The 288,358-nt window shown below is 41.1% G+C and overlaps 2 protein-coding genes and 1 pseudogene across 5 annotated transcripts; 2 read left to right on the top strand and 1 right to left on the bottom strand.

Annotated features, from left to right (window-relative positions):
* The first annotated feature begins 18,560 nt into the window (after window positions 1-18,560).
* Window positions 18,561-138,798, top strand: LHFPL2 (LHFPL tetraspan subfamily member 2). 4 transcript variants are annotated; one of them, XM_066181255.1, is made up of 6 exons: window positions 18,561-18,578; window positions 19,396-19,466; window positions 56,132-56,188; window positions 82,931-82,983; window positions 124,086-124,888; window positions 138,097-138,798. In XM_066181255.1, exons 5-6 carry the CDS (start codon window positions 124,459-124,461, stop codon window positions 138,351-138,353), a joined length of 687 nt encoding a protein of 228 aa, XP_066037352.1. In that variant the 5' UTR covers window positions 18,561-18,578; window positions 19,396-19,466; window positions 56,132-56,188; window positions 82,931-82,983; window positions 124,086-124,458; the 3' UTR covers window positions 138,354-138,798. The 4 variants fall into 4 exon arrangements, with proteins under 4 accessions (XP_066037352.1, XP_066037351.1, XP_066037355.1 ...); XM_066181254.1 differs by lacking the exons at window positions 18,561-18,578; window positions 19,396-19,466; window positions 56,132-56,188 and adding an exon at window positions 23,132-23,252; XM_066181258.1 differs by lacking the exons at window positions 18,561-18,578; window positions 19,396-19,466; window positions 56,132-56,188 and adding an exon at window positions 23,132-23,252 and having other exon boundaries at window positions 138,136-138,798.
* On the top strand, window positions 138,423-142,417 carry LOC136289030 (uncharacterized; annotated as a pseudogene).
* A 2,889-nt stretch (window positions 142,418-145,306) lies between these two features.
* On the bottom strand, window positions 145,307-187,110 carry SCAMP1 (secretory carrier membrane protein 1). The gene is made up of 9 exons (XM_066181259.1): window positions 186,984-187,110; window positions 174,355-174,432; window positions 167,373-167,471; window positions 166,991-167,102; window positions 159,598-159,726; window positions 153,826-153,985; window positions 152,068-152,169; window positions 150,126-150,243; window positions 145,307-148,521 (listed from the first exon to the last, which is right to left on the bottom strand). The coding sequence occupies exons 1-9, from the start codon at window positions 187,038-187,040 to the stop codon at window positions 148,357-148,359; spliced, it is 1,020 nt and encodes a 339-aa protein (XP_066037356.1). The 5' UTR covers window positions 187,041-187,110; the 3' UTR covers window positions 145,307-148,356.
* Between the last annotated feature and the right edge of the window lie 101,248 nt (window positions 187,111-288,358).

Below are 288,358 nucleotides of genomic sequence, written 5' to 3' on the forward strand. Positions count from 1 at the left end.
AGATGAAAAGCACATAGGGAACATGTGGAGTTCCAGTGCAATATGAAGAGAGATAAAAAACACACCATGAGTTTAAATAAATATGGGAAATGTGAGACTATGGCAACCCTGATCGTGGGGATATTCAGTCTTTGGTTGGAGAAGATTCTGAACAGTTCTGTCCCTGGAGATGGATGGAATTTGAAGAACTCTACCAGTTTGGTAGAGGTGGTGAGGAGCAACCAGTGACCTCTAAAGCCCCTTTCTGCAGGAATTACACTACAATTCTGTGATGAACTAAACCTTACTTTTGTTACCTTCCTGGTAAGTACCCTGTCTTTATTACCATAGTGGAGTCTGTTTTCATCCTGAAGTGGGCTCCGAGCCATGAAGAAACCAAGCCAAAAACATTTCTCAGTTACTCATCAAACTGATGCAAGATAACCTGCCAGCTCTCGATTAGTGTCTCAAACCCTGAGTTCTGGTACTGCTTCTCAGTGTCCTTGGCTAAGTTCTCAGGATGCAGAGCTCAATCTGTCATCATCTCCAGAAAGCAGGAATCTAATTGCCTTTTTCCTGGCTGCAGGACCAGCTCATATAAGTTGCACTAAAATTTTGCACAACTTCCCAATTTTCTCTTGGGAGACTTGTGCTGATTGTTCGCAAAGAGATTAATGAAGAGAAAGGCTTGACAAAATCTGTGCATTTAAAAAAAAAAGTCTGGAAAAAAGATGAGATAAGAAAACTGAAAATGCTTTCTAATACAGCTGATTCTCTACTACACTGTCTTAAATCTAATCTTAAATGCTTGAATTTTCTACCTTTGATGTTTTTTTCTATGAGTAGAAGTGAAGCTGAATCTCTCCAGAAGCCTGCTCAGCTTTTTATCTTTCTCCCAAAGAGCTTTATGTTTCTCTGACTCCTTTGTCACCTCTGGTCCTTTATGTCAGTATTTTTTTCTATTCTATTTCATTCACTATCTTTAGCCTTTAAGAAGAGGAAAGAAGAGTAGTTGCAGAGAAAGAAATTCTCATATCATAGGCAATATATTTTCTCTGTGGTTTAGTTGGATGTATTCCTGTGGAATCCTGTTTCAGACCAAGTTTCAATTTCTTTCTCCATTCATCCATCAGTGGCTGAAAGCAGGATATGACTGGGCAAGCTCTTCAGATTGTTCCTCACCTTCTAAACAATTGCTCAGAGCCTCAAAGACTAGTTTCTCTTCCATTACGTTGCACCAACCTTTCCATTGGGGCCCTTGGGCATAATGCCCAGGCTTACAATACTACCTAACCTGTTGGTATTCACACAATCGTGTTTCCACAGCTTGTCTAGACACTGGGAGAATCATCTCATTGTTACCTGCCTCCAGGTAATTTATATTTTCATTATATTTATATATTATATATTTATATTTTCGTTAGTAAAACGTATCTGCTGTGATAGAAGCTCCTACTATACTACAGGTAGCAACTTTCATATGAACTAATATATTTAAAATATTAAAATATATTACATATTCTGTAGAAGCTGTCTCCAAACTGGTATGTAAACACATCTCCATTTCATGAAACACCTTTAGGCTTTTCTTTCAGTCATGTGGCTCTTCACTGAGTTCCTGCTCAGGTTTTAGCTAACACACAGTTCATGCAAAGACCTGATGTTGTTGGGACCAGCGCTGTGAAATCCAAGTGAAAGCAACACGTAGGCAAGCCCACAGAAATTGCTCAGGTCATCACAAACCCATTACTTGTCTGCTGCAGACATAATCCTTCCTACTGATTGTCAGTTCCTTCTGAATCCACTCACTTATGGCAATCATGTAGACCAAACTTTAAAGCTGGAAGTTGTAAATATGACAGCTTGCCCAAAAACACCTCTGGAGCATATCCAGCATCAGCCAGTCTGCTGAGGTTTTCATGCTTCCTGATGGGATGCATGGGAGGCCTGTACTGTGACAGAGGAGAATGCATGACCACTCTCATCAGCAGTACTGGGAGTATTTTGCTTATAACCTGTTAGTTATGAGTTAGACAAATTGTGAGTTAAAAACCTCATGATTTAAGGACTGGATTAGTGAATTCCCATGTTGGTCTTGTCTGTATGAAGGGGATTGAGCCTTTGTTTGATGTGTTTATTCCCTTTCCTAATGAGCTCATAAAATAATTTATGGACCATGTTGTCCTCTAAATTAGAGAGATCCAACTGGACTATGACAATCTTGGATTCAGAGCACAGCAGCATTTCACTTTTGAGCTTTTGGAGATTCTTTATAATAACTGAAGCACAGGCTCTGTTATTTGCTGATAACGTCAAGGTAGGGAAAATGTAAGCAACAAAACCTTTTTATAAGCTATTGCATCATGTTGACAAAACTTGCATCTTCCTTCAGAAACCCCTGAAAAACCTTAATTGCAGTTTCCTTTTCTAGCTGTTGCAGACAGTTTACTTTATACTGATACAGTGATTTATGTTACTTTATAACTTATCTGTTTAGTGCAACTGTAAGTTCCATATTCTAATTGTAGCATACAGTTAGTAACATGGTTTCAAGTTTGGGTTTCTGAAAGAGTAGAGTGTTAAATTACCTTTTGTGACCTTTAGATTTACTATTTTTGTATGTGTCATAATGATACATGTTGTTCTTCAAATATCTTTTTGAGATAAATCATCCAAAGAGCAGAAGTTCCATTAGTTCTTATTCATCCAGAATGTTTTGTTATAGTTTATTTATGCAATCAAATGCAAATGGAGATGATGACAGCCATTCCCCAGTATATAAGGCAAGTAGATCCAAGGAATTTCTATGATCCTTACTCCTTTTTTGAACTACTTATTTATTTAGTGCCCTATGTACACATGCAGACATGTAAGATTAGGGAACTAACTGTTCTCAGTCAATGTCACATACGACATTTTAGTTTATAGTAGGAGTTACAAGATGTGGTTTTCACAATAACAAGGGCCTGGACTTGGGTGTGGGGGAAATTTCTGCCCTACATTCCAGTGTGTCGTTCAGCATTCAGCCCTTGTATTGCATGAGGAAAGATACTGTCTTACCCACTGAAGTGGAAACTTCTGTTAATGATATTTTTAACTGGGTTTGTTATGCTGATACCTAGTTTCGTGGAAAAGGAAAAAAAAAAATCACCTAAATTGTAAAAGCTCAAGTAATTAATGGCATTGACTCCCATCAATGTCAGGTTCTTGGCTAAAGTTCAAAAAGATTTTTAAAAATTCTAATTTTAATTTCAGACCTAAGCAGGCTTTTATGTGTTCTTTTTTCTCTGTGTCCTGCAATCTGTATTTTAATGTCTTGCTGATATTCTAATTTATATATTTAATTTACTAAGAAGTGACTGTGACTTATCATTGTGTCACACAGGTATTCAATTCACCCTATGTTTCCTCTTGTTATATTTTAAAATCCAGAGATTCATTATTTTCTCCGCTACAGTAGACATAATTTTTTGTTAATTTTCTAATTATTTTCCATGGGTGGTCCTTCATAAAACATTTTAATTGAACTGTGTTAGGGAAAACAAACATCTGGCTGACACGTTTAGATTGGGATCTGCAAAGAGTTGTACACTGTTAAGTTGTTTCGAAATGGGAAATAGAGAATTCTTTATGTATTTTGTGGTTACTTGAGTAACATTCAAAAATGCAAATATTTTGAACTCTAAATAGAACTTCATTTCATCCCTTTCCAATTTAAGATTCATTCTTAACCTAGCAAACATCTGAGCATTGTGAATTTGAAAGTCTTAATCTTATGCTTTAGATATTATTTAAGCTTCAGAAAAGTAACCAAGTTTAGGAAGAATGTTGGCACTGGCTACTCATTTTGCATTGCTTACTTGTAGAAAAGATGTGCAGTCAAGGAGTGGATGATTTTATAAGCAAAACAGAAAATCTGGATCTTGTCTTGAGTCAGTGGCCCTATATTCAGCCTGAAAATAACTTGTCCGACTTTCCTAAGGTTGATAAATGGGTCTTAGATAAAGATCTGTATTTAATCCTCTTCAGAATCTCTGAAAAGAAGAACCCAGAGTTTAAACACTTGTGGTCTGAATGGATTTGAAGCTCCACTACCAGTCCCTGTTGGCCTCTCTGAATTTGCCTCTCATCTTACTTTCTGACAAAATAGTTTAATGGCAGAAAGACTACCAGCAATTGAACCCAAAACTGTTTTATGCTTTCTTTAACAAACAGTAAATGAGCATGAAGTGACACAGAGAATTCTGTTAAACCTGTGCCACCCTATTGCAGACTTACCAAAGGATCCTTTTGGAAGGGCTGATGGTGACAGAGTCAATGGTAGGGCTCCTATCCATGTGTTTGGGGTTTGGCACACAAGGACATGCAGTCCATTTGTGTAGCCATGTGTGTAATCCTAGGGCCAAGGACACCCAAATGACAAAGAGGCAACTGAATCACGTAACACTCTAAGTCAAAATGGAAGATTACTTGATGCATAAAAAACGTACAATGTCAAGCACTACCAGGGGATCCAGAATCTAACCACAGGTTAGGGCTGTCCTAAATGTAGGAACACCAAACCATCCAAGATGTAGCAGTTATTAAGGGAGGATTTGCTTTCCTGTCTACCTGCTCCTTTGGCAGCCTACCACGGGCCCCACTCCAGCTGGACCCCGAGGCTGTGTGTCTCTCATAACACTAACCTTAGCTCTGGCATGATGGAGGGGTCAGAGGATCATTTATCCAGCCCAGCCCTTCCCTTGGCAGTCCCTTTGGAGCCCCACCCCAAGTAGGCCCATAGGTTTCATGTGTCTCTAACTATAAATAAGCTGAGGCTTGTCATGGGGAAGTAGTGCTTTTGCTAAGAGAAGAGGAAAAAAATCCTGCCAATTCTAAGTTTGAGGAGGTTAAGCAGTATTTTTGCCAGCAGGTTTCCAGCTGAATGTTTTAACTCTTTCAGCTTACCATCTCTGTCAGCTGCAGGGAGTGGACTCAATTTTGTTTCGAGCTACATTATTATGTGGGAAGATGCTGGTTGAATATATGGTGTGAAGAATTCCCTGGGGTCCCAAGCTGCTGCTTCTGAATCCAGAAGTGGTCTCCCATCTTCTTCCAGTGCCTTGCAATTAATGTATGAGCTCATCTACATCGAGCAGAACTGCTGCAAGGAACAGTGAAAACTTTCTTTGGCACAGAGCAGTTGGAATGAGTCAGCCGTCCAACCACGGAGGGGATCGGAGACGGCCCTTGTGATAATTGCGTATCGTGGTTACCAGAGGCAAAGAGGATCATGCAGGACTTCTTGTTGTGTTGGTGTTCCCTCCTGAGAGTGTTGTTTTTGTGGGGTGGAGTGCAGAGATATTGGAAAGGTTGGCGATATATCTGCTGCCAAGTTTCAAAGAAGTGACTACCGGCTGCCATCATCAAAGCAGTTTCCGGATGCAGATCCCCTAATCCTGGCTAAACTCAATAGCAATAAAGGCAGTTATATTTTTGTCTGCAGGACTATAGTTAGGAAAAAGTATAGTCCAAATAGCTAGATTTGGATCTAAGGAATGCAGTGTTTATTTGGACGAATCTTCAAAAGCCACAACAAGGTACTGCACCAAAGCCACAGTTCTGGGCTGCCAGATTTTGGCATTCAGGACAGCAATAAAAATAAAAAAAGCCTTGTCTTTCTTTTCAGCTATGCATTCTTGCTAGTTCTTCAAGCAAACAAGGAGTCAGAACACAGTGAATACACGTACAAACAAAGTAAGCTGTGTTTGGTATTCAGCAATGCTTATTGAGTAATTTTGGGCATAGAGCCCATGGTAATGAATGCAAAACTTTGATCAGGACATCTGTGGCCTGCCCAAATCATTTCATGGGACCTGCAAATCTGCCAGAAACATCACTCAATGGCCCTATTAACCAGGGATGTTGAAGTCTTTCTTGGTAGTGTATATTCTCCAAGCACACTCATGGAGTAGGAGTCATTGATTTTTATTGGATAGAAACGCCAGAAATGGCTTGTTCGAGGACATCTGAGCCCTTAAGTTTACCCTTCACATTTATCCTGCTTCACTGGGAAAAAAACTTTAATGAGTCTGTCTGGATGATGAAAAGATGAATGTTGAGAGCATTGAGTCAGAGGGTGGACTTAACTTCTAGCAAACATACTCTCAGTTCCTGCTTAGCTGTACTCAACTCACAATAACAAATAGTTTGGGGGTTTTTTTAATCTATGGATTATAGTCAGGGCAATTCTGTGATTCCAAACTTTTTTTCCTGATGTTGTTCATCAGTGTGCAGTTATCCAGGAATACAGTCGATTCCTGGAGGATCATAAATTTTTTTTCCCTTCTTCCCTTGTGTATGTGGTAAGAGAAGCCTTTTTAAAAAGGCTGTGGATATTGTGAACTTCCAGCCCAAGAGCCATGAAAGCGCTGCTGCCCTGTAGGTGGCCCCTATAGATGTACTGAATTTTCACTTTAATTCTTGTCCTTTTTTCTTTGTTTTCAAATATTCTGTTTTACAAGTCATACTTGATGAATAAAACACTGTCTGAAATAATCCCAAAGTAGCTATTAGTCTGGTCTAGTCATACCCTGCAGTCCCAGCAGTGACATGTTGTAGAAACAAAGTCATTCTCCTGCCTTTTCAGTTCTGTTTTGACTTTACTCTATAATGAAGAGAGCATGGTCATGGTATATTAAACAGCTAGATAAGAGCAACATATACATTACCATCACTCTGCTTCTAACTAAAGCTCCAAAACTAATACAGTGGAGAAGCCTGGTTGGGAATTTACTGTCAGTTTTCTTTTGCCATGAATTCCGCATTAGAAAAAAAAAATCCAGAACAGCTAAAATGGCATAGCCTTTGACTGAATAAAAAATAGGCATAATATCAAAGGAAACTTATGAAAATACCCCAGTTGGATTTTGAAAAATGTAGTAGGGAATAGACCAGAACAATTGCATTTCTGTTTATATTTGCCCTAGAAAGTAGCCCACTGTGAAGAAACATTTAGGAATGTGAATGATTGAGAGATTGTCTCTTAGAGGCAGCAGGTATAAAATGTCTAAAATTCCTTCAAGTTATAATTGCTTGTTAACAACAGGATTTTTTTGGTAATTATTTCTGCCCACAGTACACAAGAACTTAATGTACATTGCTTTATGTAGAGAAGTTTTTAGAATTCACCTTTTTCTGTATTTACTATGTGATAAGGAAACGGCCATGTTATATGGAAAAGAAATTTTTTAAGGAATTCTTTTTTTAAATTATTATTCCAACACTGTAAAATAGAGAGAATTTTCTTAGAAAAAAAAGGGTTTCATTGTAAATGTTTATTCTATTTACAGCATTAAATGCAAATGCAAGAATCCATCTTCTTAGCTATAAAGACTGAGTGTATTATTAAGAGGCAAGTATAATTATTAACCCACAATTATAATTGAGGATTCTTGTACTATGCAGTGAATTATGCATTTTAGATTTAATTTGTTACAAAATATGCATTAAATGTGTGGACCTAATCCAAACCCCCCAAAAAGCAAACTCCTGCACTGTCCAAGTTTGCTGTATTTCCAAATTGTATATTTTGAGTCTGTGGTTCTAAGTACCAATATTAAATTACTTAGTATCTATATTTTTCAGAAGCAGTGAGGATACTGAGACCCTGCTATCAGAACACTGTTTAACAACAATTCTTTTCAGAGCCTACAGCAGTGTAAGTATCATAAGCTGCAAGCAAAAGCACACTTTTTAACAACAGCCATTATTTGTCCTTTTATTTATTACTATTTAATGACATTTGTTTGATGACATGTTCAAATCAAGTAATGGCATCTTTTTAAATGCAAATGATGGTTTTATCTGTAATTTATTTTTATTGTACTTGTCGTAAATGTACTACTGATGCATGAAAATACAAGAAAATATTTAGGAACACTTGGTTTCATCCTAAATATTATCCAGGTAATAAGTGACTATAATACACTGATAATCACTGAAATTCTAGATACAGTAGAGATCTGGCATTGCTTAGGTCCATAACTGTCAGCGCCAAATCCACACACAACTGCAGTGCACTTGAAGCAACAGTTTCCTTCCACTCCTATCTTAGGTGCTGATTCCTGCATAGCTCTGTACTACACAGAGTTCAGTACTGACTCTGTGTTGTCAATGTGAAACTCTGGATAATTCCACTCAAGGCCATATCTTCAAGTGAATGCAGTGCTCATGAATGGTCTTTGCCCATGAGCTGCTGTCAGAAGATTCTGAATTAATTAATAATTATCTAACATCCATGAATCTTAGTTGCCCATGTAAAAAGATGGAGAGGACAGGATATTGTCAAAAATACAGACAGGTCTATGCTTGTCTTTGGGGTGTTGGTCACTCAGCCCAAATGCAGTCATGGTTCCAGTTTGTTTTATAGTCTGCCCCAGTCAAGCTGTAGAGCAGAATTAAATACTTCTGTTGGTCATACGAACTGGAATCATTGTTAGAGTTCATTAAACTCTTTAATTATTGTTCACTGAATAAGTTATGTCTGTCGTGGAATTTTGAACATTAATCTGAAAATATCATAAGAGGGCAACGGTTACTCTATATCACTGCTGGAAGGGGGGAATGTTACTTTCTCAACTAATAACTCTCAGTTTTTAAATCTATGCATATTGCAAACATTCTATTCTCGCTTAATGTTATTTTAGGTTTTTTCATTGTGTGCTTATCTTTCAAATCAAAGTTATCTAGATGTGACTCCAGAGAAAGTTAGCAAACATACATTTATTCATTGGACTTCAGACCTTAGGAGTTATCATTAGTAAAATTTACTGCATTGAAAATGTTACGATCTCCATTTTCTAGTCTTTCTGCTCCTGGAAATGAAAATTTTTAAAGAAAGAATAAATTACAGCTATAAACCCCATAAAGAAATATGTTTAAGACAGAATTTTCTTTTGGTAAACCCATAGTAGAGCCCATAGAGACAGAGAGCCCAGTAAATCTGGTAGATTTCTGTATTTTTTAAATGGGCCCATATTTAACTTTACATTACTGCTTAAGAATCGACTTCCAAAAAGCCGTTAACAGTGGCTACTGTTCTTTCCCTTAGGGTCCGAACAAGGAAATCCAATGTTTTCTGGTCAGCAGTAGGAATTCCACTTTGTAATCTGACACTCTTCATTCCTCTCCTCTCAAAGGCAGTAAACCAAAAACTTAAAGGCAGAACAGATTTTCAGATCATGTAGCATTTGTAAAGCCTCACGCACATTTAATGATTTGTTGGCATGTACGAACTGAAAGCTTCATGACCTGGCCTTTCTCTTGTCAGTTCCTGCTCTCATCACATTGTCTAGTTATGCACGTTTCACTGAGAATTCATGTTTTTGCATTTCTCTGGTTTCAGCCGTATTGTTCCAAACTCATGAGGAATAAAAAGTCATAGAAGAGCCAAGATCTTCATATTAGGAAGCTGATGCAGCTTGACTGTAGCCAACGGAGCTATGCTAGTTCATCCCAATAAGTATGTAGTGATTAGAAAGATATTAGTCCCTTTTTTCCATTTTTTAGTATCTGGTCTCTAGGAAGCACATGGTGGTTGCATGCTTCTGCATACGCATGCAGTGGTAACAATTGAGTCTTTTCATGCTCAGAATGAGTAACTCAATTCTAGTCAGTCTGTAATTTCTTTCTGACAGGCTCGTTATTTCTCTGCCGATGGTATGGTTATGGTTAAGGGCAGCTGTACAATTTCAAAACACAATTTTTCTGTAAGCACAGTATGTCTGTTCAAGCATACTTCTGTCCTAACAGTGCATAAGCCCACTCCTCCAATGACCATGGCTGCATCAGTTGTAGAATATGGTTGTAAGACACTTGATAGAACAAACGTCTTGACACACAGTTTTACTTGCTGCTATCATCTGTGTTAATTTATCTTTCTGTGATGGATATATATTTTTACAATAGTAATTGCAGAGTCTCTGGACTCTGGACTAGGAAAATTATCTAGTTGTTTTGGCTGCTTGTTCTCATTAAGGATCTGTTCAAGTTCACGCTGGTGTCATCATGCCCTCTGACTTCATTGGAAGACCTCAGTGCAATTTGAAAAAAAATGAGATTATTTTCAAGCATGATACAAACTTCAAATTCAGTTGGAACTGAGTCAACTTTGATAAGACTTGTTTGTCGTAGGAGCAAATGTAGTAAGGAGAGCAGTCAGGAAATCTCTGGTTGTTCTTCTCTGTGCCTTCAATATATGTGCTGCACTTTATCTGCATATATTGAACCTCCTTAGTCACTTATGTGACTAATCTGTTAAAGATCCTTTTGAAAAGATAAGTATTTTTGGAACATTTCTTAAAACTATGGTATTTGCTGGACTTTCCGCGAAATTCTGAGGAGTCCACTCCTGCAGCTAGTACAAATTTTTTGGCAAATAATAACAAGGGTTTGGTGAATTCTACACTTGGAGTTTGAGTACATCCCTATGGCTGACTCCTCTGGTATATGACTTTTAGCTTGGGTCCATACCCAAACAGTGACAGAAATTACTAATGTAAATTAAAAAAATAAAAGCCTGTACATTTCAGTATGTTTACTGTAAGGAGGTTGCAACAGTAAATTCCAGTACAATGAATTTGTGCTCCTAGGATAAGATGTGGGTGTTTTTCGTTGTGACTCTTAGTGAATTGTGTACTTCTGAAGTTATGCATTGCCTGCAAACCAGAGAGGGATTCAGAAGATAATGTATTTACTACATTTACTACACCCTGTTCTTCATAGATCCAACACTCCAGATTTTTCTGCACACTCTTTTGAAATTAGCTGCTGGGAGGAAGGAACTCTGGCAACAGTGTTAAGGAAATGCAGTCTCAGGCTCTGTACTCCCTTAATTAGAAGCCTGAGACTCATGGTTAATGGTGATTAATGTTCCATTCTATTTTGCTAGTTCTTCCTTGTGGGAAAAGATCACACAAAGCTGAAGTACTTTTATACTAATGAATTTCTTTCTAAAAGAAAAGTTATTTCTACATATGTTTCTGACAAATTAAGAATAAAACCGTTATCCAAGAGCGTGTCATTTAACTAAACCTGACAAACTAAACTGCACCTAACTGTTGTAGCTGTTTCTCTTTCCCATGCTGTTTTATTTTTTTTAAACTTCAAAGTCTCCAAATTCCTCCTGATTGATGCGCTGATATTTTAACAATGTCTTTGTTGTGTACTGCAATCAGACAAGTGCTAATAACCTTGAGGAATCTGGCAGGACTGTGGGAATCTTCCAGCCATAATTGTATCTTATCGTAAATGTGATGATGTTGGCAACTTCATGTGAGTTAACAGAACGTGCTGTTGCTGAGGGTGATACCAACTTTCTCCATTGACTTGCAAGTTGAAGGGTCATTCATTTATGCATTCTTTGCTGTCTCTGGTATGGAGTTTTTTAGTGCAGTTCTGGAATATGTTAGAGACATAGATGCCCGCTGTATTTAAACAAAGAAATAGTGTAATCAGGGGAAAAAAACAACAGGAAATCCTAATTACATAGTTAAAATTGCTAGCATGATGAATTATGATCAGACACTGAATTTTAATGTTATAGTTCAAGTTTATTACATAAATAATATGTTTGAACATTATGAGAAAAATAAAGCAATATAAAAATGCTGAATATAGTTCAACTTATTGTACAACCATGTTAACCCAAGTCTTGGATTTACATATTCAGTTATTTACAAGTTATTTTAGCTGGACACTTTAATATGTTTGTTTTCGTTAACAGATTCTTTAACAGGCAGAATAATTCCACTGAAAACAAATTTTTGGGGCTAAGGACATTGCAGATCGTTCACTAAATGCTTAAATGTGTAACCTCCTTATATTTATTCAGTTTGTGCCTCAAGCCATGGTAATCACTTGATCAAATTCTGGTACAGACCATCCACTTCTCTGGTAATAAATATGGTTTTCCCAAGTACAGGGGTAAAAACACTTGATTTTTATTCTTGTGAGTTACTCCACATTTTTCTTTCTCTGTATTTGCATGAGAAAAGTAAGATACCTGTAATTTAAATTGTCTAATAGACCCATGACTTGCAAAATATTTAGTCACTGGATTTTATTATTTATGAGCAGACTATGAAGAATAAAATAGTGTTTCCTCTTTGGTTGTTTTTTTTAAGAAGAGAGTGATTCACTTACTATGTTTAGAATAGCACTAATGGAGGTTCAGGGCCAGTATCATTGGTTAATTAATATGACAGATGAGAGATAAAAAGGTGCTCCTTATTTGTTTTAACTGCATGTACTTTGTGCTTCCTGAAGACCACTTGGCCTACAATCACTTTAAGAAATACTATGATTTGGCACTGAGTCATATGTTTTGATTGAAATCAGACAACCAAAACCACAAGAATCTTAACTTGTTAGAAATGGTGACTGTTCTAAAAGTGTGAATCCAGAAGACTGGTATAGGCACAGTAAGTAGAGGACATACATAAAAGCTCCTGATACACCCTCAGCTTTGGGTTTGATTAATTTTGCTGCTATCACATCACTAGGAAACCACGAGCACCTTGCTGTACAAGGCTGGGGTTTTTTGTTTGCTCTTTCAAGGCCAGAATATATATTCTGCGTATTAACAGTGACTTCAATCCGAATTTTCAGTGTCAGAACTTGGTCAGAAACCGCTTCATGGTACCATTCTTTTATGACCTTGCACCTTTCTTTTCTTCCTGCAGCACTGGAAATGACTGTGTATTGGTCCTGGACACACTGTGAATTCCTTGACAGAACATGATGCATCACCCCATTGAAACAAAGAGGTGTAATTCTTTTTAGTCTACTAAATTATACTTAACAATTTTCTCCTTTAGGATTATCTCCAAGTGCTCCAATTGTTGAAACAATTCATAATGAAATGTGACTCCCAGGAAAGATCATCAGCTGAATTAATTTTGATGTTAAGATATGACCTGTGCTTACTTAACATTCAGTGGCTTTGCAAATGTACCCACCAATTTCTTGTGTAACCATCCCCTGAATACCACATAAGAAAAGGCTAGGAAAAAAAAAACAAACCTTAAGAGAAATAGTACTAGTTGAAATTTGTGATTTTGTTAAAATGTACTCACCTAGCAAACCCCCATATTTTAAAGGTTTCTGTTGGATAGTTAGAAAGCCTTATTACTGCGTGGTGGCCACCATGTATATTTTGTGTATTTATTATTATTTTGTGAACTACTTTTGATGTACTGTATAATTATTGAATATGGCTATGATACCAAGCTCAAAGGTGTAGGCAATAGCTCAGTAAGATCTTATGCACTGACATAGAAATTTCTGTTATTTCTGCTTTGCAAGTTGGAATTTGCTTTATTCACTCCCTCTTTATGGATATTTTGCTGCTGCAGGAAAAGCATGCACTAATAACTTTGTAATACTCTTGGTCAACATGTGCCTTATTTTTCTCAGTAATGAATTTCTTCCTTCCTCTTTCCTCTTCTCTCAAGTAGCCCTATAATTATCATCATTAACAATGTTTGCTTTTAATCAGTTGTGGTATTTTAATTCTCAGCTCTTATTTTTTTTCCTTTATTATTCCCAATATTTGCAATGTCCTTGCAATATCAGTATCATCTGCATCTAAATGCAGGTCGTTTGTTTCCAAGCTATTGTTTTGGTTTCATCTTATCTGTTCAAATAAGGAAAGCATGAGTTTCTAGGACTAATCACTGTAGTGATTAGTAGTAGTTCCATTACTAGTTTCATTAGTAGTTTCATTAGACTGTAGTTTCATTAATATTATCTCCAGCTAATTATTTTCATTTGTGTTTTAAGATAGATCATTCGTCACTTCTTAAGCAGTTAATTTAGTTTTCAGACACACAAAAAATAAAAATGAAAATTAAAATTTCCTACTTACACACAACATAGTTAAAGATGAAGTGTGACTTAATGTGTAATGGAATCCTTAAAAAATAAAAGGCTGCTGTTGTGCTTCTAATTTTGTGATCTGAGGCATCTGTCTTTAACAAGGACAGATACTGTGAAAACAAGTTTTTGGCAGCAGTCAGAACTGACCATTAGCAGGAAGTAAGATTATTTGATTATTTTGCAGAGAGACAAGGCAATTGACTCATCAGAAGACAGGGTTATCACTGTACATACACAAATCAATGGCAGAGAAATTTACACACCTAATAGGGAGATGGTGCAGTGTAGGTAACTTTAAGGGCTCTGAAAAAGCAATATAATTTTCCATGAGGGCAATCAACCCATTTAAAGACAGGGCTTCAAATTCCAAGTTTTATGATATGACCAGTAGAATCCTGAGGTAGAGATCCCAGCTACAGGGTAAATGAGCAATAAGGTAAAAGGAATTATTATGAGAATGCCAGTCTTTAATTTAAAGAAAAGCTAAGACTAGTAAGAAATATGTGTTTTAGCATAGGACTGGATCCCTAGAGAAATTCAGCAGCCTGTTGTCCAGAATCCTCAACCTCTATCAAAAGCCTTTTTAGCAAAAGCTCCTAAATAGGTCTCATCTATTTATATTGGGGATTATTTTCACATTTTTTTAGAGTTGATATAGAGATACCTTATCAAACAAAGTGATTAATTCAGGTATCAGTGAATAATTGAAAAAAGACAATTCTTCCTACAGGAAAATAGTATAAATCCTAATTATTAGGCTCCTTCAGGAGGGTTTTTTTCTGTCATTAAGTTAATTTTAAAAGCTTTTTTTAGACAGCATTCTGGTTAACACAAGTCTTTACTGATGAAACCTTGTAAGCTCAATTACATGGAATTTAAAGCCAAAACACTAAATTAACTTTTTGTGACTTAATAATACATACAAGCTATAATTAAGCTGAAATATGAAGTCAGAGTATCACTTCACAGAAATGCCATTCTATAATGAAAAGGCATAGTATTTTCAAAGGATCTTCATGCAAAACTATGATCTTTCTGAAGACACTTCAGTGGATTATGTAAAAAGAAAGGGTTCATTGCATTTGTTTGGCTTTACAGTCTTATCCAAAGAAGAATTTCATTACTGTCCCATTAAGAGCTTCAGATACTGGAGCAAGTGTGCTGACACAATTTTGGGTTTTCTTAATAGATTCCTTTTCGAGTTCTGAACAAGTTCTGAACTTATGTGTTTTCTTCTAAGTAGGGTAAGATTAGCAAGTTTGTTTGCTGGTTTTAAGACAGTAGAAACTCTTCATCATTTACATATACATCAGTGTATATTCTTTGAAAGCATCTAATATTAAGGCTCACTTAAGTTCAGTGTTGTGTGCTGCTATGAACAATGAAGTCTGATTTCAAAAGTGTTGGAGTTTTTAAAGAATTGGGGTTAAATGTCTTTGTCCGTTTTCCATTATTTTTTAATGCAGAAACTTAGGACACATGGCCTTGTGCTGAGGAAGTTAACATTATAATACTCTGTAGTTTGCCTAGTTACAAGGAAATTGCTACATTGTAATTGTTAGTACATAATTGTGATTAGTGATTGACAAAAAAAGCCTACTGGTGTCAGTCAATATGTAGACCCTATGAAAAATATATGCTTCAACCTTAAAAAGCATTTTTCCAATTCACGAATCTTTTCTTTTAGCAAGATCCAGGTTTCCCCAGCTTATGTTGACTGTATGGGATCCTCCACATGAAAAGATCATCTCCAAATTATTTTCAGTATGTACAAGCATATCTTTTGTTCTTTGGAAGAGACATGAAGTTGTGTGCCCCCAGGCTTCTTAGGACATCTGAATCTCTGTAATCTGTCACATGTCAGATTAGTGCTCTTGTGAGGCCATAAACATAAACGTAATGTAGCCCCACAGGATGTGTTAATGCTGCTGGTGGCTTTTTTTCAGAGAGAGTATGTCTGACTTGTAAGATTATAATTTAAAATTCATATTTGATGGGTATTTCAGGTATTCTATAGCTAAAACTGTCTCAAGGATTTTTTTTTCCTGATTAATTATATATGATGTGCTAACTACCTTCTGGAAAAATTAAATACATTATCCTAATGAAGATGTTGCTGTTCAATATGCCCTGCAAAGGTTAGGGGCTTTTTAAATTTCGAGTGTATTGGAATAGGTTGTGGTAAGGTCCAAGCAGATGGAAAAAGAGTTACTTCTCAGAAAGCTTAAATTTAAACATAGAACAACTCTTTTTGTGTTTTGTTTTGATTTTAATTTGTTTTCAGAGTTCTGGAGAAACCAAAATATATATCGTGCTGGCAGAAGTGCTAGGCTGCATGGTTTCCAATTTGGCTTCACAATCAATAAGCCTCAAAACAGAAACCGAAGTCTTCCCAGGGAGAAACAACAATAAAGGTGGAAAGTGTGATTCAAGACAGTGTGGTTTACCCTGAGAATTCCATCCTTCTTTTACACTGTCTGGAAATAGAAAGCTCATTCAACCTATTTTGGAGATGGATGTGATCATTTCATATTATCTGTATTAGAAGTAGGAAGAGTTTCACTACATCTGTGATAGGAGCAGGAAAGGAAAACAGTGAAACTAGAGCCACATGAGACAAGACAGGGAAAGGATTTCAAAAACATTCTAAAACACTACATTATACTATATTTTACTATATTCTAATATATTATACTATATTTCATTATACTATATTATCCTATACTCTACATTATATGCTAATATTACAGATGGCTGAGAAGATGACGAGGAAATGGAAATGTGATTGTCTACAGGATAAACAAAGCAAAGGGAAATCCAACACAAACCAAGCCAGACCAAAACAAAGGGGAATCCAACAAAAAACAATCTACATTGTTTGCTCCTTCTTTTGGATCCTGGCAAAGCCATGGTCAGTGTGTAAAATCCTGAGCATCCAGATAAGCATAAAATATGTTAGGAATCCACTTCCTATCCTTGCACATGGGGAATGTGTGGAAATTAGCTCAAAACCAGCACAAACTGCCTGCAGGAGTAGCAGGGTGTCTATAACTGCTCTGATTTGTGCTGCTCTGGTTCTCAGTGACATGCTGTGGTGCCTAGGAAACTTAACTATAATCATGGCTGAATTACTCCTAAGTCAGAATTCCTAGGAATGCCCATTTTAATTTTGAAAAATGTTTCAAGAAGCTATTATAGAACTGGGAATATGGAGTAACAAGACTGTTCCACTGAATTTCTTTGGATAGTTTGGGCAAATCTTCCCAATTCTTAAGCAATTTCTTCAAGTTTTAAATTGCTTTGAAAAAAACTTGGCAATCTTACAATCTTTGAGATTTATCTCTAATGATGTTAACACTGATGAATGAAACATTAAACATTTTTGAGATATATAATTCCTAGAAATAGCACTAAGCTATTTCCTTTTATAATTTGTAACACAGCCAGTAGAACTGTAGGATATGTTGGAAAAAGTCCTAGAAAATGCCTTCTTTATGGATGAATAAGCTAGTAGTTGAAGAGGGTATCAGAGCTGCTTTTTTTTAACTGGATATATGAGTTGATAGAGTAATTTCAAATGTTTTATGCAGAGTAGCCTGCTCAGTCGTTTGAACATATATATTTTCTCTTAGCACTCCTGAGGACATTGGAAGCAAAACAGATTAGCATAGCTGTTTATTAATGTGGGAAGTTCAATAGGTGAATATCTTATTTAAAATCCAGCCTCTTTAATTATTTATACCTAATGAATGTCTTGGTTTGTTCAGTTGAAAGGATGCTGTTAGTTTAAATTCCCATTAATTACTGCATCAAAGTGCACTTTAAAATATTCTCTGTCCTAGAGTGCCAAATTATGGAAAAGGAGATAAACCAGCTGTTACTGCTGTTGTGTCAGGCAGCATTTATTTGGCTAGACAGCTCTTTTTTTTTTTTTTTTTTTTTTTTTTTTTTTTTTTTTTAAATGCTAGTTACAATAATATGTGTTTCAAAAATAGAGATTAGACACAGTGATAAATCTGGATCCCTTCAGTGAGCCTGAGTGTCTGCATTCAATTAAAGCCTTCTTAAAATACAGTGGCAGATTCTTCTGTTGTACCACACTGGCAGAATCCCAAATTAGTTTAACAATTAGTGTCCCCAAAACACCAAACTTGGTTCAGAGATGGAATGTGAGACCTCAGAACACTCAGCCAGGGTCAACAGATATCTCTTGACACCCACCACAGGCCTTTGTCTCTTCTCAAGTTGCCTTCTTTTTAAAGGTCTCAGACTCTGAGACACTGTTTTAACTGACCTTATTTTTTCAATTTGTTTTTATTTTGATGAATGCCTGCTGCTGCCTTGCATTGGTCTGTATGTCTGGAAGAGTGATTTCTTCATCACTTTCCCACGGAAACTTCAGCAGCCCAGTCCTTTCGTCCCTTTCACTAATTCCTTGTATCTAAATAGGTTATTAAACTAGCATTCCCAAGTCACCCTCGACTTATTTCTCCTGTAGAGATAAAAATCTCAAGATATGTCTCTGGATTTATTGAAATAGAGTCAACCATTCAAATTCAGTATGATTTAAGACAACTTCCAGTCTTTCATTCCAAACCTTCTTCCTATTTTCTTTCTCTCTGCAGATATCTCCGTGCTTTCTGCAACTCAGCACTGATCTTTCCCTAGGTCATCACATGCAGGTAAGTCTAGATACTGTATATAGGTTCTGTATATAACAGCTTTCAGATAGTAATTTTTCTTTATCTATGGCTACAATTCTCACATAAATTTTATTTTTGACCTGAGCTATAAAGTTCCCTTCCTCTGAAATCTATCAATTCAATATAATATTGTGGTTATTCACTGTGGATGGTCTTGCACCTTTTTTATTACCTACAATGTAAGGTGCTAACTTTGAATGACCTTTTTAGCTTAACCACAGCCTCTTCTTATTTCTCATTTGCTCCTGAAGTCTCCAGTATGAACAGATGGGTTTCCCCATTCTTCAAATGTCTTTTTTTTTTCCTACTGTCACTAGCTATATAGTAGAGAGATCAAAATCTTTTCTGTAACACCATTTACTGGTTGACACTAGAGCAATGAACTACTGAAAAGTTAAATGTCATACCTAAATGCATACAAAAACTGAAATTTCTGAAGCTGTAAACAAAGTGTTACTTGAGAAAGACACATTCTCTTGAAGATTTATTTCAGCTGATGTTTTACATCTTACTTTCCTTTCAGGTAGAAGAACAAAAAACCCACAATAAAATAACACCCATGTCCCAACTCAATTTCCTCACTCTTCCAGAACTGAGTCCTCCCTTTCATATATTTCCCACCATCTTCTGCCTCCCTAAGTCCTCTTTTTCCATTTTCCTTGGAGTTCTTGAGACAAATTCCAAATGCAGCATTTTCTTTAACATTATTTTACTCCAAAAAACATCTTCCCTGTGTGTTTCTGTAGTCAGATCATTCATTTAACAGAATATTAAAATTTATTCCATTCCTTCACAGTGAGAAGATTTTGGAAAAGCAGCCACCTAAAAAATTAAACCAAAATACCAGGAACATAAAGCAACAGAAAAGTAAGTGCAATGAGGCAACAAATCTAGTATGAATATATCTGAAGCTTAAAAAATTGACGTTGATTAGCTCTTTAGTCCATTTACTAATTCCAGTATGCACACGATATTCACTTTGTTCATTTTTAGCTTTTTGTAGGCTCTATATATACGTTTTTGTATCTTCTCCAATATTTTTATTAGTCTCCAGTGACTATTCACAGGCTAAGTGAGAACATAATTTTGTGCCAAATAGTGTCTGTTCTTCTTTCCAACCTGTATGTTACTTGCTAGTTATTTGGATGTCATAGTCTCTTTGGTTGTACTTTCTGCTATCCTGTTTTGTCTGCCCTGTCTATATTCTATTCTTACAACCTTCAGAGAATGTTTTCTGGGCCACATCCAAGGCTGTATTTGTTCAGGTGAACTTCAGGAAATTTCAGGGTAAAATAATCCTTCACTCTAACAGTCCATGGAGAATTTAAATTGATCAATCAAACTGAGATCAGTTATTATTATCTGGGGTTATAAGTAAACATATATTTGGGGAGGGGAACTGTCTAAACAAATTAATGCCTATGAAGTTAATACTTGGAAAGATCTATGAGCAAGAGGAAAAAACATTGTATCATCTTTTTCATCTCATTTATTACTTAATTCAAAGTGTGCTTGTTTGACGTCTCTGTTTCCTGTTTGGATAATGTGTATGTGCTAAGTTCTGGTGATGAGTTATTTGTTTGTGCAGTTGGGCTTAAGATAAGCTAAATAAAAATGTTTAGAGCTGCACATCAAAGCCAATATAGTAATTAGTTAGCATTAAAACCCCACTACTTAGATAGAAGGAAATACCAAGTTCCTCACACCAATTCCAAATAAAGAAGTGTTCAAATTAAGAAAATTATAGGCTATGCTTAGATCTGCCAGGGTCACAGTCCTTGGCCTTCAGACTACATCAGGGGAATTCAGTGTGCTGCTTCCTACCTCCTTGTGAAAACTGCCTGCTCGTGGCTGTTTTTCTAAGTCACAGACTTAAAAAGCCCCACAACCTAATGCACTGAGCTTGCCACACAACTTTCTGCATCCAGGTAGTGTGCTTTTAAAAAGTTCATGTGGACCAGACAGGATCCAATGGGGTCAGACTATCTGTTAGTCCAAATTAAAATGTTCTAAGCCATGGTTGCCCTTTCTGTTACATGCTGTGCTGTAAGTCAGTAACAAGTTTCTTAAAAACTTTATCATAGTGTTCCGTGGGTTATGATTTGCTTATTATCAGGTGTCATCTTTCCCATTAGTAATTATTTTATCCAGTGACTAAGCCTGCACATTACCACTAACTGATAGCAGCACCGTGTTATTTTTCCTACTGTGTATTTTTAAAAAGCAAACAATTTTTAAACAATTAATGGAGGAGGAAGAAAAAGCTGCTGCTGCTACTGGATCCACTACTGCAGCAACCAGCACAACATCAACATTTATATCCAATCTATTAATTGGTGTGAGACTCACCTGGGATTTGAACACATGTGGGTGTCTATGTTTAAAAACAGACTTCATAAATGAAGATAGTAGGAATGCTTTAATAATTATTTCCCTTAACTCTAGGTGAGCGTTATTAAATCAATTAGCATTTTAATTCATCTCTTTAAGAGTTAATATATATATCTTCTAAAAAGTTAAGAGTGAGAAGACTGATGTTTGCTACATGCATATTTGCAATGCAGACTTTATACTTCCTGGGTTCACATTATTTTAGTATCACGGTTCTATCTTTTTGAAACAGCATGGAGTATGTATCCATTTCAGAAAAAAACTGATCCAAAAGTAGCAGACCTATGTATTGTGGATATCATCTCAAAGTGCACTCCAAAACTGGAATGCAAAAGGTTTTTAAAACTAATATGACTACTATGTTAACTTTGTGGTATCGAATAATGTCAGTGTGCTATTTGTGTGAAGTCTCTAGGGTTAAAATATTCTTTAAAGAGATGTTTATTTTTGGGCAGACCTATTGAGTTGTCTCCTATTGTATGTTAAATTAGCTGCTCTCAAAGGTCACAGAGAGTTCAGCTTGTCTTTTACAAAGACACCCTTATTTTGTAGAAAATGAATTTTCAGACTCTCTAATGGGAACATTCAAAAATGTCTCTAATAAAACTTTTTTTAGAATGTTTTATTTGATGACTTGTCCAGAAAGAGGAAAAGTAAATGTAAGGACAGAGCTTTGGACAATAATCAGACATGGAAGTATCTGCTCTTGTTTTCAGTAAGTTAGAGAATTGCATATGTTTTTATTGTTTCTGCCATAGGAACATAATTCTTGGAGTTCTGTATTTGTTTTTTCTTCCTCAACCTATGTACTTGGGAAAACATGTACTGACTTTTGGTTTCCTGAGCAGCAGACACCAATTAAAAAAGCACAGATCCAGCAACTGGGTCCAGCCAGATGGAATGTACTCTTGCAGAGTTGAAGACTTTGGAGCCCCAAGCAGTCAGGATCAGCCTGCATTGATTTCTCAGTATCATGGCAGTAAAAGGATAATTTAGTCAAAACCCGTAGCTTCAAGTAAATGCAGTGTTTGTGAAAGATAACTTTCTGATAGCAGTGAAAAGAGAACTCCTTACTTTTTCCCAGGAAGACAGCTTTAGCTGCACCAATAAAGTTTTGCACTGGTGTAGCACTTCATTTATGTCTCTGAGATACCTGGAGTGATTTATTTTATTGACCAACTTAGTAGCTGGTTTTATCTGCTGCAGCAGCCAGTTCCAATCTAGCAAGTGAAGCTGACACTGAGATGAGCTGTATGAAGTTAGACACCTGTCATCCACTTAAAATGAGCAGCAAGCATATTACACCAGGGTACAACAGTGGGGGATAGCAGAGGCATGTAGAGACATGTCCAAGCCTAAACTTTAATTTTCCCGGCAGATGCTTTAAGTGAGTGTCCCTGCTTGTAGACACGTATGTGCTTGGCACATAGACATCTCAAGATCCTTCAAAATTTATAAATTTCTGGAAAAGCCTGGGTCACCAGAGGGTTGCTTTGAAACTGGAAGAGTGTTAAATATGATTTTAAAGGGATATCGGTGGGAAGTTATTTGTTCTAAGGAGGAAAAATTCAAAAACAGAAGCATTGTAGACCTTTTAGACATTCTCTTGCAATGTAAACGTATTTACGACGGTCTACACCAAGAGGAATTTTCGGAGACGGGAGGAGTTGCTGTTTACCATCCCTGCTTTCCATTCAGTGGACCCACTATGGCCAGGTCCGGTGGGGCAGACTGTGATGCGAAATGCAATAGGCAACAGCAGGCCTGACCCTACCAGTCGTGCTGCTCAGTCCGTTCTCCGTCGCACGGGGCAGATGGAGAACCCTCGGTTATTCAAACGCCAGGATGGCGGGACGGCGAATATTTGGGCTGTTTCCAGAGCCTCTCTCCCGGCTGTGATAGTACCGAGGCACGCCCGCCAGCCCATGGCCGCGGATCCTCCACGCCCGGCCCGGCTCCCGCCCGGCCGCGCTCCGGGCGCTCCCCCGCGGCCGCGGTGTGGGAGCGGGGGACGTCAGTGCGAGGGGGCCGGTCCTGGGCAGGGCAGGGCGCCCGCGTCCCGTCCCTCCCCGCCCCTCGCCGCGGCTCCCTCCCTCCCTCCGGCTAGGGGCGGCCGGGCCGGCCCTCGCCGGGATCCCATTCCTCCTGTCTCGGTGCATGGTCGCGGCGGGAGCGGAGGAGGGTGAGCCCGGCGGGGCGCGGGCCGGAGGCGGCGGCGAGAGCGGAACCCCAGCGCGGAGGAGCCGCCTCTGCCCGGCAGAGGTGAGGCAGCGGCCCCGCCGAAGTTGTGCGGGCTTGGGAGGACGGGAGGGAGGGAGGACGGAGACCGCTGGCTGCGCTTCCATTCATTGCCCGAGCGGCGGCCGGGCTATACTGCTCCTTCCGAGCCAGGGCTGTAGCCTTAGGGACAGGCCAGGGAACAGCCGCGGCGGGACGGGGCACGGCGCGGAGGTGGCGACAGCGGCGGGGCTGTGGCGCCGGCGAGAACCACCCGGCGACCGCCGGGGCAGCGGCGGAGCGAGAGGGCACCCGGGCGCCTTCCCCGCCGGGAGCTGGGCGAGGACCCAGGGCGCGACCCGGCGAGGCGCCCGCGGAAGCCAGGCTCCCTCCTTCCCTGGCTCCCTCCCTCCTGCACGGCCGAGCAGGCGCTCCCAGCGGGACGCGGCTCTCTCCGGCCGGCGGGCAGGGGTCGGCGTCGCCCCGGCCGCGCTCTCTCCGCGCCCCAAGGAGCGGGGCGGGGACGGCAAGACACCGCCCGTCGGGGAGTCCCAGTCTGCTTCGTGCGGGACGGGCAGCGGTAGTCGGGCTGCCCCTGGCCCGGGGCACCTGCAGCCTCTCCCCGGGGGCACGGGAGCTTCTCGACTCTCCTCGATCTGCCTCGGGGAGCGAGGGTTCTCAAAGCTCACCTGGGTGCCTTCACATCGCTGACGAGTTCTATACCCATCGTGTTTCTGAGGCCAGTTTTTGAGGGAGGCATATGTGTGTATGCGTGTGTATTTTGGTTTTTAGGGCCCTTCAGGGAAGGGCTGGAAACAGGTTACACAGGTTACCGGTGCAGGGGTTTTTTTTGGTAGTTAAGGTGTCACTTCAAAGGCGCTTAGTAATACACCGGTGAGATTGGATCCCGTAATTCAGAAGTTGTGGATGCGCTGGAGCAACATTCAGTAGAACAGCATGGGCTGGCTGTGCCGTGTCCAGACAACTGCACACGCTGCCAGTACCTGGTGGCAGAGCAGCAGCGTTGCACCATCATAGAAAGTTTACACCAAGCCAGAACTAGGCAGACGAGACGCTGCGAGTGTGTGTATCCTGATGAGAGATGTTTTAGTAGGAGTAAATGAGCACAATTACAAAGCTCCTGCTGACTTCGTCCAGAAGAAAATATTATATATATTAATTACAAGGTTTGGCTTTCTTAGGAAAACATTTTTAGGCACCATTACAGATCCCTTAATGAAGATGTCTGCTTGGTCCCAGTCCTGCAGTGCGTTCTGACTGCTCAAGCTCATACCTGCAAGAGGCCCTGTTGTTTTCATGGGTTTGCATTGGTCACAGAAGCCTTATGGTCCTTATAGTAGTTCACAGAGACCCAAATTTATGCTGTGCACAAAGAGCGGCTAATTGAGAAATGTCAGTGACATTCCATTTTATTTTTCTGAATTAAACATATTACAAAAATATAATACAAATCAATCTCTGGGACCTTCTTGAGAATTTATCCATATTCATGCATTGGTCAGGGTCGGGGTGTAGGCAGACTGTTAAGGCAGTTGTTAATGACAGGGGTTTATCTCAGACACAGTTTCATGGGACCATTGCACAGTTTTTCATTTCATATGCTAGTTACAGCCACTCCAGCTTTAATCACATCGTTGCTTTCTTCACAAGATTTCTCCCTCTGAGTCATGGATTTATGGGTTTAATCAGTATGTAGGAAATTGCCCACTTTTTTTTTTTTTTTTTTTTTTTTTTTTTAGTTAATCATCTGTTTTTATTAAGCATTCTGGGAAATGTTTGTGTGATGATGTACCCACACGTCAGGCAAGTAGTAGTAGTGTGTCATTTTCTTTTAGGACTGTAAATCTCTGGGAATGGATGCAGCATTGCTGTGTAAGAATGTTACAGTTATTTTTGTTACTTATTTAATCAAAGCATAGTTCCTCCACGTCTTCTAAAACACTCTTGATTGTGCTGGGCTGGTAAGTTAGGATCAGAAGTACTGCTGGCAAAGACTGAAAGGAAGCCAATAATTGCCATGATCCTTTTTCGTGTTCCAGCTTGTAGCTGTGAAGATTGCTTGTGGTGTTCTGTAATACAGTAGGACAATGACTTATTAACTGCTACATGTTATTGCATCAGCAGAACCTGAGTGAGCTGCAGGTGACTTTTTAGCTGGCAACCAGGCAAGAAACCTGGTGTTTTATTTTGCATGTGGTGTAGACATTGCTGTTCCAATAATTACATGAAAAGGAGGATTCATTATTTTCCTGGGTGTTTTGGGAAACAGAATTATTATTCATCAAAATTTGTGTTCCCAGAAGATTCTACTCTGTTAGACATTGAGTACCCATTGGAGGGCTCCCCGGTAAAAGAGAAGTGGTGGTTGCAACAAGGGGATTTGTTGAACACAGGATGGCAGCTTCTAGCGAATGTAAGATTTCTGATTATCCACTACAGGCAAAAAAAAAAATAGTTTCTAGGAATTTTACCCTCAGCATCTTAAACCCAACTTGTTTCAAGATGAAAAGGAAAGAGTCTCTCCATGTAGGAATAGCCCCTGGTGAGGCTGCTGTTTGCCTCAGAGCTGTTTGTTAAAGCTTTAAGTGGGAGGGTGAGGATGTCTGCTCCGCTGTCCCTGACTGTCCTCACCTCCTACGCACACACGCGTGTTCGTGCTCAGGCACAAGCACACACAGCTCCTCTTGTTGGCTGACCCTTCACACCACCCAGCCTGTGGGGAGGAGAGCAGTGCTCAGCTTCTAACTGCTGGTGGCAATAAGAGAAACTGTTTTATGTCCCCTATTCCCTCCCTGTGGACAAGGGCTTTCTGTGTCTTCCTTTGTCCTCCTTTCCTCTGTGTTTTCGGTGCCTTCCTTCCCTCACAAGTGTTCCCATTTCTCTGCTCTCTGCCTGCAGGATAAATCATTTTGGGGTGTCAGCATTTAGAACTCATTTGGGAACAAGGGTAGAGGTGGCAAGTGGCTGGAAGGTGTTACTGATTCTCAGCGCCCTTTTTTGATGCAAAGACAGTTGCTGATTTGATTGTAGTTGACAAGTCTGTTAAAATAATATCAAAGACTTTTGCTTAGATTATTTCTCCCTTCTGGCTTTCCAGCTTTCTTGAAAATTTACAGGATTCTTCTGAGTTGTGGTGCCTAAAATCTGTCCTGGGAAAGTGGAACTAACAGGATGTAGTCTTCCAAAATTGCTGTCCTACATACGGATGAATTGGAGTAAAGCTGAATGTATGGCATTTGTAAATCCCAGATTAAAAAAACAGTATTGTTATGCCTTGCCTTTTAAAATTGTTCAGGAAATGTGGCCAGATACCGTGGAAACTGTCTAAACAAGTAATATTTAACTATGTTATAAATAAAGTGGTATTTTCATGTTATACTGCTGACAGAAGGTGATGCATTTTGGAAAAAAAATGATCTGAGATCCTAATTACTTTTTAATTTGCCTTTATTTCTCCTTACAACTCTAGCAATTGAGAGTAAGTATTTCAACATCAGTTAATCAAAGAGCAATCAATTTTCCTAGAAGCATTTTCCTAAAAGACATTTTTGTGGAAGGTAGTTCCAAAGAAAACTAAACGCACAATGGAAAAGTAATTAAATTATAAATATGCTGCAATGGCAAACAGCTGACTACAAATGTACTGAATCTATGTGAGTGGATCGGGAATTTATCTGAAATTCTGAATTGTGGCAATATGTATATAGCAGCTGGACAGTTACAGTATCCATGACTGAGTATAAATAAATCACAGCAGAAGATATTAAGAGACCGTTGTGCTGTTCACATAATCAATAGGTTCGAGTTTCTGATTCACTAGTGTAATTGAAAAAATTCAAACAAAAAACCAAAAAAAGCATGGTCTGTTGCTAAAGATTAACTTCTCCAGTTCTTATTGTCTTTTGGTTTGCATAATCCTTCTGTCTTTTTCAGCTTGGAGCTCCATAGTTAAGTTAGATGTGGGCTCTTCAAAGGAGAATCCAGAATATTTAAGACACTGATGCATGAGAGGCATGCTGCAGCAATTTGTTCCCTAAAGTATTTCTTATGTATTTTGGTTTAGATGATGTTAGTTGGAGTTTCTTTAAGGGTTTCTCTGAAGCCTGTGGTGAAAACACAGGAACTAAATGATAAACCATGAGAATGAAATACTATAAAGAGAGCAAGAAATGTCTTGGAGAAAGCATAATTTTGTGTTGCAGTGAGTGAGAGTACTATAATAAATGAACCCAGACACACAAGAAAGGCTTATGTTACCTGATTTTTTTTCACCTTTATCAGTTTCTAGTGCTGAGAATGAAGCAATATTGCTGAAACAGCTACACAGTTTCCTTTGTCATCAGTGTCACTGCTCTATTTCAGATTTTTTTGTCTTAATACTGTCATCCTAAAGATGGTGAAGGTATTTTTGAACTGGTCTGTTCTATGTGGTTTCTTACATCTTACTGAGGAATATGTCTTGGATTTTAATTACAAACACATTAGTAGCTTTAGAGTTGACCAAGTTGATCTTCATGCTGGCTGACACCTGACCTTGCATACATTGTATGCCTTCTTGTACATAATTTCTGAAATTCAGCAGTAAGTATTAAGGCTGTCATTCCATTCCAAATTAATAGCAGTAAGTTTTGTATATAAAATAATATACCATCCTTTAACAGTACAATTTATACTTACCTTAAAGTTTGACTGTAGCTTGTCAGCTTTTTCATTTGTTTTGATCCCAAGTAGATTTTTCTGTAAGGGTTCTTTAGGAGAAAATCCTGTGAGTTTACAGCTAGTAGAAATGGTCAATATGGTAATTGTAGCAATTATAACCAGAGCCTGGTCTGAACTAAATGTTGAATTACTTTGTTAAAAGCCATACAGTTTTTAAATCTTCTTCCTTTGTGCAATGTGACTTCTCAGAGTGGTTGAGACTTTGGCTAGCTGTGACAGAACTTTCTTGGTTCAGCTTTCAATGATAATCCCTTAAACCTGTTTGGAAATAATCATCTGTGATGTGGGAAGATAAATTCAGTCTCTGCATTTATTTGATCTTCTGCTGAGATTGCAGATAGGGTGCCAGTTGGTGCCATCTGTGTTTATAGATTTTGCAATAGTATTCACTGGGAGATTATCTGAAAGCCAAATCAGTTTACATAGGTCAGTGAATTGCAGCTTGCAAGGCTTGTGTCTGGAATCATTGTAAACAGGTTTTTCAGACTTTTCATTGAACTTTCATTTGTCTAAACCTGACCTCATCACTAAAGTGTGTGATGGTAATAATACACCAGTATTATATGATGGTAGATACATTTGTCTTCGATGGTTATGTACTCTTGTTTTGTCTCTTAGCATGTGTGTATATACTTTGATACATAATCTGCAAATAGTAAGTGTGTGGAGGGAAGGCTGTGCAAAAAATACTTTCACATAAAGGGGTGAGTTTTTTTTATTTAATGTTCATTATGTTTTATTAATGTTTATTATGTTTATCATATATATATATATACATACACACACACACACACACACACATACACAGACACATATATGTATATATATATACATACACATACATACACACACAGTGTTGTAAGTGTAGTTACTGTTCCTGCAGTTAAAGTACCTGTAGAAGAGAAGGTGATGCAGATAAGAGTACATGTTCTGTCAGATATTAGGAGTTTACTGATGTTCTGGTTTTGGCTGAGTTAAAGTTATTTTCCTTCATGATAGCTGATATAGCCCTATGTTTTGGGTTTAGTATGAGACTAATGTAGATACCACAGTGATGTTTTTGTTGTTGCTGAGCTGTAGTCACACCAAGTCAAGGACTTCTCAGCGTCTTATGCTCTGATAACAAGTAGACTGGGGTGAACAAGAAGTTGGAAGGAGAGACAGCCAGGATAGCTAACCACAACTAACCCCAGGGATGTTTCACACCAAGTGGCATTGTGTTCATCAATAAAGCTGGGGGAAGAAGAAGAAGAAGAAGGGGATTGCAGTGATGGCATTTGTCTTCCCAAGTCACTGTTACCTGTGATGGAGTCCTGCTCTACTGGCAATGGACCGACACTGCTTTGCCCATGGGAAGCATTGATTGAATTCCCTGTTTTGCTTTGCTTATATGCATAGCTTTTGCTTTACCTAATAAAGTGTCATGAGTTTTGCCATTTTCCCTCTTCTGATTCTTTTCCCCATCCCCATGAAGGAGGGTGAGTCATAGTCTTGACAGCTAAAGCAATATTTGTACAGAATATATCAACAGAGTTCTTTGTGTGCAAAGAGTGGCAGCATCTTTCTGCACAACTGTTTAGTACTGATGAATAATACATACTGATTTATACTTGAAATATAACTATTGGAGAATATCTTGTGCAACTACTCTAGTTCTTGCAGCCTTCTACGAAACTTTTTCCAGAAAGTAAGGCAGTAGGTATACATGGTCATTAGGACAATTTTGGCAACTGTATTTCAGAATAGCCAGTTGATAAAACCTGAATTTCATTCTGCACGGGCAGATCTGAGTAATTTAAAGTTTACAAGAAAATTCTAAATGTAAGTTCTAGTTTAAATATGGTGATGTATTCTTTTATTTTGCATGTTGGAAATAGTAGCATATATTTTAATTTTATATTCAGTCATATTTGTGGATATGTTTCTGTGCTCTTAAAAATTTGTTTTAAGTTCAACAGAAGTGGTGGGACAAGTTCACCATAGTAGTAAAAGTTTTGTGTATTCTTACATCTCTTCACTCTCTCCCTGTTTCTTCTGATTTTTGTCCAGCTAGTTTTTCTCTGGTATGGTTTACCTTTAAGGAGTTAACAAAGGTCTCATTTTCCTCTGTTTTAGGGCTTTTAAAGGTACTGATAGACATAGTACATAACAGCTGGCATGTAAGATATTCCATGGACTGTCCACCTGATTGTGCTGCTGAGATGGTAGATCATTTAGAGGTATCCAGTTTGCAGAAATGTGGATGAGGTTTGTGTTGTGTATACATGTTTATTCAATCATTAGTCATGATCATGACTGCATAAAATCAGTGCAGTTACTTTCAACCAGTCTTTACATCTAAGTGGCCCAGACCGCATTCCATGGCAGCCCTGACAGCTTGAATTAGAGCCTGCCTTTTATCGCAGCCGAATTTGGAGTACAGAATTATCCAGCCTTTCTTGAGCTTGGTGACAGCAAGAATGGTGCATGTTAATGTGAAAGAGTGAAAGTCCTGTCTAAAACAGAGGTTTAGGAATATTCTAATTTTTTGGTGCTTGACCAGCCCGTATCAAGTTTACCTTTTTTATCCTGTTGCTCATTGCATGCATTGCACAGTAGATAAACAATCCTTAAGAGTGCATCAGGGCTGTCTCACATACTCATGTGCATTGTACTCTGTGTAGTATGCCTCTGCTTCCCAACCAGATTTAAAGAATGTCCAGGCACAGTCGGAGAATAGAAGTCCACATTTTCAGCAAAATGTCTCCAGCTCTTGGCTGGTGGTCCCTCATTCTTTCCACAGGCTCCTTGGAGTTGGGCAAAGAGAGAGTTTCAATAAATAATTTATTTGTGAGCAGGTTGTAATTTCTTTTTTTCCAGGGCAATCAATCCTGTAGCTCCCTTTAACGCCCCCCTTTTTTATTTTCTTGTTGTTAAGCCATAGAGAAGAAGAGATTTTGCCTGACATCCCTAGGAGATCCTACAAAGATAGGACTGGAAGAGATGTTACGGTGTCATCTACCCCATTCTTCTGCCTCAGATTAGGATCATCTCTGTCATCTGTGACTTGTTCTAAGAAGCTCAGTGGTCTCCCTTACATTGTCATGATATGAAAATTTTCTTTCTGTGTTATCCTATTCATACCTTTCCTGTAGTAACTTAATACCACAGTTCCTCATCCTACATTTGTCTAGGACAAAGCAAATAATTATTTTTGTATGTGGTGTTTTTTTAAATATAATAGCCTGCTTTTTTCACCTGACAGGTGCTGGGGTTTGTACACCAGTTATTTTTGTTGCTTTTCTTTGGGTTACCTTTCATTGCTTCATATCTATTTTGTTTTTTTTTTTAAGTTAAAAATATATTTGTCTTGGGGCTCTAATGATGTGGAATAAAACAGAATGGTGTCCTCTTCATGCTTACTGGCAAAATGAGGATCTTCTTTTCAGCACTGTGACTCTCTTCAGTGGTTAAATTGGTGAGGAGAGGAGACAACTGGTGTGTGATGATACTTTTATAAAAACATGAATGGTGTGGTGAGCGGCTTAGGGATAAGTTGTTCATTTTCTCTCCCAGTACAAGAACTAATGAGCATGAAAATGAAACTAGCAGGTGTTGGGTTTGGAATAGCAAAAAGAGGAACTTTGTCATGCATGTTTTAAGTTGTGGAACCACACAGGATGTTGTGGATACTGAAAATTTATACCAATTTGAAGTGAAACTGGAAATTTCTGAATTAAATTCAAAAGAATTAATGGGAAAAAAAGAGTATGTAAAGGATTATTAAATACATAAGCATGACCTCTGGCTTTGAAAGTCCCTGAGCTGCAAGTTACTGGAGACAAGCGTATTTGGGGAAAGTATGACTAAACGATTACACTATTCTCATGCTCATCCCCAGACATCTGCCTTTGGCTGCTCTTGGAGACAGAGGTACTGGGTGGAAGATTCGACCTGGCATAATTTTAGATTTGTCCTCTTAAATTGTAAAAACTCAAGACACATTTTTTCTATGAGTTAACAGCTCAGGGTAGGATCTGCAACCCTTGTACTTCTTAGACCAAAAGCCTCCAATCCATTTTACGTGTAATTTAAGACAAAAGAACTTTCTTAATAAAACACAAAGATTACCATGAGCATTTGTCTCCTGCCAGTTGGCGTCAACTGCAAATTATGTTTCATTTCAGTCATGCTAAACTGCCAGATGAGATAATACATATTGTCTCATTTAGGCAATCTAAGCAGCTATGTCTGTAATCCTAACTTGGCTTTTCTGATTTATTTTCTCCTACGTGTGTGTGAAATTGTATTTAATATGAAAGTTTTTTGGGTTTTTGCCCATCTCCCTTCTACTGTAGATACATTTTAACTGCTTACACGAACACGTGCTACATGAGATTCCCTGCAGAGTTGGAGAAAAGACTGAAAGCCTTTACATCTCTGATGGGGACAGAGCAGTATAGAGGGAGCAGCATGCTGTGTTACTCTTTATCCTACAGACACTGATTTACTGGCTTGATTTAGATTGTTGGTTCAATGGTACATTTTTAGGGCACTTGTGAGCTGATCAAAACCCATAACCACACAATGCAAATGTCTCATGTAAATATAACTTTTCATCCCCAGTTTTAATGTTAACCTTATACTAGTAGGTCTTCTACTCTGTCAAGTGTTGCTCACCTCTCTGTGATTCTGACAATACCTAAATAGATATTGTTTGTACTTTTTCAGCTGATGTGAAATTGGCTTGAATGCAGCATCCTGCACTCAGACGAACTTGACAGAAATGTGCTTATGTCTGCACTTGCTTGGGCATAAATTTGTATTGCATAGCGATCATGCAAAATGGTAATGTGCCAAACAGTAATCTGGCATTAATGAAGACACAGCCATGTGTTGCACATGCCTTCTTTACTCTTCTGTCATGTGTTAATATGTTAAACACATTTTGGCTGGGTTTTCCAAAGTGAGTATGGGGGTTAAGTTAACAGTGTTCTCCCGCCAGACTCTGTCTGTAAGCTGCTTCATGTTTTACCCCATAAATGTTTCCTCTATTCTTTTAATACCAAATAAACAATTCTATGTTCCCCCTCTCAGTGGTTTGGGAAATGAGGAAAAGCAATTTTGTCAGGAGGTGGAAAGTCTGTGCAGTGATCATAGTGGCAGTGAGGGTGTTTTATGCCAGGTATTATAGGCTGTTCTGTGTTACTGGTGGTTAAGGTCCCAGATTTTTCCTGCGCTACTTCTGCGGAGTCTGGGGTGAAGAGGCAAGGGTCATGCAGATATTAGGAAGTTCTTTCCTGAGCCTTTCTAGTCTGTAACTACACCTGCTGCTGGAGTAAATTGATCGTACTTTAACTCCATACACTTCACAGACCAGTGTGGGCTTTATTTGAAGTGTGTGGCTTTGGAGGTGGGGACGGAAAGGCAACATTTTGGGTTGTGTAGGTGAGACTGTTGAGTTTTGTTGTAAATAACTGTGAGTGCTGTTCTGTTATTGTTAGGATATTTGTGTATAGTAACTACTTTGATCTCTACACACCGAGTGAACATCAATTAGTACAGCAAAATTGTTTTCTGACTACTTTAAGACTGTAGGAAACCCTAGAAGGATTCTTTTGTTCAAATATCATCATTTGATACGTGCAAATATTTGAACTGATGATGTATTTGCATATAGCAAACACATTTCTCTTCTCTGAAGGATTATTAAAGCTGTCCCAAATTCAGTTAGTCACAGTCAACAGCATCACAGCTGGGAATTTTGGAATTGATAAAGGAAACTATTCTGTTGAGGCAGTAAAACTTTCCAGCTCTTCTGTTGGACTAAAACTCCACTCCTGTATGGACAGAGAAAGATTGAGCTATCTTTAACTGATTATACTTACAAGTGTGCCAGGTAACATGAAGCTACTGTTTAGATACCTAAATGTCTGTTAGCTGAAGAATAGTGCAAGGTTTTTGCCAGAGATTCGGGGAATGTATCAGAGAGGCTTGTACTTTAAGATGTGATCTGTGAAAACAGTAAACAAAAATTGATCTTTATAATGGTTTTTTCTCCATTTAGCCTTTTGCTAATGAGGTGTGGTGAGAAAAAAAAAAAAGAAAAAAAAAGGCATTGTGTCTAGGAAGCTATCACATTTGGTGTATTGACCTGACATATTCATTGAGTAATCCTCACACAGTCAGGATGAAAAGTTCAGATTTGAGTCAAACAAACCAAATAATCTGGAAGAACAAATATCTCTCTTTCCAATATACCTTCCTTTTCTGGAAGGACTGAGCAAAAACTGATCAGTATCAGTGCTATCATTATTCCGGTGTGTTCTTATGTATCTGATGCTAATTAGAAGCACTGGTTAATTAAAATCTAGTACATCAGACTTGTGTCTGTTTGGCCTGAGGCATCATTTATCAGTTGAAGAGAGCAGTATATGTATAGCCTTCTTTGCAAAAGTGTAATATACTCCATGTTCTCTCCAAAGGTCTTCAGATGTGACAACTCATAGGAGGAAGTTGATAATTGAAGAATGAGCATTTACAGTCCCAGTGTATGGTGAAGTGGTTTGCAGTCTGAGGGGAAAACAGTATTATCTGCTACTTACTTTTTGTGGGCTGACTTATACCATATTGTGTCCTTCCTCAGTCAAATTCTCAGAAATATGAAGTTTCTTTTTTAGAAAGCCTGAGCTTCTTTTAAGTTTGGTTTGTGTGGTTTTCTGCACAGCCTCAGAAGCTCTGAAATCACTATGTATCTTCTTAAAAGGAAGCAGGTATAGTCAAACATTTGTTCTCTGTAAAATAGCTTTAATTTGTAAGAATAACAAAAGACGCATTACATTAAATTGGACCAAATAAGTATTTAATAGGGTGTAATACAGAGATATCTTGAAGAGTCCTGTGCATGGGGCACTGTAGTCATAAAGAGAGGAGAAGGCAGAAGGTCCAAGTGACAGTGCAAGGGTGGATGTTAGGGCTCAACAGACAAACTCCAAAAGCTGGGCTCCTCCTGGCAAAACCTGCAGATCTCTCACCCCAGTGGCCCTGCTTTGTGAGCTGCTTTGCTCAGGGCAGGGAGCATTCTTTTGTCTTTGGATAGCCACAGGCATTCTGATTTTGCTTGAGCAATGCAAATAGTGTATTTCTTAATTTGCATTAATCTCATTACCTGATGATAGAAACAGTCTTTCTAGAAATGGTCTTGCAGTGAAGCTGGTGCCCTGCTTAAGGAACAATAAATAGGTCCACCTGCCTCTTCTCTCTCCTGCTCACAAATGGCAACTTGATGAAGTCTCTTCGATGTACACCACTATTCTGGTTTTGCATATAATTCTAAATTAATTATTTGGTCCTGGATGGGTTATATGTCCTTGCAGCTCTGAATTTAACTCATTAGAATTGTGTGTTTCTGTTGTTTTAACGTGTGCATGCCGTTAATGGTTTAATAATGTAGTATAGTTTTTTGTCTGTGAACCAAAAGAGGAATGAATGTTGCTGCTCAGCATTGTCGTTAGTGAGTAGAGGCTGATTTTAAGCTTTGAATCTTGATTTTGCCATGCATAATTTATTTTAGTTGTTTTTATTTGTGTGTGTGTGTTTTCATTTGACTGAGATGAAGATTCAAAGCAGAAGACTACTAGATATGGCTGTAGTCAGCATAAAACTGTCTATATGCTGCAGAAGGGACATCTGTTCCTCACAGTGGAATAAATGATTCAGTAGTTGGTCCACCCCTCTGGATTATGGATCTGTTGAGAGACAAGTTTTTGAATGTAATCTGCCTTATTTTGAAGATAGGGTACTTTTGGGTTTTGTTTTTTTTTTTTGGAAAGGGCAGACATACCTAACCTATCAGCCACTTGGAGGAGAAGCAGCTGTTGAATGAAAAATTTCATATTCCTTCTTCTTTAATTTAACATGATCAGGTCGGTTTTCCTTTTCCTTTACATGTAGGTTTCCTTTGCATTGCTGTCTGGCACAATATCATCCATACCCACTTTTGCGGTTGCTGGCTGTGGCTCAGAGACCTTTGTAGTTCTGAGGGTTTTTGCATCTCGGAAGTTTTTAAAAGTAAATGAAGCAGTCAACAGAAGGCTTGACCTAAAAATCATTTTGCTTCTCCTGTTAGCATTGGATTATTGGGGAATTCAAGCGTGTGAAGTGGCCCTGTAGCTATTCCTGCATCCTCAACTGCCCCTGGGATGGCTGGTGTTGAGTCTGGCAGTGGTGGTAGTTCTTGGTACTGGTAACCATTTGGTGAATGTCTCTGTCTCATTTTCCAGCCATATGTTAGTGATCTGAGCACTGCCCTGGGTGGGTGAGTTGCTTCATCACTAATATGTGTGACTTTCTAGAGGGAGTGTGTGGTTCAAGAGACCTCACAGATTTCCTGAACATGGCCCACACTGTAGTTGAGTCTGTTATTTATTATATCCTTTCAGAAACAGAAGATAAACTAGTTTTCCTAATGACTATGTTTTTTCAAATGCTTAAATGAGTTTCTGCCCATAGAAGGGAGATATTTTGGCTCCCTTTCACTTATTTTTCTGTGTACAGTTTTCTCATAGCTCAGTTGGAAGATTCACCACCTACGCCTTGGTTTTCTCCAGCATAAGATAGATGGCTGAATATATGAATAGTTAGATTTTTAAACATGTGTACTCTCCAGAAAATATTACAAAAGAAAATGGTTGTGTGTTGCAGTTTTTATGATACTTAGTATTTATAATAATGTGATTGTTTGTTGCATTGGTAACTTTTGAGATGTATTTTGAATATCACAAAAAATCACAGTCCTAATTTTGATTGATTGGACATGTGAAAAAGTGTTGTTTGACCATAATTGGTATGCAGAACAACTAATATATGATTTTTCAGGACAGAAATCTGTGAAGAAAATATCATCAGATTTAGACATCATAGTATCATCCCTCATTTAGCATCAAGCCTCCCAAATTAAGTATAAGAGGAAGAAACTGATTGAGTTTTATCTTGATATAATTTATTTAATGCTATGCAGTTTAAATTGCAGTTTAAAAAAGAAAATGGGTGTGAGAAACCTAAAAAGTACTAAAGAACTAGAAAAATCTGTCAGATCTGAGTTTGAGGTAGTAATGAAAAAAAGATGAGCTCCGATTGTATGCAAAAATATTCTAGGGACCAACAAAGGGGAGAAAAGAAAAAGTGGTTGTTTTTTTTCTTGTTTAATAAACACTTCTTTGTCCCAGTATATATTTACATTTGTTTGAATTGCAGGCATTTCAAGGTACCTGTTATGAAAAGTTGTTGATGGACTCACAGGAATTAAGAAGAAGGTGTCAGAAGGACCAAAGGGTTGGTGGGATGATTTATGAGGAAAACAAAGCTACTCTTAATGGCCTTTTTGAACAGTGGTGAAATTAGGTCAAAGAAGCAAGGTGATAATGAAATGAGGAAAATGTGGGCTGTGTGACAGTGTTACTTTTTGTATTGAAATAATTATACCAAAAATTGCATTAGTCAGATACAATAAGATTAAGTGGGTTGCTTTGTTCAGAAAGCAGTGCTGTAATGAGCAGTCTTGCGCTGACCTAGACTGAGCAGACTGTCTGTTCCCTATCTCTGATTTCTGAGGACCATTTGTGGGGATTGTGCTGTTTTTAGATGAACTTTAGCTTCATTAGTGCTGAAGTTTACTAGTTCTTGAACTTGTGTTAGAAGTTGTAATGAAAATATTTGCTGAATTTTGATTTCAATATGCAGAATCTACATGGCAATACTTAGATGTGTAGGTTTATAGTTAATCCCTTTCGTTCTCCATGTCTGGGAAACTTTCATGTGTGATGTCAGATGGTTCATGTAATCATTCACTAGAATTTTAAATGTAAGCAATAGACAATGAACTAGATCAAACAAAACAAACAAATGCAATCTCTGCTTTAAAAAAAATTGGGAAGTGTTAATTCAAATTTTTTTGAACAGAAGGAGCAGCTGAGGTATTTCCATTCCTCTTCCAAAACCTCATAACTGTATCTCTTCTTATGAATTACTGAGTACTGCTCACAATGTACTTCTCAAGAGAACTCAGTGACCAACTGCACTTGTAGTCATGCAGTCTTCTTGTGTTTTCTTAGGAGGTGGGTTGGCACACTGCCAAGAAGTGTGGTTTATTAAATTAATTATCCCTGTTAAATACAAATTTTTAAGTTGAGGCACCCACTTGCTTCATAATTTGAGGAAGCTTTCTGTGATTCTGTCTGCTTTCCTTTATAGTTTGTGCATTTCCAATTGATACTTAAGAAAGATGAATGTTTCCCTAAAAATGTACGCACTTAAAAGTTTGTAAAAACGAGGTTAGCTCATCCCTTTTTACAGTTACTTTATTCATTGCATTGTTGAACTATTAGGCTTTTTAATTGTATGAATGGTTTGAATGTGTTGACTTTTAAAATAGCAACCAATTCCTCAACTTGTCCGTATTCTGGCATGGCTGCTATTGAGAATAAGTGCTTCTAAGAAACCTCAGAACTCTGAAACATTACTGAGGGACATTGTTTTGCAGTTAGGAAAACATGTACAGGATCAGTTGGTCTTTCATTTTTAGCTAGGGAGGTTTTAACATGAAAATTTAAAGCACATTCTGTGAACTAACAGTTTTATTCTAAAACAGACTCCAATAATATCTTTACTTTCCTCTTATAATGCAAAATTAGATTTTATATTGGACTGTGTTTTGATAGGAACAGAATAGAGAATTGAGTGGTGTAAGTTTCTTGATAAAATTTCAAGTACTGATTTTTTGTATTGAAATTATACCTGTTAAACCAAGCATCTGTCTTGTTTCAGCTGAAATGAAGATAATTGCTTCAAAGAAGTGCATGTTCACTTCAGTATCCTGACTTTTTTATCTCTTACTCCTGTCAGTTCCTCAGAACCTGTATTTGTTATTCTTTTAGCCAAGTAATAAAGTGTTATGTTAAGCATTTGAGAAAGAAATGGGAGTAGATAATATGGAAAAGGAAAGGAGGGAGAGATTACTTAAGAGATCTGTTCTTGTTTGGAGAGGGGGTGGATTTTTTGTGTTTGGCTTTTTTAATGTTTTGTTTTGTTTTTGGCGGGTGGGGGGGAAGAGTGGTTGGTTTGTGTTTTTTTGTTTGTTTCAGGGGCTTTAGGGGGAGTTGGTGGGGGGGGCTGTTTGTTTTGGTTTTTGGTGGGTTTTATTTGTTTATTTGGGTTTTTTATGGTTGATCTGACTTTGGTAGAAGAGGAATGTTCTGAGTCTGCATGTCTGCAGCTTTTGGAGAGGGTGTCCCATACAGGGAGGTTGTCTTGAGGTATCAAGTGAACAGGGCATGTTTTTCAGTCACTTAGAAAAGCCTAATTCTATTCATTTAACAAACATTTATTTATTGAGTGTAGCATTGAAGACACAAATTCCAATTCTTATAACATGGTAAGCCTGTATAACAGATGGACCATGAATTGTCTGAGATATACTTCCAGATGTTTTCAGGAGAGCTGTAGTTGTTATGGTGACAGGACACGGTTTTCATTTTGGGTTTTAACAAACAAAAAGGAACTGGAGTATGTTAAATAACACTACGAGCATTCTATCTGCTTCTCTTTCTCTTTAGGAGGGATTACTGTTTAATGTTATCCAGAGATGTATGGAGCGGAATGGAGACCCATAATGCAGTGTTGAGCTCCTGCTGATGAGAGTTTTGGGTGTTTTTAAAGTTATCTCACAAGCTGACTGACACTTAGGAGATGTAATCTTTATTTCCTTTATAAAACTCTGCTTACTGACACTTTAGGAAAATATCAGCATCAATTATAACATGAACTGGTGCTGAAAATTTTGATGACTATGAGTAACTGTAGATGACCTTTAGCTATATGTTTGTGTTTCAAGTTTAGGTGAATCTGTTGATCTAAAATTGAGAAAAATTACTTTTCTGGAAAGCATTGAAAGACTCATGACCCATTTGGCCATGGTGGTGTTGCAGTACCATAGAGATCTGTCCTAAGTTTAGAGGTATCATGAAGGGTAAAAGGAGGTGAACTGAAATATATGGTTTCCACTCATCAAAATTATACATGGTCTATATGCTCAGGATCACATAGATGCAAAGAAATTAGTTCTGCATGTGCAGAAATGGAAATTGTGAGCTGGAAATTTAATTAAAAACCCCAATCCAGCGTAGCTGATGTAGTCACAGTTAAAGGCCTTTTCCAACAGAAACTGCTCCATGCCCATCTTAAATTGTCCTAAAATTCTTCAAGAACATCCAATTTTTTGTAAATTATTTGGGAGCATACAGTTGCTGAAGGGCTTGTGGGTCCCAAAGTCTTTTCTGTAGCTGTTGTATGGAGCTGTACTGAATTTTAAGAGTTTTGCTGAGTATCTCTGCTCATCATGACAAAACTCAGAATGCTTCCCAGTGCCACCTATTAAACTTCAGATGTCTGTTCATTTCTAGCACACACAGAATTTTCTGTATTAAATCTGTAAGTACAAAAATAGTACTTTTATACATTAAACATTTGTGGTATAAATTATTAGGGGAGGATAATAATCAGTGTTCTCAGAACTTAGTCCTCTCCTATTTCACCTCACAGGTGACTTCAGTTATTCGACAATGAGGAGTCACCTACAAATCTTTTTTAGAAGTCGGAACTCTTCTCCTTTGAGTTTGATTGTCCTGATCACTATGCTCAGGGCTGCTGAGCTTTTTCTGTAAGAAACAAATTGAACTGTGCAGTTTGTGCATTAATATGAGTGGCATAACTGTAAGTGAGAGAGCAAAACCAACAAGATGTTTATAATTAGGGTTGTTCAGTATTTGGATGAGACACTCTAGCTCTTATCACAAATCTGTTACAAAACAGGCTCCAGTCCAATGCCTATAGCCATAAACAGAATCCATTAAAATCACCAAGGCCAAAGAAGGTGCATTCAGAAAATCTGGAAAAGCTAAGCAGTTCGGTTCTCTGTTCTGTTAATGCTATTTACATCCCCGTCCTCCCCACCTTTCCCACTTCCCCCCCCCCCCCCCCCCACACCCCCCGGGGAAGTTTCAGACACTAGAACATGACATAAGTGTTCTGTCTCCAGTTTATTAGATTACATGTGATGACTTAATGTTGTACAATGGACTTATGGGCTGGATCTGCATTTTGTTATGGACTGCTGGGGAGGGGAGGTTAGGAAGACAGCCAGATGTGCGGATGTGTGAATGGGCTGTGCTGTCAGCCCTGAACAGTCAGAGTGCCCTTGCTGTTGCATGAGAAGGTAAGAGCAGGTTGAAGGTAGCAGGCAGTGATACACTGGGAATGGTCACTGGGTCCCATCGTTGGTAGTTTCAGGCCTGACCTTCTGCATCAAGCTGTGGTAGGCAGCAGTATTTCACACCTCAGGCAGTGCGTGCTACCTTGAAAACCACACTCTTCTTCCTCCAGGGAAACGGTGCTGGGTGGACTGGATAGAAAAGCTGGGAAAAGCAGGTTTTGTATATGACATTGGGCTGTTTTTGGTGGGATTGAGTTAACAGGCAGTAGTATAAGTGTATAAAACTAATACTGACTGTTACAGGCTTGTGGAAAATTCATCTGATGAAAATTTCTAGATTGTTTGTTATGTGAAGTGGCAAGTTCAATTGGTGGATGAAGATGGGTAATAGGCGTAGGTGAGGTACTTAACCTTTCAACAACCATTTTTGTTCATGAAGTTAGCCGAACCAAAATCAAAGTATCAGCAGATAAGCTGCTATCTCTTCACTGATCATTTTATTGGTGACAAAAATCACATTACCCATGTAAGCCTCCCGAGAGTCACAAAACCAGAGCTTGCAAGGCCCTGAAGGTCCCCTGTGGTCAGGCAGCCTGACTTTCAGGGCAGTGGAGGCATTATGTATTTCTGGATTAATTCTTGTTCAACCTGCGTCATAGAAAGAGCATTTAAAAATCATCAATGATGATAAAAAGTCAATGCTTTCTGTGCTGATAACACACTACAGGTAGAAGAATGACAAATAGCATAAAGAGATGGTTATGTGGACAGGTTGGAAATTCTGAAGTCAAAGTCAACCTGATGAGAAATATGAATAACTCCATGGGCATATCATGTGGAAATGCGGCAGCTCTGAAAAGAGGGTCACAGCAGATAATCAGCTCAACATAAGTTGTCAACACAGAGGAAAGGACCCAAGGATAAGAAGAAAGACCTGTTACAATTCCAGAGAATAAAAATGATGTGCTCTGCCTAGGAGTAGAGTTTACATCATGTATTTGGCACTAGTACAATTGCTACTGGAATAACCTGCTAATGTCTCTTATCAAAGATGACGTTAACTGTTACCAGAGAAGAGCCATAAAAAAGTGGACTTAGATAGGGTGTCAGTAAGAAAGTTAAGGTCAATGGTAGAATCAAGATTACAGTTCCCTCCCCTGCTACCTTTCTCCCAACCTGAAAAATAAACTGTAGTTCAAAGCTGAGTTATTTCAAAGAAGTTATATGGCAAGAGTTAAGCAGCAGTTCTGCCTTTCTAGCTTGATGAGGACTGAATCTGTTGAGGGGGAGAGAGGAGAGGAGAGGACACATTTAGCTGGCCAGATGGACCCTGCCAGTGCTTACCTTGCCAGCAGCCCGTGGCCTAGGGTTTCTGCCCACTCACAAGTTTGATTGCTTTTTTAGAGACATCTCCTGTATGAAGTATTATGTCATTGAAATAATGCAATCTTGAAGATTCTGAGGATAAGTGAGAAAGTTAAAAAATCCAGATAATTTCCCTAGATATTATACTCTTCAACAATAAGGCATGGCATCTAGGGGACTGCATTATTTATATCTGCCATGTCTTATTTCCAGGCTGAAATACCAACATATGTATCTGATTTCTTTAGAGAAAAAAAGATACCTTCCCACCCACAATACACAACTCCTTCAGACAGAATGAGAGATAACTTTTTTGAGCTTTTATCATTGCCATTCCATTTTATGTTAACTATAGGTTCTAGTTTTGGCATGATTTCATTAGCTGAGCACTTGTCATGTCACCAGGGCTTAATTTTATTTTTCTGTTCTCTTTCTAGTATGACTTCTGGTCTTCCATAAAAAACCCCTGAAGCATATCACACAACCCAAAAAAACAATTAAAATTTTTCTTCCTTTTCCTCTTTCCTGAAAAATTGGTTTAGTTTGGGATTCCTCATAGTATAGTAAAATAAAAACAAACCTTTATCTGATAAGTGCTTTGAAGAAAATCCTGTGTACTGAGTTATGCTGTGAAATTGTGTTCCCAGTTCACTGATTTAAACATAAACTTCTAGAGATGCTTCTGGATACTCAGTTTCAAAAATAGATACTATGATGCTGTTTTAGCTGATACAACCGAGTTCAGATGTTACAAAAAGAAAAACATGCCTTAGCAAACTAGATTCACCAGTATTTTCCAAAAAATACAGTTTGAAAATAGGGTAAACATATAAAAGGAAGTAAAAATGCTAGAAGTATAAAGCAAGGTCTGGTTTTAGTTCATGTTGTGATTTTTTCATCTGAGTGTGCAATGGCTCTTACCTAATGAGAAAAGGACTAAATAATCAGTCCTTTCTAGCAATTAACTGATCAGCCTACAGGATGATAATTAAAATGAGTCATGCATGTAAAAGGAAACTGAATCTTTCCCTTGACTCATTTTTCTTCCACTAATTTACTTTCAGAATGGCATGCTTTAAAATTCTGCCAGAAATTTATATACAAGTGTATTCACTCGTAGAAGTGCTGGGTGCTGCTTCAAAGCAATTCCACGTTTGAATCCCGTGTAGTGCTGAAAAACTTGCCACCTGATTCGTGTTACCTGATCTTAAGAGCCTGCAATGTTTGTAGAGTCAGTAGAAAGAACCAGAGATCTCCAAGGGAACAGTGAGCCTTTGGGCAGGATTAGCCCATGGACAGTGGTGCTGCTCATCTCCTGCCTGATTTTTTGGCATGGTGCACCTGGCAGGTGGGTGCTGAGCATCTCTGCCAGCATGGGATCTTCTCCTGAGGATATGTAGGTGAGGTGTCCTCCCCACCAGGTCACAGAATTGTCAGAAGGAGAGGCGTTGGAGGATTTTCCCATCTTACTGAAGCTGACCCACTCAGGAGTAAGAGAGCCAGGAGGACAGGGAAAATGCTTAAAAGAACCTGGTTTTGGGAGACTTCTAGCCGGTGCCTGCAGTTAGGAGTTGGGGATTACCATTTCTGATCCCTCTGCTTAGGACCATGACCGGTTTTAGGTAACTTCTTAAATATATGAAAAGTATATGAAACTTCAGAGAGTTTGGGGAATGTGAGGCATGACAACCATCTCAGTTTTAATCAGAACATCATTTCTTTACCTGTGGCCAGTGATGAAGGCTGGTGATAGGTTTCTGATACAGAAAAAAATGCATAGGTGCACATGTTTTGGCACCAGTGAAAGAAAGTCTCCAGCCCAACCAAGAGCTGACTGCTGAGCTGTCAGTGCCATGGGGCAGGCAGGCACGCTGTCTGATTAGACCTGTATTTCAGAAACCAGCTTCCTCCCAGTTCTACAGCATGAGCAATTTGATGTTAACTTTGCACACTGAATTATCAGCTGTGTCAGAAATTTCATTCGCAGTGTCACCAGAAGAAGGGAATGAGGTGTTATTTGCTAGAATATTTTGGAAGTACATCATGTGATGCATCCCTTGTTTATCAGTGTGATGCTTTCTTCATATTCAAGGCTTGATTTTCTCCAGAGAGCTGAAAACTAATAGTTCCAGTAAAAAGCAATGGAAGAATGTACTGCTTGCTGTACCTGACTACTTTTTATTATGGATCAAAGGGAAAAAAACATGGGTTTTTTGAACGTGCTGGGATTAAAGGTAAAATTCAGCTATTCTCTAGTGTGTCTTTTGCTTTTGGTGCTTGCTTAAAAAGCACCAAAACTTTTTGCAGCTGTGTTAATATATGTTAGTTTTTCCAAAGATATTTTCTGATTTTTTTAAAAGTTTTTCTTTCTAGAATTGGTATTCCTCTCTTGAAAAAATATAAGAAAAGCCTCTGCTTTTTGCTTGTTGACAAAATGAGATTTTCCTGGTAGTGTAGTTCACGTGTTTGACCAGGTGATTTTTTTCAGAGATTTGGTTTTTTGTTAGGTATGATTGTAAAGACTTTAACTGAGAAAATTAGTTTAAATTATTTTTTTGCATCATAAAGAATTCAGAAATAGAATTCAGACCACCAGGTTCCTAGTTAATGTAAATCTTAAAAAAATTACTTCTGTGTAGAGTTGTTGTTAGCTAGCAGCTATTGTGTGTATTTTCAGATCAAGGGAAATGAGCTGCAAATAGGGGTTTTTAAAGTAACTGGTGTATACTTTCTGAACACTGTAAATGTTAATCCTTAAACACATGGAATCAAGGGGTTAAATTCTCTTAAGTGAGTGCTCAGACTGGTTAAATATTTTGCCAATTAAGAAGCAGCAGATTTTATCTGACTTTTTAGAGTGGGATGGGATTGTTAAAGCTTAATCATTTATAAGCTGCATTTGATGTAAGGGGTTAATGTTTATTGACTGAACTCTTGGGTTTAACTGATTTTTTTTCTGAAATACAGTAGGATGTAATTTTATTTCATGCTGTCAGAGAAGTGTTGGGGGATTTTTTTTTTTGTTTGTTTGTTTGTTTCTTTTCTTTGAAAAACATTGAAAATATTCAGTGTTACCAGTGCAGGTAAGTAAACATCTGTGGAGCTCTGTTTATTAGAGATAGAGATCACAGATGCACAGATACAAAGATACATATGTCTTGAAAGTGCATTCATTTGAATTAATGCTAGCTTATTTGTAGATGGGTTTAAAATTTGCACTAATTTTGAGACTACGTCAAATTTTTCCTGTAGTTACTGAAAACTGAACACTGTAATAGGGAAATAGTATCCTGGCCACATGAGTACTAATTACAAGTTTAGGCATTTCAGGTTTTATCTGCAACCCAAGTAACAGGAGTTGGACATGGAGAGGAAAGCTAGAAGGAAGAGTGCCCTTCCCTTCCCTTCCCTTCCCTTCCCTTCCCTTCCCTTCCCTTCCCTTCCCTTCCCTTCCCTTCCCTTCCCTTCCCTTCCCTTCCCTTCCCTTCCCTTCCCTTCCCTTCCCTTCCCTTCCCTTCCCTTCCCTTCCCTTCCCTTCCCTTCCCTTCCCTTCCCTTCCCTTCCCTTCCCTTCCCTTCCCTTCCCTTCCCTTCCCTTCCCTTCCCTTCCCTTCCCTTCCCTTCCCTTCCCTTCCCTTCCCTTCCCTTCCCTTCCCTTCCCTTCCCTTCCCTTCCCTTCCCTTCCCTTCCCTTCCCTTCCCTTCCCTTCCCTTCCCTTCCCTTCCCTTCCCTTCCCTTCCCTTCCCTTCCCTTCCCTTCTCTTTCAAGAAAAGAAAGAAAAAATAGACTTTTTTTTTTTTTTTTCAAGTCCTGCTTTGGTTGGGTAGAAGCAAAGAAGTGGAGCCACACTAAAGACATAGAGAATGACCTTTTCTTCCTCATTTTTTCCCCCTTTTATTTGGGGTATTGGTCAAATAAAAGGTGCCTTCTGACCAAGTGAGCTAAAACATCCCATAATTTCCTAAGGGACCCAGTGTGGGCAGATTTCAGGAAGCTTGATGTAGTCAACAAAGAGCCAATGACCTGTTTTTGATAACCTGTGGCCATTTGCTCATGGCATGTACACTACTGGACAGAATGCTTTAATAGGCCTGTTTTTCTCAGCATACATTTTTGTTACTCCTAGAATTGCAGGAATTTTTGTGTCTTTAGCTCATCTGTTAGAAGTACTATCTCTATTACCAGCTTGCACTGAATTTGTGACAACTGGGTGCTGTTCTTGAATGGTTGGAAATTCTGTTACAGGGTAGGGGGTTTTGTTGATTTGGGTTTGTTTGGGTTTTTTTCCCAACATCTCCATCATCTTAAGAGATGAGCTTGCCAACTCATTTGCTGCTAAAGACAGATGCAAATGAAATCTTGTCTGAAACAAGACTCCTTTATCTAGATTGGAACAGGAGATTCCTGCTGTGTCACAATTTATTCTGTTACCACTTAGAAAGATAAAGGTTGTTTTTCAGTAATGTCCAGCTCTTGATTTTTTTTTTTAGGAGACAGTTTAGCTTCAGCAGGTATTCACCCTTGGAAGTAGTGAAGCCTGGGTATGAAGTTTTTCCTGACATTATTTTAATACTCTCTTTTAAGTACAAGTATTTAAATGATATATATTTTTTTCAGATGACAGATAACTTTTTGTTTGTTTTTTGGTCACCTGATCATTGAAAATACCTTTGCTGATTTTCAAAACAGTGGTGCTTGGACAAATTTTTTTCAGTTCACTGTCTCTTTAGATTTAAAAATCACAGAAAAGAAGTGTTGTATCTCTTGGCACACTTCAGGTGATCAGATCTGTGTGTTCAAATATGGTCACATAAATTTGTTTGTTAACTGATGAATAAGTTTAGGCCATTTAAGTTCCCGTTCTTCAATTAAGTTTTTAATTCTAAACCTCGGTTTAAAATACGTGTAGGATCTAGGAGATCTCAGGAGCTTTCCTGGTGAAAGTGAAAGATGAAGGTTTGTGTTTTGTTGTGACATTAAGTATCCTTAAAAAGGAAGGTCAGTATATTAGTAGCAGTTATATTTTAAAATTAGTTATCTCAAATAAGTGAAGGTAGATGTCAAACACTGGATATATTATTCTGTGGAAGAGCCATATTTTCTAACTGAATTGTGAAATGTGAATTGTCCTGAAGTTGGACAATTATGTATACATTTGTAAAGTACATGCATTTGTGTGTTACTACAAAAATCCTGTGACTGTGTATGTGTTAAAATACTTAGGACTCACAATGCTATCATGCCCTGTTACTTAATTAACAGATGTTTTATTTTAATGAAATGTGTGCTACAAACTTAACCATGTTTGTGTTGCTCAATAAGAAAATGGTTTTATTTATGTTAAACGATTGTGCCCTTCAGTCAGTTAAAATAAACCAGCAAGCTAATAACATTTTTAGGTAGGTCTCTCCTAAATCTGAGTTTCTGTCTATCTTCTGCCATGATGGCAGAAAGCTTTAACATAAGCAATTACCAAGGCAGTACTGCAGTCATAATAGAAAGCAGAGATGTCTGGAGTAATCAGAAAAAAACAATGTATGGGCCTAACTCCAGTCAAATGATATTAAAAAATATTATAGATAGCCAAGTTAGAGGTGTTCAAAAGTCCCACAGATGTGCAACCTTTCCAGTGGTATTCAAGGGGTCCAGTATTGGGGTTGATCCAGTGTCTTGATTCACCAGAACTGAGGGAGGGCATAGCCTTGCTCTGCTCCTGACAAGCCCTGCTCTCTCCGTCTCTCAGACTAACTCAAGGCAAAAAGAACCCAGGCTTAGAGTGGTCTGTCATGCTGGTGTAAAGGAGGGAAAGAGATGGTACTGACTGGCCAGGTATAAGGGCAGAGTGAAGGGAAGGGAGGAGGGGAAGTCCTCTCTCATGTCCCTTTTTAGTTGGCAAAAAACTTCAAACTAGTTCAGCTGCTCCTCATGCTGCAGCCATGGGGTTACAGGCAGGTCTCCTTCTTCTACAGGATGCTTTCATTTTGTGCGCAAAAGAGGCAACTCATCATTTGGATCAAAGGAGATCAGTGGATACAGGATAAGATGTTATGAGAGTTTTAGGAACAGATCTCAGGCTTGGCTGCCTCTAAGGGTATGACATGACTGATACCACGAAACTGGCGTTCTGCTTCAGATCAAAGCTTTGCAATCTTCTCCCCATCTTACTTCTAATTCCAGATAATTGGGGACAAGCACAGCAGGACACTGTCTGTCTGACACATCTAAACAAACTCTTATTGCAGAGATTCCTGTTCAAAGCATTTTGCCTTTTCCCTCCCCAGTGGTTGTGTTTCACAGATGGAAGGAAGCCATTTTGTTTTCACAACTTCTGTTATTGCTGTTTGATTCTCCCCTGGGTATCTCTTTTTCCAGGATTACAGTAGCAGTAATGTTAGTTTTGGAAAGAGGAAAATAAACTGGTCTGTTCCTGGAAATCTAAGTAGTGCTTTATGCTAAATGGAGAGACGTGGTGCTGTGGCCCTTGTATGTAGTACTCTGGATTGGGGAGTGACTGGCAGACGTGGCAGTGACTGTGCTGAGATGAATGTTTCCAGGTACTAGGCAGTGCCCTAGAAAAACATAAATGGAAGACAGTTGTCAGCAATGAGGAGTTAAGTGATATCACAGAAACAAAGCCTTATCATCCTGAGATCTATCAAAATACCAGAGAGAGACTTGCAGAGACAGGCTGCTTGAGGTTGAGTTACTTGCCATACTCTAGATGTCTTCCTTCTGGGTCCTCATCTCCTGTTGGGATCATGCACTTCTGCATCTGTAGGCAGTAAAAAGCAATTTTTGTTTGAAGGGATCTTCTGAGGCAAAGGGCATTTAAGAGTCTGCCTCATTTATGCGCTGCTCACTGAGGTGTCACACTGCTCCTGCCTTCAGGAATAGCGGGAATTTGCCAGTGGGTTTCACCTCTGCTGTGAAAGCTGCAGTTGTGCCTGACCTGCAGAGCCATCCTCCCGTTTCAGGGGAATCAGTTTCCCATTGCTTTGTGAACTGTCCATGCACTTCTTGTGTTTACCTGAAGGAAGATGGATCAGTGCTCGTGTGACAGTTCTGGCGGGCAGAGCAGCTCTCACAGCTGGGAAAAAGTACATAGCAGAGCCCTGCCAATGAGTTTGTGATCAGGCTCTTTGCATCTGGAAACTACTAGTAATAACCCCATTCTGCCAGCCAGTACGTGAGGACACAGTGGGAACTGTTTGGGTTGTTTTGCTTTTATTTTTTGTGTTTTAAGGCTGCATTTTTTAAAAATTTGAGTGATCATCTGTAATGGAACAAAAGACAGGACTGGGAGAGTGGCCCTGACACTGTTTTTATAGTTTTCTGTCTGGAGAACTGCTTGCTCTTGGGTTTGTTTAACAAAACTCAGAGGCTTTGCAAACGCACCTTGGCAGAGGGAGTTTCCTGGTGAATAGCAGGCTTCCATCTGCATTTGTGTGGGTTTAAAAAGAGTGTTTTGATGATGAAGTACATTGCTGAGCTAGGCTCCAGAAAGATGTCAACAAGTGTTGTACTGGTGTATGTAAAGTCCAACAGTTAAATACTATGTTAATCTTGTGAAGCATAAGTTTAGGACAAAAGTATGATGGTATTGTATCAATGATATTGACACATGCAGGAGAAGTATTCTCTGCAAGGATCCCAGCATTAAATGGATCCTTTAGGTAGGAGTTTTATTCCCACCCTGCAATTTATAGATTGTGACTTAATTTCTCCCAACACTATATTGAAATGTCTTGCTTTATCATGAGGTTTTTTGAATCTCCAGTGTGAGATTTTATTTGAATTTAAGAACTTTCCTAGGAAAAATAATAGTTTCTTTTTCATCAAACCATTTCCTATAACACTCATGGCCATTCACTCTCTTGTGTAATTTGAAGACTGTTCCTCCTTCATTGTATTTCCTTAGTGATTTTCAACCCTGAACAGTTGTACACCTCAAGTAAGGATCTAGTTATCTGTCAAGTGATAGTTAAGCATCATGATGCTTTTACTTTTCAGCCTTGGTCCCTATTTACTGCAGATGTTACTGGTGTATCTAAAATACCTGAGGGAACACAATGGAGTGAGAAAAGCAGAGGGGAGATGAATGCTCATTTACAGTGTGCTGTATGTCCAGGCTGGAACACTGCTCTGCTCTGCTTCCTGGAGAAGCAGACTCTTCCTGACTCTGGTCTGCTTCCTGCAGGCACATGTCCCATTCTAATGGATCTGTGGACCTGATGCAAGGAAAAAAAGGAAAGTTTTAATGTTTACCAGAAACTTTACTTTCTTTACAGACTAGCTTTGCATCAACTAACTCAGTTTAATTAATCTTGCTAAGAAATGGAAACTGACATTTTAGAGTTTGGATATGTTAGAAAATAGCCTGTTCTGCAGAATGAGAAATTAACTGATGCATACTTAAAGTAATCTGTTATTTAGGAAACCACCTCTTAATGGAAAATACAGGGGTTATGTACCATAACACAGCTTCACAAAAAGTGATATACAAGGAAAAAGACCAACCATGTTAACAGATTTGGATACAAGTGAAAAGCGGGTATTTCAGATTTAGTTTACCTTTGTGGCAGGTTTAGCAGTGGTTCTGCTGCTTAATGGTGAGGAATTCAATTTGATGTTACCTTTTGACTTTTCCAGTTGTGCTCTTACCCCTCCTTAATTTGTGCTGTTCATTGCCTCAGGCCATTCCAAGCTTCAATACAGATAAGAGAGCAAACAACCCCTGCCATCCAAAAACTAAACTAAAACAAAGCATGTCTAAGAGAGTTTTCCTTGCCGTTTTTTCCCCTGCTGTGACATACACAATCTGTCTTGATATCTGAGAGATCTTTATTCAAGTTTTAGATACTGTTTCTACCCAACAAACTTCAAAGGACTAAGAGTTGATATAGACTTAATTGCCTTTGCCAGTGTGGTGGGACTGAAGTGCACCTTTGTGGAAAGGTACAAGAAAAGCAGTTTAAAAAGCATGTTGATTTTGCTAAGGAGAGTTTTACATCCATTGCCTGTAAAATTTCCAGTAATATTTGACAGACACAGCTCAATATTTGACATGAAACCTTGGAGTTCAGATGTTGTAAAAAGCATACTTTCTTTCAATCTTATGCATATACATCCCTTCTAGCTTCATCATTTGAGTGTTTTATTCTTGCTCCTTCTCAAGCTTTTTTATTTTTCCTTCCTTTCCTGGACTGTTACCTTTTTCTGTCTGTAAGGTGCTTAAAGAAGAAATGCAGATGATAATGTTCTTGAACAAAAACTGGCGAGCTAGTGCAGTGTAATATTGCCAGCCTTCATCTTTACAAGTTACATAACTTTTGAGGATTTTTTTTTGCTTAATTGTGGGTTTGCTTAATTTTAAATCCCAGCATGGGCTTCTGAAGGTACACCAAAGTGTGTATTTTCAGTGTGCCCTCAGTAACTAGAAGTCCAGGATTTTAGAAGCTCGTTCTCAATGAAGCGTACTTCACAGTAGGATACAGGCACTAACTATCCTGTTGTTTAAAAGGACTAATTTGTTTACTTCTGGAAAATGTGAGAACTGTGAAGGGGCCAGTGTTGCAAATCTGCTATGATCAAAACCCAATGAGACTCATCAGGAAAAACCTCCACCATATTCTACTGAAACAAAAGTTTAACGGATGGGCCTACTGAGATTATTTTTAGACAGGTAAATTGATTGAATGTTATGAGTAACACTTTTCCTTAGTTGAACTGCAACCAATGCTTCATCAATTTTTTCTGCATAGCCACTCAAAGATAAAATTAGAGTGTTCTAAAAAGAATTATTTTTTGTCTATACATTTTGTTTTCCAGATCCACAGATATGAAATAAATAATTTTAAAAGATCAAAATGGATTTTTTTTCAACAGTCGAGAAGCAATGCAGTGTGCTGTTAAATGGTTTCATGGAGAAGATAATTGAAGGCTGTTAAGCAAAGCTTTAGAAAATCATTATACAATACAAGCACAGTCTTTGTCAAGCTTTAGGGATAACCTACTTTTAAAATAGACCCCAAGAGCAGAAAAATTGTGGATTAAAGAATATGTTTCTATGTCTTAGGTTCTGTTGCTTCTGAACTGTGATTTTCCCAAAGCTCTGGAGAGGTTACAAGTAGTACACTGACTGTTTCTTGGTTGCTATGAAAAAATGAGGAATTTGCAAATACAGAAACAAGAAAGCAGCAATTGATCCTGGTGTTACACAGGAACATCTGTCTGGAGTTTCAAAGGCAGTTTGCTATCAGCTATGGCAGATTTTCTGTCTGGCTGTGTAAGGATTCTGTGAGCTTGTTGTGTCTATATTGAAGCTCCTATTGTTCTCCTGCTGTGAAATGACAGATGGACATGTCTATCCTGAGAGATCTGCGACTTTTGGCTGACTCGTAGTTTCTGAATCCATGCATAATAAAGCTTGCTATAGTCCTTCAAGAGGGAAGAAAAACAAAAATAGAAAAAAAATCCAAGTGAAACATATGGTGCCAGGCTGTATTGTGAAATCATGAAAAGTAAATTCCTTTCTTCTTTTTGAAGGCAGATAAGTTGTTTTTCTGAATGGGAGCTATCAGCTTTTTCTTTATTTTTGTAGGGATCTAACTTATCTGATGTATATGTATGTATATATTTTTCTTTGTCTCAGATAAAACAAGTTATGGTGCTTTTCTGGTGTAGTCACATAAACAACCACTACAGACACATGGAATCTGAAAAGAACAATGATGAAGGAGGCTAAATTTGTTGAGATGTAGGGAGGGCATGGTATCCAATTCAGAGATACATGTTTTGTTTTCTAATGACATGAATTAACATGTCATTAGAAACATGTTAATTAGTTTTCCAATTACATGAGTTTGTCTTAATGTGTAGCATAAATGTATGTTAATTGGGTAATAAATATATTTTATTGTTCTGAAAATGGTTTGTCTGACAAAATCTTATTAAAAACATGCATCTCTATTCAGCTCAGGTAAATATGTTTTTGTCTTGAAATAATTGATCCTAGAATTAAAAAAAAGAGATGGAATTACCACTGGTTTTGAGACATCTGTTGGGAAAATACAACTGAATTAATTTGGATCACTGTTAGAGTGTAAAATTAGATGCTAATGCTTACTCCTCAGTTTGCCATTGTTTAATGGAAACACTGGCATTTTTGCTTCTGCGATGTTTGCACTGCAAGTTTGTGGATGGTTGAGGTCTGCTAAGACAATCTGATAGCCAAGTATGTGCCACTGTAATTGTTTAAACTGGGAGCTATAAACAATCCTTCTAGACTGAAGGATCTGTATAAAGGAAGGGCTTAATTTAAATCCTGTGCAGAGAAATACACAATGAAGAACTATATATCGTAGAAGGGGAAAACATGGAATGGGCTGTAGAGCAACATAGTTTTTATTTTCCAGAATGTTTTGTTGTCATGTGGATAGAAAGTGCATGTTTTTAAAGCAGCAGAAAGACAATAATTTAGTTAACTATTTGGCTTGCCTTTCCTCATGGTGTGCTGCAGGAGGGTTACAGCTCACCTCTCTGTTTCCTCTAGTTCCTTACAGAATAGTTGAAGGACCTGGATGGGCCAGGATGAGGCAGTGTGAGAAGTTTCTCTTCCAGGGACACACTGAGGTCTATCTATAGTGAAAATCTCTTGTTCCTGAACAAAGGGTTACTCAGTCAGCCAGTCAATTCCTCTTCCTTTTTCTTAAACTAGTGTAGGAGACTGTGCAGTCCAATTTCTTCAACTGCCATGTTCTGTGAGAAGTGATTTCTTTCTGCTAATACATAACTTTAAAAAGTCAAAAACAATTCAGTTCAATGCAGTGTAATTGAAGTACAGTATAGATACTCTAACCTTGATCCTATTTAGTAGAATTTTGATCCACATCCAAATGGAAGGATTTCTGCTTACATAAATTGATATTTGCCAGTATGAATTGAGAATTCTTGTCAGCTGTGTTTCTGGATGACTCATGTTTAGACATAGTTGATTTTTCAAGTCCCTGTTGAATGGTAAGGTATAAGTAGCTATTACTGACCAAAAAAAAAAAAAATTAAAATTGCGAATTTAATTAATGAAATGTGGACACTGTGGACATCTGTCAGAAAAAAAGGTTAAGAAATTAGCTGATCCAGTCCTCCTTCATCTATGTATGTTCACTTCTTCTAAATGTTCTAGTGGTATGCTGTCTGATGAGGTACATCACTGTATTGACAACACACAGAAGATGTGAGGCCATGTACTTTCTCAGGTCCAATGTGTGCGTTGAATACAGCAAACTGAAATTGTGCAGAAACTCTGCACATGTAGTGTCATTGGCCCAAAGCTTTTCAAGCAAAAAGAATAAATATAGATATTTTACTTGTGAATGGTAAAAGGAGGGACTTGACTATTATACTTTCTGGGCTACAGGGAGATATGAAGCTATAATATGTGAGTTAACTCATAGTGTCCATAAACAGTGCTGGAGAATGGACCCAGAGGGCATAAATGCTAGAAATTGTATGTGTTGAGTTAACAGGGAACTTTTTTATGGGTGTCTCTTGCTCTTGGTTTTATTTATCTTAAAAAAACTTCCTTCTCTTTAATTTTTTCTTCTATTAAAAAAAAAAAAAAAGAGCGGAAGAGGGAGAGAACACCTTTTTGATGTGCCTAGGTTAGTGTGATCTTTTAAAATTTAAAAATTAAAATTATTTTAATAAGTGCACATATGACAGAGTGGTTTCTGGCAGTACCAGTAGGTCACTTTAACTGATGGGTGTGTAGCAACACGAATTAGTGGAGTGATGTTTTTGTGTGCTGAGTATAGTGTGTAGCCTACCTGACATTTCCATTTACTCCAAGGCAGGTACAAAAAGGAAGCTTGCCTTCTTGCACTTCCTGCTTCATTCCCTGTGTCTTGGCAGGCTGTACTCATATTTTGGGAAAACTTTACAGGGAAGTGACAGTGCTGACTGCAATTGGGTGCTGACAGGGGATTTCCATTAGCACAATATCCTCTGACTAGAGCAAAAAGGAGTACCTTGGACCAGAACATTGGAAACACCAGCTTCCTGCAGTTCTCCAGCAGTGCAGCTGTAGGCAATACCTGAGTAGATCTCCACTTGCCAAACCTGCCTGACGGGGTTTAGTGAGTTTTTCACAGGGGTTTTGTTTAACTTCTGTTGAATGACCCTGTTTCATTGCCCCTCAACAGGCTTTTGAAGCTAAGCAATAAGGTTAGTGGCTTATTCTACTTTTTTACTGTCTTGATTGGAAAGAAAAAAACCCAAACTACCAACCACAAACATTTACTGCCTGAGGGGCTATCAGTGCTTCAAATTAGTGATTTGTTGTTGGGGTGTGTTTGTTTGTTAGCAGTTTTTTAGATTTCATTTTTTTAAAATCTAAATGGTCAGGAGTGACTCTTACTGAAGTCCACTTCTTGTCTTTTTTTCCTGTCTCGTAAATAAGGTCTTGTGTGATCAACTTCTGTTTTTCTTTCACTGATTGTAATAGCTTACCATGCTCAGGTAGGAACTGGAAGATTGCTAAACTGAAAACTCAACATAATAATTTACTTCTTTGTCAGGTACTAGTCCAAATATTCAGAGTCTCTGGAAGAGCAGGAGAGTCTTCAGAATACAGGGTAAGGGGAAATGTGAACCTACGCTCTCTCTTTTTTCTTTCTTAAAATGAATATGTAAATATGTATATATATTGTAAAGGTGCTGGGGAATATGAAGGGAATTGTAAGCCAGTCAATAAAACCTGAAAGAAGAAAGGAATTTCAAGTTGGTCAATGAAACCTTAATGCCTGCACATTTTTTTAACAAGTTATTAAACAGTTGTTTTATAAGCGCCTCTGGAATAATAAAATTGATAAGCAACCAGTATAGATTTATCAAGAACCAACTTCATCAGGCAATTTTAATTTCCTCCCTCGGTAGTATAGCTAACCTTGCAGATAGAAGATGAGCGGTAGATAGATGAGGTATCTTGACTTTATTATTTTTTTCATACAGTGACTGTGAGTGATATACTTGACTACCTCACACATCACTCATAGAGAAGGGTGGAGAATTCCACATAGAATCATTGTAAAACGAACACAAGAGTAGTTGAGAAACCGTCTCCAAGTGTCATTAACGGTTTACTGATTACCGAGAAAGTATTTTGGATGGGTCCAGTGTATCTTCTGGTTTTGTTCGGGTACTTGGCTAGTAGAACACAGAATATGGTAAATGGTTATCAAGCAGACACTGTGTATCCACTTGTTGCATATAAGGAGTTGTGACATCTAAGTAACAAAAGCAAGCCTATTATCAGATGACCCAAATTCACTATACAGGGTCCTGTGCCTCAGCTGGAAAAATTAGATGGATTTCACATGGGGAAAAAAGATGTCTGTAAAGCAGTTGCTTTGACAGTTTGAAAAGACAGCGCAAACACAATGAACTGAAATTCCAGAAAGTGAGCACAATTTGCTATGCTTTGCATACTGGCTGGAAGACAATAAAAAAGTAGTCTAGCCAGTGAAAACCTGGAGTTTATAGTTGAAGGACAAATACACCTGTTTATACATCTGAGATATGTAAATAAGGAATGCTGTGTGTAAGGGAACATAGCTGTTGTTTTCTGTTTAGCACTGATGAGGTCTTATGTAGAATACCGCACACAGCAGCTGTAATAAAGTGCTTTAATACTATGACCTGCATGAAGGTTTTGAAGGGAGTGACTGTTTAGCCTCACAGGAAAAAAACGAGAGCTGTGGGAGACCTCTCAAAAAAAAGGGAAATCTTTATAGGACATGTTGTCTTACATTATGAGGAGGGCAGAAAAAAACAGTGGTATAATTTTGGATGGATAATAGAAATGTAAGAACTATCTTATATAAGCCATTTTCTGTGGCAGCTGCTTAATACCCGGTGTCTACTATGTGATTCATCCATTTGCATGTTCTCAATAACTCATTTCCTTTTGTTTATTAGAAGGGACAGGTTCTCAGATGTCACATAACTGGAGACAGGGAGTCTCAGTGGCAATAGGTGTCTGAGTCATGCTAGTTTTTCAGGCTGAAGTATTATTGTCATTTCTGATGGCTAGTGAGCATAGCAGTGAATGGAATCTGGACAGCAAACTCTGTCCCAAAAAACAAAATCCTATTTCATTTTATGAAGAAGTGATGACAAAATTAAATCTAGATTAGTGTGTTGTCTTCCCCATAGAAAATATATCAGATTTAGCCTCATCTTTAGAAAAAGTTTTGAAAAATTCCTCTGTACTTGATTCTTCTTGCTTTACCTCTCACACAATAAATAACCCTACCACGAAAGAGACCCCTAAAACACCTGCAAATCCACTCCATTGCCACATAACTGGACTTGTTTGGCCAGTTTACCAATGTTCAGATTAATCTGAAGGGACTATTGCTCCTCATGGAAGTTTAGTTGTTAACCAGATTAAAAACAGCATTTAATACACAGAGGGAACAGAAGTTGTCCTAAATGGCTTCTTTCTCCTTATACTGGCATCTGTGTACTGTGCTGGGGTGTTCCTCAGGTACAAGGTCCACCTGTCCAGGCTTAATTTCGACCGAATTAAAAAATCTTTCTAAAATGAAACAAAATTTAACCTCTTTGTAGAATGCAGCCTTGGCTTTTAAAGATGGTTGTACCTAATTTGTTTTCCTGCTTAGGAGTTGGCTATGGATCATGGCTTGTTTCCCAGTAGTGAATAAAATCACACTTATGGGACAAGCAAAATAATTCTTCTTATTTTCAATTTTTGTTTCTCACAATACTTGTACATAACTGCCTTTATCTGTTGTGTCTTACATTATATCATGCTGTTCACAGAAATTGTGATTAATGCTGCTTGTAAACTGGGAGAGAATTAAGAGTCTAATGTCTGCTTACATTCTGAGCCCGTTGGTTTGTCTGCCTTCATCTGGTATTTGGCATATTTTCCTTTATTTCATGAGAACAGACAACTAGGCATGTTCCAGTCAGGCCAAATGTCCATTTAGTTTCATACTCTTTCCAAAGGCAGCTAGTACATTTTCTTAGGGAGAAAAATGTAAGAAATGCATGAAGTATATGTAGTAATTCTTTCCCATGGTTAGGTCCTTTAATTAGTGGTTTAGGAGCTTCCTTAGCTCTTAAGGTTGAACCACAGGCAGTTGTGTTTTCAATAACCAGTAGTGGGTCTGTCATTCAAGAATTTCATTATTTTTTGAGTCTATTTGTGCATTATGTGTGTCCAGTGTCCTGCTCCAATGATCCCATAATCCAGGTGTACATTGTGAAGAAAAAACATTTCCTAGTTTATTACATGTCTATCATTATAATAACCTGCCAACTCGATTTTGTTGTGAGAAATGGATCTTGTTGACTTTTCCATGCGTCAGTCATCCTGTCAACCTCTTGTACACTTCCCCTTGGTGATTTTTCTTTGCTGAAGACTTCCAGTCACTTAGGGCTTGGAAGTTTTGACAGTCTTTTGATGAAAGAGTCAATCTCACAACATTGTGAAAGAACCATCCACTTGGTGGCCAACGCACTGAAATTTTTTACTTTGTTATCAGTAAAACTGAGTGAAGATTTCTTTAATTAGCTAAGACTCTATGAATTATGGGTTAGTTGACATATATAAATTAAGAAGGAATGAGATTGTAGGTCTGAAAATTATGATAATTTCCAAAAGTGGTGTAATACCAAAGTTCCTGCCTTTGTGTGCCTCCCATAGTTACTAACAGTGGGTGCTGTTATTTGATGAAAGTTATTTCGACAGGCATTTTTTTGGTGCCAAAAACACTTTTAACAACTGTGTTTTTATGGTTTCTCCCTTTATTTTTATCTTAAATTAAGGCAATCTTATCATAGCATCTTATTTTGTTTGAAAAAGATGTTGACAAACAGCTGGCAAGGCTGAGATACAAATTGAGTTAGATAAATTTCACTTCAATAGGAGCAAAATTCTCGAGAACTAAAGAAACCCCAAACACTTGCGTTTCATCCCAAAGAAAATCATCCATTTACCTGACCATGAGCTGGATCTGAACTGTGGCCAGTCTGTTGCTTCTGTAAAAGGTCTCTCTCCAGGTGTCCTGGCTGTCCAGTTGTGCCTGTTGTTTTCCCCGTTGGCCAGCACATGGGCCTGTCTGTGGTTTATCAAATGCCCTGTTACTCCCCGTGAGTGTATTTGGCATGCAGTGCTGGAAAGGGCACTGTGGGTGTTTGTTATTTCTTAGTATTTTATCTTTAGTTGGTGCATTACCACCTGTGCAGTGCAGAGGGTTGTGGAGCAGGGAGCAGTGGGAAGGGCTGAACATCGCAGCACTGCTGAATGTGTGTTGAGCGTGAGGCAGTTGGTGCTGGGAGGAGATTCAGCAGAGAGGCTGTTGGCAAAGTGTTTGAGTCCTCTAGTTTTTCACTTTTGGCTTAGAAGGAAACCACGTAATCCTGTGATACTAGGGGAAAAGGAATGTGCATAGCACAGAGACCTTCCCATCAGGGTAATTTGTGCAGTCCTGATGCAAGGCATTGTCCTGGGTTTCAGTTTCTGGGTTAGGATCTGTAGGTGCTTCTTTCTCTGTGTAATTTTTTTCTTTTTGTTCAGTTGAATGATTTCAGGCATCAACAGAAAGGCAAACTTCTCAAAGCTTGATCAACTGTGAAGCACAAATCTGACAACAGCAAGCTTCATTAGTAGCAGAGCTCATGAATCTGCTTGCTTTAATTAGTTTTCTATAGATGAGGAAATCTTTGCCGTATAAGGGTTTATTTCAGATGCAAGATTTCCATAAGCAAGCAAACACTATAAATTTTAGTTAAAATAATTCAGACTTCACTCCTCTAAAATTTGATGAAAGAGCACTCTTTGTTTTGTATGATTTCTTCATATATTGTGTTAGGAGCCTTAGTGGAGAGAAGGATTGGAGAGATTACTGATGTCCTTTCATGCTAGGTTGTGTGAAAGATACTGTCTATTGTGCAGTTTGCTACTCCAGGCTATAAGTTTCAAGTTTGTGCTGACCCTGTAGTGGTCTATAATGGAAAACTGGAGCTGTGTACCTTGAAGAAGGGGAAAGACTGCCAGAATGCAGAACAGGCCAGGTTGGCAGGCGAAGGGTGGGACAAATATGTGGCCTGCTGTGAAAACCTAAACTTAAAGTCAAGGAAAAATGTTTTATGTGTCTTTCTTCTGCACACTTATCAATTTTGTTTTGAGTTACAGAAGTCTAAAGCAAATGACGAGTTTTGACAGGTATGCTAATGCTTTCTAGCCCAGTGATCATAAATGTTAAAGGGTTTTTTTGGTAAATAATTTGTACTATTAGCTACTATTATTCACACTGTGCTCAAGTTGGAGTATTACAATCCATTGGCTCTTCTCTCTTTTAAATTGTAAAATGTTCCTTCTCTTTGGAAACAAAGAATTCTGACTGACAAGGCTTATAAGCCTTGAATTTAGTATGGTATTTAAATCTTCTTTGTGTTTCAAAATTGAGTCATTTTCTAGTAGCCAGTAGTAGCCTAAAGTTATTTACACATAAGCAGGAGCAGTTGAATTAAAGCAGTATTTAGCGCTTTTAAAAATTTACTTTTATAACATTTTTGTTGTTGCGTTAAATGTTGGGTTGTTTTTGGTTTTTTTTTGTAGCCAAGTGATTTCATATTATAATTTTATACTTGTTTTGCTGTTGATAAATACCAGTCAAAGAGCAGTGGTTTGGGTGGGGGGATCTTTGTAGCCTTGTTTCTAGGCATTGTTCCAAAGTACACAGCTAAAATACTTCATAGGTTTTGTTTAGAGCAGGGCTTTTAATGGAAAGAGCACTGCTGAGTCTTTTTGATGCAATTTTGCAAATACTTCATGCTTGTTCTTTCCTTCAGACTCACAATGACATTGCAGCAGTGGAGTTGGCTGTTAAAAATTCATAGCTTGTCCTGCGTACTGTGCTTTAAAGAGGATTAGAGAGCCTGTCAATTTTTTTTCTGAACATGTGATGCTTTTGGAGAAGTCTGGTAGAGAGAGAAAGAGGAGAGTACATGAGAACTAATTGTGTAGAAGGCTCAAGGTATCATCTTGCTGCCGTAAATGTGGAGAGCTTCCTTTGGCCTGTTTGGGTGAGGTTGTACCCTGATCTCCTCTGTGCCCATGACTGAAATTTATGATGCGTGGTAGATGCCTTTAGGCAGAGAATGAGCTTTTCATTAATTTGTAACAGAGAGACTGGTGGGAACGTTGTTCAATGCTGTGCAGAGCTTGTAGTGAATTCCTTCGATCTTAAGCAAGCTAAAAATAATTCTTCAGAAAATGTATGCTTTAGCTTAGGCCTTTGTTTTCTGAACATACATTGAAACAGAGGTTAAAACTATGTAATGAAAGTAAAAAGAGCAACACATATGCTCCCTCTCTTTATTGTAATCTTGAAATGATTAAGCTCTGTGCTATGTGCAACCTGAAAATTATGGTAGTAAACTCATATGATTTTATAAACTCTTAGTATCTTTGCAACTATTTTTACATCCCCTTTCTGTGTATTTGTTCTGTGAAGGGACTGGGGTGGAAGAGCTGGCCCCTCTGTCTGCAAGTAGGTGACTTGTTGAATCCAGTGGCTCCCGATGTGCAGAGCAAAGGAAGAATTGCACACTGGATAAAACCAGTTTCCTTTGCTGCTGTTTGGAGGCATAAAGTTTCCAGAAATTTTAGTTTCCACAGGAAAGGGAACAAAGATAAGAGCCATTGATACAGCCCTTTAAAAACTGTGGTGGAATGGGTTATGGAGGGTGAGTTGCCAGAGTGGAGAGAGAGAGAGCACAGCTGTTGAAAGGAGCAGAGATATTGTAGCTGAGGGGCCAAACACAGCTGAAGGAGGCTGGTTGCAAGCAGAATGAAAGCTTCTAAAAAGCAAGCAGTGCTTGCATGTGAGGCATCTTGGCTATACCTGAATTTCTTGATCAGGTCACCAGGTACATTCTGGTACATGAGAACCAGAGGCAACATAGGTGTATATAGTCTATAATATTTTTGTGAAAATAGAATGTGTTTCTATTCTTTTTGAAGTTTTTTAAAGTAAGTAAGGTCTGTCTCTTCCTTTCCTCAGAGAACAACGATGTTAAAATGCTGGAGGAAATTGCATAGGTGTATTTCAGCCTCTGCATCTCCTTGAGGAGTAAATGGTCCATGACAGGGATGTTGAGGGGAAGAAACCTTTTCCCCATGATCTCACTCTTTACTGGCTTGGAAGGAAAGCCAGAACTGTGACCCTTTCCTGAAAAAATTACTGCATTATTGTTTTGCAAAGGAAAAGAAAAAAAAAGAAAAAAGAAGCATTACTTGAGTATTAAGATGCTGTTCTGCTCCCTACCTGTGTGGTAAAGAAATCATTAGGGGACATGGCTGTGAAGGTGTTTCTGTCCTTGCTTCGAGATGGTTCAAACTGTCCCACCTCTCCTGGCCAGAGGGGCTGGAGCTGTCTGGTCATCAGCATGTGGCCAGTCTCTCTGGTCCTGCTGTAGCTGTGCCAGTGCACAGCTGGGAGCCCAGCCCTCTTTGTGTGGTGGGGAAAGGAATGTTGACCCTGAAGGAGAACAGTGGAGATCTCATCTCTCTCTTGCAGACACAGTTCTTACAGCCTTAAACACTGAGCAGTGGCAAATCTCTCCCTGGATCTCATCTTGATTTAAACATTTGCTTTTTGTATTTGTATTGGGGCGTATGTGAGACAGGAAATTGCTGCAAGCTGACCTAGAATCACGAATTTAACCTGGTATGTGTGTCCCTGGAAGGATATGCATTAACTTGCTGTTATTAGACCAATTTTACTTTGCTAGCCTAGTTTCCCAGGGTAAAGTATACTTTTGAGATCACTGTGGCAGCTGGTTGTGATTGGTTTTGGTGGCTGCAGTATAGTTTGTGTCTGAATTTAGGAAGAAAGAAAATGAAAATAATTGGGTGTGAAGTTAAACTGCATAGCATATAAAATGAACATTATGCACATCAGAAGATCTCAGCTAGGTGGATTTTCATGGTGTTAGGTATGTGAATAGAGTTGCTGTCACTCAGCTGGCTGAGAGTGTGGCAAACAGAAATCCTTAACTCTTATTTTTTGTGTAATACTAAGAAAAAACAAAGATGCATTTATCAGAAATGCTCTTCCTTAAAATTCAAGCAGGAAACAATTGGAAATCCCATTGACATTGTGTTGAACCAGGAAAATACTCTTAATTTACAGACACTGTTTTGACTGAATACAGGAATTTGTTTTGTAAAAGGCAGTAGAACTACTTAATTTAAAAACTGTTTGGGACAACATAAGCATATTACTTACCCAAAACACTTCAATTAAGGAAATGTGTCCTTCCTGCTTTCCTAGGAATTAATGTTTTACTTTAAGTGGTAGTAATTTATACAACCTACGTATACAGTAATCAATATAAACTGCAAGGGACTAAAGGGTTTTATTTGTCCTTCCTCAAGACGAGTGTCTTTCATCTCTTTACTGCACACAGCCTTATTTCTAAAGAGCTGTATTCTTCTATATGAAAAAATACTAGTAGCAATTTCATGTTTTCTTACTCTCAGGCAATAGCTTTAACTATCAATTCTTACTATTTATTACTTATGTTAATTGTGGCTTAAAAGCCATACTTGACTGCTGCATAAATAGGGCATAGCAAGATGCCATGAAAACCTTTTTGTTTGTTTTGTAGGAATATTAGAAGTTTTGTTTGGCTCCATGGTTGGCCTCACAACTTTTTCTCAAAGTTGTTCCATTTTTCTGCTGGAAGTGTTAAGCATAATTATGATCTTGTGCAGAGTTTTGTAACAAAGACTTTTGTTTTATAATCTAGACAAAAGCATTCCATTTGTTTTATAGAAATATTCACAAAATGGGTGATTAAAGAGAAGGAATGCTGCTTCTCTTTACATTTATAAGTAAATAATGCACATTTTGCCTCTGTATTTTTCCTTCCCATTCTATTTTTAAAAATAATTTTCTAAATGCTAGATAACCTTATGTCATTTCCACTTTAGATAATCTTTGCCACAAATTGAAAAATACTAGGCCAAAGTTAAGATTAAAAAGAATTTTTGAACAAGATTGTGTTTTCATACAGATAGACAGATGGGAGTAGCCTATCAGTCTAGGACAAGATTCCCAAAGAATTTGATGTTTTCCATAGAGCTGAAAGGAAAAATAAACACAATTTTTGTCTGTGGTGTAGAGATGAGTTGTTGCGCCACAGGCTCTTTAGTACTGCAGATTAGATTTTACCTGTCTGAAAGGCATTTTTGCATTTGTATCCAACCAGTTCATTGCTATTAAGAAGCTCTTTAAGTCTTGTCCACATGCTGTTGGATCACAGAATCTCAGGTGTGAAGATCCAGAATATCCTCCAGGATCATCATCAGACAGCACCTACTGGGCTGTTCATTGTTTTCACTCTTCAGCAGTTTATTGTCTTGGCAATTCTCTCCTTTGAATATGAGCAGACATTAAACAAAACTCTGAAAAATTTTCAGTGGTGCTGCAATACCATCTTTGACCAAAAAAAGCACGCCAGAGTAGTAGTTTTCTTGAATGTTAGTAATTAAATTGTTCAGTGGTAGGTAGTTAATACTACTAGTTAAAGCTTTAAATGAGCTAGAGTGCAATAAAAAGAAATAGGGCTGCAATGCTATGATAAACCTGAAAATTATAAATACTTATTTTAATGAAGAACCTTCTTTTCGTAGCCTAACATTATTATTTGAAATAAAAATGCAATTTTACAAAAGCTCCCTCCATAAAGATTCTGATTTTGATGCAGAAAGAGCAGGTTTCTCTTTTCCTTGTTCAGTAGTAACAGCTGCCTCTGGATTTCAATCTTGCTAGCTGATATTTGTAGGCAATAAATTTTAACAAGCCAGATGTGATATGCATCTTAATATTATTCAAAGTATGAAAAAAACCTCAGGTATGACTAAAGGATAGGTGAAACTACATCTTTGGCCTTTCAGGTTCTTTAGTTCTGATCTGCTTTAATATTGTGAGAAGGAATGATTGAGGAATCCAAAGTGATCAGGAAGAACTTTCCCTGATTAGATTTTTAAAATCACATATAAATATTTTTGGAGCTGGATTGTAATGTGATCACAGAAACATTGTGTGCTATTTAGAAAGACAATAATGCTGATGATTAGAGAAAATGAAGTAGCATTTAGTTAATTAATCTTTGATTCTAGTATTTAAAAGATACTTGTTTCAGGGTGATCCTGATTGAGTCTGTGGGAAGCCATTATATCAGGCACAAAGATTTGAGAGCCAAGATTAATAGCAATGTATGCTGTCGTTTCATCCAAAACTACTTGTCTTTCATTAAAAGCAAAATGCTTAGGCTATTAAAACAAAACAAAACAAAACCAAACAAACAAAACAAACAAAAAACCAAACAAAAAAACCCACCCCCACCCCCCCCCCCAAAAAAAAAAAACAAACCCAGAGATGAAACATTCATTTAAGATATACAATGCAGCCTTTTAGAAGAACATGTGTTACAGATATGTACTATATGCAACCTGGTGTAAGACATATTAATTCACATGAATATCTGAGAGAAATGTTACAAATGCCTGAAATATACACCTAGAAATTAACAGTATTTAATTTCTGTGGCTCTTTTTAAAATTCAGTTGAATTTTGAGTTAAATGCAATCTTTCATCAATGTGCTTATGACTAGTCTCTAAAACCACTTTTAGCATTAAAGTATTTTTGACAGGAATATCATGGAATAGTTTGAGTTGGGAGCGTCCATTGAAAGTCATCTATTTCCAACCCTCTTGCATGATCAGGGACACTTTCCACTAGACCAGGTTGCTGAAAGTGCCATCCCCGAACACTCCCAGGAATGTGACATTCACAACCTCTCTGGGCAGCCTGTTCCAGTTCTTCACCACCTTCACAGGAAAGTATTTCTAACATCTAATCTGAACTTCTCTTTTAATTTAAAACCATTCCCCTTGTCCCATCACTATGTGCCTCTTTAAAAAGTCATTCTCCCTCTTTTTTATAAGCCCCTCATAAGTGGTGAAATATTGCAAATGTACAGTGTTCAGAAGACAAAGAAAGGACAGATACTGTTAAATGACTGGATTTTTTAAAGTAGCATTTCCTCTAGATGACTTGCAATTTTGGAAGCTTGAACATTGCACCTGGATGGAGAATCTTCAATGGTCTTATCTGGATGAACTTTGTTTCCAGAAAATGGGAAAAAGTTGCAGAAACTTGGCAATGTTTATTCTAGCATATTGATACACTTTCTGGACTCTCAGTGTTTGTGAAGACTATCCTGCCTATGGCATAGTTCCTGTTAGTGAAACTGCTTGGCTGATGTATTAATGGAAGACATTTTAAGTTTCAGAGAAAACTGAAGATGACATTTTGCGGAAGCAAACATTTTTTTCAAAGTATTAGTTCTTCCTCAAAAAAAAAAAAAATTAGAATAACTAGCCTTGCTATTGCTCAGTTTGCTTATAATTATAATAAAAGTGAAGGTGTTATTGAGCATTTGACAAGTTTCTCAGTATATGTGATAGAATAGCATGTCCTTCTGTGTTGGGTACCTATCATCTTGTGTAGATATGAAAAGGGGAATTGGTTCAGCTTTCCACATCAATGCTCCTTTCATACAAATTCTCCATTGATTTTTCTTCATTGTTATTCAGGTATTGGTATGGAGTAAAATTAAGTTCCAAACCACTGTCTTTCCTCCTGTAAAGTAAAAACAAACTTTTTTCTTGGTTCCCATTTTATTTTATTTCCTCAATTTGCTCTTTATTGCTTTGTGTTCATCCCTTCTTTCTTCGTAGGAGTCATTAAACAGCTGGTGTGATTTTTTTAAGAAGGTATGAAGGCACTCTAATAGGAATTTCTTTTCTGTCTCAGGATGTTAAGATCAATTTGGTGGCTGCATGTTATGGTGTTCTTCTTCCCCTCCCCCACTGATGGAAACATGAGTGGTTTAATCTAGCCCCAAATTGCTGAATGGAAACCCTTTGCTCTTAAGTCAGAAAACTCCGTGCAAGTCTGTGAATCGTTTTATGAAAATACAGGATCAGGTTTCAAGCTTCGAGTCCCTGCTGATACATTAAATTCTTCATGGTATTGGCAGGGAAGAAGCAGGGGACCTTTCTTTAGCTAGATAAATAGGAGAAGTGTCAACTCCAGATGCCCGAGGGAGAGACTCCAGACAAGCTTTTAGTACAATTACAGAAGGACGAAGTGGAAGAGACCCATGGGACTCGTATGTGTATTGAATTTCATTTAGCTTCTTGGTCACAATGGAGAAAAGTCCTGTAGCAGACTTTAAAGCAGATGTGCTTGTAGCCTTTTGTGTATAAGTTTGGGGATGTGGCACTTTTTGGTTTGTTTGGGGTTTTTTTACATATAGATGTATATGTTGTATGTATGCTGTAGTGTTTTAGGAAATGGTGTTGGTAGAGGGTACTCAAGCTAAAAAAATAGAAATGCCTCTCTTTCAGTGCCCATAGCAACATGGAAGAATCAAGACCCTTCCTTGGGACATTTCCCAACAGCTGAAGTAAGTGGACTTGCACAGGACTGGTGCATAACTCAACAGCATGGATGCTTAGCTTTGGTGCTGTCCTGACATCAGCAGGATTGTTTGTGTAGCAGGGAATTTTGTTTGCTCACCTGATACTCCCTGCAGACAGTTATTGGCTTGTCTGATCTTCCCTTGCCTCAGAAAGCCTTCAGTGATGCTTTACATAAAGATATTTAAAATCATAGACTAAAACTGGATGTCATTGTAGTGTGCAGTTTGTTGGTGGGCATGGAAATCGTGTCTGTATGATCTGCCTACTTTTTAAGTATAAATAAGGATATTTGTTGTGTTTTAATCTTTAGTCAAGCCATATTTCTTATCCTTTTGATGTTTTAGTAACTTGAATTCAGATTTGTTAGGAACATTTCTTTGAAAGCACATTGCTGTCTGATCACATGCTCTGCATTATAAATCTTGCCTTTCCGATACTCTCTAAGTTACATAATGAAAATTAAAATTTATAATTATAATATGCAGTGCATCCTCTTTGTGCCTTCTAATTTATGGAATTAGTTATTGTACGCATTTTAAATGGATATCCTAATTAACTAGTGTCAGCAATTGTGTTGAGCAGAATACTTTTAGAACCCATCACTTTCCTTTTCTGTAGAAGACAGACCATTTTTTTCCTTATCTGAACAGCTTCTTTTTACTTCTTTTTTTAAATGTCATAAATTATATGAATTCTGTTATTTGAACTCAATTTCTTCTGCACTTTTTCTGTGTTTTCATTTTAGGAAGTTTCTGTTTGTCATTCTTGTTCTTCATCTGCTTCATCCACTGTGACACACTGGCCATATGAAACTACCCTGGTTTAACATGGTTTCCACTCTCACCGGTACTGGGGAGTATGTGTGTGCATACATGGGTGTGTAACAAAACTAAAAATAATGACACTTCTTATTTTACAAATAAAATATCAGGATTTAGTTTGGTTGTTTGGGTTGGGGTTTTGGGGGTTTTTTGAACTTCTTTTTTCATCCATATTTTTGATCCTAATGATTGTGTGGAAAGGTTTGAAAACACATTTTCCAGTGTGAGGTAATTCCGTATCTCAGACATGTACCCTTTTAAGAAAACACCAAGAATTTGGAAGCTCACAGAATCATGGTAGCCCTTGGAAGCAATATCTGGCTTCTTTGTGTGTGACTGAAAAGAAATTTTGTCCTTTCTCTTTGGCATTCTTATATATAGCTAACTAATAGTTCACAGAATATTATGAGTTGCAAGGGGACCTACACAAATCATGAAGTCCAACTCTTCAGTGAATGGGCTAATCTCAGTAGTTTAGTTTAATCTCAGAATTAGTTAAAATAGTTGTGTTTTTTTTTTTTAACTGTGTCTTTCATTTACCCTGAGCGCCCCCCCCGTGAATTTTTCTCACTCAGTGTAGATAATGTAACTCTTGCACTTGTTGTATGTGGAGGTCAGATGAGGGTCCAGGTTGAAATCGTAGGACTATAAATAAAGTAGTTAGAAGTATCTGGTAATAGCTAGTTGCCTAAAATACAGGGGAAATTTGAACTGATGTTTTCATAGTTTCTTCTTCTCTTTGTCTTGAGGACTTACTGGAGGAAGCACTATATTTAATGGCTGTCAGTGGATCATTTATTTTGTAATTTGTTCCATCATTTCTTGAGCAAATATGGAATTAAGCATCCAGAGCAAACTGTGACAGATTTCTTCTATGTATCTGTGTCTTGCATAGAAAAAGTGCTTTCTTGAGCTTAACATTTCCCAATATGCTTTGATGCTGTCTGCACTTGTTTTGGCAAATATAGTGAAGAGTTGTTATCCAGTCTTCCTTTCTGTGCTTTTCTACATTTTCTAAGGATCAAAAGAAAATATACCTGTATCACTTAAATCTGTGATCTGTTCAAAAGATGCTGACTTGTCATACTGTTAAAGTCTGGAACATTCTCTCACTACTACAGTGCTCCATGACAAAACAATTTATTTTGTGTGTTGTAGTTCTGCAGGAATTTGCCACTTCTGCATAACTTTTAACAGTTACTTGATAGGCCATGAGTTTTTGCTGTCTGGGTAAAATACTGGGATGTGAAATTATGAACTTTAGGAAGAAAGAGTGGATTTTGCTTTGCCTTTTAAGTTATAGAGGATAACTTCTTAAGTTTGTATTAATCATTTCCATTCAAGAGCATCTTATTTTTTTATCTTACTTAGAAAGGCAAAAAAACCCTAAAACATTCAGCAAGAAAAGGTTCTTAGACTGATGGTGTTTTGCACTTCAGGATACTATTACACATGCTTGCAATTATCTACTCTGCAAACAATTGTCAGAAAACTTCATCTGTTTTCCAAGTCCCACAAAAGAACAGATGTGGAATTAAGTTTCAAACAATGTACTGTTAATCACTTACATCTGGACACGAAATGAACTGGAACTCAGTGGGAACTGATTGGATGCTTTGTTAGTTGAGCATGGAGTGGAGAATTTGCATTGTTCTCAGTCTTCATTCTCTGAACAGCCCTTTGAAAACAGTACTAATATATGAAGAAGACAAGGGTCTGTTTCAGATATTTAACTCTTTCTAGAGAGCTAAATCCGTAGGGGACCACCTGAATTGACCTGGACTATATTTTGTGGATGAATATTGAAGAGAGGTCGTGTGTGTATGTGAAATTTTCATTTATTTGAGAGCTCTTTTGATGCTGTAAAAGATACTGAGGAGTAGCTGCGCATCGTTTTTGTGCTTTCGAAAACAATTACTTAAACTAGTCAGCTTTGCCTGTAAGAGATTTAAAATCAATGTTCAAATGCTGGAAAACCATAAGAAAGCAATTATGTCAGAAGACCTATTCATGTTGTGTTCTAAACCTTAGCATTCTTTGGAAAAATCACTTAAAAAGACAGCTCATACAACTACTTCAGAAAGCTGGTTTTGGGGGAGACAGGATCACTATTTGGGGACTCTGGAACTTAGAGCTTCAACTTTACAGGGTTCTTATTATGGATCAGAGCATTAGAAGGTCACTGAGACCTAAGGGATTGTTGGATTTTTGTTCTTGGAAATATTTTTTTTACTACTAGATAAGAAAGCTCATGGAAAAGGAGGTAGTGATGCTTGTTGCTTGTGTGATTGCCCTCTTTGAAGTATGTATAAGTCTAGAAAAATAGTATCTCCTCATAGGAATCTGCATTTTCTGCTGCTGTCAAAATGAATCTGTTGTTAAAATGTGTAGCTTACACGTATGTTATTATTTGCAGTTACTTGATCCCGTGTAGCCTGGAAATAATTTTCCCTCCTGAACCTTCAAAATATAAAAGGGAGTGGAGGTGTGAAGAGAGAATCTAATGAATTTATTGCTTCTTAGATCTGATGAACTTGATTAAGCAGACAAGATTATGTCATATTTCAGGGTTTATAGTAGTACCTTGAAAGTTTTTAAACTCCCTTAGATATTAAGCCTTATATTATATTGAAAGGTTAAAAAGCTATGAACTCAGCTGTGTATAGTTTTTGGCTTCAAAATAATAGAGTTGCCCTCAGACCTTGAAATGGGGCATGAAGAGATTAGTAATGATGCATTTTCCTGCCTCCCACAGAATTCTCTGCCTAACTGCCCCATTGGCTGTTTTTAACTTCTCACCTTCACGTTCATCATGGTGTTTGTTCTAGTAGTAAGCAAATGGCCAAAGCCAATTAAAATGTTAATTCCTACTAAGATAGCAAAACATGGTGTTTTGAGAGATAGAGAGAACAGAAGGAACTTTCAGAAATGTTTGTTATGTTCCAGAGACATGCTGTCTCTTAGCTTGACTTTCAGAGAGATCTGTGAGGCTTAGACCGGAGTTTATATATTCTTTAAACAAATATTTCATATGGATTTCCTAGGGCTGTTTTGCTTGTGCTTTGTGAAGTAACCAATTTATTTCTTTTCTTTGTTTTTGAGGAGGTCTGCTTGACCTTAAATTTTCATGTTTTCTTTCAAAATAACTTTCTTTCATGGATATTATTTTGTTTATACGCTTTGCAGAAGAAAAAAAGAGATAATAACATTCAAAATAAACATCTTTATACCCCCATATCTTGTTTTTTAGCCTTTGTCTAGAATGAAAAAAATGGCTAAGTATTTCAAGTTCTTTAAACATGACTTTCCGAATTGGTCAATGTGGACATTAAGTGCATTATCATGACTTAATAAATGTAGTTATCTTCTGCCTTTAATAATCAAAAGCCTGGGTTACAGATAATAGGTCTGTATGGTGCTAGTAGAATTCAAATGACAACCAGAATTTTTGATGAGTAATATTTTGAGAATATTTGAAATGGGTTTATATTCCATTTCTTGGTTTTAACAGAGGGTTTGCGACAGCTTCAAGCTGTTTAATACGTTTTTGCTGAGAGATAAGTGGGACATATGCTAATATACTTAAAAAAAGATCTTTGAAAGACAGGGCCTTTAGCAACAGAATTTGTTGCCTTGTTATGCTTGTGTTGTTCCCCATATTGTGTTTCATTAATTTGTTAATTTTGTTAGTTTTGTGAATTTGTTTCATCATGTCATCAGCCTCTAACACAGAAATAGAGAGCTTTCTTATCTCTGCTGTTTTTCTTGAAAGGTTGTAGTCAAAATCCTGCTCTTTCAGATGGTCAAGGACTTATATCTCAGTTTTACTCAGGAATGGATGTTAAATAATAATTTTAAAAATATTTAGAGGAGTTTAAAGGATTTTATAACTTTGTACAAAATGCATACTGTGACAGTCTTTAAAGACGATGTTATTGACTTCAGGAAAAAACTAAACCTAGATTTTCTGTTTGTATTGCCGGAACATTTCTGAAAAGATTGTTTCTCTAGCAGTGTTTAAGTAAATTTCCTTCAGAGAAAGCTTAAAATGACAAAAAATTTAAAAGACATAAAAAAGCATCACTGTGGTATATGAAAACACAGTTAATGTATTTTTTAGTTGCTCTTCAATTCTCACCATCCCCAGGGCGAGTTAATTCTTCCATCTGCAAATTAAGTGTGCTCTTTATGCTTACCCACTTGAGTGGCTAGCTCATTTCCTCTTCCTTGGGTTAGCATCAGAGGAGTGCCTCTTTGTGGGTTTGTAAGCTCCAGCTGGAAAAGCACTCTGGATGGAGATGGCTCAGGACTCTTGGAGGTCTGCAGAAACTGCAGGGTGTTCTGCAGAGCTGGAAAATGCAGGAGTGTTATCAGGCAGTTGAGGCAGTCTAATGATTGTTTCATTGATTTGTAATAGTCACATCACCATGGTGAGTATAGCTTTGGCTGGACGAGGAGGTGTGGGATTGAAAACCGAAGAAACCCTGCAGCTGTTGCTTTAAAGAGCGTGTGTGGTGCAGATTAAATAGAAGAATTTGTTAATTGCTTATGACATAACAAAACTCCACAGTTGCCATCACTAGACCTTCGGGAAAAGATAACTGACTTGTCTCCCTTGGAGACATTCTCCTCCACTTCTGCCAGAAGACAGATTTGTTTGTAAATTTAGGATTTTGCAGGCCAGTGTGTGGTGATCTGGGAGCAATAATTCAAATGTTAATAAATACTCATCAAAAGTTGTTACTTATTAAGCCAGCTGACATTTAGGAAGAATAGCCTGAGCATGCCAAGTGATTCTAGCTCATTGCTGTGGAGCATGCCACTGGTTAGAGCATTTGATTAGCAACCACATGTCAGGGCTCCAGGGCACTCATGTGCCTCAGCCTCCTCTGGGTCCTGCCCATGCCCTTACCTGAGGACTCAGAAGTGTGTTTCAGCCCAACCTGGTGCCATCAGTCCGTGTTGGAGCTGTGTTGCCAATGTGCTTGTGGAGGTCCAGGGGCTTATCCCCAAGGTAGCAGTGCCTCAACCTGGGAGGGACTGAGGCAGAAGGGGAAAGATACTGGTTTAGGTCATGGTGAGGAAAGCTTTCCTCCAATGGGACTTGGCAGACACATGTTAAAATTTCTTAGGTTTCATTGTTCTGTTGGTTCGTTAAGTTTGTGTCATCCTGTCACCATATATGCACCCATGCCAGAATGTTCTTCCTTCCCTTGAACCCTAGTGGGTTAATTTTGTTACACTGTCACATGCTTGTAACCCCATTAGTCCTCTTAGTTTATTTTTACCCTTTTGCACCACTTTTTCCTATTCTTATTGGACCCTGACCTCAAGACCTGCCCTAGCTGTCTCATTTATACCCCTGTGCCCATGGACCCCTTTCGGCTCTCGTCCCTGGAACCCATTCAAGGCTGTATCCTAGATGGGTACAATGAACAGCCCTTGGATTCCCAAACGGGACCCCATCCCCTTGCCTTTATGGTCAGCTCTTTATTAGCAGAGTGCTCCAGACCCCCAAGGCACAGGTCTCTCTCAGAGACATGCAGTTACGTGATGCAGCAGTGCCAGTTCCAGTCCCCTGCTGCTGTGGTGCTGACCTGGAGCCAGCCTGTGTCTGATGGTCACTGGGCTGCCCGTGGGACCTGTTCCCCTCATCATCTGCACAAGGGCAACAAGTTGTTAGGCAGTGCTGGCCCCAGGGCAAAGATGCTTTCTGGATCACTTCTTGTCTGGTTCTTCTCTGTGGCGGCCACCTAGAGCAGCTTCATGGCCAAAACAGAGCCGAGGAACAATTTTAGGAGCTGTAGATGTACTTGGTAGAGATGCTGCTGCAAAGCTTAGGCTGCCTTGAGTTGGTAGAGAGTTGCACCAAGCAAGACCGAAGCTCTGGCTGTGGTGTAACTCGTGGTGCAGCTGTGGAATGCAGCTTGCCATTTTGCTTTGTAGTCCCTCTGACTCAGGGATGCGACTCAAGAAGCATGTTGTAAAGTGAACCTGTTAAGTGCTTCTACAGTGCCTCAAAAATAAACAGTTTATGTCCTTTTATCCTCATGGGTAACATCAAAGATAAGGGCTCCCACTGATTTCAGTGAATGTGGGATGGGGCTCATGGCTGATATTTTGTATTACTAACTTCAAACAAAGATTTATGCTTAACTAAAGCAAACCTTAGAGGCCAAAACAAATTTTACATAATAACTTTACTAATTCAAATTTGCATATTTTTGCTTTGGTTGGTAATGGCTGGTTTGTTTTAAGAAATGTAATTTGATTAATTTACTACTCAGTGTTACTGTATTAAGTAAAAGGCTAAAAGGGATCTTTCATCTGCAGTGCAGGTCTCTTAATGCGTCTGTATTTATTCTGCTTAGTTTTGTGAGAATTGCTAGGATTATAAAAATTATTATTTGGTTTAACCATTTTAATGATATATAAAACTATGCTGTGCTGGTTTCTGGGTTAAGGTGGTGCAATGAGAAAACTGGCATTAAGAGTAGGGATCAGTATATTAGAAGTACATCTGGCTTTTATTAAGTGTAAACTTCAGGACAGGTGCATTTGGGGAAAATATTTTTGTAGTATGAAAAGGGATTTTTTTTTTTTTGTTTGAAACAGCTTGTAAAGAAACAGCTTGTAAATTAAGCTGATCTATATGATTTTTGAATTTGCTTTAAATTACATATATATAGATATCTAGCATGATCTTCTAGATTGAACAGATTAGGTAGATAATGCAGAAAGGAAAACTGGAATTTTTTCTTTTGTAGTTTTGTGTGAAAGAGAAAATAATGAACCTGAGAAGAAATGTTTAAAAATCTGTTGTATATCTTGAGCTGTTAGCTTCCTGTGGTGTTTAGCATTCTCATTTATTTAGAGGGAGGTTTTATTTGTGAGGGGTTTTTTTTAACCTACTGTTGATATATCCTTAAAAAGCATACTTTGACCTTTTTGTTTTGCTGTTATTTCTGAAGGTAGCCTTAATGACGCCTATGAAATACTACTTTTTTTTTTTTTCATTTCATTTTGTGTTGTTCTGCATTGATAGCAAAAGACAAAGAACCCATTGAATGTATTATTTCTATTCATAGTGACATAATTGGTCATACAAACCTTCTTGAAGTAAGCAAATATTTCTTTGATTTCAGTACTTGCTGTTATATAATACATGGAAGTATCACACAGTAGTATATCTGAAGAAAAAGCTACTTGAAAAGGATGTTTTAAGATACAACAGATATATCTGTATTCTTTTTTATTGTATTTGTGTTGGAGAGCTTAAGTATACCCATTTCCTACTGTGTACAAAGACAGGGTATGTGACATGGGAATGTTATCAAACCCATTGTGTTCTCTTAGCAGTGTCCAATCTATTTGATTCTCCTGTTGACTGTAAATAAGAGAACTTTAAATCAATAGCTCTACTTGTTATAGAGATGCTTTCTACCTTAGTTGTGCTAAGACATTTATCCCTTGCAGATGAGAAAGGAGCTAAAAATGAAGAATGTAGTGTTTCTACCTTTTTTTGAGAAGTGGAGTTGATGCAACGAAACTTACAGCTAGCTGAGTAGAAAGGAATAAACAGATTTTATGTATTTTTGCCAACTGTTCTAGAAATCTGTCTGAGCTATTGCAAGATTTGTAAGAGCTCCTAAGAGAAAGAATGAGAGCATACATGTGTTTTTCCCATTTTGATTTTTTTGGGAGGATTTGGCCTGTTGCAGCATAAGGAAAGTGCCTGTGGGGTGATGGGGTAGTGGAAGGTGTGTGGACTTTCTTCTTGTTAGCTTTGTCACAAATGTGGTGACAAAAAGGAGACTTTTAAAGTACAGTACTTACTTTCCTCTTTTTTCAAAGTTTTAGTTTTTTTCTAGTTTTTGTGCACACATGAGGAAGAACACTGCTGTGGCTTTGGCAGGTGGATGGCTCTGTGAGAGGCTTTTTCCACAGCTTCCTCTGTGGGCTGATCCTATCTTACCATGCCTATAATACTCATTTTTAGGGGGCTCAGACTCCAAGCAAGGAAATTTTCCTTAAAAGCACCACCTAATGGATTATTCAGACAGTTAAGTTTGTTTAAATGTGTTTAAAATTGATCCTGCATTTTTTGGTACTTGAGTTTAAGGAAAATATATTGGCCCTTTTTGTTCTTGAAAATAGTCTCTGCCTCTGCTAACACTGCCGTATTTTCATTGCCGTACTAACTGTTTTTGAGACAGAAAAGTTGCAGTAATCACAGCTGCTTGGTCCAATCAGCTGGTGTTTTCTTGGTGTTGTTTCCTTCTTTTTTTCCCCCTGAAGGAATATTCTATGTGCCAGGAATTCAGAGGCCATTTTAAGCAATGCTTGACTTTGTAGTGCTCCTAGTACACTCTCCTTTGTCTTCAGAAGCACACTTTGTTGGAAGTACTGCACCAGTTTTTCTGCTGTTTAACCGTCTTCACCAAGGCCAAATTATCTCCCTTTATAAGAGTGAACTGACCTTCTGACTCACTTTGTTAGTTTATTTAAGGTTCTTCATATATCTTGTCCACATGAATGTATAAAAATGCAGGATTTGCTATTATGGTGGGAAGTTCTGTATTTCAGTATTGCTAAATCATCCTAACCTTACTTTTATCACTTTAATTTATTGGTTTTTAGTAGTGGGGGTACAAAACTCTTCAAGACCATATTCCTGAAAGTGCTGACTGAAGGTGAATAATAGCTTATTAGTGGATCTTAGCCTGTAGACATATCCCAGGAAATTCTTAGCCTTCCTTGTTGCCAAGGCTAAATGTTGGCTCATGTTTAGATCAGTTCCTGCCCAGACCCCCAGCTCCATTTCAGGAAGTGTGCCCTGGGTAGCCAGTGGCAGTCTCTCCAAGAGATTAGTCCTTCTCAGATAGAAGAATTTGTGTTTGTGTCTTGGTTTGGGAAGACAGGTATCTGCCAGGTAAAATTACAATCAGAGGCTCTTTGGCAAAGATTTGGGAAATAGGAATAGCAGTTCTTTACTAGTATGTAATACAAAGCAAACAAACACAAAAAAACTCCCCCCCCACCAAACAACTACAGCATTAATGACAAACGACAACAGTACCAAGAACCTTGAGGGCTTTGTTTCACAAAACCCAGGGCAGTTTGGTTTTGGTGTCCCTGCAGGATCCTCAGAGCACCAAGCTAAAACAGTGGAAAGTCCCGGGCTGGTAGCTGGGATGGCAGGGTGTCCCGACAGGCAGGGGCAGGGTGTCCCAGCAGGCAGGGGGTGCAGGGTCACACTGTAGCAAGAGGAGCAGCGCCGAAAAAAGACGAAGGCGAGGCAGGGCCTGGACCAGCTCCCCGCGGGCGGCAAGGAAAACTCCGGATTCAGGCCGAACCGGTGATAGTAGATTTCCCAGGACTGGATCCCTTTGGCCACAGTGAAACTCCTCCAGCCAGCAACAGCTGTTCTCCGCTCGGCGTGCTTTGCGGCGGCTGAGCTCCTCAAGGAGTGGCAGACACGCGTCTCCCCAAACGCCGGAAAAAGAAAAGCACGCAGCTGCCTCAAGCTGTGTCTTTTACCTGCGTTATCTCCCCCTTCCACCTTTGTCCACCTCTTTGTTTTGGTTAAGTACTCTCAAGTATCCAACACTTGGTCTCCTTGGTAACTTGTGGGGAAAAAATTCTTTAGAGAAAGAAGGAACAAACCTAACCCCCAACAGTTTGTCCCTGCTTAATTCCATGAAATAAGGTGGAAGAAGTTTAGAGGTGCATTTTTGGGATTACCAGGCTGTGTAGTTCAGGTTTTCATTTCAGTGGTTTAGGAACTTTTGGAGTTCTTCCTAAGTCATACCGGATGTTAAGGTGTTATTATAAATTGCCACAGAATATACAAATAATCTGAAATGTATTTTCAGATCTTGGTATACTTTGTCAGTAAAACAGAGGAAGAGAAAAAGACGTCATTTTGTGTGTGCTTAGTTTTGAATCATAAGATCACAGAATGATAGAATGATTTGGGTTGGAAGGGATCTCAAAGGTTATCTGGTTCCAGCCTCCTGCTGTGGGTAGGGACATCCTCTGCCAGGCCAGAGGGGCTTTCTCAAAGCCCCATCCAACCTGGCCTTGGAATCTTGGAATGTGCCACTGATTTTGACCCTTTGGGATCTGTTGTTCAGCCAGTTCTAGATCCACCTCACTGTCCACTCATCCAGCCCACATCCATGAGTTTGTCTGAGGAAATCTGCTGAAGTCGAAGCAGAAAAAATCCACTGCTCTCCCTCATCCATCCAGGTGGTGGTTTCATTAAAAATGTCAATCAGGTTGCTCAAAGAGGATTTAACTGAGTGAATCCATGCTGACTATTCCTGATCACCCATGTGGATAGCCTTCTGAGTGAGGTGCTCCATCACCTTTCCAGGGATCAAGGTGAGGCTGACCGGCTGATAGTTCCCTTGGCCCTCATTCTTTCCCTTATTGAACATCAGGTTGCCATTTGCTTTCTTCCATTGTGAGCAGCCTCGTAGTCACGTCTGCCAGCTCTCTCAGCACTCACAGATTCATCCTGTCAGGACGTATGGACTCGTGGATGTCAGGTTTGCCTAGGTGGTCTCTACCCCTATCTTCCTTGACCAAGAGAAAGTCTTCACTGCAGTATTGCTTTACCCTGGTCTCCTGGGTCAGAGAATCCTGAGGTCTGGTCTTGTCAGTGAAGATTGAAGCAAAGAAGACATTCAATGAAATGCCTTCTTCTGGCTTTTTTTCATTCTCTGTTACCAGGGTCCTTCCCTCCGTTTAGCAGGAGGACCACATAATTCTTATTTTTCTTGTGTTATTGATATATTTGAAGTCCTTCTTGTTGTCTTTGACATCCTTGGCCAGATTTAATTCCAGGTGGGCCTTGGTTTTCCTTGTGTCCTTTCTACTTATTTTGACAGCCTCTCTGTATTTATTACGAATGGCCAGATCCTGGTTCCATCTCCTGCCTATTTCCTGCTTACTCTTGCATAATGACAGGAGTTCCTTGTTTATCCATGCAGGTCCCTAGCCCCATTTTCCCAATTTCTTGCTCATCAGGATGCATCATTCTTGTGCCTGGAGGAAGACCAACTGTCTTTGACCCCTTTTTCCTGCAAAGCCTCTTCCCATGGGATTCTTCCAAAAAGATTCCCAAAGTCCATGTTTACAATCATACTTGCTAGCCTACTTCCTCCTCACTGGATACTGAACTTCACTATCTCCTTGTCATTGCAGCCAAGGCTGCCCCCAGCCTTCACACCTGCAACAAGCCCTTCCCTACTTATTGGTATGAGGTTGAGCAGCTCACATTCCTTGTGGGATCGATCCCCCACTACCTGTGCCAGGCACTTGTCATCATTGCTTTCCAGGAATTCCCTGGACTGTTTTGTGCTTTGCTGTGATGCTTCTCCAGCAGTTGCCAGGTTAGTTTAAGTACCCCACAAGAACCAGGGCCTGTGACTTTGAGGCTGCTTCCAGCTGTCTGTAGAAGGCCTCATTTACTTCTTCCTCCTGATCAGGTGGCCTGTAGGAAACACCCCGGAGTCTTCTCTTCTCCAGTCTGGAGAACTCCAAATCACTCAGCCTATCCCCACAGTAAATGTGCTCCAGTCCTCCTCTGGACTCAGTTCAGCAGGTCCATGTACTTCTGGTGCTGGGGGCACCAGAGCTGGATGCAGCACTGCAGGTGGGGTTTCACAAGAACCGAGCAGATAGGGAGTATCATTTCCCTCTTCTGGCCACCCTACTTTGGATGCAGTCCAGGATTTCTCCCAATCCACTCTACACTTGTGCCTGGTGTTGTCCTAACCCATGTACAATACCTTTACACTTAGCCTTTTTGAGCTTGATGAGTTTTGCACAGGCCCCCCTTTCAAGCCTGTCAAATTGCCTCTGGATGTCATCCCATCCCTCTGGTGTCTTGGCTGCACACAGCCTCGTGTCGTCACCAAACTTGCTGAGGGTGTGCTCAGTCCCACTGTCCATGTCCCTGACAAAGATGTTAGACAGTAGTGGTCCCAAAACCAACATCTGAGGAACACCGCCAACACTGGTCTCCACTTGGACATGAGTTGTTGACTGCAATTCTTTGACTACAGTCATCCTGCCACTTCCTTATCCACTGAGTGGGTCCATCTGTCAAATATGTGTCACTCCAATCTAGAGACAAGTACCATGTCAGATGTTTTGCATAAATCCAAGTACGTGAAATCAGTTGCTCTTCCCTCATCTATGACACTGTAATTCCATCGTAGAAGGCCAGATTAATCAGGCATAATTTGCCCTTTGTGAAGCCATGTTAGCTGTCCCCAGTCACCTCCTTATTTTCCATGTGTCTTAGCATAGTTCCCAGGAAGATCTGCTCCATTGTCTTGGTGGGCACAGATGTGAGAATGACTAGCCTGTAGTCTTAGTTTTCTTCTCTTCTCTTCTCTTCTCTTCTCTTCTCTTCTCTTCTCTTCTCTTCTCTTCTCTTCTCTTCTCGTCTCGTCTCGTCTCGTCTCGTCTCGTCTCGTCTCGTCTCGTCTCGTCTCGTCTCTTCTCTTCTCTTCTCTTCTCTTCTCTTCTCTTCTCTTCTCTTCTCTTCTCTTCTCTTCTCTTCTCGTCTCGTCTCGTCTCGTCTCGTCTCGTCTCGTCTCCTCTCCTCTCCTCTCCTCTCCTCTCCTCTCCTCTCCTCTCCTCTCCTCTCCTCTCCTCTCCTCTCCTCTCCTCTCCTCTCCTCTCCTCTCCTCTCCTCTCCTCTCCTCTCCTCTCCTCTCCTCTCCTCTCCTCTCCTCTCCTCTCCTCTCCTCTCCTCTCCTCTCCTCTCCTCTCCTCTCCTCTCCTCTCCTCTCCTCTCCTCTCCTCTCCTCTCCTCTCCTCTCCTCTCCTCTCCTCTCCTCTCCTCTCCTCTCCTCTCCTCTCCTCTCCTCTCCTCTCCTCTCCTCTCCTCTCCTCTCCTCTCCTCTCCTCTCCTCTCCTCTCCTCTCTTTTTTTTTTTTTTTAATGGAGGGTGGTTGAGCACTGGAACAGGCTCCCCAGAGAGGTGGTCATAGCACCAAGCCTGACAGAGTTCAAGAAGTGTTAGAACAATGCTCTCAGGCATATGGAGTGATTTTGGGGATTATCCTGTGCAGAGCCAGGAGTTGGACTCTACTTGTAGGTTCCTTCCAACTCAGGATATTCTGTGATCCTTTGATGATCTTCGTAGTCCTTCACTGGACTCTCTCCAGTAGTTCCATGTCTTTCTTAGCCTTCTGCAATTGGAGCAGTGTGGCTGGAGCAGTTGCCAGTGAAAAACCAAGGCAAAAAAATCAGAGAGTACCTCAGCCTTCAGCATGTCCTGGGTAACCACATCTCCTGTTTCTTTCCAGAGAGGTCCAGACAGGCACCACATTTTCCCATCTTGCTTTTATCACCAGCATACCTGTAGAAGCTTTTCTTCTTGTCCTTGATGTCTCTGACGGGGTTTAATTCTGTCAGGGCTTTAGCTTTCCTAGCCTTCTCCCTGGCTTCTCAGACATTGTCTCTGTGCTCCTCCCAGGCTACCTGTCCTTGCTTCTGCCCTTTGGTTTATGTCTGTCCACAAGCTCCTTGTTCATCCTCGCAGGCCTGGCATTTCTGCCTGACTTCCTTATTGTTGGGATGCATCATCCCTGAGCTTGGAGGAGGTGATCCTTGAATATTAGTGAGGTTTTTTTGGCCTTTCTCCCATCCAGCGCTGTATTCCACAGTTATTTCACCAAACAGATCCCTGAAGAGCCTGAAGTCTACTCTCCTGAAAACTGGAGTTTGTGCTTTGCCTTAGTGCTTTCGTGGTTAGAGTGATGTCCAGAATGCTGTATTTCCAGCCAAGCAGAAGTGGCCTGGTAGTGAAATGTTACCCATGTGCATATTTCTCTTGCAAGCAATGTTTTTACCGTTCCAGCCTCCAATACTAATCATGAATATTGGTTTGATGTTTTTGGCTCTGTACCTTTCTTACATTTTACATCAATTGTTTCTCTAGGTATTGCCAGGCATCTGAAGTGGTTGACTAAGACCTAAGGATTTGGAACAGTGGTGAGTAAATGAAATTCCAATTATATTTTCCATGTTTTCACATGCTGTCTGACTCTGAAGTTTTACTAGTGTATGAAAAATGAAAGATGTTCAGGAGTTATTTTCTTCGAATATTTTCTTCTGAGTACCAAGTTCCTGTTCAGAGCATTCAGACAACTTTTTTAAGCAGATATTTTAAGGAGAGGGGGGGCTGTCACTGGCTGCTCTTGATAAGTGAAGCCTCTCCTCATATCACCCTGACTTTGAAAAAACTTTCAAGTGACAGTTCAACCTGTACTGACTGAAGTGGTAACCTGACCCATTGTATTAAAATAATGATGCCTGAATTGGCTTTTCAGAATACTGCAATTTTATACATTTAGCAGTTATAAAACAAGATATCATTTTTCTTTCTTTAAACTGCAAACTTTCTTTGTAGTTTTTAACTCCCCCTCTGCCAACTCTGGGATCATCTGTAAAATGAAATAATTTTCCTAATTCCCTATGCTTATTGCTGGTTCTTTGCATTGTGAGTGCCAAATAATAATCATTTTGACTAGAGAAGAGTGCAAGAAGGATCTAAGGAGGAGCTTTGAAAATTTCAAATACCTAAGAAAGTGAGTTTTGTAATCTTTTTATAAATACATTATTTGCACTTTCCTGTCTGTAGGTGTAGGCTGTCAAAGAGAGCCTTAGAAATGCACAGATAAAAAATGTTACTTGTACTTAATAATTGTAGAACAGAAGAGAATCATAGCATCATTAAGATTGGAAAAGACCTCCAAGATCACTGAGTCCAGCCCTTGACCAAACACCACCATATCAGCTGAGGACACAAAGTGACACATCCAGTTGTTCCTTGAACACTTCCAGGGATGGTGATGCTACCATGTCCCTGTGGAACCCATTCCAATGCTTAACCACCTTTTAAATGAAAAAATCCTTCCTGATGTCCAACCTGAACCTTCCCTTGGTGCAGTTTGAAGCCATTTCCTCTTGTCCTATCACTGGCTGCCTGGGAAAATGGAAGAAGGCCAATGGAAGAAGAGTAAAATAATATTTCCAAAAAGCAACTGCATTTTCTTTCCAAGAGATAGTTATTTGGAATAATGTAATGTTCCTAGTTCTCTGGTTTCCATGGCAGAGCCAATTTACATTAAATATTTCATATTTAAGGGATTTTGTTTGATTTCAATACTGTTGGCAGCAAATGTTTAGAACCCATGTATTTCGTTCCATGTGTTGTTGACTTTGGTGACCAATGCAGTGAGAAACCTTTGCCTTGCTTTTTTATTATGTTTTGCTTTTAAGATTTCTGAAGAGTATGTTTGTTCTTAATTTCAAAAGTTAGCATTTAGTTACAGCTTTGAGGGAATCTATCAGTTTAGAATATTTGCTATTTATCTAGGTCTATATTTATTATGTCCTCTCTATTTCTGCTGGTATTCTACTAGAAAAAGTAGGTAAGTGAATTTAAAATTTGTCAGTTAGTTCTGGATAATTCTTTTTTGCCTACATTTTAATCTGCCCCGTGCTCATGTTCTCCACTGCCTGTGAATTACCAGGACTAAACTGCTGTATCCATATTATCATCAGTGCACAGATGGAATGAAAGCATTATAGACAGTTCATATATTTTTATCCAACAAAAAATACAGTTCAAGGTTTATGCCGTTTTAGAAAGTGATACTTCAGAATTAAAGAAACTCTTACTAAATTAGAATTGCTTTTTGAGTAGTGTTACAGATAATGTAACTTACTTTATAATAATGTGCCTCAGACCAGCTGAGGGGGGAGTCCTATGACACTTAACAACAGAATAGAAACACTAGCATGTGTGTTAATAACCAAACTTAAAAAACAACTTGAGCTACTCTTAGCAGCAGCATGTGGCAAAGCCAGTGTACAGGGTTAAGTGTAGTGATGATGATAAAATTGCACAATTGATAAGATTAGCTCTGTGAGGATCTAATATGTTAAATATAATATAACGTAATATAATGTTAAAAAGAAAATTGAAATTACAACTTTTCCTTCATAACAAAATATGTAAATAATATTACCTCTCTCTAGAGCACAGCAAAGTTGAGTTGTCTGCATTTTATTCAAAGGCATTGCATAATTTGTCTTGGGGAAACATTTGAAAATAGTTAAGCACTCATTTGCATTAAACTTCAGTTGCAGGAAAATAATTAATAAGATTGTAACTGGAAGCAATGAATAAACAACAAAGATAAAACATTAAAGGATCAAATTACCTTCTGCTAATCTCTTAATAAAACTTCTGGTATTTTGCTTACTCTTTCGAGCATTCACATAGTTCCTTGTGTGTGCTCCTTTTGTGTGCAGTATAAGTAGGATAGAAGCTTATAATGCCTTTTCTAATAAACATGATGGATAGACTCTGAAGCTGTATTATGCAATAAAGCACCAGTTATTTTCGTTTTCCATATAATATTAGCCAAGAAGTGATTGCTTAGTACAGGGATGCTAAGATTCTTTCAGGACCTCACATCACAGCTGATGGTAATCCACACTCGAGTGGGATGACTCAGTCAAAGTAGATGCTGTGATAGATGCTTGTGCTGGACATCTCTGGAAAACAGCAGGTGTTAATGGGCTTGGGGAGTGTTCGCCTCAAAACTCTGATGGGTGACCGTGAGATCATTGAAGATGTGAAGGTTTGATCCTCTCTTCTCACAGCTGAAGTTTCACCAGCCACTGCTGGTATTTTTGACGGAAGTTGATATGAAGGTGCAGTTCTTGGGCCACGGACTTCTGTCATGGCAGCTACTCTGGAACCTGCCAGCTGATGTGACATTTATTCTTCGGCGTTACATGAAAATAAGTGCTTTGACTGGCTAGTCCTGTTCCTCTTCAGGTAGTACACTTACCTAACTTTTCTAGATAGGATCCTTGGTGGCCTTTTGCCTTGAGAGCAACTGGGAGAAATCAAGATGGAGGAAAGCAAGTAGTGTCTTTCTTCAGGTCTTTCCTTGTGATGTGATATCCATCAGAGGAGGAAAAGCTATGGTTTGCTCAAGGTGTTCTAACTGTCATCTTTGTGCTGACGTTTGCCCTGTGATGGTATTTTATGACTTCAGGAGTGACGTTTTGTGTTTCTGATTAAGTCCTGGTGTTTCTCAAGCCTGAAAGAGAAAACTTGTTGATAGTTTTGAAGTGACTAAAAGGTCTCTCTCTGTGTCTTAAATCCACATAGTTAACAGCAGAATAGGCATGGGTAGAGGGAACTGATTTTGGGGATTTGTGTTTGGTTTGGGATATATGATTCTGCTAGTATCAATACAGTTTTGTAGTATGTACACAACAGCACAGAGACAGAGTGGGTTTTTACTTTTAGAAGCCAAAAACAGAGATGTGACCAGTGTTGCTGTATTTATTTGCATTTATTAATAGCTAGATTAAACAGGAAGCTACACCAGTTTTCCTCTTTGAACCATCTCCTTTCTGTGTCTGTGCTTTGCCTTTTCTTTTTTATTTTTCATATAGTTCATCTTGGTTTACTCCTTCTTTGGAAAACTCTAGGATGATCTAAAAGTACTAATCCTAAATTGTGCCTCATTTCCATTTAATAGAAGCAAAAATAATAGTGGATTTTTTTTCAATTTTCTTTCCTTTTGTCTGTCATTATAGGAGAGAAAGGACATGTTACTGAGTCAGAACAATATTATGGTTTCAAGGTCTTTGCTTTGGAAGGCACTGGGAACTTTCAGATGTTGTAAACCACATTGAACTGATAATTTGCTTATGGAGTAGCAAATACAATGGTTCATTTTCATGTTATTATTTCTGGAACCTAGTGTGGTTCTTGACATGGAGATGCCATACCACAGGCAGTGAGGAAATAGCAATTGCTGCTACAGGAGGAAGTGTGATGTAGTGCCTAGAGCTGCCTGTCCCACCTCCTGTATTTGACTTCTTCCTCTCTTATTAACATGCTAAGTGATATTAGGAAAGGTAATGAATTTCTTACTCCTGTTGTTGACTTAGATTACAAGGCCTTTTGTCCAGGTATTGAGCCTCAGTTCCTGTCACTGTGTTTTGATGCCCTGTGGAGTCCCTCATATGCCAAATTACTACAATTTTTCTTTGCAGAGTTTCTTGTTAGCTCTCAGAAACTCATTGTATTATGTGGAATCCTGAAGACACTTGAATATTTATTCTGTGAGAAGAAAGCTAGTAATACTTTCCAGAGCATGGTTTAATACTGCATTTGGTCTTGTGCAACTGCAGGCTGATGCCAAAAGGGGTACTTCAGCCTATTCTTTCCCTCTCTTGCATCAGCCCCCAGTCCCAAGGTGAGTTCAAGGTAAGCAGCTGATTCAGAAAATAAAACCCCTAACTACCTGGGAAGGAAAACTAAATCAGGAAACTATGCTGGTCTGTCTTGTCCTGTGGATGAGAAATTACTGGATGCAACAAAAGGGACAAAGACACAATAATCAGCTGGAAGTACGTGGGGAGAGTGATACCATATCTTTCAACAACAGGTAATAAATAAACCAGATGAATCATAGCATGGAAACCTGGGCTTATTAAAAGCTGTGTTTTACAACCATATTTTGAACATAACAGAAGAGTGTCTTGCAATGGATGTGACAGCCCGGCTACATTTCTAATGATGTTAGTTGCTGATACCAGGTGTTCTTCACTGGGCATATTTTTTTCCAATACAGATTTTTAATTTTTTTTCCTAAAGTCACAGTTATCTTTGTTATCTGCATTACAATTTTTTGCCATATTTCTGATGCCTATATGTAACCTTTTATTTAGTTTTCATTTAAACTGAAGTCCACTTAACCTTGCAAATTGGGGGACAGGGGCTGCTCTTGATGTGATAGTTTCTTTAGACCTTATATTCATAATTTCCCCTTCAAACTCTGTCAAGAAATTTGATTTGTCCTTTAAAATTACTTGTGTAATTGGAGTTGACTCTTGGAAGGACATTTTTCACTCACTGCCCTTCCTCTTAAAAACGTATACAACAGATTAGACTGCTTTCTTTGATCTTGCTTTCTTTGTGAGCCTTGTGTAATAAGATCTTATGTTGAAGACCTGTCTTTTCTTCCCCACTCACCATAAGTTTTCATGAAACAAAAAAAGGGATCCACAGCACTGAGAAAGAGAGACATGATAGATTAATATGATTTTGGAAAACGTAGTGACTAACTTCAGTTGCGGAGTCTTTGTACATGCTTGTGAGGACATGAATGTTTCCCATCAGTTGCATCCATGGGTGAGGTTGCAGAGTGAATTCAGCTAAGCAGGAGGAACAGCAGTTCAGCAGCAAAAAAAAGCAAGTGTGCCTCTGAGAATGCTGCAGCCCAACAGGGACCCTGGCTCTCAAGACATCTGTGAAACTGACCTAGCCAATGATGTTGCTGAAATCTCACATCTGTTCTTTCTTACTGCCCACTTCTTTGGCAACGGCCAGTTTTCATTTTTTCCATTATAGGCAGCTTCTGGAACTAGAAAGAGCTTGAGCTCATTTTCAGATGTGCTAAATAGACTACGTTTTACCTTTCTTCCCTCCCCCCTTCTGCTCTCCTTTCTTCTACCACATACTGCAGCACACTGACTTCTTTCCAAAGTACAGGATCTGTGAGTTGCATGCTTAACATGTGTCTGGAGATAAGCAGATGTGTTACCTTTGTGCATGTGAATATTTTTTTTAAAAACAGGGCCATCATAAAGTCTGGGAAAAGAGATATTCTTAAAAAGAAGCTGTCAGTGAAAGGAGAACTCTATATATACATTGTGTCAGAACTCACCAACATTTTCATTGAAACCTGCTTTCAGCCCTGGCTGACTAGACTTACTTTATGAAGGAAGTAAGTGCACAGAGCTCAACGGTGGAGCCAAGTACTTTATTACCAGCTAGAACTGAGCTGCTTGAAATAAACAATTCCTTTTGCACTTCTTGAGGCTGTTTTACCAGTTTTCTTCAATGTCCCATAGAGGAATTCTCTTACATCCCTCTGGCCCTTTGTGGCTTAAACTGTTGGAGCTGTTAGATTGCTTCCCAAAGGTATTAAATGGAGGAAGGTATTACAGCCTCTAAGCAAGCTTGAAAATAATCTGTTGGTGGCTCTAAAATTGTGGAATTGAAGCATAAGAATACAATATATTTTTCATCTGTAATTTATAGAGGCAGACCGTGGAAAAAGCATTCAATGATAGTTACGAACTGAGAACTGGCCAGCCTGATGAGCAAAGGTTTCTGGCTGTACTCGTTACCAGGAAACCACCAGAATTCCTTCACTGATTTTTAAAACAGCATGAGGTAATAGACAAATGAGACTTAATCAAGGACATCTAGTAATATATGTAGTAAGGTATCCCTGGCAGTTGAGTGCTGTGGTCTGATCCTGCTGCTGCAGTTCTGTGTAGGGGCAGTGCTTTCCTCAGAACAGCAGTCACAGATCCCTGCTAGATAGTCCAGAAGGACTTGACACAAAGACTATACAAGAGTGAGAGAATATTACCAATTTTCAGTGCCATTGAATGGATGGGAGGAGGTGAGGTAACATACTTCACCCAAAAGTGGGTCAATCTTATGCTGTATATACCTCCTGAAATACTTCAAGATGCCCATGAAAAATGCCTTTAAAATAAGTATTTTATTGTTTCTAAATATTTAGTGTTATTCTGGTGAAATATAATTAAAACGCTTGATAAAATTCTATATTGCTGTAATTGAAAAAAATTGCTGTACCAAATGTAGGGTGATTATTTTCTTTGATTTTGCACTTTTTAAATCTCTTTAAATCTAGGTTTTTCCCTAAAACATAATAGTTTTGTCTGCTTGTAGAAGGTTGCCATTGTCCTTTACCAGATGCTTTTAAAATCCACTTCTTACAGAAATCATTCTGGAAGAGAAATATTTTCATAAAGATTCTTTCGGGGGTAAAGTTTAATGGAGTAGACAGTGAAAAAAAATATAATCTCTAAAGATTTATGGGTTTTATTACATGAGGGAAAAATCTTTTTCCTGCAGATAATTTTTTTTTCATGTATTGGAAAAGCTGAATCTGAGAAAAACAAAAAGAAATTCAATACTAGGGAGGTTGAAAACATCCCTTGAAATCCAACTAGTTTTTCCAGATTGGGTTGAGCATATTTCTCTCTTGAAATTGGCTACTATTATTAATATTTCTTTTTGAAATTGTCAAATCCATTAGAAGTATGATAATAAAATACTTTTGCATCTGCATATGTAAAGACAGCCTTATATTTAATGGAATTAAAGCATTTTCTAGGTCTGCCTCCCCAGCATTCTCGTGGATGTTTATCAAGTTCTTTTTATCTGTTTCTGTATTTTTCTTTTTAAATGATTGTTTTCCTGGCAGCTGGAGGGACTCTACCTCAGAGTTACTACTGGTGTACTAAGGCAGTGTATTGTAGTGGAGATGCTGCTTTGTCTGCATGTGAAACAATCCAAGTGAACCAAAAGAAAATGGACCAGATGCCATGACTCTCACTTGGGAAGTCTTTATCCCATTTATTTTTACTTCTTTTAATCAGCATTCTATGTGTGTAGTTCCTTCTTATTAAAGGAAATCCATAAACACTAATAGCACACTAATTTGCACTACATTTCAGCAAATTATTTCAAAAATTCATTCACTTCCATTTTAGGATGGTGCTCAACTAACAGTGATAAGATAGGAATTAGGATTACCTGTGCAAAATCATATTTTTTAGCATGTTTTGTGACAGTCTGAAAGACTGCTATGTTCTTTTTTCCAAATGTGTCTGGAGGCACAGCTCAAAACATTAAACCGATGGAAAGCATGTCAGAAGATTTGTGTGTTTCCAGGTATTTGAGTGTCCTTAGAAGTCATCTTGTTACATTGGCAGACTTTTAATAATTTTACCTGTTAAAGCATCAAATAGCTCTGCGTACCATGAGCAACCTTCTAATGTTACCTGGGTTCAATTCAAAATGACTAAATTATTGTATGTTTGAAGTATATTGCAATCATCAGAGAAAAGAAATTGTTTCTTGGCTGAAGTTACAGAATGTAGTAGTTGTCTGTAGTTGTGATGGTCTAACGAAACATCCAGGGGGAGGGGGAGGGGGGGGCAAAAAAAGCGTTTTCAGATACATAGATCTTCTTCAATAATACTCTGGAAGAGTGAAAATTTTCTGCATTCACTGCTGACTACTAAGTGTCAACTTCTCTGTTAAAAACATTTCTGTTTTTAAAAGTTGATTTTGTGGAGTTTCACAAAGGTTGATGAAAATTAGAGGAACAGATTAAGAAAGGGATGAATAGCAAGCTAAAGATTAAAAAAAATAAAAGCCAGTGGATAGACAGCAAAGAAGCAAATGTTGAAAGCTTAATTCTCTGTCTCCCACAAAGTAAATAACAGTTGTTCTTCCCACACTCTAAAATGGGAGCTAGTAAACTTCCAGGTGTCCAAGTGTGAGTCACATAAAATGTTAGACTGTTGCAGGAGCTTCTGAGGAGCTTGTAAGGGTTGTGATGGTGTCACCTCAATTCAGCATAGTGTCCAGCTGCTTTGGGCTTTATACTAGGGTAGAAAGTATAGCAGAGAGCACAGAGCAAAAACACTTTTAAGACGGGTTTTGTTCAGTCATTTTAAAACTAGACTGTAGAAAAGACAAGAAATAAGACAAGAAATAAGCTTCATTAATCTGGTGCACTGCAAGAAAACTGCAGGGCTCACTTATTTCTCAGAGTGTAAGATGTTTGTGCTTAGACATCTGCAAAACTTATGACAAAGTTTTTATGCCTTTTCTTCTGTAGGTTAATGATACTGAGTAAATTGTAGTTCCTGCTCTTCAAGCCTTTATTCACATTACTAAGATGTATGAAAATTCCTTTTGAGGGTGACAATCTGCTGTGAGTACACAGAGTTGTTCTTAAGTGTCTGGAGATGGGACCAGGGCTGATACTGAGCCGGATATTACTTTTGTTCCATTTTCACTTCTTTTTAGGAAAAAAATTAGTTCTATTTGAAATACAATGAAGTGTTTTACATAAGTAAAGAGCTCAGTTTCCTCAGCTGTTGCATTACTTCCCGTCTGAAAAAATGCTTTGAATCTAAACAAGGACTTTGATTCCATTTTTTTCCCTCCTTATTACAGGCTAACCAAAAATTGACAGCTTCCTAATAGATCATGTAAAAATTGTGTTTACTCTTTGAATGAGTTCTTCAATCCCTCTTTGCCATGGCTAGTCATACCTTTCACTAGCTATGTTGTATTTGGTGACAAGAGAAATGGGGCAGCCTTTGTCCCCCTTTGTGACTGCTATTGTGACAGAGCAGCTGATCAGTACCTTGAGCTCAGCACACTTGCTGAGGCCATTAGCGTCATCTGAGGCTTGTTCTTGTCCTCACAGTTTAGTGGCTGAATTTTGGTGAGAGCGCTTGGGTAAGATGCAGTCCATTTGTTCTGCTAACAGCCCAGCTGTGGGTATATAAAATCCCCTTTCCCTGCTGCTCCTTGCAACAACAGGTTTAATTGTTACGGGCTCACAGGAACCAATTAGATTAACAGATGTTAAAGGGAGCCAGTTTCAGGTCTTGGTGGGAAGCAGTTATTTGAGAACCCTTGTGTAAGGGCTTGCTAACACCTAGGTGATGAGTGTCTGGGTTTGAGGCTGTGGTTGCCATGAAAATTGCATCACTTTTCTCCTGTTTGCTGAGGCCAGATGGGGATGTTTGTAAGAACAGCAGCCAGAGCACATTCTTACTTATTTTAGCAAGTGACAGCATATTCTAGAAGCTCATCCTTGGTTTTGTTGCAAATTTCCCATACTGCATTAAGCTCTCTTGAATCCTGAAGTTCATGCTTGCTTGAATGTGTCTTGTGGAGAGAGTTTATTTTGGGATCTTTCTGGTTTCCATTTTAAATGGCAAGTTAGTTAGAGTATAAAATATTGTTACAATTTGATGTGGCAGAGGTCTGTTGGTTCATCTACTTAATCCATTGCTGATTCAGAATTGCTTCCTGCTGGGTGCAACCTGAGAGAAAGTTTTAGTCCTTTCCATGTTAGAAATGAGGGAAGGAGAACTTCTTCTTCTTGTTTCTTTACTGACTTGAATTATTTTGGTCACTGCTGCAATAGCAGGATCTGCTCTCAACAATCTGTTCAGATTTACAGATGTTTATGTGATATTGAAAGGCAATTTATTTATGACTTTTCAAAAACTTTGTAAGAGTTTCAAGGTTATTCAGAGCAGCTGAATTTTAAAATATATATGTTTTCACTTGTATGTTTTCTCTCTCACTTTCTGATTTATAAAGTGTTGATTCTTACATGCCCACTTGCACCTTGAATAGCATTTGAATGGTTTTGAAATTATAGAACAGAGTAAGAACTTTCAACAACCAAGGCCCAGTCCGTGTTGTTTACTTACTAATACTACTCATTAATTTTATTTGGTTGGTAGAGGAAAGAAATAACCCAACCATAAGATTTAAATTCATCTATGTCCCTGCAGCTTTTGGCTAGTTCCATCTTATACGTGGGTGGAATGGCATACCATTGCTATCAAAAGCTGTCCAATAAGTAGATACTTGTTCTCTGTGAGGAAAAAAAAATGGGAATTCTTTCATTTGTGAAATTTTTACACAGCAAAGAAGACACATTGGAATTCACACATGTGGATCTTGTTGCACATTCACTCAGAAATTACCATTAGCATATGAAAAGCACTTTTGTAACCTGGTCATGGTTTTGTTTCACAAAAATTTGATACAAAATGGTCTGGCATGTGACCAAGGGTGTAGCCTGCATGCTTAGTGTCTTGATGCATCTATGTAAACTGACAGATTCCTCTCTGTCTCACCACAGTAATGAAATTGTAAAATGTAATTACGGGCACTATAGTTGAGGCTCCTAAATGTGTGACTCAAGGAAAACACTAGATATGACTCATGATAAAATCACAGGAGCTGGAAATCGTTTGAGCTCACTTGGTTTCGATAGATATCGGCTCTAGTTGCACATTTCTTTACAGGATCATGCTTGTATGTTCAGCTAGCAGCATATTTTTGTGGTATTATCCATGCTAATAAAAAGGAAATTAATAACACTGGGAACTGTGCAGTGGTATTTTGAGGATGGAACTTTGTTTTCTGTGCCAGCTGATGAAATAATAAGTATTGATTTAAGTAATTATACCCATGCTTCACCAAGGAACTATATAAGTTTGACTTCATATTCACAAAACATAATATAATTAAATAGTGTGACACAGAACTTTACAGTTTGATTCATTGGAAGCTAATGTATTATAAAACATAATGTATTTAATAACAGGATCACTTTCCAAAATAGGTCCATAAAGCTGGACTTTTGATTATTCTTATGAATATTTACAGTCTTATCCAACAGAAACAGGAGTCAGAATAGCAGACTCTTGGGTGAAGAGAAAATGAGACCATTTTCCATTTGAGTTTAATCTATAGATCAGTTCCATATTCTCAGCTGTTTGTGTATGTTAGTCCCATTTCCTAACTGGCAAAGACTGCAGTGATGCAGTGTGTATTGTATAGGTCCAGCAATTTGCAGCATGCCTAAATCAGTGAGAATTATATGAAGTTATGCATTTTGTCAGATTTTCCAACCAGGGTGGCCTAATCCACCCAATTTTTAGACATTTTTAAAATGTTGGCAATGCTCAAACTCAGAATAATCAGCACAACTGTAAGAGATGTTACATGATCCACCTGGATTTAATCCTTGAAGTGAGAAACAGCTGTGGTTTTTTCAAGAGCTGCTCATATGCTGTTTGTGTGCATGGAATTAGGTTTGAATGAGGAAAGGTATCTCCATATCTGCAGTAACACAGGTACACATCTGTTCAGTGTTCTTTGAAGGTAGGTGTAAAACTCCACTTGGCTTCAGTGAGAGCTACTACACCTTTAAAAGTGGAGTTTATGTTGAAACACACCTCATGCGAAAAAAAGTCTTTCAGAACTTCACAGAATTTGGCATGTTATTTGAAAAATCTGCGAAAGTAGATTAGTTATTAAAAGTAGACTATTAGAGTAGCTTTATTTCTTCTACGTCATTATACTTGAGACTTTTTTTTTTCACTTCTGGAGTCTATAAATCACAGGATTAAAAGAGGCTGAGAGAAAAATGTTGCAGATAATACACATGGATGTTTCAGAAGTCTTTGAGAAGAGGAGAGCAAGAGATAGAGAACAGTCGATAAAACACTGGACGTTTTGTCATTACCCTAATTATTTTTGGAACAAAAGCAGTGTTCATCTTTGGGACTTGAGTGTATTGAGATGGAAAAATCTGTTGAATATTTTTTTAATAACTCATATTCTCCTACGTTTTAATTTATAAATAGTTTGCAATTCACAGCCTAATTTATTTAAATTCTTTGATTTGAGGATCAAGAAAAAGACCTAGTCAGACTGAACTCTGTCTCTCAAAGCCTTAACAGTCTGATATTTCTATGACACAGTCTAGAACAAAGTCTGTTGAGTAAAACACTTATCATTTGGTCTAAATTTATTATAACAGAATGGATGGTTTTGCCGTGGAAAAGTTATTTAAACAGTGATGGAATAGAGTTGGTTTGCTGAACTGTGATGAAGTACATGCTGCAGTTAGGAACATATTATTTTAATTAAATGGATGCACAAGTCTTTGTGATCCTATTATTCTGATCAACTCTTGATAAAGATCTTGACAGAGTTTTCCAGTTGCTAAAGCATTTTGCTGACTTGTGCACCATGGCCAACATAATAAGGGTTGACAGCAGCTGTACTGATTAACATACTGGTTTTATAATTTTCATAAAATAAGAGGCATTGTCCCAGATCATTATTGCTACCTTTAGTTCTTAAATGTTAGCATTAGTGTTACTTACTACTGGATAGTAGTTATAGATCTGTTAGTTATAGCTGAACAGCTGTAAGTTGCTACTTTGGAAAGGTAAATTGAACTGTGCCCCTTTGTTTCAAGGTAGAGCTCAGCTTTTGTTACAGAGTAATTCTCGGTAGGTGACTCGTCCTTTCTAAAGTAGAAAAGGCCAAGGGGAGCTGTAGTTTTGCAGGAGGAAGAAAGAAAAACATGAGATGCTGAATCGCACAGACATTTGGTAAGTTTTATGCATTACATTGAATATTAGTGAATCAAGAGCAGATTCCAGTCCTTCCTTTGCTGAGTGGAAAGCTTTCCTACAACTATATTCAGAGGAAAACCATTCCATGCTGCTTAACTTCTGCTTCTTTTCAGCCACTGTAGGAATATACTCCAGAGTTGCTGTTTTGGAGAAACAGTAAATTATGAACCTTCTGTCACTGCAGTATTCTAGCACAGTATTTTGTTTACCCACAGCTGCCAGTTTTGAAATGCAGAGTTGCTTTGTACAGGTTTTGGTTGCTCCAAGCTGACATTTACATGTTGTAAAAAATAATTAGTATTTTTAGGTCTGAGAGAGACAATTTGGAATCCTTTATCTAAAAAGAGGATGCTACTGTACCTTTAGTGAGGGCAACCATTTTGGTTGTGGTGATATATGACCGAAGTGGGGACAGTAAAGTTTGATCTATAAGTTACAAGATGTTCTTCCTGAAAATGAGCGATGGGTTTGTTGGTTTGTCTTATCCCAGGGTTAATAAGAAAACACTAGTTCCTTGCAGAGCCTGTTGTTCTCTGTTTCAAAGTCTTACTGCTATCCTCCTCACATTTTCAAGATGACTTTTAGCTCAGAAAGGGAAAGAAAACAGAGAGGTGCAGAGCTGATGGGAGGGTGATGGATAAGCTCCTATAGCAACAGTTTGAATGTTGGTCAATAACAAGTGCACTATGCTTGTTTGAAAAAGGATTTTGAGCCAAGACTGTTTTGAAATGTGCTTTTATCAAATCTCTTTCTAACTTGGTGAAGTGTTCTCCAGAATAATTTGCAATTGTTTCAACTTGCCATTTACCAGCTGATGCTGCCTGATAACAAGCTGATGAAGAATTTTCTGTGACCTTTCTTAAAACATGAAACTTTATTAAGTCAGTATTTTTCATGGTCTGTATTACAGACTTTGACAAGAATGGAATTTTGGCACCAACTAGACAGATTAGTTTGCTCTGAAACAGTGAACAAAGCTGGACAATTTCATCCAGAAGTCCTGAGCTGTGTCCTTGTTCACTCATACTAGGTAAAGATTTTGAAAGTCTTGTCTGTGTTTGATATAATTAATTTCTGTGATGGAGGAAAGTTTGAATGATTTCTGTTCCCCATATAGACTATGTCTTTTAGCTGTAGTGCATAAGTGTTTCCGTGTCTGTTTTGCTTTGTTTTACATCCTTCTGTGTTGGGTTTTGGTTTGGGGGCATTTTTTTTCCCCAAGAGCAGAATAAAAAAAAAAAATTCCAGGAAGGGACAATAACTGTCTAACAGACAAAAAACCCATTGCATACTAATGCTAAAAATCACCAGGAATACTTTGAAAAAACTTTCTTGCTATGTTGGTTAGAAAACTGGGTCATCTGTGTGTTTCATTGCTGTGGTTTGATTTATATTGTCTAATTGCAGCTAGATCTTCAGGGTTTTAGAAATGCTCATTCCATTAGGAAAAGTGGTAGTTCTTTGTTTAAAGAAAAATTTCTGGTAGGAGGTAAGAAAGTCGGTAAATACACACACCTGTTTTTTGTGTGTACATCTTTGCAAAATTTTCATTGAAGTACAAGGGCCTGTTCTGTCAAAATCAGAGGCTGTCGTGGGTTGCTGGCTGGAAACAGTTTGAGTCCATGAATAAGATGCAGCATACACTGAAGCTGGTTTCCTCACTACAGTCTGTTTGGTTTGGTTTTATTTTAATTTTTTTTTTTCAGAAAGAGTGGCTGCACATTAATTCTTGAATAGGAGTGGGGAAAATATTTGATAAATTTGATAAAGGGACTTGGCAGGGTTTCATTTTATAGCAGAACATGGCTTGAAAGTTAGAGGGTGTGAATCATGTCTTAGTTTCTCTTTTTCGTTTAAATAACTTTTTTGGAAAACAAACTAGATGAGCTTGCTTGAGGGCAGCGTAGGATAGGATGGACAGAAAAATGTTCTAAGTTTATGCTGTTGTGAATTTTCATCAGATTTTAGTGTGTTGAATCTGTATTTCATTTATACTGCCAGACTTTATGGCTGTCTCCTCAAAGGTGATGGGCATTAATGTCAGGCCAAGCCTTTAACTCCCATTTTGGTGTGCTGATAACATATGAACAGCAGTAGGAGGAGGCAATGCAGTGGCTTGAGTGGTGCTGCTGAGCATCAAGGACTGTCTCTGGTACATGAAAGTGGTGATTTATAATCTGGGATCTTCTGCAGCACTTTTATTTGGTATGCTGTTATTGTCCATATTTATGTTAGGCCAGCAAATCTGTTTTGTGGCATACAGTTCCTCTGCAGAAATCAGAAATAAAATTGTGAGAAAAGAGAAATTTTTAGATCGTCTTACTTCTGTAAACTTCCTGGTTGATTGTATTAATTTTGGAGGAGACATCTGGAAATCCTGGCTCCAAATATGTTAAAACTCAGCAGGCAGCTATTAGTAAACATACAGAGGAACATCTGCAGCAGCTGCAGCACGACTTTCTGTGCCTCTCCTCAAGACCTAGCTTCAATGACAACTCCTCTTACAAGCTATCTATTAAGACTTTGATGTAGAAGTGAAGAGAAGCAGATGTAAGATATGATCCTTCTGAGTTACTAGTGGGTATTACAAAACAACAGAGATGCAAGTAGCTTAGCAGCTGTTTCCAGTTAGCCATGACTCCTTGTGTAACTTGGTGGTGATGCTTTAATCCAGGGATGGAAGAGTATGGGTTTCTCTTCCACTACTACAATGTAAATATTTGCACAGGAGAAAAACAATTATGCAAAGCATTATTCAATAAGGTTGTGAGTCCCAAACATAGAATGACGCTGATTATCTTTCTTTTAAAAAAAAAAAATTGAAATTTTTGTAAGGCTAGATGATTACATATGCTATCTTCATGATCATTTTTAGGCCATTAGTATGTCTTTATATTCCAGTATTTCGTCTATTTGAATGCTTTCTGTTTCCACCATACATTCTCCCATCTTCAGAAAAAGCGCAACAAGTTTCCTCAATTTGTCTTGTTTTCCTCATTAGTTTGTCATAATCTTCTTTTGTTCTTCCAATGCCAGCCAAAATGGAGATATTTGCTTCTTTTATTGGTAGTTAAATGTTATGAATCTCAACAGTGGAGGGGGAGAGCAGCCAACAGGACAGGCAGGCTGAGTGTCAGGGTGAGCTTCTGCAGCTGCTCCAGTCTGACAGTTCATGCAGCGAGTTTTGCAAAAGGCCAGGTCTGCCAGTAGCAGCAGAACTTTTGTTTGGAGGATAAGGTAGATGATTACTGACAAAAGAACTGACACCTTTGCATAGAGACTGAGAAAGTTTATCACTGATTTTCTGGAAGTTAATGCAGGATCTCTTTGAAAGAGGAGATTGGTGCAGAGGAAGTTTGTTTCTTCCTAGAGATGTGTTGAAAGTGAGACAGATGGGTATCTGTGGTATCTGTGACCCAAAGTGTTAAGAGCATGGGCTGGCAAAACATTAACTACCTGCTTTGTCTTGCTACCATTGTGGTTCAGTGGTCGATTTTATGATTATACTGGTAGACCAAGGTCAAATACACCCCTACAGAAGCGTATGATAACTTGGCTGGACTTGTTTTTTGAAGGACCTCTGAACTGGATCTGCATTATTCTGCTTTAATTATTTGTTAAAATGTTCTCATACGAACTGTTGAAGGGGGAAATTTAAAGCTTTGGTGAGCATGGCAAATCAGGACCGGCTGATTTTTGTCAGGACTCACTTTTGGGCTTTAAATGCAATTTTCATCAACTCGCAAAACAGCATAAGGAATATTTAAATTAAGCTTGCAACCTTCCTGCTTAAACAGAGGCTTCCCACTTAAAACAGAAATCTGACTTCAGGCATCAACTTCTTGTGTAAGGACTTACTTTTGACTTGCCAAAAGATTGCCTTAGAAGATCTGAAAAGTTTTCCCTTGCTCTTAGGATAATAGCAACAACAGTGACAAATGGAGAGCCTGTGGATTGCACTTCGTGGGGGAGAGGTGAATGACAGGGGAGGGAGAGATAAATACAAGTATCCTTAATTTTTTCTTTGCCAAATGTAATATTAACTCTACAGAAAGAAGCTGGACAGAAATTGAGAAGTCTGAATTAAAGTGACAATAAAATAGAACAGGAAAATCAATTCAACCCACACCAGAGAAGCCTCTTTTTTTTTTTTTTTTTTTTTTTTTTTTTTTTTTTTTTTTTTTTGTGGGGGGGGGAATACAGCTACCAACAGAGTGTATTAATGCTGAAGTTAAAGGTCATTAAAAGGTTATTTTCAATTAGTAAGGTGTTTCATAGCTGAATACAATTCACTACACTAGAGAAGACTTTTTTCAAACTGCTGTATGTATTTTTCATATGTGATTTTTTTAAACTCTATGGGATTAGAGAGTACTTTGTGTGTTCTAATGTAAGTAGTGCAGTAGTCTCAGAATTGAATACATTTTGAATATTGTTTTTAGATTTGTGTCAAATATTTGTCAGCTCTATCTGATAGCTGCAGTTGAAGAATAATGGATTGTTTTCAGTTTTGTGAGTGGTGTTTTTCTGAAAGTGGATATTAGAAGCCTTGAAATCCAACTTGCAGAGCTCCTCATAGCAAGAAGCACCTTTTCTCTCTAAAGGGTTGTAGGTATTTTGGGTTTTTTTAAGTAGTCCACTGTAATCTTCAATCCTGCAAAACACTATTAATTGCTGTAGACACGAAACCCAGACCATTTGTATATTTATTATGTAAATTAGGAGAATTTAAAAAGAAGCATATTCTTATAGTCTAGTATGTGAATAATGTTTGCATTACAGAAATGAAAGTCAGGAAGGATGCTTTACTTTCTTTGCTGTGAGATGTGTCTGTTAAGAAGAATGAGGTGGCTGGCTGAGAAAATATCCCAAACAGACTGTGGAAACTTTGACTTTCACTTAGGATCTTATTCTGTTTGGGCACGCTAATGCATTAACCTGGGTCTTTGGGCATCACATGGCAGCTTAACCCACCTCGGAGCATTTCCCATACTGGCATTTACAATGCACACATCTTGTCAATTAGCTCTACCCTGTGCAAGCCCCTTTATTGCTTTCAAGGTGTTTTTGCTAATTCAGTTCTTCAGTCTCTGGTACACTGTGAAAAGCCCTGAAGGGCTGAGTTTTGTCTTTTGCCTAGGTGACTAAAACAAGATTTTTGTTAGAGAACCTTAAGAGGTGGCTTAAGTAAGAGAGTATTCCATCAATAACTGCATTTTTCCGTTGTGGTATTCTATTTTCAATTTCCATGGCTAAATCAGTGCTAAATGCTTTTACAAAATCTGCCTGGCAGTATAATTTATGATTAGACCTGAGGGGTGAAGGCTAACTCAGCAGTGTATTTCACATAAACGAGTGCTTAGAGTTGTGGGTTGAAAAGACACTTTCCCTGGCACACAGGCAATGTAGGATGTTTTCAAAGCCCAGACAAACTGAAACAATTAAAAAAAAAAAAAAAATCAAAGGAGGGAATATTTCATGCTCTGACTTGGAATTTTAATTGTTTTGGGGTTTTTGTTGTTCTCACATGCCAAGTTAGCAGCAAAAGCTTGCTATTCTTTTACCTACATTTTGAGGATCTTGTGTAATGCGTCTAAATCCAAGTTCCTGAAAAGAAGTGCTTGTTTTTGGACTGTCTGAACTCTTCTAGGAACATAATCTTCTTCTTTCTTTCTTCTCTCAGCAGCATGGTGTAATAAGTGGGTTAAACCCAAATACATGTCAGATGCTTCTTTGACACGCTTGAAATCTAAAAAATGGCTGAATGTACTCCTCCCTGTAAAGTATTCTGGGGAGTGAGTTGAAAAGGTTAAATCAGCTTCTTAAGGATTGACTGTAAACTCTTACATAGTTTCAAATCCGTATTCAGGATTGTTAGATTAGGTGTATAACCTATTTTGTCAGTAATAAGTACCTTAGTTTTCCCCATGAAGAACAGGAATACTTGGTTGTCTGATTGACTTGGACATTTCTCAAGAAAAGCATGGACCGAAAGGAATCTTCTGCTAGACTTGTGTCCTTCCCTCTCTGACTTCCAGTTTCTTTGTTGTAATATGTTGCTAGGGGGTTGTTTCCTTAGAATTTCTTTTTTGAATCAGCCTTCTGGGCATATGGTTTAGAATATGGTAGGACTTCCAAACTACCCAGGAGATGTTTTCACAATAGCAAAATCTTGTCATGACAAAATGCGTCTGCTTGTGAGTAATTACTACTGAAAATAAATGGCAGTTGAACTGAATAGATCATTACCATGTGACAAACACATCTGAAATATCTGTTTTGTCCAGATTCAGTGAAATATCTACTTCAGATCTTGAACTGAAGTAATTTTTTCTCTTCCCCTTGTTTCTCCATCTAACAGTTTCAAAGAACTTCATTTATTTCTCAGCTCACATTAACACAATGGTGTTTTAGGCTGTAAATAACTGGGAAACTCAGTTCAGATATTTTATAACAAATTCTGAGATTTGTCTCAAATAGATTTTTGTTGTGTTTTTCACAACTTAATTTTTAAATAACCTTGCACTGTCTGCAGTTTAATCAAGCCCACTCTTCCCCTAACACCCACAGGAACTGCCAGTGATACAAACATTTGGGAATTCTAATTGTATATACAGTGTTACCTAAATCCTTTCATCTGTCTCAGAGAAATTCTTTCCTGTCTGTTATCTGGAAACCAAATTACTGTAGTTAGTATCTGCTCTTCCTGAAGGGAAGAAGGAAAATGTGATTTTTTTTAAAAAAATCAAATTTATTAATGGTGGAAGCTGAGCATTACTGCTTTCTTTACTGTGTGTCCTTATAGACATCTTACAGATGTACTTTATCTTTCTATATGATACACACTTGCAACAGTTTTTAAGTATTTATTGCAGTTGGAATGTTTAAATATAAATGTTAACACTGATTCTTTAAAACTCTGAGAGGACACATTTTGTGTTCAGGATTAGTATACCCAACTCACTCATGAGTGAGTGTAAAGGTGTTTTCAATTAAGCATATAAAATTAAAAGCACTCAGCACTTGTCATCTAGAAAGTGATGGAGTTTCTCAAAAAATATATTCCACCTTCCAGGAGCCCAGAGAAGCCTCCACCAGAGGCCTCCTGTGACTAATCCTGTGTTGGGAAGTCATATCTGATGTTCTGCTTTGCAATAAAATCAATATATTGAAGGTAAGAACAACAGACTGCAAAAAAAGTAGATGGCTGGAACTAGATAAGTAAACCAACTGGAAGTTTGTTCTTTGAGAGCTTACTTGGACAGCATGTGCATATTTAGTTTTTTTAATGTGCATGTGTAGCTGTAGTTCTGACTGTTGAGCTCCCATGAGGAAATGAGCTCTGAGACAGAACTTGGAGGGTAGTCATGGTAGATGAGGTCAGGAAGAGAGCTCAGGCCAAAAAAGCCCTGAATGCAGCACAAGAATGTGATGCAATAGTCTTTGATTCTTGCTGCAGACTGCTCACTGTGTGGTGGGGTTTTTATTGCTTTTCCCTTTTTCTCCCAAGCCCACAAGTCTAACCTGTCAGCTGGTGTGATGAATGGTGCTGATCTGTAGCTGGAGATTGGTGTGGCAATCCCTTCCCCTCTTCAGGACACTTCATATGATGTGCAGATCTGTGATGCAGACCCAGCTCTGTCCAGGAGGACTGAGGGGCAGGAAAAGGCCACAGCCAGATTCGTCTGTCTGTGCAATAAGGATTGACCTGCAGGGAATCATTTGGAAAGCTGAGTCCTGCACGTCTTTCTGCATGCTCAGGGTATTCAGCAGCTTCACCAGTCCAGTTCACATCCTTGCTCTGAGCCCTTGGCATGAAGACAGCTGTTCTCCCCAGGTCTCCCTGAAACTTTGGGGGGTCTTGCATAGCACTCTCCAACAAGGCATTGGGGGACCACAGGTTCTTGTGTGACTCACTGTCGTCACAGCAGCCCACCTGCTCAGTGTCAGAGCCAAAGAAAGGCTGGGCTGTTCAGTGCAGGGACACAAGTGCTGCGCCTCAGTCCTCTGGCTGCTGTAATTTTCAAACACAAGTGCTGCAGCTCAGAGCTGGATCACCCCATCTCTTTTTTGAGGTGGGTTTCAGTGCTTATTTATTTATTTTAACTGCAAGGATTGCCAGAGTTTGGTGTTGTGGTGGGGTCAGCAGGCTGTTATGTATGAAAAATAGAAAGAGAACTCTTCAGAACTTTGTCTGGAGTGTATTGTTTGAGCATGGGTCCAGTTATAATGTGGGTAAAGGAAGAAGAACTTTAAATGAAAATGGAAGAATTATTTTTCTAGTTTTAATCTTGAAGTAGGTGGGCTGCCCCTGGATACAGTTGGACCAATGTGACTGAACTACAGAAAAATAAGAGTGACTGCATAAAACTATATTGTTTTCCACATAGATATGAGCTAAACAAAGATGAGTTCATTGTGGGTAATATACTGCACTCCAGCCTGTGAGTCACTGAAGCATTGCTAAAGTGAAATAATTCTAGCATGTGACTTGACTTGCGACTGTGAATGAAGAAATATCAATCGTTTTGACATGTTTTCTGGAAGGAACTTCTTCTTCGAGGGGCCCCAGTCAATGGGGAGATTTAAGCAATTTTTATGTCACACTGTAACTTTTGTAATAATGTCCTTCACCTTGTCATGCTGAAGGCCTTTATCTGAAAAGAAGGGGCAGGCCTTGTTTTCCTCCCCTCTGCTCCCTGGAGTGTGGTCCTGCTGCCTTCCTACTGCCAGCTGGGGTGTTTTTCACCTTCACTGGGAGTCAGTTCAACTTGCTCAATGAGAAGATGCCTGTGTACTTCCTTGCTGGTTTTCTTTCCTACCCTTCTCTTCTGGATTAACTTTTTTCTGGGTTGTCAGATTCAGTCACCTCATGGAGGACAGTGGCTCACTGGAGAGTCACCTCACTGGACAGTGGCTGCCAGAATAGTGAAAGGAAGGAGGAAAATGTGTCACGTAATGGGAAGAAAAGGATCATGTTTGGTCTCCAAGGAGTCCCTGCTAGGCTGGCTCTGCTGTAGCATCTAATTCCACTCTTCACAACGTGTGTGTGGACACTGTAAAGCAATGGTTCAGATGCAGGACAGGGATCTTTTAAGAATGCTGTCACACGGAGTCTTAAAATGTAAGGAAATGCCAGACTTGAGGGTACTTGTGCAGAATAAATTCTGTACACTTCTAGGGGCTATTCATCTGTTACTGTTAACACCCAAGTGCCATCCCTGAGTAAGTTGGTTGGGGTGTGTCCTGGAGAGACCTTACCTGTTTCTTCATTAGCGAACTCTGTCTCACTGATCCAGACTCTCCATCTTCTTCCAGCTCACTTCATTCTTTCAGCCCACCCAGTCACCAGATATGGTGTGGTTGTTATTTTTATCTCCAGATATGGTGTGCTTCGTGGGTTGTTTTTTTGGGGGTTAGTTTTTAAAGTTCTTTCACTGTTTCCTTCTAAAGCAGCCCCCCAGCATGGCCCTTTGTATAGCTCTGTCACTGGCAGGAGAGGGAAAAGCAGGCTCCGAACTGAGCTTTGATTTCAGCTCTGATCTGACATGGTCCCTGGCTGTTTGAAATCACATGTTGTCCCCCAGGGAGGGTGACTGCTCTGGCCAGGACTCCAGCTTGACAGAAAGGTGTTCAAAGTGAGGATGCAGACTGTGGAGGTTCGAGTCACTGGACAAACTTACAAAAGACCTTCAGCTGCCAAATCAGAGAGGATGTGCACCCCTCAGTGTCATGAGCCATCTGATAGAGTAGAAGATTTTATCTACTCTTACAAAGCTTTCTTCCTTGAAGAAAAGGTCACCAAAACTTTTAATACTGAAAATTGTGTCCTCATTTTCTAGAACATCTAAACTGTTTGGCTGAAACTTGTGCAAAAAAATTCAGCCTCAGGCAGGCATCTGGTGTGTAAAGTTTCAGCCCAAACTGCTATTTTGGCAAAGTTGTAAGCAATGAAAATACATTTTAAGAGTGGAAAGTGTTGAACAATCTCTGTGCGAAGGCAGAACTTATATTTTGGTGGATAAAGGGAACCTGTGATGCAGTTTGAGGCTGAACTGCAACAACTTTTGTTCCACTTTCCTGTAAGGGGGTGCCCTTACCCGACTTGAAATTCTCCATCAAGCAGCCGTGTCAATTGAGCATTTTTCTAGCACTTACATAGTTACTTTATGCAAAGTTATTATTTTAGTTATCAGAGGGAATGTAAAGAAGCTCTGGGCTAACGTAACTAAAACCTGAGGAAAAAATAACCTGGGATTGTGATGGCACAAAAAGGCATTCTTGCAGGTTCCTGCAGCACACTGCAAATATTGACAGGAAGACAAGCTGTAGATTTTGTTATGGGATCTAGTTTTATGTTTAGTTCTGGACCATTTTGAGCATATGCATCACCTGGGATGGAAATTGCTGCAAACCCCCTTGGGTGTCTTGCATCTGCATCCCAGAGGAGGTATTCAAGAAACACAGCAACTGCCCGGCACATCCTGTTTTGATTTGGTTGATTTATTGTCCTGTAACTTAGAGACTGGCCATGTGAAGGGCATGAATCTCAAGTTTGACACATTGCACTGTAAAAGAAACCTCTTTTCACTTCACCCTGAAATTCTTACCACATTTCTGTCCAGCCATTCAAGTTTACCCCAGCCACAGCTGCTTTCATAGCTCTTGCTGAAACTTGAAACTGGAAGAAAGGTAGAGAAAATCTTTATACAGATTTTTTTAATGGTAACCCTACACAGATTTTTTTTTTTCTGTTCCTTTATGTTTTCTTATGGCTCTGTTCAGTGCTGTAGTTGTTTTTACAACTGCATACCCATATAGGCTTCTGTTTCGTGTTTAAGGTCAAAATTGTTTGTGGAACAAAACATTAATCTGTGAAGGGTTTATGGACTGATTGTGAACCAGAATTCTGTTTCTAGGATCCTAGCTGTACCATTTCAGTTAATATCATGCCTACTCTTTCACACGAATTAAGCCTTCTTGTATCTTCCCTCCTGTCACATTTTTAAGACCTCTGGCCATTGTTGCTGTCTTCTGATCTCTTTTCCAATCTCTACATATTTTGCTGAAATGTTAAGCAGGAACCTGGATGCTTTGAAAGTGCATGTAATCACTGCTTTCTGTGTTTTGGTGGGAGTACTAACACATCTCTGAATTAGAACATTTTAGTTTTGCTTTTGTCCTCTTGTCATTCTTCTGACTCCTACTCACTTGTGACCCATTTTGCATTCACTTCCCTTTCTGTAGTACTGCTAGCTGTTGTTCAGTCTGTATTTATATACTTCTCTTTCTTGCCACTTGCCCTCATTGAATGTCATCTTTCTTGACTTTATGCTAGTTTATGTTGTACTTTTAGGAAATACTTGGATTCTGCTATATCCAGATTCCTGGAGGCTTCAATTGTTTTTAAAAAATAAAAACAAAACGTCATTCACCATCCCTTTTCTGACAGGGAGAGACTAGAAATTTTGATGTAGGGTTCATTCTGATCCCATCCCCCTGTCAGACTCCCCTTCCCACCCCCCTCTCTTTTTTTTCCACTGCCAGAAACATTCCAGATCTCTCTGTCTGCAATTCTCTGGACATCTGAGCACATGCATACATTCTTGAGATATAGAAAAAGATTATTTCTTTCTCATGTACTATTTCTAGCTGAGAAACAGTATAGCTGTTTCAAAGTGCATCAGTATCCTATTAGCCCTTTTCCTCAGTTAATCTCATTGGTGTTGGTTAATTCATAGCCCTTGATATACACCAAGGCTTCAAGTTCATTGTGTTTATGATATGCAATTACTCTAGGCAGATCCAATTACTGACTTTTATTTCAATAAATTGAACTCCTCTACATGAATGCCTCTTGAATTTCTCTACTAAAGATCATGTCAGCATACAGTGAAGGGCTTTAAGGGTTACCTTTGATTTAATAAGTTTTAGCATGCTCTATTTTTTTTTACTGTGTTTTCCAAATGCATTTTTGGAAAACCCCTAATTGTATTTTCTGAAGGCTGCTTGGTGGACTTAGTGTAAGCTACTGTCTGAGCTCACAATGTGGCAGCACAGCACAAGAATTTTTTTGTAGTAGGTAGTCTTCTAATGTTAGCAGCATATGTGGCCGATGCGAATACAATGTAAGCTTGGGTTTTAATTGTGAAGGGGAAGAACAAGCAACCCTGCTTTTTGGAGAGGGGTGGTGCTCAGCCTTGTTGGGCTCAAAACATTGAAGTCAGAATGTGTCAAATATGCATTCATTCCCAACTAAGTTTCTCCATTACCTGTTTTCTTCAAGAAGCTGTTTCCCAGTGATTTCATGTTGCATGTTTATTCTTCTAAACTTTTTAAAAGGTCACTCATCATTTCAAGGGCTCCCTCAAATGATTAGTAATCAGAGTCTCACTTCCTGAATACCAGCCGATCTAAGTGAAAACATAGTAACTGAGTCACTTTGTTATTTTGTTTCTAAGATTACAGTTGTAGATGTGTGTTTTGTGTCCAAAGAAGCTTTTATTCCTGTGATCAAATAGCAAGGCAAGCCTCATGGAAATGATGAGTTCATAAACTGTTGGCTATTAAGTTAGAATTTTTAAATTATACTGAACATTTACAATATCCTGTGAAATTTTTCTCTTCAGGAAAAAAAACCAACTTATTTACTGTTTCAAAAGCTTTGCTGTAGTTGAGAAGTCTGATATGTCTGCAGCCTTGGTGTTCTGTACTACTTTCTTCTGGGAACTGAATTCAGAAAATGTCACTTACCAGAGGGATTTGTGTCCTAATATTCTGGTGGGTACATGAAAGCATTTTACCAGCTCAGAGTTCAGTATCATAGTCTGTATTTGTTTTGTGCTTTCAGCCACAATTTTAACTAGAAGGTAAATAATATTATGCATGAATATATCTATACATCTGCAGAATATATCTAATTATTTTTTTTGAAAGTAAAACAAAATACACATCCCCATCACTCCACCTCAGAGATCATTGCCTGGATTTTTTTATTGGAAAAAAATGGGCCTCAGTTTCTTGCTTTCATGGCAGGGGGGGAAAGTAAGGGAGATGTTTTTTCCTTTTTCTCTTTGTCTAGTTTTTACAGAGCACTGGTTTGACAGCATCCATAACAGTTTATGTGTATTGGAATAACAGATTCTCCCTGCGAAACTGTGGTGGAGCATGACTTTGAATATTGTCAGACTTGAAAATCTGCTCTGTGCTAGGGCTAATTTTATGAAGTTAGATATGAATATTTTTTTTAAACTGTGTTCTTTGTATGCTACCTCAATCAACCAAGGTATAGCATATTCTTGAAATCACATGCTTTTCAACAATGTCAGTTTTTCATTATTAATGCAAATACAACTTATATCTACCAAGACAAGGAGGGAAAAAAAGGCAAATTGGGTTTTTTTTTCTGTTAATTGTTTGCATCCTTCATTTGTCATATAAAGGAATTGTTTATTCATGAATGATAAGTGTGCACAAGTACACTGCCAACTAACCTAAATGAATGCTTTTTTTCTCTGCTGTTTTAGAGAGCAAATTAGTGCCATGGTTTAGTTGAGGTGTTAGGGCTGGGTTGGACTCAGTGATCTTGAAGGTCTCTTCCAACCTTGTGATTCTGTGAAATGAGGGAATGGATAAGTCGACATTATTTTTTTCAGAGCAGTGCTGCTAGACACTTGTTTTTGGTTGGCTTCAAAACAAGCTAAGGGTAATTCCAGCTTTCTGAGCAACATTAGTATTTGCTCATCATGATATTCAGGGCATGACTCTGCAGAATGAAGGGAAACTTCTGTTAATCTTAGCAGCTATATTGAGTTCTTGAAGGCTGTGATCCCTCATTTAGAAGATTTTCAATGGTAGCCTACCCTTAGGAAACTGGATTATATGGACTTCGAAAATGGGATGATGTACCCAGATTTAGTATAACTTAAGTTGTCTTCAGCAGCATTCTTCTGTGCATTTTTTCATAGTATTTTCAGGAGACAAAATACAGTTTAAATTGCACAGAGGGATCACTGCCTGCTTGAAGACCCTTCTTGGTCTTCTTCTCCCAAAGAAATAGTATTTTAAGCTTTGGGGTTTAAAGAACCAGTCCATTAAAAGATTAGATTTACTTCCATAATCTCATGTTCTTTATGGATTTAAGGGAATTGCTTGTAAGAGTTCTTAGGTTTCCTGTTTCTTGGTCTTAGTTGAGTGTGGGTTAATTTTTTTACCCTCCAGCACTACATTCTTCAATATTGAAATGTTACTGCTGTTTGATAAATTTCAATCTTTAATATTGAATTTATTTTTTCAAATTCTCCAAGAGCTTCCAAAGGTTAAACTGTGATTGACCATTCTTTTACAGTTTCTTACAAAATTCAGTATCACTTTTCCTACGTAATCATTTAACATTTGTATTATAAGACTTCTGGTAATGTCACTTTTTGTACTGGTGAGTGTTGAAAAGTATCTGTAAGGTGCAAGGACACCTTCTTGTGTCAGACCTTCCCCAGGTCAGTCAGACTGTTCTTGCTGCAGTGTTGTCAAGAAGTGGTGGTGCTGCTGGGTTTTTTGGGGGATGAATGGCACTGACTTTCTGAGTTGGCTGTCAGCAGGCAGGCTCTTGGAGTATGAACGAGCTGTCAGTCTCCACACAGGTACAGTGGAATGCCCAACATTCCTATTGTTCCTCTCCATATTTTAACACACTGTTATTGTTTCTGATTACAGTAATACTGCACTGACCTTCTTTTATGCGTGCAGCTTTCCTGTACAGGTTATTATAACAGCCTTTGTTTTCATTCTCATAGTGTGCTTTGTTCCACCATGCTCTTCCTCTCACCAGCTGGTTCCTATTTATTTATTTTCTTTTTAACTTTATTTGCATAAAGACATGGATGTTTTACTGTTACTTTGCTTCCTCACCAGCTTGTAACTGCTCCAGATTTATTTTTAGTACTTCACCTTATCTCTTCCTTGCATTTGCTTGTGGTGTAAGTACTTTCTGCTTATTGTTTCTTTTTATAGCTTCCTGTGAAAAAAAAAAAAATACCCTTAAACAACACTACAAGTTTGAAAACAAGGGAGAGGATTGTTTTACTGGGTATGACTGTGACCAGCATGTTGATTTTACATTTCAGACACACGTGTAATCTAACCTAACCTGTCACGTTTGTTTGTTTGTTTACAAACCAACCAACTAGACCATTTCTATATGATCTTGTTGCAACAGGTCATAAAAAAAGCTGAAATCTAGTACACAGAAGTTTTTCCACATTTGGGGAAAGGAGCCGTGTGCATTCTTGTTCTTCCAGCATATTTCATTTCAGTTTTCACTATTTTTAAGCACTCTTGGGTTTGTGTGAATTGAGAATTGGGGTGTGCACATGCTGCAAGCAGTATTTGGCTCCAGTACAATGCTGCTGTACAATTTCTGCAGTTTCTTATTTCAGCCTGCATTTGGGAGACAAGCTACTGGGCATATCTTAGGTAAAAGGACTAAGACTCTGCTAAATGCTGTAGAATTTTTCTGACAATTTGTTAAACATTCTGCAGTGAATACTTGTGTTCTTCTTTTGTAATGCCTGTATTTTTAAAACCATTGGAGAGTTCAGTACAGCTGCAAGGACTCAGAAGTCTTAAATCACACTACCGAGGTCATGGTCATGGTCAGCAAATACAAATATTGCTTATAGGACAGGAATTAGGACCCTAAGTTTGGTTTTGAAACTGTACAAAAATAACTGTTTAGCAGCACCATACTAAGAAAGAAAAATAAAAAAGGATAATTTTGCCATCTAGTATCTTCTGCTTTCTTTCCCTAAATAGGATAGCAGATTTTGATTGTGGTAAAAAAGGAAGAAAGTAGTTCTTTCCTTCATGGGAAAAACATGCACAGTAAACAAATGTGAACATTCTTGAAGCCAATGATACACACCTTGAACACAGAGGAACACAATTGCCACCAATTGTGCATCTGCTGCACCAATCTGTGTATGTCTCTTCCAATCCAGAGAAAATGGAATTTTCTGTGAATTTTGGTGAAAGATAAGCTATTTTTTTCTTGTGGTCTGTGCAGAATTAATCAGGCAGCATCTTAAAACAATTCTGCAAAAGGGGCATAATCTGCAGTGCAGATGACACCAGCAATGAAGCCAGTGGTGGTGGCTTCACCATCAAAGCCTGGTGCATGCTGAGTGTTTCCAAACACAAAGGCAAGCATTTGATGTGGATCTCTGCCCGACAAAGGCAGAACCTGCAAGGGCACAGAGCACAAGTTGCAGCTGTGAGAAGACAGACAGCCTGCTGCAGCACTCCTGGCAGCTCTGACCTGGCTGTGCACATGTACCAACTGGCCTTTGGGCACATCCCCAGGACCTCTCACTTCTGTCTTACAACAAAACCTTCTTTCCAGGAGAGCTGCTGAGGAATCTAGATTTTGCAATAACAGTTATGTCATCTCAAGCAAATTGGTATTTTCACAGCTCAGTTCAGATGAGAACATTATCCAAATGGTGAGTCAGGCCAGTTAAATCTTTTGTTCTGGCTCTGCTGCAAATAGACCAGACTGCACCAAAAAGCTCTGAGAGCTGCTTTTGTCTTACTCCTGCCATCATGACAACTCAGGGAAAAAATGATTACAGAAGCAAGAACTCAAATGCTTCATTCAACCTGTTTGGGTTTTGTTTATTACCTTGGTAAGTTCTGGTTTACCCTAATGAAGTAAATGCAGTGTGCACCAACCAGTGTATTCTCTGAATTTATGCTATGCAAAACACCAGATGGATCTGTCAGCTCTTACTCTAGATAATGAATTAAACTTCAAAAGAAAAGCAGTATTTCAAAAGAAACAATCCCTTACGTTTTCTAAAGATGGCATTCACTGAACACAGATTAGTGAGTTTCATTTCCAGTTTCCTGTAGAATTGTATTCTCTGGCATAAAGTTTATGAAAAGGGGAGCCTGTTGTGCGATTTTGGCTCAGGAGATGCCAAACTGATGATCTGCAAGTGTTGTAGACACTGTTCATCCAACAGTGCTGGGAGACTGTCAGGGTGCTGGGTGTGCATTGAAGTTGTTTCGCTTCCTGTTTGATTTATTCAGTGGATTGTGGAATTTGTTACAGTTTACTTTTTTTTTTTTTCCTTACAGCTTTGAGATGATAATTTTTGAAGTTTGACTTTCATAGAAGTATTCCTGCTGGTTAAATAAAATAAAAATTTTTGTCCTTAATATTTTATCTGTCAAAATAGATTAATCTCCTGATTCAACCTTAATTCAGAATTATTTTGTAAGGATAGATTGTTTCCAAGCTTTTTGTACTATGTATATATATACACACATATACACAAGACAAAACTTCGACCGTGTCAGATAGCAAGATTTACACATTGTCAGAGGTCTGGAGCTTAATAATGGTTAGCAGTCACTGGAAAACATTTCAGTACATTAGGCAGTGCTTCACTGGGGAAAAAACTCAACCCCCCCCCATTCCCAAGCCTGTTTTATAGGTTGTAATGTTAGTCTTTCTACCTGCATGATTTTGTCCTCTCTGTATTTAAGTAGTCTATTTTGATTTGTTTTCTTTATTTTCTCTCCCTTGATGCTTTGAACATCTCATAGCTCTGTTGCTCAAAAGCGAGAGAACATTGGGCTAAGCATCTTTTAAAAACCAAACAAAGCAAAAACCAGAGAAAATATGTTTTGTTCAGTATATTCTGGTTTGGTCTGAAATGGTTTTGCTTATTTGACTGTGCTATCTGAGCTTTTAATTCTGCAATCATAACATAACCAAATACAAAAAGACTGGCAAAAGAGCATGTCCCGATCACCTGAGATAAAGGTAAATACACAACTACATAAATTGGGACCAGACTATGTAAGTATGTCCCAGATCAGGGAGTCATGGTACAAAATTCTGATTCAAATTCTGAGAAGTTTAAGTACATGTCTAGTCTGAATGACAGTATTTTTTCCAGCTTTATACATGCTATTAATGATTTATTCAAATCTAATTAATTTTGCCTCTGATTAAATGAGTTGGTTTTTAGGAGAGCATTTATTAGGAAACAGAAGATAAAATTTATAGTTTGCAACCATGTATTTTAAAAAACCAATTAATGCTAGTAATAGTCAGTATATACATACATGACTGCACTGTTTAGAATTGGTTTGAAACAGCAACTTCCATGATGGACAGTTAATGAAATTGTTTCTTGTACCATACTTTTAATTTTGTCATGAAATTCTGTGCTTGCATAGAACTTGAATGAGGAGATCTAATCTAGAATTAGATTATAATTAATCTTATATTTAAAGGTAATTTTCAGAATTCAGTTAAATGTTTGAAACTTACAGAGCAGGCTGATTTCCATAAAGCTTGTAGTATGCAGGGACTTAGTTCTTTGTAATAATTATCTGTCTATTCCTTGGGAGATCTTCAGATATCAATTTTGATTCATTTGCATTTCCCAATGGGAAAGACAAAATCAAGAACTTTCCACCTTTTGGCAGTGGTACAATCAGATGTTATCCTCCCACCAGTCTGTAGACTGCATTTGCTTTCTAAAGGACTAATGTCACTGAGAACTGAAAGAAACTAACCAACCTAATACATAAAAAGGTGGTCTGTCATGAGGTAAGTCCACTCCCCACAACCTAGTGGGACTGGTGAGTATCTGTAGCTTCATCCTCTTCAGTGAGGTACACCTTTGGTAAATCATCTGCTACAGATGTTACAAGCTTAGGTTCCTCTCTAAAGCACAGGTGGAGAAAGCTACTCATAGAGGTAAGTTTGTTTCTTTACAGGTGTATTTCTTAGCAGCTGTTGTGACATGTTGCTGTGGTAATTGCCTGTTTCAGCAGTGGATACTGCAGGAAAAAAACTGCAGTTTAATACCTAAACCGTTTCTCAGTGAGCAGAAAATCAGAGCCACTATTGGAGATGTGACCATGTCCACAGTCCTCCTTTGGGGAGAAGGAAAGGTACATCTGCATGTGGTGTGTCAGGGCTAGGGAGTCGAAGTGACACAGGAATAGCTGAGGTTTGTGTTTGAAGGAGGACAAGAACAGTGTTTGGCACAGTGCAAGACACTGCAGAGTGCATTAAATCCCCAAAGTTTTAGGGTTTCTAGTGGCAGCATTTAGGTTCAGTTTGCAGTATTGCTACAGACTTCAATGCATGAGTGAGGAACATCTCATCCGGAGGACTGGGGTGATTATTTATGCTTTCTTCCTTTTGTTTTGCCTGTGTATTTGTATGGCAGTAAGGTGGATCATTACCAGACCTATATGCATATCCCCACACAGGTCCAGTTTTAGTTTGCACCATTAAGTGTTTCTGTGACATAAACTACATGACATCAGAGACAGAGGCATGACAGCATTTTTGGAGCAAAGTGAAGCTGAGGAAGATGCACTTCCCCCCCCCCCCCCCCGTCCCTGCCCCCGCCCCCAGCCCTTTTCTGTTTCTACAAACATTCATTAGTTATTATATTTTGTGGATGTATAAATTTTAAGGACAGAAAAGGACTGTTAACGTTATCTAGTCTAGCAAGTCAAACTGCATTAAAACAAGACAGAATTTTGCATGTGGCTCCACTTGTAGAAGTATCCTCAGTCTTGGCTTTAGAATTAAATCCAGTTGCTAAAATAATTAATCTGTTTATTTTTGCTTCTTGCTCTAAAATGGGGTTTCCAGAATTTCAGCTATTAGTCTAGATTTTTCCAAGCTCTTTGCAGTGAGCTTCCATTTTAGAGACCCCAAATGAACACAGCATTCCTGTAATTATTGATGAATGAAATACACAGTATTGAAAGTATTTCAGTTCTTCTCTTTGGCCACAGTCAACAGGTTAACCATTAATAACAACTATAGCTCGCATTTAGTTGATATGCACAGAGATATGCCAGTTTGAGTACTTTGCCTTTTCCTGGATAAAAGGCTTCTTGTGCATTCTTTTCAAGTTCACTTTTATATGTGGTGCCCCGATGCTTCAGACATCCTTGCCCGTGTAGAAACATGGCAGCTCTGATCCATCACAGCCCTTTTCACTTCCTTGAGCCACTACTGGTTCTCCTCAGTTCAAATACAATTAAAAGTCTCAGTAAAGGTGTTCCTGTAATGTACAACACGTTTTATGCATTACTGTGCTGAGCTGCTTGTCTGTACTGATTGTTTTTGAAGAATGGTTCACTTTCAGTCTGAGTTAAGAGGAACAAGAATGATTACATACATTTTGTGACAAGACAGGTTCTTCATCTTATCAGTCACTGCTGTCATAGCAGGTAGTCTGTGTGTCTTTGATCCAAAGTGCAAGATCCTGGTGTGCCAGAAGTGTGTCCTTTCCTTGCTGTGGGAGTGTCACACATCATGGACCTGGGGAGCAGTCGATTCATGTGAGGTGTCTTTCCAGGCAGCAGCAATCTGGGAAGACTGATGCAGAAGATTGTTTGCAGGCATTTGCAGTGAGTAACAGAGCAAACACTTCTGGGTTGTTCCTGCTCGCAGAGGTCAGTCCTTGGCTCTACAGCCTTGGATCTGGTCTCAGCAGAAGGATGAGCCACCCCTGGCTGTTCAGACAGGCTGGAGAGCCATAACCTTTGTGGTTGCTCTGCTAACAGAGGCACAAATGTGAAAGGAGATGCTGCAATGGTTTTCTTTTGGGGATTAACTGAAGTGGTGTTTCCTTCATTCAAGGAACCAAGGTGGTTTGCAGGGCGGTCTGCTTTGTCTCAGGGCAAATGAGGAGCCCAATATGGTATTCCATGTTGGCTTAACTTCAACAGACACATCCCATAGGTGCCTTTCTCTTAAGCTTGTTTGTCGGAAACAAATTCTCTTCCCTCCAGTTTGAAAGACTGTTCCTTCATAAACAATCCTCGGGTCTTTGATCTGCTGTGTTTGTGAGGCTTTTCCTGAGCTAGTATTGTCTTTTTAGTAAGCAATTCCCTAGAGTTTGCTGAGAAGTGTCACAACTGAGTCATTCTTTCCTGCCTGTTTTTCTCACTAGTCTCATATTAAACAATAACCACTGTATTAGTATAATAAATATCTTAGTACAATATTAATAAATTATTAAGAGTAGTTCCAAATCTGTCACAATGAACTCATGGGAGTGAAGTGTTTTTTACAATAAGCACAGATTCCATGTGGTTTTGGACAGATTCTCTAGCTTATGCACACACTATTAACTACTTAAATAGCCATAGTCTGGCTTCCTTTTAAAGTAAAAATCCTTAGTATAAAAATAGCAAGGATTTGTTACTATCAAATATTAATAGTTCCTTCCTTCTATCTTCCTAACATTTTTTTTTTTTTCTGATCAGACACCTTTAGGAGCTTCATTTGGAGAGCTGTAAAAAGTAATTACGACACAATGAATATTTGAGTCTGCTTGCAGATATGATAGTGTAGGTAACCAAAAAAAGGGGCTTCAGATGAGACTTTTGAAGATTGAGACTTCAGTGAGCTACTGAGGAATCAAACTAGGAAAGGAAAGTCATGATTCTGTTCCCAGTTGGTGAATTCCTGAGCAGTTAGACTATCACTAATTGTAGCCAAGATTGCTCCCCTAGTGATGATTTTTGATGTGATGTGTAATTTACTCCTGAGAAGCAACAATAGAAATACCACACATTAGCTTTCCTTAACATTGTAGGCTTTAATAAATTTTGGAATTACAAAAGATCCCACGTAAATTTTCAAAACACAGAGTAACGGCTGCAGATTTAAGGAATTTTGTAAGTCAATAAATATGGAGCAATGGAACAAATCTCCAGCTTGAGAATCTGGGCTTCATAGGCAATGCTGGAAATCTGAGTTAGCTTGATATCCTCTTAGTGGGGGGGAAATAAGCACAGTTTTGTCTGGATGAGGGAAGAGGGAAATGAATTCTGTGTTTAAACCTCCCCTGCAGTTGGTCTGAAAATTTGGAAACTTTCATTCTTGTAGTGATTTTTCAGTGATGTATTGGCCCCATTAAAGTCAGTGGGAGTTTTGCCATGGCTTTTAATGAGGTCAGAAAAAGAATAGTACATTTCAACTGCCTTTTTTTTTTTTAAGTTGGAAAGAAGTTTTATACTTGTTTCTTTTACAGTGATATATTCTAGAAACAAATCCACCTGTAATTAGAAGACCTATTCCATAGCATTTGCAAGATGGAATGGAATAAACATCATGTCCAGCTTCAGGAGACCAACAGTCACTGTCAGAATTATTTTCTTTTGTTTTATACATTTAATTTTAACTTGGTGTACATAATATTTGGGCACATGAGGGATAGTTTAATTCAAATTTTACATCTACATTCCTTTGGTAGGGAGAGGCTGAAGTAAACAGGGTAATTCAAAGGAAAGACAAGGAAACAGGGTTTTAATTAGGATACTTCAGTGAGTTTTGACTATTTTGAAAAATATTTTCATTTTCCATTTCATATCTTACGCTGTGCCAACAGGAACAAGACATGATGCATCATAAGTCTACATTCTTTCCATTACCAATGAAATTCATCTGTTTAGTCTGATCTGTTTTCAACCACCTGTCATAATAATGCACTCATTAATATGCCTGTGCAGGTTTATAATGGTTAAATATTCATAAGATATGCAAATATTTACTCTCTTTATTTCACAAGCAAAGACTAATCAAAACTGCTCTTTGCTCTTCAAGTAAAAAGCTCTGTTCTGGAATGTTGTGAAGGTTGGGAATAATTTGATGAAAATTTTTGATGAAAATAGATGAATCTTTGCTTGTTCTCAGGTATTTCTCTGAAGTTGTGCAACCACTTCAGCTTTCAAGCATCTTCTCTATTTTGTTATCTGACACTGAATATTTTTGATCACTTTGAAATGTGTTACATTTAGAAAACAAAACAAAGGCACAATGAAGTGTCCTTCCCTCTTCTTGGTCCAGGTGCTTCCTGTGGTGAGTATGCAGTGCTTATCAGGAACCAGGGTGAGCAGAGCTCCTTGTGGTCTGCAGAGACAGCCCACACCAAACGATTTGGGTCCTTCCTGAAGTACTCATCCTTGTCACTGTTTTCTTGTGACAGGGGACTGTGATGAATGTGCTGCTTCTTACATTTGCAAGTCGCCTCTAAGTGTGTGCGGTAGAAATGCAGAAGTGCACCTTTCTGTCTCCTGAGAAATGCTGCTTGGTGTCTGCTCTACTGCTTTTAAGACTGCAGGGAAGTTGGCAGAAACCTGCCATCTCCTTCTCAACAGCAGTTCCTGTAAGAATGCTGAGAGGACCGAGTGGGAGGAGAAGCTTATTTACCAACATTTATCACTTACCCAGAAAATGAACAATCTCTAGTGCTCATACCACGTTGTCCTAAGTGCAGTCCCTCTTTCCTCAGTGGTTTTGATGGCTGCCTCACTCTGCCAGGCAGGGTGACCTCACAGTTGAATAGTTTGCTTGTCCAGTGACACCTAAGAATGGAAGCTTTTTAAAGTGGGAGTTCGCGTCAACCTGGATGGGGTCAGCTTGAGGTAATTGAGTCTTTGCGTGAACCTCTTTCTATTTGTTTTAAATAGTGAGTCAACATCAACACAAATAGGAGCCACTTCCACTCTCGTAGTTCAAAGCATATTCAGAGAGTTTATAACTGCTACTGAACAACGTTACAGAGAAAGCAGAACCCAGTCTTCCAAGATCGGTACATTTTGGGTTGTGAGGTGCTCAAGCTTGTGTGTGGTAAACAAGATTTAGAAACTCCTCTCTGTAGTTGTACTTTGGACCCCAACAAATTTTAGGAGAAAATGTCTAACTATGCCTGGATTTATTTTATAAACCGGGATGGCTTCAGCAGTCTGTGTGGCCTTCTATTCAGATGTTTGCTTAAGCCAAGCCAAAAGCCACTTATCTAAAGATGATTTATTCTCACTCTTGAGCTGACAGAACCGGGCTGGAAAGGGTGAAAGCTAAATCACAGTCTAAGCTTCTGACTTCAGTCAAATCATAATGGGAGCACAAAGGACTGGCCATAACATTGTTCTGCAAGGTACTTTTGGTTCTCTTGTACACTACTTGTTGGAAACCTTTCTAAAATAAACAGCCATGGTATGTGATTGACTCAGATTTGAACTTTGCAGCTGTTCCTTTCCATCTGCCTGGTATGCCAAAGCAAAACCCTGCAGCTCAACATCTTCAAAATCAAAACCTTAATTCAAATATTATAATTTGGATAAGCTTCTCACTTTCTGTTTTTGGCAGTGTAAGTAAAATGGAGGCAATTTTGTTTCTTTATCTAGTTCAGAAAAATAGATGTTGTTTGCCTACTTTGAACATAGACATATTGTATTGTAAAAGGCAACAATTGAACAGTCCTAGCTATAGATGTGAAAGTATGACTGGAGGCAGTCATACTGGTATCTGGTTGTCAAAATAGAATCTGAAGAGAAGGAAAGTTCTAGCAATGTTTTGAGCCAGCTTTATTTGTATGATTAAAACAACCCAAACAATTTTGCATTTGAGAACTCTTACTCTCTCTGGATGCTTTGAGGACTTGATGTTCTCGTTGACATCTTTTCACTGTGTCAGACTTCACTTCATGCTGAGCATGACTGTGAACATGGTGCTGGTAACCAGGGTAAATGAGGCTGAAGGTTTAGTTTTGACCCATCCAAGAGCTGTGCTGTCCAGACAAGGAATGTGGGTTATCATGGTGGGCCAGCATGCCACTGTCAAGACCCTCATGCTGCTGTGGTGTGTGGCTTATGTGGGAACTTGCTGTGCAGGGCTGTTTCCCAGCATGGATGTCCCCCTTCCACAACAGTGGAAGATTGAATGTAGTAGTAAAAATAGGGGGAGGCCCAAAAGACAGTGGGGGGAGGCTACTTCTTGTAATCTGCTTCTTTAGCAAGAATCATTTTGAATGAGTTAATACCAAAAGGGTTAAGGAACCCTTGTGTACTTTGAATTTGGTTTGTCAACGCAAATATTTTGACAGTCGGTCAGAAGTGGATGCTGAGTGGCTTGCTGTGAAGGACATAGGGTTTTGTCATTGAAAAAACTTGTTGAGGGATGGGAAACTGAGAGGAAGAATAAACAGCTAGTTTTCAGCCTAGCAAGGGCCTGGTTTGAGTTTCTGCTGAGCAAAAATGGAGGGAAAAAAAAAGCAGGGGTGAGCAGAGTGAGGCTTCATGAAGCACAGTTATTTAGCACAGCTTAATAGCTGGAAATGCTTCCATGTATGGCACAAACCTATTGTTGGAGCCACATGAGAGATGGTTTGGTTCTTTGGGAAAGCCCAGGTGGGGAGGGGAGGAGGTTGTTGAAAGGAAAAGGGGGAAGACGTTGTTGGGAAGAAAAGGCTGACTACATAAATGTGACTGGGCTGAAACTTGTCTTCAGTACTTCATCTGCAACCTTTCCTTACTGAGTCTCAGAAAGAAATGCCTCTGCCTGTCCTCTGTGCTCACCATCCTACTTTGTATGTTTTTGTCTGTCTGACAAAAAGGACTTGTAGGTGAGTGGTGCTTTCCTTTCAGCATGTCACTACTGCAAGAAAAAGCTTATGCAGAAGTTCTCCCATGGATAAGGGTGCATTGGTATGTTTTGTACTAGAATAAAATACTCATTACCTAGGAAAAGCCAAATTGTACAGGTTTCATTCAAACCCAGAGTATTTTCAATTGAATTTCAGTTTTCAATGACATCTACTACCTCACTTTTAGATGCTGCAGAGTTTCCTTTAGTTGCACAACAGGGAAGTGAACTCCTGAGATTTGACGTGAGATCCAGGTCAGCTTTAGACAGGCTGTTTTGTTCATGTAGTGACTTTTCTTGAGATAGTGTCTTAAAATTTTGCTGCAATTTACTGTGCTTATATTTCAGTTGGGAAAGAACCCCATGATTTGGTCTTTTCTTCCAGTATAGCATCCTGTGTTCATTATCAGTGACATATTTTTATGGCTGCCAGTATTAATCTAGAATTTCCACCTACCTAAGTAAATATGAACTTTGTTTTCATCTATGTTCAATAAACAGTATTTTATATCCAGTGGTACAGAGTCAACAATAACAGCCATTATGGGTGTTCAGCTCTTATGTCCCTTCCACCTCACTGAAAATCCTGGAATTACAAAGATGAGGAGTTCATATGGGTGCAGTTCTTGCAGAAAAATACAGATTTTAGAGCTCTTTGGAGCCTCTTTCAAAAAACTAAAGGCATTTTCAATTAAGTTCTCTTTATTCATGCAGATGACATTGGAAGAAAATAGATTTGTAGTAGGCATTTCCTACATTCCAATCATTATTTAAAGTGGAAATACTGAGCAAATTAACTTTTTTTTGGCAGGCTGAAACTTCAGCTCTCTGTTATTACAAAGGGTGTATTCAAGTCATTAGTATGTCAGGTTGCTTGAAAACTTAATGCTCTCCCCCCTTCAAAATGGAAAATTAGTGGAACTGTTTTCTCATTATGCCTGAAAGCCCCTTTTTAAGGCAATGCCATAACACTGAACTAAAGGAAATAAATTCTGTCCTTGGCACATCAGCTTCAAGACACTTACACGAAAGGAATCTGCTGACCTAGATCATTCTCTACAACTAGTATGGGGGGGAGTAGAAAATGCTGGATGAAATTTTGAATTTTTGAAGTTGCATGTGTATGTTTCATATTGCATTCAGTGGGACTAATATTCAACCACCCAACTCAGAACTCCCAAGAAATTAATACCAACCCCATGACAAACCTACAAAAAACATTGGGGATTCCTGTTTTTCTGGCATTTGTTGACTGCAGCACCACAACAGTGAGGTCCAGATCTGGATCTTTACTCTTGCCTTCAGTTCAGTGTCAGTATTTGGGGTTTGGTGAGGAAGACTTAGAAGTGATACATTCTCATCATGGAGGGGGTAACACGAGAGCATTTCCTGCTCCCACTCTTGCTTTCAGGCAACCCTGTTTCAGTTCAAGAGCAGAGGCGTGTGGGATGACCTGTTTGTTATTTTGAGGCCGATATTTGGATAGGAGTTGGAAGTATAGTGATCTCTGCCTCTTGTGCTAAGATAAAGTGTAACTCTGGGAATGTCGTCAACCACTGTTGAAAGGCAGTATAGCGGCTTGGGGAAAGCCCTGGGGAACGTTTTGCTGCAGTCACAGCACACACAGGGCTGTGGAAGAGGGGAATTGAGGGGAGTTAGGAAGCTCAAGGGTGACTTGGGCAACCCCTCTGTTTGGGGCTTTTGGCCCCTTGGCAGTGACTGGGGCACTTTCCCACTGATTCCTCTTTACAATGGCTTAAGTCAGCAGAGGCTGCCAGTGCTGGCAGCAGTTCAAGGTGAGGTGTATGACATACCTGCATGCAGATTGTTTTCCTGAAACACGGGCGCAAACCTCAGTCCTGAACCCAGGGAGGCACCACTCCTTGGAAAATCCAGGCTTCAAAGGAGTCACCACATCACAGGATGAGCTGTCTGCAACTGTAATCTCGTTCACCTCTTCTTGAGGCAGGGCTGGCTCAGCTGCAGTCAGCAGAAACCAGAAGGCTGGAACAAGGTTCCTGCATTGCCCCTTGAACCTAGGTGCCCGTGGCATGTGGGAAGCTGTGTTCAGCCTCTGTCCTGAAGGCGGGCTGTGCTGCCTCCCCAAAGTGAAGGCAGGAGCTGCACATCTGTGAAACTGCTTAAACGTGTCCAAACATTTTGCTGGGTGACTGCCAGCAACCTTGGTAATTTGGACCAGAAGAAGATGATGGGGGTGTGGTGGTAGGAGTGGGTGGGACCGCTGGGTGTTGCTGAGGCCTTTGCTTGAAAGTGTTTGACAAACACCCACCATGGGACAGGGCACAGCAGATACTGTAAGTACTGGCAGCAGTAGGGGGGAGATTAATTACTCCCCTGCAACAAATCAGGGAGGTTTCCAGCAGGCTCTGTTTGACCAGCCCTTGTTAGAGCTTTGTATGTTGATGTGAATCTGTGCCAGGTCTTGGTTTGTCATGGGGGTGGAAATGACTTTTTTCTTATTGCTGATGTGTTTTCTCTTTTCTTGTAGGGGTGTGATGTCAAACAGTGGGCAGTCCTTGTCGCCTCCCCCACCAGCCTTCAGTGTCATGTGCCAGTATGAATATTGAGAAAGAAAAGCATACTTCAGAGCTCAGCATCCCAGAAAGAGAAAAAGAGGAGCTAAACAGAGAGAGCAGATGATTGCACTGCTTGCAAAACTTGGGGCTGTTCACTTTTTCTGCTGAGAAGCTTCATCTTGGCCTTTGTAAGAGAGTCGAGAAAGTAGGCAGAGCAGCCAGAGTGACTTTCTTAGTTTTTTGGTTTTTTTTTGTTTTTTTTTTTTTTTTTTTTTTTAAATTTAACATTTCCTCCCTTGTGGCTGGATTTCATGCTGCACTGATCACGGGCACTGGACCAGCAATATGTGTCATGTCATTGTGACGTGCCGGTCGATGCTGTGGACTCTGCTGAGCATCGTGGTGGCTTTCGCCGAGCTCATCGCCTTCATGAGCGCGGACTGGCTGATCGGCAGAGCCAAGCCCTCGGGCCCCGACGAGACGGACAACAGGACCGGGGGCCCGCAGGAGCCCTACCGCCCCACGCTGGGCATCTACGGGCGCTGCACCAGGATCTCCCACATGCAGTTCTCCCGCCGGGACACGCTCTGCGGCCCCTACGCCGAGAACTTCGGCGAGATCGCCAGTGGGTTCTGGCAGGCGACTGCTATTTTCCTTGCCATGGGAATCATGATTCTCTGCACCGTGGCGTTTGTGTCTGTCTTTACTATGTGTGTGCAGAGTATTATGAAGAAAAGCATTTTTAATGTCTGTGGGCTGCTACAAGGGATTGCAGGTATGTATCTCACTTTGAGAGCAATTAAACTTTTGATTTTGGGATAATTCAGAGGAAGAAGCATGACAATTCTGGCCTGCCTGCAGACAGACTGCATAAGGCAGACCCAGTGCGATTCTATATGCTGGTGTTTATTCAAACATAACTGAAATTTATAGCTACACAGCATGTAATACATTGACATTGGCAGCAGAATTGCAGCCTGATGTGTGCCAAAATGAACTGACCAGTGTTGCTTTTGTTTGCTGTTCATTTTTTTTTCCCCTCTGTTTGAATTTCTTTCAGTTACAAAAACTCCTCTCCTTTGCTACCAGCAGAGAGCAAAGTTAATACTCATATTAAGGCAGTCTATCTCCCTCTTGCTACTTTAGTAATTTTTCCATGGACTGAAGGCAGTTCCCTCAGTGTCTCAAAGGCTTCATGACTGTGGTGAGAGTAAATACCACCTGAAGGCTAGGAACTGGTTGTAGTCGCACACCCAGTTCCTCCAGCATTTCATGCCAAGCAGCCTCCATCAAAACTGTGAGCTTGACAAGTGATACCTTGAGATAAACCTTTCCTTTAGCCAGCTAATTGTTCAGCTGCAGTTACGCAACCTAGTGAGCTTGTCTTTTCACTGTTCAAGGTTCAGCTGTGCTTTGCCTGAAAAGATGGATTTGTTCTAGAGATTTGTTTCTGCTTAAACCCATAGATTTTACAGAGATTAAATGACTGTTGGTAAACCAACCCTGGACAGCCTTAGTTGGAGAAGTATTCATTTTTTCTGTACTTGTCACAGAGCCATGGGGTAAACCTGTCTCATACACAGGTTTTCATCTTTTGTGTTCTGTGTGTGTGTGGTCATCTGGAGGAGGATAGTGGTCTTCTGCCCTGCCTCTGGCAGCCCTCAGAGGGCTGTGGGGAAAGAGGGAATGAGCAGGGCCATCTCCTCTATCTTGATGGGGCTCTTAAGCAGATGTTTTCAATTCACAAAATTATTTAATCACAACAAAAACTAGGTTTTAACTTGTTTTGCTCGAAATGTGACTCCAGCTTTCCCCCTTCTCACCTCCACTGAGGTGGCCAAACATGTTTGTGATACCTAAATGGGAGATGTAATGAGAGATACTCAGATGTTTATCTGAAGCTGGATGGTTTCATTTGCTTAGTTGAGACCTAACATAATCCTGTTCTAAACAGACATGGGGAAGTAGGTGAAAACTGACTTTACTGCCTGCTGCAACCCTCCAGAGCCAGTGTTCCATGCCAGGGACTGGCTGATGCTGGCTCCTGGAGCAATGCCACAGTGGCTCTCGCCATTGGCTACTTCATTCATCTTCAGTATAGAAAATACTGATGTATACTGATATAACACTTTACTTCATGTCATCCACAATGTAAGGTTTGTGCTTCTGGAGCAGAATTACATCCCTAGATTGGCTAAAGAGGCTTCTGTTCATCTGATGGCACACAGTTAGCATATCAGGTCCTCGAGACGAACGTGACAGGTTTTGCAGTAGTCAGTCCTGGTGTACAGAATTTGCCAGAAGCTGTGTGTCAACGGACCAGCTTGGCAGTGCAGATTAAGTCAGGATAAGTTGTTAGTTTCTTGCTTTCTTACTCTATACTTCAGAAATAATCCATGACAATTTTTCCAGGAGATGCAATTATTACTTGTTTTCTTCTGGAGGGGTATTTGTAAGGGAAAGATTGCTTAGCAGCATAAATAGATCTTTGGCATGTCAGATTTGGGGCTTCTGAAAAGATAACTTTACTAACAACTCTGATACCATCTCAAAATTCCTAGTCTATCACCTAAGATTAGCAGATAGAAGGTACTTGTATCTTAGAAGAGCGTTCTGGAGACCATCCATTTGTGAGAAAATGCATACTAAGACAGTTTTATGTTTTATTATCAATCCAGCTGTACATAATGGGACTTGAAGGATAAAAATTGAACAGTATAGTTGAGAAAGCATTTCTTATGTGTTAGGGCATAGATCAGTCCTTCTTGACCTGTACTGAGCATAGAAGCACTTCTTTTCTTACAGTTCAGATAAATTACACAGCATGAAACTGGGTAAGAAAAAGGTCACCTTACTGAAAGGTTGCTATGAGAAGTAGGCCTGCCAGTATTAACAGCAGGCAATTCGTGGCTCACAGCTCCTTTTCTCAAGATTTGTTTTATTGGGACCACTGCTACTTTTGTGCCAGTAGTATTACAGCATCTGCTTACTCAGTTGCAATTATTTTCCTTATGACTAATGATGGCTGCTAATTTAAACTTTCTAAGTTCCTGAGTGTTGAAAAATGCTTAAGCAAGTTGCTCAAGAGGGACAGCTGTCAGCATGGCTAATTCAAACAGGGATTGTGATAGATAAACTAATGCCCTGACCAGAGAACAAGATATAAACCTTCCTTAATCATTTTAAGCATAGCATCATTCTTTCTAATGTGAACAATTATGTTTTTAATAAGCGTACGAGAAGGATTCACAAAATGATTTTGTTAATCAGCCTATATCAGTACAATATTTGCAAGTATTTCAAACATCTCCTTTTCAAACATGAGATGCACACATGGTAGAGTCATCTGCAGGAGCTAAGGATCTTGCAGACTTAATCTCATTTAAAATCTCTATATCTTTGCAGTAGAGATTTAATATAATTAAAAACACACACACCACCTAATTTATTCCTGGAATTCATCATGACAAAACAATAACAGACACCGGATATATCTTTCCAGTCTAGCAAGATTGGTTGTGGATGATGCCTATGGTGAAACTACAGAACAGAAAGCAACAGCACTTTTGTTATGGCCCTTGGACAAATGTGCAAACTGTCATTTAGATCAGCAGGAGGAAGCCATACACGTATCTGGATCATAGGGATTTTTTAATTATTATTTTTGTGGCAGAAAATGAGAAATACAAGGCCATAAAAGAAGAAAATATGGCTCTTATTTAAATTCATGTAATTCCTTTGTTATAGAGCAAGAACTTCTACCATTTTACTTTCAGACTGCAGTGCCTTTCATTCTGTAGCTGTAGAAACAGTAATCAATAGCCTTGGTTTTGGAGGTGTTTGAGGACTTTTTCATCTGGATAAGCACCTTTTCTCTGCATTAGAGAGTGCAAAGAATGGAGACATGTAATTGAATAGATAATTACTATCCAGCAGCAAGAAGACCAGGAAGACTTTCATTTGTATGTCTTTTTAGGGAAAGAATTCTAACTTTTAGTCTGTGAATCACTTGAAATGCAGAGGCTGGAGGGGGAAGGATATTATTACATACTAAATGACAATAATCAATACAAAGTAAATTTTCACAGTAATCATGTGGCTATAGGAAGTAAATAATTGGCAATTCCCATACTGACTTACCTTGTTATGTGTATACTGTAGTCGCATATGTATTTGCAAGTCTTATTTGGGCTTGTGTACTTCACTTTGTTGCTAAGTAATATAATATAAACATAACCTAGCCTCAAAGGGGGGTGGGGAAAGCTTAGGACAGAGCCTAAATCAAGTTTGGCTTTTGTCTCTGATAGTTTCCTTAATGAAGTTCATAGTCAATAACTTGGCTTCCTTTTTTAGCCTCTGCCATGGCTGGACAGACACAACCCCTTCCCCACAGCCAGTGTCTGCCTGACTTGCAACCGAGCCATAATGCACCAGCAGCACCCTGACTGCACACCAGGGGGAGGAAGCTGCATTGGCTGCACCAATATTATATCAGCCACAGAATTTAAGCAAGTCCCCGTGGTTTTTTGTGGGGAGCTCAACATCATGTGCCTGCAGAGGCTTCGGGGAGAGCAGTGGGGAAATGAAGCTGACATGTCAGGAAGTCTAATGGGTTTGGGAGTTCAGTTTCTTTCACTGCTGTTTTGCTGTGCTGGAGCAGGGCTGCCTTGCCAGAAACATCTACCAAAAGAGGATAAAAATAGTTCCTCTTCTCTTAAATCTTTCCCCTGGAAAGGGGAGGCCTCTCGTGAGTCACCTCCTTCTTATCTCTTCCTCTGTTCACAGTCCACTGTCTCTTAGCTCCAATGGGGCTTGCAGAAAAAAAGCATGTAAAAATTGGGTTGCATCAGTCAGAAGACTAGCTGTGTCCCAGGGGCACAGGAAGGAGAGTCTCTGTTTTATTCAGGTGAATGCATGGCTTCATTTGGCTGTCATGTGGCTTAGCTGGCTGTGCCACTGGCAGTTGCCTCTTTAGCAGGTAGATGTCCAGGCAGCCAAGGCAGAGGTTTGTGTTTTCAAAGGCTGCTGCAGGCAGGCCAGAGAGCATTAAGTTCCCTTGGATGTTTAGTTGAAGTTTCTCTGCTTGGGCCCAGATGCTGCAGCTTTGGGCCTCTCTCTGTCATCCCAGCAGTTTCTCCTCTAGCATTGCTGGGGAATGACTCAGCTGCTTCTTTTCCAGGGTCTGGGAGGTTTGTTTTTTCTCCTGACACTTGCCCTGCTCAATCCCGAGCAAAGATAGCTCTTCCACAGTACTTTCCCTCCTCAGGTATCTCAAGGGCTCTTCTGTATTCTTTCTTCTGACCTTTTCATGATTTCTCTCTATGACTGTCCATGTCTTCTCCTTTTCCCTTCTTGGTGTCTTGACGGTTCCTCCACCAGGAGCTGCCGCAATACCCTGGCAGTAGTTCAGTTCCAGGAGTACAACTTCACCCTCAAATACAAGAAAACTTCTCTGCAGCTTTCTAAAATGAAGAGATGAAATTCAGTTTCAAACCAGCTGTGTGTTTAGCAGTCTGTCTTTGCTGCTGAAAGAGTTTGTTTTACATCTCTTGAGCTGAGAAATTGTTCAGCCTGTTGTACTTACTTGGCATCGTTTCCATTTTGGGAGGCTGGCTGATTAGGAAGATGGCCCGAGCAGAGTGTGATAGGAACCATCTGAAAGGGATGAAGATGTGGAGTTGCTTGTGGGGGTGGGTGAAGCAGGATCCAGCCACACAGGGTGGGCTCATGGTGTGTGCAGCCATGCACTGCAGACTTCTGGCTGCTGGAAGTTAAGGAGGCCGATGGGAGTTGCGGAGGAGGAAGCTGGGGAGGAAGTGGGAGGTCAGCCAGGCCTTTCATCATAGAGGGGAGAAAAAGCAGGAGACACAAACAGTGGTAGAAGGGGCATGAGGCTTCTAGAGCTCTTTCATATTCAGACCATAAAAGAAAAGGATATGGTAGTTGCAGCATAGTTTAGGGTATTTCTTTATAGGCGGCATCACGCTGTACAAAGGCATTATTTTGTCTGAGAAAGGGACAAACTGGTGAATAAGGAAGAAAGCACCTTGTGAGTCGAGTTACCTGCAGGCAGCAGAAGCTGTTGCACAGCCAGGGAGCCCAAGCAGTAGGAGAGCAGAGCAAGAATGGTTTTGCCCTTGAAGGCAAGGAAGCTTCTTGTTTGTCTTTCTAAAACGCAGAGCATGCATTTTTCAAAAAGCATATTTCCTCTTTGGATTCAGCTCAGGATTTTTCTTTTCTGATGCCAGAATCCCAAATTCTTGGGGTGGGAAGAAAGAAAAAAGGGAGGGGAGAGGGATTTCTGATGGAAATCCTGACAGTCTGAACTGCTTTTGCTGTCTGCGGTATAGTGCTTCCTGTAACCTATATGGACCAGTGCCAGCAGGATATCTAGCACACACTTGGCCGCTGAAAGTTCAAGCAAAGGGGACTGCTGTCTTGGAATATGCCAGGGAAGGAAAACTAAGTTCAAATGGCTGTTGAGCCTGAGGGGAGACCCTTAGTAACTTCAAAGAAATAAAATGAAGATTTCAGTGTTTTCTTAGATTCAGAGGTTGACTCATCTCCTGCCCTGTCAAGGTGGGCACTTGGAAACCAGCAGACACACAGCACATAAAAATGAATAGAAAAATAAACAAATATTTCAGGTTTTTAGTGATCAAGTTTGGCAGTTGATTATCTTGGCAAGCATTAATGTCTTCCAACAAACAGCACATAATGTGAGAGAGACTCCCATGCTACCCACTGAGAAACATTTTACTGTGGCATATGTGCACACTGAGGTCTCTTCTACCAGCATAGGTGAAAGGCTGAGCACTTCTTTACACCTCGGCCCTGGTAATGTGGGAAAGAGTGGTGGTGACCCCAAGAGGCCATGGGGATATCAGGAGAGCACAAAGGCTCTGTTTCTGTCAGATTTTTTGGTTCTAGGCCTCAGAGCCAAGACAGATGCTGCTATTTGTATATAGAATGCAAACACAAGGAGAATATTTAAACTTAGCAAATGCTGTGTTCTCACTCAAACACAAGAAAAAAAAGATGAAAGGAGCTCTTTCAAGAAAGGGGGCTAACTGTTGCTTAGCTCCTGTCTTTGTTGTTCCTGATGTGGTGGTGAGGAAATAAGTGGATTTGAGTTGTGCTTCCTTGCCCAGTACAGATGCCCTGCACTCTGCTGATGCATAGCTGATGAAGCCACAGGAAATTCTCCCCTTTCTGCAACTCCATTTGCCTCTCCCTTCAGGCTGAGTCCTAGTTCCTCTGCAGCTCCTCTCCCCCACCCCCAAACTGAGGTTTTGTTTGTACTATGGGGTCAGTATCGAGGAAATGTAAGGCCATGAAAAAGGTGACCTGCAGCCCTTTTACCTCTGTTTAATCTAAGGGAGGTGGTTGTTTTGGCCTCCCTTACTGAGCTATAGTCATATTTCATTCCCTTCCTGCTAACCCACATGAGCAATTGGTAGTTTGGAGGCAGAGGCACCCATTGGCTGAACAGCAGTGGAAAAGGTAATGGTGAATGGTAGGAAATAGACTGGGTCTTTGCCTCTGCTTCTTTCAGGAGCAGAGTGTTTGACATGGCCTTTCCTTCCCTGATTCAGGAACCTCCTGAATTTACCACCCACAATTGAATTTCTCATTTAGGAGCATTGACTGAGTCTTTTATTGGGTCATCCTAGATTAAAAACACTTGGTGCTTTATTTGGTGTTAAAGTAAAATGTGAGAGGTGGCTGTGCCTGAGCAATGGCCCGATGAGTGGAGAGTCTTTGTTTACCCCTGTACTGGTGAAAACTTGTAAACATTTGGCTTTTCCCCTGTGAGCTGCTTTATCTTGACTTAATTGCTGGGTTGACAGCCACTAACCACATGGGAACCCCGACAGTGTGGTGACTTTACCAGCCAGCAAAGGGACAGCAGTGTCATTTCAGAGCTTGGGACTGATTTTACTTTGTCTACACATTTTCTTTCCTCCCAGCTAATAGGCACTCTTACCACATGCAAAAAAATGACTAAAAACTAAGGGTGAATTTACTCTCTCCTCTCTTAAAAACAGTAAGTCTGCAGGCTTACACTTCACTTCAGAGAAGTCTAAGCAGTAAGATCGTACCAATATAATAAACAACCCCCAAATTCCTCACATTGAGTTAATAAACTGAGTTATTTTGTGGCTTTTTTGGGGGTGTAGTAAAACATAACGGTTGAGTGTTCCACCAGTAGTCCCTGCACTGTATTTCTATCTCTGTTTCCAGATTGCAACAGCACTAATGTCATCAGATGTTTGCATAGGTTTGGTTATGAGTAAGTATCTCTGATTTGCGTAATATGTGGGAAAAGAAACATAAGAGTAGGGAGGGACCTTAACCTTCTCCTCAGCTTGGAGGAGGCAGTGGTTAGGGAAATATTTTTTCTCCTGGTGTGAAGAAAAGTGCATGCCCTTATAGTACCATGAAAGAATTTTAAAGGGAAAAATGGGGAAAAATTCAAGGGGGTTTTGAGCCTGGTTGTAGTATTAAAGTACTAATTCTCCTGCCTCAGCTTAGGGTATCCCAGGTACACTGAAATCTATGTACGTGAGCAGTCATCTGCAGTGACTGAAGGTATGAAGGTGTGCACTTGCCTTAGTGCACTGCATGCTGACAACCCTCATCAGCCACGCTTCCAAATTACCCCAAAACACATCTGACTGTCATAGCCTGCACCAACTGTGGTGTTCAGGGAGGCTTTTTAAAGCATTGATCTTCATAATGCTGTCAGTTTTTCTTTTGTTTCTCAGGCAGCACTTACGAGTGGGCCAGAGGCCATTTCCGAGGCACTAGGGCATGCAAAGTCTCCCCTTTCTTTCTGGACAAAGTGATCAAAAAGTGCATGAGTGCTGACCTGGTAGCATCCCTGCTGGGTTTGTCAGGAAAAACTTGCATATGGGAAAGCCCCCTTGGCTTTAGCTACACTAGTACATTTGTACAGATATTTAACACATGAAATGGTTCAGGCAGCATATTGACACGTGTGGAAATATGAGCAATAACGGCAGAGTGCCTATCTGAAACAGTGTCCCTGGACTGATTCTTAATCTCCTGTGGTTTTGCAGAAGATGAAAACAATCAGGATCAGTGCCTCTGGGGATGCAGCCCACCTGGCACTGCACTGCAAAGTTGGTCCCTCCCTGCTTTGACCCTTTTACCCATTTTCTTTTCCTCTCTTGCTGCTCAGTTGTGCTACTTCATAGGAGCCTGTTGCAGTGCCACCTCATTGATCACAGCTGCTTAATTTCCTGTTTCTTCAGCAGTATTTAAAAGCTTTTTTTTAATATTTTGCTAGGAAAGTAGTAGATAGTTTCAGGCTTTGCAATGGAAAGTGGCTTTGTTAGTATATGCTCTTGTTTAATATGGCACAACAGCAGCTGCACAGGAGACTGTCAAAACTAAATAGCATGCCTTCATTTTAAACAAGGCTCTGCCCTACCTCCTGTCTCAAGGGTTGCTTCCAGGGAAGAAGGTTTTCCTCAGATCTGACCCCAGCTCATAATGTGACATAAAAATGCCCACGATGAAAGGCTGGTCTGTTGGTTTTCCACAACACTGACCTGGCAGCACTGCTGCAGTGTATAAAAACCAGGAAGAGGAATACCTTGCTGCACTGCAGGCCTTTAAAAGGGGAAAAGTTCTTGGTGCACAAATACAGGAAGTCTTCTCCTATAGGAAAAGCATTACTGAACTGTCTTCTGAAATATTTTTGCACAGTGATGCAGTGTGCTATATTGATATTGATGTTCTGAGTGTGCTACCAGGTTTTGTTTTGGTGTTTTAGGAGAAAGGACTTGCATTTGCACCATTTAAGTAAAGAATGCCTGACGTTTAATAGGCTGTTGTAATCAGGAGATATACAGTAATCTAATAATAACATTAAAATCTAAATCTCATAAAGGCATCTTTTTGAAAGCAAGTGATTAGGGCCTGATAATAAGAGGTTATGTGGCCAAATTGCCTCAAGTGAAAGATGGAAACATGTTCTCTGCTGACAGAACTTACACCAAAGAGTAATAGGTGAGGTCTCTGGGTAAAAAAGTAATTTGAATAGTTTTCTATTGTCATACCTAGGCATCTGCCAACATTGTGTGACATTCTTTCATACCTCTGTTTTGAGGATTCCTAAGAGGAAAGGTAACTGAGAATTGGCAACAACTAATAAAAAGGAAATTTTGAAAAACTATCATACTGATTTCAAGAAGTGGGATTGTGCTGCTTAAAAAGGAGCAGCAATATGTGTACAGCAGAAGCTGCAGTTTCAGCAGTGCAGCTGTGCCCAGAGAGGGGGTTAAATCTAGAACAGTACGAGCATGAGCTTTGTGAGCCTGTAGAGGAGCACAGTGAAAAACAGCTTGTAATGTTTCAGAGTGAATTTGTTTCTCCCAGCAAGGTGAACAGCAGTAATTTCACAGGCAGGTTGGCTGTGAATTAAAAATCATTTATTGTACAGCAGCATGAAGATCTGAAAAGATTAGTTGTATAAAAGTTGTTCAGGCAGAGCACTCAAGTTTTATTCTCAGTTTTCTTGAGTATTGGCTTCTCTTCAATGACACAGGGACGAACAAAAGCTGGTTTATTAAGAAAAAACCCCTCTATAATTAATATTTACTGTCCTTCTACTAGATATGTCTCAAGGCAAACTGTCATCAGAAGATAGCTTTTTCCTCCTCATCCCTTTGCATCCATGTTCCCAGGAGTAGAGGGGGTGGTTCTTTTTGAGGGGTGTCTGGCTGGAGTAGTTGAACAGTTAAGTGCTTTGGTTTGCTGTCTTCTATTTTAGGCAATTTAGGCAATGGTTTGCACTGTTAGTGGGTGGTGGAGCATCATCTGCCTGTTTTGTTCAAGCTCTAGGAGTGTCTCTTCCGAGGTACTGGGTAGCAGGAGGCAAAGCTCCTCTTTAATTGCACACTCCTTTCTGGGCGGATCAGGAGACTCAGGAAGGGACCCTGCACAGCTCAGGATCCACTGCTCTGGATATTGGAGCTTTGAGCTCATATGTGATGAGGGACCTGTGCCTCTCTACTTCCTGTTAGCATGAACGAGAGGAGTGCTTTCTCCTATGGGTATTTTGAATTGACTTACTGTAATCATCTTTATTTACTTTTCTTGTCAAGCAGGAACCAGTTATTAATGAAATAAGAAATTGTGATAAGTATTAGAGATAGTGCTAAGAGGCTCATGAGATGCTTTCTGTCTGCACTGAAATGGAGTAGTAGAAAGGAGGTTTGGTAGTGAAAATACTACTCTTTTTTTGTTTTATTATGCTGGTCCAGTATAGGAGTTACAAAGTTAGCTGTCTGAAATCAGGTACATACTCTAACTGTATTCAAATCCATAGTTAAGACTTTCCTCCAGATTTTGTTTTCATCTGTGAGAAAATAGCTGAAGTTTATCAAATGATGACCTTTTATAGTATTTATTAGATTTATATATCCAGGAATTTTCTGTACTTTTGAAACAAAAATTTGAGGTCCATAAAGTCCTAGTGACTACATTTGGCAGCAGTGCTGTGCCTCTTGACAGCCCGAGTTTTGGGTAATGGCTTTTCAGCTTGGGGCATACATTCCATGAACCAGTAGCTTTCAGGAGTTGCTCAGTGCTCTAGTTTTGATAAAAAGTGATGGATGTGGCTTCTTGGTCCTGCTTGTAACACACAGCCATAAGCCAGTTTTGCTGTTAAACACAGGCTGTCGAGGTTTGTGAGTGATGGAGTGGCAAACTTAAAAACACTTCTGTGTTGGCAGCAGCTATGCTGGCATTTCAGATCCAGCTTCTTGATTCAGTGGTGGTGATTTTTTTCCTGCCAAAGGACTTGTGATCGTTAGAGAGAGCAGCAACTGGCCCATACCAGTGTGCAGTCAGAAAGATACATGGTGTGGTCATATGGGCTTCGCAGAACAGGAAACTGGTGATGAATAGAGGAGAAGAAACTGCTGGTGTTTAGTCTGAAATGGCTGCAGGGCTCAGCAGGATGAATGCACAGCTTATCCAGGTCTGTCCAAGATAAAGCAATACTTTATACTTAATGTATTTGGCCAACCAGCCAGGAAACACTGCATAAAATTTGTCATTGGTTCTTAAATGTAAGCAGTGATGAAATCCCTCCACAGAGAACGGATATCACTCACTAATGGATTTTGCCGCACCAAAGAGTAATGACATTTAGGTCATTCATGCCCATGGTGTTGTGTCATCATTAGAAAAACGCTGGAGGAAGGACTTTCTTTTGTGAAATGTCTGGCATTCACAGACATTAATTTTAGACAGTTGGATGATGGTTTTTGTATTTTGTGTAAATTAACTGCTTGCTAGCTAGGGCCCACCTTTTCATTGTTGGTCAGGAAAATTTCATGCATCTGGCAGAATTTCTCTAAAACAAGGAACCCTAACATACTGCAGAGAAGTCAAACTGCTATTCTAAGTGAATGGAAGAAGATGTAAACAAGTCTTCAAACCTGTTCTTTGTAATCTCTTGGTTACAGGAAAAAAAAAAAGGCTGGTTTTAGTAAATAACTTTTAGCCAACTTCTGGAAGGTGACAACACTTTTAGTAGCTGTTTTCATCAGGATAACAGGTTAAATAAAGGGCTTCAAAGTGCAGGAAAGGTTAATCAGAAATATTTATGGGATTTGGAAGGCTATATTAATTTTCTGGATAAACTGGTTGTATTTAAACAAAAACTGTTTTTCACAGTTTTCCTGTTCTTTTAAGTAAATTTTTAAAGTAAACAGAAAGCGAATTTTGATACTGTGAGCTGTTCTTAAGTTTAGCTCCTTCCTACCTTCCTTGTAAGAGGGAGGTATGTGTTTAATTCATTGTTGTTTTTTTTTAATGCCCATAAGAAAACACTGTAGCCACTAGCATATTAGACATTTTGATTAAATCTCCTTTCTTTGTGCAAAGACACATGTGTGCAGGAACACTAATGCAACTTCCAATTTCCTTAATGAAGCCCTTCATTGCTTAGATGGTCTTCATAGAGAAACCTATGAATACCAGAGACAATCAATGGGCAAAACAACTTGTCTGAGCTTTTCACTGCCAGCCTGAGGCACACCAGTGTGTTTGGGCTGTTCAGCAAGATGGAGAGTTTAGGCTTTTGGCCCTGCCATCAGTAGGAAAGTTCTTTCCTTCTGAAGTAGTCAGTCGCCTGTTTGGAGGATCCCAGGGTTACGTATTCACTGGCTGTGGGTACTTGGATTTGTTTGTTTGAGGCTGACTCCAGAATCCCTCTGTTACGAGAGCAGCTTAGTGAACTGGCAGTGTTATTTTTCTGCTATGTCCTAATGTGGCCAAAGAAGCAGAAGTGTGAGGGTTTGGTGGTGGTTTTTTTTGTTTGGTTTTTGTTTGTTTTGAGTTTGGTTTTGTGTGTGTTTTTGTCTGTTTGTTTTGGTGGTTGTTGGGGTGGTTTGTTGTTGTTGTTGGGGTTTTTTGTTTGTTTGGTTGGTTTTTTTTTTCTCCCAGCAAGAAAATCAATGTAGGCAAAAACCAGAGGAAAAAAGGCAAACATGTTTATGGTGAGTGGCTGAATAAAGCTGAATGAGGGCTAGCTAAATACAAAATCAAAAGTGGATGCAAGTATTCCTATGTTTTTGAGAAGCACAAGCATTAGCAGTAGGTGGAGATGCCTGAAAATTTTGCATGCTCTGTATTTGTAGCAATAGTGTGTGAGGGCAAAGGATGTAGGAGGAGTACAGAGATTAAAATAAGGAACTAGGCCATTATCATAAAAAATAAGCCTTTCACAACATAAATCACAAGGTAGCTTCAAATTCAGTTAAAAGACAGCATGGCACATGCTAGTGAACAATCAGTAAAGGAAGGTTGGATGGATGAGATGGCAGTTTTCTCCTAATCCTGGTAAACTGCGAGTTTTAGTGACCATAATAACCATTACTACAAGTCCTGCATTTGGTCTTAAACTGATTGTTTGTTAAAACTTCTTTGTGTTTTTATTTCCAGGGCTCTTCCTTATCTTAGGCTTGATACTTTACCCTGCAGGTTGGGGATGCCAGAAGGCGATAAGCTATTGTGGACCTTATGCTTCTGCTTACAAACTCGGAGACTGCTCCTTGGGCTGGGCTTTCTACACAGCAATTGGCGGCACTGTTCTGACCTTCATCTGTGCAGTCTTCTCGGCACAAGCTGAAATAGCCACATCCAGTGACAAAGTGCAAGAAGAAATAGAAGAAGGAAAAAACCTTATCTGCCTCCTTTAACTCCAGTAGGGAAAAACACCAGCACCTGGATCTTTATCTGCTTTCCATTGACTGGGCAGGCAGATCCATTTACCTGTTTTTACCATTTGTGTGATTGAGCCCCATGCATTCCAGCCCTGAACTACTGAAAGGGTCTTTCTTCTTTGCTGGGCAATGAGGATCAGAGAAAGGATCCCAAGAAAGCAGAATGTTAATACTTGGGGATATTTTTAGTTTCATTCTGTGATCAGGACACAGTAGAATATATACTAATCTGACTGGGGATGTGAGTAATCACATGTATATAGCAGGAATGTTGTTAAAACTGACAAATTCTGATTGATCGGATTGTCTAACCCACCTTGGTCACTTTGAAGAATTTGGGTTTAAAATAATAAAAGCCAGCACATTGGGTTTTTTTTTTTTTTTTTCTTAAGCAAAAGAGAAGCCTATTTGAATGAGGCTTTGTTTCCAAGGACTCCCCTCACTGGTGAATATTTCTTCACCATCACCTGGTTTGGTACCATTTTCATGGAGGTGCTTTTTGGTACTGAACTTCCTGGAAAGAACAGTGCCTTCTTGGATATTAACTCTATGTTGGAGAGAGCAAATCTGATCTTTACACCGATCATTAGGCATTTAGAAAGTCAAGTTCCTGCCAGGTTTCTCTCTCTTGAAACTTAAGAGTGCAAGGTGGGTGCAACTTGTTACTCAGCAGGTAAATATTGTTTCCACTGACTAGACAGAGAAGCTGTTGTTAGACTGGCTCTCACCTGATTCAGATAAAACTGAAGTATTTCTACAGCCTTTATTAGACGTTCTGAAATCCCAAGCAGACAACAGCTCCCCACAGCACCAGCCTTACCTGGGCTGCAGCCTCTCCTACAACTGTAGGTTTCAAATTGCACTTCAACAGTGTTACTTTTTCTTCTCGTCAGTGAAACGTCATTCCCAGTCTACAGATCAGTCTGTCTGATGACCCAGATGCACATGAGTCTTTGGGAAATTTAAATTTTTCAGGAAGCCTTGATGAATTCTTTGTGGCTGGGAAGATTTTTTTTTTTTTTTTTTTTTTTTTGTGTGTGTGTGTGTGTGTGTAGTAAGTAGACCTTTTTCCACCTAAATCAGCAGAAATTAAACAGACCTTGCCACAAATGCCATTTTTTTCCTCAAAGCCAGCTGGTTGTGTTATTTGTGGTGTTGCTTCACATACTAGAACTACTTCTGATACCAAATAAAGGAATGATGAAACTGTGCCATAGGACCACTGGGGATAATTCATCTGAGAAGAAGTGCTAATAAAATACTAGGTGAAGTGTAGATTCCTTTTCTTGTTTCTTGGTAGTTTAACATCATCCAGTGACAGTGTTGCTTCACTATTACAGAGAGCAGAGATTTTTGTTTTTTGCATGGTCAGTCCCTTAAATTGTGCCGTTATTAAAAAATGGTTGTTACTGTCCAGGTTGGTAGCTGCTTTCAAGGCACTGCTGACAGCCTCTGTGCCCACAGCACCTGCAGCCTGCCTGCTGGACAGGTGACCTCTCAGGCACAGTGCAACAAGGTCAACTTCTGCCTGTATTCAAAAAGGGATGGTTTTTACTTGGTCTGTTCTTGTATTCACCTGCTCCTGCAACCTACATCGACCACCTTCTGCTTTAAAACAGGTTAACTTGCTGTTCTTTTAAATATTGAATTTAAATCCCCTCCAAAAGTTACGGTCTGGGACCAACTGCCTGCACAAATCAATAGTTTATAAAGCAGAATTACCAGCACAAAGTGGTGGCTGAGGGTGAAAATCACAGCCCACACACCCAGTCCACAACTGTGTTTGTCTCGTTGGCTTTGCCCCCCACAGACCCCCACACCTGAAGGACACGCACTGGTCTTGTCCCTGGGGTCCAGCAAGGCTTCCTCCAGGCATCCCTCCTGAGCCCCTGCTGGAGCATACACTGCACCTGGGCCACCAGCTCAGCTCTGCCCTACCCTGGGGGCCCTGCAGTTGGGGAAGAGGGGGCTAGCAGTTGTATGAGTACTGTATCAACCAGCTAAAACTGAACTACTAAGTAGATGTACAGTTGTAGTTTCCTTAGGTGGGCAGCAATCCAAAGTCCAGGTCACCACTGCCAACAAGTCTTGACACAGTATTAGGGCAAAAAATGCTGCTTTGGCTTAAGCACTTGATTAGTCAGAATCAGGTCAGTTCTTACAAAGGTGGAGAGGGCATATTCTGCTCTGGCTGAGAAGTAAACAATGAGCAACCTTCATTCATATTACTTGCCAACCTCTGCTGTGATCCACATGACGCTTAAAAAAATTTAAATATTACGTTTTGTTTGGATTTGGTTTTTTTAAGTACAAAGGAGAGATTTTCAGTGGCACATTTTGCTTTTGTTTGCATTAGTAACCAAGAAGAACCAGCTTTTCTGCTTGTTGCTGGTATATTATCAGCTTGCTCTGCAACAGCATAATTAACTAACTTGCAAGAATATCCATGTTCATCACATAGCACAGATAGAAGACAGGCTGGGAAGAAATACAGAGGAGAAATAATCAGAATTTCTTTTCTCAGGGTTCTGTTTTTCTAGCAAGTGATGAGGTGGTATATATTGCAAATTTTTTTTCCTGGATGAGGTTTTCAGGTGCAGGGTGCACTCATTAATTTTCATAGCTGTTTAAAATGCTCCTGAAGTTCACCTCAGTAGTAGCTTTCAAAGGCACTTTGGGAAAGAAAAATCAGCTTAAAGCTAATTTAATTGATTTCATGAGAGGGCTGCAGAGTGTAACTGCTTCTTAATGTACATGCACTGCATAGGATCTAGAGGAATTTGCTGTGGATTCTTTAAAACCTGTGTGCCAATTAGTTCAGTTTAACTTTGTTTTGTGGTATTGAAGATTTCTTCAAACATCTGTGGTTTCATCAGCTTCTTAAACTTATATTCAATAAAGTGCCATAGACCTTTTTCTTGAATTGTAGCATATTTATATATATATATATATATATATATATATACACACAGACTTGTGTGAGATGTGCAATACAACAAATGGGTTTGGTGGGGTTCTTTTTTTTGTTGTTGTTGTTTTCTTGTTTTTTTTTTTTTTTATTTTTAATTTCAGTTTTTGCTTTTAAACAAGTGATTAGAAAAGGGACTTCCCAGGGAAGAAGTGGCTGGAGTTTGGTGGTGTGGATATAGAGTAATGCAATAAAATCACTGATGCTGAAGATCAATACAACAGTAGTAATAGCAGCTTGAAGATTTAACAAAAATATCTTCTAGATTGATTTGCATTACTCAGAATACAGACACTTCCAGTGTGAACCTGTGTCCATCTCTGGCCATTAACACTAAAAGCTGAAAAGGCTCAGCAAGGTTTCTTAGTGTGTTTTATTTGTAATGTGGCATTGCAAAAAACATTGCTACTGAGCTATTTCTGGGTTGTCTATATCACCTTTGTATCTCTTTTACTCAATAAAGTTCTCTGGATTCCGAGATTTTTTTTTTTTTCAGCCAATAATTTCCATTTTGCATTGTTACCCTCCCCACTGAAGTTTCCCACATCCTAGTGGTAAATGGAGAGAAGAGTTCAGACCTTCCTTGAAAGCCATGGGCACTGGTGCCTACAGCTCAAGGAAAGGGCAGAGTCCAACAAAAGCAGAGCATGGCAGCAATGCATACACAGCTCCTCGGTATAGGAAGAGCGGCTGCAGCGATCCAGCTAGAGTAGGTTTTGAGCCATGGTTTATTTGTGGTACTGTTTTTCTGTTCTTGACTCACCACTATGTACATTTGTTAGCATGAATGATGTACCTAATGTCTTCTTTTTAATCTAAATTTCAATTAAATGTGAGTTTTTGAACTTTTAACAGGAGTCTGACTACCTTAATGCAAGCATATTGGACAAGTTGAGCCAAGCTGTGCTTCCATGTAGCTTTAATAGCATTTAAGATCCCAGTCCAATGATGTATTTCAGATTCCCATCTGACTTAAACACTTATTACTGCTTACTGATCTGAAGTATGTGATCTGATATTGTAACTATGTGTTATACAATACAGTTGCATTAAAGAGACTTTCTAACTGAATATAGCCCCATCAATATGTTTCATTTTGTAACTAAAGCACTGCATTTCCTTTCTCATGAAAAAGGATAGTAACAGTAATGAAACAAATATTGCTTCATCATTCACAGATTTTTTAAATGGTGTTTGCCACAGTGTGTTTTAGCTTTCAGCTGTGATGTGACAAATCCTAGAGAAAGGTACAAAGCCAGTCTACAGCGGAACCAGGAACAAGGCTTTCAGTAGTTTAAAGAAAAGTCAGCATGTCACTTATTTGTCAGTTGCAATGGTCTACTTCTATCAAATTTATATTTAATTAATAACATATTGTTTAATTACACTTCTAACAGTTCCTAAACTTCAGCGTAGTTGTTCTTTGTTACAACTTGGAACATTTAGAAACCTGTAGTTCAGAAGTTAAGGGATAGATGCCACTGAATGCACCACTACCACAGTCAATTTAATTTCAAAGCAGGCAGAGGGAGAGCATTATTCTCCAAATATAAAACACTGCTTAAAGAAATTACGAAGTACTGATTTGAACAGCTAAAAATATTACCTTCCTTTTTCAGTAAAGTTAATGGAGTTGGCAGTAGCACAAAGTTCAAGTCTCCAATTGTGCGCATTGTTGCAGATTTCCATATTCTTGTAACTTGTTCTCCAAGCTCCAGCTGGGTTTAGAATAGTGGAGCAATCACAGACTGGATGTCTATTATCAGTGTTAAGAGTGACAGAAATATAAAGATGTTGTCTTGTTCTGTAATTCACTGAAAGCTTGTTTTCAAACAAATGCCTTTTATTTGGAAAACCTTCATATCAGTGAAATTCTGAGAGTACAGGAATCAATATCTGTAACTGGCTTAAGGTATCACTCAGACATGGGGGGATCAGTAACTTGGTCTGACCAAGGTAAAGGAGAAAATGCCAAATTTATACACATAGGTCTTAGGCTGGAATCACTGATCTCAGGAGTGTTTACTGATTCTGTGATTCTGTTTTCTGACTACTTCCAGTTGTTCTCTTACCTTGGACAAAAAGTGTCACCCCACTGCCCAATCCACAATTTGCATTTTTTTCTTTTAAAACATCATGCACTCCTCTAAAAAGAACACCATGCATTCCTCTAAAAAAAAAAAAATACAGGCTCAACAAAGACAACAGTTCTGCACTAAAAAACAGCAACCATGCTTTGGCATGTGTGCAATGACTACAGCTCAGACACACACAATTGTTTAATTAGGCTATAAACATGATAAAATCTACTAGCAGCATTGTCAGCTGGAGCAGTGGCTGAGCAGCTGATGCCACAGAGGCACCAGTGGTCAGAGGCAGCTGCTCTGTACAGTGGTCTGGGCTCCAGCCAGTGTTGCCTACTCAGCTCCAGCTGTACCGGCGCAGAGCAGAAAAGCTGAGTAAAAAAGGGCCATGAGTAACTGAGGCCAGCCCGTCTTCCAGGCCAGCACCAACCCTGTTTTTAGTAATACAGTCTCAAACTTTATCAATAAAAATCAGTCCCATCTCTCCAGCTGGAAGTTTCTCTTCCAAAATCATGGATATAAAGAAGTAAAACCTGTTATTCCCAACACTCTAAAGAGCGGCTCCACTGTATTGAAGTATTTTCCTTCACATCTGAGTATAATGGAACAGGAACATGAAGGAGCACTAACTAAAAGCAGGACAGTTATGTGTGTGTGTGTGTGTATATATATATATATATATATACACATATAAAATTTTTTAATATATATACACATACACACATTACTTAGTCAACAGGAAGCTCCAAGTGTATTGAGAGACAATAAAACAAATGTATCGAAACAACAGCTGTTCAATGTAATCACTTTCATCCAACAAAAAGCACATTTTACTTGAGCTGTATATACTTCCATTAAACTGCTGGAAAAATGTGGAGTTTTTTTCCAGAACAAAATGCATGGCAACATGAGACACAAGTTATACATCCTTATCAATGCCTTTTCTCTTTTACCCTCAGTATTGTGTGACACCATATCTAGTTTAATCCTTGTATGAAGTTTCACTGACTTTTGCTGCTCAGCTAGATCTGCACTACTTCCTTTGTAAATCTTCCTGATTTTCCTAATTATGATAATAAAAGCTACTTGCACACATAAAAATATTTTGTAGAGAAAAAGTACAAACTATTTCACACATTTTAATGTAACTGAGTCAAACCTAATTAATTATCTGACCTACTATGCCCTACTACAGTTTCATAACCAGAACATTCTAGGTGTGTACCTTTTCCTTGACAGAAGTATCTTCCCAGAAGTATCTCTGAGTATTTTTAATTACAGTTCTCTTAACCCATGCTTTTCTTTCAGTGTGTGCATGCTTTTTCAACTCCATGCTTAGAATTTCTTGAGGAAAGCAACCTGAGCAAACCAGAGGAATTATCTCCCATGAAGAGCACTAAAATTGTGTAATAATTCTAAACATAAAACATGACTGGATCATATGGCACAACCGTGCTTACATTTACAAGAAAGTACAAAACCTCTTCCTTTAGTCTGCTGACACTGCCATCCTAGATCTATAAATTACAAAGAAAGATCAAGTGGATGAAGAAATTTCAATACTGACTGATGCACGCATATGAAAATATCTTCAAAAACATATGTCTGCCGTCTCCCAAAATAATCCTGACTGAAACTTACTTACATTACAGTCATCTAGATGAAGTCATTCAGCCCTTCAGAGAAAACCCAGTAGTAAGATGTGTACTAGAGAGCAGGTGCTGCAACTGATATTACATGAAAAAAAAATCAACAGACTGTGATAGCGACTAAAAGAAAAGAAAGAAAAATGAGGACAGCAGTGACACAGAAATGCTGATTCACTGGCAGAAATTAGGAAAATAAATACTACCAAAGCAAAGCTTTTTTTCAGCAACTTCATTTTACTTTCAATAATATTTTAAGAGTCACTTAATAGCTGTAGAATTCCATTCAGTCATGACAGAGCATGTTTAATTTTAACCCTTCTGAGTTCACAGCATAAGAAGGTAAGCTGCAATATTTTTAACAATTCTCTTCGTAACAGTTGAGTAGACTAACTCTCTTTAACCAGATTTATTGATAGTGGACATTTTGCTTCACCATTTCAGCAGAAATACAGCATCTATATACAGAATTATAAAAAGCAAGTCAGACTTTTACATAGATCATCCTCCCTGCATATCACCCTGACTGTTAGAAGAAAAATCCCCATTATTGGTCAAAACTATACAGAGCGAACACCTAGGAAAAAAGTCTTTTTTTAAATTCTATGACACCGTGTTAATACAATAAATATACAAAACTTCTGAACTACTGAGACATGCAACAGAGGGACAGAAGAAGTGCATTTGTACAGAACCATGACATTTACCAGGATGGCAGAACATTGTCAGTAATTTACAAAATATACAAACATCCTCAGATAAATAAAAACAACTCCTAAATTACAGATTGATGACTACTGACATTCCAGTGTTTAAACTTCATACCTTGTACTCTGTCACAATACTACAAAAAGACAACTAAAGTGGGCGCCATACTCTGATTAATAAGAGATGGTAAAATCTAATTTTTGTTAGGTAAGAAATATTTTAACCAATCTCAGCCTTCTGTTGACAAAGCTAACCAAACCTTCCCCTCCCTTTTGGGCTGCAAAAGATTTCTGGTTTGAAGAATTCACATGTGATGCAACCCTGAATTTCACTCAGAAGGCTTAAATCCGTACATTCAATCCATGATATTACAAATCAACAATTCTTATACACAGAACATTACATAGGTTTTCTCAAAAAACTTTGAAACATTTGAGAAAAAAAAATCTACCTGCCAAATTCAGGTCTTCTTCCTAATGTGTTTGGGGTTTTTTTTTCCAGTAATCTATACTATCATGCAATTTTCAACTTCAGTTAAATTGTAAGGATGATGTCCCTAGGATTCCCATCCAAAAGACACCAAATGAATTCCCTAAATTTAGATCTAATCCATAGCAGAGTTCCTAGATACAACCCTCAAGTTAGGTTTAAAATATGAAAAGAACAATCTTGATATATAGCTTCTAAAATTATGATCCCCAATCTCAGCAGAGAACAGTGACTTTCATCTGAAAAGCTTTAAAAACATTCCACGCAAATTTAAGTTCAGTGTTAGCATGTCCACTATTATGACATTTTAACAGCCTTGTTAGATAGAATATTTAAGCAAGTATATTCATTAAGGTGAACTTCAGCATAGATGAAACTGATGTTTTTTTCAAATTCAAGTCTGGTTTAAAGAAATTACTAAAAAAAGAAGACTAACAGAAGAATTCATGCTAGCAGTATATTACTGATTCAAGGATTAAGCTAGGGGAGTATTTTTTTTTAAGGAGCTTCTATTATTATGAATACAGTGTACTGAAACAGACTATGAAATTCAGTCCACTTTCAGAACATGGGGGGCTTTATGCTATGTTATTAAAGATGATTCACCTTAAGAGCTCAATTAATTTCAGCCACAGTGTGTACTTTACACAGGCTGTGAGATGTCATCTTTCCATTTTCTGGAAGAGTTTGAATAACTGCCTAAGTAGTACTTACATATTGTATGTAAGTCTCATGAGGCAATCCAAGAATACAAGGTCTTCAAAGAAGAGAAAATTATATAAACTATACTAAAGCTCTAATGATATTATATTTTAGAATATTGTGATGGTATGTATCATTGTGGATTGTTAGTTTTGCAGAACCAATCTAACCTCTTAGGCCTCCAATTCAATGAGTTAAAATTTAACTTAATTAAAGATAAACATTTTTCCCTTTGCTGAATCAAAATAATTTAAAAGCTTTTTCCTTATAGCTTAAATCACACCACAGAGATGGCTGAGTTAATATTAAAATTAATTCAAGTATCATTAAATGCCATTGCTTAAAGAGCCTGGTTTTAGACAATATTCATGTTAGAAAATTAAATACTGTATATATATATATAGTGTTTTAGACAGGCACTAAACAGAGTGACTGTCGAGGCTAGAGATTTAGTACCACTGTTAAACATAAATCTATTCTTGAAAAAAAACCCAAACAAAAAAACTAACCAAGAGAATCCCAAATTAAACAAAAAAAACCCCACTGCACATAGAAGAGGGACAGGGGATACGTGAATGCTGAAGTTAAAAAAAGCAAATACATAATCATTTAGCTAAATCACCAGTTAACTTCCTTAAACTGAACTATTCTATTACAGAGAATGTTTATACCCCATAGTAATTTCTCACAGGTAGAGAATACTTCATGGAAATAGATACAAACAAATGCCATAAAGTGGCGCAGATAAATTCTGGACCAAAACACTACTTAAACAAGACCAGGTAACTCAACAGTATTCATGCAAACTTACAGGTTTATATCAAAAGACTTACCTAAAAAAAACCAGAACCAAACAAGAAAAGAATTTATGTCTTACTTGTATTTGATCCCCAGCAGCTGCCGAAATTGCAAAAGAAGTAGTCAAACCTAGTAATATCTCTCAGTCTACCCCACTTCTTATGGTAGAAATGAGGAAATCAGTTCTTGCAAAAAAAAAAAAAATTAATCCAAAGTGCTTTCCTGAACTTTAAAAAAAATACTGGAGTGAATTGCTAAAAAACTTTCCAGATTCTTAATACATTGATTTGATCATTATATACCACAGTTCGTTCTAAGGCCAATTGTTGAAATTATTCATCCTCCATAAAATATGGAAGGCTTTACATTGCAGAATTCAACACGTTAAAGAAGTGAAAAAAATGGTTTTCTTCTTAAAATAAATGAATTTATACTAAAATAAACTAAACATTTCCCATTTAACCCATGCACAGCTGCAGAAGTGACAAACATGCTTTGTGAATTTTGACCTAGGCATTTAGGGAATACGGTGAGTGACCGTAAAACCAAGAACAGTTGAAGAAAACTGTGGTGACTTTGTTTCCCTACATCCGGTTACCCTTGAAGGCGTTCTGAGCCGCACTGGTGGCTGCAGTGGAGGCGGCGTTGGCCGCAGCGGTCTGCACCGTTTTGTTGGACATCACTCCTGTGGCAAACTCCTGCTGCGCCTTCTCGAAGCTGGCGCCAGTGGTGCGGTACAGCCCGTGCACCTGCGGAGGGGAAAAGCACTCAGGAAACAGTGCTGCGCTCCCCGTTTCTTGGCACACCAACAGCAAAGCCTCAAATGCAAAGCGTAGCCACGAGGTGGGGAAATGTGATTTGTTTCTGTGTTTGAGAGACTCAGAGATGAAAATGTGGAATTTTTTCCCTCAAACTTTTGAATTTTTCATTGTCCTGTTGCACACACAATTTGACTGTGGGGGATACCTGTAATGATCTGCAAGCTCAGAGGGGGTCTCATCATCTTTACTAAAATGTGTGATGTGTATTTGGTGATTTTTTCTCTACAACAGTATTTAGAAACGTTTTAGTTACTCTGCTGGTTGCAAGAGTAAGCTACACTCTCACTGAGTAGTAAAAATGTCAAAATAGCCTAATTATACAGGTACATTTTTACACATTACACATATCCTAATTACACAGGTACAAACTAGTGTGATGACCAATAGCTCTGCATAATTACCAGACGAAAAAACAATATGACTTAAACACTCTTAACAATATGGCATATAAAAAAATAAAAACCAACAAAAGAGGCAAAAAATCCTGATTAACTTCCAGTTTCCTCAGCATTAAAATTCAAATGCTATTTCTGACTCAGTTAAGTCACAAAGAGGTTGTCAAATCATATTACAAAGACATTTTCATTCCAGTGTAGCAGGAAAATTAACGTAACTTTTTTCTCTGTCATAAATAAGACTATTTCTCATCCATAAAGATATACCAAGTCATATATGAATATGACTATTTTTGGAAAGAATCTGGATGCATACAGTAAGTAAAGTGTAAAAACATATATTCCAGGATACATTTTTCCTGCTTCTTTCTTCTCATCCATAGAGTATTTCTACAGAAGACAAGAAAGGACATCTCCAGGCACACACTTAAATTCCAAGTTTACGGTGAACAGGTCATAAAAATTTGTGTATGTGTAAAATCTTTAAACCTAACTGTAACTGAGTTGAATTACTTAAATTCAGCCACCACACCATCATCAGAATTTAAGACATTTATCTCAATGACTTACTAGTGCATCTGTATCTATACTTCGATATTCTGGGTGGAAATTCATCAAAAATAACCACAGAAAAGGTTTATTTCTTTGAGTTTTCATGTTCTTGCATCATTAACTGGCAATAAAATATTAAAAAATAGAGATACAGAAATAAAAATCCTTTTTTGAGGTGCTGAGCAGCTCTCTCTTCTATTGATTTTAATAGGAATGACTCTGGTAAGAGCTGAAAGTTAGCAATCATTTCAGTCACACTTCTCTGAGCCTGAGGGACAACCTGGCATCTACAGCTACAATCAGTGTCCAGTGCATACACCTACTCCTTTGGGGTCGGGTTACCTCTCAGGTTCTCTAATTCAGCACTTTCCTTCCCCATTTGCAGAAAATACCTGCATTGTACAAGCAGCATTTTCTAACTCCACAACAGTATAAGCAACACTGTACAGTTGTTAATAGGTAAGGCTCACCTTGAAGAATGTAACTTAATCCCCACTACTTTGTGAAAGAGTACCTCTCTCAAGACAGAAAGCAAAATCCAAATCAAACACAGAAAACAAAAAAGGGGAATAATATGTAACTTACCTTTTTAAACATAACTAGCGAGATAACAGCAGATGCTGTGAAAAGTGCAGCTATGATTATCATCATAATGCCAACAGGAATACTCTTATTAAGTCCAGTAAGAGATGAAATCCACCCACTGAAGAAAGGAGAAAGAACAAATTTTATTAGTACAGCACATGAATCATTTAATCAAAGATAGCCTGACCAAAAAAAAAGTTTATAAGCTCCTGGTTCTGAACCATTTTGAGTATTTCTGAAGAAAAATCATGGGAATCTTACGTAAGCATATTTTGGTTCTATGATATGCTTTTAAAGCTTAATTTCCATTTTTTCACAGAAAATGCAGTGAAACTGTGAAAAATTGTTGTTAGTATTATTATCCTTGAGCAAAATTGTGGAGCAATTAGAGAGCAGCTTCTCAACTTCTTGAGGTTTTTTCTGCTATACTGTCATTTCGGATTGATTCAAGACTACAGGAATTTGTAGACAAGAAAATATCCCTAGAAAGATAGTTTCTAACTTCTATAAATACAGAGCAGGAAAATACCATACATATACAGCTTCTATGTGAAGAGTCATTTAATTGCATCCACACAGTGACGCTTTCTCAACTGAGGTTAACATAATTTTTTTAAGTAGAGAGCATCAGATGAACTAATAGAAAATGCTATATATGTATCTACTTCAAGCATTTCCCCATTCTTCAAAATTTAAACACCAACAGACACCAAAAGAGTTTCAGACCTGACAACTAAAAAAGCAGGCTGCCTTAAGAACAAAACCCTATACATTTGAGATGGGAAAGATTTTTCCACATTAGGAAAAGAAAAAGAAGCAAAAAATTACATAAATCCAAACCTTAAAACTTTCCCCTACCTGCCTCACACCACTATGTCCCACTGCAATCTACCACAAAACCCCAAAATCCAAACTGTAATTAGGATTTTCTGATGATCTGGCTACTTTCAACACTCCTTCCCCAAGGTATGATTAAAAGCACACTTCCCAGACTTGGATGAATAAGCAATAGATGATTCCTGAGCAAAAATATTAAACCAGGATTTTTCCTTACATAACAATTCTAAAGCAATACTGTTTTGTCTGCCTTGCATATATTTTGAGGTCTGCAGCAAAAGGCATTGATAGAGGGAAGTGTCATTACCCAACTACAGCACTGCCACTCATGACTCTTCATGTTACCAGCTGGCTACTACAACTTTGCTTTTAGTTAATTCCTTTACTTCAAGGACAGTGACTGATTCCCCACAGTTTCTCCTTGTAAATTCTCAATATTAGACCTCAAAGACTCAAATGCAAGATAATATACAAGCATCACATAAAAGCTTATATATTTGCAAACATTTTAAACAAAGATCAACTTATTACAGAATATGGATGTGACTCAGACAAATGAACTTTTCAAATAATATCAAAGATATACTACTATATTCACCCAAATGTCTTCTTAACTCATTCTACAAATTTTAGCCATAAATTTCTCATTAAGTATATAAGAAATAGCCTAATTATACAGGTACATATATAGGTATTTCTAATATTATTAGAAATACCTAACAATACATAAAATATGCAAACGATATATTATTGATGTCTAAAGTTTTGCTTTCCTTTACTTTATATACAGAATGCGTAATAATTTCTTACACCACCAAAATAGAGGAGGTAGTATATGAAAGAGTTAGTTCAAAGTGGTTTAAATTGAAGGATAAAATTTTGACCAGTCTAGTAACAGAACTATTTCACATTCTTTGGATATATTTCACCCACTTCTCCTCTAGTTAAGAGCACTCCAAAAGTGCTTTCTTTTGAGAGTTAAATGTAACATTCCAGTGAACACAAGATTATTCCTTTGAAAACACAGACTGTATTGTAGCTGTTATTTTAAATATGAGTGTTGGTCTTACAGACAGTACAACACTATGGCAAACAAAATACTCACCAGTTTCCCCATCTTTGAAATCCTGCAGCTTGAAGTACATGTACAGCAAACTGACAGATATATACAAAGAAGAACACAAAGAACCTGAATGAACTGTCACTCCTGAAAGAGGTGGGGGGGGGAAAAAGATTAAAGCAACCAGAAAATTCATGACTTTTATTCATATTCTGTAGTACCACTCTAACTTTTTTCTGTATTAACTAGAGGAAAAGTACTTTCATTTATCAAAAGACCTAAGTATCAGCAATTCTGTTATTTTTTAGTGTGCTTATTTACAAGAGCTGCTCTTTCTTTTTTAATACAGGGATTTTGCCACCTGCATCTCTAAGAAAGGTGAGAATAGTTCTGTACAGCCCAGAGCAGGGCCTCTTCAACTAACACTGAAGTTTGTATAAAGAATTCTGCTCCACTTTCACAGTGAAGTTCACAGTGATGGCAAAATGGGAAGAGAATATTTAACTTGCGAAAGCAGCCAAATCTCATTTTGCCCAAACACAGGGCACACTAAAATACTGAAGCAGCTATTATTTTAAAGTAAAATGTACAGAATACATTTGTTGTTTAAATTACTAAAATGCTAAAGACTGAAAATAAAAAAACCGAAACAACCCAGCCAAATATAAATGTACAGGCAAAATTTAAAACGGGTCTCAACTTAGTACTGTCAAAACTACTGATTATATTGTATGCTTGCTACTGGAGTTCTTAAGAAAGTAAAAATCATTAAGTTAAGTTACAGAAACAGATTTTGCCCTTAACATCTCTTCCTGCAGAAGGGAGTCTATAATTTCTATACAACCAGTTCAGTTCAATAACTATTTCATTTTCACCTGAGCAACTGACTGAAAGTTAAATATGCAAGTAGTAGTTCCTCAGCCAACCAATTTTCCCTAAGAAAAGCTATGGATTTACTAGATAAGAAATGCACATTAAACTATATGATTCCTCAAAGATTGTGGGTATAGCAATATCTCCTTGATTAGCAAAAAGAAATACTTCCTGTAGAGTAAGTGTTACAGTTAATTGCAATTTCTGGCCATCAATCTTTTAATGCAAGAATAGGGGTATTTTAACTGAGAACATCCCAAATTACTTAAATGTAAAAAACCCCCAAAACTCTAGGAGTACAGGACTTGAAATCTCTATATGCTGATCTTCACTACAAAAAAGTTCAATACAGCATGCAAATACACCATTCTATTCTTAATTACACACCTCATGCTTCTGAAGTTTGCAAAGAGTACTAAGACTAGGAAAAATACTAGTTTGTTTACTATATACCTGTTCTATTAATTTTTAAGAATCTCAGGCTACTTTAATTACAGATACTGTAAGTGGCTATAGCTTAAAAATACAAGATTTTAAGCTTAGGTATTTACGAAGTTCATTCAGGAAGCAATAAATTTGAGACACTATTTACTACTAACCTACTCAAATTCTTGGTGTGAAGAGACAGAGATTTAATGAAAATGTTCTTTTCAACTGTTACCAGCTCTTATTAACTTTCACCAAGTTTAGTATTTTCAATAAATATTTTGTCTGTGACAAAAATGATAAGTATTTTAAAGGATACTCCTTAATACTACTAACTATTGGCATCTGTATTTCAAATTCAACAACTGAATTAATGCCAAACATAATCTTTGTTTCTAATGAAAGCACTTTAAAGGATTATCATCATGATAATCAAGCAAATTCTGGAATGATAATGCATTTTAACAAGTTTTTAAATATCCTAAGTCAAGCTGAAGTTGTTACCTGAAAGCTCCATAAAGTGGTCTGTACCAGCAGACAAAAGAACAGGGGGTAAAAAGCAAGAACCAGAGAATACTCAATCCAAAATCAACTCCTCGTGTAGCATCAACATAAAACCAGGCCAAACATCCGAAGATATTAAGAAACAGTGTCACTGTGTGGACTGTAGAAGCAAAGGCAAAATAGTCTTAATTAAGTTATGTTTAAACAATAAATTATTAGAACCGCTAAAGTTACACACTGCTAAAGTTATACCTGAACTTACAAACATTTTAAACATTTAAACAAAACAGCATTTTAAACAAAACTTCAGCATGCTGACAACACCAATAGCATCTCAAAACCTTCTGTAATAAATTGATTTTTATAGTTTTCTGAATTTCAGGTAAACCCTGTATTCATAAGTGAGAGCACTCTACATCAAAATTCAAGTACCACCAGCTACATGGCAATGAAAAATTGCCCTGTCGTAAAAATAAAACACTTTCAAACATTAAATTAAAAAAGTGGTTTCTACAGCTGCAAGAATTGAGTTTTTCTACAGTAATAACTGAATACAAATATTTATGAGATTACTGAATATTTTTGAGAGAAAGCTTAAAAATAATATAAATTTCATCACAAAATAATCCCTGTACCCATTCAAATTTGTAAACAAAAATTTCCCAAATAATCTTTCAGCAGAAAGCTCTTTGTCTTCCACAAAACAAAACAAAAAACCCCACTTCCTAAGAATGTTCTTCAGTAAAACATGGTCTGCAGGAAGCTGTTCTAGATGCTTTAATATATTTTGGATATTCAAACACTTCTTAGAACACTGGTCTTTCTTAGAACATCTGCCTTTTTGGTGGTCTGTGGTTAGCTCAATAGTATAATTTTCTCATTGGTAGACCTCGTAACACATTAAATATTTAACTTCAACTGAAGAAAATGCATTTGAATTATGACTTCACATTTTATTTCAATTAAGTTTACTTCTTAGAACAGAATAAGGCAATATTAAGAAACGTTACAACTACTACATTCATGCTATCTGGCACAGAAGTTAGTTCTGCTAGACTTCAAAGATGAGCATCAATTTCTCTCTTTGTTCAGCAATAACCAGTGATTCAGGAGGGATTTTACTGCCTCAGAGAACAATTTTTTTCCTTGTGGATCAGGATAAAGTAGGGTATTTATAACTGCACAAACTGTTCCTGACAGCAAGGATTTTTATTTTATTTAAGTTCAGAGCAACATTTTAGTTATTCTACAGGATGGTAAGGTTAACAGAACAGGCAAGATACTAAAGATTCTGAAAAAGAGAATGTTGAAATGCTTTGTTGGTGTCTTATTTGTTACTTGAGCTCTAAATCAACGCAGTGGGAAAGAACTCTTAAAAGCCAGATGCACAGATCATTACATAGAAGACTGATGAAACTGAAAACATTTCCTCAGATAAATAGATCATATTTTCCAGTAAGAGTTGCCAGAATCAAAACACTTTGTTCTTTTAAAAAAAGTCAATTATTGCACCAACATATCTTATATCATATAGCACTTCCCAAAGGGGTCAGCAGAACAACTCATTTCAGAATTTGTGTGTTTATGCCTCATAAAGCAAAAGACACTATACAAATTCCAGTTCCTGCCTCTCTTTGAGAAGTACTAAAATAGGGCATTCTCTCTTTTTCTACTCAGTAGTGGAACACATGGAGACCCCTATGTTACTAGAAACATCTGAATTCTGGTGGAGCTTGAACTTTCCCAAATGGCTTTTTTTTTTAATATAACTGCAATTATGGTAAAAGGACAAGTTTTGCAAGAGTTCAATCAATGCAGAAAAAAAAAAAATCATCACACCCACCACTGATACTAAAACAAGCAACGCAGGGGTCTGCTTCACTACTGTAACAGAGAGTCTCAGCTGTACAAAACAAGTATTAGCTATAGACAAAGACAGCAGATTTGACTGAAAATTTTCTCTTCACTACGCTTGCCTTTCACTCTCCCTGCTTGCTGCAAGGTACAGAAAAACATTTCTCCTTTGAGCCAGCACCCTCACTAAGGGATCTAGGGCAAGCTTAGCTCTTATATGAACAGATGTTTTTGTAGGTTCAGGGTAACAGTTTTAAGTACTTGCCTCAGCAAAATAAACCATAATACAAGCTATTAGAAAATAATGACCACCTGGGGACTGAAATCAGCTAGGGCTTTGGCAGGAGTCTGCAACATGCAATTTCTGTATGACAACCTCATAGCTATAACAATAGAGTAGTATGTGATTGAAGAAAGCCTTCTCATAGTTGGTGTGTAGAAGCAACTGAAGTTGAAAAAAAAGGCATTCATGGCAGAGTAAGAGTCAACAACGGGAAATTGCATTAGTTTAATAAATATTAATACTTGACTTCTTTTTTTGGATATAAACTTTCCTGAACAGAAGAATATTCCATATATATATTCCTTGACTTAATTAACTACAATTTATCATCCATAAATGTCAGAAAAGTGAGTTGCAGATAAAGACCACAAGTTGTATTGAACATATTTGGCATGTACATTATCAAGATGATTTTGCTATTCCATTTGAGATGCTATGAAAACAAATTTTTTTACTGAGTTTAATTTCAGTCATGTCTCATTAATTATATTCTCAGGAAACCTAAGTCCACATTAGGACATATGACTGCCACCCAGGACTGGAACTGCCTAAAGGCAGATGGGATGCCTATACAAGGGAGAGTTTTGAAGCCATAAGACAACTCACAAGGAAGGACTGGCTGGTGAAGTTTGATCACAAGTTACCTTGAAGCACCAAGTAGCTTCAGATGTTGTTTAGGCTTTTGTGCCTGGTCTGTTCTGCTTGCTCGGGAGAGACATGCTAACATGCCTTACAAAAAAGAGAATGATCTTCCACAGGGAAAAAGCAGACTTAGGTAACATACAATGAGCATTAAACAGTCTTGGATCAGCAAAGAAACATGTGCTATCTAAAATGTGAAAGTATTTTTTAAAAATCTCCTGATGCTACACACTAAAAAACACACAATAATATGGAGTGGACCAAGAGTGAGTCTGTATGACAGCAACCAGTCACACCTTGAGAAAACATCACCCACTAAGAAAGGCTGAGTGAACTATGCTAAGTAAAAGGAGATGACTAACAGGGATAAAAGCGTTTTCCATAACAACAGTGGATAGAACAGGAAACACGGGAGGAGAGAATTAAATTAATATACCAAGAAACATCTTCTAATTCTAAAGGATAGCAACTCATTAGAACAGGCTTGGAGGGAGTTTGTGTATATATACATATATACACACACACATATGCACCATCTATCATATCCTCAGACAGAGAATGATATGAAACTCTACTAAACAGAAAAATAAAAAAAGTTGGTACTTTCAGGGTATTATTTCTCTACCAGAATCTCTTCAGTTTGTAACTTCAAAAAAGAAATATTATTTGAAAAATCAGTGGTGTTTATTTGGTATATGCTTTCAGCCTGTGGGGAAAGTAGCTGGAAAACATGCTTTTGAGCCTGTTTTTGACTTTTGGCACAGTCAAAGAGACTGTGAGTGTGTCAAAGAGTCAAAGTCAAGAGACATTGTACTTGACACTGGACTCAATAATAGCACAAAAAGATCAAAAAAATCAGTGCTCAGTGCTAATGAGCTAGAAAAACTGTCATGAGCAAGCCCTTAAAGCACCAATGGTGACAAAGCCAAGATAGAACAGAAAAATTCCAATGGCAACTGTGAGAAGTCATTGCTAATTGATTCTTATAGTTCACAAAAACATGTGAGCACTCAATCAGTTTAAATAAAAAGTCTCCCCTGGAAAAAAAAATGTGCAAAGGTAAAAACCACATCAAAGAATTAGAAAACTCTGACTTCTGTTATAAAAGGAGAAAAGAGGGTTGAGTTAATGAAATAAGGATACGGAGTTGTTTTCCTATGAAGGGAAGAGCACATGAATCTTAAGTAATAAAGTTTCCTCAGAAATATAAAAACCAAGAATGATGATATAAAATTAATACTAACTGTGGAAACACAGAAAACTAAACTAGAAAGTTTGTTCCCAAGGCTACTACAAAGGAAAAGGACCTACTTTATAAAGTGCTGAGAATGCAGTACTAGATTTATCCAAATGTGATTATGTTCACAGAACCCCTAGACCTTAAAAGACATACAAAGTTCTGGAAGAGGAAATAAAATGTAGAGCAGCAAGCAGAAGCAGGTCTACTGTGGGAATAAGTCAATGAGAAATTAGCCAAGAGGAAAAATAGTCCATGAGAAATTAGTCAAACCACATAGACTGCAATCCTAGGAAAGAAAAGTTCCAAGGACTCATTCAACAGCCAACCCTAAGGGATGGGGTTCTATACCCAATCTTTTAAATTTTTTTTTTTAACTGTGAAATAGATTTTGTCTTTCTTTTCCTTTATTATGCCCTGATCCTGCCTTCCTATGTCAGAGAGTACCACCACTAAAGAGCAAAGAGTGCAGGATGACTTGTTTGAAACTTCAGTCTACCTAGAAGATTAGCTGTCATGCCAGTATAAAAGCACAGCTCCCATGTGTTTTGAAATAGTATTGCTTCTTCCTTTACTTGTTGCCGTAAGAAGGAAAACCAACAACAATATTAATAATCCAATTCTAACTGCCTAACTTCACCTCATATGTTAAACATATGTACTTTCAGAACTCAGTCCTGCAAATAGCCAGAACTGGTAACCATCCTAAAATTCTGATAATTTCCCATTAGATTTCATATACATCTAAATTATCTGTCAACTTTATGAGAATGACCAGTCACACGCTCTATAGTTGCTTATTTGAAGATGAACGATCCAGCAATGAACATAGAAAGCTGTAGATTATGATGAAGTGGAATTGATTTGATTCAATGTTGTCTGCTCATTTCATGTGTTTCAATTACATGCTTCAGTCACAGCAATAAATTACCAGAGTAACGTACAAAATTATGGAGATTTCGTAACTACATCTTAAGCTATGAAAGAAAGTACAGAAAACATCTGAAATCCACATCCTCTTAGAAGGCTAAAAACATGTTAAAGGCATCCAAGTATCTAAATCTTGCAATTTCTTTAGAGTCTGAGTATTTATTAGGCTTTTATGAATCGCAGTGGAGAAGGGAGAAGAAACAAGTGTGGCATCTGCACACTTGTTTATTCCAGCATTTCACCAGTCAAAACACAGGCCCCCAGTGAGGGCAAAATTAATCCTACAAATATGGTGCAGAACATTCTTGGCCTACAGAGGATAGTTTTAACATGGACTGATTTTTCAGCTAATTGACACTATTTCTTAAAATAGCGTAAAACGATATTAAGTCTGTGCTATAGATTAAAACCATATTAAACTATGTAAAACTATGTAAAACTATGTATATTAAATCAAATGGATATTATACATCTTGAACTCAAAAGTGTATTAACATTAATTGTGAGATTTATTCCTTAACATATAAGCTGATTTTTAAAACAGTAAAATTATTTCTAAGTTAATAAATGGTCAAAGTTCATTTTACAACTGGAGAAATTTAACCAGACAATTGCAATAAATTAGAACCAAATTGCCTTAGGATAATCCTCCTTTTTTCCAGTGGAAGCTTTTATGATGTAATTCAATACTTTTAAAACTGAAGCTAACATAAAATTTTGCTTCAACATTTGGCTTCTGGATTTGAAATAATTTTTCATTACAGAAGTTCCAAATATTACCAAGTTTGAATAGGCACTGTATTTTTCTTAAAAAGAAAATACTTACACATCCACAAATAGTACATAATCTTTACTGTCTTCTGGAATTCTACAGGAATGTCTACTGAAAAATCCTGGTAAAAACAAGGACCTACAGGAAAATTCTCAGGAAGAGGTGGCCAGTTATTTTTTCTACCTGCAAAAGAGAAAGTAAAGAAAAAAAAGGCCTTTATAATGTAGTTTCAGTCTCTGTATACTTGAAAGAGATATACATTTGAACTTGTTTGAACCGTTTAATGCATGAGTTTCTCAAGTGAATGGATAACTTGGGCTACCAGAACCCAAGAGTTTTAAGAGCAATCCTCAACATAAACTTCCGAAATGAAATACAAGTGTGGCCAGGTCAAGCAAAATACTGGTTTTTATCTACAGAAAAGACTGAGTAGGCATTTGACATTTCCTAAAAAGTAACAGAATTTTTCACAACACAGACATGGACAGAAAAAGAGTTTCTGAGAATTTCTTGACATTTAAATGAGTATTTCCCTAAAGTCCCACCATACTGATATAGTCTGTTGAACACAAAGATACAGAACTGAAAAGCATTTTTCATTTTCAGAATCCTGATATTTTTACTGTCAAAGCATCTCTAGTTTCCAATATGATATCCGGTCAAAACTAACCCAAAAGGCAGGAAGTCTCAAGAAAGACAATTACTGAAATGGTCTTTAAGTACCTTTTTCTAACAAGAATATGCCTTACAGCATCACTGTATTTTGATACAGTTGTGTGACAGAGTGAGGACACTGCAAAGGACACAGGACCAGACACTTGGACTTCCTGTGTGCTTATCTGATCACAGACTGCTGAACACATTCTGCTGAACACAAGTCATACCAACCACAGACTTGGAGATTCAACTGAGACAAACACTGCAACAAACCTTTGCCACAGCATTTCAAACTCTGGATGCAAGAGGTATATTAATCACCATGTGAACAAATGAATTAGTTGAAATAGGAAGCAGTACACTTTTATTAGCTCAAATGCAATGCCGCACAGAACCTGAGCAGACAAGGTCAAAGGCAACAAGCTGAGGTGACATACCAGCTTGAAGATCTTTCACTGCAGTAAATTAAGACAACATATGGCAACAGTGCCCTAAATGCGCAGCCAGCATCCTAAGGCAAATGAATGCAAATAGCCAGAGCATTGCGAAAGACCCTGCTCTCCAATCAAGACCACTCTAGGGTGTTTTCAAAGGAGACCAAATTACGGCATGTCCCTGGGATCCAGAAATGCGATACACGGAATAGTTCAAAGCTGTGCCAGAGCAGGTTCACAATGGACATCAGGACGCATTTCCTTACCAAGAAAATGGTCACACACTAGAATGGGTTTCCTAGAGGAGCGTACAATGTCCTCAGCCTGTCAGTGTTTCAGGGCACATGAACAATGCCCTTAAATAATATGCTTTAATTTACTGGTACTGAAGTGAGCAGGTAGTTGGACTATATGGCCATTGTCAGGAGGGGCAGCAGCAGCAGCAATCCAAGTGAGTTTGAGAGTGAGCATTAGATCAAGCTGTCCAGAGGTTTCTTGAGCTTCAGATCACCTCAGCAGCAGCCCAAAGCCCTATGAGGACCCAGAAGCTCTCACTAACCAGTCAAGTGTGGAGTAAGCATTACCAGGAACAGTCTGGGGGATTTAATCGGCTTTAAAGGAGCATGAGTGACCAGGACACAGTGTATCAAAAAAATGTGGTGTGGGAATTCATGCAGGAAGGCAAGCAGGGAGGGTGCTGCAATCCACAGGTAGGTCCATGACTCAGGTAAGTGCTAAGTGCTCTAGGTCTCTGCCATAATGGTGGGCACTTGCCTCAGGGTCAAAATGGGTGTGTCTACTGAGACAGCCCCAGAGAAGTCTGACTGACACATCCACTGAGGGAACTGGTAAGGAAAGAGACATGAGTACAGGTGGTAGCTTGCAAAGGATGCACAGATACTTCTCCAGGAGAAAAGGCCTGTGCCTGCGTGAAATGTGCATAGTTTGACGAACTGCTGCAGAAGGTGGACAAATTGCAACATGCTATGCAGTGTTAGAGGGACTGAAAGGGGGATAGAGAAATGGCTTCCCAACCATACACCTACAGTGGACATCACTGAGCGTGAGACACCTTGGATCCGAGTGACCCACAAATACAGAGCTCAAGCCCAATGTCTACCCTGCAACTTCCACACCAAAACAGATACAATACTTTAAAGGCTTTAGATGTCCATCAGCAAGTCCAACAAGGAGCAGCATCTGGACCAGCTGCACATAGTCATTACTGTAAGAAGAAACACTGAGTAATTGGGGTGGGTGACTCTTGTAGGGTCACGGAGACACCATCCTGTGATTGAGAGTCACAGGAGGTTAAGGTGGCCTAACAGAGACTAAGATCCATGATGCTGCTAAAGAGGGTAGCCAATTTGTCAGGAGCATGGGTCGGTACCTGCTATTACTTTCTCACATGGGTGCAAATGATACCACTAGCCAAAAAAATAGGCAGGATCAAGAAAGATTATAAAGTGCTGGCATGACAAGTGACAAACACTGGTGTCCAAGTCTTCTTCTCATCTATCTTCCTGGTGACAGAAACGGGGACAGCCAGAAGCCACATTGTGCAGACCAACTTCCTGGCTGCCATCAAGGTTTTGGCTTTCATAACACTGGTTTGTACTTAAATGAATGTTGCCTTTTAGGGAGGAATGGGACCTGTTTAAAAAAGGGCAAGAGAATCTTTGGCAGCATGCTGGCCAGTTTGGTGGGATGGACTTTGGACCACAGGACTCAGGGGGTGAGGTCCAAAGTCGTCATGATCATCCTATTGCTTCCTTCTAGGGAGGAGGTCACAGCTACCAGTGCAGATGTTCCTTGGCTACTTCTCACAATGAGAATCACAGGGCTAAATGATGTCAAGGGTGCTCACAGTTATAATGAATCCTCTTACACTCCATCTAGGGAATCTGGATGCTTGATTACCTCTCTGAAGTGCCTGTACATAAACACACAGCAGCATGGGGAATAAACAAGAAGCACTTGAAATCTGTGAGCAGTCACAAGGCCATCATCTCATTGCAATTACAAAGACATGGTACGATAGCTCACATGACTGGAATAATGTCATGAATGGTTATGAATTTCTTAGGAAGGACAGATCACAGAAGTGAGCTGGTGGAGTTGTTCTTCATATGAGAAAGCAACTGGATTGTATCAAGCTCTGTTCAGGGGCAGACAAGAGAGTTGACAGTTTATGTGTAGGAATTAAGGGACAGGCTAATATGGGTGATACTATTGTGGGTGCTTACTTATAGGCCTCCTGATGAACAAGAGGAAGTTGGTGAGGCTTTCTATGGACAGCTGGCAATAGCCTCACGGTCATAGGTCCTGGTTTTCCAGGGGATTTGGTTTGTGGGACAACAAGGCCCAGCACACACGGTCCAGGAAATTCCTGAATATCACTGAAGATAATTTTTTGATGCATGTGGTAGCAGAGCCAATGAAGAAAGACGTCTTGCCAGATGATTGCCTTGGGGTGATTTTATGATGATACTCTATTCCCTAATTGTCTGCTTTATTCCCAGAAATGACTGCTGTAGCTTTAAGATAAAACAGGGGGAGGGGCAGGGAGCCTTGAGCTCCTTCCTGGGTTTTATTCAAAGCATTGCTCCGGGGCATGTGGCTGTGGTGCAAACCAGGACATGACAGTCTTGCTTTCACTAGATTACTTTTTGCTAGCTTAAGCACAAAGCCGTTTTTTCTTCTTTTCTCCTGATCTGGAGGCTGCACCAAGAAACCTTTCAGTGGCTTTTTGGTTATTTTCTTGAACTGTTTCTGCTGTGTTTTTGGTTGGAGATCTGAATTGTTGAGACAGTAGATCACCAGGGGGCTGCTCTGAGCCCAAGACCTTGGGAAAAAAAGTAGAACCAACAAAAGAAAGGACACCAAAATCCACCAGCTTCATCTGCTGCAAGGAGGACAACAATGCCAGAAGTTCAACAGGTTCCCATCTGTTTTGCCCAAGTAGCAGCATGAACTCCATTTTCCCCTTCCCTGAGACAAAGGGGCCAGCTGTCATTTTCTTCCTTTCAAGCCACATGGGCACGTGGGGATTGAGGGGTAAGGTTCTAAAATTTCAGTATCTAGCATTTTATCAATCTTTTCTTTTTCTATGCCTTGTGGGCACCATGGTTTGTTTATAAACATTTTTTTCACTTTCATCCACTAGTATTCATTTCTTATTACAGATTATTCGTTTATTGGCAAAAAGGGATTACTGAAGCCCTTCTCTTTAGAGAAAACACTCATTCCAAAACATGTTCTCCTAAAATTTGTCTCTAAACTGAAACAATGATCAAACCAGAAGGAACTGGCTGAAGATGTGAAGGCTGAGGCCAGCCTCGGCTATATAGCAACCATGACATAGTGGAACTCAAGATCCTGTGTAAAGGAGGTAATGCAGCAACCAGGACTAGAACCCTAAACTTCCAGAGAGCTAACTTCAACCTCTTCAAAGGCCTTCTTAGCAGAATCTCATGGGTTAGAGCTCTAGAGGAGAAGAGGGTCCAAGAAAGCTGGTCAACATTCAACATCACTTCCTCAAGTCCAGCACATTCCCATGAGCAAGAAATTAGGAAGAGGGGGCAAGAGACTTGCATGGATAAGCACAGAGCTTCTGGTAAATTTCAAACACAAGGAAGAAATTTATGGGATGTGGGAAAAGGAGCAGGTCACATGGGAGGACTACAGGAACATCATCAGAGTATGCAGGGATGTGAATAGAAAGGCCAAGGCCCACTTGCAATTAAGTCTGTCAAATGATATCAAGGATAACAAGCAGAGCTTCTACAAGTACATTAACAGCAAAAATAAAACTAGGGAAAACGTGGGGTCATTGCTGAGTCAGATAGGTGTCCTAGTGAAGGAAGGCAGAGAGAAGGCAGAATTACTGAATAACTTCTTTCCTTCAGTGTTAACTACTGAGACCAGCCCTCAGGAATCCCAGACCTCAGGGCAAGGGGAGGAAGGCTGGAAAAAAGAAGACTTCCCCCAGTCATAAAGAGTTTGGTTAGAGATCAACTGTGAAGACTTCTAATGCACGTAAATCCACAGGCCCTGGTAAGATGCACCCACAGATGCTGAGGGAGCTGGCAGATGTTGTAGCTAAGCCACTGTTCAAGATCTTTGAAAAGTCATAGAAAACAGGAAGAGGGCCTGATCACTGAAGGAAAGTCAATGTTACTCCCATCTTCAAAACTGGCAAGAAGGATCCAGGAAACTACCAGCCAGTCAGCCTCACCCCCATCCCTGGAAAGGTGATGGAACAGAACACTCTGGAGGTCATCACAATGCATGTAGAAGAAATCAAGGTCATCGGGAGCAGTCAGCAGGGATTCTCCAAGGGGAAATCATGCTTGACCAATCTGACAGCCTTCTGTGATAGCCAGGCAGGATGGATAGATGAGGGGAGGGCAGTGGTTGTTGTCTGCCTCCACTGCAGCAAGGCTTTGGACACCATGTCCCGTAACATCCTCACAGGTAAGCACAGGAAATGTGGTTTAGATGAATGGACAGTGGGGTGGACCAAGGAGTGGCTGAATGGCAGAGCTCAGAGGATCAGGGCAAGAGAATCCAGCTGGACGCCTGTAGTCAGTGGTGTTCCCCAGGGATCAATATTGGGTGGTCTCACTCAATTTGTTTATCACTGGCGTGGATGAAGGGATCCAAGGTACCTCAGCAGGTCTGCTGATGATACAACTGGGGGAGTGGCTGATAGACCTGAAGGCTCTGCTGCCTTTTGGCTAGACCCTGGTAAGTTGGAGAGCTGAACAGAGAGAACCCTCATGAGGTTCAACAGGGGCAAGAGCAGGGTCCTGCACCTGGGGAGGAACAACCACAAGCACCAGCACAGGCTGGGGCTGCCCCACTGAAGAGCAGCTCTGCAGAGAAGGACCTGGGAGTTCTGGTGGGTCTCAAGGTGACAATGAGCCAGCAGTGTACCCTTGTGGCCAGGAGGCCCAGTGGGATGCTGGGCTGCACTGGGAAGAGTGTGGCCAGCACATCAAGGGAGCTGATCCTCCCCCTCTGCTGGGCCCTGGTGAGGCCACATCTGGAGTGCTGTGTCCAGTTCTGGGCTCCTCAGTGCCAGAGAGACAAGGAACTCCGGAGAGTGTCCAGCAAAGGGCCACAAAGATGATGAGGAAAGACAAGAGTGCTGGGCCTGTTTAGAGAAGACTGAGAGGGGTTCTTATCAATGCATGTAAGTATCTCAGAGGTGGGGGCCAAGATGATGACACCAGGCTTTCCAACGGTGCCCAGATACCAGACAATAGGAAATGGCAAAACTAAAACACAGTAAGTTTCACAGAAGAACTTCTTAACATTGAGGCTGGTAGAGCACTGGAATGGGCTTTGTGGAGTGTCCCTCTCTGGAGACCTACAAAATCCACCTGGATGCATTTCTGCTCCTCTATTACCTTCTCCAGGTGAGCCTGCCTTGGATGAGATGATCTCCAGAGTCCCATTCCAGCTCTCTTCCAATCACTATTCTGTGATTCACTGTATGCCCCTTCCAACTGAAAATATTTTATTCTATTCTACAGAATTCCCTGACAACCTGAATTACTAAGGAATTTTGCAATTTGGAATTGTAACACTGCATATTGAAAAAAAAAAAAAAATAGACCAGCATATGTGAAAATAAAAGAGAACTGTAGATAAAAGTGAAATGACCAGATCAACCTCACACGCAGTGGTTTGCTGTTTTGGGGTTTTTTTGAACTTCAGTCTGAAGTTCCTCCTTTTGGAAAGGAAGGTCCCCACAGATGTGCCTGTAGCAAAGCATCTTCAGTTAAGAGGATGTAAATCTTCTCACGCATGTGAAATTGCTGTAAAAAGCTCTTCATTTTGCACAGCACAGAGTTTGTGGCATACAAAAAAACTAACAAAAGATTAATAATAGAATAGATTTTTCGGCTATTTGTATAGAATATTATGTATGTAACACAGCAAAAGAAATAAAGTGTTTCAAACCAGAAAAGTTCTCCCACAGCTATAAATATTGACAGATGAGAAATCAAAGAGATGTTACTTTAGAAGTTAGTTTTACTTCATCTCAAAATGTTCCATTTCTATTGTAGTATTTACTCAGATGCTAATCTAGAATAAAAATAGAAGAGAATAATAGATGGAAGAGAATAACATGCTACAGAGGTCAGATTTAAAATTTTTTCACTGAAAATCTGAAAGGATAGCCCAGTTCATTCACTGTATGCATCTTCTCAAGGGAGAGAAACTTCCTTTTCCTGAAGATACTACAAAAATCCTTCTTCAATCTGCTTCAAAATGTCACTGTAAAATCAAAAGTTTCTCAGAGAAAGTGACATTTCTGAAATTTAAAGTATATTTTTCATGCATACCCCCTTGCTGATTGAGACTCTGCATTTCCCTTTCTCTGCGATCTAGTTCAGCTGCTTTTCTTTCCAGTTCTTCTTGACGCTTTAGCAGTTCTGCCTGGGCCAAGGCATGCTCCTGAACAAAACAAACATCACCAGAGATTGACAAAAAGTATGAATACGGCATAAATATTCCATTTTTCCTTTACTTTTCACTATAATTAAGCATCTCCATTTATGAAGACTGACCCAATATAGCACAAATTCACATATTACCAATTACTTAAAGGCAGAATTAATTTTATTAGGAAAGCAATGCTTACTTAAAAAATACAAAATTATTCCAGAAGCATATTTAAATAATTATTATTAAAAGGAACCTAGTGTCTAAAAGTTGCAGACAAACCTTTGCTATTTGTGTGTAAGAAGATGGTTCTTCTGTTGGTTTCATTATTGCTGGTTGAGTACTTGGTACATTAGGCATTTTCACATTTCCTGGAGGAGGCTAAGAAAACAAAAGACTATTATAGGGGAACATTGTCCTATTCTAATAAACTTCTTTTTATTATATCTGTAAGAATCAATTTAGATGTTTTAAAGGAAGTGCTACTGATATAAATTGAAAACTTGATATTCTGCTTGCAATACTTACAATCTTCAGAAAAAAGACATCAACTGAGTTCTGTGGTGCAGCTTATCCTGCACTGCTTTCAACTAACATTTAAAGAATTTTAGGAGCTCAGTAAAAATAAACAGAATTTTAATTTTGTTCAGACATGGATATTAGTACAGCCAGTTACTGTTTCTGAGAATTGGAGCATTTAAGAGTCATCTATCTGAAACACAATGTAATTTATTAATAATGTCTTCCAGAGCCTTCTACTTAACTAGAGAAGTAATGTACCACATGAAACTTTCAAATTCAAGATCCATTATCTATTCCTTGACTATTTCACGAATTTTTGCTAGGTATCACTCCAGAATTTCTGCTAGGTTGATATTTGTGGTAAGAATACAAACCCAGCAAAAGTGGCATTTCAGGCACTGTATGCAGAGGATACAGACTTGCTGAAATATAGTAGTATTTATTTGATTAAGTACAGGAGAAAAGTGCATATTTTTGATACTACTGTGTTTTCATACTTAGCTTCATAATGTGTGCACAGAAAACAAAGTTGTAGTGATCAAAATGATCTAAAACACTGGAAGTTCAATATGGCTTTAATGTGCTTTTCCAGGTTACTGTTCAAAGATTACAACAATGCACAATAGGCACGGGTATTATAAATCATCTACAACAGATGAAGAACCTAGAACCTAGTGAAGACCATCACGATGACAGAGTATTTCAAGTTGAAAGGGACCTACATGCATCATGGAGTCCAACTCCCAGCTTAAGCTGGTTAAGCAGGACTTACCCCTCGTGGACCAGTTCTGGCTCTAATGACTGTATTGTCACTCAAATGTTTTTCCGTCGCTCACAGAATAACCTTCTCCATAATTTTACCAGGCACTGGAGTGAAATTTATTAGCCTGTAATTACCAAAGTCCTCCTTCTTAGTCTTCATGAAAACTGGGACAACATTTGCCAGCTTCTAGTCAACTGATACCTTTCCAGACTCCCAAAACCATTGAAAAATAAAATGGAGAGGACTTAAGAGATGATCAGCCAGCTCTTTCAGTACCATGGATGAATTCCATCAGGCCCCATTGACTTAAGTGCATTCAGTTGGAGCAGTAAATCTTGAACAACTTCAGGGTTTACAAAGCCCCCAAGTCACAGGACTACAGTGGCCCCTGGGCCCATCACTGCTGCTATAGACAGAGGTAAAAAAGGCATTCAACATCTCTGCTCTGTCCACATCCCTAACTGTGAGGTGACTGACCTCATCAAGTAATGGACTAATATTATCTCTGAACATCCTTTCGCTGCTGACCTTTTTAAAAGGCCATTTTGTTGTCCACCACAGTGGTGTTCAGCTTGGATGCTCACCAAGCTTTAACCACACAAATCTCCTCCCTGCAGTGGCAAACAGCACCTCTGCAGCCCTCCTGCGTCGTCTGCCCTTGCTTTTAATGCCCAAACACCTCCCATTTTTATTTAAGCTCCAGGAAAAGATCCTTGCTCAGCCAAGTCGGCCTTCTGCCTCATTTCTTTGAATTACAATACTTCGAAATGGCTAGGTCTTGAGCTTTTAAAAGATGGCTCTTTAAAAAATCACCACCAGGCTTTTTAAACTCAGTTTGCTCTAAGACTTCCTGTCAAAGTACTTATTTTTATAACCCTCATCAAAGCTGAGAAGCAAAAAGAATACCACAGCTACTTACAATGAAGCAACAGAAGTATTCAAATGCCTTGGAAAATCATTTAGCTCCCAAAATAATGCTCAACAAAAAGCCCTGCAAAACACAGCTGTACAGTTTGGGATTTTCCTAGAAGTGAGAAGCACTGAAATTGTATCAGTGCACTCTCAAGCTCTAGCCCTGTGCTCACAACCTGGGCTGCATCCCAAGACGCTTAACTAGAGGCAGCCCATGTCAGGGGAGACAATTCTGCCCCTCCCACCCTGCTCTCGTGACATCCCTACTGGATTACTGCATCCAGCTCTGGGGCCCCCAGTCTAAAACCATGGACACAGTGAGTGCAGAGGAAGGACATCAAGATGATCAGAGGAATGGGGCCCCTCTCCTGCCAGAGGACAGAGAGTAGGGTTTGTTCAGCCTGGAGATGTAACAGCACCTTCCAGTACCTGGAAGACAGCTTGAGCTTGTGTGCCTCCTGAGAGAGACCCCAGAACAAAGAAGTCCCTGGGCTTTTATACCTTCACAACCTAGGAACTCATTCTTCACATGCTTTTTATGCACCCTGCATATGCCTTTTAGTTCCATATGATTTTTGAAGTGGGATCTACCAGTTCTTTACAGAATTCTTTATGTGTAGCTGTTTCTATCAGGACAGACTGCAGCTTCAGTTGACAGCTGCAGCTCCTTAATCTTTCAGTTTGCACTTGTATTAGAGGCTCCCTTCAGAAAATCAAGTAACAGTTAAAGAATAGTTCAACTTCCCAAGGTGGAAGCTTGTAGTTTGCAGCCTAAGGTTTCAGCAATAGTCAGGTTAAAAATAATCAGAATACAGTTTAAAAAATCCATCTAACTAAACTTGTTTTCAACGGCTGACTGGAAACAGGTGTTCAAAAGTTCTGTCTTGAACTGACTTCCTCATACAGATTAACTTTATTTACTGGGGACAGGTTAAAACTTCCAGAAGAAGCCAGGAGTGGACGATCACTTTGGTTTCTAACAGATTTCCGTGTTTTTCTGCCATGTTCAGATGAAAGATGGAAGGATAGGGAGCTACCTAAGAATTTGCTGGACAAAAAAAAAATCCATTGAAATACATCTCTTGAAACGACAACAGAAAATCCGACTCCACTAATGATTTTTTTTTGCAATCTTTTAATGCAGCAATTTGAAATTAGTTGCTATATGCATTATTACGTATAGGTATATATGGGTATATAGGCTTGTCTATATACACAGCGTGCTCAGAGGATTTCAAAACTTAGAAGCAGGAAGAGATTAAAAAGCTCTCTTTAACATAATTTCATCAAATGATGAAGCAGAAATACTAATTGTAAAATCTAATTTTCACTGCTGACCTTCAGAAACATGACAAAAGATACAATGTAATCTCCATGGAGACTGTTGAAGCTGGAGACAAAACCACTGAAGATCAGCCAAGGGTATTTAATCTTGACATTTACATCATTCCCTAATTTTTTTTTTTTTTTAACAATGAAAAAGTTGAGACAGGTTTTGAAATCTGATAAACATAAAGAAAAAAAACCTAACGAAACTCCTGAATTCTACTGTTGGATACTCAGGTGGTAACACATGCAACCTAAAATCTCCCACACCTCCTTGCTCTTCTCCATATATCTTAACATGTTATATTTCTACCATGGAAGGTGAAAAATGAAAAAAAAGTCAAGGCACAGAAATACCAGAAGTGAGTAAATAAAATGACGAATACTGAGAAAAAGTAGGATTTACTTTCTTTCCCCCATCCCATCCTATATCCAAAAAAGACTGTTAGGAAGAGCCTCTCCTGACAAAGGGAGCACAACTGAGATAACGTAACCATTATTAGTACTCAGTTTGAAGTCACTTTCTCACAGAATAAACATCCATTGAGATCCAGTCTGGATTTGAAATGGAGAAATATTTTTGCACTCTAGCATACCTTATCAACCTCCATTTGGAGAGAATGGGGAAAGAGTCACTAACAGCAGGCTGGAAGGAGACCTCAAGGACATCTAATCCAACCTATCTTAGCAAAACCACAGTCTAAAACAAGATGGCCTAGCACTCTGTCCAGCTCAGTATGAACGCTACAGAATCCAACACTTCCCTAGGGAAACCAGTCTAGGCAAGTTGTGGATCAGGTTGTTCTCACTGTGAAACATTTTCCTCTTGTGTTCAATGGAATGTCCCCAGCAGTAATTTTTACCCATCACCTCTCATCTTTCACACGTGACTTCTTGTAAAAATGAAGTCTCCATCTTCTCTGTAGCCTTCTTCTAGAGGCTGGAATATGGAATTAAGGTCTTCGCAAAGACTCAATTTCCCAAATCTGAACAAACACAGTTTCCTTAGTCATTCCTCACATGGCAGGCTTCCCAGGCCTTTGATTGTGTTTGTGGCCCTTCTCTGGATCCTCTCCAGCCAGTTCACATCTTTTTTGTACAGCAAGGATCAAAACTGAATGGTGTGTTAATTCTAGAGACTGCAGGATACCACGTTGCTACAACCACTACAAATCTGGAAATTAACTCCCACCAAAACTCCCTGGATGCTTTTGCTCTGAGCAGCACACAAACCACAGAGTGATTTTTATCCCTGTCTGATGGACATCAGACAGGGATACTGACAGACACTTGGCTATTTCCCCAAGTCTAAAAATCATGGACCCTTCTTCTACCTCTGTTCATCCAGTCTTATAAAGGCATTCAGTTCCACTGTCTCTTCCATTACTCCTGTTGCACATATTTTTTTATAAACACATTGTATCCTCTCCTCTTGCATACAACACTCTTAGGAAAAGAGAGTGCTTGGAATTGTGAGTATATCCTCAGGTACATTCCTTCAAATGCATATAATTACAGAACAAATACTCTTATGTTCAACATCCACAAGACACAGAGGAAGAGGAGTAACACATAAAGGTTGATTATTACTGCACTCTCAGTTTTATTGTTTCAGTCTTGCTCTTGTCAAGAAAACCTGTGGAAGTCCTTTAACTCTGCAGAAAAGTGTTCATTCAGTGGACATTTTTTGTTAATTTGTAAACATGCCATAGATTATTAACTGAATCACAGTGCATCATAGATCTGACCATCAACTTAAACTTCCTCCATCCCCCCAGCTTTTTGAGTGACATCTCTAATGAACAATTAGAATTTTTTATCCAAGCACATCTGACTGTTCAAAGCCAGATAATCTTAGCCATACGCTTCCGTTCTCCTTTTCCTGCAAAGCTGCATATTGAAGTAAGTACAGAAGTAATAAAAAAAGTCACAGTAGCTCGAGATTACATTTTTTTTTAAAGAAAGATCGACTTATGGTCAATACAAAGCAATTTTGAAAGTCTTCAAGCTTCATAAAACTAAATCAAACAAAATTTCTGATACTGTGACCTAGAAGAAAATAATTTTGGAGATTTACTTAACATTGTTGCTAGCTGTAGATATTCTGCCTTAAACAGCTGATCTAAGGCACACCAAAACCAAGCTTCCTTCAAAGAGAATTTTAGAACGGTATGAAACCTTACTGTTTATTGCTATGAGAATCTGCTCTCCCTGCCCCTACTGTTTCCCATAATCTTGCTCAAGTTATAACCAGCGACAGCTGTAATTGATCCACCAGGTCATGAAGACTGCATCCAGCTCTTATATAGGTTTTGGCAGAGACAGGTAACAGAACCCAAGGACAGATCTGAGCAATGCGCCCACCTAACCATAGTGCTAGTAAAGATTTGACTCAAGCCAAGCTTGGAAGAAACTAACTTCTGTAATCAATATGCAAATATGACCATAAATCAGTCATCTTACTTCATAAATAGTGCACAGCCCAGGGCCCCTTGAGCTCTCTCACACAGCAATAGGCTGCACACCAGGACCTCCCTTTGAGCAGAGACACATCTCGTTACCCCTTGAGGCAGAGGAATTCCTTTCCACAACAGATTTTCAGTAATTGACACTAAACTTTGAAATCTTAGCTAACTGATAGAAAGGACTGATTGTACACATGTAGTCCTTTAGACATATATCATAGACAAAATTTGGGACAATGGCTGGATCCAAACACACCCAAACACCCCTCAGGAAGGAGTCCAGAACATAACGGGGCCCTTTTCAAACCTCATGACTAAACAGAAGGGCCTTCTTGACAGCTTTTTCTGACCATGTCCTCTAGCAGTAATCAAATGTACCTCACCACTGAATCTTGTTAAACCACTTCACTACCAAACTTTGCATTTGCTACGCAACTTTGTTAAATTGCTGGTTTTCACCAATTAACATAAGCTCCTTCTCTTTCATGAGTGAATTTGTCACTTCATCCATGGCATTGCAAATACTCCAATAGGAACACTCCCTAAGAGCACTACCAGATTTGTCATAAAAAGACTGCATTTTAAAAATACATCCATTATACTGACAGACAATAAGCAGCCACACATTTTGATAATCTTGCACAAGATCTTCACGATCAAAAGCAGCCACTGAAAATGTGGTTACAGTATGAATTTACTATCCTATTTCTTGTATTCCTCCCCACAACGGAAAAGAAAACCACAAAGTATATTGAAACTATATAAATTAGAGATGTAAAACAACTGTTTCTTTGACACACATTTTTTCCTGTCACTACTGCACCACTCTTCAAAGCCTGTGGACTGTTATTTAAACACAGTATTTTCCTTATTCTGAGCAGCATTTTCACTAAGTGAAACAGAAATCAAAAGCAAAACCCTGGGTAAGTGTGCCACCCTCATAAGCTTCAAAGGTAGTGAACTGCAGAAAACCACAAGGACAGACTATCAGAAGCCTGGAAAAACAGTAAAAAGAAGTTAATAAACACAGGAAAAAAACCCCTCAGTTCTGTTTTGGTTCTCTTTCAGAGGGCCATTCTTCCTTAACAAGTCAAAGCTCTCTGAAATCAGCCTTGCCTAAGCAGCCTCCGAATACTTAATGGATCTGTCTATTCTTACACATCTTCCACTACCTGTTGCTAACCCATTATACCTTCTACAACCTCAGTCCCAACTCTGAAAATAAAACCTCACAAATAAAAGATTAACAGCATGATTAAGAAATAAACGTGCTTACTGTTCTTGAATCAGAGAACGGATTGTACTCATCAAGCCCCGGAGGAACATTTCTTGTCACTTGTGTAACAGAAGGATCCTAGAAGAGGAAACAGTTGTGTAAATCTGTGCGCATGCATATAATCAAAAAGTCGACAGCCACATCATTATATGATCTAAAAGTCAGGTTTTTTTCAAAGTAAAAAAGGTTTATTTTCACTAAAGAAGTCTGCAAACATCCACCTCTTTATTTTCAAACTAACACAATTTCATCCAGAGCTTCTTAGAAACCTATTTTACATATATACGTACCTATACTGTTAACACAGTGTAACAGAAACCCTGCCTGTCATATATTTGATTTATAACGAAAAAAGCTCAGGCCAGAGCAGGGAAAAACCCCTTATCCTGCTCCATTGACACAACGTGGGCTCCACACCTATACACTTGAAAAGCACAAGAGAAGAAAAGTTTTCTGCAACCCTTGGACTTCCCTACCCAGAAGTACATCCAACCCCATCAAGAACAGAGAAAGCATTTCATAAAAACGAAGCTGAAGAAACGGGGTCCCATAATGCCAAAAGCACTTCTGATTCAGCTTCTACCTGAACGAGTAAAATTAAGGGAAAAAGTTTCATTTTTTCTACCTCAATAAACTGTACCGCAAGAAAGACTTCCCGAGATTTAGCCTGAGAAAACAATTTCAAGAATGAAACACATCTCTGCGCTACAGACAAATAGGCTTTGCTCTGCAGAAGAAGGAAAGTGCCCACCACAATGGACCACATCAACTAGGTTTGAAAAAACCTGCACTTATTCCTTGGGACTCTTGGTTCTACCACATTGTTTCTGTGTCTTAAAGTTTTTGAATTTTTAGAATAAAACAATGGATAAGAGGTAAGCTTTCTTGAAAATCAGGAAATCCATTTATTCAATACCGTTAGCTACATTTATATTTACAGAAATGTACAAACGTACGACATTTTATACGTACACCAAACAAAAAAAGAGCTATATGTATGCTATTTATTTTGTAACTATTATGTTTAGATATAGATATTTTCTCATTTCCAACAGTCTGGTTCAACATTATAAAACAAACTGGAGCTGATAAAGACTGAGAAGAAAACAAATATGTATTTATATATATTTAGAGCCACAGTCCCTTTAAAGTCAGATACATTTAAAACCTTCACGTGCGACACAAAGAATAACAAGAAGAGCTTGTTAGTCTGCATATTTCTGTTATTTCTGCATATTTCTGCACAACAGGTTTGTTATGCAGAAAACGAAGGTCAAAAATGTTCACCCCCAACAATGCAGCTGGTAACAATGGAAAACTGGTAACAATGAAGGAAGGTTGAGGTGTTCAACATTTTTGCCTCAGTCTTCACAGGCAGCCTCTCTTCCCACACTTCTGAAGTGGATGGATGACAGGAGGAGAACAGGGAGAATGAAGTAGTAGCTATTGTAAGAGATCAGGTTCATGACTGCCCAAGGAACTGGAGCATACCCCAGCCTGTTGGACCTGACAAGATGCATCCCAGAGTCCTGAGGGAACGGGCTGATGTAGTTGCCAAGCCATTCACCGTGACATCTGAAGAGTCACTGCACTCAGGGCAAGTTCCAGGTGACTGGAAAAGGGGAAAGATGGTCGTCATTTTTAAGAAGGGTAGAAAGGAAGACCCTGGGAACTACTGACCGGTTGGTCACTTCTCAGCCTGGGAAGATGACGGGACAGATCCTCCTAGAGGCTGTGCTAAGGCAAATGGAGGGCAGGCAGGTGATTGAGGACATCAGTGACAAGAGTCCCCCAAGAATCTGAACTGGGAGCCGTGTTACTTAGTATCTTCCTTCATGACAGACAGTTTTGAGTGCACTCTCAGCACATCTGCAAATGACCCCAAGCAGCATGGTGCAGCTGCCACACCTGAGGGATGGTATGGCATCCAGAGGGACCTGGACAAGCTCTAGGAGAGGGCCCATGGGAATCCCACGATGTTTAACAAGACCAAGTGCTGGTGCTGCACCTGGGTCGGAGCAGCCCTGGTATCAGCACAGGCTGGGGATGGACAGGTCACAGCAGCCCCGCCCAGAAGGACCTGGGGGTGCTGGAGGGTGAGAGGCTGGACATGACCCAGCCATGGGCACTGACAGCCCAGAGAGCCAAACGTGTCCTGGGCTGCATCCAGAGCAGTGTGGGCAGCAGGGCCAAGGAGGGGATTCTGCCCCTCTGCTCTGTTCTGCTCTGCTGAGAGCCCACCTGCAGTGCTGCATCAGCTCTGGGGTCCCAGCACAGGAAGGACATGGAACTGTTGGAGTGAGTCCAGAGGAGGCCACAAAGATGGTCAAAGGACTGGAGCACCTCTCCTACGAAGACAGGCTGAGAGAACTGGCGTTTTTCAGCCTGGAGAAGGCTTAAGGGTGACTTAATTGTGGCCTTCCAGTAGCTGAAGGGAGCCTACAAGTAAGACGGAGAGAGATTTTTACAAGAACATCCAGTGACAGGAATAGGCACAGGGATTCAAACTGAGAGTAGGTTTAGACTAGGCATTGCAAAGGAATTCTTTACTGTGAGGGTGCTGAGACACTGGCACAGGTTGCCCAAGGAAGTTGTGGATACCCCATCCTTGGAAGTGTTCAAGGCCAGGCTGGATGGAGCTCCGGGGAACCTGGTCTAGTGGAAGGTGTCCCTGCCTATGGCCGGGGGCATGGAACTAGATGACCTTTAAGCTCCCTTCCAACCCAAGCTGTTCTATGATTCTGTTAACATAAATATTTTTGGGAAAAAAAATACAGTAAGTGACTTATCTACACTTAAGTAAGTGCAGATAACACAGAAATTATTAGGCTAAATAAAATAAACATCAAATTTAAATGCAGAATCTGCTTGCTTAGAATCAGCATCTATTATGGCCTTAGCTTAGTCTTGTTAGGAACTTCATCTGCAGATGCAGGAAGAGGACTTTCCTAACGGTCGCAGTCACCTTATTTACAGCTAGGAAAAAAACCAGGGCAGAACACCTATCAGTTCTAAAATCCAAAGGGACAGAGCAAATGAGAACAAGTCTGATTTTTCCAAAGCTATACTCACATGATTGTTCACAGGAGGCAATTTAAAAAGTTGACTACAAAAAAGCTTAAGAAAAATCATTGTCTCTAAAATGAAGAAATAATAAGTCGCATATATTTTAAACAAATTCATGTACATAAACATACTTAAAACACTCTCTGGTCACAGACCACTTTTCATTAAAGCATATATTTAGTTGCAAAGCAGTATTTCAATGGTCACTGAACAAGAATCACGCTTTCTAAAGATGTATACAAAACAATGTTAAATGCAATTCAACATCAGCTTTTTTATGTTTGACTCGTCTTTAATTAGTTTGTTCAAAATAGCCATGCTGCTGAGTCTCCCTCACAAGCCTGCCACAGTTACCATGCTAGACTCAAAGACATTGTTAGAACTAAAATACCACCAGGTCTTGTATAAACTGGTAAACTTATTAATTGTTACCGTGTTCCTCGCTAAAATAGTTATCGCAAAATACTGTGCAGATGAAGAACAAAAAAGAGGGAAAACATGGTGTGGTGAGTATGTTTCTTGTCAAAATTCGACTAGGAATTACTTGAACTGTTGACTAGAAAGGTACATTAAAAATACTGGAATAATCAAATATAACGTTGGAATTACACACTGGTTTACTAGACTCATCAGTACAAGATCAAAAACTACAAAGTTAAAACAAAGTTAATATAAATAAGACAATTTCGTAACTCAATAAACAGAAGAGTAAAAAGCTGTATACAGCTGAAAACTTTTATCTTATAGTGGCATGTCTACTATAGCCAGCAGCAAAGCCTCCAGACTAGCTGTTCACTCACTGCTCTCGGCAAGGGGATACGGGAGAACCGAAAAGGAAAAAGCAAATAAAACTTGAGGTTGTTACGAAAAAAGACAGTTTAAAGGTGGGAGGGGAGAGGGGAAGGTAGAGGCAAAAAAAAAAGACAACAAAACCCCACAAGGCATGCAAAAGCAGTCGCTCACCACCTCCCACCAATGCACACATGCCCATTCAGCTTCTGAGCAATGGTTGCTTGCTACAGCTCCCCCCCAGTCACCACCACCTCCAGCGCCGCTGCCAAGCGCGATGCGATGCAGCACTGCAAGATCCCTCTGGTCAGCCGGGTCCTGCCCTGCCCCCTCCCAGCCTCCTGCCCACGCCGATTCCCTGAGGGAAAGCAAAGTGTGCAGCGGAGGTGGTTTGGGTGCAGCAACGTGCAAGCACATCAGTGCCTTTCCAGCACTGTTCTGGTCACAAATCTGAAACACAGCACAACGGACTGCTGTGAGAAAAATTAACTCCGTCCTAGTCAGACCTAGAACACCTACTGCAGTCTTTACATGTTAATGTCCATTAGCAGAGCACAAAACGCTTCGTTTACACTTTCACTATGATGCCCCTTTCAAAAATGCTCTCATGTAATTCCCTTCCACAGGAAAATGTTCAAGTGTAGACACGTGCAATTTGTGATTGCTAACCATCAGCCACACGGTCAAACGGTAGGTCTAATTACTATCACTTGAATAGCACTTAGGATTTTAGGTTGAATTAGCTGCTTAAAAAGTCTGTTTCAACACTGAACTTGTGTTTGAAGAGTGCACTGCTAACCAACTGTGCCTGCAGACCATAAAATCAGTTACCTGAATAACCACCATGTCAGACTCATGAGACACCCACTGAACAGCAGCCATATGGAAAAAGCATGGAACAGCGGTCAAGTCAAATTCAGAAGCACAACTGTATTCAGAAATACAACACACAAACAAAAATCTCTCGAAAGAAAACCTTTTTTTCTCAGTGTTTTAGAGAAGACCAGAGTCAAAAACTCCTCAGATCTCTTTGCACTGACAAATAAAAGAAAACATATGCTGAGACAATCAGGTCTCAGCACAGTCTTGGCACTCGAAAAGAAGTTCAACACTTAAATACACGCAGTGATTAGAGCAGGAGACTTTATCAGAAGTCCATTCCCACTTGGAATTAACGGCTGCTACACTGCCACATATTGCTGTTGTTTGCCAAAGCAGCAGCAGCTCTAAAAAAATCCTGAATGAGCCAGAGGACATTCAATAATAGCTCCATTCAAGTAAAGTGTAATAACCCAGTAAAGGAAGAAAATTACAGTTGTATTGAAAAACTCAAATTGAACTCCACCACTGCAAGTAGCATTCAAATTCTGCTTTCGGAAAACTTGAATTATACAGTCTGGACTTCACCAGAAGTTTGTGACACAGAAAGACTCAAGGATAAGTAAACCAGGCATCATAGGAAAAAAGGAATGTTATAGCTGAAGGAGCCAAGTACCAGCCCGGAAATTCATCTCTCCTAGAACTCATTCATTGCTAGAACTGCCCTCAGCTCTTCACAGTCAGAGTGCCCAGGTTTAGGTGCTATTCTGATTGCTCTGAACACCTACAGTGCATGGAACGACTGATATCAACGGCAGCTACACTCCGTATTTCAAAACACTACTAACAATATTTCTGAAGAGATTAGACCTAACATCCCACAAAGCACAAAGAATTGTTTTGAATCATTTACCTTACACTCACTGCATCTCATTTTAAAAATGGAGCAAATGCCAAGTCATCTAAACGCAGTGATGAAAACTGTGAAGCACTCATATTCACTGCTGCAGAATTGAAAAAAAAAACCAAAAAACAAACCATTGAATTTAGAAACCGTTCAGGGTTTGAATAATGAGTACAGACAAAAAATGTTGTGCAGGATGACATACTCAGAAAAAGTGGCATTTACATGAATGCTATCAAATTTCTGGGTTGCATGACATGCATATTCTACTGGTTAAAAACAGCAAAAACTAATATTCCACAGAAATAAGTGAATCTATGCTGTAATAATTTATTTTCCATCTCTGATATTCCACCCAGCCGTATCTCACCCAACCTCGTGCCAGTTCAAACCCAGAGCTTCTGATCCTTTTATTTATTAGTCATACAATCACAGAATTAAAAACAGACCATTTTTCACATCCAGCTACTGCAGCTATTGGTACCTTTAAGTCACACAGTCATTTCAGATGACATTTTCAAGACCTGAATTAGTTTAGAAGACTGCAGTTTTAAGAAAGTAGCGCAACTTAATTTAGTCATTTTCCACCTAAATCTTTCCTTTTACCTGCTTCTTGCAGTCTCTCTCCTGTAACATCAATTTCAAAAGGAAATATTAACACCTTTCTTTTAATCCCAACAAGGCACGTACAAACAGCAAGCCATTTTTTATGCCAAGGATGGAAAAGTCAGAAAAAACACCTCAGAGAAAAGTAACAAGAACTGACAAAACAAACACAGAAGAAACAACACATTTATATTTCATACTGGCAAGAGCGCCCATAGAACCACTGAAAACATCGTCTGTGCCAAGCTAACAAATTATGCTCACATCACTCAGATATAGATAAAATTAACTGAATTTCCAGTCATCACAGAGGGCATACAAAGACAATTAACTACAAACACTAATGTTTAAAACAGAGCAGAATAATCCATTCTACGTGAGCTTTTACAGCTTTTTAAAAAACAGAACTGAAGCAAATAGACCTCTGTTGTCTAGGAGACCAAAACTAGTCATCAGCTACCAGCTTCACTAACACAGAAGACACCACCAAATTAAAGACTGAGGAAGTAAATGCATCTGGATGTGGGTCCAGAATTGTTCCACCACCGGTAAAATACTGCTATAAAATACATAATGTAGTAATAATCTGAAAAACACCATCAGCTAAGCTTACATTGTTAGCTGTGATTTTGATTTTAGTGAAGAAAATAGGGTGAACTAGGAATCCGCCCCTCCAAACTATCGTTCATGTTGCTGAAAAAGCTTTTCCCATTGAGGGATACCCACTTTTCTACCAAAAAGATAAAAGACATTTTCTGCAGAGAACATTTTTGCAGTTTAATCCCAAGGACTAGCAGGGAAGTAAAAGCAGGATTTTATTGCAGAGGTCAGGAAACGGAGTTTCTAAACACTAAACACTGATTTGGACAGAAATTCTAATGCCTTTACAACATATCAGCAATTGAAAACAATTTCAAATAAAAATCACTTAAGTGACACAGCACCTAAAAAATAGTTGGAAAGTATGATTTAAGTCAGAATTCATCCAGAAGTTCTGTGGGTTTTGATTCTGGGGGTGGGAAGAGGTTATAGTAACAGTATTACTTCCTGCTGTCTGTAAAGTACTCCCTAAGATAACACCACTAGGTCAGAAAATTAAGCAAAAATGCAACACGAAATGCCTGAAACCGTTGGTCTGAATTTTTTCATTTCTTGACCAAAGAGAAAATTATCTGTCACGCTTTTCATAAACAGTGAAAAGTGTTTCTGGAGTGTTTCTCAGCCCCATAAGACTGCTGGATTCTGCATCTGAAATTGCGTTCACACATGTTGAATAAACGTTTGGTAAAAAATTCTAGACTGAAAATAATAAAAAGACCAACTAGCCACATAACAGTTATTTCACAATTCCAAGGTTTTCAAGTTTAACATACTGATCACTTAGCAACCACTTTCCCAGCCCCCTCGTGATGTTCAAATACCTTTCTTTCCCACTCTGCCAGGACATAATTGTTAAGTAGGATACTGAAGAATTAGTGCACTGGGTTTTCTTATACTTGTCTTTTGAATGCAGCCTGTTTGTTATAAGTCATATTCAACACATGACAGCAAACCGTGAAGGGTTTCAAGCAACTGAGCAAGGCAAAGTCCCCACCTCTGAAACCTGAAAGAACTTCAGAGGCTGACATGGCCAAATTCGTCCTACGTTTGCACCAGCCTCATCTTGCAATGGAGTACTGGAAGCCAAACAAAGCACCCCCTCCATCTCTGAGCTGTTCATAAATCACTCTCCTTTCCCAGCTCTGGTATGTGTATGCTCCTCTTTAAAACGCTGAATCAATCTCAGTATACAGCGCGATAATAACAGCCGGCAGTACGTGGTAACACTTCGGTGAAAATCTAGAGGGAAAAACACGTAAGATACCGAGTAACTATTAAAATGCTTCACACTATTATAATATTACAGTGTGGTTACAGCACTAGTGAAGTGTACTCTTGAAAGCCAACTTCCATGTAGGACAGCTAAAGGACAATCCATTACCACAATGTTCAGCATTAAATTACACAAGATTTAGGAGTATTCATAATTCTTGAAGACGTGAAGGGAAATCAGATAGTAAAAGTCAGAAAAATTACCCATATTTTATGTCCTTTACTAACTTCAAGACAGACAACTTAAATCAGTACATTTTATGGTCAGATACAGGAATTAAAACTCAGATATGCACACAGGCATGCAACAAAACTGCTTCGTTCTAAAGCTGCACCAACATTTTATGTAATAAGGTTCCCAATTCTTAAAAAAAACCCAAAAAACAGAAATTCTTTTTCTTCCTCTAAGTTTCTATTGCTTTATCTTCATTTCAGCAACCACATTTTAAATGGTATAGATTCTGCTGCCACAGAAGGCAGAAGTTATTTGCACAACTGCTTTCAGTATCAAACCTCCAGGTTGTATTTCCCACCAAACCACACAGGAGATTAATTTGTGCTTGTGTGAGTTAAGATTAAGTGTCATATCCAACTTCAAACTGGAATTACTCTTAGTGCGTCAAGTGGGAGCAATTCAGTGCCATTTTTGGGTATTGCAGTGTATCTCAGCCTCCCAAACAAGAATGTCAGTCATGACAGAACTTTTTAAGATCTGTGTCTTTTTGGAGGAACAACTCGATGGTTAACCACAGTATGGATCCCCAATCCAACTCAACGAAACTACTCAGACACTTAACATTACACACATCTGAAGTCTGCTGTGATTGCACCCTCCCACACGAAATCTGATCAAGAATAAAGAAAAATCTTCCTATCACATAGTGATTTGGCTTCTCCCTCAAGGTCACCATTCACACTTGAACAGAAATGGATCTTAGTTTTCAGGCCTATCGTAATTTCTGTGGTGTCAAATACATGCATCTTCTCAGAGCTAAACACATCAGATGAACTGACCCAACAGAATTTACTGCATAACTCAGCCTTTAGAGTCCTCCTTCTACAACCACCAAAAAATTACTGTTTCATATGTCTGGATAATTAACAGTCAGTTTTCAAACCTTTTGCCATCTGTCAGCCAAGATCCAAAGGCCTATGAAATTCACAGCTCTGTTTAAACTTCTCTGAGTGGTCGGACTGTTCACTCAGAGAAAAACAAACAAACAAACAAAAAAATCAAGAACACAGAACCTACAATTTTTATTGTACACCAACAGCTGATTGTTTCAGAGTAAATGATACTTACACTGAATTTTGAGACTGCTATTTCAGAACCTTTGTAACAGTATCACCTTCCATGACAGAAGACTACAACTATCACCTATCCTATGACAATTAAAAAAAAAAAAAAAAAAAAGAACACAAGGAGACAAGGAGACAGCTCCCTTAGAAATGCGCCTTTGTTTTGTCATACAAAATTTATTTCATGCTGCTTTACCCTATTTAAGCCAGACTGTCAGAACCTCGAGGATTCCCAAACTCCTCTTAAGTGGTCAGACCCTCATTCCTTACTAACACCTCAGCAGGTCACCAGAGGACCGTTGGCTGATCCTGTCCACTTTCACTGGACGTGATCCTGACTCTGGCTTGGCTTTCTGACTTGGGCTCTGATCTGCCTCCTCTCTGTAGATCTGCCCAGCACTGAATGCAGTTTCCATCACCGCTCCTGCTCTGCTCACCCTGTTTGGTGGGACTGCAGCATTTGTAAGTGAGAGCTTTAGAAATGTGAATTCACACTACAACCTATGGCAAGTGCTTCTTGGTAAACACAATCAATAGATTTCATTACTAACCTCCTTCCAGTCATGACACCTGAGGTTACACCGTGTACTTCTTCACACTACTGATCTATCACATTAAAAAAGGATTCTCACACCTTCATTTGTATGGCATATAAACGCATTTTCTTCTCACAACTTTAATGTCATCAAAAGCTTGTAAATGTTAGCATGCCACTTATCTGCTTTTTTTCAGTACCCTCTGTCTTTCAGAAAACCCCATCTCCCGGCTTTGTTGGTATAGCATTGAGAGGACATTTATTTAGAGAGGAAAACTATGACTTCAATACCACATCTGAGTCTGGATTCAGTTCCAGTTTGCTGCTTTTTTCAAAGCAACAAAGAATAGAAAAAATGCAAAGATTAGGTAACCACTTGTCTCAAAATCCACAGCACTTCATGATCAAGCCAAGTAGGGGAATTTCAGTTTTTCCAGCAGGTAATTTATTTTTAGATTTCCAAAAGTATGATTTACCCAAAATACTAAGCGCTAGATGTTGATTTTTTACCTTTATTTTTCCAGAGAACACTTTTATTTGATTCAACATCAAGCAAGAAGCTCTGCTCTAATCTATTTATTAAAAGGCACAAGAACAGTCACAGGAAACCTCCCATGTAGATCACAAACAGTTAGTAAAACCAAAATGTTTAAGGAAAAAAAAGATCTGTCTTTAGACCTTGGCAACAACTCTTCCACCTGATGCCTTCCCACCCCTTCTCTGCCACTCTACTTTGTGATTTTACATTAGCACAGGAGGCAGCTTCAAAAGCAAGGAAAACAACTAATCGCATCATCCATAAAAATATCAAGCAAAGACAAAAATACCAGTACATAAAGATACATTGTTTAGAAAATATGACTTAGGCTGTCAGGGTCCATCTGGAAACACTGGTTCTGTGCATAAAGTGTTTTAAAACACACCGACAAAAAACTTAAATACACACATGCATTACTACCCACTAGTTTCAAAGCTGTTCTGGCAACAAGACGGCCATCAAGCTTTAGCTTCTATATCAGGCCTTTTGCCCCTTCAAGTTAAATGCACAGGTAGAGTAAAGGTATGCAAGATTACCTTTTAATCTAGAATGTGGTAGAAGCTAGCAAAGACTGAAGGAAGAGAAAAAAGCCTCTGAAAAAGTACACAGCTCTCCTGAACTACCCTCGGCAAACGAGGAAATCCAAACAGAGAGCTTCAAGTTACAGAGAAGCTGTTAGAGAGTCCTTTTTACCATGATGTCCTGCAGATGAGAAGCAGAGCAGGGATTCTGCCCAACAGATGCAACAGAAGTCCTTCCCTAAAGAGAAACTGGAATAAGCTTTGGCACTTCAAGCGGTATCTTCAAACTGCAAGCATAATTCAGGGGTGTGCCTAGTTTTGGTCTCACAACACCAAACAGCACCAGTTACACGGCCCGATGAGCACTGCAGAGGCAGCTATTTTGGGTCTAATACCCCTTGCTGCCCTGGATTTTGCCAGATGCTATTTGATTAACTATTACAAGAAGGATGGAAGCAGGAGGAAAAGCACGGTGTACTTCTGCTGCTCAAGACACATCCTTTCAGGGCTTGATGCCAAAAGGAACAGGGCTCACTGAAGTTGGTCGCAGCCCAAACTGTTGCTGGCAGCAGAACCAACACCAGGACTTGTGTTCACCTGGAAGGTCATTGCACTGCATGCAACAAGTGAAAACAGATCTTAGCCTAAGGAATTCTAGCCTAATGAATACTATTGCCTGTGTTTTGTGACCATAAAAACTAAACTGATGATTCAGACCGACTCTAAGGAACAAAACGTTAGCAACATTATGCTTCCAGCATCTATGTGGATGGAAGCATGCTTGCCTTGAAATGTGACAGCTCAATTTTTAAAAAGCTTAATTATTCCAGCTAACATTCTAAACTCGCTGCCATATAGTATCTGTGTGCTCTAAAGTGCCTGCAAGAAGTTCAGTAATATTATCAAAGTAGGTAGCTTCAGCACTTAGCTGAACTGGTTTCAAAAAAAAAAGAAAAAAACAGGAGGAGAAGCATCCAGGGAGGTCAGTTCGTTTTGACAGCTGAAGCCAGCGAGTGCAGAAAGAATTCACAGCTGTATGACAAGTGAACAGTGCAAAAGCTAAAAGCTTTCTAGTACATTCCAACAAAACAGTTCGAGATGCAGCACAGAACTCATGCCCAGCCACTGGTACCCTGATTACTTCAGACAAAATGTAAAGGAACCAGTAAGCCTCACGGGGGTGGGAGGAGGCTAGACAAGAAGAAGGTAAATTCACTAATTCATTAAGTTTAACTATTTGGCTCAACGAGACGAAAGAAAAAAAGACTGCAGTAGTGTTACCCCTAGCACAAAGCTAGGGTCAAAATAAAAAACAAACAAACACAAAACCCAAAAAACCAAAAGAAACAAAAAGACTTTTCTTTTTTTCCCATCGAAACAACGCATCTGAAATATGACTTGTGTCATTTTAGCTGCAGAAGGAAACACGAACTCCTGAAGTTGTGAAACGCTGCTTATCCTCCGCAGCCTGCCGCCACCCCCACTCCGAGCCTCCGCAGCCCCTGAGGGCAGAGACCCCGGCCCGCAGCTCCCACGGGACCCTTCCCACCTTCCTTCCCTCCTTATTTCCTTCCGCCTTCCCTTCCTTCCTTCCTTCCTTCCTTGTTCGCTTGCTTCCTCTTGCGGGAAGCCCGAGGCTCGGCGCAGACCGACACCGAGGAAGCCTCACGGCGCCCTCACCTTGAAGGGGTTGTTGAGGTCCGGCTCGGCGAAGGGGTTGCTGTCGAAGTCCGACATGGCGGGGCCAAGGCGGGCGCTGCGGTCCCCGGGCGGCGGCGGCTCTGCCCCTGCGGCGGCGCCCCAATTGTGCCCGGCGCAGGTGTCCCCCCCGGCGCTGTCACAGCCCCTGTCACAGCCCCTGTCACAGCCCCTGTCACAGCCCCTGTCACAGCCCCTGTCACAGCCCCGCGGCCCGGGCCGAGCCCGCCCCGCCGCACCGATAGTGCCACGGACCGCCCAAAATGGCCGCCCCGGAAGTGAAGCGGCGGGTGGGACGGCGCTGGCAGGGAGAAAGGGATGGAGGCGGAGCGGCCGCTCCCGGGGCGGGCGGGAGTGGGGCTCAGGTCTGGGCCGGGCCGGGCTGTTCCCGGGGCGTGGGCGGGGCGAGGAGTTGGGGAGCGGTCACTTCTCGGGCTGGCTGGGCGCTGGGCAAAAGCTGTTGGTGGGAAGGCTTGCAGTTCGGGGTCGTTCTCGTGTTCGCAACCGCCCCTGTGGGGCAAAAGGGGCCGTGTCCCGTGCCTTCCGTAGTTAGCGCCGCCGGGAGCCGGGGGGGAAGCAGGCCCGGGGCTCCCCGGCGAGGCAGCCGGGCCGGTGGGCGGGCAGGGGCGGCCTGGCCCCGGCCGGGAGTGTTCCCCGTGTCCCGGTCCCAGCCGAGCCCCCGCGGCCCCTCCGCCCGCACCCCTCAGGGCGGGCCGGGCCGGCCGCGCTGGTCTGGGGAGCCAAGGGGACGTGCGGAGGCGGTCAGAAACCCTTACTTGGTAAAACACGAATTTACTCTCTCGTTCCTGCCCCCGGCTGGCGCGGTGAATAGTTTACCCGCCTTGTGGCTGCTCAGGTGACTTGTACAAATGTTCTGCAAGGACAGTAGGTAAGGGACGGCTTTGAACCGCGGTCACGAAATCCCGCTTCCGTGGGAGGAAGGATTAAAAAGGCCTTTTGGAAGTATTCAAGCATTTCCAGCAGTTCAAAACGCTCTTTACCTCCTCAGAAATGCTGACAAAACCTGGTCCAAAAGATGCAAATAAATGCAAAAGGGCACCTTTGGTTGAGAGCTATGGCTGAAATCTGAAATTCAGTGCTACCAAAACATTGATGCAACACTTTCAAAACCAGCAAATCCTGAATTCCCTTACATGCTTACTAAAGAAATTACTTGAACTTTCATTTAAATCCAAAAAAAAAAAAAAAAAAGAAAAAAAAAAAAAAAAAGAAAAAAAAAAAAAGCTTTGGGGCAGGTGAGACAAAATGGAAGCGTTATGACAACAAACCCGTTCTTTTTTGCTACTCAAATATGCAATCATTTTTCCCCCACGTAATAATCTAGACCGTGAGGCCCACTAGTGTTAGCATGTTGATAATTTTTAATAGCTCTACATCTATCATTACTCTGATCTTTATGCTGACAGTCATTACAATTGGGCTGTTCTGTCAACAGGCCAGGAAGAATTCCATATGTGCATGAGAAATGATTTTGCGTGGATCTGCAGTGAAAGCAATACTTGCTTCAAGGTCTGCTCTGATTTATGCAGAAGTTTCTCAGCTTTTATGAAGTACTGTCAGACATAAAACGGTGTGGAAATGGAACAAATCATAAAAGCGTAGCTTCTAAGCAAAACACTTTCAACTTCTCGGTTGCTATAAAGCGTAAAATACTTTTAAAAATGAGAAAGGCAACTGTTGCGCAATCAACATAAGTATGTTACAGTATTAGTCCCAATCGTTCATATAACTAAGTTATGGAGACAGCGCTCAAAGTCATATTGTTTTCCAATATTCACCCATGGCTGCATATATCATGGCTCAATGTATGTTGGTAGTCCAAATGCTGTAAGAATTGACAACTGTGTATTTGCCTCTCTTTGAGCTAAACATGAATGAATGCATGCATGAATGAATGAATGAAAGTTTGGCTGAAAAGAATGTATTTTCCTGTATGCTTGCTGGTGCTTCAAATGACACATTTGACATTGTAACATTTCTCTGATAATTTGTGCACAGTTACAGAGGAATGTTCTCTCCTCTTGTACGCCTTTCAAGGCAACTATGAAACTGCAGTGGGATGTTTTCTTTGGAAAGAATAGTATGTATTTTACAAAAACCTCAGGTTATCATCCAGTCAACTGGTGGGGTTCCGCAGGGCTCCATCCTCTTCCACGTATTCCTTCACCTGGACACAGGATTCAAAGGAATACTAAGTAAGTTTGCTGGCAAGATTAAACTGGGAGGAGCTGTGGACTCCTTAGAGGGCAGAGAGGCTCTGCAGAGGGATCTTGACAAATGAGATAGATTGTAGCGGTTTGAAGGCAAAGCAAAGGAGAGGCTCCAAGTCAGAGATACAATTTAATAGGAAGAAAGGAAAGAAAGTAAAATAAAATAGATGCAATAATACAAAAGACCACTGACAGAGTCAGAATACAACCTGAGCAGAGTGATGGAAGCAGTCCAGATGAGGTGGTCTTCTTGAAGCAGTGATCCCGTAGAAAGGTCTGGTAGCTCTGTTGCTCTGGGAATCCAGTGGGTAAGGGCCCCCTGTACTGTCCCAAACCCCAGATTATATCCAGGTGAGAATGCTTGGTTCCTCCCCCTGGGCGGAGCATCTCACAATGGCATGATGGGTCATGCAGGGGGTCCTTGACGGCCCATTAAACAGAGAGAGCTCCTGGAGGGAGTTACCTGTGAGTCATGGGCAAGGCATCTGATGGGCCATTAACAGAAGATAACGGCCCCGAGGGAGGGGGTTTGGGAAAACACTGCCCCACCTGGATTCAACAGTCCATGAAGATGGTGATAGAATACTTTGTGCACATCCTATACGACAACCCGGGACATAGATGGACAACCACCAGCCATGTAAAATTTAACAAGGGCAGAACGGGGCGGCCCTGGATGGGGCAGCCCTGGATGTATGGACAGACTGAGGAATGAGAGGCTGGAGAGCACCACTGTGAAAAGGAATCTGGGGGACCTGGTCTGTGGCAAGCTGAACATGAGTCAACAGTCCCCTGGCAGCCAGGAGGGCCGCCGGTGTCCTGGGGCGATCGGGGACAGCATCAGCCAGGCAAGGGAGGGGGTTGTCCTGCTCTGCTCTGCTCTGCCCTGGGGCAGCCTCACCTCCAGTGCTGGGGACAGTTCTGGGTGCCACAATATTAGAGACACATAAAGCCGTTGGGGAAGGTCCAAAGTAGGGCAACGAAAATGGTGAAGGATCTGGAGGGAAAGCTGTATGAGGAGGGGCTGAGGTCACTTGGTCTCTTCAGCCTAGAGGAGACGGAGGGGATAGCTCACTGCAGTCTGCAACTTCTTCATGCGGGGAAGAGGAGGGGCAGACACCAGTCCTTATTGTGACCAGTGACGGGACTCAAGATAATGGTACGAAGCTGAGTCAGGGGTTGTTTAGGTTGGATATTAGGAGAAGGTTCTTCACACAGGGAAAGGTTGGCCACTGGAACAGGCCCTCCAGGGAAGCGGTCACAGCCTGACAGAGTTCAAGAAGTATTTGGACAATGCTCTCAGGCACATGGTGTGACTCTTGTAGCGTCCTGCATAGGGCCAAAAGTTGGACTTCAACCATCCCTGTGGATCCCTTCCAAATAAGAGTGTTCTAATGATTCTATGATTAAAAGGTAGAACTTTGGTAGCATGCAGGTGCTACCAAATTCTACTTTAAGTGCTACCATTCTACTAGAGGTGTTCACTTCAGGATGTTCCAACTGACTGAAAGCTAATTGAAAATTGAAATTAATTTATCTATCCAGCTAACTGAGTAGTTTGTACCATACATGAACCACACGGGTGAATAACTGGTCGTCATTTGATGCTGAGGCTTGACATTGTCATTTTCCTCATCTTCCACAAGTAAAAACTCTTGAGAACAAAAGGTATGGGGAATGATGCTTTCTTGGTTTCAAATCAACTATAAACAGTTGGCAAGGTTTGAGTTAGAAAGAAGACGTGATTAGCCAAGGATGCCCACCCTCAAAAAACCCCTCCTGACACCAGGCTTTCCAAATGGTAGAATTTAATATTTTTTTTAGGATAATGCACTTGCAGTTAACTGTTTCTAATTCTGTTACAAGAAATAGCTCATAAATCCATCTTCCTGATTTATAAAACCCTAGTAAGTTTATTGAAAAATAACTCTGAGTAGAGAAGGGGTGAATTACTTCAGATCAAAACGTCTTTCTTAACTGAAAATTCTCCAGCCTTTTGGAACTGGTTTAATTCAGCGCTTTTCAATAACTCTGAACCAGAGGCTTTCTTAGCAAACAAAACTATCTTAATTTGAATTGACTTTTTCCTCAGAAAGAGGAGTTCAAGCTGCTTCTGGGAGTGCTGTACTTGGACACTTGTGTTTACAAAGTCGTGTGTAAGGAACTGACTTTGTATTATTCTTTCACGTCCTGGTTCTCTCCAATTTCTGTGACTTGCAGGATTTGCAGTGTTTATGCCAAACTCAGATGGTGGTGAGGAGTGCTCAGAACATCTGACAAGAAAATCCATCAGGTTTTTTCAGTCTAAAATGTTCTAGTGCTGAGTAGACCGTCTTGATCCAGGTCTGTCTTGATCAGTAGTCTGCTCCAATGAAATAGATCCCAGTTTTACAGAGAATGGACTTTCAAATAATAAAACCAAGCAGTATCAAAGACCTTTAACTCTTCAGTCTTAACTCTTGTAAGGAGTTTTCCTCTCATGAAGTGGAGCAATCTTTCCAGCATCAAATGCAAACATGATGGTTAGAAGAAAGTGGGGATGATTGAGTGTCCACGTACTGCATGAGCAGCTGGCTAAGGCTGCAAAAGCCGGGCAGAATTACTGGCGTGGAAGACTGCATGACTTCTAGACACTCGCATAGGAGAAATGAGGACTAGATCTCTGGCAGTATAGGTAAAAGTTACAACTTTATCTTAGATCACATGCAGATACCAGCTGTAAAGTGGTGCAAAAGTTTAGGCCGAAGACACCTAGTCTGTTAGGTAAAACTTTAACTGAAGGGGTATTCGATAGTAGCTCCTGGAACAATTTGAAAGAGCAAGATAATTTTTCCAGGCTTTACAGAAAGGTATTTTCTTGCAAAAGTTTGGAAAGATTTTAACTTTAGGGGAGGGAAGAGAAGTTAGAAGATAAACAGGCGTTTCAATGTAATAGTTGAAGAACATGTGCTGCATTATTTCAAAGAATCTTTTACATCAATTTAAAAGAAAAATGCATGGAAAAAATAGGAGGAAGGTCAGAGATCATAGTAGCATGCGGAACTATACATGCAGACTTCCATTTCACCTCTCATTCTTGTAATCAATGAAGCCCCGATTCCACAAGATAATAATTTCAGTTTCACTGTGCTGACGACTGTATCAAACCCTTTGTTTCCCGCGTGCAGAGTGTTGAGCTAATATAAGCTGTTTTTAATAGTCTGAAGTGGTAGCATTAGTCTTTTTCTGGGAGTGGGGCATCTTTGCTAGTTCTACTGTCAGGAGTTACACTAGCACTCTTTTCTGAGTAGAACCACCTTAGCCAGCTTACAGGAGGCAGTGCATAACCATGTCAAGCCCCTGGGGTCACCTAACAAGGACAGCAGGGAATGCTCACAAGCTGGTGAGCGCTTTGCCCTTCTTAGGAGAACCCTGACTACTTTCTGAAGCTTTACACTTAAATTTTCTCACTGGGTTCCAGAGTCATAACAGGATATTTGGAATCCTTCTGTAAAGAGCTCACCTCTTTGGGAGGAGAGGGAGGATTTCCAGGGCAGTAGCTGATTTGCAGAAGGGAACAGTAAGTGGTGCCCGGCCAGACTGTGGTCATTTTACCAAAAGCCAGCCCAGTACTGCCAGTGTTCTCTTGTCCTGCGTGTGCATGCTCTACACCACTCTTGCTGCGGCTGTTGCTGCCCTGTACGCCACTCCAGACCCACCCTGAGGTAAGAATATATGAATCCAGACAGTGTTCCTCATGCCCCTCAGGAGGATCAGAACTGAACTTTAGTCTAGAGCAGAGAACCAGCTTGATACGTTTGCTTCTCAGAGTAACTGCTTTCACTGGTGTCCAGGTGCTGCAAGGGCATGCTGTGTGTTAAGAAAGTCGTGGCAGTCTCGGCTTCAATAAACAATCCCTTTGGCTGACTTAGAATAACATTGCTCAAAGTCATGTTGTTTGAAACAAAGGTAGATGAAAAGGAAAAGCTGTTCTCAGAGGAGCCGATAGATGCTGCTGCTCTTCTTATTCACTTTAGTTCTATTGTGTTCCGTCTGTTCTGGGACAAAAAGCAAGTCATCGACAAAACATCCTTCCCTCTGGTTTTTTTCCCTGTGGAGCAGCTGCTTGTCTTCATGTAAGGAGTAAAGCCCTTCGCCCATGACAGGGATTGCCTGTATTTTAGGAATGTGCAGGCACATTATAACTGTCACTAACAAGGTGTCTTCATTCTTCCTCCTGACTGAACTTATCTGCCCGTTTCCCATCCCATAGTAAAGGTAAGAGCCTGGCAATCACTGGCCCTTGCCAAAACAGCGGGATGTAATCACGTAGCAAAAGTTACTCCTGCTGGAAGAAGATCTATTTATTTGCCTAGAACAGTGGTAATTTTCCCCTCCTGGCTAAAGAGTCGTGACAGGTGTGGATGCAGCCACACGCTGCCACAAATGCTACCTTTACGAGGATGGCCAACCTATCATGAAAGCCAGTGCATCGCAGCAGTGAATAGTAAGCCGCAGTCGTGAGGGAAGATGTGACAAAGCAAACACATGCTGTTTGGGAGTAAGGAGAGCATTCCAAGTGCCTGTGGAGTGAAGCCAAGCAGCACTGGCAGCCTGCTTGCATGTGTTCCCTTTTCCAACTTGAGAGTGGGAGGAAGAGCAGAAGCTAAGGGAAATGACAAAAGAGCCGCGTCAGCCAGTGAGATCTCCGTCTCTCCTACCACTGTATTTTCTCTTTCTGTATTATAGTGCAGACGCTTGTCTTCTGTGGCCCTGTTCTTATACCTCCCCAGCCTCTCCTCATATCTGTGCCCCTCAATAAGAAGTACATAGGGAGCCACCAGTGGGAATTTTCCAACTGTGCAAGTGGCACAACTTGCACTATGATCCCTTCCAGCCAAATGACGCTGGCAAATAGCTTTTCAGTGTGTCTCTCATCCTTTCCATTTTAAAACTGTGCTTTTGTAGTTGAACGCAAATAGTTGCGTGCTTTTGGGTTCTTTTGTTTTGCGTTGCTTTTAATCACTTTTATTTTCTTCACCGAGTGATCAGTAAGTTGTAATTATGAAGTTATTAAATACCAACTGGAAAGCAATTGAATTGCAATTCTGGGGTCTGAAAAATAATTCAAAAATGTCGTCTTCAAATGTCAGGACTTCTGAACAAATAAAAAAAAAGGATAAAAGATGAAAAACAAAATGTGTTTTGGTACCAATTCCACAATATACAGTTTTGTAGAACAAAGATAGGATTTTGCATAAAATAGCTCAGAGTGCATTCTTCCTAGCTGGATTCTCCTGATTCTGTTGCATAGGTGCAAGTAGCGTCTCCACACAAAGCACAATGGCGAGTTTTTGGCTGGAGGCGGCCTGGTGTCATTCCATCTCGACAGTTGCCTGTTCTCCCTGAATGCGACCATGAGTGGACATGAATTCATCTTGCAGATTATCACACTGCTGGAAAGATGGAGGGTGGTATAGTTATTCTGAAGGCTGTAAGAGCAGACATGAAGTGAAGCTGACAGGAGGAGCTGACATAAATAAACCACTGAAATATGAAACAGGAAAGGTACAGTGCTGAAGAAAAAATGGGCAGATTTTGGTTCAGTGAAAGGAGTAATTTTCAGAAATTGTAGCAAGTGGAAGGGGCAGAGAGTAAACCACATGAGAGTAAACCGTAAGTTAGGTAACCAGATATCCCAGTTTGGGTAGAACTATGTTTTTTAAGAGCACACAGTATTTTGCTTGTGTTTCATTGCTCAGACTTTATTACTCAGAATTTTTTTAGGGCCATGACAGAACTAGGAGCAGTGTTCTATCACACAGGCACATGACCTAAAGCAGAAAGTATCTATTCTATTGCATGGCAAGTCTGTTTTATGAGATAAGTCATAGGAATTACAGCTTTCCAAAATCTCCACAGTCTTCTTTTTGTGATCGAAATCAGCTGATGGCATATATATAACACGGACATTGTGCTCTCCTTTTCAGTAGCTGGTGCTCTCATGGGAGTTTTCCGTAGGGTTTAGGAAAGCACTTTGTCTTCGTTTTGCATGAATCGATTTTTGGTGGGGAGGGAAGCAGCCAGCCACAGAAGTGATTTTTCCTGTGAGAAGCTGCTAAAAGCTTCCTCCACGCCTGGGAACACCAATCCTTGGCTGGCTCTGAGAACAGACATGCTGCTAAGGCAAGTAGAAAAGCTGGTAATGCCTCTGTGAGAACGTTTTCAAGAAAGACAAAGCCATGGGAAGCTCTCTTTCTCCCTCACCTCTGAGGACAGGTGAGGGTGTAAGAGCCTGAACGAGAGATACGGGACTCCAGGCGGCTCTTTAAAGGTGCTGTTTATTTCACAGATTGAAGTCACAGTAGTCATGGGTGGTGGGTAACAGAGCCAAGCCTATAGCGGTCAGCATCAGCTTATAGGCAACAACTGAAGCCACTTTAGTTCTGGTCACAATGCGTTATATAGTTTTCTCTACTGAGCATCTTAATACATAGAAACCAATCAGCATCATGCACAATACCTTTACGTTTGCCTATAGCCTATCGTAACTACTATAATTACCATATTATGGTTTGTACTATCCAATCACATTGAGTTAGTATGTTCCATTTTAAGCTTAAAGCTGTTTTTCTGTTTTCTTGCAGTGAAAAATTCTTAGACCTTTTTTTCTGCTTGGTATAAACACGCTTTTGTTTGCCTAGGTTTTTCTCTTTACTTGGTCAAAACAAAGTTTTGTTTGTAGACGACACATCCTTTGCTCTTAACCACAGAAGTTTTCTTCGTACTCATCTTAACCTTTGTCCAGTAACAACTAACCCAGCAATTCCTAACCTAAACATTCTTTTATTCTTCTGTGGCAAAACTTGCTTTTGTTTCCAATGAACCTTCTGCTAAGCATCCGTATCTGTAAGACTTTCCTGTTCAATTTTCATCTCCAACAGAGGAGACCAGCTGGGCCCCTCTTGGCAGAGCCCACTAGTCCCTTTTCCAGTGGCCATGCCACTGGGGGCTATCCCAGTTCCACGAGCAACCACGCGGCCCATGCCGGGAGTGATTCCCAGCCGAGACTGAGAGCGGCCAGGGCCCGAAGTGGCCACGCAGCTACCACTGTCCTGGCACAGCCAGCAATAGACTTGGCCTGCCTGGCTGCTTCCAACCTGCCACACTGCAAACCAAAGTACAGAAATGGCCGGGCAGCTTTTTTTCGTTTTTTCAGCACTCCACAGGAGGAGGGGCTCTGAGTGGAGCCCACGGCCGGCGCAGCTCGTGCTGCGTCGGCAAAGATCGTGTGGCCTGCAGCAAGAAGCACAGCGAGCGAGTCCCTGACGCAGAGCCTGGACAAGATCAACCTTTCAGTGCTGGAAAACTCTGTAAAAACTGTTTCACTTGATAGAACTCGACAACAAATGAACCTACAGACACCAGTTCTCTCCTGAGTCGGAGAAAAGGAGAAGGTGAAAACACGTGAGGAGAATGATATGGAGACACTAAGGTTGCTGCAAATGAGGAAGGGCTAGGAAGAGGTGCTCCAAGCATCAGAGCTGAGATTCGTCTGCAAGCCGTGGTGAGGACTACAATACAACAAACTGTTCCCCTAAAATTCATGAAGAGCATGGGGGGGGGGGGATGCACAATCCCCCCACAACCCATGTGGAAAAGGTGCTCATCCTGGAACGTGTGGATGCTGAGAAGCTGTGATCTGGTGAGAGGTTTGAACAGAGAGAGAGCGAGAGCGAGAGAGACAGAGAGAACTCTTGCTTTTAGAGATAGAAAAAAGAAGACCCTTGCTCTTATACTAGAGCAGCTCATCCTTAAAAACAAAACCCCATGAACTAAATGACCCATGAAAAAAAAGGAGTTATGGGATGACTGTTTTTGCCCGTGGGAGGGAGTTGTGTTTCAGCTGGTTTTTGGGCGAGACTGCTACTCATGAAAATGATAACCACAGTGGAAAAGTTCACAGAGAACTGTCTCCTGTGAGAAAGACCCCATGGGATAGCAAAGGACACTCCTCTCGCTAAGCGAACCGAAGAGAGATCTTTGGAAGTAACCAACTGACTAAAAATCTCATGTTTTGTCTCCCTGCGCTGTTGGTGGGAAAGAAAGAAGCGCTGGGAAAGGTGTTCTAAAGTTTTCTTTTAGTTCTCATTATCTTCTTTTAATACGGTTTATCATTTTTTCTTTCTATCTTTTAATGTTTGAGCCTTTTTCGCTCTTGGAGTGTTTCTTCCCCATCCTTACCTCAACTCATGAATCCCATTAAAGTGTTTTCTTTTCCCCTCCTCTGGTTATCTAGAGCAGAGGAAAAGGAGTAAATGCTTCTTTGGGGGGCACTGGCATTTGGCCAGCATCCAACCTCCAACACACACTCATTTACCAGTTGACTTTTGGAAGATCAATTGTATCTTCCTTGCGTACTCTAAAGGTGTGCAGGCACTGATGAAGCAGTGGGAATGGACAAGAAAATACCTCTGGAAGCTTCTGCTAGCTCTTCGTGCACACGACTGTAAACTTAGCAAAGTTTGAAATGGGAGAAATTTATTGCACAAAGGCTTATATTAAAAATGTATTGTTTTAAAAATAAAGAATTGTCCCTCTGAATTTGCCCTTTGACGTACCTAACAGGTTGTAAATCCGATCCTTAAAAGAAAAAGCATTTTGGAAGAACTGAAAAAACTACCCGCTCATCATTAATTTCAGAGGCTCCTTTACAGAAGGGGCAAATTATGGATACGAAAAATGACAGAATTCAGCACGCAGATTATTAGGCTGTCTCTGAATAAGAAACATAAATTATTTGTTAAACTTGTGCCTGCTCAGATTTAAAGCCAATTAGAAAAAGAGTCTATTGAACGTTAAAAATGCAGTTAAATTGCTCTCTCCTTTCAGTAACTGTAGTTCGGTGCACACTTCCACGACAAAAAATACTGTTTCTTTAAGGCATCACAGATCTCTAAAGGAAAGTATTTCAACATCGGTTCAATTTTGTACTGATTCTTTAATAGATTTGTTTTTAAAAAAGGGCACAGAAGACAGCAAAGAACAGAGGTGCTTCGCTAAATTTAGTTGCTGGAAAGAAACGAGAACCAGGTGAGTTGTTTTGTTGTGACCCTGATCTGTTATTTACAGCAGCGTTTTAATGAAAATCTTTAAAATGTTACCAAAAGTTAGTTTGTTCAGTGGCTGATGCAAGCATCACTGGAAGCATATCAAAAGTGGGGAGAAACTCTCTGTACTTTTTCTGCCTTTGAAAAAAAGCCTGTTTCTCTGAAGCGTTGCATAGAAGGGAAGAAGGACTGTGTTATTAGCTCAAAAGTTTAAAGTTCTTCAGGAGGTTACATGCCAAAAAAACCTGCAATTCACGAGGAAGGATTTTCTCATTAGAGTCACGTCCCTTTGTCTCCCATTTAAAATAAATAAATGAATGAATGTTTTTCCTCTACTTTTCAAAGATGCTCTTTACATTAAAGTGTAGAATTAGCTAAGGTGTCTATCGATTTCCATTCCAACCCATCGCCTTTATTGACCATGCAGCCTTTTATGTCCGTGATAAGATAATTACAAATGACAGCAAAAAAGTTTCTATGTGTGGATAAACTTTAACGTTTTCTGAAATGAAGAGACAAAGAAATCCAGAACTTCAGAAAAGTGCTTGACATTAAAGGTCATGGCACCGGTGCCGAACTGCTGTTGGTAGGCATGCTAAAGCACACCTATTCCACAGGTATCTTATTCTCTGTGAAATAGCAGAGTACAAATGGGTCGCAAGCTCTAGCCCATACTTGAAAATTCAAAGCTCAGAATAACCTAGCAGCTGTAAATGGTAAATCATCCTTTTAGTAAACAGAGATCTGAAGTGCTGGAGAAAAAACATGCAAGACCATGGTGAAAAAGTCTGGCCACTGACAAAGTGAACGTTTTGCCAAAGACATTCTTGCTTCTGTCTTTCTATAAGGATGAAATAGATAATACTGTTGGCATTTATGTGGATAAAGAGTTATGGATAGAGTACATACTTAGTGCAGATCTATTAAAGTCGGTTGCCAAATTATTTAAAATATCGTAGGGTACCATTATTTCTGTGTGGCATAGCTGTAGTGCAAGCAGAGTGCTCTGCTCCAGCTTGTGTTCTCACAGAATAAAAAACATTTAGAAGTATGTGTGTACTCCTGAACTACTGTGAATCAATGCAAAGCAAGTTTTCCCCTTGGAGAATTCTATCTCTCTTCCAGTAAATGACTTATGAATTGAGGACTCAGGAGTCTATGATAGAACACTGAAATAACTGTAAACTTCTCAAACCACTGAGAGTGCTGGAGTACAGCTCAAAACCGGGTATAACGATTTGCTAAATTACTGTCTTTGACAAGTGTCATGGCATTTCTAGCAGAAATTAAGGTTTGATTTTTTTATCTACTAGTGTATTATTAATATCTTAGATTATCAATATCTTGAGCATACCTCGAGCATAGTCTAAATTGTCATAAGCCAGCAAAAGATGGTATCATGAACTATTATTTTTGTTCTGAAAACACATTTGCCTCGAAAGCCCTAAACCCTTTTCCATTTTCTAAACGTTAGCCTTTGGTAGGTGTTTCATACATGAGGTGCCACTTTTATTGAGTTTAATTTAAAAAACAGTAACCAGAAGCTATATGATCTGGTTGGTGGAAAGAAACTTACTTTGAAACAAGGTACCAGCCTGTTAAGCATCTCTTAGAAAAAGTATAGACAAGTATATTCTTAGACCCAAAGGAGTTAATATTTTTTGATAAAAACTATGACTGTTACTCAAAATCACTTATTTTTTCATGCTATATAACTGTCTTGGTTTAGGAAGACAGGTATCTGCTAGGTAAAATTACAATCAGAGGCTCTTTGGCAAAGATTTGGGAAATAGGAATAGCAGTTCTTTACTAGTATGTAATACAAAGCAAACAAACACAAAAACACTCCCCCCCCACCAAACAACTACATCATTAATGACAAACGACAACAGTACCAAGAACCTTGAGGGCTTTGTTTCACAAAACCCAGGGCAGTTTGGTTTCGGTGTCCCTGCAGGATCCTCAGAGCACCAAGCTGAAACAGTGAAAAAGTCCCGGGCTGGTAGCTGGGATGGCAGGGTGTCCCGGCAGGCAGGGGCAGGATGTCCCGGCAGCGCAGGGGGTGCAGGGTCACGCTGCAGCAAGAGGAGCAGCGCCGAAGAAGCCAAAGGCGAGGCAGAAAAGCGGCCCAGCTTCCGCGAGTGGCAGAGAAAACTCAGGATTCAGGTCGAACCGGTGATAGTAGATTTCCCAGGACTGGATCCCTTTGGCCACAGTGAAACTCCTCCAGCCAGCAACAGCCGTTCTCCACTCGGCGTGCTTTGCGGCGGCTGAGCTCCTCGAGGAGCGGCAGACACAGACACGCGTCTCCCCGAACGCCGGAAGAAGAAAAGCATGCAGCTGCCTCAAGCTTTGTCTTTTACCTGCGTTATCTCCCCCTTCCACCTTTTGTCCACCTCTTTGTTTCAGTTAAGTACTCTCAAGTATCCAACACTTGGTCTCCTTGGTAACTTGTGGGGAAAAAATTCTTTAGAGAAAGAAGGAACAAACCTAACCCCCAACAATAACTCAGAAGAAAATCCCTACTTAAAATCAGTGAAAATATGAATGATAAAGAACCCAAAGTGATACAGAACAAAACGTGCAGAATTTCGAAGCAAGAATTCTAGTTTTGTGGAATTTCTGCTCCAAAGGGTAATTTCACTGTAAAGCATTTCTTCTTTGATTTGCAGTATTCATACCAACACATTAAGAATGCTGTGTAGTTTCGGCTTCATGCCCATGCTGTGAGATGCATTTAACGTTTGAATAATATTTAACAACTAAATAACACCTTTTTTCTATTTTTGTGAAAGCACATCTATTAGAGCATCACAGAAAGGCTGAGAAAATGCACACAGCCAAATAATATACTTGGTATTTAATTCAGATGAAAATGTCTGTGAAAAATGCAACAAAAGTACTCCATCCTCTTAGTAACTATCTGGGAAAAAGCAACGCAACTTCACTTAAATGTCCCATCCAAAAGATAAGCTGGGTAATGATTCTGTCAAGCATTTGCGGTGAAACAAAAAGTGAGGTAAAAATGCTAGAAATACACAGTCAGAGTGGCCCCCTTTCTTATATACCCTAACACCTCAAGACCCTCGGCAGCGCTTTCATAATTTCATGTCCCATTTACTGGAACAACCTTTCCCCGAGTGATCCATTTTTCATTGTGCCTCTCTTCCCAGAATGCCGTTGCTAAATTCATTTCCACTTCAGTTTTACAGCGCTGCCTGAGCTCTCCCTTCTCCAGTATGTCCTGTATAAAGTGGGGCCTGTGTCATCTTACATTTTACATTGACACATGGGACAACAGTACTGGTGAATTTTACAAAAATCCAAATGTTCCATGAAACAGATAGTACTGAATTTGTGTTGCTTGATTAATTTTGATGTCACACTCGTGATCCGCATTAGCTCACTTGAATTTTTTGCTGCTGGTTCCTATTTGCAATCCATATTCCCACAAATTTAGAGACTCTGCATTTTGACTTTTAAAACAGAACATTGAAATAATACACAGCAAAGCAATTCCCATTGCCTCTGAAAGTTGCAGATTTCTGTATGTCATGTCATAAGATAAACCGTTTTATTAGCTTGCTTTCTAATGACTGACTGCTTTTATCAACTTCTCATAAGTGACTGCTTTTAAAAACTCCTATCACAGATAGTTCTCTTTAAATATGTCTGTTAAAAATATAATGTTTCCCAAGGTTGTATGCCACAGATATATACTTATTCTTGCTTTAAGACTTGAGCAATGTTGAATTTGAGCCTGAGTGAAAACAGCTTTCTCCTCCCTTTCTCTCTGTGTACGGAAACTTGTGTATGTTTCTATGTAGTCTATTTATATTGATTAATTGTATATTGCCCAATGCGCCAGAGACTGCCACTTGTGCTTTTAAATTCTAGAGGTTGTTTATCCTTGCAAGAATTGGTGAGCAAATCAACTGACTCTTTTGGGCCCTGCTACATTACAGGATTGAGGTCAGCAAATTCCATTCCGTCAGTGTTTCTGAAGAAGTGTTTCCTCCAGGAATTTTGTGGCAGCGGTGTCCTGGTTTGTCCTACCACGGCATTGGTTCAGTTCTTCTATTTGTGTACTAAGTTGCAAATTAACATTTAGGAACTGTTGAATTGTTCTTATAGAGTCACTCAAGATTCTGTGGATTAACGGAGGTTCAAGAAAAAGAGAACTGAAGTCCTATTAGACATTGAAAGCTGAAGAATTCACTCGGTGTTTTCACTGGTAATAACATCTTCACATTTACAAAAGAGTCAACAGTTTCCATTCCATATACCATTGAAATAGGACCTCCTTTGTAACGTTTGTGCCAAAACATCTGTTATCTATACGCTTTTGAAGTCACCTGCCGTCATTTACTCTTTTAAACATCAATGCTGTTATTTGTCACAAAAAACAAAGTGACTTAGAGTGTTTTAATTCATTGGTTATTGCTGAGAGAAATGTATATTCTATGATCTTTCTCAAATTTATTCAGCCTATTATATGACAAACATAAAGTCATAAAAATAGAAGGAAATCTAATTGCTGCTTGCAGCCGGTAAATCCTTCCATCTTATTCTTTGTCCCCACACAACTATCCAAGACGGTTTTCTAATATAAAATGTGGTAAGCGTAACGTACATCCGTGTATTTTTCTTCCATATAATGCACTGTTTCTGGATTTTGTGACTAGGTTTTAGCTGTGAAATAGGAGTGAAAAAGAGTTCTAGCTAATAGCAAGCTCCGTTTTTTAAAAGCCAAGACAAGGAATCGGAACACTAAGAATTCCTGCTCTGATCTCCCAGAATGACATTGTGCTCAGAGAAATTTGGTGTAGCTGCTTATACTTTTTTTTATGTTATGTAATGAGGAAACAAGTCCTGAAGTCTTAAGAATTGTTCGCAAAGGACTTTGAAGTGCTCGGATGGCCAGTGCCCAGTGATCTCCCCTTGTGCGCATTATTGTGTTATGGTTCATGGCATGAGAAGCATTAACACTCAGGAACTGTCACCCGAGACAGTGGGATACAAAAAACACCACGCAAACCCTGAGCGTCTGTCGAGGATGGAACCAGAGCTCCCCTGGTGATCTCCGTCTCCCTGCTGGTGTCATCTGCACCCTTGCATGTCAGCAGTAAGATGGGTGGCAGTTAAGCTCCTCAGTTTTTTTAATATATCAGCAATCGGCAAGTTTCACTTACCCCACAGCTTAATATTACGGCTCCGTTAAATCCCCCAAATCGTACTCAAATGCCCCAAATGATACCTAAGAAACACAACAGTGACGTGATTTTAATGCCCGAACTAATGGGCTTGGTGAAGGTGCCAGGCTCCATATCAGTAATGAATTGAAGCAAGAAAATACTAAATTATGATCCTTTATTTGAATAATGACAAAAATATGTAACACAGAAACGGTGTGAGGAAAAGTGACACGGGAAGTCCACTAAGAACTACAACACTGAGGAAAACACTTTGATTTTGCTCAGCAATTTAGCAAAAACCAGAACGATATCAAAATCTATATTTATTCTTTAAGCCTTTTTTGCCAAAAAAGAAGCCTGTAGACATTTTTCTGTCGTGGCTCTTGCTCTTAGGAGCACAGGTCATGGCTTCCCTAGGGCAAAGAAAAGACCTGAGGATCCTTTGCCTACACTTGGTGTGGGGAACTTCAGGGGTGGCTTCAGTGAGAAGCTGCCAGAACCTTCCCCACGTTTGATGGAGGGAATTACAGTTGACTTTGAGATGAACCTACTCCTGGCCAAGGCAAATCTATCAGCAAAGCTGGGAGCATTTCTGGGACAACACGTTAAAGAAGGCAGGGGGGAAAAATAAGACACACACAACAAGAAAGGAGAAATTCAGATGTGGGTTCTTTCTCTTCATCCTGCTCTGGTTTGATTGGCAATAAAAGAAACTGATTTCCCCAAGTTTCTTATCAGGCAGAAAATATCAGAGTTTCACATCCAAATTTTGTTGTCTGGAAGAGGACAGGAGGGGGAAAATGACACTTCCCTAATTGGAGGTTCATCAGTCTTTCTGAAACTCAGAGCTCTGGACAGCACGAAAGGCTGTTGTTTTTCGAGCCATGGATTTCTGCAACTCAAGGGTGGGATTTGCAGAACATACAAACTATTTGCTTTGAAGCACACCATTTTTAGGGAGAGTGGCCGCTTAGTTGGCCGAGGGGTGAGCGTGTAACAAGCAAGCTGGGGAGGAAGCAAGATCTGCTTTTCCATAATATTAGGCAAGAAAGCAGTCAAACCACCGGGGTTTTGCCATACCTGGGAGCTATGCATTAAAACAAATGTGAAGGCCATCAGTAGGAAAGAGTAATTCTGTTCATGCTAGTCTCTTAGAGGACAAACACAGTCTTTTGACATGAGCATCTAGCCTCTTCAAGGGAGCTGGAAGGACGTCGTAGGAATTGTGCATTAAGTTTGCTAATGAGCTGCTGGTGTGCTGTCCCCATCAAGTGCCCTGAAAGACATCGTGTTTCTCTGAGTTTCAAAGAAGGAGTGTTGAGGGGAGACACCGGTCAGCTCAGTACCCCACAGGAGGAAAAACATCATGTGACGCGATCAGGCAGCAGACAATTTACAAAAGGGGGCAGGATGAATGCCTCCACTCGGAGAGAAAGCTTTGCACTTGCTTCTCCACTCAACCACTTGCAGCCTCTTGCTCCTCTCAGAGACACAGGAGAAGCAGGGGCAGCAGCAGGAGTCCTGCTGCTTCTCCAGTGCAGCCAATGTGCTCTGGGCCCTTGGACAGAGCCAGGCTCCTGCACACATTCAGCTGGAAGCACCTTCCAGAGAAGCACAAAGAAGACCCAGAGCTGTCCCTGCTCTGCTTTGTCCCGTCCACAGGACTGACGAGAAATGCCCCACCGCAAAGGTGCTCAGGGCACACCTGCAGCAGGAGAAATCCAAGAGGCCAAGGTGGCACATCCCTGTTTGTGTCCCCTGGCTCCCCTGGGGTTCTACATGGACTGTTGGGCTGTGCCCGTAGCAACCGTCATTGTCTCGTGCTCCTGTGGCCGTTGGTGGAACACTGGCAGAGCAGCAGCAGCAGCAGCAGCAGCAGCAGCAGCAGCAGCAGCAGCAGCAGCAGCAGCAGCAGCAGCAGCAGCAGCAGCAGCAGGATCTGCTCCTGGCTGTCCCTGACCACGCACCTGCCAGTGCTGCCATTTCTGGCACAGCAGTGCCACATCTGGCCTCGGCATCCACATCGTTGTCTCCTCTTCTGCTGCCAGGCATCCCCACAGCACTTGGGGACTGTCAAAGGTAACAAAATCCCCTCTCACCACCAATGGCAGGAGGCTCCACTTGGCTGTCCCAGCAAGCACCACAGACATGGTCTGTGCTCACTCTCCCCACACCAGCTTAGCCATGAAAGCAGGGTGCAACTTGTGTAGGAATAATGGTGCCTCCAGTGGAAATACACACCTTTCCACAGAGGATGTAGAGAGCTGTCTTGGTGCACTTTCAGACACTCGTCCACTGATGACCTGATTTAAGGTTCTTGGTACCCATTTAAGTCCCCAAACTCTGTTGTGGTGATCCCAAAACAATCTGCTCATTACTGAGGAGTTCAGGGCTTCAGTGTCAACAAATCCTCTTAGGCCCTGCCAACGCTCACATCACCTGCAAAGCTTTCAAAGCCAGAATGATGGCACTTCTCCTCTGCCATCCCTCTTGTGCAGGGCATGGAAGCAGTTGGCCACGCTTGTCCTCCAATCCTGGCTGTCACCTACATAAATGCCCTGCTTTAAGCAAGGCTCATAAACTTAATTATTTCCATCACTCACAGATCCTTTACATGTTAACATTTTTATAGCTTTTTTGTTTCCACCTGCCTTGCAGCTCCTTTCTAGACAACTTCCCTGCCATCTTTTGGGGTCTTCTCCCTGACCCTGAGACTGAAGGGAGCAGTGTGTGCCCTTCTGCTTCCCCTCCTGAGGACACGGCAGACTGCCAGAGGCGCCTGCCTGGCAAGTTGCAAGTGAAAAAGGCAGCAATTGCAGCCAGCCGAGGGCACCTGGGACAGAGGAGTTTGTGCTTTGCAATGAGGAGGATGAGAAGGAAGGCTACCAGGATACGTTGGCAGAATGATTTCTATCCGGAGCACTCTTTTGATCTCTTCCAGGTGGAAAGGAGAGGCACGATGAAAAGGAAAGCAAGAGCGAGAGTCTGCATTCGGCCGTGAGTTTGGGCATAGGGATTAAAGGAGGGCAACTTGAGCACTGGCAAAGAGGAGGAGGAGAAGTGCTCTTTAAGCCTTGGGCCGGGATTGGTTCAAGCCTGTGGCTCCACGGGATGTGTCTTTTGAGCCCTTGCCTTTCTTCCCTCCGCTTCCTTCTCCCTTTAGACGCATCAATGTTGGCAGCGACTTTCAGAGCGAGCTCCCTGAGCTGCAGAGCACACCGCCAAGTGAGGATGAAGAGCCCGCATCCCTGGTGTGGAAGCCTTGGGGGAAGACGACTGACCTGGAAAATCCTGACAATGGTAGCTGTCCAGCATTGCTTCCCCCCGTGAGATCCTGGGGTGTGTCAAACACTCCTGTTTTGGTAAAAAGGCAGCTTTCTGCATGTTCTGCTTCTCTCCTTGTCTCGCCCGTCTTCCCTCGTGGGAGTGTTAGAGGCAAGGAGAATGCTCTGTTTTTGCAGCAGAGCAGGAAAAAGAGCCACCTTCCTGCTCCCCTAATCTCTCAGGGGCATTTTCCACCGGAAGAGGGGAGACTGGCCACCGCTCCCGATGCCAAAAGGCTCTTGGAGGGGAGAGGCAGCACTCCATGGCCCTTGGTTCAGCTGCCCCTTTCTCTGCTCTCCTTCCCGCTCTCTCCAACCGGCTGTCTTTAGCTCTTGTGCTCTCCTTCTGCCTTTGCCCTTTCTTAGCTCGAGCCTGACCTAGGCCGGCTTTTTGTTGTGCTTGCAGTCAGAGAACTCTTGGACATGGCCAGCTCCCGTGGCCTTCCCGGGGCACAGGCTCGGCTGGAGCTGGCCCTGCACTGCCTGCACCAGGCCCGCGGCAGCGTTCCGGTAAGGAGCGGCTCTTTGGGCACAGGGAAGGGAGCACAGGCAATTCATCAGGCCTGGGCCCTGGGACAGCCTTCCCTGGCTGCTCTTGGACGAAGGCAGGGAACAGGAAGCAGAGCACTTGCTGCCTGCTTGTCCCTTCCAGCTGCCTCAGGCCTGAGCCCAAATGGCTCCAGCAGGGAGAATCTCTGTCCTGGGGGCAGCGGCGGAGGCTCCCACAGCTCACTGCCTTGTAAATCTGGACATCTGGGTGCTCTAAGACATTTGGGGCTGCATTGAGGGGAAATTCCCAGAAGCCTCAGCCAGCTGAGGCAATTTTGGGTGCAGGAGGAGAACACTCATGGAGTTTGAGAGCAAAATATGCATCTCTCGGGGAGCAGGATCAAAGGGTTGGGCAGCAAAAAGGAGGGCTTGGGAGCAAATCCCAATGTTTGACCCACACGAGATCCCGTGGACTGAATCCCTGAAGCGGCAAAGGAGCTGAAAGTCAGCATTGATGGGTTTTGGCTCCTTCTGACGTGGTGGGGAAGCTAAAGCCTTTTCCCCTTTGGTCTTGCAGGAGGCTCTGGAGATGTTGCTCTCGGGGGGGCCTCCCACAGCCCAAGGCCATCCCTTGGCTGATTATCATTACGCAGGTAAGCAAAGCAGAGCTTGTTCCTTCCCTGACACGTGCTGCCATCCCCTCCATTGCCATGCCCAGCATTTAGGCTTAAACAAGTAACAGCAGCACAAGGTCTGGCCTTCTCTGGGGCTGGGGAAAGCAGCAGCATCTTCTCCTTCAGCTTGACCTGTTCTCCATGGTTTGTTCCCTGGGGAATGCCTGCTCTTGTCTTCATGACTTTCCGAGGAGCAGACAGGTGCACAAGTGAATGATGGATGGCGCCAGTTTCATTTTGGTGGCCAGCGGGATCTACTTCAAGTGGATGGAGGGATCCATTGACCTGCTGCTTTTGATTGCCAGGCTCTGACAGATGGACAGCTGAGGAGAAGGAGTCCTTCCAAAAGGCTTTGCACACCTGTGGCAAGGATTTTCATCTCATCCAGAAGCAGGTAAAGCCAGAGGATTTTCTTTAGCCTAGCACATCATCAGAAGGAAATGCTGATCCTTTCCGCTACCAAATACTGCAATTCGGCCTCTCTCTTCTCAAATGCCAAAAGTATTCAAGTCATCCTGAAATGGGACATCAAAGGCCTGTGTGAAAGTGCTGATTCTGCTTCTCCAGCCCTTTTCTCCAAGCTCTTTTGGAAGAGCAAGCTTTCCTTTCAATTCCGTCACATTTGTCTCCTAGCTGTGCTGCTGCTTCCACAACGCATTGTGCTGGGATAACTGCAGTGAACGGGGGAAAGGAAAACTGTGCCCGATGGATTTGCTGTTGATCTGCGCGTGCCATCTCTTCCCACATAGCGTCATACGTGGTTTACTACATTGCATAGTGCCTCTTTGACTCCCTGTTTCTTTCGTTTTGCACCTTACTCAAGTCACTCCGTCATCTGATTTCCTACTTCACTCCATCCTCTCCTTTTTCCCCAATGCACCCTACAGGCATGGCCATTGTAGATTCCTTCTTTTTCTCTTCCCAACAGATTCAGAGTAAGACTGTGGCCCAGTGCGTGGAGTACTACTACTCCTGGAAAAAAGACCAGAAAGTTGCCAGCATTCTTGCTGCTCAGGTAAGAAAATCAAGATGTGCCAGGAGGGTCAGCAAACTGGGACAAGGGTGCAAAACCTGCTGGCGAGCCCTGCCAGACGCCGCTCTGCCAGGGTCACATTGTCCCACGAACTGGACAAGGCACAGCAGATGCTGCCCAGGGCTCCATTGTGCCGCTGCCATGAAATAAGGGATTCTGGAAGATAACTTTGACCCAGCAAAGCAGCACCATCACCAAAATGGGCTTTGACACTCTAGAGACTGGTTTCTCAAGGGCTGGTGCCCTTGCTGATTCCAATCAGATTCTTCGTTCCCCACTGCTTGCTAACATCAGGAATCCTGGCTGCACTCATGCAGATGCTGCAGATTTTCAGGGATCTTTTGCAGCACCCCAGCATCGTCCCCAGAAAGGAGCTGCCGGCGCTGTGGCTCTGCTAAAACTTTCCTTCTCGGTAAACCTGAGTTTGGTTCACAGAGACAGAGAGAGAGAGAGATTAGTTAGGGTAGCAGAAACTGGGTAACAATGTGTCTTCACTAATTGGACCGAATTTCAAAGCCATTGCCAGGGCATTTGTGGAGGAAAAGTAGGGACAAATTGATGGTAGGCAGAGACGTATAAGTAAGAAAAGTAGAACTCTAGATACCCGCAGACTGATCACACCCCTCCGGGCAGTGGAAAGGAGGTGTTTTTTCCTCCCCGTGCTGTGTTTGCACCCTGCCACAGCCCACCACCAAATCCAGCCGTCTTCTCAGCTCTTTAGGGGGTGGAGGAATAGGCTCGGGCCAAGAGAGTTTTGCGCTGGGCACTGCGACTTCCAGCTTTGCGAGAGGAAGCAGAAATTGATGAGGATTCTTTGATTTGCAGAGTGCGAGCAAGGCCAAGAGGAGCAACGGCCCTGCCACACAGGAGGATGGGCAGACAGGGAAGAGAAGCCGCAGGAGGGCCCGCACCGCGGACTGTCCCTGCTGCGCGCCACCCCAGCCGGCGGGAGGCCCCTTTCCGTGCAGGCAGTGCCAACGGTGCGCAACTTCTTCCTCTCTCTGCTCACAGCGCGGCCCTTGCGTCTAAAACAGCCTCACCCTTTCCCAAGGCACCACAGGGGAACCTCAGGACACTTGCAGGATCGCCCCTCGCTGCCCCGCCCAACCTTACAAGCCACTTTAAACCCCAAAGAGCTCAGTTAAACCCCAGCATTCGGAATGAAACATGGCCGTGCCCCAACAAGACACAATCCATACAAGCAGGAATAGGCGCAGCAAAGCTGGGTTTGATGGTGCTGACCAAAGTCAGACTGGGACGGAGTGAAAGGAGGAAGAAATTTGAAGGCAGTGAGAGAAGAAAGATCAGATTCATGGTGATGATCAATTTTCAAATGCGTCCCAGCCTGAAAAGACAGAAATTCCTAGAGAAATGGAGGTCTCGCAATTTGGTTTAGTGGTGTGCCTTGAATGAATGACAGCTGGTTTGTTTCCTGTCTCGCAGGGTGTTTAAAACCAAAAGAGGAAGGCGCGAACATAAGAGAAGATGTCACCTGCAGAAGGAAGGAGAGCCTCCCGCCAAGAAGAAAAGACCAAATGAGCCCTGCCCTTGTCCAGGGCTAGCAAGAGTTAGCCTCCATAGGGACTAGATAGAAATAAGATTGGTTTTTAGGTTTTTAGGGCTGTTTATCCTTAGATTTAGTTGACTGGATAAACATTTCTCAGTTTATTAGTTAATATTCATCAGCATTCTTCAAGATTTACTATTCTTATTAGATTTAGCAATAAATGGAAGAGGTTTGGTGTTGTTCACTCTGCTTCGTCTTTTGTCATTTTGTCTCCGTTAAGAAAATATCTGTCTTTCCCACTGAATCAAAGTTGGTTCCATTTGGTCTTGCTGTCTGGATCAAATTGCTCAAGCCGCGTCTCTTCCATTTGTTTGGTGTTGCAAACACAACATTAGCCCTGAGGGAAGAATCCGGGCACGGGCGTCCTCCCGCAGGCCCAGCCCCTTGCTCAGCGGGCAGCACTTCCAAAGGTGTGTCCCCATTCCTGCCAATGGAATAACAGTGGGATTTCATCCTTTGTTTCCTAAACATCTCAGCTGCGAGTGGAAAGGGAGGCTTGGTTTAATTCAGTGAAGTGGATCTAAATGAATGCTCTTGTCTCCTTTGACTTGGAAGGATAAAAGCTCAGGGGTTTTAGTCCTTTTTGTCACCAAGCAACAGCGCTTTCTTTCATTTTGGTGGACAGATGGACTTGACCATCTTGGAGGACTTTTCCAACCTCTCGGACCCCATACAATGAAGATGCACACGCACAAAGAAATCAGGAGCTCAGGTTCAGTTGCTCTTTAAAGGACCAGCTCCCATTCTGGTCCTCGACCAACCTCCTGAGCTAAAGCAAAGCAGGTGTGAACATTGTCCTCTCACTCGTCACAGCTTCGCGATTGGCACCAAAGAAGCATCAAGCTCACTCCTTTCTCTGGCCCAGTGAATGGCACAGCCTTGCAAGGTCCTGGGAGCAGGGGCTGGGGAGGATGGGAAGGGGGCAGGGAGAAGGGGAATTGCCGGGCTGGTTCTGGGACGATGCCAGAAGCTTGGCCTTTTCTGATGGAGCCAATGCAGGTGGCATTCGGAGCCTACAAAGGATTTCCTTTGCAGTGGGCCTTGTTAACAGCGGCCCCCTCAGTTGCTCTGCGTGTGTGTGTACCAAGCAGGCTGGGAAGGAAGTAAGATTTGCTTTTGCCTGACATTAGGCAGGAAAGCAGTCAAACCGGCTGGGTTTTGCCATATCTTGGAGCTAAGAATTAAAACAAATGTTAAGGTCATTATCGTGAAAAAGTAAATCTGTTAGTGATAGTCTTTTAGAGGAAAAACACAATCTTTTGAGATGAATATGGGACTTCCTCAAGGGATCTGGAAGAAAATCATAGGAATTGTGCCTTAAGTGTTTAAATCTGCGTTAGCTGTAAAGCAATTGTCAGTCCCACAGACTTTTATTCTCAGCATTTTTGAGGTTTTGAGTGATTGAGGTATGAGGTTTTGATCCTTTTTTCCCTACTAAGTTCCGTATTACTTTGATCTGCTCTTTATTTTTAGGATGTACTTTTATGTGCTTCTAAACAAAAGCTTACTATAAAACCCAATCATCTTCAAAGAATAGGAAAAGACAAGTTTCAATACTGTCAGACAGTATAGACAGTATTCTAGTCTTTGTATGTTGGAGGTAGCCATTTTATTATATTTTACAGCTCTTGTCTTGTAGCCATGAGAGACTCAACATTTAGATATTCTCATGTGCCTATCTTCTAACAGTTGACATTAATTGTTTTCCTATTAAATCCGTTGCTTCGTATCTCTTCCTGTTTTCATAGTATTTCTTCAGCTAAATAACTTTCTAGGTTTATAAAAAGAGTCTCTATTAGTGTCTTCGTTTGAAAGACAGGATTATAGAATACACATTTCTTTCAGCAATAACCAATGAATTAAAACACTCTAAGTCACTTTGTTATTTGTGACAAATAACAGCATTGATGTTTAAAAGAGTAAATGACGGCAGGTGACTTCAAAAGCGTATAGATAACAGATGTTTTGGCACAAACTTTACAAAGGAGGTCCTATTTCAATGGTATATGGAATGGAAACTGTTGACTCTTTTGTAAATGTGAAGATGTTATTACCAGTGAAAACACCGAGTGAATTCCTCAGCTTTAGATGTCTAATAGGACTTCAGTTCTCTTTTTCTTGAACCTCCGTTAATCCACAGAATCTTGAGTGACTCTATAAGAACAATTCAACAGTTCCTAAAAGTTAATTTGCAACTTAGTACACAAATAGAAGAACTGAACCAATGCTGTGGTAGGACAAACCAGGACACCGCTGCCACAAAATTCCTGGAGGAAACACTTCTTCAGAAACACTGACGGAATGGAATTTGCTGACCTCAATCCTGTAATGTAGCAGAGCCCAAAAGAGTCAGTTGATTTGCTCACCAATTCTTGCAAGGATAAACAACCTCTAGAATTTAAAAGCACAAGTGGCAGTCTCTGGCGCATTGGGCAATATACAATTAATCAATATAAATAGACTACATAGAAACATACACAAGTTTCCGTACACAGAGAGAAAGGGAGGAGAAAGCCGTTTTCACTCAGGCTCAAATTCAACATAGCTCAAGTCTTAAAGCAAGAATAAGTATATATCTGTGGCATACAACCTTGGGAAACATTATATTTTTAACAGACATATTTAAAGAGAACTATCTGTGATAGGAGTTTTTAAAAGCAGTCACTTATAAGAAGTTGATAAAAGCAGTCAGTCATTAGAAAGCAAGCTAATAAAACGGTTTATCTTATGACATGACATACAGAAATCTGCAACTTTCAGAGGCAATGGGAATTGCTTTGCTGTGTATTATTTCAATGTTCTGTTTTAAAAGTCAAAATGCAGAGTCTCTAAATTTGTGGGAATATGGATTGCAAATAGGAACCAGCAGCAAAAAATTCAAGTGAGCTAATGCGGATCACGAGTGTGACATCAAAATTAATCAAGCAACACAAATTCAGTACTATCTGTTTCATGGAACATTTGGATTTTTGTAAAATTCACCAGTACTGTTGTCCCATGTAAGATGACACAGGCCATCTGTGTCATCCCATGTGAAATGTAAGATGACACGGGCCCCACTTTATACGGGACATACTGGAGAAGGGAGAGCTCAGGCAGCGCTGTAAAACTGAAGTGGAAATGAATTTAGCAACGGCATTCTGGGAAGAGAAGCACAATGAAAAATGGATCACTCGGGGAAAGGTTGTTCCAGTAAATGGGACATGAAATGATGAAAGCGCTGCTGAGGGTTCTGAGGTGTTAGGGTATATAAGAAAGGGGGCCACTCTGACTGTGTATTTCTAGCATTTTTACTTCACTTTATGTTTCACTGCAAATGCTTGACAGAATCATTACCCAGCTTATCTTTTGGATGGGACATTTAAGTGAAGTTGCGTTGCTTTTTCCCAGATAGTTACTAAGAGGATGGAGTACTTTTGTTGCATTTTTCACATACATTTTCATCTGAATTAAATACCAAGTATATAATTTGGCTGTGTGCATTTTCTCAGCCTTTCTGTGATGCTCTAATAGATGTGCTTTCACAAAAATAGAAAAAGGTGTTATTTAGTTGTTAAATATTATTCAAACGTTAAATGCATCTCACAGCACGGGCATGAAGCAGAAACTACACAGCATTCTGATTTGCCTCTCTTTGAGCTAAACATGAATGAATGCATGCATGAATGAATGAATGAAAGTTTGGCTGAAAAGAATGTATTTTCCTGTATGCTTGCTGGTGCTTCAAATGACACATTTGACATTGTAACATTTCTCTGATAATTTGTGCACAGTTACAGAGGAATGTTCTCTCCTCTTGTACGCCTTTCAAGGCAACTATGAAACTGCAGTGGGATGTTTTCTTTGGAAAGAATAGTATGTATTTTACAAAAACCTCAGGTTATCATCCAGTCAACTGGTGGGGTTCCGCAGGGCTCCATCCTCTTCCACGTATTCCTTCACCTGGACACAGGATTCAAAGGAATACTAAGTAAGTTTACTGGCAAGATTAAACTGGGAGGAGCTGTGGACTCCTTAGAGGGCAGAGAGGCTCTGCAGAGGGATCTTGACAAATGAGATAGATTGTAGCGGTTTGAAGGCAAAGCAAAGGAGAGGCTCCAAGTCAGAGATACAATTTAATAGGAAGAAAGGAAAGAAAGTAAAATAAAATAGATGCAATAATACAAAAGACCACTGACAGAGTCAGAATACAACCTGAGCAGAGTGATGGAAGCAGTCCAGATGAGGTGGTCTTCTTGAAGCAGTGATCCCGTAGAAAGGTCTGGTAGCTCTGTTGCTCTGGGAATCCAGTGGGTAAGGGCCCCCTGTACTGTCCCAAACCCCAGATTATATCCAGGTGAGAATGCTTGGTTCCTCCCCCTGGGCGGAGCATCTCACAATGGCATGATGGGTCATGCAGGGGGTCCTTGACGGCCCATTAAACAGAGAGAGCTCCTGGAGGGAGTTACCTGTGAGTCATGGGCAAGGCATCTGATGGGCCATTAACAGAAGATAACGGCCCCGAGGGAGGGGGTTTGGGAAAACACTGCCCCACCTGGATTCAACAGTCCATGAAGATGGTGATAGAATACTTTGTGCACATCCTATACGACAACCCGGGACATAGATGGACAACCACCAGCCATGTAAAATTTAACAAGGGCAGAACGGGGCGGCCCTGGATGGGGCAGCCCTGGATGTATGGACAGACTGAGGAATGAGAGGCTGGAGAGCACCACTGTGAAAAGGAATCTGGGGGACCTGGTCTGTGGCAAGCTGAACATGAGTCAACAGTCCCCTGGCAGCCAGGAGGGCCGCCGGTGTCCTGGGGCGATCGGGGACAGCATCAGCCAGGCAAGGGAGGGGGTTGTCCTGCTCTGCTCTGCTCTGCCCTGGGGCAGCCTCACCTCCAGTGCTGGGGACAGTTCTGGGTGCCACAATATTAGAGACACATAAAGCCGTTGGGGAAGGTCCAAAGTAGGGCAACGAAAATGGTGAAGGATCTGGAGGGAAAGCTGTATGAGGAGGGGCTGAGGTCACTTGGTCTCTTCAGCCTAGAGGAGACGGAGGGGATAGCTCACTGCAGTCTGCAACTTCTTCATGCGGGGAAGAGGAGGGGCAGACACCAGTCCTTATTGTGACCAGTGACGGGACTCAAGATAATGGTACGAAGCTGAGTCAGGGGTTGTTTAGGTTGGATATTAGGAGAAGGTTCTTCACACAGGGAAAGGTTGGCCACTGGAACAGGCCCTCCAGGGAAGCGGTCACAGCCTGACAGAGTTCAAGAAGTATTTGGACAATGCTCTCAGGCACATGGTGTGACTCTTGTAGCGTCCTGCATAGGGCCAAAAGTTGGACTTCGACCATCTCTGTGGATCCCTTCCAAATAAGAGTGTTCTAATGATTCTATGATTAAAAGGTAGAACTTTGGTAGCATGCAGGTGCTACCAAATTCTACTTTAAGTGCTACCATTCTACTAGAGGTGTTCACTTCAGGATGTTCCAACTGACTGAAAGCTAATTGAAAATTGAAATTAATTTATCTATCCAGCTAACTGAGTAGTTTGTACCATACATGAACCACACGGGTGAATAACTGGTCGTCATTTGATGCTGAGGCTTGACATTGTCATTTTCCTCATCTTCCACAAGTAAAAACTCTTGAGAACAAAAGGTATGGGGAATGATGCTTTCTTGGTTTCAAATCAACTATAAACAGTTGGCAAGGTTTGAGTTAGAAAGAAGACGTGATTAGCCAAGGACGCCCACCCTCAAAAAACCCCTCCTGACACCAGGCTTTCCAAATGGTAGAATTTAATATTTTTTTTAGGATAATGCACTTGCAGTTAACTGTTTCTAATTCTGTTACAAGAAATAGCTCATAAATCCATCATCCTGATTTATAAAACTCTAGTAAGTTTATTGAAAAATAACTCTGAGTAGAGAAGGGGTGAATTACTTCAGATCAAAACGTCTTTCTTAACTGAAAATTCTCCAGCCTTTTGGAACTGGTTTAATTCAGCGCTTTTCAATAACTCTGAACCAGAGGCTTTCTTAGCAAACAAAACTATCTTAATTTGAATTGACTTTTTCCTCAGAAAGAGGAGTTCAAGCTGCTTCTGGGAGTGCTGTACTTGGACACTTGTGTTTACAAAGTCGTGTGTAAGGAACTGACTTTGTATTATTCTTTCACGTCCTGGTTCTCTCCAATTTCTGTGACTTGCAGGATTTGCAATGTTTATGCCAAACTCAGATGGTGGTGAGGAGTGCTCAGAACATCTGACAAGAAAATCCATCAGGTTTTTTCAGTCTAAAATGTTCTAGTGCTGAGTAGACCGTCTTGATCCAGGTCTGTCTTGATCAGTAGTCTGCTCCAATGAAATAGATCCCAGTTTTACAGAGAATGGACTTTCAAATAATAAAACCAAGCAGTATCAAAGACCTTTAACTCTTCAGTCTTAACTCTTGTAAGGAGTTTTCCTCTCATGAAGTGGAGCAATCTTTCCAGCATCAAATGCAAACATGATGGTTAGAAGAAAGTGGGGATGATTGAGTGTCCACGTACTGCATGAGCAGCTGGCTAAGGCTGCAAAAGCTGGGCAGAATTACTGGCGTGGAAGACTGCATGACTTCTAGACACTCGCATAGGAGAAATGAGGACTAGATCTCTGGCAGTATAGGTAAAAGTTACAACTTTATCTTAGATCACATGCAGATACCAGCTGTAAAGTGGTGCAAAAGTTTAGGCCGAAGACACCTAGTCTGTTAGGTAAAACTTTAACTGAAGGGGTATTCGATAGTAGCTCCTGGAACAATTTGAAAGAGCAAGATAATTTTTCCAGGCTTTACAGAAAGGTATTTTCTTGCAAAAGTTTGGAAAGATTTTAACTTTAGGGGAGGGAAGAGAAGTTAGAAGATAAACAGGCGTTTCAATGTAATAGTTGAAGAACATGTGCTGCATTATTTCAAAGAATCTTTTACATCAATTTAAAAGAAAAATGCATGGAAAAAATAGGAGGAAGGTCAGAGATCATAGTAGCATGCGGAACTATACATGCAGACTTCCATTTCACCTCTCATTCTTGTAATCAATGAAGCCCCGATTCCACAAGATAATAATTTCAGTTTCACTGTGCTGACGACTGTATCAAACCCTTTGTTTCCCGCGTGCAGAGTGTTGAGCTAATATAAGCTGTTTTTAATAGTCTGAAGTGGTAGCATTAGTCTTTTTCTGGGAGTGGGGCATCTTTGCTAGTTCTACTGTCAGGAGTTACACTAGCACTCTTTTCTGAGTAGAACCACCTTAGCCAGCTTACAGGAGGCAGTGCATAACCATGTCAAGCCCCTGGGGTCACCTAACAAGGACAGCAGGGAATGCTCACAAGCTGGTGAGCGCTTTGCCCTTCTTAGGAGAACCCTGACTACTTTCTGAAGCTTTACACTTAAATTTTCTCACTGGGTTCCAGAGTCATAACAGGATATTTGGAATCCTTCTGTAAAGAGCTCACCTCTTTGGGAGGAGAGGGAGGATTTCCAGGGCAGTAGCTGATTTGCAGAAGGGAACAGTAAGTGGTGCCTGGCCAGACTGTGGTCATTTTACCAAAAGCCAGCCCAGTACTGCCAGTGTTCTCTTGTCCTGCGTGTGCATGCTCTACACCACTCTTGCTGCGGCTGTTGCTGCCCTGTACGCCACTCCAGACCCACCCTGAGGTAAGAATATATGAATCCAGACAGTGTTCCTCATGCCCCTCAGGAGGATCAGAACTGAACTTTAGTCTACAGCAGAGAACCAGCTTGATACGTTTGCTTCTCAGAGTAACTGCTTTCACTGGTGTCCAGGTGCTGCAAGGGCATGCTGTGTGTTAAGAAAGTCGTGGCAGTCTCGGCTTCAATAAACGATCCCTTTGGCTGACTTAAAATAACAATGCTCAAAGTCATGTTGTTTGAAACAAAGGTAGATGAAAAGGAAAAGCTGTTCTCAGAGGAGCCGATAGATGCTGCTGCTCTTCTTATTCACTTTAGTTCTACTGTGTTCCGTCTGTTCTGGGACAAAAAGCAAATCATCGACAAAACATCCTTCCCTCTGGTTTTTTTCCCTGTGGAGCAGCTGCTTGTCTTCATGTAAGGAGTAAAGCCCTTCGCCCATGACAGGGATTGCCTGTATTTTAGGAATGTGCAGGCACATTATAACTGTCACTAACAAGGTGTCTTCATTCTTCCTCCTGACTGAACTTATCTGCCCGTTTCCCATCCCATAGTAAAGGTAAGAGCCTGGCAATCACTGGCCCTTGCCAAAACAGCGGGATGTAATCACGTAGCAAAAGTTACTCCTGCTGGAAGAAGATCTATTTATTTGCCTAGAACAGTGGTAATTTTCCCCTCCTGGCTAAAGAGTCGTGACAGGTGTGGATGCAGCCACACGCTGCCACAAATGCTACCTTTACGAGGATGGCTAACCTATCATGAAAGCTAGTGCATCGCAGCAGTGAATAGTAAGCCGCAGTCGTGAGGGAAGATGTGACAAAGCAAACACATGCTGTTTGGGAGTAAGGAGAGCATTCCAAGTGCCTGTGGAGTGAAGCCAAGCAGCACTGGCAGCCTGCTTGCATGTGTTCCCTTTTCCAACTTGAGAGTGGGAGGAAGAGCAGAAGCTAAGGGAAATGACAAAAGAGCTGCGTCAGCCAGTGAGATCTCCGTCTCTCCTACCACTGTATTTTCTCTTTCTGTATTATAGTGCAGACGCTTGTCTTCTGTGGCCCTGTTCTTATACCTCCCCAGCCTCTCCTCATATCTGCGCCCCTCAATAAGAAGTACATAGGGAGCCACCAGTGGGAATTTTCTAACTGTGCAAGTGGCACAACTTGCACTATGATCCCTTCCAGCCAAATGACGCTGGCAAATAGCTTTTCAGTGTGTCTCTCATCCTTTCCATTTTAAAACTGTGCTTTTGTAGTTGAACGCAAATAGTTGCGTGCTTTTGGGTTCTTTTGTTTTGCGTTGCTTTTAATCACTTTTATTTTCTTCACCGAGTGATCAGTAAGTTGTAATTATGAAGTTATTAAATACCAACTGGAAAGCAATTGAATTGCAATTCTGGGGTCTGAAAAATAATTCAAAAATGTCGTCTTCAAATGTCAGGACTTCTGAACAAATAAAAAAAAAAGGATAAAAGATGAAAAACAAAATGTGTTTTGGTACCAATTCCACAATATACAGTTTTGTAGAACAAAGATAGGATTTTGCATAAAATAGCTCAGAGTGCATTCTTCCTAGCTGGATTCTCCTGATTCTGTTGCATAGGTGCAAGTAGCGTCTCCACACAAAGCACAATGGCGAGTTTTTGGCTGGAGGCGGCCTGGTGTCATTCCATCTCGACAGTTGCCTGTTCTCCCTGAATGCGACCATGAGTGGACATGAATTCATCTTGCAGATTATCACACTGCTGGAAAGATGGAGGGTGGTATAGTTATTCTGAAGGCTGTAAGAGCAGACATGAAGTGAAGCTGACAGGAGGAGCTGACATAAATAAACCATTGAAATATGAAACAGGAAAGGTACAGTGCTGAGGAAAAAATGGGCAGATTTTGGTTCAGTGAAAGGAGTAATTTTCAGAAATTATAGCAAGTGGAAGGGGCAGAGAGTAAACCACATGAGAGTAAACCGTAAGTTAGGTAACCAGATATCCCAGTTTGGGTAGAACTATGTTTTTTAAGAGCACACAGTATTTTGCTTGTGTTTCATTGCTCAGACTTTATCACTCAGAATTTTTTTAGGGCCATGACAGAACTAGGAGCAGTGTTCTATCACACAGGCACATGACCTAAAGCAGAAAGTATCTATTCTATTGCATGGCAAGTCTGTTTTATGAGATAAGTCATAGGAATTACAGCTTTCCGAAATCTCCACAGTCTTCTTTTTGTGATTGAAATCAGCTGATGGCATATATATAACACGGACATTGTGCTCTCCTTTTCAGTAGCTGGTGCTCTCATGGGAGTTTTCCGTAGGGTTTAGGAAAGCACTTTGTCTTCGTTTTGCATGAATCGATTTTTGGTGGGGAGGGAAGCAGCCAGCCACAGAAGTGATTTTTCCTGTGAGAAGCTGCTAAAAGCTTCCTCCACGCCTGGGAACACCAATCCTTGGCTGGCTCTGAGAACAGACATGCTGCTAAGGCAAGTAGAAAAGCTGGTAATGCCTCTGTGAGAACGTTTTCAAGAAAGACAAAGCCATGGGAAGCTCTCTTTCTCCCTCACCTCTGAGGACAGGTGAGGGTGTAAGAGCCTGAACGAGAGATACGGGACTCCAGGCGGCTCTTTAAAGGTGCTGTTTATTTCACAGATTGAAGTCGCAGTAGTCATGGGTGGTGGGTAACAGAGCCAAGCCTATAGCGGTCAGCATCAGCTTATAGGCAACAACTGAAGCCACTTTAGTTCTGGTCACAATGCGTTATATAGTTTTCTCTACTGAGCATCTTAATACATAGAAACCAATCAGCATCATGCACAATACCTTTACGTTTGCCTATAGCCTATCGTAACTACTATAATTACCATATTATGGTTTGTACTATCCAATCACATTGAGTTAGTATGTTCCATTTTAAGCTTAAAGCTGTTTTTCTGTTTTCTTGCAGTGAAAAATTCTTAGACCTTTTTTTCTGCTTGGTATAAACACGCTTTTGTTTGCCTAGGTTTTTCTCTTTACTTGGTCAAAACAAAGTTTTGTTTGTAGACGACACATCCTTTGCTCTTAACCACAGAAGTTTTCTTCGTACTCATCTTAACCTTTGTCCAGTAACAACTAACCCAGCAATTCCTAACCTAAACATTCTTTTATTCTTCTGTGGCAAAACTTGCTTTTGTTTCCAATGAACCTTCTGCTAAGCATCCGTATCTGTAAGACTTTCCTGTTCAATTTTCATCTCCAACAGAGGAGACCAGCTGGGCCCCTCTTGGCAGAGCCCACTAGTCCCTTTTCCAGTGGCCATGCCACTGGGGGCTATCCCAGTTCCACGAGCAACCACGCGGCCCATGCCGGGAGTGATTCCCAGCCGAGACTGAGAGCGGCCAGGGCCCGAAGTGGCCACGCAGCTACCACTGTCCTGGCACAGCCAGCAATAGACTTGGCCTGCCTGGCTGCTTCCAACCTGCCACACTGCAAACCAAAGTACAGAAATGGCCGGGCAGCTTTTTTTCATTTTTTCAGCACTCCACAGGAGGAGGGGCTCTGAGTGGAGCCCACGGCCGGCGCAGCTCGTGCTGCGTCGGCAAAGATCGTGTGGCCTGCAGCAAGAAGCACAGCGAGCGAGTCCCTGACGCAGAGCCTGGACAAGATCAACCTTTCAGTGCTGGAAAACTCTGTAAAAACTGTTTCACTTGATAGAACTCGACAACAAATGAACCTACAGACACCAGTTCTCTCCTGAGTCGGAGAAAAGGAGAAGGTGAAAACACGTGAGGAGAATGATATGGAGACACTAAGGTTGCTGCAAATGAGGAAGGGCTAGGAAGAGGTGCTCCAAGCATCAGAGCTGAGATTCGTCTGCAAGCCGTGGTGAGGACTACAATACAACAAACTGTTCCCCTAAAATTCATGAAGAGCATGGGGGGGGGGGGGATGCACAATCCCCCCACAACCCATGTGGAAAAGGTGCTCATCCTGGAACGTGTGGATGCTGAGAAGCTGTGATCTGGTGAGAGGTTTGAACAGAGAGAGAGCGAGAGCGAGAGAGACAGAGAGAACTCTTGCTTTTAGAGATAGAAAAAAGAAGACCCTTGCTCTTATACTAGAGCAGCTCATCCTTAAAAACAAAACCCCATGAACTAAATGACCCATGAAAAAAAAGGAGTTATGGGATGACTGTTTTTGCCCGTGGGAGGGAGTTGTGTTTCAGCTGGTTTTTGGGCGAGACTGCTACTCATGAAAATGATAACCACAGTGGAAAAGTTCACAGAGAACTGTCTCCTGTGAGAAAGACCCCATGGGATAGCAAAGGACACTCCTCTCGCTAAGCGAACCGAAGAGAGATCTTTGGAAGTAACCAACTGACTAAAAATCTCATGTTTTGTCTCCCTGCGCTGTTGGTGGGAAAGAAAGAAGCGCTGGGAAAGGTGTTCTAAAGTTTTCTTTTAGTTCTCATTATCTTCTTTTAATACGGTTTATCATTTTTTCTTTCTATCTTTTAATGTTTGAGCCTTTTTCGCTCTTGGAGTGTTTCTTCCCCATCCTTACCTCAACTCATGAATCCCATTAAAGTGTTTTCTTTTCCCCTCCTCTGGTTATCTAGAGCAGAGGAAAAGGAGTAAATGCTTCTTTGGGGGGCACTGGCATTTGGCCAGCATCCAACCTCCAACACACACTCATTTACCAGTTGACTTTTGGAAGATCAATTGTATCTTCCTTGCGTACTCTAAAGGTGTGCAGGCACTGATGAAGCAGTGGGAATGGACAAGAAAACACCTCTGGAAGCTTCTGCTAGCTCTTCGTGCACACGACTGTAAACTTAGCAAAGTTTGAAATGGGAGAAATTTATTGCACAAAGGCTTATATTAAAAATGTATTGTTTTAAAAATAAAGAATTGTCCCTCTGAATTTGCCCTTTGACGTACCTAACAGGTTGTAAATCCGATCCTTAAAAGAAAAAGCATTTTGGAAGAACTGAAAAAACTACCCGCTCATCATTAATTTCAGAGGCTCCTTTACAGAAGGGGCAAATTATGGATACGAAAAATGGCAGAATTCAGCACGCAGATTATTAGGCTGTCTCTGAATAAGAAACATAAATTATTTGTTAAACTTGTGCCTGCTCAGATTTAAAGCCAATTAGAAAAAGAGTCTATTGAACGTTAAAAATGCAGTTAAATTGCTCTCTCCTTTCAGTAACTGTAGTTCGGTGCACACTTCCACGACAAAAAATACTGTTTCTTTAAGGCATCACAGATCTCTAAAGGAAAGTATTTCAACATCGGTTCAATTTTGTACTGATTCTTTAATAGATTTGTTTTTAAAAAAGGGCACAGAAGACAGCAAAGAACAGAGGTGCTTCACTAAATTTAGTTGCTGAAGAGAAAAGAAACGGGAACCAGGTGAGTTGTTTTGTTGTGACCCTGATCTGTTATTTACAGCAGCGTTTTAATGAAAATCTTTAAAATGTTACCAAAAGTTAGTTTGTTCAGTGGCTGATGCAAGCATCACTGGAAGCATATCAAAAGTGGGGAGAAACTCTCTGTACCTTTTCTGCCTTTGAAAAAAAGCCTGTTTCTCTGAAGCGTTGCATAGAAGGGAAGAAGGACTGTGTTATTAGCTCAAAAGTTTAAAGTTCTTCAGGAGGTTACATGCCAAAAAAACCTGCAATTCACGAGGAAGGATTTTCTCATTAGAGTCACGTCCCTTTGTCTCCCATTTAAAATAAATAAATGAATGAATGTTTTTCCTCTACTTTTCAAAGATGCTCTTTACATTAAAGTGTAGAATTAGCTAAGGTGTCTATCGATTTCCATTCCAACCCATCGCCTTTATTGACCATGCAGCCTTTTATGTCCGTGATAAGATAATTACAAATGACAGCAAAAAAGTTTCTATGTGTGGATAAACTTTAACGTTTTCTGAAATGAAGAGACAAAGAAATCCAGAACTTCAGAAAAGTGCTTGACATTAAAGGTCATGGCACCGGTGCTGAACTGCTGTTGGTAGGCATGCTAAAGCACACCTATTCCACAGGTATCTTATTCTCTGTGAAATAGCAGAGTACAAATGGGCCGCAAGCTCTAGCCCATACTTGAAAATTCAAAGCTCAGAATAACCTAGCAGCTGTAAATGGTAAATCATCCTTTTAGTAAACAGAGATCTGAAGTGCTGGAGAAAAAACATGCAAGACCATGGTGAAAAAGTCTGGCCACTGACAAAGTGAACGTTTTGCCAAAGACATTCTTGCTTCTGTCTTTCCATAAGGATGAAATAGATAATACTGTTGGCATTTATGTGGATAAAGAGTTATGGATAGAGTACATACTTAGTGCAGATCTATTAAAGTCGGTTGCCAAATTATTTAAAATATCGTAGGGTACCATTATTTCTGTGTGGCATAGCTGTAGTGCAAGCAGAGTGCTCTGCTCCAGCTTGTGTTCTCACAGAATAAAAAACTTTTAGAAGTATGTGTGTACTACTGAACTACTGTGAATCAATGCAAAACAAGTTTTCCCCTTGGAGAATTCTATCTCTCTTCCAGTAAATGACTTATGAATTGAGGACTCAGGAATCTATGATAGAACACTGACATAACTGTAAACTTCTCAAACCACTGAGAGTGCTGGAGTACAGCTCAAAACCGGGTATAACGATTTGCTAAATTACTGTCTTTGACAAGTGTCATGGCATTTCTAGCAGAAATTAGGGTTTGATTTTTTTATCTACTAGTGTATTATTAATATCTTAGATTATCAATATCTTGAGCATACCTCGAGCATAGTCTAAATTGTCATAAGCCAGCAAAAGATGGTATCATGAACTATTATTTTTGTTCTGAAAACACATTTGCCTCGAAAGCCCTAAACCCTTTTCCATTTTCTAAACGTTAGCCTTTGGTAGGTGTTTCATACATGAGGTGCCACTTTTATTGAGTTTAATTTAAAAAACAGTAACCAGAAGCTATATGATCTGGTTGGTGGAAAGAAACTTACTTTGGAACAAGGTACCAGCCTGTTAAGCATCTCTTAGAAAAAGTATAGACAAGTATATTCTTAGACCCAAAGGAGTTAATATTTTTTGATAAAAACTATGACTGTTACTCAAAATCACTTATTTTTTGATGCTATATAACTGTCTTGGTTTAGGAAGACAGGTATCTGCTAGGTAAAATTACAATCAGAGGCTCTTTGGCAAAGATTTGGGAAATAGGAATATCAGTTCTTTACACAAAAACACTCCCCCCCCACCAAACAACTACATCATTAATGACAAACGACAACAGTACCAAGAACCTTGAGGGCTTTGTTTCACAAAACCCAGGGCAGTTTGGTTTCGGTGTCCCTGCAGGATCCTCAGAGCACCAAGCTGAAACAGTGAAAAAGTCCCGGGCTGGTAGCTGGGATGGCAGGGTGTCCCGGCAGGCAGGGGCAGGATGTCCCGGCAGCGCAGGGGGTGCAGGGTCACGCTGCAGCAAGAGGAGCAGCGCCGAAGAAGCCAAAGGCGAGGCAGAAAAGCGGCCCAGCTTCCGCGAGTGGCAGAGAAAACTCAGGATTCAGGTCGAACCGGTGATAGTAGATTTCCCAGGACTGGATCCCTTTGGCCACAGTGAAACTCCTCCAGCCAGCAACAGCCGTTCTCCACTCGGCGTGCTTTGCGGCGGCTGAGCTCCTCGAGGAGCGGCAGACACAGACACGCGTCTCCCCGAACGCCGGAAGAAGAAAAGCACGCAGCTGCCTCAAGCTGTGTTATTTACCTGCGTTATCTCCCCCTTGCACCTTTTGTCCACCTCTTTGTTGCAGTTAAGTACTCTCAAGTATCCAACACTTGGTCTCCTTGGTAACTTGTGGGGAAAAAATTCTTTAGAGAAAGAAGGAACAAACCTAACCCCCAACAATAACTCAGAAGAAAATCCCTACTTAAAATCAGTGAAAATATGAATGATAAAGAACCCAAAGTGATACAGAACAAAACGTGCAGAATTTCGAAGCAAGAATTCTAGTTTTGTGGAATTTCTGCTCCAAAGGGTAATTTCACTGTAAAGCATTTCTTCTTTGATTTGCAGTATTCATAACAACACATTAAGAATGCTGTGTAGTTTCTGCTTCATGCCCGTGCTGTGAGATGCATTTAACGTTTGAATAATATTTAACAACTAAATAACACCTTTTTCTATTTTTGTGAAAGCACATCTATTAGAGCATCACAGAAAGGCTGAGAAAATGCACACAGCCAAATTATATACTTGGTATTTAATTCAGATGAAAATGTATGTGAAAAATGCAACAAAAGTACTCCATCCTCTTAGTAACTATCTGGGAAAAAGCAACGCAACTTCACTTAAATGTCCCATCCAAAAGATAAGCTGGGTAATGATTCTGTCAAGCATTTGCAGTGAAACATAAAGTGAGGTAAAAATGCTAGAAATACACAGTCAGAGTGGCCCCCTTTCTTATATACCCGAACACCTCAGAACCCTCAGCAGCGCTTTCATCATTTCATGTCCCATTTACTGGAACAACCTTTCCCCGAGTGATCCATTTTTCATTGTGCCTCTCTTCCCAGAATGCCGTTGCTAAATTCATTTCCACTTCAGTTTTACAGCGCTGCCTGAGCTCTCCCTTCTCCAGTATGTCCTGTATAAAGTGGGGCCTGTGTCATCTTACATTTTACATTGACACATGGGACAACAGTACTGGTGAATTTTACAAAAATCCAAATGTTCCATGAAACAGATAGTACTGAATTTGTGTTGCTTGATTAATTTTGATGTCACACTTGTGATCCGCATTAGCTCACTTGAATTTTTTGCTGCTGGTTCCTATTTGCAATCCATATTCCCACAAATTTAGAGACTCTGCATTTTGACTTTTAAAACAGAACATTGAAATAATACACAGCAAAGCAATTCCCATTGCCTCTGAAAGTTGCAGATTTCTGTATGTCATGTCATAAGATAAACCGTTTTATTAGCTTGCTTTCTAATGACTGACTGCTTTTATCAACTTCTCATAAGTGACTGCTTTTAAAAACTCCTATCACAGATAGTTCTCTTTAAATATGTCTGTTAAAAATATAATGTTTCCCAAGGTTGTATGCCACAGATATATACTTATTCTTGCTTTAAGACTTGAGCAATGTTGAATTTGAGCCTGAGTGAAAACGGCTTTCTCCTCCCTTTCTCTCTGTGTACGGAAACTTGTGTATGTTTCTATGTAGTCTATTTATATTGATTAATTGTATATTGCCCAATGCGCCAGAGACTGCCACTTGTGCTTTTAAATTCTAGAGGTTGTTTATCCTTGCAAGAATTGGTGAGCAAATCAACTGACTCTTTTGGGCCCTGCTACATTACAGGATTGAGGTCAGCAAATTCCATTCCGTCAGTGTTTCTGAAGAAGTGTTTCCTCCAGGAATTTTGTGGCAGCGGTGTCCTGGTTTGTCCTACCACGGCATTGGTTCAGTTCTTCTATTTGTGTACTAAGTTGCAAATTAACATTTAGGAACTGTTGAATTGTTCTTATAGAGTCACTCAAGATTCTGTGGATTAACGGAGGTTCAAGAAAAAGAGAACTGAAGTCCTATTAGACATTGAAAGCTGAAGAATTCACTCGGTGTTTTCACTGGTAATAACATCTTCACATTTACAAAAGAGTCAACAGTTTCCATTCCATATACCATTGAAATAGGACCTCCTTTGTAACGTTTGTGCCAAAACATCTGTTATCTATACGCTTTTGAAGTCACCTGCCGTCATTTACTCTTTTAAACATCAATGCTGTTATTTGTCACAAAAAACAAAGTGACTTAGAGTGTTTTAATTCATTGGTTATTGCTGAGAGAAATGTATATTCTATGATCTTTCTCAAATTTATTCAGCCTATTATATGACAAACATAAAGTCATAAAAATAGAAGGAAATCTAATTGCTGCTTGCAGCCGGTAAATCCTTCCATCTTATTCTTTGTCCCCACACAACTATCCAAGACGGTTTTCTAATATAAAATGTGGTAAGCGTAACGTACATCCGTGTATTTTTCTTCCATATAATGCACTGTTTCTGGATTTTGTGACTAGGTTTTAGCTGTGAAATAGGAGTGAAAAAGAGTTCTAGCTAATAGCAAGCTCCGTTTTTTAAAAGCCAAGACAAGGAATCGGAACACTAAGAATTCCTGCTCTGATCTCCCAGAATGACATTGTGCTCAGAGAAATTTGGTGTAGCTGCTTATACTTTTTTTTATGTTATGTAATGAGGAAACAAGTCCTGAAGTCTTAAGAATTGTTCGCAAAGGACTTTGAAGTGCTCGGATGGCCAGTGCCCAGTGATCTCCCCTTGTGCGCATTATTGTGTTATGGTTCATGGCATGAGAAGCATTAACACTCAGGAACTGTCACCCGAGACAGTGGGATACAAAAAACACCACGCAAACCCTGAGCGTCTGTCGAGGATGGAACCAGAGCTCCCCTGGTGATCTCCGTCTCCCTGCTGGTGTCATCTGCACCCTTGCATGTCAGCAGTAAGATGGGTGGCAGTTAAGCTCCTCAGTTTTTTTAATATATCAGCAATCGGCAAGTTTCACTTACCCCACAGCTTAATATTACGGCTCCGTTAAATCCCCCAAATCGTACTCAAATGCCCCAAATGATACCTAAGAAACACAACAGTGACGTGATTTTAATGCCCGAACTAATGGGCTTGGTGAAGGTGCCAGGCTCCATATCAGTAATGAATTGAAGCAAGAAAATACTAAATTATGATCCTTTATTTGAATAATGACAAAAATATGTAACACAGAAACGGTGTGAGGAAAAGTGACACGGGAAGTCCACTAAGAACTACAACACTGAGGAAAACACTTTGATTTTGCTCAGCAATTTAGCAAAAACCAGAACGATATCAAAATCTATATTTATTCTTTAAGCCTTTTTTGCCAAAAAAGAAGCCTGTAGACATTTTTCTGTCGTGGCTCTTGCTCTTAGGAGCACAGGTCATGGCTTCCCTAGGGCAAAGAAAAGACCTGAGGATCCTTTGCCTACACTTGGTGTGGGGAACTTCAGGGGTGGCTTCAGTGAGAAGCTGCCAGAACCTTCCCCACGTTTGATGGAGGGAATTACAGTTGACTTTGAGATGAACCTACTCCTGGCCAAGGCAAATCTATCAGCAAAGCTGGGAGCATTTCTGGGACAACACGTTAAAGAAGGCAGGGGGGAAAAATAAGACACACACAACAAGAAAGGAGAAATTCAGATGTGGGTTCTTTCTCTTCATCCTGCTCTGGTTTGATTGGCAATAAAAGAAACTGATTTCCCCAAGTTTCTTATCAGGCAGAAAATATCAGAGTTTCACATCCAAATTTTGTTGTCTGGAAGAGGACAGGAGGGGGAAAATGACACTTCCCTAATTGGAGGTTCATCAGTCTTTCTGAAACTCAGAGCTCTGGACAGCACGAAAGGCTGTTGTTTTTCGAGCCATGGATTTCTGCAACTCAAGGGTGGGATTTGCAGAACATACAAACTATTTGCTTTGAAGCACACCATTTTTAGGGAGAGTGGCCGCTTAGTTGGCCGAGGGGTGAGCGTGTAACAAGCAAGCTGGGGAGGAAGCAAGATCTGCTTTTCCATAATATTAGGCAAGAAAGCAGTCAAACCACCGGGGTTTTGCCATACCTGGGAGCTATGCATTAAAACAAATGTGAAGGCCATCAGTAGGAAAGAGTAATTCTGTTCATGCTAGTCTCTTAGAGGACAAACACAGTCTTTTGACATGAGCATCTAGCCTCTTCAAGGGAGCTGGAAGGACGTCGTAGGAATTGTGCATTAAGTTTGCTAATGAGCTGCTGGTGTGCTGTCCCCATCAAGTGCCCTGAAAGACATCGTGTTTCTCTGAGTTTCAAAGAAGGAGTGTTGAGGGGAGACACCGGTCAGCTCAGTACCCCACAGGAGGAAAAACATCATGTGACGCGATCAGGCAGCAGACAATTTACAAAAGGGGGCAGGATGAATGCCTCCACTCGGAGAGAAAGCTTTGCACTTGCTTCTCCACTCAACCACTTGCAGCCTCTTGCTCCTCTCAGAGACACAGGAGAAGCAGGGGCAGCAGCAGGAGTCCTGCTGCTTCTCCAGTGCAGCCAATGTGCTCTGGGCCCTTGGACAGAGCCAGGCTCCTGCACACATTCAGCTGGAAGCACCTTCCAGAGAAGCACAAAGAAGACCCAGAGCTGTCCCTGCTCTGCTTTGTCCCGTCCACAGGACTGACGAGAAATGCCCCACCGCAAAGGTGCTCAGGGCACACCTGCAGCAGGAGAAATCCAAGAGGCCAAGGTGGCACATCCCTGTTTGTGTCCCCTGGCTCCCCTGGGGTTCTACATGGACTGTTGGGCTGTGCCCGTAGCAACTGTCATTGTCTCGTGCTCCTGTGGCCGTTGGTGGAACACTGGCAGAGCAGCAGCAGCAGCAGCAGCAGCAGCAGCAGCAGCAGCAGCAGCAGCAGCAGCAGCAGCAGCAGCAGCAGCAGCAGGATCTGCTCCTGGCTGTCCCTGACCACGCACCTGCCAGTGCTGCCATTTCTGGCACAGCAGTGCCACATCTGGCCTCGGCATCCACATCGTTGTCTCCTCTTCTGCTGCCAGGCATCCCCACAGCACTTGGGGACTGTCAAAGGTAACAAAATCCCCTCTCACCACCAATGGCAGGAGGCTCCACTTGGCTGTCCCAGCAAGCACCACAGACATGGTCTGTGCTCACTCTCCCCACACCAGCTTAGCCATGAAAGCAGGGTGCAACTTGTGTAGGAATAATGGTGCCTCCAGTGGAAATACACACCTTTCCACAGAGGATGTAGAGAGCTGTCTTGGTGCACTTTCAGACACTCGTCCACTGATGACCTGATTTAAGGTTCTTGGTACCCATTTAAGTCCCCAAACTCTGTTGTGGTGATCCCAAAACAATCTGCTCATTACTGAGGAGTTCAGGGCTTCAGTGTCAACAAATCCTCTTAGGCCCTGCCAACGCTCACATCACCTGCAAAGCTTTCAAAGCCAGAATGATGGCACTTCTCCTCTGCCATCCCTCTTGTGCAGGGCATGGAAGCAGTTGGCCACGCTTGTCCTCCAATCCTGGCTGTCACCTACATAAATGCCCTGCTTTAAGCAAGGCTCATAAACTTAATTATTTCCATCACTCACAGATCCTTTACATGTTAACATTTTTATAGCTTTTTTGTTTCCACCTGCCTTGCAGCTCCTTTCTAGACAACTTCCCTGCCATCTTTTGGGGTCTTCTCCCTGACCCTGAGACTGAAGGGAGCAGTGTGTGCCCTTCTGCTTCCCCTCCTGAGGACACGGCAGACTGCCAGAGGCGCCTGCCTGGCAAGTTGCAAGTGAAAAAGGCAGCAATTGCAGCCAGCCGAGGGCACCTGGGACAGAGGAGTTTGTGCTTTGCAATGAGGAGGATGAGAAGGAAGGCTACCAGGATACGTTGGCAGAATGATTTCTATCCGGAGCACTCTTTTGATCTCTTCCAGGTGGAAAGGAGAGGCACGATGAAAAGGAAAGCAAGAGCGAGAATCTGCATTCGGCCGTGAGTTTGGGCATAGGGATTAAAGGAGGGCAACTTGAGCAATGGCAAAGAGGAGGAGGAGAAGTGCTCTTTAAGCCTTGGGCCGGGATTGGTTCAAGCCTGTGGCTCCACGGGATGTGTCTTTTGAGCCCTTGCCTTTCTTCCCTCCGCTTCCTTCTCCCTTTAGACGCATCAATGTTGGCAGCGACTTTCAGAGCGAGCTCCCTGAGCTGCAGAGCACACCGCCAAGTGAGGATGAAGAGCCCGCATCCCTGGTGTGGAAGCCTTGGGGGAAGACGACTGACCTGGAAAATCCTGACAATGGTAGCTGTCCAGCATTGCTTCCCCCCGTGAGATCCTGGGGTGTGTCAAACACTCCTGTTTTGGTAAAAAGGCAGCTTTCTGCATGTTCTGCTTCTCTCCTTGTCTCGCCCGTCTTCCCTCGTGGGAGTGTTAGAGGCAAGGAGAATGCTCTGTTTTTGCAGCAGAGCAGGAAAAAGAGCCACCTTCCTGCTCCCCTAATCTCTCAGGGGCATTTTCCACCGGAAGAGGGGAGACTGGCCACCGCTCCCGATGCCAAAAGGCTCTTGGAGGGGAGAGGCAGCACTCCATGGCCCTTGGTTCAGCTGCCCCTTTCTCTGCTCTCCTTCCCGCTCTCTCCAACCGGCTGTCTTTAGCTCTTGTGCTCTCCTTCTGCCTTTGCCCTTTCTTAGCTCGAGCCTGACCTAGGCCGGCTTTTTGTTGTGCTTGCAGTCAGAGAACTCCTGGACATGGCCAGCTCCCGTGGCCTTCCCGGGGCACAGGCTCGGCTGGAGCTGGCCCTGCACTGCCTGCACCAGGCCCGCGGCAGCGTTCCGGTAAGGAGCGGCTCTTTGGGCACAGGGAAGGGAGCACAGGCAATTCATCAGGCCTGGGCCCTGGGACAGCCTTCCCTGGCTGCTCTTGGACGAAGGCAGGGAACAGGAAGCAGAGCACTTGCTGCCTGCTTGTCCCTTCCAGCTGCCTCAGGCCTGAGCCCAAATGGCTCCAGCAGGGAGAATCTCTGTCCTGGGGGCAGCGGCGGAGGCTCCCACAGCTCACTGCCTTGTAAATCTGGACATCTGGGTGCTCTAAGACATTTGGGGCTGCATTGAGGGGAAATTCCCAGAAGCCTCAGCCAGCTGAGGCAATTTTGGGTGCAGGAGGAGAACACTCATGGAGTTTGAGAGCAAAATATGCATCTCTCGGGGAGCAGGATCAAAGGGTTGGGCAGCAAAAAGGAGGGCTTGGGAGCAAATCCCAATGTTTGACCCACATGAGATCCCGTGGACTGAATCCCTGAAGCGGCAAAGGAGCTGAAAGTCAGCATTGATGGGTTTTGGCTCCTTCTGACGTGGTGGGGAAGCTAAAGCCTTTTCCCCTTTGGTCTTGCAGGAGGCTCTGGAGATGTTGCTCTCGGGGGGGCCTCCCACAGCCCAAGGCCATCCCTTGGCTGATTATCATTACGCAGGTAAGCAAAGCAGAGCTTGTTCCTTCCCTGACACGTGCTGCCATCCCCTCCATTGCCATGCCCAGCATTTAGGCTTAAACAAGTAACAGCAGCACAAGGTCTGGCCTTCTCTGGGGCTGGGGAAAGCAGCAGCATCTTCTCCTTCAGCTTGACCTGTTCTCCATGGTTTGTTCCCTGGGGAATGCCTGCTCTTGTCTTCATGACTTTCCGAGGAGCAGACAGGTGCACAAGTGAATGATGGATGGCGCCAGTTTCATTTTGGTGGCCAGCGGGATCTACTTCAAGTGGATGGAGGGATCCATTGACCTGCTGCTTTTGATTGCCAGGCTCTGACAGATGGACAGCTGAGGAGAAGGAGTCCTTCCAAAAGGCTTTGCACACCTGTGGCAAGGATTTTCATCTCATCCAGAAGCAGGTAAAGCCAGAGGACTTTCTTTAGCCTAGCACATCATCAGAAGGAAATGCTGATCCTTTCCGCTACCAAATACTGCAATTCGGCCTCTCTCTTCTCAAATGCCAAAAGTATTCAAGTCATCCTGAAATGGGACATCAAAGGCCTGTGTGAAAGTGCTGATTCTGCCTCTCCAGCCCTTTTCTCCAAGCTCTTTTGGAAGAGCAAGCTTTCCTTTCAATTCCGTCACATTTGTCTCCTAGCTGTGCTGCTGCTTCCACAACGCATTGTGCTGGGATAACTGCAGTGAACGGGGGAAAGGAAAACTGTGCCCGATGGATTTGCTGTTGATCTGCGCGTGCCATCTCTTCCCACATAGCGTCATACGTGGTTTACTACATTGCATAGTGCCTCTTTGACTCCCTGTTTCTTTCGTTTTGCACCTTACTCAAGTCACTCCGTCATCTGATTTCCTACTTCACTCCATCCTCTCCTTTTTCCCCAATGCACCCTACAGGCATGGCCATTGTAGATTCCTTCTTTTTCTCTTCCCAACAGATTCAGAGTAAGACTGTGGCCCAGTGCGTGGAGTACTACTACTCCTGGAAAAAAGACCAGAAAGTTGCCAGCATTCTTGCTGCTCAGGTAAGAAAATCAAGATGTGCCAGGAGGGTCAGCAAACTGGGACAAGGGTGCAAAACCTGCTGGCGAGCCCTGCCAGACGCCGCTCTGCCAGGGTCACATTGTCCCACGAACTGGACAAGGCACAGCAGATGCTGCCCAGGGCTCCATTGTGCCGCTGCCATGAAATAAGGGATTCTGGAAGATAACTTTGACCCAGCAAAGCAGCACCATCACCAAAATGGGCTTTGACACTCTAGAGACTGGTTTCTCAAGGGCTGGTGCCCTTGCTGATTCCAATCAGATTCTTCGTTCCCCACTGCTTGCTAACATCAGGAATCCTGGCTGCACTCATGCAGATGCTGCAGATTTTCAGGGATCTTTTGCAGCACCCCAGCATCGTCCCCAGAAAGGAGCTGCCGGCGCTGTGGCTCTGCTAAAACTTTCCTTCTCGGCAAACCTGAGTTTGGTTCACAGAGACAGAGAGAGAGAGAGAGATTAGTTAGGGTAGCAGAAACTGGGTAACAATGTGTCTTCACTAATTGGACCGAATTTCAAAGCCATTGCCAGGGCATTTGTGGAGGAAAAGTAGGGACAAATTGATGGTAGGCAGAGACGTATAAGTAAGAAAAGTAGAACTCTAGATACCCGCAGACTGATCACACCCCTCCGGGCAGTGGAAAGGAGGTGTTTTTTCCTCCCCGTGCTGTGTTTGCACCCTGCCACAGCCCACCACCAAATCCAGCCGTCTTCTCAGCTCTTTAGGGGGTGGAGGAATAGGCTCGGGCCAAGAGAGTTTTGCGCTGGGCACTGCGACTTCCAGCTTTGCGAGAGGAAGCAGAAATTGATGAGGATTCTTTGATTTGCAGAGTGCGAGCAAGGCCAAGAGGAGCAACGGCCCTGCCACACAGGAGGATGGGCAGACAGGGAAGAGAAGCCGCAGGAGGGCCCGCACCGCGGACTGTCCCTGCTGCGCGCCACCCCAGCCGGCGGGAGGCCCCTTTCCGTGCAGGCAGTGCCAACGGTGTGCAACTTCTTCCTCTCTCTGCTCACAGGGCGGCCCTTGCGTCTAAAACAGCCTCACCCTTTCCCAAGGCACCACAGGGGAACCTCAGGACACTTGCAGGATCGCCCCTCGCTGCCCCGCCCAACCTTACAAGCCACTTTAAACCCCAAAGAGCTCAGTTAAACCCCAGCATTCAGAATGAAACCTGGCCGTGCCCCAACAAGACACAATCCATACAAGCAGGAATAGGCGCAGCAAAGCTGGGTTTGATGGTGCTGACCAAAGTCAGACTGGGACGGAGTGAAAGGAGGAAGAAATTTGAAGGCAGTGAGAGAAGAAAGATCAGATTCATGGTGATGATCAATTTTCAAATGCGTCCCAGCCTGAAAAGACAGAAATTCCTAGAGAAATGGAGGTCTCGCAATTTGGTTTAGTGGTGTGCCTTGAATGAATGACGGCTGGTTTGTTTCCTGTCTCGCAGGGTGTTTAAAACCAAAAGAGGAAGGCGCGAACATAAGAGAAGATGTCACCCGCAGAAGGAAGGAGAGCCTCCCGCCAAGAAGAAAAGACCAAATGAGCCCTGCCCTTGTCCAGGGCTAGCAAGAGTTAGCCTCCATAGGGACTAGATAGAAATAAGATTGGTTTTTAGGCTTTTAGGGCTGTTTATCCTTAGATTTAGTTGACTGGATAAACATTTCTCAGTTTATTAGTTAATATTCATCAGCATTCTTCAAGATTTACTATTCTTATTAGATTTAGCAATAAATGGAAGAGGTTTGGTGTTGTTCACTCTGCTTCGTCTTTTGTCATTTTGTCTCTGTTAAGAAAATATCTGTCTTTCCCACTGAATCAAAGTTGGTTCCATTTGGTCTTGCTGTCTGGATCAAATTGCTCAAGCCGCGTCTCTTCCATTTGTTTGGTGTTGCAAACACAACATTAGCCCTGAGGGAAGAATCCGGGCACGGGCGTCCTCCCGCAGGCCCAGCCCCTTGCTCAGCGGGCAGCACTTCCAAAGGTGTGTCCCCATTCCTGCCAATGGAATAACAGTGGGATTTCATCCTTTGTTTCCTAAACATCTCAGCTGCGAGTGGAAAGGGAGGCTTGGTTTAATTCAGTGAAGTGGATCTAAATGAATGCTCTTGTCTCCTTTGACTCGGAAGGATAAAAGCTCAGGGGTTTTAGTCCTTTTTGTCACCAAGCAACAGCGCTTTCTTTCATTTTGGTGGACAGATGGACTTGACCATCTTGGAGGACTTTTCCAACCTCTCGGACCCCATACAATGAAGATGCACACGCACAAAGAAATCAGGAGCTCAGGTTCAGTTGCTCTTTAAAGGACCAGCTCCCATTCTGGTCCTCGACCAACCTCCTGAGCTAAAGCAAAGCAGGTGTGAACATTGTCCTCTCACTCGTCACAGCTTCGCGATTGGCACCAAAGAAGCATCAAGCTCACTCCTTTCTCTGGCCCAGTGAATGGCACAGCCTTGCAAGGTCCTGGGAGCAGGGGCTGGGGAGGATGGGAAGGGGGCAGGGAGAAGGGGAATTGCCGGGCTGGTTCTGGGACGATGCCAGAAGCTTGGCCTTGTCTGATGGAGCCAATGCAGGTGGCATTCGGAGCCTACAAAGGATTTCCTTTGCAGTGGGCCTTGTTAACAGCGGCCCCCTCAGTTGCTCTGCGTGTGTGTGTACCAAGCAGGCTGGGAAGGAAGTAAGATTTGCTTTTGCCTGACATTAGGCAGGAAAGCAGTCAAACCGGCTGGGTTTTGCCATATCTTGGAGCTAAGAATTAAAACAAATGTTAAGGTCATTATCGTGAAAAAGTAAATCTGTTAGTGATAGTCTTTTAGAGGAAAAACACAATCTTTTGAGATGAATATGGGACTTCCTCAAAGGACCTGGAAGAAAATCATAGGAATTGTGCCTTAAGTGTTTAAATCTGCGTTAGCTGTAAAGCAATTGTCAGTCCCACAGACTTTTATTCTCAGCATTTTTGAGGTTTTGAGTGATTGAGGTATGAGGTTTTGATCCTTTTTTCCCTACTAAGTTCCGTATTACTTTGATCTGCTCTTTATTTTTAGGATGTACTTTTATGTGCTTCTAAACAGAAGCTTACTATAAAACCCAATCATCTTCAAAGAATAGGAAAAGACAAGTTTCAATACTGTCAGACAGTATAGACAGTATTCTAGTCTTTGTATGTTGGAGGTAGCCATTTTATTATATTTTACAGCTCTTGTCTTGTAGCCATGAGAGACTCAACATTTAGATATTCTCATGTGCCTATCTTCTAACAGTTGACATTAATTGTTTTCCTATTAAATCTGTTGCTTCGTATCTCTTCCTGTTTTCATAGTATTTCTTCAGCTAAATAACTTTCTAGGTTTATAAAAAGAGTCTCTATTAGTGTCTTCGTTTGAAAGACAGGATTATAGAATACACATTTCTTTCAGCAATAACCAATGAATTAAAACACTCTAAGTCACTTTGTTATTTGTGACAAATAACAGCATTGATGTTTAAAAGAGTAAATGACGGCAGGTGACTTCAAAAGCGTATAGATAACAGATGTTTTGGCACAAACTTTACAAAGGAGGTCCTATTTCAATGGTATATGGAATGGAAACTGTTGACTCTTTTGTAAATGTGAAGATGTTATTACCAGTGAAAACACCGAGTGAATTCCTCAGCTTTAGATGTCTAATAGGACTTCAGTTCTCTTTTTCTTGAACCTCCGTTAATCCACAGAATCTTGAGTGACTCTATAAGAACAATTCAACAGTTCCTAAAAGTTAATTTGCAACTTAGTACACAAATAGAAGAACTGAACCAATGCCGTGGTAGGACAAACCAGGACACCGCTGCCACAAAATTCCTGGAGGAAACACTCCTTCAGAAACACTGACGGAATGGAATTTGCTGACCTCAATCCTGTAATGTAGCAGGGCCCAAAAGAGTTGATTTGCTCACCAATTCTTGCAAGGATAAACAACCTCTAGAATTTAAAAGCACAAGTGGCAGTCTCTGGCGCATTGGGCAATATACAATTAATCAATATAAATAGACTACATAGAAACATACACAAGTTTCCGTACACAGAGAGAAAGGGAGGAGAAAGCCGTTTTCACTCAGGCTCAAATTCAACATTGCTCAAGTCTTAAAGCAAGAATAAGTATATATCTGTGGCGTACAACCTTGGGAAACATTATATTTTTAACAGACGTATTTAAAGAGAACTATCTGTGATAGGAGTTTTTAAAAGCAGTCACTTATAAGAAGTTGATAAAAGCAGTCAGTCATTAGAAAGCAAGCTAATAAAACGGTTTATCTTATGACATGACATACTGAAATCTGCAACTTTCAGAGGCAATGGGAATTGCTTTGCTGTGTATTATTTCAATGTTCTGTTTTAAAAGTCAAAATGCAGAGTCTCTAAATTTGTGGGAATATGGATTGCAAATAAGAACCAGCAGCAAAAAATTCAAGTGAGCTAATGCGGATCACGAGTGTGACATCAAAATTAATCAAGCAACACAAATTCAGTACTATCTGTTTCATGGAACATTTGGATTTTTGTAAAATTCACCAGTACTGTTGTCCCATGTGTCAATGTAAAATGTAAGATGACACAGGCCCCACTTTATACAGGACATACTGGAGAAGGGAGAGCTCAGGCAGCGCTGTAAAACTGAAGTGGAAATGAATTTAGCAACGGCATTCTGGGAAGAGAGGCACAATGAAAAATGGGTGACTCGGGGAAAGGTGGTTCCAGTAAATGGGACATGAAATGATGAAAGCGCTGCTGAGGGTCTTGAGGTGTTAGGGTATATAAGAAAGGGGGCCACTCTGACTGTGTATTTCTAGCATTTTTACCTCACTTTATGTTTCACTGCAAATGCTTGACAGAATCATTACCCAGCTTATCTTTTGGATGGGACATTTAAGTGAAGTTGCGTTGCTTTTTCCCAGATAGTTACTAAGAGGATGGAGTACTTTTGTTGCATTTTTCACATACATTTTCATCTGAATTAAATACCAAGTATATAATTTGGCTGTGTGCATTTTCTCAGCCTTTCTGTGATGCTCTAATAGATGTGCTTTCACAAAAATAGAAAAAGGTGTTATTTAGTTGTTAAATATTATTCAAACGTTAAATGCATCTCACAGCATGGGCATGAAGCAGAAACTACACAGCATTCTTAATGTGTTGTTATGAATACTGCAAATCAAAGAAGAAATGCTTTACAGTGAAATTACCCTTTGGAGCAGAAATTCCACAAAACTAGAATTCTTGCTTCGAAATTCTGCACGTTTTGCTCTGTATCACTTTGGGTTCTTTATCATTCATATTTTCACTGATTTTAAGTACGGATTTTCTTCTGAGTTATTGTTGGGGGTTAGGTTTGTTCCTTCTTTCTCTAAAGAATTTTTTCCCCACAAGTTACCAAGGAGACCAAGTGTTGGATACTTGAGAGTACTTAACTGAAGCAAAGAGGTGGACAAAAGGTGGAAGGGGGAGATAACGCAGGTAAATGACACAGCTTGAGGCAGCTGCGTGCTTTTCTTCTTCCGGCATTCGGGGAGACGCGTGTCTGTGTCTGCCGCTCCTCGAGGAGCTCAGCCGCCGCAAAGCACGCCGAGTGGAGAACAGCTGTTGCTGGCTGGAGGAGTTTCACTGTGGCCAAAGGGATCCAGTCCTGGGAAATCTGCTATCACCGGTTCGACCTGAATCCTGAGTTTTCCCTGCCACTCGCGGAAGCTGGGCCGCTTTTCTGCCTCGCCTTCGGCTTCTTCGGCGCTGCTCCTCTTGCTGCAGCGTGACCCTGCACCCCCTGCGCTGCCGGGACATCCTGCCCCTGCCTGCCGGGACACCCTGCCATCCCAGCTACCAGCCCGGGACTTTTTCACTGTTTCAGCTTGGTGCTCTGAGGATCCTGCAGGGACACCGAAACCAAACTGCCCTGGGTTTTGTGAAACAAAGCCCTCAAGGTTCTTGGTACTGTTGTCGTTTGTCATTAATGCTGTAGTTGTTTGGTGGGGGGGGAGTTTTTTTGTGTTTGTTTGCTTTGTATTACATACTAGTAAAGAACTGCTATTCCTATTTCCCAAATCTTTGCCAAAGAGCCTCTGATTGTAATTTTACCTAGCAGATACCTGTCTTCCTAAACCAAGACAGTTATATAGCATGAAAAAATAAGTGATTTTGAGTAACAGTCATAGTTTTTATCAAAAAATATTAACTCCTTTGGGTCTAAGAATATACTTGTCTATACTTTTTCTAAGAGATGCTTAACAGGCTGGTACCTTGTTTCAAAGTAAGTTTCTTTCCACCAACCAGATCATATAGCTTCTGGTTACTGTTTTTTAAATTAAACTCAATAAAAGTGGCACCTCATGTATGAAACACCTACCAAAGGCTAACGTTTAGAAAATGGAAAAGGGTTTAGGGCTTTCGAGGCAAATGTGTTTTCAGAACAAAAATAATAGTTCATGATACCATCTTTTGCTGGCTTATGACAATTTAGACTATGCTCGAGGTATGCTCAAGATATTGATAATCTAAGATATTAATAATACACTAGTAGATAAAAAAATCAAACCCTAATTTCTGCTAGAAATGCCATGACACTTGTCAAAGACAGTAATTTAGCAAATCGTTATACCCGGTTTTGAGCTGTACTCCAGCACTCTCAGTGGTTTGAGAAGTTTACAGTTATTTCAGTGTTCTATCATAGACTCCTGAGTCCTCAATTCATAAGTCATTTACTGGAAGAGAGATAGAATTCTCCAAGGGGAAAACTTGCTTTGCATTGATTCACAGTAGTTCAGTAGTACACACATACTTCTAAATGTTTTTTATTCTGTGAGAACACAAGCTGGAGCAGAGCACTCTGCTTGCACTACAGCTATGCCACACAGAAATAATGGTACCCTACGATATTTTAAATAATTTGGCAACCGACTTTAATAGATCTGCACTAAGTATGTACTCTATCCATAACTCTTTATCCACATAAATGCCAACAGTATTATCTATTTCATCCTTATGGAAAGACAGAAGCAAGAATGTCTTTGGCAAAACGTTCACTTTGTCAGTGGCCAGACTTTTTCACCATGGTCTTGCATGTTTTTTCTCCAGCACTTCAGATCTCTGTTTACTAAAAGGATGATTTACCATTTACAGCTGCTAGGTTATTCTGAGCTTTGAATTTTCAAGTATGGGCTAGAGCTTGCGGCCCATTTGTACTCTGCTATTTCACAGAGAATAAGATACCTGTGGAATAGGTGTGCTTTAGCATGCCTACCAACAGCAGTTCGGCACCGGTGCCATGACCTTTAATGTCAAGCACTTTTCTGAAGTTCTGGATTTCTTTGTCTCTTCATTTCAGAAAACGTTAAAGTTTATCCACACATAGAAACTTTTTTGCTGTCATTTGTAATTATCTTATCACGGACATAAAAGGCTGCATGGTCAATAAAGGCGATGGGTTGGAATGGAAATCGATAGACACCTTAGCTAATTCTACACTTTAATGTAAAGAGCATCTTTGAAAAGTAGAGGAAAAACATTCATTCATTTATTTATTTTAAATGGGAGACAAAGGGACGTGACTCTAATGAGAAAATCCTTCCTCGTGAATTGCAGGTTTTTTTGGCATGTAACCTCCTGAAGAACTTTAAACTTTTGAGCTAATAACACAGTCCTTCTTCCCTTCTATGCAACGCTTCAGAGAAACAGGCTTTTTTTCAAAGGCAGAAAAGGTACAGAGAGTTTCTCCCCACTTTTGATATGCTTCCAGTGATGCTTGCATCAGCCACTGAACAAACTAACTTTTGGTAACATTTTAAAGATTTTCATTAAAACGCTGCTGTAAATAACAGATCAGGGTCACAACAAAACAACTCACCTGGTTCCCGTTTCTTTCCAGCAACTAAATTTAGCGAAGCACCTCTGTTCTTTGCTGTCTTCTGTGCCCTTTTTTAAAAACAAATCTATTAAAGAATCAGTACAAAATTGAACCGATGTTGAAATACTTTCCTTTAGAGATCTGTGATGCCTTAAAGAAAGAGTATTTTTTGTCGTGGAAGTGTGCACCGAACTACAGTTACTGAAAGGAGAGAGCAATTTAACTGCATTTTTAACGTTCAATAGACTCTTTTTCTAATTGGCTTTAAATCTGAGCAGGCACAAGTTTAACAAATAATTTATGTTTCTTATTCAGAGACAGCCTAATAATCTGCGTGCTGAATTCTGCCATTTTTCGTATCCATAATTTGCCCCTTCTGTAAAGGAGCCTCTGAAATTAATGATGAGCGGGTAGTTTTTTCAGTTCTTCCAAAATGCTTTTTCTTTTAAGGATCAGATTTACAACCTGTTAGGTACGTCAAAGGGCAAATTCAGAGGGACAATTCTTTATTTTTAAAACAATACATTTTTAATATAAGCCTTTGTGCAATAAATTTCTCCCATTTCAAACTTTGCTAAGTTTACAGTCGTGTGCACGAAGAGCTAGCAGAAGCTTCCAGAGGTGTTTTCTTGTCCATTCCCACTGCTTCATCAGTGCCTGCACACCTTTAGAGTACGCAAGGAAGATACAATTGATCTTCCAAAAGTCAACTGGTAAATGAGTGTGTGTTGGAGGTTGGATGCTGGCCAAATGCCAGTGCCCCCCAAAGAAGCATTTACTCCTTTTCCTCTGCTCTAGATAACCAGAGGAGGGGAAAAGAAAACACTTTAATGGGATTCATGAGTTGAGGTAAGGATGGGGAAGAAACACTCCAAGAGCGAAAAAGGCTCAAACATTAAAAGATAGAAAGAAAAAATGATAAACCGTATTAAAAGAAGATAATGAGAACTAAAAGAAAACTTTAGAACACCTTTCCCAGCGCTTCTTTCTTTCCCACCAACAGCGCAGGGAGACAAAACATGAGATTTTTAGTCAGTTGGTTACTTCCAAAGATCTCTCTTCGGTTCGCTTAGCGAGAGGAGTGTCCTTTGCTATCCCATGGGGTCTTTCTCACAGGAGACAGTTCTCTGTGAACTTTTCCACTGTGGTTATCATTTTCATGAGTAGCAGTCTCGCCCAAAAACCAGCTGAAACACAACTCCCTCCCACGGGCAAAAACAGTCATCCCATAACTCCTTTTTTTTCATGGGTCATTTAGTTCATGGGGTTTTGTTTTTAAGGATGAGCTGCTCTAGTATAAGAGCAAGGGTCTTCTTTTTTCTATCTCTAAAAGCAAGAGTTCTCTCTGTCTCTCTCGCTCTCGCTCTCTCTCTGTTCAAACCTCTCACCAGATCACAGCTTCTCAGCATCCACACGTTCCAGGATGAGCACCTTTTCCACATGGGTTGTGGGGGGATTGTGCATCCCCCCTCCCCCCCCATGCTCTTCATGAATTTTAGGGGAACAGTTTGTTGTGTTGTAGTCCTCACCACGGCTTGCAGACGAATCTCAGCTCTGATGCTTGGAGCACCTCTTCCTAGCCCTTCCTCATTTGCAGCAACCTTAGTGTCTCCATATCATTCTCCTCACGTGTTTTCACCTTCTCCTTTTCTCCGACTCAGGAGAGAACTGGTGTCTGTAGGTTCATTTGTTGTCGAGTTCTATCAAGTGAAACAGTTTTTACAGAGTTTTCCAGCACTGAAAGGTTGATCTTGTCCAGGCTCTGCGTCAGGGACTCGCTCGCTGTGCTTCTTGCTGCAGGCCACACGATCTTTGCCGACGCAGCACGAGCTGCGCCGGCCGTGGGCTCCACTCAGAGCCCCTCCTCCTGTGGAGTGCTGAAAAAACGAAAAAAAGCTGCCCGGCCATTTCTGTACTTTGGTTGGCAGTGTGGCAGGTTGGAAGCAGCCAGGCAGGCCAAGTCTATTGCTGGCTGTGCCAGGACAGTGGTAGCTGCGTGGCCACTTCGGGCCCTGGCCGCTCTCAGTCTCGGCTGGGAATCACTCCCGGCATGGGCCGCGTGGTTGCTCGTGGAACTGGGATAGCCCCCAGTGGCATGGCCACTGGAAAAGGGACTAGTGGGCTCTGCCAAGAGGGGCCCAGCTGGTCTCCTCTGTTGGAGATGAAAATTGAACAGGAAAGTCTTACAGATACGGATGCTTAGCAGAAGGTTCATTGGAAACAAAAGCAAGTTTTGCCACAGAAGAATAAAAGAATGTTTAGGTTAGGAATTGCTGGGTTAGTTGTTACTGGACAAAGGTTAAGATGAGTACGAAGAAAACTTCTGTGGTTAAGAGCAAAGGATGTGTCGTCTACAAACAAAACTTTGTTTTGACCAAGTAAAGAGAAAAACCTAGGCAAACAAAAGCGTGTTTATACCAAGCAGAAAAAAAGGTCTAAGAATTTTTCACTGCAAGAAAACAGAAAAACAGCTTTAAGCTTAAAATGGAACATACTAACTCAATGTGATTGGATAGTACAAACCATAATATGGTAATTATAGTAGTTACGATAGGCTATAGGCAAACGTAAAGGTATTGTGCATGATGCTGATTGGTTTCTATGTATTAAGATGCTCAGTAGAGAAAACTATATAACGCATTGTGACCAGAACTAAAGTGGCTTCAGTTGTTGCCTATAAGCTGATGCTGACCGCTATAGGCTTGGCTCTGTTACCCACCACCCATGACTACTGTGACTTCAATCTGTGAAATAAACAGCACCTTTAAAGAGCCGCCTGGAGTCCCGTATCTCTCGTTCAGGCTCTTACACCCTCACCTGTCCTCAGAGGTGAGGGAGAAAGAGAGCTTCCCATGGCTTTGTCTTTCTTGAAAACGTTCTCACAGAGGCATTACCAGCTTTTCTACTTGCCTTAGCAGCATGTCTGTTCTCAGAGCCAGCCAAGGATTGGTGTTCCCAGGCGTGGAGGAAGCTTTTAGCAGCTTCTCACAGGAAAAATCACTTCTGTGGCTGGCTGCTTCCCTCCCCACCAAAAATCGATTCATGCAAAACGAAGACAAAGTGCTTTCCTAAACCCTACGGAAAACTCCCATGAGAGCACCAGCTACTGAAAAGGAGAGCACAATGTCCGTGTTATATATATGCCATCAGCTGATTTCGATCACAAAAAGAAGACTGTGGAGATTTTGGAAAGCTGTAATTCCTATGACTTATCTCATAAAACAGACTTGCCATGCAATAGAATAGATACTTTCTGCTTTAGGTCATGTGCCTGTGTGATAGAACACTGCTCCTAGTTCTGTCATGGCCCTAAAAAAATTCTGAGTAATAAAGTCTGAGCAATGAAACACAAGCAAAATACTGTGTGCTCTTAAAAAACATAGTTCTACCCAAACTGGGATATCTGGTTACCTAACTTACGGTTTACTCTCATGTGGTTTACTCTCTGCCCCTTCCACTTGCTACAATTTCTGAAAATTACTCCTTTCACTGAACCAAAATCTGCCCATTTTTTCTTCAGCACTGTACCTTTCCTGTTTCATATTTCAGTGGTTTATTTATGTCAGCTCCTCCTGTCAGCTTCACTTCATGTCTGCTCTTACAGCCTTCAGAATAACTGTACCACCCTCCATCTTTCCAGCAGTGTGATAATCTGCAAGATGAATTCATGTCCACTCATGGTCGCATTCAGGGAGAACAGGCAACTGTCGAGATGGAATGACACCAGGCCGCCTCCAGCCAAAAACTCGCCATTGTGCTTTGTGTGGAGACGCTACTTGCACCTATGCAACAGAATCAGGAGAATCCAGCTAGGAAGAATGCACTCTGAGCTATTTTATGCAAAATCCTATCTTTGTTCTACAAAACTGTATATTGTGGAATTGGTACCAAAACACATTTTGTTTTTCATCTTTTATCCTTTTTTTTTATTTGTTCAGAAGTCCTGACATTTGAAGACGACATTTTTGAATTATTTTTCAGACCCCAGAATTGCAATTCAATTGCTTTCCAGTTGGTATTTAATAACTTCATAATTACAACTTACTGATCACTCGGTGAAGAAAATAAAAGTGATTAAAAGCAACGCAAAACAAAAGAACCCAAAAGCACGCAACTATTTGCGTTCAACTACAAAAGCACAGTTTTAAAATGGAAAGGATGAGAGACACACTGAAAAGCTATTTGCCAGCGTCATTTGGCTGGAAGGGATCATAGTGCAAGTTGTGCCACTTGCACAGTTGGAAAATTCCCACTGGTGGCTCCCTATGTACTTCTTATTGAGGGGCACAGATATGAGGAGAGGCTGGGGAGGTATAAGAACAGGGCCACAGAAGACAAGCGTCTGCACTATAATACAGAAAGAGAAAATACAGTGGTAGGAGAGACGGAGATCTCACTGGCTGACGCGGCTCTTTTGTCATTTCCCTTAGCTTCTGCTCTTCCTCCCACTCTCAAGTTGGAAAAGGGAACACATGCAAGCAGGCTGCCAGTGCTGCTTGGCTTCACTCCACAGGCACTTGGAATGCTCTCCTTACTCCCAAACAGCATGTGTTTGCTTTGTCACATCTTCCCTCACGACTGCGGCTTACTATTCACTGCTGCGATGCACTGGCTTTCATGATAGGTTGGCCATCCTCGTAAAGGTAGCATTTGTGGCAGCGTGTGGCTGCATCCACACCTGTCACGACTCTTTAGCCAGGAGGGGAAAATTACCACTGTTCTAGGCAAATAAATAGATCTTCTTCCAGCAGGAGTAACTTTTGCTACGTGATTACATCCCGCTGTTTTGGCAAGGGCCAGTGATTGCCAGGCTCTTACCTTTACTATGGGATGGGAAACGGGCAGATAAGTTCAGTCAGGAGGAAGAATGAAGACACCTTGTTAGTGACAGTTATAATGTGCCTGCACATTCCTAAAATACAGGCAATCCCTGTCATGGGCGAAGGGCTTTACTCCTTACATGAAGACAAGCAGCTGCTCCACAGGGAAAAAAACCAGAGGGAAGGATGTTTTGTCGATGACTTGCTTTTTGTCCCAGAACAGACGGAACACAATAGAACTAAAGTGAATAAGAAGAGCAGCAGCATCTATCGGCTCCTCTGAGAACAGCTTTTCCTTTTCATCTACCTTTGTTTCAAACAACATGACTTTGAGCAATGTTATTCTAAGTCAGCCAAAGGGATTGTTTATTGAAGCCGAGACTGCCACGACTTTCTTAACACACAGCATGCCCTTGCAGCACCTGGACACCAGTGAAAGCAGTTACTCTGAGAAGCAAACGTATCAAGCTGGTTCTCTGCTGTAGACTAAAGTTCAGTTCTGATCCTCCTGAGGGGCATGAGGAACACTGTCTGGATTCATATATTCTTACCTCAGGGTGGGTCTGGAGTGGCGTACAGGGCAGCAACAGCCGCAGCAAGAGTGGTGTAGAGCATGCACACGCAGGACAAGAGAACACTGGCAGTACTGGGCTGGCTTTTGGTAAAATGACCACAGTCTGGCCGGGCACCACTTACTGTTCCCTTCTGCAAATCAGCTACTGCCCTGGAAATCCTCCCTCTCCTCCCAAAGAGGTGAGCTCTTTACAGAAGGATTCCAAATATCCTGTTATGACTCTGGAACCCAGTGAGAAAATTTAAGTGTAAAGCTTCAGAAAGTAGTCAGGGTTCTCCTAAGAAGGGCAAAGCGCTCACCAGCTTGTGAGCATTCCCTGCTGTCCTTGTTAGGTGACCCCAGGGGCTTGACATGGTTATGCACTGCCTCCTGTAAGCTGGCTAAGGTGGTTCTACTCAGAAAAGAGTGCTAGTGTAACTCCTGACAGTAGAACTAGCAAAGATGCCCCACTCCCAGAAAAAGACTAATGCTACCACTTCAGACTATTAAAAACAGCTTATATTAGCTCAACACTCTGCACGCGGGAAACAAAGGGTTTGATACAGTCGTCAGCACAGTGAAACTGAAATTATTATCTTGTGGAATCGGGGCTTCATTGATTACAAGAATGAGAGGTGAAATGGAAGTCTGCATGTATAGTTCCACATGCTACTATGATCTCTGACCTTCCTCCTATTTTTTCCACGCATTTTTCTTTTAAATTGTTGTAAAAGATTCTTTGAAATAATGCAGCACATGTTCTTCAACTATTACATTGAAACGCCTGTTTATCTTCTAACTTCTCTTCCCTCCCCTAAAGTTAAAATCTTTCCAAACTTTTGCAAGAAAATACCTTTCTGTAAAGCCTGGAAAAATTATCTTGCTCTTTCAAATTGTTCCAGGAGCTACTATCGAATACCCCTTCAGTTAAAGTTTTACCTAACAGACTAGGTGTCTTCGGCCTAAACTTTTGCACCACTTTACAGCTGGTATCTGCATGTGATCTAAGATAAAGTTGTAACTTTTACCTATACTGCCAGAGATCTAGTCCTCATTTCTCCTATGTGAGTGTCTAGAAGTCATGCAGTCTTCCACGCCAGTAATTCTGCCCAGCTTTTGCAGCCTTAGCCAGCTGCTCATGCAGTACGTGGACACTCAATCATCCCCACTTTCTTCTAACCATCATGTTTGCATTTGATGCTGGAAAGATTGCTCCACTTCATGAGAGGAAAACTCCTTACAAGAGTTAAGACTGAAGAGTTAAAGGTCTTTGATACTGCTTGGTTTTATTATTTGAAAGTCCATTCTCTGTAAAACTGGGATCTATTTCATTGGAGCAGACTACTGATCAAGACAGACCTGGATCAAGACGGTCTACTCAGCACTAGAACATTTTAGACTGAAAAAACCTGATGGATTTTCTTGTCAGATGTTCTGAGCACTCCTCACCACCATCTGAGTTTGGCATAAACACTGCAAATCCTGCAAGTCACAGAAATTGGAGAGAACCAGGACGTGAAAGAATAATACAAAGTCAGTTCCTTACACACGACTTTGTAAACACAAGTGTCCAAGTACAGCACTCCCAGAAGCAGCTTGAACTCCTCTTTCTGAGGAAAAAGTCAATTCAAATTAAGATAGTTTTGTTTGCTAAGAAAGCCTCTGGTTCAGAGTTATTGAAAAGCGCTGAATTAAACCAGTTCCAAAAGGCTGGAGAATTTTCAGTTAAGAAAGACGTTTTGATCTGAAGTAATTCACCCCTTCTCTACTCAGAGTTATTTTTCAATAAAGTTACTAGGGTTTTATAAATCAGGATGATGGATTTATGAGCTATTTCTTGTAACAGAATTAGAAACAGTTAACTGCAAGTGCATTATCCTAAAAAAAATATTAAATTCTACCATTTGGAAAGCCTGGTGTCAGGAGGGGTTTTTTGAGGGTGGGCGTCCTTGGCTAATCACGTCTTCTTTCTAACTCAAACCTTGCCAACTGTTTATAGTTGATTTGAAACCAAGAAAGCATCATTCCCCATACCTTTTGTTCTCAAGAGTTTTTACTTGTGGAAGATGAGGAAAATGACAATGTCAAGCCTCAGCATCAAATGACGACCAGTTATTCACCCGTGTGGTTCATGTATGGTACAAACTACTCAGTTAGCTGGATAGATAAATTAATTTCAATTTTCAATTAGCTTTCAGTCAGTTGGAACATCCTGAAGTGAACACCTCTAGTAGAATGGTAGCACTTAAAGTAGAATTTGGTAGCACCTGCATGCTACCAAAGTTCTACCTTTTAATCATAGAATCATTAGAACACTCTTATTTGGAAGGGATCCACAGAGATGGTCGAAGTCCAACTTTTGGCCCTATGCAGGACGCTACAAGAGTCACACCATGTGCCTGAGAGCATTGTCCAAATACTTCTTGAACTCTGTCAGGCTGTGACCGCTTCCCTGGAGGGCCTGTTCCAGTGGCCAACCTTTCCCTGTGTGAAGAACCTTCTCCTAATATCCAACCTAAACCACCCCTGACTCAGCTTCGTACCATTATCTTGAGTCCCGTCACTGGTCACAATAAGGACTGGTGTCTGCCCCTCCTCTTCCCCGCATGAAGAAGTTGCAGACTGCAGTGAGCTATCCCCTCCGTCTCCTCTAGGCTGAAGAGACCAAGTGACCTCAGCCCCTCCTCATACAGCTTTCCCTCCAGATCCTTCACCATTTTCGTTGCCCTACTTTGGACCTTCCCCAACGGCTTTATGTGTCTCTAATATTGTGGCACCCAGAACTGTCCCCAGCACTGGAGGTGAGGCTGCCCCAGGGCAGAGCAGAGCAGAGCAGGACAACCCCCTCCCTTGCCTGGCTGATGCTGTCCCCGATCGCCCCAGGACACCGGCGGCCCTCCTGGCTGCCAGGGGACTGTTGACTCATGTTCAGCTTGCCACAGACCAGGTCCCCCAGATTCCTTTTCACAGTGGTGCTCTCCAGCCTCTCATTCCTCAGTCTGTCCATACATCCAGGGCTGCCCCATCCAGGGCCGCCCCGTTCTGCCCTTGTTAAATTTTACATGGTTGGTGGTTGTCCATCTATGTCCCGGGTTGTCGTATAGGATGTGCACAAAGTATTCTATCACCATCTTCATGGACTGTTGAATCCAGGTGGGGCAGTGTTTTCCCAAACCCCCTCCCTCGGGGCCGTTATCTTCTGTTAATGGCCCATCAGATGCCTTGCCCATGACTCACAGGTAACTCCCTCCAGGAGCTCTCTCTGTTTAATGGGCCGTCAAGGACCCCCTGCATGACCCATCATGCCATTGTGAGATGCTCCGCCCAGGGGGAGGAACCAAGCATTCTCACCTGGATATAATCTGGGGTTTGGGACAGTACAGGGGGCCCTTACCCACTGGATTCCCAGAGCAACAGAGCTACCAGACCTTTCTACGGGATCACTGCTTCAAGAAGACCACCTCATCTGGACTGCTTCCATCACTCTGCTCAGGTTGTATTCTGACTCTGTCAGTGGTCTTTTGTATTATTGCATCTATTTTATTTTACTTTCTTTCCTTTCTTCCTATTAAATTGTATCTCTGACTTGGAGCCTCTCCTTTGCTTTGCCTTCAAACCGCTACAATCTATCTCATTTGTCAAGATCCCTCTGCAGAGCCTCTCTGCCCTCTAAGGAGTCCACAGCTCCTCCCAGTTTAATCTTGCCAGCAAACTTACTTAGTATTCCTTTGAATCCTGTGTCCAGGTGAAGGAATACGTGGAAGAGGATGGAGCCCTGCGGAACCCCACCAGTTGACTGGATGATAACCTGAGGTTTTTGTAAAATACATACTATTCTTTCCAAAGAAAACATCCCACTGCAGTTTCATAGTTGCCTTGAAAGGCGTACAAGAGGAGAGAACATTCCTCTGTAACTGTGCACAAATTATCAGAGAAATGTTACAATGTCAAATGTGTCATTTGAAGCACCAGCAAGCATACAGGAAAATACATTCTTTTCAGCCAAACTTTCATTCATTCATTCATGCATGCATTCATTCATGTTTAGCTCAAAGAGAGGCAAATCAGAATGCTGTGTAGTTTCGGCTTCATGCCCGTGCTGTGAGATGCATTTAACGTTTGAATAATATTTAACAACTAAATAACACCTTTTTCTATTTTTGTGAAAGCACATCTATTAGAGCATCACAGAAAGGCTGAGAAAATGCACACAGCCAAATTATATACTTGGTATTTAATTCAGATGAAAATGTATGTGAAAAATGCAACAAAAGTACTCCATCCTCTTAGTAACTATCTGGGAAAAAGCAACGCAACTTCACTTAAATGTCCCATCCAAAAGATAAGCTGGGTAATGATTCTGTCAAGCATTTGCAGTGAAACATAAAGTGAAGTAAAAATGCTAGAAATACACAGTCAGAGTGGCCCCCTTTCTTATATACCCTAACACCTCAGAACCCTCAGCAGCGCTTTCATCATTTCATGTCCCATTTACTGGAACAACCTTTCCCCGAGTGATCCATTTTTCATTGTGCTTCTCTTCCCAGAATGCCGTTGCTAAATTCATTTCCACTTCAGTTTTACAGCGCTGCCTGAGCTCTCCCTTCTCCAGTATGTCCCGTATAAAGTGGGGCCCGTGTCATCTTACATTTCACATGGGATGACACAGATGGCCTGTGTCATCTTACATGGGACAACAGTACTGGTGAATTTTACAAAAATCCAAATGTTCCATGAAACAGATAGTACAGAATTTGTGTTGCTTGATTAATTTTGATGTCACACTCGTGATCCGCATTAGCTCACTTGAATTTTTTGCTGCTGGTTCCTATTTGCAATCCATATTCCCACAAATTTAGAGACTCTGAATTTTGACTTTTAAAACAGAACATTGAAATAATACACAGCAAAGCAATTCCCATTGCCTCTGAAAGTTGCAGATTTCTGTATATCATGTCATAAGATAAACCGTTTTATTAGCTTGCTTTCTAATGACTGACTGCTTTTATCAACTTCTTATAAGTGACTGCTTTTAAAAACTCCTATCACAGATAGTTCTCTTTAAATATGTCTGTTAAAAATATAATGTTTCCCAAGGTTGTATGCCACAGATATATACTTATTCTTGCTTTAAGACTTGAGCTATGTTGAATTTGAGCCTGAGTGAAAACGGCTTTCTCCTCCCTTTCTCTCTGTGTACGGAAACTTGTGTATGTTTCTATGTAGTCTATTTATATTGATTAATTGTATATTGCCCAATGCGCCAGAGACTGCCACTTGTGCTTTTAAATTCTAGAGGTTGTTTATCCTTGCAAGAATTGGTGAGCAAATCAACTGACTCTTTTGGGCTCTGCTACATTACAGGATTGAGGTCAGCAAATTCCATTCCGTCAGTGTTTCTGAAGAAGTGTTTCCTCCAGGAATTTTGTGGCAGCGGTGTCCTGGTTTGTCCTACCACAGCATTGGTTCAGTTCTTCTATTTGTGTACTAAGTTGCAAATTAACTTTTAGGAACTGTTGAATTGTTCTTATAGAGTCACTCAAGATTCTGTGGATTAACGGAGGTTCAAGAAAAAGAGAACTGAAGTCCTATTAGACATCTAAAGCTGAGGAATTCACTCAGTGTTTTCACTGGTAATAACATCTTCACATTTACAAAAGAGTCAACAGTTTCCATTCCATATACCATTGAAATAGGACCTCCTTTGTAAAGTTTGTGCCAAAACATCTGTTATCTATACGCTTTTGAAGTCACCTGCCGTCATTTACTCTTTTAAACATCAATGCTGTTATTTGTCACAAATAACAAAGTGACTTAGAGTGTTTTAATTCATTGGTTATTGCTGAAAGAAATGTGTATTCTATAATCCTGTCTTTCAAACGAAGACACTAATAGAGACTCTTTTTATAAACCTAGAAAGTTATTTAGCTGAAGAAATACTATGAAAACAGGAAGAGATACGAAGCAACGGATTTAATAGGAAAACAATTAATGTCAACTGTTAGAAGATAGGCACATGAGAATATCTAAATGTTGAGTCTCTCATGGCTACAAGACAAGAGCTGTAAAATATAATAAAATGGCTACCTCCAACATACAAAGACTAGAATACTGTCTATACTGTCTGACAGTATTGAAACTTGTCTTTTCCTATTCTTTGAAGATGATTGGGTTTTATAGTAAGCTTTTGTTTAGAAGCACATAAAAGTACATCCTAAAAATAAAGAGCAGATCAAAGTAATACGGAACTTAGTAGAGAAAAAAGGATCAAAACCTCATACCTCAATCACTCTAAACCTCAAAAATGCTGAGAATAAAAGTCTGTGGGACTGACAATTGCTTTACAGCTAACGCAGATTTAAACACTTAAGGCACAATTCCTATGATTTTCTTCCAGATCCCTTGAGGAAGTCCCATATTCATCTCAAAAGATTGTGTTTTTCCTCTAAAAGACTATCACTAACAGATTTACTTTTTCACGATAATGACCTTAACATTTGTTTTAATTCTTAGCTCCAAGATATGGCAAAACCCAGCCGGTTTGACTGCTTTCCTGCCTAATGTCAGGCAAAAGCAAATCTTACTTCCTTCCCAGCCTGCTTGGTACACACACACGCAGAGCAACTGAGGGGGCCGCTGTTAACAAGGCCCACTGCAAAGGAAATCCTTTGTAGGCTCCGAATGCCATCTGCATTGGCTCCATCAGAAAAGGCCAAGCTTCTGGCATCGTCCCAGAACCAGCCCGGCAATTCCCCTTCTCCCTGCCCCCTTCCCATCCTCCCCAGCCCCTGCTCCCAGGACCTTGCAAGGCTGTGCCATTCACTGGGCCAGAGAAAGGAGTGAGCTTGATGCTTCTTTGGTGCCAATCGCGAAGCTGTGACGAGTGAGAGGACAATGTTCACACCTGCTTTGCTTTAGCTCAGGAGGTTGGTCGAGGACCAGAATGGGAGCTGGTCCTTTAAAGAGCAACTGAACCTGAGCTCCTGATTTCTTTGTGCGTGTGCATCTTCATTGTATGGGGTCCGAGAGGTTGGAAAAGTCCTCCAAGATGGTCAAGTCCATCTGTCCACCAAAATGAAAGAAAGCGCTGTTGCTTGGTGACAAAAAGGACTAAAACCCCTGAGCTTTTATCCTTCCAAGTCAAAGGAGACAAGAGCATTCATTTAGATCCACTTCACTGAATTAAACCAAGCCTCCCTTTCCACTCGCAGCTGAGATGTTTAGGAAACAAAGGATGAAATCCCACTGTTATTCCATTGGCAGGAATGGGGACACATCTTTGGAAGTGCTGCCCGCTGAGCAAGGGGCTGGGCCTGCGGGAGGACGCCCATGCCCGGATTCTTCCCTCAGGGCTAATGTTGTGTTTGCAACACCAAACAAATGGAAGAGACGCGGCTTGAGCAATTTGATCCAGACAGCAAGACCAAATGGAACCAACTTTGATTCAGTGGGAAAGACAGATATTTTCTTAACAGAGACAAAATGACAAAAGACGAAGCAGAGTGAACAACACCAAACCTCTTCCATTTATTGCTAAATCTAATAAGAATAGTAAATCTTGAAGAATGCTGATGAATATTAACTAATAAACTGAGAAATGTTTATCCAGTCAACTAAATCTAAGGATAAACAGCCCTAAAAGCCTAAAAACCAATCTTATTTCTATCTAGTCCCTATGGAGGCTAACTCTTGCTAGCCCTGGACAAGGGCAGGGCTCATTTGGTCTTTTCTTCTTGGCGGGAGGCTCTCCTTCCTTCTGCGGGTGACATCTTCTCTTATGTTCGCGCCTTCCTCTTTTGGTTTTAAACACCCTGCGAGACAGGAAACAAACCAGCCGTCGGTCATTCAAGGCACACCACTAAACCAAATTGCGAGACCTCCATTTCTCTAGGAATTTCTGTCTTTTCAGGCTGGGACGCATTTGAAAATTGATCATCACCATGAATCTGATCTTTCTTCTCTCACTGCCTTCAAATTTCTTCCTCCTTTCACTCCGTCCCAGTCTGACTTTGGTCAGCACCATCAAACCCAGCTTTGCTGCGCCTATTCCTGCTTGTATGGATTGTGTCTTGTTGGGGCACGGCCATGTTTCATTCTGAATGCTGGGGTTTAACTGAGCTCTTTGGGGTTTAAAGTGGCTTGTAAGGTTGGGCGGGGCAGCGAGGGGCGATCCTGCAAGTGTCCTGAGGTTCCCCTGTGGTGCCTTGGGAAAGGGTGAGGCTGTTTTAGACGCAAGGGCCGCGCTGTGAGCAGAGAGAGGAAGAAGTTGCGCACCGTTGGCACTGCCTGCACGGAAAGGGGCCTCCCGCCGGCTGGGGTGGCGCGCAGCAGGGACAGTCCGCGGTGCGGGCCCTCCTGCGGCTTCTCTTCCCTGTCTGCCCATCCTCCTGTGTGGCAGGGCCGTTGCTCCTCTTGGCCTTGCTCGCACTCTGCAAATCAAAGAATCCTCATCAATTTCTGCTTCCTCTCGCAAAGCTGGAAGTCGCAGTGCCCAGCGCAAAACTCTCTTGGCCCGAGCCTATTCCTCCACCCCCTAAAGAGCTGAGAAGACGGCTGGATTTGGTGGTGGGCTGTGGCAGGGTGCAAACACAGCACGGGGAGGAAAAAACACCTCCTTTCCACTGCCCGGAGGGGTGTGATCAGTCTGCGGGTATCTAGAGTTCTACTTTTCTTACTTATACGTCTCTGCCTACCATCAATTTGTCCCTACTTTTCCTCCACAAATGCCCTGGCAATGGCTTTGAAATTCGGTCCAATTAGTGAAGACACATTGTTACCCAGTTTCTGCTACCCTAACTAATCTCTCTCTCTCTCTGTCTCTGTGAACCAAACTCAGGTTTGCCGAGAAGGAAAGTTTTAGCAGAGCCACAGCGCCGGCAGCTCCTTTCTGGGGACGATGCTGGGGTGCTGCAAAAGATCCCTGAAAATCTGCAGCATCTGCATGAGTGCAGCCAGGATTCCTGATGTTAGCAAGCAGTGGGGAACGAAGAATCTGATTGGAATCAGCAAGGGCACCAGCCCTTGAGAAACCAGTCTCTAGAGTGTCAAAGCCCATTTTGGTGATGGTGCTGCTTTGCTGGGTCAAAGTTATCTTCCAGAATCCCTTATTTCATGGCAGCGGCACAATGGAGCCCTGGGCAGCATCTGCTGTGCCTTGTCCAGTTCGTGGGACAATGTGACCCTGGCAGAGCGGCGTCTGGCAGGGCTCGCCAGCAGGTTTTGCACCCTTGTCCCAGTTTGCTGACCCTCCTGGCACATCTTGATTTTCTTACCTGAGCAGCAAGAATGCTGGCAACTTTCTGGTCTTTTTTCCAGGAGTAGTAGTACTCCACGCACTGGGCCACAGTCTTACTCTGAATCTGTTGGGAAGAGAAAAAGAAGGAATCTACAATGGCCATGCCTGTAGGGTGCATTGGGGAAAAAGGAGAGGATGGAGTGAAGTAGGAAATCAGATGACGGAGTGACTTGAGTAAGGTGCAAAACGAAAGAAACAGGGAGTCAAAGAGGCACTATGCAATGTAGTAAACCACGTATGACGCTATGTGGGAAGAGATGGCACGCGCAGATCAACAGCAAATCCATCGGGCACAGTTTTCCTTTCCCCCGTTCACTGCAGTTATCCCAGCACAATGCGTTGTGGAAGCAGCAGCACAGCTAGGAGACAAATGTGACGGAATTGAAAGGAAAGCTTGCTCTTCCAAAAGAGCTTGGAGAAAAGGGCTGGAGAGGCAGAATCAGCACTTTCACACAGGCCTTTGATGTCCCATTTCAGGATGACTTGAATACTTTTGGCATTTGAGAAGAGAGAGGCCGAATTGCAGTATTTGGTAGCGGAAAGGATCAGCATTTCCTTCTGATGATGTGCTAGGCTAAAGAAAGTCCTCTGGCTTTACCTGCTTCTGGATGAGATGAAAATCCTTGCCACAGGTGTGCAAAGCCTTTTGGAAGGACTCCTTCTCCTCAGCTGTCCATCTGTCAGAGCCTGGCAATCAAAAGCAGCAGGTCAATGGATCCCTCCATCCACTTGAAGTAGATCCCGCTGGCCACCAAAATGAAACTGGCGCCATCCATCATTCACTTGTGCACCTGTCTGCTCCTCGGAAAGTCATGAAGACAAGAGCAGGCATTCCCCAGGGAACAAACCATGGAGAACAGGTCAAGCTGAAGGAGAAGATGCTGCTGCTTTCCCCAGCCCCAGAGAAGGCCAGACCTTGTGCTGCTGTTACTTGTTTAAGCCTAAATGCTGGGCATGGCAATGGAGGGGATGGCAGCACGTGTCAGGGAAGGAACAAGCTCTGCTTTGCTTACCTGCGTAATGATAATCAGCCAAGGGATGGCCTTGGGCTGTGGGAGGCCCCCCCGAGAGCAACATCTCCAGAGCCTCCTGCAAGACCAAAGGGGAAAAGGCTTTAGCTTCCCCACCACGTCAGAAGGAGCCAAAACCCATCAATGCTGACTTTCAGCTCCTTTGCCGCTTCAGGGATTCAGTCCACGGGATCTCGTGTGGGTCAAACATTGGGATTTGCTCCCAAGCCCTCCTTTTTGCTGCCCAACCCTTTGATCCTGCTCCCCGAGAGATGCATATTTTGCTCTCAAACTCCATGAGTGTTCTCCTCCTGCACCCAAAATTGCCTCAGCTGGCTGAGGCTTCTGGGAATTTCCCCTCAATGCAGCCCCAAATGTCTTAGAGCACCCAGATGTCCAGATTTACAAGGCAGTGAGCTGTGGGAGCCTCCGCCGCTGCCCCCAGGACAGAGATTCTCCCTGCTGGAGCCATTTGGGCTCAGGCCTGAGGCAGCTGGAAGGGACAAGCAGGCAGCAAGTGCTCTGCTTCCTGTTCCCTGCCTTCGTCCAAGAGCAGCCAGGAAAGGCTGTCCCAGGGCCCAGGCCTGATGAATTGCCTGTGCTCCCTTCCCTGTGCCCAAAGAGCCGCTCCTTACCGGAACGCTGCCGCGGGCCTGGTGCAGGCAGTGCAGGGCCAGCTCCAGCCGAGCCTGTGCCCCGGGAAGGCCACGGGAGCTGGCCATGTCCAGGAGTTCTCTGACTGCAAGCACAACAAAAAGCCGGCCTAGGTCAGGCTCGAGCTAAGAAAGGGCAAAGGCAGAAGGAGAGCACAAGAGCTAAAGACAGCCGGTTGGAGAGAGCGGGAAGGAGAGCAGAGAAAGGGGCAGCTGAACCAAGGGCCATGGAGTGCTGCCTCTCCCCTCCAAGAGCCTTTTGGCATCGGGAGCGGTGGCCAGTCTCCCCTCTTCCGGTGGAAAATGCCCCTGAGAGATTAGGGGAGCAGGAAGGTGGCTCTTTTTCCTGCTCTGCTGCAAAAACAGAGCATTCTCCTTGCCTCTAACACTCCCACGAGGGAAGACGGGCGAGACAAGGAGAGAAGCAGAACATGCAGAAAGCTGCCTTTTTACCAAAACAGGAGTGTTTGACACACCCCAGGATCTCACGGGGGGAAGCAATGCTGGACAGCTACCATTGTCAGGATTTTCCAGGTCAGTCGTCTTCCCCCAAGGCTTCCACACCAGGGATGCGGGCTCTTCATCCTCACTTGGCGGTGTGCTCTGCAGCTCAGGGAGCTCGCTCTGAAAGTCACTGCCAACATTGATGCGTCTAAAGGGAGAAGGAAGCGGAGGGAAGAAAGGCAAGGGCTCAAAAGACACATCCCGTGGAGCCACAGGCTTGAACCAATCCCGGCCCAAGGCTTAAAGAGCACTTCTCCTCCTCCTCTTTGCCATTGCTCAAGTTGCCCTCCTTTAATCCCTATGCCCAAACTCACGGCCGAATGCAGACTCTCGCTCTTGCTTTCCTTTTCATCGTGCCTCTCCTTTCCACCTGGAAGAGATCAAAAGAGTGCTCCGGATAGAAATCATTCTGCCAACGTATCCTGGTAGCCTTCCTTCTCATCCTCCTCATTGCAAAGCACAAACTCCTCTGTCCCAGGTGCCCTCGGCTGGCTGCAATTGCTGCCTTTTTCACTTGCAACTTGCCAGGCAGGCGCCTCTGGCAGTCTGCCGTGTCCTCAGGAGGGGAAGCAGAAGGGCACACACTGCTCCCTTCAGTCTCAGGGTCAGGGAGAAGACCCCAAAAGATGGCAGGGAAGTTGTCTAGAAAGGAGCTGCAAGGCAGGTGGAAACAAAAAAGCTATAAAAATGTTAACATGTAAAGGATCTGTGAGTGATGGAAATAATTAAGTTTATGAGCCTTGCTTAAAGCAGGGCATTTATGTAGGTGACAGCCAGGATTGGAGGACAAGCGTGGCCAACTGCTTCCATGCCCTGCACAAGAGGGATGGCAGAGGAGAAGTGCCATCATTCTGGCTTTGAAAGCTTTGCAGGTGATGTGAGCGTTGGCAGGGCCTAAGAGGATTTGTTGACACTGAAGCCCTGAACTCCTCAGTAATGAGCAGATTGTTTTGGGATCACCACAACAGAGTTTGGGGACTTAAATGGGTACCAAGAACCTTAAATCAGGTCATCAGTGGACGAGTGTCTGAAAGTGCACCAAGACAGCTCTCTACATCCTCTGTGGAAAGGTGTGTATTTCCACTGGAGGCACCATTATTCCTACACAAGTTGCACCCTGCTTTCATGGCTAAGCTGGTGTGGGGAGAGTGAGCACAGACCATGTCTGTGGTGCTTGCTGGGACAGCCAAGTGGAGCCTCCTGCCATTGGTGGTGAGAGGGGATTTTGTTACCTTTGACAGTCCCCAAGTGCTGTGGGGATGCCTGGCAGCAGAAGAGGAGACAACGATGTGGATGCCGAGGCCAGATGTGGCACTGCTGTGCCAGAAATGGCAGCACTGGCAGGTGCGTGGTCAGGGACAGCCAGGAGCAGATCCTGCTGCTGCTGCTGCTGCTGCTGCTGCTGCTGCTGCTGCTCTGCCAGTGTTCCACCAACGGCCACAGGAGCACGAGACAATGACAGTTGCTACGGGCACAGCCCAACAGTCCATGTAGAACCCCAGGGGAGCCAGGGGACACAAACAGGGATGTGCCACCTTGGCCTCTTGGATTTCTCCTGCTGCAGGTGTGCCCTGAGCACATTTGCGGTGGGGCATTTCTCGTCAGTCCTGTGGACGGGACAAAGCAGAGCAGGGACAGCTCTGGGTCTTCCTTGTGCTTCTCTGGAAGGTGCCTCCAGCTGAATGTGTGCAGGAGCCTGGCTCTGTCCAAGGGCCCAGAGCACATTGGCTGCACTGGAGAAGCAGCAGGACTCCTGCTGCTGCCCCTGCTTCTCCTGTGTCTCTGAGAGGAGCAAGAGGCTGCAAGTGGTTGAGTGGAGAAGCAAGTGCAAAGCTTTCTCTCCGAGTGGAGGCATTCATCCTGCCCCCTTTTGTAAATTGTCTGCTGCCTGATCGCGTCACATGATGTTTTTCCTCCTGTGGGGTACTGAGCTGACCGGTGTCTCCCCTCAACACTCCTTCTTTGAAACTCAGAGAAACACGATGTCTTTCAGGGCACTTGATGGGGACAGCACACCAGCAGCTCATTAGCAAACTTAATGCACAATTCCTACGACGTCCTTCCAGCTCCCTTGAAGAGGCTAGATGCTCATGTCAAAAGACTGTGTTTGTCCTCTAAGAGACTAGCATGAACAGAATTACTCTTTCCTACTGATGGCCTTCACATTTGTTTTAATGCATAGCTCCCAGGTATGGCAAAACCCCGGTGGTTTGACTGCTTTCTTGCCTAATATTATGGAAAAGCAGATCTTGCTTCCTCCCCAGCTTGCTTGTTACACGCTCACCCTTCGGCCAACTAAGCGGCCACTCTCCCTAAAAATGGTGTGCTTCAAAGCAAATAGTTTGTATGTTCTGCAAATCCCACCCTTGAGCTGCAGAAATCCATGGCTCGAAAAACAACAGCCTTTCGTGCTGTCCAGAGCTCTGAGTTTCAGAAAGACTGATGAACCTCCAATTAGGGAAGTGTCATTTTCCCCCTCCTGTCCTCTTCCAGACAACAAAATTTGGATGTGAAACTCTGATATTTTCTGCCTGATAAGAAACTTGGGGAAATCAGTTTCTTTTATTGCCAATCAAACCAGAGCAGGATGAAGAGAAAGAACCCACATCTGAATTTCTCCTTTCTTGTTGTGTGTGTCTTATTTTTCCCCCCTGCCTTCTTTAACGTGTTGTCCCAGAAATGCTCCCAGCTTTGCTGATAGATTGGCCTTGGCCAGGAGTAGGTTCATCTCAAAGTCAACTGTAATTCCCTCCATCAAACGTGGGGAAGGTTCTGGCAGCTTCTCACTGAAGCCACCCCTGAAGTTCCCCACACCAAGTGTAGGCAAAGGATCCTCAGGTCTTTTCTTTGCCCTAGGGAAGCCATGACCTGTGCTCCTAAGAGCAAGAGCCACGACAGAAAAATGTCTACAGGCTTCTTTTTTGGCAAAAAAGGCTTAAAGAATAAATATAGATTTTGATATCGTTCTGGTTTTTGCTAAATTGCTGAGCAAAATCAAAGTGTTTTCCTCAGTGTTGTAGTTCTTAGTGGACTTCCCGTGTCACTTTTCCTCACACCGTTTCTGTGTTATATATTTTTGTCATTATTCAAATAAAGGATCATAATTTAGTATTTTCTTGCTTCAATTCATTACTGATATGGAGCCTGGCACCTTCACCAAGCCCATTAGTTTGGGCATTAAAATCACGTCACTGTTGTGTTTCTTAGGTATCATTTGGGGCATTTGAGTACGATTTGGGGGATTTAACGGAGCCGTAATATTAAGCTGTGGGGTAAGTGAAACTTGCCGATTGCTGATATATTAAAAAAACTGAGGAGCTTAACTGCCACCCATCTTACTGCTGACATGCAAGGGTGCAGATGACACCAGCAGGGAGACGGAGATCACCAGGGGAGCTCTGGTTCCATCCTCGACAGACGCTCAGGGTTTGCGTGGTGTTTTTTGTATCCCACTGTCTCGGGTGACAGTTCCTGAGTGTTAATGCTTCTCATGCCATGAACCATAACACAATAATGCGCACAAGGGGAGATCACTGGGCACTGGCCATCCGAGCACTTCAAAGTCCTTTGCGAACAATTCTTAAGACTTCAGGACTTGTTTCCTCATTACATAAAATAAAAAAAAAGTATAAGCAGCTACACCAAATTTCTCTGAGCACAATGTCATTCTGGGAGATCAGAGCAGGAATTCTTAGTGTTCCGATTCCTTGTTTTGGCTTTTAAAAAACGGAGCTTGCTATTAGCTAGAACTCTTTTTCACTCCTATTTCACAGCTAAAACCTAGTCACAAAATCCAGAAACAGTGCATTATATGGAAGAAAAATACACGGATGTTATGTTACGCTTACCACATTTTATATTAGAAAACCGTCTTGGATAGTTGTGTGGGGACAAAGAATAAGATGGAAGGATTTACCTGCTGCAAGCAGCAATTAGATTTCCTTCTATTTTTATGACTTTATGTTTGTCATATAATAGGCAGAATAAATTTGAGAAAGATCATAGAATATACATTTCTCTCAGCAATAACCAATGAATTAAAACACTCTAAGTCACTTTGTTATTTGTGACAAATAACAGCATTGATGTTTAAAAGAGTAAATGACGGCAGGTGACTTCAAAAGCGTATAGATAACAGATGTTTTGGCACAAACGTTACAAAGGAGGTCCTATTTCAATGGTATATGGAATGGAAACTGTTGACTCTTTTGTAAATGTGAAGATGTTATTACCAGTGAAAACACCGAGTGAATTCTTCAGCTTTAAATGTCTAATAGGACTTCAGTTCTCTTTTTCTTGAACCTCCGTTAATCCACAGAATCTTGAGTGACTCTATAAGAACAATTCAACAGTTCCTAAAAGTTAATTTGCAACTTAGTACACAAATAGAAGAACTGAACCAATGCTGTGGTAGGACAAACCAGGACACCGCTGCCACAAAATTCCTGGAGGAAACACTTCTTCAGAAACACTGACGGAATGGAATTTGCTGACCTCAATCCTGCAATGTAGCAGAGCCCAAAAGAGTCAGTTGATTTGCTCACCAATTCTTGCAAGGATAAACAACCTCTAGAATTTAAAAGCACAAGTGGCAGTCTCTGGCGCATTGGGCAATATACAATTAATCAATATAAATAGACTACATAGAAACATACACAAGTTTCCGTACACAGAGAGAAAGGGAGGAGAAAGCCGTTTTCACTCAGGCTCAAATTCAACATTGCTCAAGTCTTAAAGCAAGAATAAGTATATATCTGTGGCATACAACCTTGGGAAACATTATATTTTTAACAGACATATTTAAAGAGAACTATCTGTGATAGGAGTTTTTAAAAGCAGTCACTTATAAGAAGTTGATAAAAGCAGTCAGTCATTAGAAAGCAAGCTAATAAAACGGTTTATCTTATGACATGACATACAGAAATCTGCAACTTTCAGAGGCAATGGGAATTGCTTTGCTGTGTATTATTTCAATGTTCTGTTTTAAAAGTCAAAATTCAGAGTCTCTAAATTTGTGGGAATATGGATTGCAAATAGGAACCAACAGCAAAAAATTCAAGTGAGCTAATGCGGATCACGAGTGTGACATCAAAATTAATCAAGCAACACAAATTCTGTACTATCTGTTTCATGGAACATTTGGATTTTTGTAAAATTCACCAGTACTGTTGTCCCATGTGTCAATGTAAAATGTAAGATGACACAGGCCCCACTTTATACAGGACATACTGGAGAAGGGAGAGCTCAGGCAGCGCTGTAAAACTGAAGTGGAAATGAATTTAGCAACGGCATTCTGGGAAGAGAGGCACAATGAAAAATGGGTGACTCGGGGAAAGGTTGTTCCAGTAAATGGGACATGAAATGATGAAAGCGCTGCTGAGGGTTCTGAGGTGTTCGGGTATATAAGAAAGGGGGCCACTCTGACTGTGTATTTCTAGCATTTTTACCTCACCTTATGTTTCACTGCAAATGCTTGACAGAATCATTACCCAGCTTATCTTTTGGATGGGACATTTAAGTGAAGTTGCGTTGCTTTTTCCCAGATAGTTACTAAGAGGATGGAGTACTTTTGTTGCATTTTTCACAGACATTTTCATCTGAATTAAATACCAAGTATATAATTTGGCTGTGTGCATTTTCTCAGCCTTTCTGTGATGCTCTAATAGATGTGCTTTCACAAAAATAGAAAAAGGTGTTATTTAGTTGTTAAATATTATTCAAACGTTAAATGCATCTCACAGCATGGGCATGAAGCAGAAACTACACAGCATTCTTAATGTGTTGTTATGAATACTGCAAATCAAAGAAGAAATGCTTTACAGTGAAATTACCCTTTGGAGCAGAAATTCCACAAAACTAGAATTCTTGCTTCGAAATTCTGCACGTTTTGCTCTGTATCACTTTGGGTTCTTTATCATTCATATTTTCACTGATTTTAAGTACGGATTTTCTTCTGAGTTATTGTTGGGGGTTAGGTTTGTTCCTTCTTTCTCTAAAGAATTTTTTCCCCACAAGTTACCAAGGAGACCAAGTGTTGGATACTTGAGAGTACTTAACTGAAGCAAAGAGGTGGACAAAAGGTGGAAGGGGGAGATAACGCAGGTAAATGACACAGCTTGAGGCAGCTGCGTGCTTTTCTTCTTCCGGCGTTCGGGGAGACGCGTGTCTGTGTCTGCCGCTCCTCGAGGAGCTCAGCCGCCGCAAAGCACGCCGAGTGGAGAACGGCTGTTGCTGGCTGGAGGAGTTTCACTGTGGCCAAAGGGATCCAGTCCTGGGAAATCTACTATCACCGGTTCGACCTGAATCCTGAGTTTTCCCTGCCACTCGCGGAAGCTGGGCCGCTTTTCTGCCTCGCCTTCGGCTTCTTCGGCGCTGCTCCTCTTGCTGCAGCGTGACCCTGCACCCCCTGCGCTGCCGGGACATCCTGCCCCTGCCTGCCGGGACACCCTGCCATCCCAGCTACCAGCCCGGGACTTTTTCACTGTTTCAGCTTGGTGCTCTGAGGATCCTGCAGGGACACCGAAACCAAACTGCCCTGGGTTTTGTGAAACAAAGCCCTCAAGGTTCTTGGTACTGTTGTCATTTGTCATTTATGCAGTAGTTGTTTGGTGGGGAGGGAGTTTTTTTGTGTTTGTTTGCTTTGTATTACATACTAGTAAAGAACTGCTATTCCTGTTTCCCAAATCTTTGCCAAAGAGCCTCTGATTGTAATTTTACCTAGCAGATACCTGTCTTCCTAAACCAAGACAGTTATATAGCATGAAAAAATAAGTGATTTTGAGTAACAGTCATAGTTTTTATCAAAAAATATTAACTCCTTTGGGTCTAAGAATATACTTGTCTATACTTTTTCTAAGAGATGCTTAACAGGCTGGTACCTTGTTTCAAAGTAAGTTTCTTTCCACCAACCAGATCATATAGCTTCTGGTTACTGTTTTTTAAATTAAACTCAATAAAAGTGGCACCTCATGTATGAAACACCTACCAAAGGCTAACGTTTAGAAAATGGAAAAGGGTTTAGGGCTTTCGAGGCAAATGTGTTTTCAGAACAAAAATAATAGTTCATGATACCATCTTTTGCTGGCTTATGACAATTTAGACTATGCTCGAGGTATGCTCAAGATATTGATAATCTAAGATATTAATAATACACTAGTAGATAAAAGAATCAAACCCTAATTTCTGCTAGAAATGCCATGACACTTGTCAAAGACAGTAATTTAGCAAATCGTTATACCCGGTTTTGAGCTGTACTCCAGCACTCTCAGTGGTTTGAGAAGTTTACAGTTATTTCAGTGTTCTATCATAGACTCCTGAGTCCTCAATTCATAAGTCATTTACTGGAAGAGAGATAGAATTCTCCAAGGGGAAAACTTGCTTTGCATTGATTCACAGTAGTTCAGTAGTACACACATACTTCTAAATGTTTTTTATTCTGTGAGAACACAAGCTGGAGCAGAGCACTCTGCTTGCACTACAGCTATGCCACACAGAAATAATGGTACCCTACGATATTTTAAATAATTTGGCAACCGACTTTAATAGATCTGCACTAAGTATGTACTCTATCCATAACTCTTTATCCACATAAATGCCAACAGTATTATCTATTTCATCCTTATGGAAAGACAGAAGCAAGAATGTCTTTGGCAAAACGTTCACTTTGTCAGTGGCCAGACTTTTTCACCATGGTCTTGCATGTTTTTTCTCCAGCACTTCAGATCTCTGTTTACTAAAAGGATGATTTACCATTTACAGCTGCTAGGTTATTCTGAGCTTTGAATTTTCAAGTATGGGCTAGAGCTTGCGGCCCATTTGTACTCTGCTATTTCACAGAGAATAAGATACCTGTGGAATAGGTGTGCTTTAGCATGCCTACCAACAGCAGTTCAGCACCGGTGCCATGACCTTTAATGTCAAGCACTTTTCTGAAGTTCTGGATTTCTTTGTCTCTTCATTTCAGAAAACGTTAAAGTTTATCCACACATAGAAACTTTTTTGCTGTCATTTGTAATTATCTTATCACGGACATAAAAGGCTGCATGGTCAATAAAGGCGATGGGTTGGAATGGAAATCGATAGACACCTTAGCTAATTCTACACTTTAATGTAAAGAGCATCTTTGAAAAGTAGAGGAAAAACATTCATTCATTTATTTATTTTAAATGGGAGACAAAGGGACGTGACTCTAATGAGAAAATCCTTCCTCGTGAATTGCAGGTTTTTTTGGCATGTAACCTCCTGAAGAACTTTAAACTTTTGAGCTAATAACACAGTCCTTCTTCCCTTCTATGCAACGCTTCAGAGAAACAGGCTTTTTTTCAAAGGCAGAAAAGGTACAGAGAGTTTCTCCCCACTTTTGATATGCTTCCAGTGATGCTTGCATCAGCCACTGAACAAACTAACTTTTGGTAACATTTTAAAGATTTTCATTAAAACGCTGCTGTAAATAACAGATCAGGGTCACAACAAAACAACTCACCTGGTTCCCGTTTCTTTTCTCTTCAGCAACTAAATTTAGTGAAGCACCTCTGTTCTTTGCTGTCTTCTGTGCCCTTTTTTAAAAACAAATCTATTAAAGAATCAGTACAAAATTGAACCGATGTTGAAATACTTTCCTTTAGAGATCTGTGATGCCTTAAAGAAACAGTATTTTTTGTCGTGGAAGTGTGCACCGAACTACAGTTACTGAAAGGAGAGAGCAATTTAACTGCATTTTTAACGTTCAATAGACTCTTTTTCTAATTGGCTTTAAATCTGAGCAGGCACAAGTTTAACAAATAATTTATGTTTCTTATTCAGAGACAGCCTAATAATCTGCGTGCTGAATTCTGTCATTTTTCGTATCCATAATTTGCCCCTTCTGTAAAGGAGCCTCTGAAATTAATGATGAGCGGGTAGTTTTTTCAGTTCTTCCAAAATGCTTTTTCTTTTAAGGATCGGATTTACAACCTGTTAGGTACGTCAAAGGGCAAATTCAGAGGGACAATTCTTTATTTTTAAAACAATACATTTTTAATATAAGCCTTTGTGCAATAAATTTCTCCCATTTCAAACTTTGCTAAGTTTACAGTCGTGTGCACGAAGAGCTAGCAGAAGCTTCCAGAGGTGTTTTCTTGTCCATTCCCACTGCTTCATCAGTGCCTGCACACCTTTAGAGTACGCAAGGAAGATACAATTGATCTTCCAAAAGTCAACTGGTAAATGAGTGTGTGTTGGAGGTTGGATGCTGGCCAAATGCCAGTGCCCCCCAAAGAAGCATTTACTCCTTTTCCTCTGCTCTAGATAACCAGAGGAGGGGAAAAGAAAACACTTTAATGGGATTCATGAGTTGAGGTGAGGATGGGGAAGAAACACTCCAAGAGCGAAAAAGGCTCAAACATTAAAAGATAGAAAGAAAAAATGATAAACCGTATTAAAAGAAGATAATGAGAACTAAAAGAAAACTTTAGAACACCTTTCCCAGCGCTTCTTTCTTTCCCACCAACAGCGCAGGGAGACAAAACATGAGATTTTTAGTCAGTTGGTTACTTCCAAAGATCTCTCTTCGGTTCGCTTAGCGAGAGGAGTGTCCTTTGCTATCCCATGGGGTCTTTCTCACAGGAGACAGTTCTCTGTGAACTTTTCCACTGTGGTTATCATTTTCATGAGTAGCAGTCTCGCCCAAAAACCAGCTGAAACACAACTCCCTCCCACGGGCAAAAACAGTCATCCCATAACTCCTTTTTTTTCATGGGTCATTTAGTTCATGGGGTTTTGTTTTTAAGGATGAGCTGCTCTAGTATAAGAGCAAGGGTCTTCTTTTTTCTATCTCTAAAAGCAAGAGTTCTCTCTGTCTCTCTCGCTCTCGCTCTCTCTCTGTTCAAACCTCTCACCAGATCACAGCTTCTCAGCATCCACACGTTCCAGGATGAGCACCTTTTCCACATGGGTTGTGGGGGGATTGTGCATCCCCCCCCCCCCCCCATGCTCTTCATGAATTTTAGGGGAACAGTTTGTTGTGTTGTAGTCCTCACCACGGCTTGCAGACGAATCTCAGCTCTGATGCTTGGAGCACCTCTTCCTAGCCCTTCCTCATTTGCAGCAACCTTAGTGTCTCCATATCATTCTCCTCACGTGTTTTCACCTTCTCCTTTTCTCCGACTCAGGAGAGAACTGGTGTCTGTAGGTTCATTTGTTGTCGAGTTCTATCAAGTGAAACAGTTTTTACAGAGTTTTCCAGCACTGAAAGGTTGATCTTGTCCAGGCTCTGCGTCAGGGACTCGCTCGCTGTGCTTCTTGCTGCAGGCCACACGATCTTTGCCGACGCAGCACGAGCTGCGCCGGCCGTGGGCTCCACTCAGAGCCCCTCCTCCTGTGGAGTGCTGAAAAAACGAAAAAAAGCTGCCCGGCCATTTCTGTACTTTGGTTGGCAGTGTGGCAGGTTGGAAGCAGCCAGGCAGGCCAAGTCTATTGCTGGCTGTGCCAGGACAGTGGTAGCTGCGTGGCCACTTCGGGCCCTGGCCGCTCTCAGTCTCGGCTGGGAATCACTCCCGGCATGGGCCGCGTGGTTGCTCGTGGAACTGGGATAGCCCCCAGTGGCATGGCCACTGGAAAAGGGACTAGTGGGCTCTGCCAAGAGGGGCCCAGCTGGTCTCCTCTGTTGGAGATGAAAATTGAACAGGAAAGTCTTACAGATACGGATGCTTAGCAGAAGGTTCATTGGAAACAAAAGCAAGTTTTGCCACAGAAGAATAAAAGAATGTTTAGGTTAGGAATTGCTGGGTTAGTTGTTACTGGACAAAGGTTAAGATGAGTACGAAGAAAACTTCTGTGGTTAAGAGCAAAGGATGTGTCGTCTACAAACAAAACTTTGTTTTGACCAAGTAAAGAGAAAAACCTAGGCAAACAAAAGCGTGTTTATACCAAGCAGAAAAAAAGGTCTAAGAATTTTTCACTGCAAGAAAACAGAAAAACAGCTTTAAGCTTAAAATGGAACATACTAACTCAATGTGATTGGATAGTACAAACCATAATATGGTAATTATAGTAGTTACGATAGGCTATAGGCAAACGTAAAGGTATTGTGCATGATGCTGATTGGTTTCTATGTATTAAGATGCTCAGTAGAGAAAACTATATAACGCATTGTGACCAGAACTAAAGTGGCTTCAGTTGTTGCCTATAAGCTGATGCTGACCGCTATAGGCTTGGCTCTGTTACCCACCACCCATGACTACTGTGACTTCAATCTGTGAAATAAACAGCACCTTTAAAGAGCCGCCTGGAGTCCCGTATCTCTCGTTCAGGCTCTTACACCCTCACCTGTCCTCAGAGGTGAGGGAGAAAGAGAGCTTCCCATGGCTTTGTCTTTCTTGAAAACGTTCTCACAGAGGCATTACCAGCTTTTCTACTTGCCTTAGCAGCATGTCTGTTCTCAGAGCCAGCCAAGGATTGGTGTTCCCAGGCGTGGAGGAAGCTTTTAGCAGCTTCTCACAGGAAAAATCACTTCTGTGGCTGGCTGCTTCCCTCCCCACCAAAAATCGATTCATGCAAAACGAAGACAAAGTGCTTTCCTAAACCCTACGGAAAACTCCCATGAGAGCACCAGCTACTGAAAAGGAGAGCACAATGTCCGTGTTATATATATGCCATCAGCTGATTTCGATCACAAAAAGAAGACTGTGGAGATTTCGGAAAGCTGTAATTCCTATGACTTATCTCATAAAACAGACTTGCCATGCAATAGAATAGATACTTTCTGCTTTAGGTCATGTGCCTGTGTGATAGAACACTGCTCCTAGTTCTGTCATGGCCCTAAAAAAATTCTGAGTAATAAAGTCTGAGCAATGAAACACAAGCAAAATACTGTGTGCTCTTAAAAAACATAGTTCTACCCAAACTGGGATATCTGGTTACCTAACTTACGGTTTACTCTCATGTGGTTTACTCTCTGCCCCTTCCACTTGCTATAATTTCTGAAAATTACTCCTTTCACTGAACCAAAATCTGCCCATTTTTTCTTCAGCACTGTACCTTTCCTGTTTCATATTTCAGTGGTTTATTTATGTCAGCTCCTCCTGTCAGCTTCACTTCATGTCTGCTCTTACAGCCTTCAGAATAACTATACCACCCTCCATCTTTCCAGCAGTGTGATAATCTGCAAGATGAATTCATGTCCACTCATGGTCGCATTCAGGGAGAACAGGCAACTGTCGAGATGGAATGACACCAGGCCGCCTCCAGCCAAAAACTCGCCATTGTGCTTTGTGTGGAGACGCTACTTGCACCTATGCAACAGAATCAGGAGAATCCAGCTAGGAAGAATGCACTCTGAGCTATTTTATGCAAAATCCTATCTTTGTTCTACAAAACTGTATATTGTGGAATTGGTACCAAAACACATTTTGTTTTTCATCTTTTATCCTTTTTTTTTATTTGTTCAGAAGTCCTGACATTTGAAGACGACATTTTTGAATTATTTTTCAGACCCCAGAATTGCAATTCAATTGCTTTCCAGTTGGTATTTAATAACTTCATAATTACAACTTACTGATCACTCGGTGAAGAAAATAAAAGTGATTAAAAGCAACGCAAAACAAAAGAACCCAAAAGCACGCAACTATTTGCGTTCAACTACAAAAGCACAGTTTTAAAATGGAAAGGATGAGAGACACACTGAAAAGCTATTTGCCAGCGTCATTTGGCTGGAAGGGATCATAGTGCAAGTTGTGCCACTTGCACAGTTAGAAAATTCCCACTGGTGGCTCCCTATGTACTTCTTATTGAGGGGCGCAGATATGAGGAGAGGCTGGGGAGGTATAAGAACAGGGCCACAGAAGACAAGCGTCTGCACTATAATACAGAAAGAGAAAATACAGTGGTAGGAGAGACGGAGATCTCACTGGCTGACGCGGCTCTTTTGTCATTTCCCTTAGCTTCTGCTCTTCCTCCCACTCTCAAGTTGGAAAAGGGAACACATGCAAGCAGGCTGCCAGTGCTGCTTGGCTTCACTCCACAGGCACTTGGAATGCTCTCCTTACTCCCAAACAGCATGTGTTTGCTTTGTCACATCTTCCCTCACGACTGCGGCTTACTATTCACTGCTGCGATGCACTGGCTTTCATGATAGGTTAGCCATCCTCGTAAAGGTAGCATTTGTGGCAGCGTGTGGCTGCATCCACACCTGTCACGACTCTTTAGCCAGGAGGGGAAAATTACCACTGTTCTAGGCAAATAAATAGATCTTCTTCCAGCAGGAGTAACTTTTGCTACGTGATTACATCCCGCTGTTTTGGCAAGGGCCAGTGATTGCCAGGCTCTTACCTTTACTATGGGATGGGAAACGGGCAGATAAGTTCAGTCAGGAGGAAGAATGAAGACACCTTGTTAGTGACAGTTATAATGTGCCTGCACATTCCTAAAATACAGGCAATCCCTGTCATGGGCGAAGGGCTTTACTCCTTACATGAAGACAAGCAGCTGCTCCACAGGGAAAAAAACCAGAGGGAAGGATGTTTTGTCGATGACTTGCTTTTTGTCCCAGAACAGACGGAACACAATAGAACTAAAGTGAATAAGAAGAGCAGCAGCATCTATCGGCTCCTCTGAGAACAGCTTTTCCTTTTCATCTACCTTTGTTTCAAACAACATGACTTTGAGCAATGTTATTCTAAGTCAGCCAAAGGGATTGTTTGTTGAAGCCGAGACTGCCACGACTTTCTTAACACACAGCATGCCCTTGCAGCACCTGGACACCAGTGAAAGCAGTTACTCTGAGAAGCAAACGTATCAAGCTGGTTCTCTGCTGTAGACTAAAGTTCAGTTCTGATCCTCCTGAGGGGCATGAGGAACACTGTCTGGATTCATATATTCTTACCTCAGGGTGGGTCTGGAGTGGCGTACAGGGCAGCAACAGCCGCAGCAAGAGTGGTGTAGAGCATGCACACGCAGGACAAGAGAACACTGGCAGTACTGGGCTGGCTTTTGGTAAAATGACCACAGTCTGGCCGGGCACCACTTACTGTTCCCTTCTGCAAATCAGCTACTGCCCTGGAAATCCTCCCTCTCCTCCCAAAGAGGTGAGCTCTTTACAGAAGGATTCCAAATATCCTGTTATGACTCTGGAACCCAGTGAGGAAATTTAAGTGTAAAGCTTCAGAAAGTAGTCAGGGTTCTCCTAAGAAGGGCAAAGCGCTCACCAGCTTGTGAGCATTCCCTGCTGTCCTTGTTAGGTGACCCCAGGGGCTTGACATGGTTATGCACTGCCTCCTGTAAGCTGGCTAAGGTGGTTCTACTCAGAAAAGAGTGCTAGTGTAACTCCTGACAGTAGAACTAGCAAAGATGCCCCACTCCCAGAAAAAGACTAATGCTACCACTTCAGACTATTAAAAACAGCTTATATTAGCTCAACACTCTGCACGCGGGAAACAAAGGGTTTGATACAGTCGTCAGCACAGTGAAACTGAAATTATTATCTTGTGGAATCGGGGCTTCATTGATTACAAGAATGAGAGGTGAAATGGAAGTCTGCATGTATAGTTCCGCATGCTACTATGATCTCTGACCTTCCTCCTATTTTTTCCATGCATTTTTCTTTTAAATTGATGTAAAAGATTCTTTGAAATAATGCAGCACATGTTCTTCAACTATTACATTGAAACGCCTGTTTATCTTCTAGCTTCTCTTCCCTCCCCTAAAGTTAAAATCTTTCCAAACTTTTGCAAGAAAATACCTTTCTGTAAAGCCTGGAAAAATTATCTTGCTCTTTCAAATTGTTCCAGGAGCTACTATCGAATACCCCTTCAGTTAAAGTTTTACCTAACAGACTAGGTGTCTTCGGCCTAAACTTTTGCACCATTTTACAGCTGGTATCTGCATGTGATCTAAGATAAAGTTGTAACTTTTACCTATACTGCCAGAGATCTAGTCCTCATTTCTCCTATGCGAGTGTCTAGAAGTCATGCAGTCTTCCACGCCAGTAATTCTGCCCAGCTTTTGCAGCCTTAGCCAGCTGCTCATGCAGTACGTGGACACTCAATCAACCCCACTTTCTTCTAACCATCATGTCTGCATTTGATGCTGGAAAGATTGCTCCACTTCATGAGAGGAAAACTCCTTACAAGAGTTAAGACTGAAGAGTTAAAGGTCTTTGATACTGCTTGGTTTTATTATTTGAAAGTCCATTCTCTGTAAAACTGGGATCTATTTCATTGGAGCAGACTACTGATCAAGACAGACCTGGATCAAGACGGTCTACTCAGCACTAGAACATTTTAGACTGAAAAAACCTGATGGATTTTCTTGTCAGATGTTCTGAGCACTCCTCACCACCATCTGAGTTTGGCATAAACATTGCAAATCCTGCAAGTCACAGAAATTGGAGAGAACCAGGACGTGAAAGAATAATACAAAGTCAGTTCCTTACACACGACTTTGTAAACACAAGTGTCCAAGTACAGCACTCCCAGAAGCAGCTTGAACTCCTCTTTCTGAGGAAAAAGTCAATTCAAATTAAGATAGTTTTGTTTGCTAAGAAAGCCTCTGGTTCAGAGTTATTGAAAAGCGCTGAATTAAACCAGTTCCAAAAGGCTGGAGAATTTTCAGTTAAGAAACACGTTTTGATCTGAAGTAATTCACCCCTTCTCTACTCAGAGTTATTTTTCAATAAACTTACTAGGGTTTTATAAATCAGGATGATGGATTTATGAGCTATTTCTTGTAACAGAATTAGAAACAGTTAACTGCAAGTGCATTATCCTAAAAAAAATATTAAATTCTACCATTTGGAAAGCCTGGTGTCAGGAGGGGTTTTTTGAGGGTGGGCGTCCTTGGCTAATCACGTCTTCTTTCTAACTCAAACCTTGCCAACTGTTTATAGTTGATTTGAAACCAAGAAAGCATCATTCCCCATACCTTTTGTTCTCAAGAGTTTTTACTTGTGGAAGATGAGGAAAATGACAATGTCAAGCCTCAGCATCAAATGACGACCAGTTATTCACCCGTGTGGTTCATGTATGGTACAAACTACTCAGTTAGCTGGATAGATAAATTAATTTCAATTTTCAATTAGCTTTCAGTCAGTTGGAACATCCTGAAGTGAACACCTCTAGTAGAATGGTAGCACTTAAAGTAGAATTTGGTAGCACCTGCATGCTACCAAAGTTCTACCTTTTAATCATAGAATCATTAGAACACTCTTATTTGGAAGGGATCCACAGAGATGGTCGAAGTCCAACTTTTGGCCCTATGCAGGACGCTACAAGAGTCACACCATGTGCCTGAGAGCATTGTCCAAATACTTCTTGAACTCTGTCAGGCTGTGACCGCTTCCCTGGAGGGCCTGTTCCAGTGGCCAACCTTTCCCTGCGTGAAGAACCTTCTCCTAATATCCAACCTAAACCACCCCTGACTCAGCTTCGTACCATTATCTTGAGTCCCGTCACTGGTCACAATAAGGACTGGTGTCTGCCCCTCCTCTTCCCCTCATGAAGAAGTTGCAGACTGCAGTGAGCTATCCCCTCCGTCTCCTCTAGGCTGAAGAGACCAAGTGACCTCAGCCCCTCCTCATACAGCTTTCCCTCCAGATCCTTCACCATTTTCGTTGCCCTACTTTGGACCTTCCCCAACGGCTTTATGTGTCTCTAATATTGTGGCACCCAGAACTGTCCCCAGCACTGGAGGTGAGGCTGCCCCAGGGCAGAGCAGAGCAGAGCAGGACAACCCCCTCCCTTGCCTGGCTGATGCTGTCCCCGATCGCCCCAGGACACCGGCGGCCCTCCTGGCTGCCAGGGGACTGTTGACTCATGTTCAGCTTGCCACAGACCAGGTCCCCCAGATTCCTTTTCACAGTGGTGCTCTCCAGCCTCTCATTCCTCAGTCTGTCCATACATCCAGGGCTGCCCCATCCAGGGCCGCCCCGTTCTGCCCTTGTTAAATTTTACATGGTTGGTGGTTGTCCATCTATGTCCCGGGTTGTCGTATAGGATGTGCACAAAGTATTCTATCACCATCTTCATGGACTGTTGAATCCAGGTGGGGCAGTGTTTTCCCAAACCCCCTCCCTCGGGGCCGTTATCTTCTGTTAATGGCCCATCAGATGCCTTGCCCATGACTCACAGGTAACTCCCTCCAGGAGCTCTCTCTGTTTAATGGGCCGTCAAGGACCCCCTGCATGACCCATCATGCCATTGTGAGATGCTCCGCCCAGGGGGAGGAACCAAGCATTCTCACCTGGATATAATCTGGGGTTTGGGACAGTACAGGGGGCCCTTACCCACTGGATTCCCAGAGCAACAGAGCTACCAGACCTTTCTACGGGATCACTGCTTCAAGAAGACCACCTCATCTGGACTGCTTCCATCACTCTGCTCAGGTTGTATTCTGACTCTGTCAGTGGTCTTTTGTATTATTGCATCTATTTTATTTTACTTTCTTTCCTTTCTTCCTATTAAATTGTATCTCTGACTTGGAGCCTCTCCTTTGCTTTGCCTTCAAACCGCTACAATCTATCTCATTTGTCAAGATCCCTCTGCAGAGCCTCTCTGCCCTCTAAGGAGTCCACAGCTCCTCCCAGTTTAATCTTGCCAGCAAACTTACTTAGTATTCCTTTGAATCCTGTGTCCAGGTGAAGGAATACGTGGAAGAGGATGGAGCCCTGCGGAACCCCACCAGTTGACTGGATGATAACCTGAGGTTTTTGTAAAATACATACTATTCTTTCCAAAGAAAACATCCCACTGCAGTTTCATAGTTGCCTTGAAAGGCGTACAAGAGGAGAGAACATTTCTCTGTAACTGTGCACAAATTATCAGAGAAATGTTACAATGTCAAATGTGTCATTTGAAGCACCAGCAAGCATACAGGAAAATACATTCTTTTCAGCCAAACTTTCATTCATTCATTCATGCATGCATTCATTCATGTTTAGCTCAAAGAGAGGCAAATCAGAATGCTGTGTAGTTTCTGCTTCATGCCCGTGCTGTGAGATGCATTTAACGTTTGAATAATATTTAACAACTAAATAACACCTTTTTCTATTTTTGTGAAAGCACATCTATTAGAGCATCACAGAAAGGCTGAGAAAATGCACACAGCCAAATTATATACTTGGTATTTAATTCAGATGAAAATGTATGTGAAAAATGCAACAAAAGTACTCCATCCTCTTAGTAACTATCTGGGAAAAAGCAACGCAACTTCACTTAAATGTCCCATCCAAAAGATAAGCTGGGTAATGATTCTGTCAAGCATTTGCAGTGAAACATAAAGTGAGGTAAAAATGCTAGAAATACACAGTCAGAGTGGCCCCCTTTCTTATATACCCTAACACCTCAGAACCCTCAGCAGCGCTTTCATCATTTCATGTCCCATTTACTGGAACAACCTTTCCCCGAGTCACCCATTTTTCATTGTGCCTCTCTTCCTAGAATGCCGTTGCTAAATTCATTTCCACTTCAGTTTTACAGCGCTGCCTGAGCTCTCCCTTCTCCAGTATGTCCTGTATAAAGTGGGGCCTGTGTCATCTTACATTTTACATTGACACATGGGACAACAGTACTGGTGAATTTTACAAAAATCCAAATGTTCCATGAAACAGGTAGTACAAAATTTGTGTTGCTTGATTAATTTTGATGTCACACTCGTGATCCGCATTAGCTCACTTGAATTTTTTGCTGTTGGTTCCTATTTGCAATCCATATTCCCACAAATTTAGAGACTCTGCATTTTGACTTTTAAAACAGAACATTGAAATAATACACAGCAAAGCAATTCCCATTGCCTCTGAAAGTTGCAGATTTCTGTATGTCATGTCATAAGATAAACCGTTTTATTAGCTTGCTTTCTAATGACTGACTGCTTTTATCAACTTCTTATAAGTGAGTGCTTTTAAAAACTCCTATCACAGATAGTTCTCTTTAAATATGTCTGTTAAAAATATAATGTTTCCCAAGGTTGTACACCACAGATATATACTTATTCTTGCTTTAAGACTTGAGCAATGTTGAATTTGAGCCTGAGTGAAAACGGCTTTCTCCTCCCTTTCTCTCTGTGTACGGAAACTTGTGTATGTTTCTATGTAGTCTATTTATATTGATTAATTGTATATTGCCCAATGCGCCAGAGACTGCCACTTGTGCTTTTAAATTCTAGAGGTTGTTTATCCTTGCAAGAATTGGTGAGCAAATCAACTGACTCTTTTGGGCCTTGCTACATTACAGGATTGAGGTCAGCAAATTCCATTCCGTCAGTGTTTCTGAAGAAGTGTTTCCTCCAGGAATTTTGTGGCAGCGGTGTCCTGGTTTGTCCTACCACGGCATTGGTTCAGTTCTTCTATTTGTGTACTAAGTTGCAAATTAACTTTTAGGAACTGTTGAATTGTTCTTATAGAGTCACTCAAGATTCTGTGGATTAACGGAGGTTCAAGAAAAAGAGAACTGAAGTCCTATTAGACATTTAAAGCTGAAGAATTCACTCGGTGTTTTCACTGGTAATAACATCTTCACATTTACAAAAGAGTCAACAGTTTCCATTCCATATACCATTGAAATAGGACCTCCTTTGTAACGTTTGTGCCAAAACATCTGTTATCTATACGCTTTTGAAGTCACCTGCCGTCATTTACTCTTTTAAACATCAATGCTGTTATTTGTCACAAATAACAAAGTGACTTAGAGTGTTTTAATTCATTGGTTATTGCTGAGAGAAATGTATATTCTATGATCTTTCCCAAATTTATTCTGCCTATTATATGACAAACATAAAGTCATAAAAATAGAAGGAAATCTAATTGCTGCTTGCAGCAGGTAAATCCTTCCATCTTATTCTTTGTCCCCACACAACTATCCAAGACGGTTTTCTAATATAAAATGTGGTAAGCGTAACGTACATCCGTGTATTTTTCTTCCATATAATGCACTGTTTCTGGATTTTGTGACTAGGTTTTAGCTGTGAAATAGGAGTGAAAAAGAGTTCTAGCTAATAGCAAGCTCCGTTTTTTAAAAGCCAAGACAAGGAATTGGAACACTAAGGATTCCTGCTCTGATCTCCCAGAATGACATTGTGATCAGAGAAATTTGGTGTAGCTGCTTATATTTTTTTTATTTTATGTAATGAGGAAACAAGTCCTGAAGTCTTAAGAATTGTTCGCAAAGGACTTTGAAGTGCTCGGATGGCCAGTGCCCAGTGATCTCCCCTTGTGCGCATTATTGTGTTATGGTTCATGGCATGAGAAGCATTAACACTCAGGAACTGTCACCCGAGACAGTGGGATACAAAAAACACCACGCAAACCCTGAGCGTCTGTCGAGGATGGAACCAGAGCTCCCCTGGTGATCTCCGTCTCCCTGCTGGTGTCATCTGCACCCTTGCATGTCAGCAGTAAGATGGGTGGCAGTTAAGCTCCTCAGTTTTTTTAATATATCAGCAATCGGCAAGTTTCACTTACCCCACAGCTTAATATTACGGCTCCGTTAAATCCCCCAAATCGTACTCAAATGCCCCAAATGATACCTAAGAAACACAACAGTGACGTGATTTTAATGCCCAAACTAATGGGCTTGGTGAAGGTGCCAGGCTCCATATCAGTAATGAATTGAAGCAAGAAAATACTAAATTATGATCCTTTATTTGAATAATGACAAAAATATGTAACACCGAAACGGTGTGAGGAAAAGTGACACGGGAAGTCCACTAAGAACTACAACACTGAGGAAAACACTTTGATTTTGCTCAGCAATTTAGCAAAAACCAGAACGATATCAAAATCTATATTTATTCTTTAAGCCTTTTTTGCCAAAAAAGAAGCCTGTAGACATTTTTCTGTCGTGGCTCTTGCTCTTAGGAGCACAGGTCATGGCTTCCCTAGGGCAAAGAAAAGACCTGAGGATCCTTTGCCTACACTTGGTGTGGGGAACTTCAGGGGTGGCTTCAGTGAGAAGCTGCCAGAACCTTCCCCACGTTTGATGGAGGGAATTACAGTTGACTTTGAGATGAACCTACTCCTGGCCAAGGCCAATCTATCAGCAAAGCTGGGAGCATTTCTGGGACAACACGTTAAAGAAGGCAGGGGGGAAAAATAAGACACACACAACAAGAAAGGAGAAATTCAGATGTGGGTTCTTTCTCTTCATCCTGCTCTGGTTTGATTGGCAATAAAAGAAACTGATTTCCCCAAGTTTCTTATCAGGCAGAAAATATCAGAGTTTCACATCCAAATTTTGTTGTCTGGAAGAGGACAGGAGGGGGAAAATGACACTTCCCTAATTGGAGGTTCATCAGTCTTTCTGAAACTCAGAGCTCTGGACAGCACGAAAGGCTGTTGTTTTTCGAGCCATGGATTTCTGCAGCTCAAGGGTGGGATTTGCAGAACATACAAACTATTTGCTTTGAAGCACACCATTTTTAGGGAGAGTGGCCGCTTAGTTGGCCGAGGGGTGAGCGTGTAACAAGCAAGCTGGGGAGGAAGCAAGATCTGCTTTTCCATAATATTAGGCAAGAAAGCAGTCAAACCAGCGGGGTTTTGCCATATCTGGGAGCTATGCATTAAAACAAATGTGAAGGCCATCAGTAGAAAAGAGTAATTCTGTTCATGCTAGTCTCTTAGAGGACAAACACAGTCTTTTGAGATGAGCATCTAGCCTCTTCAAGGGAGCTGGAAGGACGTCGTAGGAATTGTGCATTAAGTTTGCTAATGAGCTGCTGGTGTGCTGTCCCCATCAAGTGCCCTGAAAGACATCGTGTTTCTCTGAGTTTCAAAGAAGGAGTGTTGAGGGGAGACACCGGTCAGCTCAGTACCCCACAGGAGGAAAAACATCATGTGACGCGATCAGGCAGCAGACAATTTACAAAAGGGGGCAGGATGAATGCCTCCACTCGGAGAGAAAGCTTTGCACTTGCTTCTCCACTCAACCACTTGCAGCCTCTTGCTCCTCTCAGAGACACAGGAGAAGCAGGGGCAGCAGCAGGAGTCCTGCTGCTTCTCCAGTGCAGCCAATGTGCTCTGGGCCCTTGGACAGAGCCAGGCTCCTGCACACATTCAGCTGGAGGCACCTTCCAGAGAAGCACAAGGAAGACCCAGAGCTGTCCCTGCTCTGCTTTGTCCCGTCCACAGGACTGACGAGAAATGCCCCACCGCAAAGGTGCTCAGGGCACACCTGCAGCAGGAGAAGTCCAAGAGGCCAAGGTGGCACATCCCTGTTTGTGTCCCCTGGCTCCCCTGGGGTTCTACATGGAATGTTGGGCTGTGCCCGTAGCAACCGTCATTGTCTCGTGCTCCTGTGGCCGTTGGTGGAACACTGGCAGAGCAGCAGCAGCAGCAGCAGCAGCAGCAGCAGCAGCAGCAGCAGCAGCAGCAGCAGCAGCAGCAGCAGCAGCAGCAGCAGCAGCAGCAGCAGCAGCAGCAGCAGCAGCAGCAGCAGCAGCAGCAGCAGCAGGATCTGCTCCTGGCTGTCCCTGACCACGCACCTGCCAGTGCTGCCATTTCTGGCACAGCAGTGCCACATCTGGCCTCGGCATCCACATCGTTGTCTCCTCTTCTGCTGCCAGGCATCCCCACAGCACTTGGGGACTGTCAAAGGTAACAAAATCCCCTCTCACCACCAATGGCAGGAGGCTCCACTTGGCTGTCCCAGCAAGCACCACAGACATGGTCTGTGCTCACTCTCCCCACACCAGCTTAGCCATGAAAGCAGGGTGCAACTTGTGTAGGAATAATGGTGCCTCCAGTGGAAATACACACCTTTCCACAGAGGATGTAGAGAGCTGTCTTGGTGCACTTTCAGACACTCGTCCACTGATGACCTGATTTAAGGTTCTTGGTACCCATTTAAGTCCCCAAACTCTGTTGTGGTGATCCCAAAACAATCTGCTCATTACTGAGGAGTTCAGGGCTTCAGTGTCAACAAATCCTCTTAGGCCCTGCCAACGCTCACATCACCTGCAAAGCTTTCAAAGCCAGAATGATGGCACTTCTCCTCTGCCATCCCTCTTGTGCAGGGCATGGAAGCAGTTGGCCACGCTTGTCCTCCAATCCTGGCTGTCACCTACATAAATGCCCTGCTTTAAGCAAGGCTCATAAACTTAATTATTTCCATCACTCACAGATCCTTTACATGTTAACATTTTTATAGCTTTTTTGTTTCCACCTGCCTTGCAGCTCCTTTCTAGACAACTTCCCTGCCATCTTTTGGGGTCTTCTCCCTGACCCTGAGACTGAAGGGAGCAGTGTGTGCCCTTCTGCTTCCCCTCCTGAGGACACGGCAGACTGCCAGAGGCGCCTGCCTGGCAAGTTGCAAGTGAAAAAGGCAGCAATTGCAGCCAGCCGAGGGCACCTGGGACAGAGGAGTTTGTGCTTTGCAATGAGGAGGATGAGAAGGAAGGCTACCAGGATACGTTGGCAGAATGATTTCTATCCGGAGCACTCTTTTGATCTCTTCCAGGTGGAAAGGAGAGGCACGATGAAAAGGAAAGCAAGAGCGAGAATCTGCATTCGGCCGTGAGTTTGGGCATAGGGATTAAAGGAGGGCAACTTGAACAATGGCAAAGAGGAGGAGGAGAAGTGCTCTTTAAGCCTTGGGCCGGGATTGGTTCAAGCCTGTGGCTCCACGGGATGTGTCTTTTGAGCCCTTGCCTTTCTTCCCTCCGCTTCCTTCTCCCTTTAGACGCATCAATGTTGGCAGCGACTTTCAGAGCGAGCTCCCTGAGCTGCAGAGCACACCGCCAAGTGAGGATGAAGAGCCCGCATCCCTGGTGTGGAAGCCTTGGGGGAAGACGACTGACCTGGAAAATCCTGACAATGGTAGCTGTCCAGCATTGCTTCCCCCCGTGAGATCCTGGGGTGTGTCAAACACTCCTGTTTTGGTAAAAAGGCAGCTTTCTGCATGTTCTGCTTCTCTCCTTGTCTCGCCCGTCTTCCCTCGTGGGAGTGTTAGAGGCAAGGAGAATGCTCTGTTTTTGCAGCAGAGCAGGAAAAAGAGCCACCTTCCTGCTCCCCTAATCTCTCAGGGGCATTTTCCACCGGAAGAGGGGAGACTGGCCACCGCTCCCGATGCCAAAAGGCTCTTGGAGGGGAGAGGCAGCACTCCATGGCCCTTGGTTCAGCTGCCCCTTTCTCTGCTCTCCTTCCCGCTCTCTCCAACCAGCTGTCTTTAGCTCTTGTGCTCTCCTTCTGCCTTTGCCCTTTCTTAGCTCGAGCCTGACCTAGGCCGGCTTTTTGTTGTGCTTGCAGTCAGAGAACTCCTGGACATGGCCAGCTCCCGTGGCCTTCCCGGGGCACAGGCTCGGCTGGAGCTGGCCCTGCACTGCCTGCACCAGGCCCGCGGCAGCGTTCCGGTAAGGAGCGGCTCTTTGGGCACAGGGAAGGGAGCACAGGCAATTCATCAGGCCTGGGCCCTGGGACAGCCTTTCCTGGCTGCTCTTGGACGAAGGCAGGGAACAGGAAGCAGAGCACTTGCTGCCTGCTTGTCCCTTCCAGCTGCCTCAGGCCTGAGCCCAAATGGCTCCAGCAGGGAGAATCTCTGTCCTGGGGGCAGCGGCGGAGGCTCCCACAGCTCACTGCCTTGTAAATCTGGACATCTGGGTGCTCTAAGACATTTGGGGCTGCATTGAGGGGAAATTCCCAGAAGCCTCAGCCAGCTGAGGCAATTTTGGGTGCAGGAGGAGAACACTCATGGAGTTTGAGAGCAAAATATGCATCTCTCGGGGAGCAGGATCAAAGGGTTGGGCAGCAAAAAGGAGGGCTTGGGAGCAAATCCCAATGTTTGACCCACACGAGATCCCGTGGACTGAATCCCTGAAGCGGCAAAGGAGCTGAAAGTCAGCATTGATGGGTTTTGGCTCCTTCTGACGTGGTGGGGAAGCTAAAGCCTTTTCCCCTTTGGTCTTGCAGGAGGCTCTGGAGATGTTGCTCTCGGGGGGGCCTCCCACAGCCCAAGGCCATCCCTTGGCTGATTATCATTACGCAGGTAAGCAAAGCAGAGCTTGTTCCTTCCCTGACACGTGCTGCCATCCCCTCCATTGCCATGCCCAGCATTTAGGCTTAAACAAGTAACAGCAGCACAAGGTCTGGCCTTCTCTGGGGCTGGGGAAAGCAGCAGCATCTTCTCCTTCAGCTTGACCTGTTCTCCATGGTTTGTTCCCTGGGGAATGCCTGCTCTTGTCTTCATGACTTTCCGAGGAGCAGACAGGTGCACAAGTGAATGATGGATGGCGCCAGTTTCATTTTGGTGGCCAGCGGGATCTACTTCAAGTGGATGGAGGGATCCATTGACCTGCTGCTTTTGATTGCCAGGCTCTGACAGATGGACAGCTGAGGAGAAGGAGTCCTTCCAAAAGGCTTTGCACACCTGTGGCAAGGATTTTCATCTCATCCAGAAGCAGGTAAAGCCAGAGGACTTTCTTTAGCCTAGCACATCATCAGAAGGAAATGCTGATCCTTTCCGCTACCAAATACTGCAATTCGGCCTCTCTCTTCTCAAATGCCAAAAGTATTCAAGTCATCCTGAAATGGGACATCAAAGGCCTGTGTGAAAGTGCTGATTCTGCCTCTCCAGCCCTTTTCTCCAAGCTCTTTTGGAAGAGCAAGCTTTCCTTTCAATTCCGTCACATTTGTCTCCTAGCTGTGCTGCTGCTTCCACAACGCATTGTGCTGGGATAACTGCAGTGAACGGGGGAAAGGAAAACTGTGCCCGATGGATTTGCTGTTGATCTGCGCGTGCCATCTCTTCCCACATAGCGTCATACGTGGTTTACTACATTGCATAGTGCCTCTTTGACTCCCTGTTTCTTTCGTTTTGCACCTTACTCAAGTCACTCCGTCATCTGATTTCCTACTTCACTCCATCCTCTCCTTTTTCCCCAATGCACCCTACAGGCATGGCCATTGTAGATTCCTTCTTTTTCTCTTCCCAACAGATTCAGAGTAAGACTGTGGCCCAGTGCGTGGAGTACTACTACTACTGGAAAAAAGACCAGAAAGTTGCCAGCATTCTTGCTGCTCAGGTAAGAAAATCAAGACGTGCCAGGAGGGTCAGCAAACTGGGACAAGGGTGCAAAACCTGCTGGCGAGCCCTGCCAGATGCCGCTCTGCCAGGGTCACATTGTCCCACGAACTGGACAAGGCACAGCAGATGCTGCCCAGGGCTCCGTTGTGCCGCTGCCATGAAATAAGGGATTCTGGAAGATAACTTTGACCCAGCAAAGCAGCACCATCACCAAAATGGGCTTTGACACTCTAGAGACTGGTTTCTCAAGGGCTGGTGCCCTTGCTGATTCCAATCAGATTCTTCGTTCCCCACTGCTTGCTAACATCAGGAATCCTGGCTGCACTCATGCAGATGCTGCAGATTTTCAGGGATCTTTTGCAGCACCCCAGCATCATCCCCAGAAAGGAGCTGCCGGCGCTGTGGCTCTGCTAAAACTTTCCTTCTCGGCAAACCTGAGTTTGGTTCACAGAGACAGAGAGAGAGAGAGATTAGTTAGGGTAGCAGAAACTGGGTAACAATGTGTCTTCACTAATTGGACCGAATTTCAAAGCCATTGCCAGGGCATTTGTGGAGGAAAAGTAGGGACAAATTGATGGTAGGCAGAGACGTATAAGTAAGAAAGGTAGAACTCTAGATACCCGCAGACTGATCACACCCCTCCGGGCAGTGGAAAGGAGGTGTTTTTTCCTCCCCGTGCTGTGTTTGCACCCTGCCACAGCCCACCACCAAATCCAGCCGTCTTCTCAGCTCTTTAGGGGGTGGAGGAATAGGCTCGGGCCAAGAGAGTTTTGCGCTGGGCACCGCGACTTCCAGCTTTGCGAGAGGAAGCAGAAATTGATGAGGATTCTTTGATTTGCAGAGTGCGAGCAAGGCCAAGAGGAGCAACAGCCCTGCCACACAGGAGGATGGGCAGACAGGGAAGAGAAGCCGCAGGAGGGCCCGCACCGCGGACTGTCCCTGCTGCGCGCCACCCCAGCCGGCGGGAGGCCCCTTTCCGTGCAGGCAGTGCCAACGGTGCGCAACTTCTTCCTCTCTCTGCTCACAGCGCAGCCCTTGCGTCTAAAACAGCCTCACCCTTTCCCAAGGCACCACAGGGGAACCTCAGGACACTTGCAGGATCGCCCCTCGCTGCCCCGCCCAACCTTACAAGCCACTTTAAACCCCAAAGAGCTCAGTTAAACCCCAGCATTCAGAATGAAACCTGGCCGTGCCCCAACAAGACACAATCCATACAAGCAGGAATAGGCGCAGCAAAGCTGGGTTTGATGGTGCTGACCAAAGTCAGACTGGGACGGAGTGAAAGGAGGAAGAAATTTGAAGGCAGTGAGAGAAGAAAGATCAGATTCATGGTGATGATCAATTTTCAAATGCGTCCCAGCCTGAAAAGACAGAAATTCCTAGAGAAATGGAGGTCTCGCAATTTGGTTTAGTGGTGTGCCTTGGATGACTGACGGCTGGTTTGTTTCCTGTCTCGCAGGGTGTTTAAAACCAAAAGAGGAAGGCGCGAACATAAGAGAAGATGTCACCCGCAGAAGGAAGGAGAGCCTCCCGCCAAGAAGAAAAGACCAAATGAGCCCTGCCCTTGTCCAGGGCTAGCAAGAGTTAGCCTCCATAGGGACTAGATAGAAATAAGATTGGTTTTTAGGCTTTTAGGGCTGTTTATCCTTAGATTTAGTTGACTGGATAAACATTTCTCAGTTTATTAGTTAATATTCATCAGCATTCTTCAAGATTTACTATTCTTATTAGATTTAGCAATAAATGGAAGAGGTTTGGTGTTGTTCACTCTGCTTCGTCTTTTGTCATTTTGTCTCCGTTAAGAAAATATCTGTCTTTCCCACTGAATCAAAGTTGGTTCCATTTGGTCTTGCTGTCTGGATCAAATTGCTCAAGCCGCATCTCTTCCATTTGTTTGGTGTTGCAAACACAACATTAGCCCTGAGGGAAGAATCCGGGCACGGGCGTCCTCCCGCAGGCCCAGCCCCTTGCTCAGCGGGCAGCACTTCCAAAGGTGTGTCCCCATTCCTGCCAATGGAATAACAGTGGGATTTCATCCTTTGTTTCCTAAACATCTCAGCTGCGAGTGGAAAGGGAGGCTTGGTTTAATTCAGTGAAGTGGATCTAAATGAATGCTCTTGTCTCCTTTGACTCGGAAGGATAAAAGCTCAGGGGTTTTAGTCCTTTTTGTCACCAAGCAACAGCGCTTTCTTTCATTTTGGTGGACAGATGGACTTGACCATCTTGGAGGACTTTTCCAACCTCTCGGACCCCATACAGTGAAGATGCACACGCACAAAGAAATCAGGAGCTCAGGTTCAGTTGCTCTTTAAAGGACCAGCTCCCATTCTGGTCCTCGACCAACCTCCTGAGCTAAAGCAAAGCAGGTGTGAACATTGTCCTCTCACTCGTCACAGCTTCGCGATTGGCACCAAAGAAGCATCAAGCTCACTCCTTTCTCTGGCCCAGTAAATGGCACAGCCTTGCAAGGTCCTGGGAGCAGGGGCTGGGGAGGATGGGAAGGGGGCAGGGAGAAGGGGAATTGCCGGGCTGGTTCTGGGATGATGCCAGAAGCTTGGCCTTGTCTGATGGAGCCAATGCAGATGGCATTCGGAGCCTACAAAGGATTTCCTTTGCAGTGGGCCTTGTTAACAGCGGCCCCCTCAGTTGCTCTGCGTGTGTGTGTACCAAGCAGGCTGGGAAGGAAGTAAGATTTGCTTTTGCCTGACATTAGGCAGGAAAGCAGTCAAACCGGCTGGGTTTTGCCATATCTTGGAGCTAAGAATTAAAACAAATGTTAAGGTCATTATCGTGAAAAAGTAAATCTGTTAGTGATAGTCTTTTAGAGGAAAAACACAATCTTTTGAGATGAATATGGGACTTCCTCAAAGGACCTGGAAGAAAATCATAGGAATTGTGCCTTAAGTGTTTAAATCTGCGTTAGCTGTAAAGCAATTGTCAGTCCCACAGACTTTTATTCTCAGCATTTTTGAGGTTTTGAGTGATTGAGGTATGAGGTTTTGATCCTTTTTTCCCTACTAAGTTCCATATTACTTTGATCCGCTCTTTATTTTTAGGATGTACTTTTATGTGCTTCTAAACAAAAGCTTACTATAAAACCCAATCATCTTCAAAGAATAGGAAAAGACAAGTTTCAATACTGTCAGACAGTATAGACAGTATTCTAGTCTTTGTATGTTGGAGGTAGCCATTTTATTATATTTTACAGCTCTTGTCTTGTAGCCATGAGAGACTCAACATTTAGATATTCTCATGTGCCTATCTTCTAACAGTTGACATTAATTGTTTTCCTATTAAATCCGTTGCTTCGT

Source organism: Chamaea fasciata, unplaced genomic scaffold (genome assembly GCF_029207755.1).
Source record: "Chamaea fasciata isolate MVZ Bird 193981 ecotype frontalis unplaced genomic scaffold, bChaFas1.0.hap1 SCAF_4, whole genome shotgun sequence".
Taxonomy (NCBI): Eukaryota; Metazoa; Chordata; class Aves; order Passeriformes; family Sylviidae; genus Chamaea; species Chamaea fasciata.

Excerpts from the sequence above, each read along its gene's own strand:
- LHFPL2 (XM_066181255.1), top strand. The coding sequence starts at position 124,459 with ATGTGTCATGTCATTGTGACGTGCCGGTCGATGCTGTGGACTCTGCTG. Across the intron at positions 124,889-138,096 it reads GCTGCTACAAGGGATTGCAG|GGCTCTTCCTTATCTTAGGC; the intron begins GTATGTATCTCA and ends TTTTATTTCCAG.
- SCAMP1 (XM_066181259.1), bottom strand. The coding sequence starts at position 187,040 with ATGTCGGACTTCGACAGCAACCCCTTCGCCGAGCCGGACCTCAACAAC. Across the intron at positions 174,433-186,983 it reads ACCTCAACAACCCCTTCAAG|GATCCTTCTGTTACACAAGT; the intron begins GTGAGGGCGCCG and ends TTCCTCTTCTAG. Across the intron at positions 167,103-167,372 it reads CTTACACACAAATAGCAAAG|GAGCATGCCTTGGCCCAGGC; the intron begins GTTTGTCTGCAA and ends TGTTTTGTTCAG.